This window comes from Ascaphus truei, chromosome 3 (assembly GCF_040206685.1).
Source record: "Ascaphus truei isolate aAscTru1 chromosome 3, aAscTru1.hap1, whole genome shotgun sequence".
NCBI classification, from domain to species: Eukaryota; Metazoa; Chordata; class Amphibia; order Anura; family Ascaphidae; genus Ascaphus; species Ascaphus truei.
Window position 1 is genome coordinate 428,441,552 of NC_134485.1, and position 252,000 is coordinate 428,693,551.

The window sequence follows — 252,000 nt, forward strand, 5'->3', positions numbered from 1 at the left end:
CCCTAATAATACAGCGTAACGTGAGACGTACAGTCACCCTAATAATACAGCATAACCCGGGGCGTACGCTCACCCTAATAATACAGCGTAACGTGAGACGTACAGTCACCCTAATAATACAGCGTAACCCGGGGCGTACGCTCACCCTAATAATACAGCGTAACGTGAGACGTACAGTCACCCTAATAATACAGCGTAACCCGGGACGTACGGTCACCATAATAATACAGCGTAACCCGGGGCGTACAGTCACCCTAATAATACAGCGTAACCTGGTACGTACGGTCACCATAATAATACAGCATAACCCGGGGCGTACAGTCACCCTAATAATACAGCGTAACCCGGGGTGTACGGTCACCCTAATAATACAGCATATCCCGGGGCGTACGCTCACCCTAATAATACAGCGTAACGTGAGACGTACAGTCACCCTAATAATACAGCATAACCCGGGGCGTACGCTCACCCTAATAATACAGCGTAACGTGAGACGTACAGTCACCCTAATAATACAGCATAACCCGGGGCGTACGCTCACCCTAATAATACAGCGTAACCCGGGGCGTACGCTCACCCTAATAATACAGCGTAACCCGGGGCGTACGGTCAACGTAATAATACAGCGTAACCAGGGACATACGGTCACCCTAATAATACAGCGTAACCCAGGACGTACGGTCACCCTAATAATACAGCGTAACCCGGGGCGTACGGTCACCCTAATAATACAGCGTAACCCGGGGCGTACAGTCACCCTAATCATACAGCATAACCCGGGACATACAGTCACCCTAATAATACAGCGTCACCCGGGACATACAGTCACCCTAATAATACAGCGTAACCCGGGGCGTACACTCACCCTAATAATACAGCGTAACCCGGGACGTTCAGTCACCCTAATAATACAGCGTAACCCGGGGCGTACGGTCACCCTAATAATACAGCATAACCCGGGACATACAGTCACCCTAATAATACAGCATAACCCGGGGCGTACGGTCACCCTAATAATACAGCGTAACCCGGGACATACAGTCACCCTAATAATACAGCATAACCCGGGGCGTACGGTCACCCTAATAATACAGCATAACCCGGGACGTACAGTCACCCTAATAATACAGCATAACCCGGGACGTACGGTCACCCTAATAATACAGCGTAACCCGGGACATACAGTCACCCTAATAATACAGCATAACCCGGGGCGTACGGTCACCCTAATAATACAGCATAACCCGGGACGTACAGTCACCCTAATAATACAGCGTAACCCGGGGCGTACGTCACCCTAATAATACAGCGTAACCCGGGACGCACGGTCACCCTAATAATACAGCATAACCCGGGACATACAGTCACCCTAATAATACAGCATAACCCGGGACATACAGTCACCCTAATAATACAGCATAACCCGGGGCGTACGGTCACCCTAATAATACAGCGTAACCCGGGGCGTACGGTCACCCTAATAATACAGCGTAACCCGGGGCGTACAGTCACCCTAATAATACAGCATAACCCGGGGCGTACAGTCACCCTAATAATACAGCATAACCCCGGGCGTACGGTCACACTAATAATACAGCGTAACCCGGGACATACAGTCACCCTAATAATACAGCATAACCCGGGGCGTACGGTCACCCTAATAATACAGCGTAACCTGGGGCGTACGCTCACCCTAATAATACAGCGTAACCCGGGACGTACAGTCACCCTAATAATACAGCGTAACCCGGGACATACAGTCACCCTAATAATACAGCGTAACCCGGGACGCACGGTCACCCTAATAATACAGCATAACCCGGGACATACAGTCACCCTAATAATACAGCATAACCCGGGACATACAGTCACCCTAATAATACAGCATAACCCGGGGCGTACGGTCACCCTAATAATACAGCGTAACCCGGGGTGTACGGTCACCCTAATAATACAGCGTAACACGGGGCGTACAGTCACCCTAATAATACAGCATAACCCGGGGCGTACGGTCACCCTAATAATACAGCATAACCCGGGACATACGGTCACCCTAATAATACAGCATAACCCGGGGCGTACAGTCACCCTAATAATACAGCGTAACCCGGGACATACGGTCACCCTAATAATACAGCGTAACCCGGGGCGTACGGTCACCCTAATAATACAGCATAACCCGGGGCGTACGGTCACCCTAATAATACAGCATAACCCGGGGCGTACGGTCACCCTAATAATACAGCGTAACCCGGGACATACGGTCACCCTAATAATACAGCGTAACCCGGGACGTACGGTCACCCTAATAATACAGCGTAACCCGGGGCGTACGGTCACCCTAATAATACAGCATAACCCGGGACGTACGGTCACCCTAATAATACAGCGTAACCCGGGGCGTACAGTCACCCTAATAATACAGCATAACCCGGGACATACAGTCACCCTAATAATACAGCGTCACCCGGGACATACAGTCACCCTAATAATACAGCGTAACCCGGGGCGTACACTCACCCTAATAATACAGCGTAACCGGGACGTACAGTCACCCTAATAATACAGCGTAACCCGGGGCGTACAGTCACCCTAATAATACAGCATAACCCGGGACATACAGTCACCCTAATAATACAGCATAACCCGGGGCGTACAGTCACCCTAATAATACAGCGTAACCCGGGGCGTAAAGTCACCCTAATAATACAGCGTAACCCGGAGCGTACAGTCACCCTAATAATACAGCGTAACCTGGAGCGTACAGTCACCCTAATAATACAGCGTAACCCGGGGCGTACGGTCACCCTAATAATACAGTATAACCCGGGACATACGGTCACCCTAATAATACAGCGTAACCCGGGGCGTACAGTCACCCTAATAATACAGCGTAACCCGGGGCGTACGGTCACCCTAATAATACAGCATAACCCGGGACATACGGTCACCCTAATAATACAGCATAACCCGGGGCGTACGTCACCCTAATAATACAGCATAACCCGGGGCGTACAGTCACCCTAATAATACAGCATAACCCGGGGCGTACGGTCACCCTAATAATACAGCATAACCCGGGGCGTGCGGTCACCCTAATAATACAGCGTAACCCGGGACGTACGGTCACCCTAATAATACAGCGTGACCCGGAGCGTACAGTCACCCTAATAATACAGCGTAACCCGGGACGTACGGTCACCCTAATAATACAGCGTAACCCGGAGCGTACAGTCACCCTAATAATACAGCATAACCCGGGACATACGGTCACCCTAATAATACAGCGTAACCCGGGACGTACAGTCACCCTAATAATACAGCGTAACCCGGGACATACGGTCACCCTAATAATACAGCGTAACCCGGGACGTACAGTCACCCTAATAATACAGCGTAACCCGGAGCGTACAGTCACCCTAATAATACAGCGTAACCCGGGACATACGGTCACCCTAATAATACAGCGTAACCCGGGACGTACAGTCACCCTAATAATACAGCATAACCCGGGGCGTACAGTCACCCTAATAATACAGCATAACCCGGGGCGTACAGTCACCCTAATAATACAGCATAACCCGGAGCGTCCGGTCACCCTAATAATACAGCGTAACCCGGGGCGTACGGTCACCCTAATAATACAGCATAACCCGGGACATACGGTCACCCTAATAATACAGCGTAACCCGGGGCGTCCGGTCACCCTAATAATACAGCGTAACCCGGGACATACGGTCACCCTAATAATACAGCGTAACCCGGGACGTAAGGTCACCCTAATAATACAGCGTAACCCGGGACATACGGTCAACCTAATAATACAGCGTAACCCGGGACGTAAGGTCACCCTAATAATACAGCGTAACCCGGAGCGTACGGTCACCCTAATAATACAGCGTAACCCGGGACGTACAGTCACCCTAATAATACAGCATAACCCGGGACGTACGCTCACCCTAATAATACAGCATAACCCAGAGCGTACAGTCACCCTAATAATACAGCGTAACCCGGGGCGTACAGTCACCCTAATAATACAGCGTAACCCGGGGCGTACAGTCACCCTAATAATACAGCATAACCCGGGGCGTACAGTCACCCTAATAATACAGCATAACCCGGGGCGTACGGTCACCCTAATAATACAGCGTAACCCGGGACGTACGGTCACCCTAATAATACAGCATAACCCAGGACATACGGTCACCCTAATAATACAGCATAACACGGGGCGTACGGTCACCCTAATAATATAGCGTAACCCGGGGCGTACGGTCACCCTAATAATACAGCGTAACCCGGTGCGTACGCTCACCCTAATAATACAGCGTAACCCGGTGCGTACGGTCACCCTAATAATACAGCATACCCTGGGACATACAGTCACCCTAATAATACAGCGTAACCCGGGGCGTACGCTCACCCTAATAATACAGCATAACCCGGGACATACGGTCACCCTAATAATACAGCGTAACCCGGGGCGTACGGTCACCCTAATAATACAGCATAACCCGGGGCGTACAGTCACCCTAATAATACAGCATAACCCGGGACATACGGTCACCCTAATAATACAGCGTAACCCGGGACGTACGGTCACCCTAATAATACAGCGTAACCCGGGGCGTACAGTCACCCTAATAATACAGCATAACCCGGGGCGTACGGTCACCCTAATAATACAGCGTAACCCGGGGCGTACGCTCACCCTAATAATACAGCATAACCCGGGACATACGGTCACCCTAATAATACAGCGTAACCCGGGGCGTACGGTCACCCTAATAATACAGCATAACCCGGGGCGTACAGTCACCCTAATAATACAGCATAACCCGGGACATACGTTCACCCTAATAATACAGCGTAACCCGGGACGTACGGTCACCCTAATAATACAGCGTAACCCGGGGCGTACAGTCACCCTAATAATACAGCATAACCCGGGGCGTACGGTCACCCTAATAATACAGCGTAACCCGGGGCGTACGCTCAACCCTAATAATACAGCATACCCTGGGACATACAGTCACCCTAATAATACAGCGTAACCCGGGGCGTACGGTCACCCTAATAATACAGCGTAACCCGGGACATACGGTCACCCTAATAATACAGCGTCACCCGGGACATACGGTCACCCTAATAATACAGCGTAACCCGGGACATACAGTCACCCTAATAATACAGCGTAACCCGGGACGTACGGTCACCCTAATAATACAGCGTAACCCGGGACGTACGGTCACCCTAATAATACAGCGTAACCCGGGGCGTACGGTCACCCTAATAATACAGCGTAACCCGGGGCGTACGGTCACCCTAATAATACAGCGTAACCCGGGGCGTACGGTCACCCTAATAATACAGCGTAACCCGGGACGTACAGTCACCCTAATAATACAGCGTAACCCGCGGCGTACGGTCACCCTAATAATACAGCGTAACCCGCGGCGTACGGTCACCCTAATAATACAGCGTAACCCGGGACATACGGTCACCCTAATAATACAGCGTAACCCGGGGCGTACGGTCACCCTAATAATACAGCGTAACCCGGAGCGTACAGTCACCCTAATAATACAGCATAACCCGGGATGTATGGTCACCCTAATAATACAGCATAACCCGGGACGTACGGTCACCCTAATAATACAGCGTAACCCGGGGCGTACAGTCACCCTAATAATACAGCATAACCCGGGACATACGGTCACCCTAATAATACAGCGTAACCCGGGACATACGGTCACCCTAATAATACAGCGTAACCCGGGGCGTACAGTCACCCTAATAATACAGCGTAACCTGGGACGTACGGTCACCCTAATAATACAGCGTAACCGGGGGCGTACGGTCACCATAATAATACAGCATAACCCGGGGCGTACGGTCACCCTAATAATACAGCATAACCCGGGGCGTACGGTCACCCTAATAATACAGCGTAACCCGGAGCGTACAGTCACCCTAATAATACAGCGTAACCCGGGGCGTAAAGTCACCCTAATAATACAGCGTAACCCGGAGCGTACAGTCACCCTAATAATACAGCGTAACCCGGGGCGTACGGTCACCCTAATAATACAGCGTAACCCGGGGCGTACGGTCACCCTAATAATACAGCATAACCCGGGACATACGGTCACCCTAATAATACAGCGTAACCCGGGGCGTACAGTCACCCTAATAATACAGCGTAACCCGGGACGTACAGTCACCCTAATAATACAGCGTAACCCGGGACGTACGGTCACCCTAATAATACAGCGTAACCCGGGACGTACAGTCACCCTAATAATACAGCGTAACCCGGGACGTACAGTCACCATAATAATACAGCGTAACCCGGGGCGTACGGTCACCCTAATAATACAGCGTAACCCGGGGCGTATGGTCACCCTAATAATACAGCGTAACCCGGGGCGTACGGTCACCCTAATAATACAGCGTAACCCGGGGTGTACGGTCACCCTAATAATACATCATATCCCGGGGCGTACGCTCACCCTAATAATACAGCGTAACGTGAGACGTACAGTCACCCTAATAATACAGCATAACCCGGGGCGTACGCTCACCCTAATAATACAGCGTAACGTGAGACGTACAGTCACCCTAATAATACAGCATAACCCGGGGCGTACGCTCACCCTAATAATACAGCGTAACCCGGGGCGTACGCTCACCCTAATAATACAGCGTAACGTGAGACGTACAGTCACCCTAATAATACAGCGTAACCCGGGACGTACGGTCACCATAATAATACAGCGTAACCCGGGGCGTACAGTCACCCTAATAATACAGCGTAACCTGGTACGTACGGTCACCATAATAATACAGCATAACCCGGGGCGTACAGTCACCCTAATAATACAGCGTAACCCGGGGTGTACGGTCACCCTAATAATACAGCATATCCCGGGGCGTACGCTCACCCTAATAATACAGCGTAACGTGAGACGTACAGTCACCCTAATAATACAGCATAACCCGGGGCGTACGCTCACCCTAATAATACAGCGTAACGTGAGACGTACAGTCACCCTAATAATACAGCATAACCCGGGGCGTACGCTCACCCTAATAATACAGCGTAACCCGGGGCGTACGCTCACCCTAATAATACAGCGTAACCCGGGGCGTACGGTCAACGTAATAATACAGCGTAACCAGGTACATACGGTCACCCTAATAATACAGCGTAACCCAGGACGTACGGTCACCCTAATAATACAGCGTAACCCGGGGCGTACGGTCACCCTAATAATACAGCGTAACCCGGGGCGTACAGTCACCCTAATCATACAGCATAACCCGGGACATACAGTCACCCTAATAATACAGCGTCACCCGGGACATACAGTCACCCTAATAATACAGCGTAACCCGGGGCGTACACTCACCCTAATAATACAGCGTAACCCGGGACGTACAGTCACCCTAATAATACAGCGTAACCCGGGGCGTACGGTCACCCTAATAATACAGCATAACCCGGGACATACAGTCACCCTAATAATACAGCATAACCCGGGGCGTACGGTCACCCTAATAATACAGCGTAACCCGGGACATACAGTCACCCTAATAATACAGCATAACCCGGGGCGTACGGTCACCCTAATAATACAGCATAACCCGGGACGTACAGTCACCCTAATAATACAGCATAACCCGGGGCGTACGGTCACCCTAATAATACAGCGTAACCCGGGACATACAGTCACCCTAATAATACAGCATAACCCGGGGCGTACGGTCACCCTAATAATACAGCATAACCCGGGACGTACAGTCACCCTAATAATACAGCGTAACCCGGGGCGTACGTCACCCTAATAATACAGCGTAACCCGGGACGCACGGTCACCCTAATAATACAGCATAACCCGGGACATACAGTCACCCTAATAATACAGCATAACCCGGGACATACAGTCACCCTAATAATACAGCATAACCCGGGGCGTACGGTCACCCTAATAATACAGCGTAACCCGGGGCGTACGGTCACCCTAATAATACAGCGTAACCCGGGGCGTACAGTCACCCTAATAATACAGCATAACCCGGGGCGTACAGTCACCCTAATAATACAGCATAACCCCGGGCGTACGGTCACACTAATAATACAGCGTAACCCGGGACATACAGTCACCCTAATAATACAGCATAACCCGGGGCGTACGGTCACCCTAATAATACAGCGTAACCTGGGGCGTACGCTCACCCTAATAATACAGCGTAACCCGGGACGTACAGTCACCCTAATAATACAGCGTAACCCGGGACATACAGTCACCCTAATAATACAGCGTAACCCGGGACGCACGGTCACCCTAATAATACAGCATAACCCGGGACATACAGTCACCCTAATAATACAGCATAACCCGGGACATACAGTCACCCTAATAATACAGCATAACCCGGGGCGTACGGTCACCCTAATAATACAGCGTAACCCGGGGTGTACGGTCACCCTAATAATACAGCGTAACACGGGGCGTACAGTCACCCTAATAATACAGCATAACCCGGGGCGTACGGTCACCCTAATAATACAGCATAACCCGGGACATACGGTCACCCTAATAATACAGCATAACCCGGGGCGTACAGTCACCCTAATAATACAGCGTAACCCGGGACATACGGTCACCCTAATAATACAGCGTAACCCGGGGCGTACGGTCACCCTAATAATACAGCATAACCCGGGGCGTACGGTCACCCTAATAATACAGCATAACCCGGGGCGTACGGTCACCCTAATAATACAGCGTAACCCGGGACATACGGTCACCCTAATAATACAGCGTAACCCGGGACGTACGGTCACCCTAATAATACAGCGTAACCCGGGGCGTACGGTCACCCTAATAATACAGCATAACCCGGGACGTACGGTCACCCTAATAATACAGCGTAACCCGGGGCGTACAGTCACCCTAATAATACAGCATAACCCGGGACATACAGTCACCCTAATAATACAGCGTCACCCGGGACATACAGTCACCCTAATAATACAGCGTAACCCGGGGCGTACACTCACCCTAATAATACAGCGTAACCGGGACGTACAGTCACCCTAATAATACAGCGTAACCCGGGGCGTACAGTCACCCTAATAATACAGCATAACCCGGGACATACAGTCACCCTAATAATACAGCATAACCCGGGGCGTACAGTCACCCTAATAATACAGCGTAACCCGGGGCGTAAAGTCACCCTAATAATACAGCGTAACCCGGAGCGTACAGTCACCCTAATAATACAGCGTAACCTGGAGCGTACAGTCACCCTAATAATACAGCGTAACCCGGGGCGTACGGTCACCCTAATAATACAGTATAACCCGGGACATACGGTCACCCTAATAATACAGCGTAACCCGGGGCGTACAGTCACCCTAATAATACAGCGTAACCCGGGGCGTACGGTCACCCTAATAATACAGCATAACCCGGGACATACGGTCACCCTAATAATACAGCATAACCCGGGGCGTACGTCACACTAATAATACAGCATAACCCGGGGCGTACAGTCACCCTAATAATACAGCATAACCCGGGGCGTACGGTCACCCTAATAATACAGCATAACCCGGGGCGTGCGGTCACCCTAATAATACAGCGTGACCCGGAGCGTACAGTCACCCTAATAATACAGCGTAACCCGGGACGTACGGTCACCCTAATAATACAGCGTAACCCGGAGCGTACAGTCACCCTAATAATACAGCGTAACCCGGGACATACGGTCACCCTAATAATACAGCGTAACCCGGGACGTACAGTCACCCTAATAATACAGCGTAACCCGGGACATACGGTCACCCTAATAATACAGCGTAACCCGGGACGTACAGTCACCCTAATAATACAGCGTAACCCGGAGCGTACAGTCACCCTAATAATACAGCGTAACCCGGGACATACGGTCACCCTAATAATACAGCGTAACCCGGGACGTACAGTCACCCTAATAATACAGCATAACCCGGGGCGTACAGTCACCCTAATAATACAGCATAACCCGGGGCGTACAGTCACCCTAATAATACAGCATAACCCGGAGCGTCCGGTCACCCTAATAATACAGCGTAACCCGGGGCGTACGGTCACCCTAATAATACAGCATAACCCGGGACATACGGTCACCCTAATAATACAGCGTAACCCGGGGCGTCCGGTCACCCTAATAATACAGCGTAACCCGGGACATACGGTCACCCTAATAATACAGCGTAACCCGGGACGTAAGGTCACCCTAATAATACAGCGTAACCCGGGACATACGGTCAACCTAATAATACAGCGTAACCCGGGATGTAAGGTCACCCTAATAATACAGCGTAACCCGGAGCGTACGGTCACCCTAATAATACAGCGTAACCCGGGACGTACAGTCACCCTAATAATACAGCATAACCCGGGACGTACGCTCACCCTAATAATACAGCATAACCCAGAGCGTACAGTCACCCTAATAATACAGCGTAACCCGGGGCGTACAGTCACCCTAATAATACAGCGTAACCCGGGGCGTACAGTCACCCTAATAATACAGCATAACCCGGGGCGTACAGTCACCCTAATAATACAGCATAACCCGGGGCGTACGGTCACCCTAATAATACAGCGTAACCCGGGACGTACGGTCACCCTAATAATACAGCATAACCCAGGACATACGGTCACCCTAATAATACAGCATAACACGGGGCGTACGGTCACCCTAATAATATAGCGTAACCCGGGGCGTACGGTCACCCTAATAATACAGCGTAACCCGGTGCGTACGCTCACCCTAATAATACAGCATACCCTGGGACATACAGTCACCCTAATAATACAGCGTAACCCGGGGCGTACGCTCACCCTAATAATACAGCATAACCCGGGACATACGGTCACCCTAATAATACAGCGTAACCCGGGGCGTACGGTCACCCTAATAATACAGCATAACCCGGGGCGTACAGTCACCCTAATAATACAGCATAACCCGGGACATACGGTCACCCTAATAATACAGCGTAACCCGGGACGTACGGTCACCCTAATAATACAGCGTAACCCGGGGCGTACAGTCACCCTAATAATACAGCATAACCCGGGGCGTACGGTCACCCTAATAATACAGCGTAACCCGGGGCGTACGCTCACCCTAATAATACAGCATAACCCGGGACATACGGTCACCCTAATAATACAGCGTAACCCGGGGCGTACGGTCACCCTAATAATACAGCATAACCCGGGGCGTACAGTCACCCTAATAATACAGCATAACCCGGGACATACGTTCACCCTAATAATACAGCGTAACCCGGGACGTACGGTCACCCTAATAATACAGCGTAACCCGGGGCGTACAGTCACCCTAATAATACAGCATAACCCGGGGCGTACGGTCACCCTAATAATACAGCGTAACCCGGGGCGTACGCTCAACCCTAATAATACAGCATACCCTGGGACATACAGTCACCCTAATAATACAGCGTAACCCGGGGCGTACGGTCACCCTAATAATACAGCGTAACCCGGGACATACGGTCACCCTAATAATACAGCGTCACCCGGGACATACGGTCACCCTAATAATACAGCGTAACCCGGGACATACAGTCACCCTAATAATACAGCGTAACCCGGGACGTACGGTCACCCTAATAATACAGCGTAACCCGGGACGTACGGTCACCCTAATAATACAGCGTAACCCGGGGCGTACGGTCACCCTAATAATACAGCGTAACCCGGGGCGTACGGTCACCCTAATAATACAGCGTAACCCGGGGCGTACGGTCACCCTAATAATACAGCGTAACCCGGGACGTACAGTCACCCTAATAATACAGCGTAACCCGCGGCGTACGGTCACCCTAATAATACAGCGTAACCCGCGGCGTACGGTCACCCTAATAATACAGCGTAACCCGCGGTGTACAGACACCCTAATAATACAGCATAACCCGGAGCGTACGGTCACCCTAATAATACAGCGTAACCCGGGACGTACGGTCACCCTAATAATACAGCGTAACCCGGGGTGTACAGACACCCTAATAATACAGCATAACCCGGAGCGTACAGTCACCCTAATAATATAGCGTAACCCGGTGTGTACGGTCACCCTAATAATACAGCGTAACCCGGGGCGTACGGTCACCCTAATAATACAGCGTAACCCGGGGCGTACGGTCACCCTAATAATACAGCGTAACCCGGGGCGTACGGTCACCCTAATAATACAGCTTAACCCGGGGCGTACGGTCACCCTAATAATACAGCGTAACCCGGGACGTACGGTCTCTCTAATAATACAGCGTAACCCGGGGCGTACGGTCACCCTAATAATACAACATAACCCGGGGCGTACAGTCACCCTAATAATACAGCGTAACCCGGGGCGTACGGTCACCCTAATAATACAGCGTAACCCGGGACGTACGGTCACCCTAATAATACAGCGTAACCCGGGGCGTACGGTCACCCTAATAATACAGCGTAACCCGGGGCGTACGGTCACCCTAATAATACAGCGTAACCCGGGACGTACGGTCACCCTAATAATACAGCATAACCCGGAGCGTACGGTCACCCTAATAATACAGCGTAACACGCGGCGTACGGTCACCCTAATAATACAGCGTAACCCGGGGTGTACAGACACCCTAATAATACAGCATAACCCGGAGCGTACGGTCACCCTAATAATACAGCGTAACCCGGGGTGTACAGACACCCTAATAATACAGCATAACCCGGAGCGTACAGTCACCCTAATAATATAGCGTAACCCGGGGTGTACGGTCACCCTAATAATACAGCGTAACCCAGGGTGTACAGACACCCTAATAATACAGCATAACCCGGAGCGTACAGTCACCCTAATAATATAGCGTAACCCGGGGCGTACGGTCACCCTAATAATACAGCGTAACCCGGGGCGTACGGTCACCCTAATAATACAGCGTAACCCGGGGCGTACGGTCACCCTAATAATACAGCGTAACCCGGGACGTACGGTCACCCTAATAATACAGCGTAACCCGGGGCGTACGGTCACCCTAATAATACAGCGTAACCCGGGGCGTACGGTAACCCTAATAATACAGCGTAACCCGGGGCGTACGGTCACCCTAATAATACAGCATAACCCGGGGTGTACGGTCACCCTAATAATACAGCGTAACCCGGGACGTACTGTCACCCTAATAATACAGCGTAACCCGGGGCGTACGGTCACCCTAATAATACAGCGTAACCCGGGGCGTACGGTCACCCTAATAATACAGCGTAACCCGGGACGTACTGTCACCCTAATAATACAGCGTAACCCGGGGCGTACGGTCACCCTAATAATACAGCGTAACCCGGGGCGTACGGTCACCCTAATAATACAGCGTAACCCGGGGCGTACGGTCACCATAATAATACAGCATAACCCGGGACATACGGTCACCCTAATAATACAGCGTAACACGCGGCGTACGGTCACCCTAATAATACAGCATAACCCGGGGCGTACGGTCACCCTAATAATACAGCATAACCCGGGGCATACGGTCACCCTAATAATACAGCATAACCCGGGGCGTACAGTCACCCTAATAATACAGCGTAACCCGGGGCGTACGGTCACCCTAATAATACAGCGTAACCCGGGGCGTACGGTCACACTAATAATACAGCGTAACCCGGGACGCACGGTCACCCTAATAATACAGCGTAACCCGGGACGTACAGTCACCCTAATAATACAGCGTAACGTGAGACGTACGGTCACCCTAATAATACAGCGTAACCCGGAGCGTACGGTCACCCTAATAATACAGCGTAACCCGGGGCGTACGGTCACCCTAATAATACAGCGTAACCCGGGGCGTACGGTCACCCTAATAATACAGCGTAACCCGGGGCGTACAGTCACCCTAATAATACAGCGTAACCCGGGGCGTACGGTCACCCTAATAATACAGCGTAACCCGGGGCGTACGGTCACCCTAATAATACAGCGTAACCCGGGGCGTACGGTCACCCTAATAATACAGCGTAACCCGGGGCGTACAGTCACCCTAATAATACAGCGTAACCCGGGGCGTACGGTCACCCTAATAATACAGCGTAACCCGGGGCGTACGGTCACCCTAATAATACAGCGTCACCTGGGACATACGGTCACCCTAATAATACAGCGTAACCTGGGACATACGGTCACCCTAATAATACAGCGTAACCTGGGACGTACAGTCACCCTAATAATACAGCGTAACCCGGGGCGTACAGTCACAATAATAATACAGCGTAACCTGGGGCGTACGGTCACCCTAATAATACAGCGTAACCCGGGGCGTACAGTCACCCTAATAATACAGCGTAATCCGGGGCGTACGGTCACCCTAATAATACAGCGTAACCCGGGGCGTACAGTCACCCTAATAATACAGCATAACCCGGGGCGTACGGTCACCCTAATAATACAGCGTAACCTGGGACGTACAGTCACCCTAATAATACAGCGTAACCCGGGGCGTACAGTCACAATAATAATACAGCGTAACCTGGGGCGTACGGTCACCCTAATAATACAGCGTAACCCGGGGCGTACAGTCACCCTAATAATACAGCGTAATCCGGGGCGTACGGTCACCCTAATAATACAGCGTAACCCGGGGCGTACAGTCACCCTAATAATACAGCGTAACCCGGGACATACAGTCACCCTAATAATACAGCGTCACCCGGGACATACGGTCACCCTAATAATACAGCATAACCCGGGGCGTACGGTCACCCTAATAATACAGCGTAACCTGGGACGTACAGTCACCCTTATAATACAGCGTAACCCGGGACATACGGTCACCCTAATAATACAGCGTAACCCGGGACATACGGTCACCCTAATAATACAGCTTAACCCGGGGCGTACGGTCACCCTAATAATACAGCGTAACCCGGGGCGTACGTCACCCTAATAATACAGCGTAACCCGGGACATACGGTCACCCTAATAATACAGCATAACCCGGGGCGTACAGTCACCTTAATAATACAGTGTAACCCGGGACGTACAGTCACCCTAATAATACAGCGTAACCCGCGGCGTACGGTCACCCTAATAATACAGCGTAACCCGCGGCGTACGGTCACCCTAATAATACAGCGTAACCCGGGACGTACGGTCACCCTAATAATACAGCGTAACCCGCGGCGTACGGTCACCCTAATAATACAGCGTAACCCGGGGCGTACGCTCACCCTAATAATACAGCATAACCCGGGGTGTACAGATACCCTAATACTACAGCGTAACCCGGGACGTATGGTCACCCTAATAATACAGCATAACCCGGAGCGTACGGTCACCCTAATAATACAGCGTAACCCGGGGTGTACAGACACCCTAATAATACAGCATAACCCGTAGCGTACGGTCATCCTAATAATACAGCGTAACACGGGACGCACGGTCACCCTAATAATACAGCGTAACCCGGGGCGTACGGTCACCCTAATAATATAGCGTAACCCGGGACGTACGGTCACCCTAATAATACAGCATAACCCGGAGCGTACGGTCACCCTAATAATACAGCGTAACCCGGGGCGTACGGTCACCCTAATAATACAGCATAACCCGGGGCGTACGGTCACCCTAATAATACAGCATAACCCGGGGCGTACGGTCACCCTAATAATACAGCATAACCCGGGGCGTACGGTCACCCTAATAATACAGCATAACCCGGGGCATACGGTCACCCTAATAATACAGCATAACCCGGGGCGTACGGTCACCCTAATAATACAGCATAACCCGGGGCATACGGTCACCCTAATAATACAGCGTAACCCGGGGCATACGGTCACCATAATAATACAGCATAACCCGGGACATACGGTCACCCTAATAATACAGCGTAACCCGGGGCGTACGCTCACCCTAATAATACAGCGTAACCCGGGGCGTACAGTCACCCTAATAATACAGCATATCCCGGGACATTCGGTCACCCTAATAATACAGCGTAACCCGGGACATACGGTCACCCTAATAATACAGCGTAACACGGGCGTACAGTCACCCTAATAATACAGCGTAACCCGGGGCGTACGGTTACCCTAATAATACAGCATAACCCGGGGCATACGGTCACCCTAATAATACAGCATAACCCGGGATTTACAGTCACCCTAATAATACAGCGTAACCCGGGGCGTACGGTTACCCTAATAATACAGCGTAACCCGGGGCATACGGTCACCCTAATAATACAGCATAACCCGGGGCATACGGTCACCCTAATAATACAGCATAACCCGGGGCGTACAGTCACCCTAATAATACAGCGTAACCCGGGGCGTACGGTCACCCTAATAATACAGCGTAACCCGGGGCGTACGGTCACACTAATAATACAGCGTAACCCGGGACGCACGGTCACCCTAATAATACAGCGTAACCCGGGACGTACAGTCACCCTAATAATACAGCGTAACGTGAGACGTACGGTCACCCTAATAATACAGCGTAACCCGGAGCGTACGGTCACCCTAATAATACAGCGTAACCCGGGGCGTACGGTCACCCTAATAATACAGCATAACCCGGGGCGTACAGTCACCCTAATAATACAGCATAACCCGGGGCGTACGCTCACCCTAATAATACAGCGTAACCCGGGACATACGGTCACCCTAATAATACAGCATAACCCGGGGCGTACAGTCACCTTAATAATACAGTGTAACCCGGGACGTACAGTCACCCTAATAATACAGCGTAACCCGCGGCGTACGGTCACCCTAATAATACAGCGTAACCCGCGGCGTACGGTCACCCTAATAATACAGCGTAACCCGGGACGTACGGTCACCCTAATAATACAGCGTAACCCGCGGCGTACGGTCACCCTAATAATACAGCGTAACCCGGGGCGTACGCTCACCCTAATAATACAGCATAACCCGGGGTGTACAGATACCCTAATACTACAGCGTAACCCGGGACGTATGGTCACCCTAATAATACAGCATAACCCGGAGCGTACGGTCACCCTAATAATACAGCGTAACCCGGGGTGTACAGACACCCTAATAATACAGCATAACCCGTAGCGTACGGTCATCCTAATAATACAGCGTAACACGGGACGCACGGTCACCCTAATAATACAGCGTAACCCGGGGCGTACGGTCACCCTAATAATATAGCGTAACCCGCGGCGTACGGTCACCCTAATAATACAGCGTAACCCGGGGCGTACGCTCACCCTAATAATACAGCATAACCCGGGGTGTACAGATACCCTAATACTACAGCGTAACCCGGGACGTATGGTCACCCTAATAATACAGCATAACCCGGAGCGTACGGTCACCCTAATAATACAGCGTAACCCGGGGTGTACAGACACCCTAATAATACAGCATAACCCGTAGCGTACGGTCATCCTAATAATACAGCGTAACACGGGACGCACGGTCACCCTAATAATACAGCGTAACCCGGGGCGTACGGTCACCCTAATAATATAGCGTAACCCGGGACGTACGGTCACCCTAATAATACAGCATAACCCGGAGCGTACGGTCACCCTAATAATACAGCGTAACCCGGGGCGTACGGTCACCCTAATAATACAGCATAACCCGGGGCGTACGGTCACCCTAATAATACAGCATAACCCGGGGCGTACGGTCACCCTAATAATACAGCATAACCCGGGGCGTACGGTCACCCTAATAATACAGCATAACCCGGGGCATACGGTCACCCTAATAATACAGCATAACCCGGGGCGTACGGTCACCCTAATAATACAGCATAACCCGGGGCATACGGTCACCCTAATAATACAGCGTAACCCGGGGCATACGGTCACCATAATAATACAGCATAACCCGGGACATACGGTCACCCTAATAATACAGCGTAACCCGGGGCGTACGCTCACCCTAATAATACAGCGTAACCCGGGGCGTACAGTCACCCTAATAATACAGCATATCCCGGGACATTCGGTCACCCTAATAATACAGCGTAACCCGGGACATACGGTCACCCTAATAATACAGCGTAACACGGGCGTACAGTCACCCTAATAATACAGCGTAACCCGGGGCGTACGGTTACCCTAATAATACAGCGTAACCCGGGGCGTACGGTTACCCTAATAATACAGCGTAACCCGGGGCATACGGTCACCCTAATAATACAGCATAACCCGGGGCATACGGTCACCCTAATAATACAGCATAACCCGGGGCGTACAGTCACCCTAATAATACAGCGTAACCCGGGGCGTACGGTCACCCTAATAATACAGCGTAACCCGGGGCGTACGGTCACACTAATAATACAGCGTAACCCGGGACGCACGGTCACCCTAATAATACAGCGTAACCCGGGACGTACAGTCACCCTAATAATACAGCGTAACGTGAGACGTACGGTCACCCTAATAATACAGCGTAACCCGGAGCGTACGGTCACCCTAATAATACAGCGTAACCCGGGGCGTACGGTCACCCTAATAATACAGCATAACCCGGGGCGTACAGTCACCCTAATAATACAGCATAACCCGGGGCGTACGCTCACCCTAATAATACAGCGTAACCCGGGACATACGGTCACCCTAATAATACAGCATAACCCGGGGCGTACAGTCACCTTAATAATACAGTGTAACCCGGGACGTACAGTCACCCTAATAATACAGCGTAACCCGCGGCGTACGGTCACCCTAATAATACAGCGTAACCCGCGGCGTACGGTCACCCTAATAATACAGCGTAACCCGGGACGTACGGTCACCCTAATAATACAGCGTAACCCGCGGCGTACGGTCACCCTAATAATACAGCGTAACCCGGGGCGTACGCTCACCCTAATAATACAGCATAACCCGGGGTGTACAGATACCCTAATACTACAGCGTAACCCGGGACGTATGGTCACCCTAATAATACAGCATAACCCGGAGCGTACGGTCACCCTAATAATACAGCGTAACCCGGGGTGTACAGACACCCTAATAATACAGCATAACCCGTAGCGTACGGTAATCCTAATAATACAGCGTAACACGGGACGCACGGTCACCCTAATAATACAGCGTAACCCGGGGCGTACGGTCACCCTAATAATATAGCGTAACCCGGGACGTACGGTCACCCTAATAATACAGCATAACCCGGAGCGTACGGTCACCCTAATAATACAGCGTAACCCGGGGCGTACGGTCACCCTAATAATACAGCATAACCCGGGGCGTACGGTCACCCTAATAATACAGCATAACCCGGGGCGTACGGTCACCCTAATAATACAGCATAACCCGGGGCGTACGGTCACCCTAATAATACAGCATAACCCGGGGCATACGGTCACCCTAATAATACAGCATAACCCGGGGCGTACGGTCACCCTAATAATACAGCATAACCCGGGGCATACGGTCACCCTAATAATACAGCGTAACCCGGGGCATACGGTCACCATAATAATACAGCATAACCCGGGACATACGGTCACCCTAATAATACAGCGTAACCCGGGGCGTAAGCTCACCCTAATAATACAGCGTAACCCGGGGCGTACAGTCACCCTAATAATACAGCATATCCCGGGACATTCGGTCACCCTAATAATACAGCGTAACCCGGGACATACGGTCACCCTAATAATACAGCGTAACACGGGCGTACAGTCACCCTAATAATACAGCGTAACCCGGGGCGTACGGTTACCCTAATAATACAGCATAACCCGGGGCATACGGTCACCCTAATAATACAGCATAACCCGGGATTTACAGTCACCCTAATAATACAGCGTAACCCGGGGCGTACGGTTACCCTAATAATACAGCGTAACCCGGGGCATACGGTCACCCTAATAATACAGCATAACCCGGGGCATACGGTCACCCTAATAATACAGCATAACCCGGGGCGTACAGTCACCCTAATAATACAGCGTAACCCGGGGCGTACGGTCACCCTAATAATACAGCGTAACCCGGGGCGTACGGTCACACTAATAATACAGCGTAACCCGGGACGCACGGTCACCCTAATAATACAGCGTAACCCGGGACGTACAGTCACCCTAATAATACAGCGTAACGTGAGACGTACGGTCACCCTAATAATACAGCGTAACCCGGAGCGTACGGTCACCCTAATAATACAGCGTAACCCGGGGCGTACGGTCACCCTAATAATACAGCATAACCCGGGGCGTACAGTCACCCTAATAATACAGCATAACCCGGGGCGTACGCTCACCCTAATAATACAGCATAACCCGGGGCGTACGGTCACCCTAATAATACAGCGTAACCCGGGGCGTACGGTCACCCTAATAATACAGCGTAACCCGGGACGTACGGTCACCCTAATAATACAGCATAACACGGGGCGTACGGTCACCCTAATAATACAGCATAACACGGGGCGTACGGTCACCCTAATAATACAGCGTAACCCAGGACGTACGGTCACCCTAATAATACAGCATAACCCGGGGCGTACGGTCACCCTAATAATACAGCATAACACGGGGCGTACGGTCACCCTAATAATACAGCGTAACCCGGGGCGTACAGTCACCCTAATAATACAGCATAACCCAGGACATACGGTCACCCTAATAATACAGCGTAACCCGGGGCGTACAGTCACCCTAATAATACAGCGTAACCCGGGGCGTACAGTCACCCTAATAATACAGCGTAACCCGGGGCGTACAGTCACCCGAATAATAAAGCGTAACGCGGGACGTACGGTCACCCTAATAATACAGCGTAACCCGGGATGTACAGTCACCCTAATAATACAGCATAACCCGGGACGTACGGTCACCCTAATAATACAGCGTAACCCAGGACGTACAGTCACCCTAATAATACAGCATAACCCGGGGCGTACGGTCACCCTAATAATACAGCGTAACCCGGGGCGTACGGTCACCCTAATAATACAGCATAACCCGGGGAGTACGGTCACCCTAATAATACAGCGTAACCCGGGACGTACGGTCACCCTAATAATACAGCGTAACCCAGGACGTACAGTCACCCTAATAATACAGCATAATCCGGGGAGTACGGTCACCCTAATAATACAGCATAACCCGTGACGTACGGTCACCCTAATAATACAGCGTAACCCAGGACGTACGGTCACCCTAATAATACAGCATAACCCGGGGCGTACGGTCACCCTAATAATACAGCATAACCCGGGGCGTACGGTCACCCTAATAATACAGCGTAACCCAGGACGTACGGTCACCCTAATAATACAGCGTAACCCAGGACGTACAGTCACCCTAATAATACAGCATAACACGGGGCGTACGGTCACCCTAATAATACAGCGTAACCCGGGGCGTGCGGTCATCCTAATAATACAGCGTAACCCGGGGCGTACGGTCACCCTAATAATACAGCATAACCCGGGACGTACAGTCACCCTAATAATACAGTGTAACCCGGGGCGTACAGTCACCCTAATAATACAGCGTAACCCGGGGCGTACAGTCATCCTAATAATACAGCGTAACGCGGGACGTACAGTCACCCTAATAATACAGCGTAACCCGGGACGTACAGTCACCCTAATAATACAGCGTAACCCGGGACGTACAGTCACCCTAATAATACAGCGTAACCCGGGGCGTACAGTCACCCTAATAATAAAGCGTAACGTGGGACGTACGGTCACCCTAATAATACAGCATAACCCGGGGCGTACGGTCACCCTAATAATACAGCGTAACCCAGGACGTACAGTCACCCTAATAATACAGCGTAACCCGGGGCGTGCGGTCATCCTAATAATACAGCGTAACCCGGGGCGTACGGTCACCCTAATAATACAGCATAACCCGGGACGTACAGTCACCCTAATAATACAGTGTAACCCGGGGCGTACAGTCACCCTAATAATACAGCGTAACCCGGGGCGTACAGTCACCCTAATAATACAGCGTAACCCGGGGCGTACAGTCACCCTAATAATACAGCATAACCCAGGACATACGGTCACCCTAATAATACAGCGTAACCCGGGGCGTACAGTCACCCTAATAATACAGCGTAACCCGGGGCGTACAGTCACCCTAATAATACAGCGTAACCCGGGGCGTACAGTCACCCGAATAATAAAGCGTAACGCGGGACGTACGGTCACCCTAATAATACAGCGTAACCCGGGATGTACAGTCACCCTAATAATACAGCATAACCCGGGACGTACGGTCACCCTAATAATACAGCGTAACCCAGGATGTACAGTCACCCTAATAATACAGCATAACCCGGGGCGTACGGTCACCCTAATAATACAGCGTAACCCGGGGCGTACGGTCACCCTAATAATACAGCATAACCCGGGGAGTACGGTCACCCTAATAATACAGCGTAACCCGGGACGTACGGTCACCCTAATAATACAGCGTAACCCAGGACGTACAGTCACCCTAATAATACAGCATAATCCGGGGAGTACGGTCACCCTAATAATACAGCATAACCCGTGACGTACGGTCACCCTAATAATACAGCGTAACCCAGGACGTACGGTCACCCTAATAATACAGCATAACCCGGGGCATACGGTCACCCTAATAATACAGCATAACCCGGGGCGTACGGTCACCCTAATAATACAGCGTAACCCAGGACGTACGGTCACCCTAATAATACAGCGTAACCCAGGACGTACAGTCACCCTAATAATACAGCATAACACGGGGCGTACGGTCACCCTAATAATACAGCGTAACCCGGGGCGTGCGGTCATCCTAATAATACAGCGTAACCCGGGGCGTACGGTCACCCTAATAATACAGCATAACCCGGGACGTACAGTCACCCTAATAATACAGTGTAACCCGGGGCGTACAGTCACCCTAATAATACAGCGTAACCCGGGGCGTACAGTCACCCTAATAATACAGCGTAACGCGGGACGTACAGTCACCCTAATAATACAGCGTAACCCGGGACGTACAGTCACCCTAATAATACAGCGTAACCCAGGACGTACGGTCACCCTAATAATACAGCATAACCCGGGGCGTACGGTCACCCTAATAATACAGCATAACACGGGGCGTACGGTCACCCTAATAATACAGCGTAACCCGGGGCGTACAGTCACCCTAATAATACAGCATAACCCAGGACATACGGTCACCCTAATAATACAGCGTAACCCGGGGCGTACAGTCACCCTAATAATACAGCGTAACCCGGGGCGTACAGTCACCCTAATAATACAGCGTAACCCGGGGCGTACAGTCACCCGAATAATAAAGCGTAACGCGGGACGTACGGTCACCCTAATAATACAGCGTAACCCGGGATGTACAGTCACCCTAATAATACAGCATAACCCGGGACGTACGGTCACCCTAATAATACAGCGTAACCCAGGACGTACAGTCACCCTAATAATACAGCATAACCCGGGGCGTACGGTCACCCTAATAATACAGCGTAACCCGGGGCGTACGGTCACCCTAATAATACAGCATAACCCGGGGAGTACGGTCACCCTAATAATACAGCGTAACCCGGGACGTACGGTCACCCTAATAATACAGCGTAACCCAGGACGTACAGTCACCCTAATAATACAGCATAATCCGGGGAGTACGGTCACCCTAATAATACAGCATAACCCGTGACGTACGGTCACCCTAATAATACAGCGTAACCCAGGACGTACGGTCACCCTAATAATACAGCATAACCCGGGGCGTACGGTCACCCTAATAATACAGCATAACCCGGGGCGTACGGTCACCCTAATAATACAGCGTAACCCAGGACGTACGGTCACCCTAATAATACAGCGTAACCCGGGACATACGGTCACCCTAATAATACAGCACAACCCGGGACGTACAGTCACCCTAATAATACAGCACAACCCGGGGCGTACGGTCACCCTAATAATACAGCGTAACCCGTGACGTACGGTCACCCTAATAATACAGCGTAACCCGGGGCGTATGGTCACCCTAATAATACAGCATAACCCAGGACGTACGGTCACCCTAATAATACAGCGTAACCCGGGGCGTACGCTCACCTTAATAATACAGCGTAACCCGGGACGTACGCTCACCCTAATAATACAGCATAACCCAGAGCGTACAGTCACCCTAATAATACAGCGTAACCCGGGGCGTACAGTCACCCTAATAATACAGCGTAACCCGGGGCGTACAGTCACCCTAATAATACAGCATAACCCGGGGCGTACAGTCACCCTAATAATACAGCATAACCCGGGGCGTACGGTCACCCTAATAATACAGCGTAACCCGGGACGTACGGTCACCCTAATAATACAGCATAACCCAGGACATACGGTCGCCCTAATAATACAGCATAACACGGGGCGTACGGTCACCCTAATAATATAGCGTAACCCGGGGCGTACGGTCACCCTAATAATACAGCGTAACCCGGGGCGTACGCTCACCCTAATAATACAGCATACCCTGGGACATACAGTCACCCTAATAATACAGCGTAACCCGGGGCGTACGCTCACCCTAATAATACAGCATAACCCGGGACATACGGTCACCCTAATAATACAGCGTAACCCGGGGCGTACGGTCACCCTAATAATACAGCATAACCCGGGGCGTACAGTCACCCTAATAATACAGCATAACCCGGGACATACGGTCACCCTAATAATACAGCGTAACCCGGGACGTACGGTCACCCTAATAATACAGCGTAACCCGGGGCGTACAGTCACCCTAATAATACAGCATAACCCGGGGCGTACGGTCACCCTAATAATACAGCGTAACCCGGGGCGTACGCTCACCCTAATAATACAGCATAACCCGGGACATACGGTCACCCTAATAATACAGCGTAACCCGGGGCGTACGGTCACCCTAATAATACAGCATAACCCGGGGCGTACAGTCACCCTAATAATACAGCATAACCCGGGACATACGGTCACCCTAATAATACAGCGTAACCCGGGACGTACGGTCACCCTAATAATACAGCGTAACCCGGGGCATACAGTCACCCTAATAATACAGCATAACCCGGGGCGTACGGTCACCCTAATAATACAGCGTAACCCGGGGCGTACGCTCAACCCTAATAATACAGCATACCCTGGGACATACAGTCACCCTAATAATACAGCGTAACCCGGGGCGTACGGTCACCCTAATAATACAGCGTAACCCGGGACATACAGTCACCCTAATAATACAGCGTAACCCGGGACGTACGGTCACCCTAATAATACAGCGTAACCCGGGACGTACGGTCACCCTAATAATACAGCGTAACCCGGGGCGTACGGTCACCCTAATAATACAGCGTAACCCGGGGCGTACGGTCACCCTAATAATACAGCGTAACCCGGGGCGTACGGTCACCCTAATAATACAGCGTAACCCGGGACGTACAGTCACCCTAATAATACAGCGTAACCCGCGGCGTACGGTCACCCTAATAATACAGCGTAACCCGCGGCGTACGGTCACCCTAATAATACAGCGTAACCCGCGGTGTACAGACACCCTAATAATACAGCATAACCCGGAGCGTACGGTCACCCTAATAATACAGCGTAACACGCGGCGTACGGTCACCCTAATAATACAGCGTAACCCGGGGTGTACAGACACCCTAATAATACAGCATAACCCGGAGCGTACGGTCACCCTAATAATACAGCGTAACCCGGGGTGTACAGACACCCTAATAATACAGCATAACCCGGAGCGTGCAGTCACCCTAATAATATAGCGTAACCCGGTGTGTACGGTCACCCTAATAATACAGCGTAACCCGGGGCGTACGGTCACCCTAATAATACAGCGTAACCCGGGGCGTACGGTCACCCTAATAATACAGCGTAACCCGGGGCGTACGGTCACCCTAATAATACAGCGTAACCCGGGACGTACGGTCTCTCTAATAATACAGCGTAACCCGGGGCGTACGGTCACCCTAATAATACAGCATAACCCGGGGCGTACGGTCACCCTAATAATACAGCGTAACCCGGGGCGTACGGTCACCCTAATAATACAGCGTAACCCGGGACGTACGGTCACCCTAATAATACAGCGTAACCCGGGGCGTACGGTCACCCTAATAATACAGCGTAACCCGGGGCGTACGGTCACCCTAATAATACAGCGTAACCCGGGACGTACGGTCACCCTAATAATACAGCATAACCCGGAGCGTACGGTCACCCTAATAATACAGCGTAACACGCGGCGTACGGTCACCCTAATAATACAGCGTAACCCGGGGTGTACAGACACCCTAATAATACAGCATAACCCGGAGCGTACGGTCACCCTAATAATACAGCGTAACCCGGGGTGTACAGACACCCTAATAATACAGCATAACCCGGAGCGTACAGTCACCCTAATAATATAGCGTAACCCGGGGCGTACGGTCACCCTAATAATACAGCGTAACCCGGGGTGTACAGACACCCTAATAATACAGCATAACCCGGAGCGTACAGTCACCCTAATAATATAGCGTAACCCGGGGCGTACGGTCACCCTAATAATACAGCGTAACCCGGGGCGTACGGTCACCCTAATAATACAGCGTAACCCGGGGCGTACGGTCACCCTAATAATACAGCGTAACCCGGGACGTACGGTCACCCTAATAATACAGCGTAACCCGGGGCGTACGGTCACCCTAATAATACAGCGTAACCCGGGGCGTACGGTCACCCTAATAATACAGCGTAACCCGGGGCGTACGGTCACCCTAATAATACAGCATAACCCGGGGTGTACGGTCACCCTAATAATACAGCGTAACCCGGGACGTACTGTCACCCTAATAATACAGCGTAACCCGGGGCGTACGGTCACCCTAATAATACAGCGTAACCCGGGGCGTACGGTCACCCTAATAATACAGCGTAACCCGGGGCGTACGGTCACCATAATAATACAGCATAACCCGGGACATACGGTCACCCTAATAATACAGCGTAACCCGGGGCGTACGGTCACACTAATAATACAGCGTAACCCGGGACGCACGGTCACCCTAATAATACAGCGTAACCCGGGACGTACAGTCACCCTAATAATACAGCGTAACGTGAGACGTACGGTCACCCTAATAATACAGCGTAACCCGGAGCGTACGGTCACCCTAATAATACAGCGTAACCCGGGGCGTACGGTCACCCTAATAATACAGCGTAACCCGGGGCGTACGGTCACCCTAATAATACAGCGTAACCCAGGGCGTACGGTCACCCTAATAATACAGCGTAACCCGGGGCGTACAGTCACCCTAATAATACAGCGTAACCCGGGACATACAGTCACCCTAATAATACAGCGTCACCTGGGACATACGGTCACCCTAATAATACAGCGTAACCCGGGGCGTATGGTCACCCTAATAATACAGCGTAACCCGGGACATACGGTCACTCTAATAATACAGCGTAACCCGGGACGTACGGTCACCCTAATAATACAGCATAACCCGGGGCGTACGGTCACCCTAATAATACAGCGTAACCTGGGACGTACAGTCACCCTAATAATACAGCGTAACCCGGGGCGTACAGTCACAATAATAATACAGCGTAACCTGGGGCGTACGGTCACCCTAATAATACAGCGTAACCCGGGGCGTACAGTCACCCTAATAATACAGCGTAATCCGGGGCGTACGGTCACCCTAATAATACAGCGTAACCCGGGGCGTACAGTCACCCTAATAATACAGCGTAACCCGGGACATACAGTCACCCTAATAATACAGCGTCACCCGGGACATACGGTCACCCTAATAATACAGCATAACCCGGGACATACAGTCAGCCTAATAATACAGCGTAACCCGGGGCGTACAGTCACCCTAATAATAAAGCGTAACGCGGGACGTACGGTCACCCTAATAATACAGCGTAACCCGGGATGTACAGTCACCCTAATAATACAGCATAACCCGGGACGTACGGTCACCCTAATAATACAGCGTAACCCAGGACGTACAGTCACCCTAATAATACAGCATAACCCGGGGCGTACGGTCACCCTAATAATACAGCGTAACCCGGGGCGTACGGTCACCCTAATAATACAGCATAACCCGGGGAGTACGGTCACCCTAATAATACAGCGTAACCCGGGACGTACGGTCACCCCAATAATACAGCGTAACCCAGGACGTACAGTCACCCTAATAATACAGCAAAATCCGGGGAGTACGGTCACCCTAATAATACAGCATAACCCGTGACGTACGGTCACCCTAATAATACAGCGTAACCCAGGACGTACGGTCACCCTAATAATACAGCATAACCCGGGGCGTACGGTCACCCTAATAATACAGCATAACCCGGGGCGTACGGTCACCCTAATAATACAGCGTAACCCAGGACGTACGGTCACCCTAATAATACAGCGTAACCCAGGACGTACAGTCACCCTAATAATACAGCATAACACGGGGCGTACGGTCACCCTAATAATACAGCGTAACCCGGGGCGTGCGGTCATCCTAATAATACAGCGTAACCCGGGGCGTACGGTCACCCTAATAATACAGCATAACCCGGGACGTACAGTCACCCTAATAATACAGTGTAACCCGGGGCGTACAGTCACCCTAATAATACAGCGTAACCCGGGGCGTACAGTCACCCTAATAATACAGCGTAACGCGGGACGTACAGTCACCCTAATAATACAGCGTAACCCGGGACGTACAGTCACCCTAATAATACAGCGTAACCCGGGACGTACAGTCACCCTAATAATACAGCGTAACCCGGGGCGTACAGTCACCCTAATAATAAAGCGTAACGCGGGACGTACGGTCACCCTAATAATACAGCATAACCCGGGGCGTACGGTCACCCTAATAATACAGCGTAACCCAGGACGTACAGTCACCCTAATAATACAGCGTAACCCGGGACATACGGTCACCCTAATAATACAGCACAACCCGGGACGTACAGTCACCCTAATAATACAGCACAACCCGGGGCGTAAGGTCACCCTAATAATACAGAGTAACCCGGGGCGTACGGTCACCCTAATAATACAGCGTAACCCAGGACGTACAGTCACCCTAATAATACAGCGTAACCCGGGGCGTACGGTCACCCTAATAATACAGCGTAACCCAGGACGTACAGTCACCCTAATAATACAGCGTAACCCAGGACGTACAGTCACCCTAATAATACAGCATAACACGGGGCGTACGGTCACCCTAATAATACAGCGTAACCCGGGGCGTGCGGTCATCCTAATAATACAGCGTAACCCGGGGCGTACGGTCACCCTAATAATACAGCATAACCCGGGACGTACAGTCACCCTAATAATACAGTGTAACCCGGGGCGTACAGTCACCCTAATAATACAGCGTAACCCGGGGCGTACAGTCACCCTAATAATACAGCGTAACGCGGGACGTACAGTCACCCTAATAATACAGCGTAACCCGGGACGTACAGTCACCCTAATAATACAGCGTAACCCGGGACGTACAGTCACCCTAATAATACAGCGTAACCCGGGGCGTACAGTCACCCTAATAATAAAGCGTAACGCGGGACGTACGGTCACCCTAATAATACAGCATAACCCGGGGCGTACGGTCACCCTAATAATACAGCGTAACCCAGGACGTACAGTCACCCTAATAATACAGCGTAACCCGGGACATACGGTCACCCTAATAATACAGCACAACCCGGGACGTACAGTCACCCTAATAATACAGCACAACCCGGGGCGTAAGGTCACCCTAATAATACAGAGTAACCCGGGGCGTACGGTCACCCTAATAATACAGCGTAACCCAGGACGTACAGTCACCCTAATAATACAGCGTAACCCGGGACATACGGTCACCCTAATAATACAGCACAACCCGGGACGTACAGTCACCCTAATAATACAGCACAACCCGGGGCGTACGGTCACCCTAATAATACAGCGTAACCCGTGACGTACGGTCACCCTAATAATACAGCGTAACCCGGGGCGTATGGTCACCCTAATAATACAGCATAACCCAGGACGTACGGTCACCCTAATAATACAGCGTAACCCGGGGCGTACGCTCACCTTAATAATACAGCGTAACCCGGGACATACGGTCACCCTAATAATACAGCATAACCCGGGACGTACGGTCACCCTAATAATACAGCGTAACCCTGGGCGTACAGTCACCCTAATAATACAGCATAACCCGGGACATACGGTCACCCTAATAATACAGCGTAACGCGGGACGTACGGTCACCCTAATAATACAGCGTAACCCGGGACGTACTGTACGGTCACCCTAATAATACAGCGTAACCCGGGACGTACGGTCACCCTAATAATACAGCGTAACCCGGGACATACGGTCACCCTAATAATACAGCATAACCCGGGACGTACGGTCACCCTAATAATACAGCGTAACCCGGGGCGTACAGTCACCCTAATAATACAGCGTAACCCGGGACATACGGTCACCCTAATAATACAGCGTAACCCGGGGAGTACAGTCACCCTAATAATACAGCGTAACCCGGGACATTCGGTCACCCTAATAATACAGCGTAACCCGGGCGTACGGTCACCCTAATAATACAGCATAACCCGGGACATACAGTCACCCTAATAATACAGCGTAGCCCGGGGCGTACAGTCACCCTAATAATACAGCATAACCCGGGACATACGGTCACCCTAATAATACAGCGTAACCCGGGCGTACGGTCACCCTAATAATACAGCATAACCCGGGACGTACGGTCACCCTAATAATACACCATAACCCGGGGCGTACGGTCACCCTAATAATACAGCATAACCCGGGACATTCGGTCACCCTAATAATACAGCGTAACCCGGGGCGTACAGTGACCCTAATAATACAGCATAACCCGGGGCGTACGCTCACCCTAATAATACAGCACAACCCGGGGCGTAAGGTCATCCTAATAATACAGCGTAACCTGGGACGTACAGTCACCCTAATAATACAGCGTAACCCGGGGCGTACAGTCACCCTAATAATACAGCGTAACCCGGGGCGTACGGTCACCCTAATAATACAGCGTAACCCGGGACGTACGGTCACCCTAATAATACAGCTTAACCCGGGGCGTACGGTCACCCTAATAATACAGCATAACCCAGGACGTACGGTCACCCTAATAATACAGCGTAACCCGGGACGTACGGTCACCCTAATAATACAGCGTAACCCGGGACGTACGGTCACCCTAATAATACAGCGTAACCCGGGGCGTACGGTCACCCTAATAATACAGCGTAACCCGGGACATACGGTTGCCCTAATAATACAACGTAACCCCGGGCGTACGGTCACCCTAATAATACAGCATAACCCGGGACATTCGGTCACCCTAATAATACAGCGTAACCCGGGGCGTACGGTCACCCTAATAATACAGCGTAACCCGGGACATTCGGTCACCCTAATAATACAGCGTAACCCGGGGCGTACGGTCACCCTAATAATACAGCATAACCCGGGACATATGGTCACCCTAATAATACAGCGTAACCCGGGGCGTACGGTCACCCTAATAATACAGCGTAACCCGGGACATTCGGTCACCCTAATAATACAGCGTAACCTGGGGCGTACGCTCACCCTAATAATACAGCGTAACCCGGGACATTCGGTCACCCTAATAATACAGCGTAACCTGGGGCGTACGCTCACCCTAATAATACAGCGTAACCCGGGGCGTGCGGTCACCCTAATAATACAGCGTAACCTGGGGCGTACGGTCACCCTAATAATACAGCGTAACCCGGGACATACGGTCACCCTAATAATACAGCGTAACCCGGGGCGTACGGTTACCCTAATAATACAGCGTAAACCGGGACGTACGGTCACCCTAATAATACAGCATAACCCGGGGCGTACGCTCACCCTAATAATACAGCGTAACCCGGGGCGTACGGTCACCCTAATAATACAGCATAACCCGGGGCGTACGGTCACCCTAATAATACAGCGTAACCCGGGACGTACAGTCACCCTAATAATACAGCGTAACCCGGGGCGTACAGTCACCCTAATAATACAGCGTAACCCGGGACGTACGGTCGCCCTAATAATACAGCGTAACCCCGGGCGTACGGTCACCCTAATAATACAGCGTAACTCGTGACGTACGGTCACCCTAATAATACAGCGTAACCCGGGATGTACGGTCACCCTAATAATACAGCATAACCCGGGACATACGGTCACCCTAATAATACAGCGTAACCCGCGGCGTACGCTCACCCTAATAATACAGCGTAACCCGGGGCGTACAGTCACCCTAATAATACAGCGTAACCCGGGGCGTACGGTCACCCTAATAATACAGTATAACCCGGGACATACGGTCACCCTAATAATACAGCGTAACCCGGGGCGTACGGTCACCCTAATAATACAGCATAACCCGGGGCGTACGGTCACCCTAATAATACAGCGTAACCCGGGACGTACAGTCACCCTAATAATACAGCATATCCCCGGGCATACGGTCACCCTAATAATACAGCATAACCCGGGACGTACAGTCACCCTAATAATACAGCGTAACCCGGGGCGTACGGTCACCCTAATAATACAGCGTAACGCGGGGCGTACGGTCACCCTAATAATACAGCATAACCCTGGACGTACAGTCACCCTAATAATACAGCGTAACCCGGGGCGTACGGTCACCCTAATAATACAGCGTAACCCGGGGCGTACGGTCACCCTAATAATACAGCATAACCCGGGGCGTACAGTCACCCTAATAATACAGCGTAACGTGAGACGTACAGTCACCCTAATAATACAGCGTAACCCGGGACATACGGTCACCCTAATAATACAGCGTAACCCGGGGCGTACGGTCACCCTAATAATACAGCGTAACCCGGGACATACGGTCACCCTAATAATACAGCGTAACCCGGAGCGTACGGTCACCCTAATAATACAGCGTAACCCGGGACATACGGTCACCCTAATAATACAGCGTAACCCGGGATGTACAGTCACCCTAATAATACAGCGTAACCCGGGGCGTACGGTCACCCTAATAATACAGCATAACTCAGGACGTACGGTCACCCTAATAATACAGCGTAACCCGGGACATACAGTCACCCTAATAATACAGTGTAACCCGGGGCGTACAGTCACCCTAATAATACAGCGAAATGTGAGACGTACAGTCACCCTAATAATACAGCGTAAGCCGGGGCGTACGGTCACCCTAATAATACAGCGTAACCCGGGGCGTACGGTCACCCTAATAATACAGTGTAACCCGGGGCGTAAGGTCACCCTAATAATACAGCGTAACCCGGGACATACGGTCACCCTAATAATACAGCGTAACCCGGAGCGTACGGTCACCCTAATAATACAGCGTAACCCGGGACATACGGTCACCCTAATAATACAGCGTAACCCGGGATGTACAGTCACCCTAATAATACAGCGTAACCCGGGGCGTACGGTCACCCTTATAATACAGCATAACTCAGGACGTACGGTCACCCTAATAATACAGCGTAACCCGGGACATACAGTCACCCTAATAATACAGTGTAACCCGGGGCGTACAGTCACCCTAATAATACAGCGTAACCCGGGACATACGGTCACCCTAATAATACAGCGTAACCCGGGGCGTACGGTCACCCTAATAATACAGCGTAACCCGGGGCGTACGCTCACCGTAATAATACAGCATAACTCAGGACGTACGGTCACCCTAATAATACAGCGTAACCCGGGACATACAGTCACCCTAATAATACAGTGTAACCCGGGGCGTACAGTCACCCTAATAATACAGCGTAACCCGGGACATACGGTCACCCTAATAATACAGCGTAACCCGGGGCGTACGGTCACCCTAATAATACAGCGTAACCCGGGGCGTACGCTCACCGTAATAATACAGCGTAACCCGGGGCGTACGGTCACCCTAATAATATAGCGTAACCCGGGACATACGGTCACCCTAATAATATAGCGTAACCCGGGGCGTACAGTCACCCTAATAATACAGCGTAACGTGAGACGTACAGTCACCCTAATTATACAGCGTAACCCGGGGCGTACGCTCACCCTAATAATACAGCGTAACCCGGGACATACGGTCACCCTAATAATACAGCGTAACCCGGGTCGTACAGTCACCCTAATAATACAGCGTAACGCGGGGCGTACAGTCACCCTAATAATACAGCGTAACCCGGGACATACGGTCACCCTAATAATACAGCGTAACGCGGGACATACGGTCACCCTAATAATACAGCGTAACCCGGGGCGTACGGTCACCCTAATAATACAGCGTAACACGGGGTGTACGCTCACCCTAATAATACAGCGTAACCCGGGACATACGGTCACCCTAATAATACAGCGTAACCCGGGGCGTACGGTCACCCTAATAATACAGCATAACGCGGGGCGTATGGTCACCCTAATAATACAGCATAACATGGGACGTACAGTCACCCTAATAATACAGCGTAACCCAGGATGTACAGTCACCCTTATAATACAGCGTAACCCGGGACGTACGGTCACCCTAATAATACAGCATAACCCAGGACGTACGGTCACCCCAATAATATTCCATCGTAACCCGGGGCGTACAGTCACCCTAATAATACAGTGTAACCTGGGACGTACAGTCACCCTAATAATACAGTGTAACCCGGGGCGTACGCTCACCGTAATAATACAGCGTAACACGGGGCGTACGGTCACCCTAATAATATAGCGTAACCCGGGACATACGGTCACCCTAATAATACAGCGTAACCCGGGGCGTACAGTCACCCTAATAATACAGCGTAACGTGAGACGTACAGTCACCCTAATTATACAGCGTAACCCGGGGCGTACGCTCACCCTAATAATACAGCGTAACCCGGGACATACGGTCACCCTAATAATACAGCATAACCCGGGACATACGGTCACCCTAATAATACAGCATAACCCAGGACGTACGGTCACCCCAATAATATTCCATCGTAACCCGGGGCGTACAGTCACCCTAATAATACAGTGTAACCTGGGACGTACAGTCACCCTAATAATACAGTGTAACCCGGGGCGTACGCTCACCGTAATAATACAGCGTAACACGGGGCGTACGGTCACCCTAATAATATAGCGTAACCCGGGACATACGGTCACCCTAATAATACAGCGTAACCCGGGGCGTACAGTCACCCTAATAATACAGCGTAACGTGAGACGTACAGTCACCCTAATTATACAGCGTAACCCGGGGCGTACGCTCACCCTAATAATACAGCGTAACCCGGGACATACGGTCACCCTAATAATACAGCGTAACCCGGGTCGTACGGTCACCCTAATAATACAGCGTAACGCGGGGCGTACGGTCACCCTAATAATACAGCGTAACCCGGGGCGTACGGTCACCCTAATAATACAGCGTAACCCGGGGCGTACGGTCACACTAATAATACAGCGTAACCCGGGACGCACGGTCACCCTAATAATACAGCGTAACCCGGGGCGTACAGTCACCGTAATAATACAGCGTAACCCGGGCCATACAGTCACCCTAATAATACAGCGTAACCCGGGGCGTACGGTCACCCTAATAATACAGCGTAACCCGGGGCGTACGGTCACCCTAATAATACAGCGTAACCCGGGGCGTACGGTCACCCTAATAATACAGCGTAACCCGGGACATACGGTCACCCAAATAATACAGCGTAACCCGGGGCGTACGGTCACCCTAATAATACAGCATAACGTGGGACGTACAGTCACCCTAATAATACAGCGTAACTCGGGGCGTAAGGTAACCCTAATAATACAGCATAACGTGGGACATACGGTCACCCTAATAATACAGCATAACCCGGGGCGTACGGTCACCCTAATAATACAGCATAACCCGGGACGTACAGTCACCCTAATAATACAGCGTAACCCGGGACGTACGGTCACCCTAATAATACAGCATAACCCGGGGCGTACAGTCACCCTAATAATACAGCGTAACCCGGGGCGTACGGTCACCCTAATAATACAGCATAACCCGGGGAGTTCAGTCACCCTAATAATACAGCGTAACCCGGGGCGTTCAGTCACCCTAATAATACAGCGTAACCCGGGGCGTACGGTCACCCTAATAATACAGCGTAACCCGGTGCTTACGCTCACCCTAATAATACAGCATAACCCGGGGCGTACGCTCACTCTAATAATACAGCGTAACGCGGGGCGTACACTCACCCTAATAATACAGCGTAACCCGGGGCGTACAGTCACCCTAATAATACAGCATAACCCGGGACATACGGTCACCCTAATAATACAGCGTAACCCGGGGTGTACGCTCACTCTAATAATACAGCGTAACGCGGGGCGTACACTCACCCTAATAATACAGCGTAAACCGGGGCATACAGTCACCCTAATAATACAGCGTAAACCGGGGCATACAGTCACCCTAATAATACAGCGTAACCCGGGGCGTACAGTCACCCTAATAATACAGCATAACCCGGGACATACGGTCACCCTAATAATACAGCATAACCCGGGGCGTACGGTCACCCTAATAATACAGCGTAACCCGGGGCGTACGGTCACACTAATAATACAGCGTAACCCGGGACGCACGGTCACCCTAATAATACAGCGTAACCCGGGGCGTACAGTCACCGTAATAATACAGCGTAACCCGGGACATACAGTCACCCTAATAATACAGCGTAACCCGGGGCGTACGGTCACCCTAATAATACAGCGTAACCCGGGGCGTACGGTCACCCTAATAATACAGCGTAACCCGGGGCGTACGGTCACCCTAATAATACAGCGTAACCCGGGACATACGGTCACCCAAATAATACAGCGTAACCCGGGGCGTACGGTCACCCTAATAATACAGCATAACGTGGGACGTACAGTCACCCTAATAATACAGCGTAACTCGGGGCGTAAGGTAACCCTAATAATACAGCATAACGTGGGACATACGGTCACCCTAATAATACAGCATAACCCGGGGCGTACGGTCACCCTAATAATACAGCATAACCCGGGACGTACAGTCACCCTAATAATACAGCGTAACCCGGGACGTACGGTCACCCTAATAATACAGCATAACCCGGGGCGTACAGTCACCCTAATAATACAGCGTAACCCGGGGCGTACGGTCACCCTAATAATACAGCATAACCCGGGGCGTTCAGTCACCCTAATAATACAGCGTAACCCGGGGCGTTCAGTCACCCTAATAATACAGCGTAACCCGGGGCGTACGGTCACCCTAATAATACAGCGTAACCCGGTGCTTACGCTCACCCTAATAATACAGCATAACCCGGGGCGTACGCTCACTCTAATAATACAGCGTAACGCGGGGCGTACACTCACCCTAATAATACAGCGTAACCCGGGGCGTACAGTCACCCTAATAATACAGCATAACCCGGGACATACGGTCACCCTAATAATACAGCGTAACCCGGGGTGTACGCTCACTCTAATAATACAGCGTAACGCGGGGCGTACACTCACCCTAATAATACAGCGTAAACCGGGGCATACAGTCACCCTAATAATACAGCGTAACCCGGGGCGTACAGTCACCCTAATAATACAGCATAACCCGGGACATACGGTCACCCTAATAATACAGCATAACCCGGGATGTACAGTCACCCTAATAATACAGCGTCACCCGGGGCGTACACTCACCCTAATAATATAGCGTAACCCGGGGCGTACGGTCACCCTCATAATACAGTGTAACCCGGGACATACGGTCACCCTAATAATACAGCATAACCCGGGGCGTACGGTCACCCTAATAATACAGCGTAACCCGCGGCGTACGGTCACCCTTATAATACAGCGTAACCCGGGGCGTACGGTCACCCTAATAATACAGCGTAACCCGGGACGTACGGTCATCCTAATTATACAGCGTAACCCGGGCGTACAGTCACCCTAATAATACAGCATAACCCGGGACGTACAGTCACCCTAATAATACAGCGTCACCCGGGACATACGGTCACCCTAATAATACAGCATAACCCGGGGCGTACGGTCACCCTAATAATACAGCATAACCCGGGGCGTACGCTCACCCTAATAATACAGCATAACCCGGGACGTACGGTCACCCTAATAATACATCATAACCCGGGACATACAGTCACCCTAATAATACAGCGTAACCCGGGACATACAGTCACCCTAATAATACAGCGTAACCCGGGGCGTACGGTCACTCTAATAATACAGCGTAACCTGGGACGTACGGTCACCCTAATAATACAGCGTAACCCGGGGCGTACGGTCACCCTAATAATACAGCGTAACCCGGGGCGTACAGTCACCCTAATAATACAGCGTAACCCGGGACATACGGTCACTCTAATAATACAGCATAACCCGGGACATACGGTCACCCTAATAATACAGCATAACCCGGGACATACAGTCACCCTAATAATACAGCATAACCCGGGACATACGGTCACTCTAATAATACAGCGTAACCCGGGGCGTACGGTCACCCTAATAATACAGCGTAACCCGGGACGTACAGTCACCCTAATAATACAGCATAACCCGGGACATACGGTCACCCTAATAATACACCGTAACCCGGGACGTACGGTCACCCTAATAATACAGCGTAACCGGGGCGTACACTCACCCTAATAATACAGCGTAACCCGGGACGTACAGTCATCCTAATAATACAGCGTAACCCGGGACATACAGTCACCCTAATAATACAGCGTAACCCGGGATTTACAGTCACCCTAATAATACAGCATAACCCGGGGCGTACAGTCTACCTAATAATACAGCGTAACACGGGACATACGGTTTACCCTAATAATACAGCGTAACCCTGGACGTACGGTCACCCTAATAATACAGCGTAACCCGGGGCGTACAGTCACCGTAATAATACAGCGAACGTGAGACGTACGGTCACCCTAATAATACAGCATAACCCGGGGCGTACAGTGACCCTAATAATACAGCGTAACCCGGGGCGTACGGTCACCCTAATAATACAGCGTAACCCGGGACATACAGTCACCCTAATAATACAGCGTAACCCGGGGCGTACGGTCACCCTAATAATACAGCGTAACCCGGGACATACAGTCACCCTAATAATACAGCGTAACCCGGGGCGTACGGTCACCCTAATAATACAGCGTATCCCGGGGCGTACGCTCACCCTAATAATACAGCGTAACCCGGGACATACGGTCACCCTAATAATACAGCGTAACCCGGGGCATACAGTCACCCTTATAATACAGCGTAACCCGGACGTACAGTCACCCTAATAATACAACATGACCCGGGGTGTAAGGTCACCCTAATAATACAGCATAACCCGGGACATACGGTCACCCTAATAATACAGCATAACCCAGGGCGTACGCTCACCCTAATAATACAGCATAACGCGGGGCGTACGGTCACCCTAATAATACAGCGTAACACAGGGCACACCGTCACCCTAATACTACAGCGTAAAGCGGGACGCACGGTCACCCTAATAATACAGCATAACCCGGGGCGTACAGTCACCCTAATAATACAGCGTAACCCGGGACATACGGTCACTCTAATAATACAGCGTAACCCGGGGCGTACGGTCACCCTAATAATACAGCGTAACCCGGGACGTACAGTCACCCTAATAATACAGCATAACCCGGGACATACGGTCACCCTAATAATACAGCGTAACCCGGGACGTACGGTCACCCTAATAATACAGCGTAACCCGGGGCGTACACTCACCCTAATAATACAGCGTAACCCGGGATTTACAGTCACCCTAATAATACAGCGTAACCCGGGACGTACAGTCACCCTAATAATACAGCGTAACCCGGGACATACAGTCACCCTAATAATACAGCGTAACCCGGGATTTACAGTCACCCTAATAATACAGCATAACCCGGGGCGTACAGTCACCCTAATAATACAGCGTAACCCGGGGCGTTTAGTCACCCTAATAATATAGCATAACCCGGGATTTACAGTCACCCTAATAATACAGCATAACCCGGGGCGTACAGTCACCAAAATAATACAGCGTAACCCGGGACATACGGTAACACTAATAATACAGCGTAACCCGGGACGTACGGTCACCCTAATAATACAGCGCAATCCGGAGCCTACGGTCACCCTAATAATACAGCGTAACCCGGGGCGTACAGTCATCCTAATAATACAGCATTACCCGGGACGTACGGTCACCCTAATAATACAGCGTAACCCGGGCGTACGGTCACCGTAATAATACAGCGTAACCCGGGACGTACAGTCACCCGAATAATACAGTGTAACGTGAGACGTATAGTCACCCTAATAATACAGCGTAACACGGGGCGTACGGTCACCCTAATAATACAGCGTAACGCGGGACATACGGTCACCCTTATAATACAGCGTAACCCGGGGCGTACGGTCACCCTAATAATACAGCGAAACGCGGGACATACGGTCACCCTAATAATACAGCGTAACCCGGGGCGTGCGGTCACCCTAATAATACAGCATAGCCCAGGGCTTACGGTCACCTTAATAATACAGCGTAACCCGGGACATACAGTCACCCTAATAATACAGCGTAACCAGGGGCGTACAGTTACCCTAATAATACAGCGTAACCCAGGGACGTACGGTCACCCTAATAATACAGCGTAACGCGGGACATACGGTCACCCTAATAATACAGCATAACCCGGGACATACGGTCACTCTAATAATACAGCATAACCCGGGACGTACAGTCACCCTAATAATACAGCGTAACCCGGGACGTACGGTCACCCTAATAATACAGCGTAACCCGGGGCGTACAGTCACCGTAATAATACAGCGAATGTGAGACGTACGGTCACCCTAATAATACAGCGTAACCCGGGGCGTACCGTCACCCTAATAATACAGCGTAACCCGGGACATACGGTCACCCTAATAATACAGCGTAACCCGGGGCGTACGGTCACCCTAATAATACAGCGTAACCCGGGGCGTACGCTCACCCTAATAATACAGCGTAACACGGGCCATACGGTAACCCTAATACAGCGTAACCCGGGACGTACGGTCACCCTAATAATACAGCGTAACCCGGGGCGTACAGTCACCGTAATAATACAGCGTAACCCGGGACGTACAGTCACCCTAATAATACAGCGTAACCCGGGACGTACGGTCACCCTAATAATACAGCGTAACCCGGGGCGTACAGTCACCGTAATAATACAGCGTAACCCGGGACGTACGGTCACCCTAATAATACAGCGTAACCCGGGGCGTACGGTCACCCTAATAATACAGCATAAAGCGGGGCGTATGGTCACCCTAATAATACAGCATAACGTGGGACGTACAGTCACCCAAATAATACAGCGTAACTCGGGGCGTAAGGTAACCCTAATAATACAGCATAACGTGGGACATACGGTCACCCTAATAATACAGCATAACGTGGGACATACGGTCACCCTAATAATACAGCGTAACCCGGGGCCTACAGTCACCCTAATAATACAGCGTAACCCGGGGCGTTCAGTCACCCTAATAATACAGCGTAACCCGGGGCGTACGGTCACCCTAATAATACAGCATAACCCGGGACATACGGTCACCCTAATAATACAGCGTAACCCGGGGCGTACGGTCACTCTAATAATACAGCGTAACCCGGGACATACGGTCACCCTAATAATACAGCGTAACCCGGGGCGTACAGTCACCCAAATAACACAGCATAACCCGGGGCGTACAGTCACCCTAATAATACAGCATAACCCGGGGCGTACAGTCACCCTAATAATACAGTATAACCCGCGACATACGGTCACCCTAATAATACAGCATAACCCGGGGCGTACGGTCACCCTAATAATACAGCGTAACCCGGGGCGTACGGTCACCCTAATAATACAGCGTAACCCGGGGCGTACAGTCACCCTTATAATACAGCGTAACCCGGGACATACGGTCACTCTAATAATACAGCGTAACCCGGGGCGTACGGTCACCCTAATAATACAGCGTAACCCGGGACGTACAGTCACCCTAATAATACAGCGTAACCCGGGACATACGGTCACCCTAATAATACAGCGTAACCCGGGACGTACGGTCACCCTAATAATACAGCGTAACCCGGGGCGTACACTCACCCTAATAATACAGCGTAACCCGGGACGTACAGTCATCCTAATAATACAGCGTAACCCGGGACATACGGTCACCCTAATAATACAGCGTAACCCGGGGCGTACAGTCACCGTAATAATACAGCGAACGTGAGACGTACAGTCACCCTAATAATACAGCGTAACCCGGGGCGTACGGTCACCTTAATAATACAGCGTAACCCGGGACATACGGTCACCCTAATAATACAGCGTAACCCGGGGCGTACGGTCACCCTAACAATACAGCATAACGCGGGGCGTATGGTCACCCTAATAATACAGCATAACGTGGGACGTACAGTCACCCTAATAATACACCGTAACTCGGGGCGTAAGGTAACCCTAATAATACAGCGTAACCCGGGACGTACGGTCACCCTAATAATACAGCGTAACCCGGGACGTACGGTCACTCTAATAATACAGCGTAACCCGGGGCGTACAGTCACCCTAATAATACAGCATAACGTGGGATGTACAGTCACCCTAATAATACAGCGTAACTCGGGGCGTACGGTCACCCTAATAATACAGCATAACGTGGAACGTACAGTCACCCTAATAATACAGCGTAACTCGGGGCGTACGGTCACCCTAATAATACAGCGTAACCCGGGACGTACGGTCACTCTAATAATACAGCGTAAACCTGGGACGTACGGTCGCCCTAATAATACAGCATAACGTGGGACGTACAGTCACCCTAATAATACAGCGTAACTCGGGGCGTACGGTCACCCTAATAATACAGCGTAACCCGGGACGTACGGTCACTCTAATAATACAGCGTAAACCTGGGACGTACGGTCGCCCTAATAATACAGCATAACCCGGGGCGTACGCTCACCCTAATAATACAGCATAACCCGGGGCGTACAGTCACCCTAATAATACAGCGTAACGCGGGGCGTAAGGTCACCCTAATAATACAGCGTAACCCGGGGCGTACGGTCACCCTAATAATACAGCATAACCCGGGGTGTACAGTCACCCTAATAATACAGCATAACCCGGGGCGTACAGTCACCCTAATAATACAGCGTAACCCGGGGCGTACGGTCACCCTAATAATACAGCGTAACCCGGGACGTACAGTCACCCTAATAATACAGCATAACCCGGGGTGTACAGTCACCCTAATAATACAGCATAACCCGGAGCGTACGGTCACCCTAATAATACAGCGTAACCCGGGACGTACAGTCACCCTAATAATACAGCATAACCCGGAGCGTCCGGTCACCCTAATAATACAGCGTAACCCGGGGCGTCCGGTCACCCTAATAATACAGCGTAACCCGGGGCTTCCGGTCACCCTAAAAATACAGCGTAACCCGGGACATACACTCACCCTAATAATATAGCGTAACCCGGGGCGTACGGTCACCCTAATAATACAGCGTAACGTGAGACGTACAGTCACCCTAATAATACAGCGTAACGTGAGACGTACAGTCACCCTAATAATACAGCGTAACCCGGGACGTACAGTCACCCTAATAATACAGCGTAACCCGGGGCGTACGCTCACCCTAATAATACAGCGTAACCCGGGACATACGTCACCCAAATAATACAGCGTAACCCGGGGCGTACGGTCACCCTAATAATACAGCGTAACCCGGGGCGTACGCTCACCCTAATAATACAGCGTAACCCGGGGCGTACAGTCACCCAAATAATACAGCGTAACCCGGGACGTACAGTCACCCTAATAATACAGCATAACCCGGGGCGTACAGTCACCCTAATAATACAGCATAACCCGGGGCGTACAGTTACCCTAATAATACAGCGTAACCCAGGGCGTACGGTCACCCTAATAATACAGCATAACCCGGGGCGTACGGTCACCCTAATAATACAGCATAACCCGGGGCGTACGGTCACCCTAATAATACAGCGTAACGCGGGACGTACGGTCACCCTAATAATACAGCATAACGCGGGACGTACGGTCACCCTAATAATACAGCGTAACGCGGGACATACAGTCACCCTAATAATACAGCGTAACCCGGAGCGTACGGTCACCCTAATAATACAGCGTAACCCGGGGCGTACGGTCACCCTAATAATACAGCGTAACCCGGGACATACGGTCACCCTAATAATACAGCATAACCCGGGACATACGGTCATCCTAATAATACAGCGTAACCCGGGACGTATGGTCACCCTAATAATACAGCGTAACCCGGGACATACGGTCACCCTAATAATACAGCATAACCCAGGACATACGGTCACCCTAATAATACAGCGTAACCCGGGGCGTATGCTAACCCTAATAATACAGCGTAACCCGGGACCCACGGTCACCCTAATAATACAGCGTAACCCGGGGCGTACGGTCACCCTAATAATACAGCATAACCCGGGACATACGGTCACCCTAATAATACAGCATAACCCGGGGCGTACGGTCACCCTAATAATACAGCATAACCCGGGGCGTACGGTCACCCTAATAATACAGCGTAACGCGGGACGTACGGTCACCCTAATAATACAGCATAACGCGGGACGTACGGTCACCCTAATAATACAGCGTAACGCGGGACATACAGTCACCCTAATAATACAGCGTAACCCGGAGCGTACGGTCACCCTAATAATACAGCGTAACCCGGGGCGTACGGTCACCCTAATAATACAGCGTAACCCGGGACATACGGTCACCCTAATAATACAGCATAACCCGGGACATACGGTCACCCTAATAATACAGCGTAACCCGGGGCGTATGCTAACCCTAATAATACAGCGTAACCCGGGACCCACGGTCACCCTAATAATACAGCGTAACCCGGGGCGTACGGTCACCCTAATAATACAGCATAACCCGGGACATACGGTCACCCTAATAATACAGCATAACCCGGGACATACGGTCACCCTAATAATACAGCGTAACCCGGGACGTACGGTCACCCTAATAATACAGCATAACCCGGGGCGTACAGTCACCCTAATAATAGAGCATAACCCGGGACGTACGGTCACCCTAATAATACAGCGTAACCCGGGGCGTACGGTCACCCTAATAATACAGCGTAACCCGGGGCGTACGGTCACCCTAATAATACAGCGTAACCCGGGGCGTACGGTCACCCTAATAATACAGCGTAACCCGGGGCGTACAGTCACCCTAATAATACAGCGTAACCCGGGACATACGGTCACCCTAATAATACAGCGTAACCCGGGGCGTACGGTCACCCTAATAATACAGCGTAACCCCGGGGCGTACAGTCACCCTAATAATACAGCGTAACCCCGGGGCGTACAGTCACCCTAATAATACAGCATAACCCCGGGCGTACGGTCACCCTAATAATACAGCGTAACCCCGGGGCGTACAGTCACCCTAATAATACAGCATAACCCCGGGCGTACAGTCACCCTAATAATACAGCGTAACCCGGGACGTACGGTCACCCTAATAATACAGCGTAACCCGGGACGTACGGTCATCCTAATAATACAGCGTAACCCGGGACGTATGGTCACCCTAATAATACAGTGTAACCCGGAGCGTACGGTCACCCTAATAATACAGCGTAACCCGGGGCGTACAGTCACCCTAATAATACAGCATAACCCGGGACATACAGTCACCCTAATAATACAGCGTAACCCGGGACATACAGTCAGCCTAATAATACAGCGTAACCCGGGACATACAGTCACCCTAATAATACAGCGTAACCCGGAGCGTACGGTCACCCTAATAATACAGCATGACCCGGGACGTACAGTCACCCTAATAATACAGCGTAAGGAGGGACGTACGGTCACCCTAATAATACAGCATAACCCGGAGCGTACGCTCACCCTAATAATACAGCATAACCCGGGACATACGGTCACCCTAATAATACAGCATAACCCGGGACATACGGTCACCCTAATAATACAGCATAACCCGGGACATACGCTCACCCTAATAATACAGCGTAACCCGGGACATACGGTCACCCTAATAATACAGCATAACCCGGGACATACAGTCACCCTAATAATACAGCGTAACCCCGGGGCGTACGCTCACCCTAATAATACAGCATAACCCGGAGCGTACAGTCACCCTAATAATACAGCATAACCCGGGACATACGGTCACCCTAATAATACAGCATGACCCGGGACATACAGTCACCCTAATAATACAGCGTAAGGAGGGACATACGGTCACCCTAATAATACAGCGTAACCCGGGACATACAGTCACCCTAATAATACAGCGTAACCCGGGACATACGGTCACCCTAATAATACAGCATGACCCGGGACATACAGTCACCCTAATAATACAGCGTAAGGAGGGACATACGGTCACCCTAATAATACAGCGTAACGCGGGACATACGCTCACCCTAATAATACAGTGTAACCCGGGACGTACAGTCACCCTAATAATACAGCGTAACCCGGGGCGTACGGTCACCCTAATAATACAGCGTAACGCGGGACATACGCTCACCCTAATAATACAGTGTAACCCGGGACATACGGTCACCCTAATAATACAGCGTAACGCGGGGCGTACGGTCACCCTAATAATACAGCATAACCCAGGGCGTACGGTCACCCTAATAATACAGCATAACCCGGGGCGTACGGACACCCTAATAATACAGCATAACCCGGGGCGTACGGACACCCTAATAATACAGCGTAACCCGGGGCGTACGGACACCCTAATAATACAGCGTCACCCGGGACATACGGTCACCCTAATAATACAGCATAACCCGGGGCGTACAGTCACCCTAATAATGCAGCGTAATGCGGGACATACGGTCACCCTAATAATACAGCGTAACCCGGGGCGTAAGGTCACCCTAATAATACAGCGTAACCCGGGACGCACGGTCACCCTAATAATACAGCATAACCCGGGGCGTACAGTCACCCTAATAATACAGCGTAATGCGGGACATACGGTCACCCTAATAATACAGCGTAACCCGGGGCGTAAGGTCACCCTAATAATACAGCGTAACCCGGGGCGTACAGTCACCCTAATAATACAGCGTAACCCGGGGCGTACGGTCACCCTAATAATACAGCATAACACGGGGCGTACGGTCACCCTAATAATACAGCATAACCCGGGGCGTACAGTCACCCTAATAATACAGCGTAACCCGGGACATACAGTCACCCTAATAATACAGCGTAACCCGGAGCGTACGGTCACCCTAATAATACAGAGTAACCCGGGGCGTACGGTCACCCTAATAATACAGAGTAACCCGGGGCGTACGGTCACCCTAATAATACAGCGTAACCCGGGATGTACAGTCACCCTAATAATACAGCGTAACCCGGGACGTACGGTCACCCTAAAAATACAGCGTAACCCGGGACATACGGTCACCCTAATAATACAGCGTAACCCGGGACATACGGTCACCCTAATAATACAGCGTAACCCGGGACATACGGTCACCCTAATAATACAGCGTAACCCGGGGCGTACGGTCACCCTAATAATACAGCGTAACCCGGGGCGTACAGTCACCCTAATAATACAGCGTAACCCGGGACGTACAGTCACCCTAATAATACAGCGTAACCCGGGACGTACAGTCACCCTAATAATACAGCATAACCCGGGGCATACGGTCACCCTAATAATACAGCGTAACCCGGGGTGTATGGTCACCCTAATAATACAGCGTAACGTGAGACGTACAGTCACCCTAATAATACAGCGTAACCTGGGGCGTACAGTCACCCTAATAATACAGCGTAACCCGGGGCGTCCGGTCACCCTAATAATATAGCGTAACCCGGGGCGTACGGTCACCCTAATAATACAGCGTAATGTGAGACGTACAGTCACCCTAATAATACAGCGTAACCCGGGGCGTACGCTCACCCTAATAATACAGCGTAACCCGGGACATACGGTCACCCTAATAATACTGCGTAACCCGGGTCGTACGGTCACCCTAATAATACAGCGTAACCCGGGACATATGGTCACCCTAATAATACAGCGTAACCCGGGGCGTACGGTCACCCTAATAATACAGCGTAACCCGGAGCGTACAGTCACCCTAATAATACAGCGTAACCCGGGGCGTACGGTCACCCTAATAATACAGCGTAACCTGGGGCGTACGCTCACCCTAATAATACAGCGTAACCCGGGGCGTACAGTCACCCTAATAATACAGCGTAACCCGGGGCGTGCGGTCATCCTAATAATACAGCGTAACCCGGGGCGTACGGTCACCCTAATAATACAGCATAACCCGGGACGTACAGTCACCCTAATAATACAGCGTAACCCGGGACGTACGGTCACCCTAATAATACAGCATAACCCGGGACGTACAGTCACCCTAATAATACAGCGTAACCCGGGACATACAGTCACCCTAATAATACAGCGTAACCCGGGACATACGGTCACCCTAATAATACAGCGTAACCCGGGGCGTACGGTCACCCTAATAATACAGCGTAACCGGGGGCGTACGGTCACCATAATAATACAGCGTAACCCGGGACGTATGGTCACCCTAATAATACAGCGTAACCCGGAGCGTACGGTCACCCTAATAATACAGCGTAACCCGGGGCGTACGGTCACCCTAATAATACAGCGCAACGTGAGACGTACAGTCACCCTAATAATACAGCGTAACCCGGGGCGTACGCTCACCCTAATAATACAGCGTAACCCGGGACATACGGTCACCCTAATAATACTGCGTAACCCAGGTCGTACGGTCACCCTAATAATACAGCGTAACCCGGGACATATGGTCACCCTAATAATACAGCGTAACCCGGGGCGTACGGTCACCCTAATAATACAGCGTAACCCGGAGCGTACAGTCACCCTAATAATACAGCGTAACCCGGGACGTACGGTCACCCTAATAATACAGCGTAACCCGGGGCGTACGGTCATCCTAATAATACAGCATAACCCGGGACATACGGTCACCCTAATAATACAGCGTAACCCGGGGCGTACGGTCACCCTAATAATACAGCGTAACCCGGGGCGTACGGTCACCCTAATAATACAGCGTAACCTGGGGCGTACGCTCACCCTAATAATACAGCGTAACCCGGGGCGTACAGTCACCCTAATAATACAGCGTAACCCGGGGCGTGCGGTCATCCTAATAATACAGCGTAACCCGGGGCGTACGGTCACCCTAATAATACAGCATAACCCGGGACGTACAGTCACCCTAATAATACAGCGTAACCCGGGACGTACGGTCACCCTAATAATACAGCATAACCCGGGGCGTACGTCACCATAATAATACAGCGTAACCCGGGACATACGGTCACCCTAATAATACAGCGTAACCCGGAGCGTACGGTCACCCTAATAATACAGCGTAACCCGGGGCGTACAGTCACCCTAATAATACAGCGTAACCCGGGACATACAGTCACCCTAATAATACAGCGTAACCCGGGGCGTACGGTCACCCTAATAATACAGCGTAACCCGGGACATACGGTCACCCTAATAATACAGCGTAACCCGGAGCGTACGGTCATCCTAATAATACAGCGTAACCCGGGGCGTACGGTCACCCTAATAATACAGCGTAACCCGGGACGTACGGTCACCCTAATAATACAGCATAACGCGGGACGTACGGTCACCCTAATAATACAGCATAACCCGGGGCGTACGGTCACCCTAATAATACAGCGTAACCCGGGACGTACGGTCACCCTAATAATACAGCGTAACCCGGGGCGTCCGGTCACCCTAATAATACAGCGTAACCCGGGACGTACGGTCACCCTAATAATACAGCGTAACCCGGGACGTACGGTCACCCTAATAATACAGCGTAACCCGGGACGTACGGTCACCCTAATAATACAGCATAACCCGGGGCGTCCGGTCACCCTAATAATACAGCATAACCCGGGATGTACGGTCACCCTAATAATACAGCATAACCCAGGACGTACGGTCACCCTAATAATACAGCGTAACCCGGGGCGTACGCTCACCCTAATAATACAGCGTAACCCGGGACATACAGTCACCCTAATAATATAGCGTAACCTGGGACGTACGGTCACCCTAATAATACAGCATAACCCGGGGCGTACAGTCACCCTAATAATACAGCATGACCCGGGACGTACAGTCACCCTAATAATACAGAGTAACCCGGGGCGTACGGTCACCCTAATAATACAGAGTAACCCGGGGCATATGCTCACCCTAATAATACAGCGTAAGGAGGAACATACGGTCACCCTAATAATACAGCGTAACCCGGGGCGTACGCTCACCCTAATAATACAGCATAACCAGGGGAGTACAGTCACCCTAATAATACAGCATGACCCGGGACATACAGTCACCCTAATAATACAGCGTAAGGAGGGACGTACAGTCACCCTAATAATACAGCGTAAGGAGGGACGTACGGTCACCCTAATAATACAGCATAACCCGGGGCGTACGGTCACCCTAATAATACAGCATGACCCGGGACATACAGTCACCCTAATAATACAGCGTAACCCGGGACATACGGTCACCCTAATAATACAGCGTAACCCAGGACGTACGGTCACCCTAATAATACAGCGTAACCCGGGACATACGGTCACCCTAATAATACAGCGTAACCCGGGGCGTACGGTCACCCTAATAATACAGCGTAACGCGGGACATACGGTCACCCTAATAATACAGCGTAACCCGGGGCGTACGGTCACCCTAATAATGCAGCGTAACCCGGAACGCACGGTCACCCTAATAATACAGCGTAACCCGGGGCGTACGGTCACCCTAATAATACAGCATAACCCAGGGCGTACGGTCACCCTAATAATACAGCGTAACCCGGGGCGTTCGGTCACCCTAATAATACAGCGTAACCCGGGACGCACGGTCACCCTAATAATACAGCGTAACCCAGGACGTACAGTCACCCTAATAATACAGCATAACCCGGGGCGTACAGTCACCCTAATAATACAGCGTAATGCGGGACATACGGTCACCCTAATAATACAGCGTAACCCGGGGCGTAAGGTCACCCTAATAATACAGCGTAACCCGGGGCGTACAGTCACCCTAATAATACAGCGTAACCCGGGGCGTACGGTCACCCTAATAATACAGCATAACACGGGGCGTACGGTCACCCTAATAATACAGCATAACCCGGGGCGTACAGTCACCCTAATAATACAGCGTAACCCGGGACATACAGTCACCCTAATAATACAGCGTAACCCGGAGCGTACGGTCACCCTAATAATACAGAGTAACCCGGGGCGTACGGTCACCCTAATAATACAGAGTAACCCGGGGCGTACGGTCACCCTAATAATACAGCGTAACCCGGGATGTACAGTCACCCTAATAATACAGCATAACCCGGGACGTACGGTCACCCTAATAATACAGCGTAACCCGGTACATACGGTCACCCTAATAATACAGCGTAACCCGGGGCGTACGGTCACCCTAATAATACAGCGTAACCCGGGGTGTATGGTCACCCTAATAATACAGCGTAACGTGAGACGTACAGTCACCCTAATAATACAGCGTAACCTGGGGCGTACAGTCACCCTAATAATACAGCGTAACCCGGGGCGTCCGGTCACCCTAATAATATAGCGTAACCCGGGGCGTACGGTCACCCTAATAATACAGCGTAACGTGAGACGTACAGTCACCCTAATAATACAGCGTAACCCGGGGCGTACGGTCACCCTAATAATACAGCGTAACGTGAGACGTACAGTCACCCTAATAATACAGCGTAACCCGGGGCGTACGCTCACCCTAATAATACAGCGTAACGTGAGACGTACAGTCACCCTAATAATACAGCATAACCCGGGACGTACGGTCACCCTAATAATACAGCATAACACGGGGCGTACGGTCACCCTAATAATACAGCGTAACCCGGGACATACGGTCACCCTAATAATACTGCGTAACCCGGGTCGTACGGTCACCCTAATAATACAGCGTAACCCGGGGCGTACGGTCACCCTAATAATACAGCGTAACACGGGGCGTACGGTCACCCTAATAATACAGCGTAACCCGGGACATATGGTCACCCTAATAATACAGCGTAACGCGGGGTGTAGTCACCGTAATAATACAGCGTAACCCGGGACGTACGGTCACCCTAATAATACAGCGTATCCCGGGGCGTACGGTCACCCTAATAATACAGCGTAACCCGGGACATACGGTCACCCTAATAATACAGCGTAACCCGGGACATACGGTCACCCTAATAATACAGCGTAACCCGGGTCGTACGGTCACCCTAATAATACAGCGTAACGTGAGACGTACAGTCACCCTAATAATACAGCGTAACCCGGGGCGTACGCTCACCCTAATAATACAGGGTACCCCGGGACATACGGTCACCCTAATAATACTGCGTAACCTGGGACGTACGGTCACCCTAATAATACAGCGTAACCCGGGACATACAGTCACCCTAATAATACAGCGTAACGCGGGGTGTAGTCACCGTAATAATACAGCGAACGTGAGACGTACAGTCATCCTAATAATACAGCGTATCCCGGGGCGTACGCTCACCCTAATAATACAGCGTAACCCGGGACATACGGTCACCCTAATATTACAGCATAACGCGGGGCGTATGGTCACCCTAATAATACAGCATAACCCGGGGCGTACAGTCACCCTAATAATACAGCATAACCCGGGACAGACGGTCACCCTAATAATACAGCGTAACGCGGGGCGTACGCTCACCCTAATAATACAGCATAACCAGGGGCGTACGCTCACCCTAATAATACTGGGTAACCCGGGACGTACGGTCATCCTAATAATACAGCGTAACCCGGGACGTACAGTCACCCTAATAATACAGCGTAACGCGGGGCGTAAGGTCACCCTAATAATACAGCGTAACCCAGGACGTACGGTCACCCTAATAATACAGCGTAACCCGGGACGTACGGTCACCCTAATAATACAGCGTAACGCGGGGCGTACGGTCACCCTAATAATACAGCGTAACCCAGGACGTACGGTCACCCTAATAATACAGCGTAACCCGGGGCGTACGGTCACCCTAATAATACAGCGTAACCCGGGGCGTACAGTCACCCTAATAATACAGCGTAACCCGGGGCGTACGGTCACCCTAATAATACAGCGTAACCCGGGCGTACGGTCACCCTAATAATACAGCGTAGCCCGGGGCGTAAGGTCACCCTAATAATACAGCATAACCCGGGACGTACAGTCATCCTAATAATACAGCGTAACCCGGGGCGTACAGTCACCCTAATAATACAGCGTAACCCGCGGCGTACGGTCACCCTAATAATACAGCGTAGCCCGGGGCGTACAGTCACCCTAATAATACAGCGTAACCCGGGGCGTACAGTCACCCTAATAATACAGCGTAACCCGGGGCGTACAGTCACTCTAATAATACAGCATAACCCGGGACATACGGTCACCCTAATAATACAGTGTAACCCGGGACGTACAGTCACCCTAATAATACAGCGTAACCCGGGGCGTACAGTGACCCTAATAATACAGCGTAACCCGGGGCGTACGGTCACCCTAATAATACAGCGTAACCCGGGCGTACGGTCACCCTAATAATACAGCGTAGCCCGGGGCGTAAGGTCACCCTAATAATACAGCATAACCCGGGACGTACAGTCATCCTAATAATACAGCGTAACCCGGGGCGTACAGTCACCCTAATAATACAGCGTAACCCGCGGCGTACGGTCACCCTAATAATACAGCGTAGCCCGGGGCGTACAGTCACCCTAATAATACAGCGTAACCCGGGGCGTACAGTCACCCTAATAATACAGCGTAACCCGGGGCGTACAGTCACTCTAATAATACAGCGTAACCCGGGACATACGGTCACCCTAATAATACAGTGTAACCCGGGACGTACAGTCACCCTAATAATACAGCGTAACCCGGGGCGTACAGTCACCCTAATAATACAGCGTAACCCGGGACATACGGTCACCCTAATAATACAGTGTAACCCGGGACGTACAGTCACCCTAATAATACAGCGTAATCCGGGGCGTACGGTCACCCTAATAATACAGCGTAACCCGGGGCGTACAGTCACCCTAATAATACAGCGTAACCCGGGGCGTACAGTCACCCTAATAATACAGCGTAACCCGGGACGTACAGTCACCCTAATAATACAGCGTAATCCGGGGCGTACTGTCACCCTAACTATAATCCCACTGCACAAATGTCGTGACAAACACTGATAGATTTGGTGTGCACATGACACTATCACACTAATACACACACAGTAGTCTAAATATATATGTAACACCCCAGTGGACACACAAGTATAGTGATGGAGATGCCCTTCGACCAATGACTGTGAGCCAAGGAAAGGACTGAGATTATAGGATACCAAGACAGGTGACGTCCCGGAGAGAGGATACGGGACGGGAGAGAGGAGCACGTGACACGCGGTGAGACCGACGAGGAGACACCCACGAGGAGGGAGAGGAACTGTCCCGCGGAGACCGGTGAGTGAAACACCGCGGTGGCAGCGCCGTCCTAGCCCAGCAGAACAGCCCCTACCAGAGACAGCGAGTGTGGTCCAGGAGAGTGCATCATTTAAGTAAAGGGGACCCTGAGTGTAAGGTGGGGGGTCCCAAAGCTGTGAGGAGACCAAGTGGAAACACATCCCAGGGGGATCGCCCCTACAGCTCTTCAGTATCATTTTCATGGTACATTGTTTGCGAACGTGCCTGCACCTAAAGGTTTTTTTTTATTTTTAAATTCAATTCTTAATGCCATTTTTAATGCGTTTAATATTCGTCGTATCCCGGTTTTAACGTACCTCTCCCAGCCGTGCAGGGCCCTGGCAACACTTTTCCTGTTTGTGATCCTTTGTTGCCAATATTCCCAGCAGTATGAGTTGCAAACTGTAACAATAGATACTATTACATTAGTAATATAAGGATACATTGTAGCTGCTGAGTTACACTGACTTCAGGATTGATTTGAAACGGAAAGGCGGCCATTTAGTGAACCCTGGGAAGCCGGATCTTTTGCTGATCAATCATGGGAGAATTAATCAATCGGCAGTTTAGGTAATTAGTTTTCAATAGAGGAAATCAAACGCTGCATATATTAAAACAAATAAAAGATGATGATTATTATGTTATTTCTTTAAGCTGCTTGGATTGCCTCTAACACCCCCATACATCCCCACGAGCTTTTTATATTCTATGTACACAGATGCTCCCTTCCATTTTTAACCCTTTCGCTGGCAGAGGAGCCTTGTTCTGCACATGTACCCTGTACTAAACACTCAAAGGTGTATGTGCCTCATATTAAACACATTGCATAAAATACCCTGCATGCACTGCACGTTTCTGACATAAAACAGAAGATAAAAAGTGACACGCTGTGGGGTCATTTGCCTGTCATTACCCAGAATCCCTGACTGCAGCGGAAGCACTGCATGCTGGGAGATAATGGGGAAAGGCAGCTTTGGGGACCTGGCTGGGGCGTGTGAACATGCTCCCAAGTGATAGTTTTATTTGCTGTACACTACGGCGGAGGGGTTTTTGTCATGATTTTACTCACCCTAACTTCTATAATGTGTGGACAACACAGAAGAAGACACCTGTTCCCGCTATAAGAAATACCTCTGCGTACAAGAACACGTCTGTTATAAAAATGCACATTATACACAATATCAGTATCCACTTTTATTGACGGCAGACATATCCCTCCAGGTCCCGCCGAAAACAACACGTGTTCCCTTCTATAAAACACGCACACCTCCCCGCCGCCCGTCGCCACGGAGCCCCGGAGTTCCGCACGTTCACACTCCCCGGGCGTCAGGGGCGGCCATGTCTCACTGTGTTTACTTTTGGGTTTTATCCGAGGATTTACAGTGAAAGAGAAAAAATCTTCCAGGCAGCAGAGCCGGATAAAGCGGGCCTGGAGAACACAAAAGGCGTTGAAGGGCCTTGTTTGAAGAGACCCCTGATCAGAGGCGAGCAGTGTAAACAGGGGTTTATCTCCCAAATCCTCAAAGTGAGATCACTGGGACCCCTCTTAGCAAAGTATATTGGAAGAGCAATAAGGAGAAAAGCCCTCCCCCAATTAACGCCTCGTCTGCTGTGTTTAATGTGTGCGTATTATCTAGGCTCAGCCCAACGACCCCACTAAACGCGCAAATACACACTTTTTTGTTTGTCGACTTGGATGGTGGAAGCAGCTTAGGGGGGAAAAAATGGTGTAAGGTGAAAGGGAAGACGATAAAAGGATTCGTTCGCGAATTACACGGATCTCCCGGGACGGATAAGAAACGTATGTTGTAAAAATATATATATATTATATATACGCGGTGCCGGATTAAAAGGTGGGCTGGCCGGGCATTTGCCCGTGGCGTCAACCGCAAAGGGCCGCCGTGCGCTCCGCCCCCCATCTTTAAATGTCAGAGTCCGGCGCAGCCTTGTCAATGACGAAGGGCATTTAATGATGGCGCGTCGGCGCAGCGAGTGTGGGAGCGGTGGCAAGGGTTATTGACGAGGGCGCTCGGCGACGGAGCAATGCACGTACCTTTTGCCGCCTCCTGTCAGCATCCCGACGTCACGTGGCGACGCATTTCCATGACAACGGGATGTCATGGGACGTCCCATTGTCATGGGCACGCATCACCACGTGACATTGCGGCGTCACGCCTGCTGGAGGAGGGGCGACCTGCCAGGGGGGGCGCTACTCCCTCGCGTTTCCTCAGGAAGATTTAGTCACTGCCACAGTAACAGTTTTACTTATTTGTAGCCATGTAAAAATGAATAAGTTTCCCTTTTCTCTGGCTCGACTGAATTCAAGCATATCCGCAGCTGATATTAATTCGCCGGATTAATAAATACTTTGCAAATAATTGACACAAAAGCACAATATTTTGTGGCAAGTTCTGGACGGCTGACATAGTCCTAAAGCCCCCCCTCCCCCACCCACCTCTTCCCCCCTCAACAGGTCAGGTTCATGATGTCCCTGCTGCAGCACAGGTGGCTCATTTAGTGACCCAGTCTTCGACTGCACCACCTGTGCTGAAGCAGGGATATCCCTAATACCCGGCCTGTCGGTGGCCCTTGAGGCGTGGAATTGGCCACTCCTAGCTTTAGATGAAACCAGCCAATTTTATTTACTGTGGAAAAGTTCAAGTTTACAAAATCAATGTTAAAAAAAACTACTAACCGTCAAATTCATTAAAAAACACAGATGTTTATCCGCGTAATTGAACCTATTAAACATGCCACGGCTCACTCAGGTCACTTTACATGTATGTCAGGAGAGAAAACATTATGTTTCCATAAATGGCAAGTTTCATTAAAAAAAATGTGTGTTCAGGTGCTATAAAGGGGCAGTACCACTCCCCCCCCCCCCCCCTCCACCTATATACAGCTGATGGTTTACACTGCGCTGTGCACAGATAGGATGAGTGAATCTCCGCTGTAAAGAGCTTGCGATCTCATTCGCGGTGACGCGCGGGGAGAGAATTCTGAATTGAAAGAAAATAAACGCCGTTATTGCTCTGTTGTCGATATAACCCTGTAACCCCTTCACGGCCTAGGAGGCCTACCATCCCAATTAGACTGTAAGCTCCTCGGGGCAGGGACTCCTCTTCCTTAATGTTACTTTTATGCCTGTAGCACTTACTCCCATGACCTGTTATTTATATTATCTGTTATTTATTTGATTCCCACATGTATCACTGCTGTGCAGCGCTATGTACATTAATGGCGCTATATAAATAAAGACATACAATATGTGCTTCGGGCCGCGCTGGCAGCGAAATGGTTAAACGGCGTCCGCTCTGTGGGGAAAATCACTTTACCTCTATGTGAAATGGACTAGTGCCCACAAAAATCTCCGTACAGCACAGTGGAGTTTTTCAGCGCTTTATAAGTAGGGTGACCATACGCCACGGTGTAGCCGGGACAGTTCCGGATTTTCATCAAACGTCCCGGCGTCCAGATAATTTCCTCAAAATCGTTCAAATGTTCCGGGTCTGGGGCATTTCCCTGTTTTGGACTCACTTAAAACTCTTAAAACTGTAAAAATAGACACTGCGTGTTTATTTAGATGAGATCATTTAACTAAACCATTTATTAATATAAACGAAAACGTCATTTGCTACACTGGAGAGTTTGTGTTATGTTAGGAAACTGAAATAAATCAATAATACAGCATAAATGGGGACGCTAGCAGAGAAATGCCATTATGTTTATTTTTAAAGGAATATGGAATATCCTACACTTAAAAAAAAAATCCGTTCTGTAGTATTTGATACTTGCTCCATTTTTTTTAATACAGCTGTTTTTTATGAGTTTTAATACACTGAGCATCCTGTGATTTCTATAGCAGGCTTTAGCCCACCTCCCCAGGAGTGCAAGTTCTTTGTAACACTTTCCTGTTTGTGATCATTTGTTACCAATGTTCCCAGCAGTTTGAGCTGCAAACTGTAACAATAGATAATGTTACCTTAGTAATATAAGGATACATTGTAGCTGCTGAGTTACACTGACTGAAGGATTGATGGAAACAGAAAGGCAGCCATTTACTGAACCCCCGGGAAGCAGGATCTTTGTCGATCGATCACGGGAGAACGAATCGATCGGCAGTTTAGGTAATTCCTTTTCAATAAAAGTAATCAAAGGCTGTATATATATATATAAAGCAAAATATATATATATAGTTTAAGTGCCTCTTGGATTGCCTGTAAATTCTGTAATTTGTTTAATCAATAATTCTTTTTATGTGTCTCGGTTTCTACTTGTGTAAACGTGGTCCCCATACTTATAAGCTGTGAATATCCGTGGCACCTTCCAACCTGCAGTTTTGCTAATTTTTGTGTAGAATTGGACATTTAGGGGGATGGGGGGTCACACCTGTCATACTGTATCTCCAGCCCTCATCCCATTTCCTTCACCAGGATGGGGAGCAGGGAGCAGGGGTCGGGGGTCCCCGGAAACGACAATATCCTTCAGTAGCTCCCCCCCAACCCCCCATTTAAAGACCTCTTAAAAAATACAACGAGTAATGAATCCCCAGAGACTAAAGTCAAATCTTTGCTTTTAGCATGATTAGATACGACTATTAAAATGATTTTCAACACATCTTTTTTTGACCCGGCTACGGGTGGAGGAGGGGGGTGGGGGGGATTGCGCCATCAAATACGGGCCTCTGTGATATTCCCCCTCCTGCTCCCTCGCAGGGTGAAGACGTAGTGATCCCTTTAAACGTTACCAATAACAAAAAGCAAGATCTCGGAGCAGTGCGGAGGGGGGACAGAGGGGAGGGGGGATAGAGGGGAGGGGGGACAGTGGATGGGGGACAGAGGGGATGGGGGACAGAGGGGCGAGGGGACGGAGGGGAGGGGGCAGAGGAGGGGGGACAGTGGGGAGGGGGGACAGAGGGGAGGGGGACAGAGGGGAGGGGGGACAGAGGGGAGGGGTGATGGAGGGGAGGGGGACAGAGGGGAGGGGGACAGAGGGGAGGGGGACAGAGGGGAGGGGAGACGGAGGGGAGGGGGGACAGAGGGGAGGGGGGACGGAGAGGAGGGAGACAGAGGGGAAGGGGGACGGAGAGGAGGGAGACAGAGGGGAGGGGGGACAGAGGGGATGTCGTACAGAGGGGAGGGGGACAGAGGGGAGGAGGGACAGAGGTGAGGGGGCAGAGGGGAGGGGGAATGGAGTGGAGGAGGGACAGAGGGGAGGGAGGACAGAGGGGATGTCGTACAGAGGGGAGGGGGCAGAGGGGAGGGGGAATGGAGTGGAGGAGGGACAGAGGGGAGGGGGACAGAGGGGAGGGGGGACGGAGGGGAGGGGGGACAGAGGGGAGGGGGGTCAGAGGGGAGGGGGGACGGAGAGGAGGGAGACAGGGGAAAGGGGACGGAGAGGAGGGTGACAGAGGGGAGGGGGGACAGAGGGGAAGGGGGACGGAGGGGAGGGGGGACGGAAGGGAGGGGGGACAGAGGCTAGGGGGGACAGAGGGGATGTCGTACAGAGGGGAGGGGGACAGAGGGGAGGAGGGACAGAGGTGAGGGGGCAGAGGGGAGGGGGAATGGAGTGGAGGGAGGACAGAGGGGAGGGGGGACAGAGGGGAGGGGGGACAGAGGGGAGGGAGGACAGAGGGGAGGGGGAATGGAGTGGAGGAGGGACAGAGGGGAGGGGGACAGAGGGGAGGGGGGACGGAGGGGAGGGGGGACAGAGGGGAGGGGGGTCAGAGGGGAGGGGGGACGGAGAGGAGGGAGACAGGGGAAAGGGGACGGAGAGGAGGGTGACAGAGGGGAGGGGGGACAGAGGGGAAGGGGGACGGAGGGGAGGGGGGACGGAAGGGAGGGGGGACAGAGGCTAGGGGGGACAGAGGGGATGTCGTACAGAGGGGAGGGGGACAGAGGGGAGGAGGGACAGAGGTGAGGGGGCAGAGGGGAGGGGGAATGGAGTGGAGGGAGGACAGAGGGGAGGGGGGACAGAGGGGAGGGGGGACAGAGGGGAGGGAGGACAGAGGGGAGGGAGGACAGAGGGGAGGGAGGACAGAGGGGAGGGAGGACAGAGGGGAGGGGGGACAGAGGGGAGGGAGGACAGAGGGGAGGGGGGACAGAGGGGAGGGGGGACAGAGGGGAGGGAGGACAGAGGGGAGGGAGGACAGAGGGGAGGGGGGACAGAGGGGAGGGGGGACAGAGGGGAGGGGGGACAGAGGGGAGGGGGGACAGAGGCCCCGTGCCGGCCGTTCCCCGTGCCGGTCGGCAAATAGCAGCCAGAGTTTTTTGTAGCGCTCACCCGACAGTTACCGGCCCGGTGAAATCCCGCGTTACAAAGCAAAATCCTACAGTGTGTTACATTAACCCCACTGCTGCCAGCGAGGCTCTCGCACATCCAATGGCTACTTCAGAAATATATAACAAATAAAAATACCGCGGTGTGAGCACATTCACACGTCTCAGCCGAGCTGCAACCCTGCCCTTCCCCATTATCTCTTAACATCCAGTGTTTCCACTGCAGCCAGGGATTCTGGGTAATGACATGCAAAGGAGTTTTCACAGTGTGACACCTTTTGCTTCTTGTCTATGTTAACACGGAACCCTATAATACGCCCGTCGCATTACACAGCACAGACTGGGTTACAGAAGTGCAGAGCCAGTTAACCCTGCTCACAGACAGCTTGTTTCTACCCTCTGTATCACATCAGTGTGAGGCGGGTTATGCAATGTGAACCCGGAAGTGGCAGCAACCAGGTACGCAAACTTCGTTATGGCGATTAAAAAAAAAGTGACAAAAACCCGCCACCCTACGGCAAACAAAAGGAATACTGTCTTCAAGGCGTTCCAAGTGTATAAAAAAGGGTCCGGGCAGGATTTATTTATATTGTATTGTATTGTATGTCTTTATTTATATAGCGCCATTAATGTACATAGCGCTTCACAGCAGTAATACACGTGGTAATCGAATAAATAACAGATAATATAAATAACAGATCATGGGAATAAGTGCTTTAGACATAAAAGTAACATTAAGGAAGAGGAGTCCCTGCCCCGAGGAGCTTACAGTCTAATTGGTAGGTAGGGAGAACGTACAGAGACAGTAGGAGGGAGTTCTGGTAAGTGCGTCTGCAGGGGGCAAGCGTTATGTATCGTGTGTTCAGAATATCCACAGTGCTATTCATATGCTTCTTTAAGCAAGTGTGTCTTAAGGTGGGTCTTAAAGGTGGATAGAGAGGGTGCTAGTCGGGTACTGAGGGGAAGGGCATTCCAGAGGTGCGGGGCAGTCAGTGAGAAAGGTTTAAGGCTTGGAGAGGGCTTTAGATACAAAGGGGGTAGAAAGAAGACATCCTTGAGAAGAACACAAGAGTCGGGGTGGTGCATAGCGAGAAATTAGGGCTGAGATGTAAGGAGGAGCAGGGGAGTGTAAAGCTTTAAAAGTGAGGAGGAGAATGGGGTGCGAGATGCGGGATTTGATAGGAAGCCAGGAGAGGGATTTAATGAGGGGAGGTGCTGAGACAGATTTAGGAAAGAGTAGAGTGATTCTGGCAGCAGCGTTTAGGATAGATTGTAGGGGAGACAGGTGAGAGGGAAGAAGGCCGGACAGCAGGAGGTTACAATATAAAAACAAGCAGGCGCGCTGATGGGTGGGAGCTGTATATACAGGGACAGATTATCAGCCCACATCCTGGCCCTGTATACTGCGGCAACCTCTACAATTAGGAGCACAAGTTACGATTGTGTTATTGTTTCATTCACTACGGGGGGTTGGCTATATTGCCCTGCGATGAGCTGCGGGCGCGGTGAGCTGCGGGCGCGGGGACGGGCGCGGGGACGGGCGCGGGGACGGGCGCGGGGACGGGCGCTGTACTTTTTTTTGCCGCAACTAAAATTCCGTGTGCAATAACCTACATTTTATTAAGCATCATTTGCGTCCCCTTTAAATGTAGGGAATGTTTTTTAGGGGCCAATAGGAGTTAGCCATTTGAAAAATTGTGACATTTTGGGGGGGGTTTCGACCCCCCCCCAAAAAAATGTCATTTGAATGGAAATGTCCTAATGTTTATCACTGAGACACCAGGTCCGTGAGAGTGACAGCAAATGACAGTATACGTCACAAGGTCACGCATGGCACTATTCTGTATAGATTGGATTACGTGTGAAGCAAACACTGCTGGTAAGCCCCTTCTCTCCCCGTGCTGGCTGTCCCTGGCTTACAGACTCCGGGGAGGGAGGGGAGCCGTGTGTAATCACTGTATAAATAAACATGTCCTGTTCAGTTAGGTTCTGTACTGACGACACCGGGCAGACACAGGCCTAGCGCTATACACAGTATACACAGGGAGTCACAGTAGCAGGAGCGCTCATTAAAGAAGTAAGTCGTGATGTTTTACAGTATTTCAGTATTTGTTTTTTTTTAACCCAGGGTTGAAGCAGGTGGTGTCTGAACTCCATTCATTACCGCTCCGGGGACCCCCTGCTTCCGGAGATACTTCTTCCAAAGGGGGGTGATAGTAAACCGCCCCGGCTGAGCTAGCTGGGTTTTTAACGTTTAAAGCGCCCGCGTCACATAGGAAGCCAAACGCGATGATGTCACGGCGTCCTTTTGGGGGGGTCCCGGGGGCGGACATTAATGGGATCCAGATCCCTGCATCAATCCCATGGTAACAAACTTGTATTGGATTGCCTCTTAACCCTTTCACAGTCAGTGGTGGGGGTGTTGACGCTCCTCCCAGAGGTGTGCAGATTTGGCCCTGATTTCCAACACAAAAGTCCCTGCAAATTGACATTAGGAAAAGATCTGCTGGTTTCGCCGGATCGCGGAGGTGAATTTCTCTCTTTGTAATGCGAATGTTGGCAGAATGTGCAAATATTCACCAAATAAAAATACCACGTTGTGAGCACATTCACACGGCTCAGACAGGTCTGCAACGCTGCTCTTCCCCATTATCTCTTAGCATCCAGTGCTTCCGCTGCAGTCAGGGATTCTGGGTAATGACAGGCAAATGAGCACTCACAGTCACTAACACCAGTCAATATTTCCAACTTGTTCTTGTGACAGACGGTGTGTGTCCGATTCGCACTCTTTCCCATTTTTCTCTTACATTGTGCCCACGTGGGGGGGTGGTGGTTTTTTTTGGGGGGGGGGGAGGATTGTGTAAAACAGAACAGCAGCGGATCCAAACTGACCAATAGAGAGTGTTATTTCTTCATGAGAGTGTTTGATGCTATAGGTCAACGGTGGGAAACTCCAGTCCTCAAGGGCCACCAACAGGTCAGGTTTTCAGGATATCCCTGCTTCAGCACAGGGGGTTCAATCACTGGCTCAGTTGGAGACTGAGCCACCTGTGCTGAAGCAGGGACTGATTGAGCCACCTGTGCTGAAGCAGGGATATTCTGAAAAGCTGACCTGCTGGTGGCCCTTCAGCACTGGAGTTGCCCGCCCCTGCTGTGTTGCTTAAACAAAGAGACAATTTTCTCATAATTAAAAAGCCATGTTTATTAATCGATTTGTTAAAGCCGCAATCAGCGCTACTTGGATTATTTTTTTGTTGGTCACCTGACCCCCGCTCCTCCGACTCCCAAGATATGTGCACTTTTTACCACCTGCCAAGAATGCTAATGTCTCCTACGAGGACAAAATGGCAGCCGGTGTGAGCCTCGCTCTGGCGAACCAACCAGAGAATAGCAAAGTCATCAGGCCATGACACGTCTCAGCTTTCCATTGGTGACCTCGCTGCCATATTCGTGGTTTTGTTCTAGCACAAAAAACAAGCTATCTCTAGAAGGCCGGGGGGGCCCTGTAGGCCGGGGGCCCCTGATTCACATACAAAATGGGGATTACAGTTTTAACCGAGTTCTGTAATGGACGTCAGCTGAGCAAAAGCCCTGCTTTAGCTCAGCTGACATCCATTACAGAACTCGGTTAAAGCTGCAAAACACACAGTTCTAACGTACGTATGTGCCCGGGAGAACCAGAGGTTTGGTGCGGCTGTCATACCATTTAATGGATCATTTAGAGAGTTCCTCACAAACGTAAGAGCTCTCAATATTGGTTCAACGTGCGACGGTTTTAGTGGGCGCCGAGTACCACTATTTATTTTTCTTTACAAACTGAGTTCAACTTTCTTGTTTCTATTCCTAGAGCATAAATAAGCTAACTTTAATAAGACCGTGTCCAGAGAAAAATCGACCTCGTTGTTTTACATTCAATTAAAAGATCGAACGTGATCGCAATTTTTTTTTTTTAAGACGTAAATGTTGCGGTCTAATCGAAACAAATAACAGACGTGACGTGTTGTGGAGAAATGGTTACGTGTCCCTATTCCCCTGTCACTAAAGGGAGAAATTCACCGCAAGGTATTTTGACTACGGAACGGGAACGTTTGGTCACGCCGTTTCACCGCAGACGGACCCTCTGCCGATCCGCCGCTGGAATGCCATCCGCCGGCAGCTTGTAAAGTAAGTTGTATTACTGTTTAGGGTAGGGGGTTAATTTGAGGGGTTTTAGCGGTTAGGGGGATAATTTGAGGGGTTTTCACGGTTATGAAAGGGGGTTAATTTGAGGGTTTTAGCGGTTAGGGTAGGGGGTTAATTTAAGTGTTTTTAGCAGTTAGGATAGGGGGTTTAAGGTAAGTACTTAGGGTAGGGGGTTAATTTAAGTGTTTTTAGCAGTTAGGATAGGGGGTTTAAGGTAAGTACTTAGGGTAGGGGGTTAATTTAAGTGTTTTTAGCAGTTAGGATAGGGGGTTTAAGGTAAGTACTTAGGGTAGGGGGTTAATTTAAGTGTTTTTAGCAGTTAGGATAGGGGGTTTAAGGTAAGTACTTAGGGTAGGGGGTTAATTTAAGAGTTTTTAGCGGTTGGAATAGGGGGTTAATTTAAGTGGTTTTAGCAGTTAGGGTAGGGGTTTAGGGTAAGGGCTTAGGGTAGGGGGTTAGTTTAAGGGGTTTTAGGGTAGGGAAGGTTCCGGCGGCGGGGCGAGTCCTGGCAAATTGGCGGTGAACGTTTGGACGTGGCGGAACGGCTACAACCGCTGTGTACTGTACTCAGCATGACAAATATATATTACTCTTTTTAGTCAATTAAAGATTTCAGCACAAAAGATCTAAAAAGACATAAACCCACTAAAATATTAGTATGAAGTTGGTGGTGCCAGAGGTATGGCTCACTTACAAGGGTAGGACAGGACAAAGTGAGATTGGACACTTCTGCCTAAAGGCATGCTCACCCCTCTCTTGGGTGATAAGAGCCTCCTTTGTCTTTCACTCAAAGTGCTCATAAATCGTGATGCGCCTCTCTGACAGAGCCAGCGACAAAGCCGTTATTAGGGCTTCCTTCAGGAAATGGGCCCTCTTCTGTGCATTGTACTGAGCCCTGTCCCCTCCATTGCACTTACCAAGGGGGGCGGTGGGGGGATAGGAAGAGAAAGACAGACACACAGAGACTGTCAGACACACGTACACATTGAGTTACAGGTTCATCATTAATGCATTCTTGGGCAGGGGTGTGTGCTGAAGGGGGAGGGGGAATGGGAACCTAAGGCCGTGCCTATAGTGTCGTCGATGGCGACTGCGACACGACGGTTGATGTCACCCGTCGCCACCGGCGAAAGTTATATTTCGCCGGGTGGTGGCGTCGCGTAATTCCGGCAATTTGATTGGTTCAAGGGCCGTCACGTGACGCAACAGCCCTTGAAAAATCACATTTTGCCGGCTACCAGTTTTCGTGACGGCTCCGTCGCTCTGTTGCCGTCGCGCGCACTATAAGCGCACATGGCGGCGGCAATGCTTTTGTTTTCGGGCGACGGACCGTCGCCGGCATGTAAGCACGGCCTGAGGTCTCCTCACCAGAGATGGAGGCCCTGTACTTACCAGAGTAGGTTTGGCTGGTAGCAGAGGTTGGGCCCGACTTCCTGTGCGTTCCGCCGGCCGGGCCGCCCTTCCCTGTCGTGCAGGGTTGCCACCTTCTGTTGAAGGCTAAGCCGGAGAGTTTTTGCAATAAACATTTTTACATGTATTTATCTTATTTATATATTTATTTATCTTACCGGCGGTGGCGGTATCTCCTGGCATCATCTCCCTTTGCAAGGTCCAGTCAGCATGGCTTCGCGACGTCAAATGGCGCCTGTTGTCATGGCAACGTAGTGCCACATGACATCACATAGCACCCCAGTTGTCATGGCAAAGAGGCACCATTTGTCGTCACGCAGCCATGTTAACAGGATTTGCAGGGGGGGATGGATGCCGGGAGATGCCGGCGCCACTCTGAGATTTTTAGGGTAAGCCCGTAGCCCAGAGATATGTGGCCGAAACCCGTAGTCTCCGGGTCAAACCCGGAGTGGTGGCATCCCTGCTGGCGTGCCCTGGAAACTTCATGCCCTAGTTTGCCTGTTCATTGGACCTTAGTGATGACCAGAAAGCCAGAAGAAGAAGGGAGGATCATGGTCCTGGCTTTTTATGGGCAGGGTTGCTGGGGAATCCATGGTTTACAGGAAATGCTACTCACCAGGAAAATCCCCGGAGGTAGAGATGTGCAGAGTTGTCCCTGACCAGGGTGACCAGATTTGTTCCGGCAAAAATTAGGACGAGTGGGCTGCTCATTCACAATCAGAGCGGCACAAAAAAACGGGACAGAGCCTGAAAAACCAGGACGCCTGGTCACCCTACCTCTGCCCCACATAAACCCCTCTGCCTCACACTAGTCCTCCCCCACAATAGCCCCACACCAACCCCCCTACCCCACAATAGCCCCACACCAGCCCACTCCCCCACAATAGCTCCACACCAGCCCCCCTCCCCCACAATAGCCCCACACCAGCCCTCCTACCCCACTATAGACCCACACCTATCCTCCCTCTTCCCCCCACAATAGCCCCACACCAGCCCCCCTCCCCCACAATAGACCCACACCTATCCACCCTCCTCTCCCCCCCAACAATAGCCCCACACCTACCCCACCCCCCCACAATAGACCCATACCTTACCTTCGGGGAGCCTCCGGTATTGCGCGGGATTCTTCCGGCCTGCACTAGCGAGGGGAAGAGGAGGTGCGGCAGCAACTTCCAGCGCCCGCCAGGCCCCCGCAGTCACCGGGCACTGGACTTCTGTCCCAGCTCTCCCCCCTGTCGGTTCAGCAGGTGTGGGCCGCATGGCGACATCTTGTGGGCCGCGGGTTTGGCAGCCCAGGCCTAACACCGAAATCTATTTTAAAATATATTTTGAAGTCTGTTTGTAAATATGGTGAGCCAAGATGTGTGAGGGGTTTGGTTTCCTAGGGTGGTGTGTTTTTGTGTGTGTGTGTGTGTGTGTGTGTCCGCCCATTGGCTTTCTCGGAGTAGGCCGGGCAGAGAGCCAAGCCCAGCAGCCATATTGATTTCCCATAAAACTTCAAAGAAAGACAATGTTAATAGCTTGAGTTTTCCAGCCGGATAGAAATTGTTCTTTTATCAACTCATTTCACCTAAAAGTATCAATCCAAAGCAAAGGCCTAAACCCAGTGATTGAAGTGGCATTGGGGCGAGACGTGACTATTTTAAATCCATTTATCTTTAGGTGCTCCAGCTTCCTGCCACCAAAGTGCCAGGGAACTTATCGAATATGCTATGAACAGTGGTGGAGTAAAAAAAAAAAAAAAAAATGGCGCCCGTGAGCACTTACCTGGTGCCACCCTCCTCTTCAAGCATGGCACCATCCCGTTGCCATGGCAACATTATGCCGTGTTACGTCACGTTGCCGGCTGCGCATGCCGCCTCCAAATTCTGCCCCGCCCCAAATTTTGCTGCCTTAGGCCCGTGGCCTATCGGGCTTACACCCCTTTTGTGGCTTTGGGACTAAATGAGGGCCGAATGTCCTGTATTTGGACACTCTGGGGCCTATTCTATAAGGCTTTATTAAAAACAATCGCTGGGCTGGTTATGCCGCCAGTTTTTTTACACAAAGTTTTTTTACACAATACTAATGTAGATGAGATGGGGTTCTCCGGAGCAGAACCGCATTGATTTCAGGTCCGGGGACCCCCTGCTTCCTGATATACAGGCCCCATTATGGGGTGCCGGTTTCTCCTATGCATTTAAATGTCCTGGTCACATGACGCTATGGTAATAAAGGGGTTAACCACTCCTGCTACCCCCCGTAAGGCCTAAACACACACCCTTGGGGCTACTACCCCCTTCACCCAATCCCTCTACCCCAAGAAACAAAAATAAACACAACAACCCTACTACCCACCTCCTCTACCCCCAACAACTCCCCACAACACATGCCGTACATTAATGGGCAAAATACCTATTATCCAGATATGAATAATAGCTCATTTACCCATTATAAAATCAAACATTAGCCAGCCAGCATAAATAAAGTAAATAAAACTTTCTACTTACCCCTGTCATTATGAAGGGCGTCCTCGTCAGCATACTCTAAGTCCATGTCCTCTGTTGCCAGCAAGCGTACATGAAGAAATACAATCTACTGGCCCCTAACCCCTTAATAACCACTATAGTAATTAAGGGGTTAACCCCCATCCCCCGCTACCCATCCGGGAGGCCTAACCACCCACCCCAGCCCCACTATATCCACCCCAGTGGCTGCTGGGTCTTGCAGTCCCTTGTGGACCTCTGTACCATTGGCGCCACGTGCGCGATCTCTAATGCGCATGCGCAAGTCTTTAATGGCCGCCGCTGCTGCTAACTGCGCATGCGCGAACTGGGGATGTCCCTGTGCTACAGAGCACCACCTCTGCCAGTCTGCAAGCACTAAAATGGCCGCCCCACCGGTTTTGTGCATGCGCAGGTACTTCAAACATGGCTGCGCACTGCAAAGGGGGCCGCCGGCCAGCCCGTCACCACTCGCTACTCGCTACTGCCCTCACTGTAGGGATGGCAAAGGAGGGGGAAACGGGAACCGGGGAGCCAGAGGGGACCTGGCTACATTCTCCCCCTGGTAAAAATACCAACTACCCCGCTTGGAGGACAGCGTCACAATGCATAAAGTTACACAGCATAAAGTAACACAATAAAAATGCAATGCATAATATGTACAACATATCACATGCACTTTATCATCAACAGTACATAAATTAATAACCACAGTGATACCCGAGGCCAGCTGAGTGTTAGCTGTTTGCTGAGACCCATAGTGGGGTGCCCCTAACTGATCATGTGAGGGCGCCTCACTTTGACTCCTGCGAGTCACTTTCTGGGTATTCTCATTTACGGAAACGGGAGTCTCTGTAGACTCTTTGAGATGATGGTTGAGTGCTACAGTCTCTGGTTCTAAGCCACTTCCTCCCCCTGGTGGAAGGAACAGCAAGGGGTCTCTTAGCCAGACCTTTACCCAGTCAGCCGCATCACTTATGCGGTAGACTGGGAGATCCTGACTTTTTGCTCGGTCCACCACCTGGTGAACAGACCTCTTCAGGTTGCGCCTGAAGGAGGCAATAATTACCAAAGCGGTCACAGCATAGTCCTGGTTTGCTCCAGCAGTCGCTTCAGAAGTGCCGTCTTCTGGGGACATCACAAAATCTGGGTGCAGATCCATGTCTTGAGACGAAAGTGCTTGGGGATCCTTCGCGTAGAAGTAAGCGCAGAGCAGAGCCTCTTCACTGGATACCTCCATCGCAGCCTGCAAGGAGTAAAGGGTTGGTGCCTCACCGCTCCGCTGGCTGCAGACGGTTGTCAGGTCATCTGGAACGCTATCAGGCACCACCTCCGCTGCACTGGGCACCGCGATGGGACTGAATTTTCTCTCCGCTTGGCAGGTAGGCTGGGGGCATTGATCCACATGTACCACCTGGTAGCAATCTTCTAGGGGGAACACCTCCGCCAGGACGCAATTCCAGGGCGAGCCATTCGCCCTGGTGGCCATGCTTAAGGAGCTACCATGCTCCTCGGTCACCTAGGGACTCACACCCGACACCCCTGGGGCAGTCAACTCACCCCTGTTGTCGGTAGGTACTGGTTCCAAGCCTGGGACTGATGGTACCATAGATGTAGGCCCGATCGGTCGTTGTAGGGCAGAGGGGTCCACAGCAAGGACCGCAGCAGATGAGGTACTTGACTCTTTGTCCCCAGCTTCACTTGGGTGGTCCGCCGGCTGGCACATCACCACGGATAGCTGGCTACTGTCATCGGTAGAAAATGATGAAGGTAGGGACACCTCGACAGGGGAACAGCGTCGGGGCACCTCGCATTCACAGGTGGCTATCGGCAATAAGCGGTCCCGCTCCTGCGCCACTAGTGGAAGTGCACCCACCTTACCCTGTGGTTCCGACATCTGTGGTTCCGGCTCTGGAACCAAATCTGGAACCGGGTCTGGAACTGAGTCGGAGACCGGATCTGGAACCAAGCCTGGAACCGGAGTGCACGGTTTTCTGAAGCCTCAATGGTTGAAACAGTCTGGTTAGCAGCATCGGCCGCCCGGGTAGGGGGGTCAGTCGCATCTTTCTCTGCGCATTCCATTGGCCGCCACAGCATGGGCTTCAGGAACTGTGCCCCACAGCAAGCACACCAGGGTCCCCGGCTCAATTCGCCTCCTGAGCTGTCACACTTGGTACTGCAGCATTGTACGCACACCTCCCCGTCCAACTTTGTCACCTGGAATTCTATTGGTAGCTGAAAAAGGTCGACATCTACCTCACCAGACATATTCAAGCCTTTTTGTAAGCACGGGCACAAAAGAAAGGGTACAGTCACTCCTTGTGCTCGCCAGACTCCATACAACTGAGGGTGTGTCTTGCTGCATCCGGTATCTCCCTTATGGGGAACAGAAGTGGCTGATCGAGGCTCACTGTGCTCCCTCCCTCTGGGGGAATCCTGTCACGCCTATATGCCCGCAGACCTGGCAAGACCCCAGTACTGAGGTGGGAACGGTATTACACCACACACCCACAGCAGTGGGAGCAAGCCCGGAGTGTGGTATAGCGTTGCTGGGCCTGTAGAGAGAGTTGTTAGATATACTTGCAACGTCCGATGGTGTAAGCATAAGAATGGTCGTGTCCGTGCGCCAATGTCCAGGGGTCCAGAGGGTAGAGTCGTCAGGGTACAAAGCCAAGTCCAAGGATGCCAGAGGGTAGCGAGGTAGAGTTTGTAGCAAGGTTCAAAGGGATACAGAGAGCAGGGTAGTCCAGGACAAGCAGGGGTCAAAAGCCAGGGAAATCCAAGGTAAACACAGGCGCAGGATACAGCAGGGACACAGAGGGAGCACAGCCTAGGTCAGCACACACAGGGAAACAGGAACTATGCAGAGCGAGGAAGAAGTGGACAGACAGGGATTATAAAGGGAGACACACCAATAGGAGAGAGGGGAGGAGCAGAGAGAGAAGTGGGAGACAACAAAGATAGGTCAGGGCGAGAAGAGGAGGAGACAGAATGGGCAGTCAGGGGAATGGCCTGTAGGGATTGGGAGGAGGAGTCAGGAACGTGACAGGCTAAATAAGAGGAGCGTGTGCGCGTGCCCTCCATACGTTGCGGGTGCGCGCGCACAGGCCGCGACAGGGAGATGGCCCGCAGGGACCGAGAGGAGGGAGCAGAAGGGCGACAGGACCCAGAGGAGGAGCGTGCGCGCGCGCCCTCTGCGAGCAGAGGGAGCATGCGCACAGCCCGCCCACCAGGCGCGCGGAGTGCCGCGCCGCGGGCACCCCACTGGAGGAAGGCAGAGCAGCGGACGGAGCAACCAGGGAAGGTGAGGTACTAGCCGCGGGCACAGCGGGTGTCCGGGAGCGGGGAGCGGCACTGCGTGGGCTCAGGGACCGTGCGGGCGCGCGAGACCTGCAGGGCATGCGCTAAGGTAGTGGGGGAGAGGTAGACGGAGCGGGACAGGAGTGGGAAAGGGTAGAGGGATTGGCAGGAGATGGGACAGAGGAAAAAGAAGGGGAAGGAATCCCCTGAATCGTCACAAATCCAGAGGAGGGGCACAAACTATCAAGGAGTGGTTCGGGCTCTGCACTGAGTCACTCCCATCTCGGGGGTGGAGCTCTGAATTTCCCGCCAGACCTGGACAGGTTTCTGTAAATCATTTTGGTGTAGCCGGGCGGCCATTAGCACGTGCGCTCTCCTGACTTGGCGGGATACGCCCTGCTAAGTGGGACTCACTGTTAGGTAGGGGAGAGTCCACTGAGTATATAAGGGGGTAACCCTCTGGTGGGAATCCGAGGACTTGTAGAGTCTGAGGGGCATTTTCCCAGTATATTTCCAGATTCGCCGCCATTTGTATGGTACTCCAATACCCAGTGGTGTCACACGTTTCGCCTATCGGCCACACTCTGTCTAGGCCCAGGAGTTCCTTTCGGGACTCCTGAATTGCACTCACCTCCACATGAGTGGGAACGTTCCCCACTGCCCCCACGTGACTAGGCATCTCCCGAACCCCGATGGCCCAGGCATGGACCTCATGGCTTGTGGGTAGTGACATGGTGGAGAATTTAATTGAACAATTTGTCTACTGTATAGGGCACCCCAGGTCTGAATCTCAGCAGCACCTCCAAATGTAACACATGTATATCCCTACCCCCCCCCCCCCAATCTCATCTAGGGACCTTTGTGGGAGAACTACACATATTACCAGGTGTGGTGCAATACCTGTCAAGCTCACAAGAGGCCTGAACCTCCGCCACTGGGAGCCTGGGGTGTATCCTGGAACGTACTTATAGCACCTCCACCTGTGCAGGATTCTATAGTGTAGAATAACCCCAGACACAGGACCCACATACAGTAACCACATACACCAGGTTATGGTTAAACAGTTTACTATATGTAGAACAGAATAATATAACAGTAGCAACAGTGTCACTCTATAACACTAATAGGTACAACTATCCCTTCACCGCGCAGGGCCTTAACCCCACACCTTATTCCCCCAACACCGTGTACCCAGGAGTCCCAAGAGTCCCCCACCCACCCAAGTGTGAGACAGCGCTGCCCACTAGGTGAGGTGTACTTGTTGGTGCACGTGTTGGGATGATTGTACCTGCCGTGTGTGTCCATACCCGGGCGCGCAGATGCTTTACTTGGAATCCCTTGATCTAGAAGTATGATCCCACCTGTGATCCGCATCTGCGATGGATGGCTCCCGCATGGAGTGATCACCTTTGGAATGTCTCTGCCTCTGATACTACAGAGGATAATTCACCTTCAGCAACAGTGCCCAGGATATTCATTCTTCCTGGCTGTGGCTGTCACGATGGGCACAACTATAAACACATTTATATTTTGTGGATCCCAATTGAGCAGAATAAGTTGAGCAAAATAAACTGAGATTTATTCCCTTGATAGGCAAACACACGACAACTGCAGAATACACTTAATAATTACACTTACTGGTATAGGAACAGGGGATAATGTCCAGAAAGGTGCAAAGCACCAAAAGATTGTCTTTTAAAATGTGGTACTTTTGCAAGGGCATAAATTGCCAGCCCAATCCTTCTGTGAATGTGCAAAGTCTTTTCTGGCCCGTTGGGGTTAATCAGATAACCCCCAGCAATCACAGCGTCCTAACGCAGAGTTTTGTCCTTGGTTCCGATATAATAAGACTCTTTGCGTTCCAGGAATGTGCTGCTGCTCTTCTCCGCTATTAGAAGCGTGTTGGAAATCCGCTCACATGGTAGAATGAAAAACAAAAGACAATGGGGATAGCCTGGGTGGGATGTATATTGGGTTTGGAAGCCTATCGCCAACATACCCACCCAATCCCCCTCGTGGGAAAATTCTCATTCCCCAATCCCCTACTTGCCCACAGTTTGGAGAGTGGGCCCTCTAGGGATTTCCTGTTCACACAGAGCATGTGCGACAATGCCACCTTGGCTACTTAGCATAGGTGCACTCCCCTCTTTACCTGGCCCCTCTCAGGCTGGAAGGGGGAACTCAGGATGTGAGCTAGCACAAATAGTCAACAGGATTTCCTATTTAGCATCCATATGGCCAATTCACACCCACCTGACTCTGGGTCTTTTGATATGCAACTTCCAGAGAGACTTACAGGCGTGGGCCCAGCATGTTACCTTTGAAGCTTGCATAGGCAAGTGACCCAGCTCATAGGTGTCCAAACATTTGGTTCTTGTGTGCATTTTAATGACAGGAGAAAAAAAAACCTCACCCTGCTTGTCCCTGTTTAAAACCTGTAGCAAAAATACATTTTATTGAAAATACATGTTCCCCTTATCTCACACTTATATTTTCCATATGTGTGTGCTTGGGGTGTACTATACTGCAAGCTCATACAATCCTGCCAAATGGGGATAACAAGGGACAGAGGGAAAAATAAGACATGTACAGTGCATGAAAAATTAACCCCTTCATCCCCAATACGAAATAGGGGTAACCAGCCGAGCACACTGCCTTTATTAATGTGCTGATTACCCCCATTTTCGCCACAGTGGCCCTCACTTAGGCTGCGTCCAGGGTGGCGCTGAGCTGGTGCGGGCGCTCACGCTCGCCACGATGAGACACATTGAGACAATGTATGTGGCCTGCGTGAGCTCCCACCTGCGCGTGCCCGTGAGCTGTAGTCGGAGCTCAGTTTCAAGAGTTTCAAAATTTTGAATCTGCAGCTCCGACTTCAGATCCCATGACCTACTTTACCCAATCAGAGGACAGCAAGGCAAAACCAATGCAATACAAGCATTGGGAGCTTGTATTGTATTGCATTGCATTGCTTGCTGTCCTCTGACACGAAACAGGGGGGGATGACACGAAACGGGAGGGGACGACACGAAACGGGGGGGACACACGAAACTGGGGGACACACGAAACGGGGGGGACACACACGAAACCGGGGGGGCATGAAACGGGGGGGGGGGCACGAAACGGGGACGAAGACGACTCGAGACTGGGGGGGACGGACACCAAACATAAAACAGAGAGATGTGAATGGGGGGGGGGGGTAAAACTAAGTGCTGGTGTGGGGGGGGTAAAACGAAGTGGTGGTGTGAGGGGGGGGGGGGGGTAAAACGAAGTGGTGGTGCTGGTGGGGTGGGCAAACGGAGTGGTGGTGGGGGGGGGCAAACGGAGTGGTGGTGGTGGGGGGGGCAAACGGGGTGGGGGGGGCAAACGGAGTGGTGGGGGGGCAAACAGAGTGAGGGGGGATGAGGGGGAGAGAGGGGAAAGGAGAGAAGGGGGAGAGAGAGGGGAAAGGAGAGAAGGAGAGAGAGAGGGGAAAGGAGAGAAGGGGAGAGAGAGGGGAAAGGAGAGAAGGGGGAGAGGGGAATGGAGAGAGAGGAGAAAGGAGGGAAGGGGGAGAGAGGAGGGAAGGGGGGAGAGAGGAGGGAAGGGGGGAGAGAGGGGAGGGTCGGGGGAGAGAGAGGAGGGTCGAGGGGAGAGACAGGGGAGGGTCGGGGAGGAGAGAGAGAAGGGTCGGGGGGAGAGAGAGGGGGAGAGAGAGATGAGGGACGGAGGGAGAGAGGGGAGGTTCGGGGAGAGAAGGGAGGGTCGGGGGGAAAGGGGAGGGTGGGGGGAGAGAGAGCACGTGGGGAGGGAGAGAGAGCACGTGGGGAGGGAGAGAGAGAGCACATGGGGAGGGAGAGAGAGAGCGCAGGGGGGCAGGAGAGAGACCGCAGGGGGGGCGGGAGAGGGAGTGCAGGGGGGGGGGGCGGGGGGGAGAGAGCGCAGGAGGGGCTGGAGAGAGCGTAGGGGGGTGGGAGAGTAGGGGAGAGAGCAATGGGGGTGAGAGGGAGAGATGGGGGGAGAGAGGGGGGTGGGAGAGAGAGAGGGAGGGTGGGAGAGAGAGAGGGAGGGTGGGAGAGAGAGAGGGAGGGTGGGAGAGAGAGCAGGGGGAGAGAAAGAGAGGGGGAAGAGGGGAGGGAAGGGAGGGCGAGAGAGAGGGGATATATATATATCCATATATCATCCGGGAGAGAGGGTTTGGTCGGGGGAGAGAGGGGAGAGTCGGGGGAGAGAGAGGGAAGGGTCGGGGGGAGAGGGAGGGGAGGGTCAGGGGGGAGAGAGAGGGGAGGGTCGAGGGGGAGAGAAAGGGGAGGGACGGGGGGGAGAGAAAGGGGAGGGACGGGGAAGAGAGAGGTGAGGGACGGGGGGGAGAGGGGAGGGTCAGGGGAGAGAGAGGGAAGGGTCGGGGGGAGAGGGGACGGTCGGGGGAGAGAGGGGAGGGTCGGGGGAGAGAGAGGGAATGGTCGGGGGAGAGAGAGGGGAGGGGAGGGGGGGAGAGAGAGGGGAGGGGAGGGGGGGAGAGAAATGGGAGGGACGGGGAGAGAGAGGTGAGGGACGGAGGGGAGAGAGGGGAGGGTCAGGGGAGAGAGAGGGAAGGGTCGGGGGGAGAAGGGGAGGGTCGGGGGAGAGAGGGGAGGGTCGGGGGAGAGAGAGGGGAGGGTCGGGGGAGAGAGAGGGGAGGGTGGGGGGAGAGAGAGCAGGTGGAGAGAAAGAGAGGGGGAGAGGGAAAGGGAGAGAGAGGGGATATATATATATATATCCATATATCATCCGGGAGAGAGGGTTGGGTCGGGGGAGAGAGGGAAGGGTCGGGGGGAGAGAGGGGAGGGTCAGGGGGAGAGAGGGGAGGGTCGGGGGAGAGAGAGGGGAGGGTGGGGAGAGAGAGAGTGCGTGGGGAGGGAGAGAGAGCGCGTGGGGAGGGAGATAGCGCGCAGGGGGGGTGGGAGAGAGCGCAGGGGCACGGGAGAGAGAGCGCAGGGGGGCGGGAGAGAGCGCTGGGGGGGCGGGAGAGAGAGCGCAGGGGAGCGGGAGAGAGAGCACAGGGGGGGGCGGGAGGGTGAAAGCGCAGGAGGGCGGGAGAGAGAGCGCAGGGGGGTGGGAGAGTAGGGGAGAGAGCAAAGGGGGGGAGAGAGATGGGGGGAGAGAGGGGGGGTGGGAGTGAGAGAGGGAGGGTGGGAGAGAGAGAGGGAGGGGGCAGGGGGGCAGGGAGAAAGCGGGGGGAGAGAGGGAGGGGGAGAGAGAGCAAGGGGAGAAAAAGAGAGGGGGGAGAGGGGAGGGAAGGGAGGGGGAGAGAGAGGGGATATATATACCCCCACACCGTGTCCACAGTATAACCCTTGTCCCGTGGTCAGCGCTGCCACTATGTGTGAGTACTCTGTTTTTGCACTTTATAACGATACCTGCCCGGTGCGGCGGCACCTGGGCTTAAAAGGATCTTCACAAAGGATCCGGTGATCTCCTGCACGACATCCGGGGTTCACCCGCGTGGTGATCCGTCAGGGGCGATCGCACCCCAAAGATAGTCCAGCTCTTTTAGTGGTGTAGGCTTGAGCCCAAGCCTGTGGGTGGGAAGCGCAGCGTCCGCTGTGTCCCTAACTGATAATATCACTAATGGGGCAGGGTCCCTACCCTAGGGCCTGTCCCTACAGCACCACAAGCTATAAGGGGCTCAGGACCTAACTGGGGCCTAGGGGGCTGCACTCACCTCTTTCCCCTAGCTCTTCCTGGTCTTGACTGCTCACGTGGGCTCAGAGCGTGAAATGTATCAATCCCTCTGTGCAGGGAGATACTACAGCCCTATTGGCTCCCTGGCATCACGTGGGTCGCTGCTGAGGCTCATGGGACTTGTAGTCCCTTCCAAGAGCCTTCCCTGGTAGGCTAGGGTTCGCGCGCTATCACTGCACATGCGCTATGTCTCTGGCTGGCCGCCGTATTTCCGTTGGTACTGCGCATGCGCGAACTCCCGCAAGATGACGGCGCCCTGCACGGGAGCCGCCGGGGACCTCCAGAGCACCGGAGCGCTCCCTGCTCGGCCCCCACCCTCCAGAATGGCCGGCGGGTCTGCCGCTTGGCTCAGGCAGCACCCACCATCGATCCCGGCCACGGAGGTAACGGGGGTCGCAGGGCAGAGGGGGTGACCTGGCTACATATATATATATATATATATATATATATATATATATAGATATATACAGTGTTCGACAAACCTATACATTTGCACACCCCGGGCGAGTGGATTTAACATCGTGGCGAGCTCCTATTGGCCCAAGCAGCACACGTGTGGTACTAGGTGGCGAGTAGATTTTTTTGTTCGGCGAGTAGATTTTTTGGTGATTTGTCGACCACTGGATATATATATATATATATGGATATATTACAGTGTTCGACAAACCTATACATTTGCTCGCCCCGGGCGAGTGGATTTAACCCCCGGGCGAGTAAATATTGGCCCAAGCAGCACACGTTTGCTACTAGGTGGCGAGTAGATTTTTTTGTGTGGCGAGTAGATTTTTTGGTGATTTGTCAACCACTGGATAGATATATATGTTACTGCAATAGAGGCCCCACCCCCGTCCCACTGACACGTCCCCGTCCCACTGACACGCCCCCGTCCCACTGACACACCTCCCCCACCCGTGCTTGCAAATTTCCTATAGCAGGACAAGATTTGTCTCCTGCTTACATGCAGGTGACGTCACTGCTCATGAGCGCCAGCCCACTCGCTCCGCTCTTCCCTTCACCCTGGACGCAGCCTTATACAGGTGCTACAGGACCCTGTCCCTATCTTAAGGGGAGTCCCTGCAGCAGCCACATGCTGAGGGTGAGTTGGGGCCTAGCTGTGGCCTGAGGGGGTATCTGGCCTAGTACAGGGGCCACCTGCTCCCTGTACATACAACCTTCCCTCTTTGCATCCCAGCTCCAACTGATTATCCTTCCCCAGCGCCAAATGTAACTCTTTCCTCAGGGAAAGCTCTGCCACGCGATTGGCTGCTGTGGGTCACATGTATAGCAGCCCCAGTGGCTGCTGGGTCTTGTAGTTCCTTGCGGACCTCTGTACCATTGGCGCCATGTGCGCGATCTCTAATGCGCATGCGCGAGTCTGTAATGACCGCCGCCGCTGCTAACTGTGCATGCGCCAACTGGGGCTGTCCCTGCGCCATGGAGCGCCACCTCTGCAAGTCTGCAAACACTAAAATGGCCGCCGCACCGGTTCTGCGCATGCGCGAGCCTCCACACATGCGCGAGTACTTCAAACATGGCAGCGCCCTGCAAAGGGGGCCGCCGGCCAGCCCGTCGCCACCTGCTACTGCCCTCACTGTAGGAAAGGCAAGGAGGGGGAACCGATGAACCGGGTAGCCAGAGAGGACCTGGCTACATTATTATTTAGAATAAATATTATGTGCAGATTTCTAAAGTAAAACAGCTGTGCTCCAGATAAACTCAGATTTAGACTTTCTCATCGCCACTATTTTGGCCCTCTCGCCCTTTCAAACTCAGTTTTTTTTTTTATCTGAAGCTCTGCTCAGGAGATAGAAGCGTTTGAAATATTAAGCGCCCGGGAGATTAAAATGGAGCTCTCCCCGGTGCCCGACGCAGTTTACACATGAGTTTTATTTTGGGACCAAAGAGCAGGACATACTCAGGGGGCAAGATACTGGCATTATATGAGTTAAACTTGTATACGATTCAGGGGGGTACTTCTGCTTTAAAATCAGGCACAGTACCTCTATTTGTGTGAGATCCCCAGGCCCAAGTGTACCCCATTATAATGACCCCCACTGCGGCGTGCAAAATCTCGCCCGTCAACAACCTTACATAGCTCACGTCCCCGACTTCCCCCCCTTTTATAGGCAACTTTCCCTAAAGCAGCCAAGAAAAGCACCAGTGTTCCACACGTGACGGAAAGTAATAAATGATATTTGTTTTATTTTTTTATTTTTGCCTTAATACACCAGAAAAACAGTGGTGGAGTAAAAAAAAAAAAAAAAAATGGCGCCCGTGAGCACTTACCTGGTGCCACCCTCCTCTTCAAGCATGGCACCATCCCGTTGCCATGGCAACATTATGCCGTGTTACGTCACGTTGCCGGCTGCGCATGCCGCCTCCAAATTCTGCCCCGCCCCAAATTTTGCTGCCTTAGGCCCGTGGCCTATCGGGCTTACACCCCTTTTGTGGCTTTGGGACTAAATGAGGGCCGAATGTCCTGTATTTGGACACTCTGGGGCCTATTCTATAAGGCTTTATTAAAAACAATCGCTGGGCTGGTTATGCCGCCAGTTTTTTTACACAAAGTTTTTTTACACAATACTAATGTAGATGAGATGGGGTTCTCCGGAGCAGAACCGCATTGATTTCAGGTCCGGGGACCCCCTGCTTCCTGATATACAGGCCCCATTATGGGGTGCCGGTTTCTCCTATGCATTTAAATGTCCTGGTCACATGACGCTATGGTAATAAAGGGGTTAACCACTCCTGCTACCCCCCGTAAGGCCTAAACACACACCCTTGGGGCTACTACCCCCTTCACCCAATCCCTCTACCCCAAGAAACAAAAATAAACACAACAACCCTACTACCCACCTCCTCTACCCCCAACAACTCCCCACAACACATGCCGTACATTAATGGGCAAAATACCTATTATCCAGATATGAATAATAGCTCATTTACCCATTATAAAATCAAACATTAGCCAGCCAGCATAAATAAAGTAAATAAAACTTTCTACTTACCCCTGTCATTATGAAGGGCGTCCTCGTCAGCATACTCTAAGTCCATGTCCTCTGTTGCCAGCAAGCGTACATGAAGAAATACAATCTACTGGCCCCTAACCCCTTAATAACCACTATAGTAATTAAGGGGTTAACCCCCATCCCCCGCTACCCATCCGGGAGGCCTAACCACCCACCCCAGCCCCACTATATCCACCCCAGTGGCTGCTGGGTCTTGCAGTCCCTTGTGGACCTCTGTACCATTGGCGCCACGTGCGCGATCTCTAATGCGCATGCGCAAGTCTTTAATGGCCGCCGCTGCTGCTAACTGCGCATGCGCGAACTGGGGATGTCCCTGTGCTACAGAGCACCACCTCTGCCAGTCTGCAAGCACTAAAATGGCCGCCCCACCGGTTTTGTGCATGCGCAGGTACTTCAAACATGGCTGCGCACTGCAAAGGGGGCCGCCGGCCAGCCCGTCACCACTCGCTACTCGCTACTGCCCTCACTGTAGGGATGGCAAAGGAGGGGGAAACGGGAACCGGGGAGCCAGAGGGGACCTGGCTACATTCTCCCCCTGGTAAAAATACCAACTACCCCGCTTGGAGGACAGCGTCACAATGCATAAAGTTACACAGCATAAAGTAACACAATAAAAATGCAATGCATAATATGTACAACATATCACATGCACTTTATCATCAACAGTACATAAATTAATAACCACAGTGATACCCGAGGCCAGCTGAGTGTTAGCTGTTTGCTGAGACCCATAGTGGGGTGCCCCTAACTGATCATGTGAGGGCGCCTCACTTTGACTCCTGCGAGTCACTTTCTGGGTATTCTCATTTACGGAAACGGGAGTCTCTGTAGACTCTTTGAGATGATGGTTGAGTGCTACAGTCTCTGGTTCTAAGCCACTTCCTCCCCCTGGTGGAAGGAACAGCAAGGGGTCTCTTAGCCAGACCTTTACCCAGTCAGCCGCATCACTTATGCGGTAGACTGGGAGATCCTGACTTTTTGCTCGGTCCACCACCTGGTGAACAGACCTCTTCAGGTTGCGCCTGAAGGAGGCAATAATTACCAAAGCGGTCACAGCACAGTCCTGGTTTGCTCCAGCAGTCGCTTCAGAAGTGCCGTCTTCTGGGGACATCACAAAATCTGGGTGCAGATCCATGTCTTGAGACGAAAGTGCTTGGGGATCCTTCGCGTAGAAGTAAGCGCAGAGCAGAGCCTCTTCACTGGATACCTCCATCGCAGCCTGCAAGGAGTAAAGGGTTGGTGCCTCACCGCTCCGCTGGCTGCAGACGGTTGTCAGGTCATCTGGAACGCTATCAGGCACCACCTCCGCTGCACTGGGCACCGCGATGGGACTGAATTTTCTCTCCGCTTGGCAGGTAGGCTGGGGGCATTGATCCACATGTACCACCTGGTAGCAATCTTCTAGGGGGAACACCTCCGCCAGGACGCAATTCCAGGGCGAGCCATTCGCCCTGGTGGCCATGCTTAAGGAGCTACCATGCTCCTCGGTCACCTAGGGACTCACACCCGACACCCCTGGGGCAGTCAACTCACCCCTGTTGTCGGTAGGTACTGGTTCCAAGCCTGGGACTGATGGTACCATAGATGTAGGCCCGATCGGTCGTTGTAGGGCAGAGGGGTCCACAGCAAGGACCGCAGCAGATGAGGTACTTGACTCTTTGTCCCCAGCTTCACTTGGGTGGTCCGCCGGCTGGCACATCACCACGGATAGCTGGCTACTGTCATCGGTAGAAAATGATGAAGGTAGGGACACCTCGACAGGGGAACAGCGTCGGGGCACCTCGCATTCACAGGTGGCTATCGGCAATAAGCGGTCCCGCTCCTGCGCCACTAGTGGAAGTGCACCCACCTTACCCTGTGGTTCCGACATCTGTGGTTCCGGCTCTGGAACCAAATCTGGAACCGGGTCTGGAACTGAGTCGGAGACCGGATCTGGAACCAAGCCTGGAACCGGAGTGCACGGTTTTCTGAAGCCTCAATGGTTGAAACAGTCTGGTTAGCAGCATCGGCCGCCCGGGTAGGGGGGTCAGTCGCATCTTTCTCTGCGCATTCCATTGGCCGCCACAGCATGGGCTTCAGGAACTGTGACCCACAGCAAGCACACCAGGGTCCCCGGCTCAATTCGCCTCCTGAGCTGTCACACTTGGTACTGCAGCATTGTACGCACACCTCCCCGTCCAACTTTGTCACCTGGAATTCTATTGGTAGCTGAAAAAGGTCGACATCTACCTCACCAGACATATTCAAGCCTTTTTGTAAGCACGGGCACAAAAGAAAGGGTACAGTCACTCCTTGTGCTCGCCAGACTCCATACAACTGAGGGTGTGTCTTGCTGCATCCGGTATCTCCCTTATGGGGAACAGAAGTGGCTGATCGAGGCTCACTGTGCTCCCTCCCTCTGGGGGAATCCTGTCACGCCTATATGCCCGCAGACCTGGCAAGACCCCAGTACTGAGGTGGGAACGGTATTACACCACACACCCAACAGCAGTGGGAGCAAGCCCGGAGTGTGGTATAGCGTTGCTGGGCCTGTAGAGAGAGTTGTTAGATATACTTGCAACGTCCGATGGTGTAAGCATAAGAATGGTCGTGTCCGTGCGCCAATGTCCAGGGGTCCAGAGGGTAGAGTCGTCAGGGTACAAAGCCAAGTCCAAGGATGCCAGAGGGTAGCGAGGTAGAGTTTGTAGCAAGGTTCAAAGGGATACAGAGAGCAGGGTAGTCCAGGACAAGCAGGGGTCAAAAGCCAGGGAAATCCAAGGTAAACACAGGCGCAGGATACAGCAGGGACACAGAGGGAGCACAGCCTAGGTCAGCACACACAGGGAAACAGGAACTATGCAGAGCGAGGAAGAAGTGGACAGACAGGGATTATAAAGGGAGACACACCAATAGGAGAGAGGGGAGGAGCAGAGAGAGAAGTGGGAGACAACAAAGATAGGTCAGGGCGAGAAGAGGAGGAGACAGAATGGGCAGTCAGGGGAATGGCCTGTAGGGATTGGGAGGAGGAGTCAGGAACGTGACAGGCTAAATAAGAGGAGCGTGTGCGCGTGCCCTCCATACGTTGCGGGTGCGCGCGCACAGGCCGCGACAGGGAGATGGCCCGCAGGGACCGAGAGGAGGGAGCAGAAGGGCGACAGGACCCAGAGGAGGAGCGTGCGCGCGCGCCCTCTGCGAGCAGAGGGAGCATGCGCACAGCCCGCCCACCAGGCGCGCGGAGTGCCGCGCCGCGGGCACCCCACTGGAGGAAGGCAGAGCAGCGGACGGAGCAACCAGGGAAGGTGAGGTACTAGCCGCGGGCACAGCGGGTGTCCGGGAGCGGGGAGCGGCACTGCGTGGGCTCGGGGACCGCGCGGAGCGCGCGAGACCTGCAGGGCATGCGCTAAGGTAGTGGGGGAGAGGTAGACGGAGCGGGACAGGAGTGGGAAAGGGTAGAGGGATTGGCAGGAGATGGGACAGAGGAAAAAGAAGGGGAAGGAATCCCCTGAATCGTCACAAATCCAGAGGAGGGGCACAAACTATCAAGGAGTGGTTCGGGCTCTGCACTGAGTCACTCCCATCTCGGGGGTGGAGCTCTGAATTTCCCGCCAGACCTGGACAGGTTTCTGTAAATCATTTTGGTGTAGCCGGGCGGCCATTAGCACGTGCGCTCTCCTGACTTGGCGGGATACGCCCTGCTAAGTGGGACTCACTGTTAGGTAGGGGAGAGTCCACTGAGTATATAAGGGGGTAACCCTCTGGTGGGAATCCGAGGACTTGTAGAGTCTGAGGGGCATTTTCCCAGTATATTTCCAGATTCGCCGCCATTTGTATGGTACTCCAATACCCAGTGGTGTCACACGTTTCGCCTATCGGCCACACTCTGTCTAGGCCCAGGAGTTCCTTTCGGGACTCCTGAATTGCACTCACCTCCACATGAGTGGGAACGTTCCCCACTGCCCCCACGTGACTAGGCATCTCCCGAACCCCGATGGCCCAGGCATGGACCTCATGGCTTGTGGGTAGTGACATGGTGGAGAATTTAATTGAACAATTTGTCTACTGTATAGGGCACCCCAGGTCTGAATCTCAGCAGCACCTCCAAATGTAACACATGTATATCCCTACCCCCCCCCCCCCAATCTCATCTAGGGACCTTTGTGGGAGAACTACACATATTACCAGGTGTGGTGCAATACCTGTCAAGCTCACAAGAGGCCTGAACCTCCGCCACTGGGAGCCTGGGGTGTATCCTGGAACGTACTTATAGCACCTCCACCTGTGCAGGATTCTATAGTGTAGAATAACCCCAGACACAGGACCCACATACAGTAACCACATACACCAGGTTATGGTTAAACAGTTTACTATATGTAGAACAGAATAATATAACAGTAGCAACAGTGTCACTCTATAACACTAATAGGTACAACTATCCCTTCACCGCGCAGGGCCTTAACCCCACACCTTATTCCCCCAACACCGTGTACCCAGGAGTCCCAAGAGTCCCCCACCCACCCAAGTGTGAGACAGCGCTGCCCACTAGGTGAGGTGTACTTGTTGGTGCACGTGTTGGGATGATTGTACCTGCCGTGTGTGTCCATACCCGGGCGCGCAGATGCTTTACTTGGAATCCCTTGATCTAGAAGTATGATCCCACCTGTGATCCGCATCTGCGATGGATGGCTCCCGCATGGAGTGATCACCTTTGGAATGTCTCTGCCTCTGATACTACAGAGGATAATTCACCTTCAGCAACAGTGCCCAGGATATTCATTCTTCCTGGCTGTGGCTGTCACGATGGGCACAACTATAAACACATTTATATTTTGTGGATCCCAATTGAGCAGAATAAGTTGAGCAAAATAAACTGAGATTTATTCCCTTGATAGGCAAACACACGACAACTGCAGAATACACTTAATAATTACACTTACTGGTATAGGAACAGGGGATAATGTCCAGAAAGGTGCAAAGCACCAAAAGATTGTCTTTTAAAATGTGGTACTTTTGCAAGGGCATAAATTGCCAGCCCAATCCTTCTGTGAATGTGCAAAGTCTTTTCTGGCCCGTTGGGGTTAATCAGATAACCCCCAGCAATCACAGCGTCCTAACGCAGAGTTTTGTCCTTGGTTCCGATATAATAAGACTCTTTGCGTTCCAGGAATGTGCTGCTGCTCTTCTCCGCTATTAGAAGCGTGTTGGAAATCCGCTCACATGGTAGAATGAAAAACGAAAGACAATGGGGATAGCCTGGGTGGGATGTATATTGGGTTTGGAAGCCTATCGCCAACATACCCACCCAATCCCCCTCGTGGGAAAATTCTCATTCCCCAATCCCCTACTTGCCCACAGTTTGGAGAGTGGGCCCTCTAGGGATTTCCTGTTCACACAGAGCATGTGCGACAATGCCACCTTGGCTACTTAGCATAGGTGCACTCCCCTCTTTACCTGGCCCCTCTCAGGCTGGAAGGGGGAACTCAGGATGTGAGCTAGCACAAATAGTCAACAGGATTTCCTATTTAGCATCCATATGGCCAATTCACACCCACCTGACTCTGGGTCTTTTGATATGCAACTTCCAGAGAGACTTACAGGCGTGGGCCCAGCATGTTACCTTTGAAGCTTGCATAGGCAAGTGACCCAGCTCATAGGTGTCCAAACATTTGGTTCTTGTGTGCATTTTAATGACAGGAGAAAAAAAAACCTCACCCTGCTTGTCCCTGTTTAAAACCTGTAGCAAAAATACATTTTATTGAAAATACATGTTCCCCTTATCTCACACTTATATTTTCCATATGTGTGTGCTTGGGGTGTACTATACTGCAAGCTCATACAATCCTGCCAAATGGGGATAACAAGGGACAGAGGGAAAAATAAGACATGTACAGTGCATGAAAAATTAACCCCTTCATCCCCAATACGAAATAGGGGTAACCAGCCGAGCACACTGCCTTTATTAATGTGCTGATTACCCCCATTTTCGCCACAGTGGCCCTCACTTAGGCTGCGTCCAGGGTGGCGCTGAGCTGGTGCGGGCGCTCACGCTCGCCACGATGAGACACATTGAGACAATGTATGTGGCCTGCGTGAGCTCCCACCTGCGCGTGCCCGTGAGCTGTAGTCGGAGCTCAGTTTCAAGAGTTTCAAAATTTTGAATCTGCAGCTCCGACTTCAGATCCCATGACCTACTTTACCCAATCAGAGGACAGCAAGGCAAAACCAATGCAATACAAGCATTGGGAGCTTGTATTGTATTGCATTGCATTGCTTGCTGTCCTCTGACACGAAACAGGGGGGGATGACACGAAACGGGGGGGGACGACACGAAACGGGGGGGACACACGAAACTGGGGGACACACGAAACGGGGGGGACACACACGAAACGGGGGGGGACACACACGAAACCGGGGGGGCATGAAACGGGGGGGGGCACGAAACGGGGACGAAGACGACTCGAGACTGGGGGGGACGGACACCAAACATAAAACAGAGAGATGTGAATGGGGGGGGGGGTAAAACTAAGTGCTGGTGTGGGGGGGGTAAAACGAAGTGGTGGTGTGAGGGGGGGGGGGGGGTAAAACGAAGTGGTGGTGCTGGTGGGGTGGGCAAACGGAGTGGTGGTGGGGGGGGGCAAACGGAGTGGTGGTGGTGGTGGGGGCAAACGGGGTGGGGGGGGCAAACGGAGTGGTGGGGGGGCAAACAGAGTGAGGGGGGATGAGGGGGAGAGAGGGGAAAGGAGAGAAGGGGGAGAGAGAGGGGAAAGGAGAGAAGGAGAGAGAGAGGGGAAAGGAGAGAAGGGGAGAGAGAGGGGAAAGGAGAGAAGGGGGAGAGGGGAATGGAGAGAGAGGAGAAAGGAGGGAAGGGGGAGAGAGGAGGGAAGGGGGGAGAGAGGAGGGAAGGGGGGAGAGAGGGGAGGGTCGGGGGAGAGAGAGGAGGGTCGAGGGGAGAGACAGGGGAGGGTCGGGGAGGAGAGAGAGAAGGGTCGGGGGGAGAGAGAGGGGGAGAGAGAGATGAGGGACGGAGGGAGAGAGGGGAGGTTCGGGGAGAGAAGGGAGGGTCAGGGGGAAAGGGGAGGGTGGGGGGAGAGAGAGCACGTGGGGAGGGAGAGAGAGCACGTGGGGAGGGAGAGAGAGAGCACATGGGGAGGGAGAGAGAGAGCGCAGGGGGGCAGGAGAGAGACCGCAGGGGGGGCGGGAGAGGGAGTGCAGGGGGGGGGGGGCGGGGGGGAGAGAGCGCAGGAGGGGCTGGAGAGAGCGTAGGGGGGTGGGAGAGTAGGGGAGAGAGCAATGGGGGTGAGAGGGAGAGATGGGGGGAGAGAGGGGGGTGGGAGAGAGAGAGGGAGGGTGGGAGAGAGAGAGGGAGGGTGGGAGAGAGAGAGGGAGGGTGGGAGAGAGAGCAGGGGGAGAGAAAGAGAGGGGGAAGAGGGGAGGGAAGGGAGGGCGAGAGAGAGGGGATATATATATATCCATATATCATCCGGGAGAGAGGGTTTGGTCGGGGGAGAGAGGGGAGAGTCGGGGGAGAGAGAGGGAAGGGTCGGGGGGAGAGGGAGGGGAGGGTCAGGGGGGAGAGAGAGGGGAGGGTCGAGGGGGAGAGAAAGGGGAGGGACGGGGGCGAGAGAAAGGGGAGGGACGGGGAAGAGAGAGGTGAGGGACGGGGGGGAGAGGGGAGGGTCAGGGGAGAGAGAGGGAAGGGTCGGGGGGAGAGGGGACGGTCGGGGGAGAGAGGGGAGGGTCGGGGGAGAGAGAGGGAATGGTCGGGGGAGAGAGAGGGGAGGGGAGGGGGGGGAGAGAGAGGGGAGGGGAGGGGGGGAGAGAAATGGGAGGGACGGGGAGAGAGAGGTGAGGGACGGAGGGGAGAGAGGGGAGGGTCAGGGGAGAGAGAGGGAAGGGCAGGGGGGCAGGGAGAAAGCGGGGGGAGAGAGGGAGGGGGAGAGAGAGCAAGGGGAGAAAAAGAGAGGGGGGAGAGGGGAGGGAAGGGAGGGGGAGAGAGAGGGGATATATATACCCCCACACCGTGTCCACAGTATAACCCTTGTCCCGTGGTCAGCGCTGCCACTATGTGTGAGTACTCTGTTTTTGCACTTTATAACGATACCTGCCCGGTGCGGCGGCACCTGGGCTTAAAAGGATCTTCACAAAGGATCCGGTGATCTCCTGCACGACATCCGGGGTTCACCCGCGTGGTGATCCGTCAGGGGCGATCGCACCCCAAAGATAGTCCAGCTCTTTTAGTGGTGTAGGCTTGAGCCCAAGCCTGTGGGTGGGAAGCGCAGCGTCCGCTGTGTCCCTAACTGATAATATCACTAATGGGGCAGGGTCCCTACCCTAGGGCCTGTCCCTATAGCACCACAAGCTATAAGGGGCTCAGGACCTAACTGGGGCCTAGGGGGCTGCACTCACCTCTTTCCCCTAGCTCTTCCTGGTCTTGACTGCTCACGTGGGCTCAGAGCGTGAAATGTATCAATCCCTCTGTGCAGGGAGATACTACAGCCCTATTGGCTCCCTGGCATCACGTGGGTCGCTGCTGAGGCTCATGGGACTTGTAGTCCCTTCCAAGAGCCTTCCCTGGTAGGCTAGGGTTCGCGCGCTATCACTGCACATGCGCTATGTCTCTGGCTGGCCGCCGTATTTCCGTTGGTACTGCGCATGCGCGAACTCCCGCAAGATGACGGCGCCCTGCACGGGAGCCGCCGGGGACCTCCAGAGCACCGGAGCGCTCCCTGCTCGGCCCCCACCCTCCAGAATGGCCGGCGGGTCTGCCGCTTGGCTCAGGCAGCACCCACCATCGATCCCGGCCACGGAGGTAACGGGGGTCGCAGGGCAGAGGGGGTGACCTGGCTACATATATATATATATATATATATATATATATATATATAGATATATACAGTGTTCGACAAACCTATACATTTGCACACCCCGGGCGAGTGGATTTAACATCGTGGCGAGCTCCTATTGGCCCAAGCAGCACACGTGTGGTACTAGGTGGCGAGTAGATTTTTTTGTTCGGCGAGTAGATTTTTTGGTGATTTGTCGACCACTGGATATATATATATATATATATGGATATATTACAGTGTTCGACAAACCTATACATTTGCTCGCCCCGGGCGAGTGGATTTAACCCCCGGGCGAGTAAATATTGGCCCAAGCAGCACACGTTTGCTACTAGGTGGCGAGTAGATTTTTTTGTGTGGCGAGTAGATTTTTTGGTGATTTGTCAACCACTGGATAGATATATATGTTACTGCAATAGAGGCCCCACCCCCGTCCCACTGACACGTCCCCGTCCCACTGACACGCCCCCGTCCCACTGACACACCTCCCCCACCCGTGCTTGCAAATTTCCTATAGCAGGACAAGATTTGTCTCCTGCTTACATGCAGGTGACGTCACTGCTCATGAGCGCCAGCCCACTCGCTCCGCTCTTCCCTTCACCCTGGACGCAGCCTTATACAGGTGCTACAGGACCCTGTCCCTATCTTAAGGGGAGTCCCTGCAGCAGCCACATGCTGAGGGTGAGTTGGGGCCTAGCTGTGGCCTGAGGGGGTATCTGGCCTAGTACAGGGGCCACCTGCTCCCTGTACATACAACCTTCCCTCTTTGCATCCCAGCTCCAACTGATTATCCTTCCCCAGCGCCAAATGTAACTCTTTCCTCAGGGAAAGCTCTGCCACGCGATTGGCTGCTGTGGGTCACATGTATAGCAGCCCCAGTGGCTGCTGGGTCTTGTAGTTCCTTGCGGACCTCTGTACCATTGGCGCCATGTGCGCGATCTCTAATGCGCATGCGCGAGTCTGTAATGACCGCCGCCGCTGCTAACTGTGCATGCGCCAACTGGGGCTGTCCCTGCGCCATGGAGCGCCACCTCTGCAAGTCTGCAAACACAAAAATGGCCGCCGCACCGGTTCTGCGCATGCGCGAGCCTCCACACATGCGCGAGTACTTCAAACATGGCAGCGCCCTGCAAAGGGGGCCGCCGGCCAGCCCGTCGCCACCTGCTACTGCCCTCACTGTAGGAAAGGCAAGGAGGGGGAACCGATGAACCGGGTAGCCAGAGAGGACCTGGCTACATTATTATTTAGAATAAATATTATGTGCAGATTTCTAAAGTAAAACAGCTGTGCTCCAGATAAACTCAGATTTAGACTTTCTCATCGCCACTATTTTGGCCCTCTCGCCCTTTCAAACTCAGTTTTTTTTTTTATCTGAAGCTCTGCTCAGGAGATAGAAGCGTTTGAAATATTAAGCGCCCGGGAGATTAAAATGGAGCTCTCCCCGGTGCCCGACGCAGTTTACACATGAGTTTTATTTTGGGACCAAAGAGCAGGACATACTCAGGGGGCAAGATACTGGCATTATATGAGTTAAACTTGTATACGATTCAGGGGGGTACTTCTGCTTTAAAATCAGGCACAGTACCTCTATTTGTGTGAGATCCCCAGGCCCAAGTGTACCCCATTATAATGACCCCCACTGCGGCGTGCAAAATCTCGCCCGTCAACAACCTTACATAGCTCACGTCCCCGACTTCCCCCCCTTTTATAGGCAACTTTCCCTAAAGCAGCCAAGAAAAGCACCAGTGTTCCACACGTGACGGAAAGTAATAAATGATATTTGTTTTATTTTTTTATTTTTGCCTTAATACACCGAGATTAAGAAGGTGAGCGGAGAATGGGCAGCTTGTTACAGTTAGGTGTTTTAGCAGCTGCGATGAGGTCATAAGAAAAATAGCCGTTTTCCCCCGCTTTCCGTCTGTCATACGAGCTGCGGGTCCCCTGAGCTGCAGAGGTGGCTGTGTCTGTATCAATGACGGAGGTGTAAGAGCTCTGCGTCCAATTTAATAACACCTTGAAACCCTTTTGCTGCCAAAGAGGCCGCCCACCGTCAGTTTGCAGTGTGACGGTGCCGGGAGGTTCAGAGCAGGGCTGGCCAACTGCAGCCCTCAAGGGCTAGCAACAGGTCAGGTTTGCAGGATATCCCTGCTTCAGCACAGGGGGGCCGATTGAGCCACCTGTGCTGAAGCACATACTGATTGAGCCACCTGTGCTGAAGCAGAGATATCCTGCAAACTTGACCTGTTGGTAGCTCTTGAGGACTGGAGTTGGTTACCCCTGGATCAGAGCGTCACTAGTTTTTTTTACATTTTAACCTGAGGAGTACCTCCACTTACTTTCTACTAACAAATTTAGAAAGATAAAAAATATTTATTTTGGAAAGACTTTCTTTTTAAAAAAAAAAAAAAAAAAACAACATTTTTCAAGCATTAATATGGAATAAATCTTTATCATTTTTTTTTTTTTTTTTTTTTAAATGTGGCTTTTCCACACAGTTAAATAATTGTAACACACTTTCCCCCACCCCCCTGGGAGATGTGGCGGCTACGGTGTGTGCGGTGCGTTACCTGTGGCTCACAGGAGGCCTGAACCTCCGCCGCTGGGAGCCTGGGGTGCGCCTGATCCGTCTGGTGACAGCGCCTCCACCTGTGCGGGATCCCACTATGTTGGATAACCCCGTTATGGGACCCCATGCAATAATACACACTGATAGGAGTAATAACAGATTACTGCATGCATAAGAAGAATAACAAGATACCGTCCTCACCAACTAGGCCACGCGTGGCCGTAACCTCACAGTGTCCTCCAACTCAATGTCCCCACCTGGTGGATTATTCCACCCAAAGTACCGAGGGGCCCTTGGGCACCCAACCACCCTGGTGTCCACAAGTAGCAACCCATCCAAATGTGTGAGACAGCGCTGCCCACAACTATCGTGTGTAAAGTTGGTGCACTTGATGATGCCTGACGGGTACTCCAGCACCCGGTAGCGCCACAACGGAGGGATGGGATCCACTGATCTAGCGATGGTGGTAGTCAACAAGTCGTCCGCCTCCACGTGGGGTGACCTACCGCGAGGGTGGTATCACCATTGAAGATAGTCTCTGATCTGTAGAGTGATCTGGTCCCAGACCACTGGATCGCCAGTTCACCGCTGTGTCCCTCACACTGGTGCTACAGGGGCAGTGTCCCTAACTACTGGGCCTGTTCCTGCAGCGACCACAAGCTGAGGGGAGTCGGGGGCCTAGCTGGGGCCTGAGGGGGTCTCTGGCCTAGTGCAGGGGTCACAGACGCCCTGCACCTACACACCATACCCCTTCCTCGTCCCAGCTCCAACTGGCCTGTTCCTCAGCGCGCGAAATGTATCTATCCTGGCCGCAGGAGATTGCTGCAGCCCTATTGTCTGGTTCACGCCATGTGGAGGACCTCTTCCCTGCTATGGCTGCCCCACGCGCCTACACTGCGCATGCGCTGCATCTCGCGCATGCGCGATCGCAGCTAAGATGGCGGCGCCCTGCAAGGAGAGCCGCCGGTAACCTTCAGCAACCGGGTCGCCTGCTGCAACCTCCCCACGCTCCCCCCCCCCCCCCAGCCTCCGCTGCCAGACGCAGCTGCAGCCAGAGGTAGGGGGCAGACAGGGGATCAGGGGGGACCCAGGCTATATAAATAAAAAAATGTTTGATGTAAAAATAAATGTTGATTGCTTTACCTTGTGAAAGGAAGTCTGCAAGGTGCTGCTAAATTTCACAGGGCCTCTTAAAATCCTGGCTGCGTGGGATATTAAAACATGGCAGCTAGAAGCAGATGAAGCATTACCGTAATCAGTCTGATGAGGTCACTGACCTTACTTGAGAAAGGAGCCAATCAACAGTGAGAGTGAGACAGGCAGGGGATTCTGGGAAAGGAGAAAGGATCCATTTTCCTGACACAGCAGCAATTCTTAAAACTGAAATTGTTGAAGTTGGTAGATTTTGAGATTGTTGCAGGGGAAACTTAACGGTCGTTCTTGTAATTGAACGTCATCTGTCTCTGCGTCTCCCCTGCTGAAATCCCTCTCCCGGCTTCCTATCAAATCCCGTATCACACACTCAATTCTCCTCCTCACTTTTAAAGCTTTACACTCTTCTGCCCCTCCTTACATCTCAGCCCCAATTTCTCACTATGCACCATCCCGACTCTTGCGTTCTGCTAAAGGATGTCTTCTCTCTACCCCCTTTGTATCTAAAGCCCTCTCCCACCTTAAACCTTTCTCACTGACTTCCCCGCACCTCTGGAATGCCCTTCCCCTCAGTACCCGACTAGCACCCTCTCTATCCACCTTTAAGGCCCATCTTAAGACACACTTGCTTAAAGAAGCATATGAGTAGTTCCGTGGCTGATACTTTACACCTCATACATAAAGCTTGGCCCCCTGCAGACGCACTTACCAGAACTCCCTCCTACTGTCTCTGTGCGTTCTCCCTACCTACCAATTAGCAGGGACTCCTTTTCCTAAATGTTACTTTTATGTCTAAAGTGCTTATTCCCATGTTCTGTTATTTGTATTATGTGCTATTTATATGATTGTCACGTTTATTACTACTGTGAAGCGCTATGTACACTAATGGCGCTATATAAATAAAGACATACATACATTTTCTTTAATATGGTGTGTATAGCAGAGAAATGATACCGTGTTAAATGATTCCCTGTCCCGAATCTCAGGCTCCAAGAATTACATTGTAAACTCTGCGGTACGGTGTGATGGAGATCAATAATCTGGTAGCCATTAGGGATGAGTGGAACTGTCTAACTCCATTTCCCGGGTTTTCCTTCCAAAATCCGTTCCGCGAAGTAAAATCCGTTGATGGATTGTTCCAGTTTCAATCCGTGCGGATTGAATCCAAAACCGCCATTGAAGAAGAGAAGATGGAGAGAGAAGAAGAAGGAGAGAGAAGAAGAAGGAGAGAGAAGAAGAAGGAGAGAGAAGAAGAAGGAGAGAGAAGAAGAAGGAGAGAGAAGAAGGAGAAGGAGAAGAAGAAGAAGAAGAAGAAGAAGAAGAGGGAAGAGAAAGGATAGAGAAGAAGAAGAAGGAGAGAGAGAAGGAGAGTGAAGAAGGAGAAGGAGAGTGAAGAAGAAGGAGAAGAAGGAGAGAGAAGGAGAGAGAAGGAGAGAGAAGGAGAGAGAAGGAGAGAGAAGGAGAAGAAGGAGAGAGAAGGAGAGAGAAGGAGAGAGAAGGAGAGAGAAGGAGAGAGAAGGAGAGAGAAGGAGAGAGAAGGAGAGAGAAGGAGAGAGAAGGAGAAGGAGAGAGAAGAAGGAGAGAGAAGGAGAAGAAGAGAGAAGGAGAAGAAGGAGAGAGAAGGAGAAGAAGGAGAAGGAGAGAGAAGGAGGCGAAGGAGAGAGAAGGAGGAGAAGGAGAGAGGAGAAGAAGGAGAGAGAGGAGAAGGAGGAGAAGGAGAGAGAAGGAGAGAGAAGGAGAGAGAAGGAGAAGGAGAGAGAAGGAGAAGGAGAAGAAGAAGAAGGAGAGAGGAGAAGGAGAGAGGAGAAGAAGGAGAGAGAAGGAGAAGAAGAAGAAGGAGAAGGAGAGAGAAGGAGAAGAATGAGAAGGAGAGATAGGAGGAGAAGAATGAGAAGGAGAGATAGGAGGAGAAGAAGGAGAAGAAGGAGAAGAAGAAGAAGGAGAGAGGAGAAGAGAAAGGAGGAGAGAGAGATCCCCCTCCCTTGGATTTAATCTGAGTTTGAGGATTCTTAACCATCTGGCCACGGATCACTAATCAGCCACGTGGATTGTTAGTGATAGAACCCCCCACCCCCCAGAAAATAGGCGGATCGCCCTTTTCGAGACTGGTCCGTGGAAACTTGCGGACCAGAGGAACCGGACGATCGGAGGTGGACCCCAACCGGCAAAATAAATCCGCCCATATCTAGTAGCCTTCCCGGTTTTAGAGACATGCGGACGCGATGCAGGTAGTGATACTTTTTAGCGACCCAACATATGGTATAGTCTGAAATATCCTATGTATATACTGCACTGCTACACTATATACGAAAATAATGATTTTTTTAAAATAATAGTGGACTCTCACTCTTCCATCAAAGTGTCACTTAGTGCTTAACAATCCCAACTATATCTCATGCATTTGGGTCCATGTGTCTGGTGCCCCGGTCTCCTGCTTGCAACCCACACCACCCCCCCCCCCTTACCTCCGCTGCTACGGGGCGATGCGGGTGGCGACGGGCTGCAGTCCAAGCAACACACGTGTGTTTTAATAAATCAGTTCTGTACTATGAGAAAATACTGCTAGCATTTTTGGGTCTACAAACAGTGCAAACACTGATAGGTTAATGAGCTAAACCAGGGATAGCCAACTCCAGCCCTCAAGAGCCACTAACAGGTCAGGTTTTCCGGATATCCCTGCTTCAGCACAGGGGGCTCAATCAGTCCCAGCTTCAACACAGGTGGCTCGATCAGCGCAAAGTCGAAGACTGAGCCTCTGATTGAGCCCCCTGTGCTGAAGCTGGGCTATCCTTAAATCCTGACCGGTTGGGGGGCTTGGGGACTGGAGTTGAGCCCCCATGGTCTACACAACGTATGAGGTCCTTTTGGTCTTGGCTTGAGCATTGTTGCTAGCTCTGCAAAACTGGGAAAAGGCGGCAGCACAGACACAGCCCGGTTATGGGGGATACAGAAAACATACACTGCACACAGTAAGGAGAAGGGTATGGGGTGGAAAGGGTAACTCAGGGGTAAGCCAAACTCCAATCCACATGTCAGCTCCTGGTAACCTTGTACCAATCACTTTATTACAATTCTATAGGGGCTTATTGTATATACGCCAAAGCAGCCGATCGGGAATATACTATAAGGGATGTACTGTAAGGGAAGTACTGTAAGGGTTTTATACTGTAAGGGTTTTATACTGTACAAAATAAAAACTGTAGAAAAGCTCCAACAAAGTATCCGGCCGCCCCTCCTTCTCTTACCGTGCGGCTCACGTCTGGAACAGTCTACCGGAGACTCTCAAAACCGCCTCCAGTATAAGTCATTTCAAGACTTCAGCTGTCTCTCATTTTAATCTTGTCTGTAACTGTAACTGTTACATACGCCCATAACATATATTATCTGTAACTGTTCGTGCAATGTCTTTATATATAATGCATAACCCTGTTCATTTCATGTAACCATGTATCTGTCATCATAACTCTGTGCCCAGGACATACGTGAAAACGAGAGGTAACTCTCACTGTATTACTTCCTGGTAACACATGGTATAAATAAATAACGTATATTTTGTTATAGTATGTATGTACTCATGTTTATTTGAGCACTGATGGCACTGTACTTTCTCTATAAGCCAAATAATAAAATAAAATAAAAAAATATATATATATATATATATATATTTTCCAGAAGGTTCTTGGATTGACAACCAGTATTCTCACCTCGGGAGATAGGGAGATAGAGATAAATAAATGAAAGTACGCTGGAGGCTATTTCCTGGAGTCCCCTGGCTGGGAAGCAGTGGCAAAGCCAGCGGAGAAGAATTGCTTAAAGAAATGCGAGTTTTTTTTTCTTTTTAACGAGGTTTCCTTTTCTTTCATACATTATTTTTCCCACTGGTTTGCCCAAGTTCCACAGCTGGAACGCTTTAGCGCATAGACCATCAACGTGGAGATGTGTGAACGAGGCCGAGATTCGCTTTGCCACAGTTTTGCTCAAATTTAATTAAAAAAAACACACGTTCTGAACATGTCACTGGAATTGGTCACAAAGTAAGTTATGGGGAGTAAAAAAAAAACCCCCACACCTCCAATGTGCAGTGTACAGATCTTACTGGTGAGCACATTCACGTCTCAGACAGGTCCGCAAACCCGCCTTTCCCCATTATCGCTTATCATCCAGTGCTCCCACTGCAGCCAGGAATTCTGGGTAATGGCAGGCGAATGAGCACTCACAGTTGGCTACATTCTAGCGAACATGGCTCAAACTTGTGGAATTTTGAGTGAAACTGGCAAATTTCACCAGCAAATCTATATTCAAAGAACATGCAGCACCTGATATAGGCCTTTCCTTCTCTTTTCCTCTCCCTCTTTCCTTCTCTTTTCCGCTCTCTCTTTCCTTCTCTTTTCCGCTCTCTCTTTCCTTCTCTTTTCCGCTCTCTCTTTCCTTCTCTTTTCCGCTCTCTCTTTCCTTCTCTTTTCCGCTCTCTCTTTCATTCTCTTTTCCTCTCTCTCTTTCTTTCTCTTTTCCGCTCTCTCTTTCTTTCTCTTTTCCTCTCTCTCTTTCTTTCTCTTTTCCTCTCTCTCTTTCTTTCTCCTCTCTCTCTTTCTTTCTCTTTTCCTCTCTCTCTTTCATTCTCTTTTCCTCTCTTTCTTTCTCCTCTCTCTCTTTCTTTCTCTTTTCCTCTCTCTCTTTCTTTCTCTTTTCCTCTCTTTCCTTCTCTTTTCCGCTCTCTCTTTCTTTCTCTTTTCCGCTCTCTCTTTCTTTCTCTTTTCCTCTCTCTCTTTCTTTCTCTTTTCCTCTCTCTCTTTCTTTCTCTTTTCCTCTCTCTCTTTCCTTCTCTTTTCCGCTCTCTCTTTCTTTCTCTTTTCCTCTCTCTCTTTCCTTCTCTTTTCCTCTCCCTCTTTCTTTCTCTTTTCCTCTCCCTCTTTCTTTCTCTTTTCCTCTCTCTCTTTCTTTCTCTTTTCCTCTCTCTCTTTCTTTCTCCTCTCCCTCTTTCTTTCTCTTTTCCTCTCTCTCTTTCTTTCTCTTTTCCTCTCCCTCTTTCTTTCTCTTTTCCTCTCTCTCTTTCTCTTTTCCTCTCCCTCTTTCTCTTTTCCTCTCTCTCTTTCTTTCTCTTTTCCTCTCTCTCTCTCTCTCTCTCTCTCTCTCTCTCTCTCTCTCTCTCTCTCTCTCTCTCTCTCTCTCTCTCTCTCTCTCTCTCTCTCTCTGACTCTCTCTTTCTCTGACTCTCTCTCTCTCTCTGACTCTCTCTGTCTCTCTCTCTCTCTCTCTCTCTCTCTCTCTCTCTCTCTCTCTCTCTCTCTCTCTCTCTCTCTCTCTCTCTCTCTCTCTCTCTCTCTCTCTCTCTCTCTCTCTCTCGTTCTGGGATGGAGTTGTCTGTTGCTGGGCGGACTGCTTGCGAACTGTGCAGTTTTTCTTTGGCAAAAAAAAAGGGGGGGCAAGTTTTCCTCAACACGTTTGCACATCTGTCCCCCTAAAGGTTCCCAAAGTATAACCAGCTTCACACTGATGAGACCCAGAAGGATGAAATAGCTGTCTGTGAGGTGGGTTACTGGCTCTGCACTTCTGTAACCCAGGCTGTGCAGACAAGGTTGTGCAATACGTCAGGCATACGCTTACAGGGGTCATTTGCATGTCATTACCCAGAATCCCTGGCTGCATTGGAACCACTGTATGCAAACAGATAACGGGGAAGGGCAGGGTTGCAGACCTGTCTGAGACGTGCTCACAAGTGGGATTTGTATTTATTGTACAAAGTATTTTAAAAATACTTAGTCCTACCTGAATTAGATATATAAGATCAGGTACCAGTCACCCAAACGTAACCTATTCAACATGCCGTTTGCTGAGGTCCTAGGAGGTCATGCAGCAGATGTGATATCAATACCATTAGGAATGATAGCGCTGTTATCTTGTGTAGCACTGACAGTGAACACAGCGCTGTACCCAGAAGGAAGATAAAGTCGCACGGCGCTGACGCACGGGATTTGACCCAGACTCCCCTGCTTTGCACTCAGTGTCACTGCTTACGGAGTCAGAGCAATTACTCGCTGCGCCGCCCGTTCAGCCGTGAGACGGCGAAAGGATTTGAGTGGAGGGGTCTGTGGCTCGGTTCCGAGTACAAGGAGAAGGGTGTTTGTTGCTTGGCCGGCGTGTACAGTAAAGGGAAAGTGTGTATGTGTGTAAGGGGGATAAGTGCTTATTGAGTGAGTGGGAATATAATGCAGATAGAAGAGGCTGACCGCAGCCCCCTGCTGAGAGGACTTGACTCATTAATCTGCCCCTTTCTTTCCACGCGCTTTGAAGTCTGGGCACACAGACCATTCTCCGGGGAAAGTCTCCCCCCTTCGCAGTGTCTGCTGCCAGCAACTGAAGGCCTTGTCCCCTCCACATAAAAACTGCCGGCTGTTTCTCGCTGCCGGGAATGGGAACATATGGTAAAAATAATGCTGCAAGGTGTTACCTAGCACAATAAACTGTCCCGCGCTCCGGGCCGTGGCACGAAGGCACTTAGCGGCCTACTTATCCTTTTAGGGATGTGCAAAAATAAAGGAGTGCTTAAGTACCAGGGGGGCACCTTTTTTATTCGGGGTAATAAATGATATTTGGAGGGAGGGATAGCTTAGTGAAGGGGGTTCTCAACTCCAGTCCTCAAGGTCCACCAGCAGGTCAGGTTTTCAGGATATCCCTGCTTCAGCACAGGTGGCTCAATCAAATAGACTGCTTCAGCACAGGTGGCTCAACTCAAACAGTGGCTCAGTCAAAGGCTGATTGAACCACCTGTGCTGAAGCAGGCATATCCTGAGAAACCTGACCTGTTGGTGGCCCTTGGGAACCCCTGGCTCGGCGGTAATGACTTTGGTTTTGTGGCAGGGATGTTTGAAGTCGAAGAACCCATTTTCACTGAGAGAATCAGCTCAGTACCAGGTAAATGTCTTTGGTCCTGTCGTACTGGCCTTGGAAGTGGGTGAACCCGGTAAGTATCACAGTTCTGAGTAACACATGGCACGCCCCCCCCGTTTCTGAGTATTTAGATTGCACGCGTTACAGGGCAGGGGTGTAAGCCGGGGACATGGTGTGTGCACTAGCACCTGTACATAGGAAGTGCTATTTCAATATCCGTGCGGCTCCGAGGGGAATGAGAGGAATAAGGGCCTAATGCGCTTGTGTTAAATGAAAGGCAGTGATTGCGCTGGTTCCCATTACATTCTGCATTAACCCCGCGCCGCCACACTGCTCTCACCTCTATACCCGGCTGCTGATCTCGGGTTATCCCCAGGCTGGCCTCATGTGCTCCGTTCAAATCTCCTCTTTGCCCTACTGCTCACTTAAACATTTCAGTCCCCGCTTCAGCGCAGCTGGCTCAATCAGTCCCAGCTTCAGCACAGCTGGCTCAATCAGTCCCTGCTTCAGCCCAGGTGGCTCAATCAATGGCTCAGTCCTCAATTGAGCCACTGATTGAGCCACCTGTGCTGAAGCTAGGATATCCTGAAAACCTGACCTGTTGGGGGAGAGGGGGGGGGGGGGAGAGGGACTGGAATTGAGCCCCCCTGTATTAATTGATGTGAAGTACGTCCCATTTGAAAGCACTGCGTTTACAAACGTATTCCATATGGATAACATAGTTACATACTGTAGTTACATAGTTACATACTGTAGTTACATAGTTACATACTGTAGTTACATAGTTACATACTGTACTAGATCAGGTTGATCAAGAGTGGGTTCTTTTTGTTCTGGTAATTCTAGTCCTCAACCTCCCGCCCCCCCACAACAGGTCAGGTTTTCAGGATATCCCTGCTTCCGCACAAGTGGCTCAATCAGTCCCTGCTTTAGCACAGGTGGCTTAATCAGTCCCTGCTTCAGCACAGACGGCTCATTCAGAGGTTCAGTCTTTAATTTATTCTGCACTATCCCAACTGGACTAACACGGCTATTTCGATTAAATATATATATATCACATCACACACTTTGATAAGAGGCCGCATCACTGCCAGTTGTGATCTCTTCTGGTTTTAATCAAGTCCTGGTTTTCCAAGTCGCCATTATCCGTAAGATACAGAATTCTTATGAACCAGAATGCACTGGGGATGAACCAGGAGCGGATTCGCATAACCAGGAGCGGACTCGCGGAATCAGGAACGGACTCGCGGAGGCCGGAGCGGACTTGCGGAGGCAGGAGCGGACTCGCGGACCCAGGAGCGGGCTCGCGGAACCAGGAGCAGACTCGCGGACCCAGGAGCGAACTCGCGGACCCAGGAGCGGACTCACTGAGGCAGGAGCGGATTTGCGGAGGCAGGCGTGGACTTGCGGACCCAGGAGCGGACCCAGGAGCGGACTCGCGGAGCCAGGAGCGGATTAGTGAAGGTAGGAGCGGGCTCATGGACCCAGGAGCGGACTCATGGAACCCGGAACGGACTCGCGGACCCAGGAACGGATTCGTGGAGGCAGGAGCGGGCTCGCGGACCCAGGAGCGGATTTGCGGAGGCAGGAGCGGATCACGGACCCCGGAGCGGACTCGCGGACCCAGGAGCGGATTCGCGGACCCAGGAGCGGGCTCGCGGACCCAGGAGCGGACTCGCGGACCCAGGAGCGGACTCGCGGAGGAAGGAGCTGACTCACAGACCCAGGAGCGGACTCACGGACCCAGGAACAGATTCGCGGAGGCAGGAGCGGACTCACGGACCCAGGAGCGGGCTCGCGGACCCAGGAGCGGATTTGCGGAGGCAGGAGCAGATCACGGACCCAGGAGCGGACTCGTGGAGGCAGGAGCGGATTCGCGGAAGCAGGAGCGGACTCGCGGATGCAGGAGCGGACTCACGGACCCAGGAACGGACTCGCGGAGGCAGGAGCGGCTCACGGACCCAGGAGCGGACTCGCGGAGGCAGGAGCGGGCTCGCGGAGCCAGGAGCGGACTCGCGGAGGCAGGAGCGGGCTCGCGGACCCAGGAGCAGGCTCGCGGGGCCAGGACCGGGCTCGCTTCTCCTGATGCCACAAAGCAATATTGGCTACATGTGAACCTTACCTTTTGATTGACATCTAAGCTGTCCCTGGGATAAAACAAGATGGCCATATGTGAATTCCCCAATGCCAAAAAGGTAAGCTTTTATTAATATAAAGGAGACCACCACAAACAGAGGCTAGACCCCTGAAGGCCTTTAGTTTTACTGTGAAATATTTTGAAGCGGAGGTAGAACAGTATACCGATGTAATCCACAGGAAACATCTGACGCGTAAGCGAAGAAACGCACATGTAAGATATAACATGGACCCCGAACACGTGTGGGTTGGATAACAGGGAAGAGAGGAGAGACCCACAACTTCCTATTGCAAACTTTTTGAGACAAATAACCTTTGTTTAAAGTGTGTGTGTGTGTGTGTGTGTGTGTGTGTGTGTGTGTGTGTGTGTGTGTGTGTGTGTGTGTCCTCACGCACCTGATGAAGGTTCCTTAGCGCTGAACAGACGTTTGACATTTCTTTTGCGCAATACACATTTTTCAGCACTTACGTGTGTGTGTGTGTATACAGTATGTATGTGTATGTATGGTGCATGTGTGTGTATATATATATATATATTTATATAGCAACTGGAAATATTAATGTGTGCTCATTTGCACGTACATGTGTTTACACTATATATGTATATGTGTGCATATGTACACTATGTGTGCATACAGCATATAGATATAGATGCATATAACAGACTTTATCTTGAAATGCTCCCATACTTTTCTGTTACCAAGAAACTGTTTGTTCCCACCGCTGATTGCTAAGTGATCTATTAAGAGACTAACCCCCTCGGCCGTCCCCCAGAAGCCTATATTAGTTTAACTCATATCATATTAGTACAGTACCGCACCCACTCTTTTATTTTAAAACAAATGTTTTTCTAGTGTTAAAACTCAGGATTTTTTTCAAGCTCTTTGCTTCTGCAGTGCAGGCTGCCCCGGGCTCCGGGGAAAGCTGCATTTTAACCTCTTCATATTTAAAAAGCTTCTATCTCCTGAGCAAAGCATCAGACTTTAATAATAAAAACAGTGTTAGAAAGGGCAGAGGACAAAAGCGACCTAACCGCAAAGACACGTTTCACAGGTAAAATACAGAGGATTGGCGCCTTCATTTAAAATAAATCAGACAGGTGTTTTTTTTTTTTAATTTTTATCGGCATAATAACAATATTTTTGTTTTTCATTTTTTTATACCTACTGTTATAGTGTATGTTAATGTTTCTTATTTTATTGTCTTTCGTGTTCCAACCCCATGCATGGATTATGTTGGCGTGTTATATATACTGTATGTATGTTTTCGAATGGATAGGAAATGGGGAAAGGGCAAGAGAAAAAGATAAAGGGATGGGAGGGAAATTACATTTTTGTAAATATTTTGTTTTTTAAGTTTTATTGTTTCCACCATTAAAGCTGTAGTCCAAGCTGACGTTCCCCCCCCCCCCATTTTATTTATTTCCCCTTTAATTTGTGCATCCATACAATCCACGCAATGATAAGTAATTAGTTAAATTGCCAAAGTAATCCGTTCTCCTGTGATCGATCGGCGAATATTCGGCTCGGGGGTTCCTTAAATGACTGCAGAGGCGTATTGACTCAGTATCTGTGACTTTGTAAATGGTTGCTATAGAAACAAAAAAGGGTTGTTACATTATAATACATTAAAAATGTAATTCAGAGTTGTTTAAAAAAAATATTTTCTCATAGTACAGAACTGATTTATTTTAAAAACAGCACACGTAGGATATGGCTTGGTCTGCAGCTTCAAATGCGGCGGGAGAAGTCGTTTAATCATTATTACCTACTCTCTTTTGTGATAAGACTGTTGTGTGTCCAGAGGCAAATGAATGGTGAATTACCTCTTTTCTCTTTGTTCTGTTTAAAGTAATTCCGAGATCACTGTCAAATAGATAAGATTAACAAAATAAATAGTCCTCTTACAGGGATAAGATGCTGTTTGCACCTTTTAAATAGCAAATTTGGAGTGCCTAAAGGGGCAATCCACCTATTTGTAGCTTAGATTTTAATGAAGCGTTTCCTGGTTAATGGGTCACCTGTGTCTGCCAACAATGTCATTATTAATGAAACTGGCATTTAAGAGGCCACTAATGCTAAAAGAATAGGACTGACTTTATATATATATATATATATATATATATATATATATATATATATATATGCAAATATAGCTGTATGCTCATCTGCATGTCTTAGGCAGGTCTGCAACCCCGCCTTTCCCCATTATCACCCAGCATACAGCACTTCCACTGCAGCAAGGGATTCTGGGAAATGACATGCAAATGAGCACACAGTGTCACTTTTTGCCTCAATAACCATTTTTAACATGGTTCCCTATAGGCTTAAGCTTGTTAAAAATGGTTATTGAGGCAAAAAGTGACACCGTGTGCTCATTTGCATGTCATTTCCCAGAATCCCTTGCTGCAGTGGAAGTGCTGTATGCTGGGTGATAATGGGGAAAGGCGGGGTTGCAGACCTGCCTAAGACATGCAGATGAGCATACAGCTATATTTGCATATTTGCTTTCCTGTGGAGGGTTTTTGTCACTTTTTTTACTCACCATAACTTAACTCAGTATTATATATATATATATATATATATATATATATATATATATATATATATATATATATATATATATATATATATAATCAGTCAGTCCCTGCTTCAGCACAGGTGACTCAATTAGTCCCTGCTTCAGCACAGATGGCTCATTCAGAGGATCAGCCTTTAATTTATTCTGCACTATCACAACTGGACTAACGGCTATTTCCATTTAATATATATATTTTAATTTTATATATATTATATATATATATATATATATATATATATATATTATATAATATATATATATCACATCACACACTTTGATAAGAGGCCGCATCACTGCCAGTTGTGATCTCTTCTGGAACGGACTCGCGGACCAGAAGCGGACTCGCGGAACCAGAAGCGGACTCGCGGAACCAGAAGCGGACTCGCGAAACCAGGAGCGGACTCGCGGAACCAGGAGCGGACTCACGTTCTCATATATTTCCATTGATATAGTCCAGATCATGTTACAGTAGCCGACTGCTCTTTAGCTACAAAATACTCGCATTTATAAACGTTAGTAATAAAGCAGTATATCTGCCATAATGATATACTGGTCTGACTACTCCATATAACAAAGTAACTAGCTACAACAGTAGCATAAATCTAAGTATTAGGAGATCAACCCAAGAGTTACACTATTTGATACTCTGGTTAACTTGAGCATTAATAGCTACCACTTACTCCATAAGGGGTTACAAATATGGTAATCTTATAGCACTGCAATTATCAATGCCATATACCTGCTACAGTATACGCTTTGTGTAAATAGGGAGCAGCAGAACTTAGTTCCTAAGAGGACTTTATACAGTACATACTGCACTCCTACTCATTCTATCCCATCTTGGTTATTGTAACTCTATACTATGTGTCTCTCTGCATGGCAGCTCCTCACTGTACAATTTATTCAAAATTATTTCGCTGACTTCCTATTAAATGAACAATTAAATAGAAAAATGCTTATATTCTACTTCTCTCTGATGCCCTGCTATGTCTTTGCTGTTGCCCTCTGGTCAAGGCTGTCTCTTGTTTGCACCTCTTGTCTCTTTTGTTGTCGAAACACACACATACACGTTTGAGACACACACTCCTCTCTCCGCTCCATGCTGTTTCCTCCTCTCCTTGGCCCCACCCTCTGACTCCTGACACCTCCTCCTGATTAGCTGCAATACCCAGCAGCAGCCAATCAGGATGTAGGAAGCTGCCCAGGCCCCTAGCAACAGCCCTGCTCTCTCCCTGCTCGGGGAAATCCCGCGCCCCCCCATTTATGTCCAGGTGTGCTTTAGAGTTGGGCCAACATTTGAAAAGCCATTAACCCCTTGGCTGCGAGATGGGGTTAAACAATGTTATGAACTAGAAATTTCCATTTTCTAAAAATTGATTATAATAAAAAATAAAAAGTAAGTTAGTTTGAGCAAAATAAAAATTGCAGTGAAACCGCATCTTTAAAGTCTCTGTCTATGCTCAAACTGAGCCAGCTCTCCATTTATAATCTATGTAGCCATTTCCATCATTAAAATACAGGTTCACAGAGAAAAGGACGTTCCAGGTACACAGAGAGAGAGAGAATGATGTTACAGGTACACAGAGAGAGAAGGATGTTCCAGGTACACAGAGAGAGAGATAATGATGTTCCAGGTACACAGAGAGAGAAGGATGTTCCAGGTACACAGAGAGAGAGAGATAATGATGTTCCAGGTACACAGAGAGAGAAGGATGTTCCAGGTACACAGAGAGAGAGAGATAATGATGTTCCAGGTACACAGAGAGAGAAGGATGTTCCAGGTACACAGAGAGAGATAATGATGTTCCAGGTACACAGAAAGAGATGGATGTTGCAGGTACAGAGAGAGAGAGAGAGAGAGAGAGAGAAGGATGTTCCAGTACAGAGAGAGAGAGAGAGAGAAGGATGTTCCAGGTACACAGAAAGACACAGAAAGAGAAGGATGTTCCAGGTACACAGAGAGAGAGAGAGAGGTAGAAGGATATTCCAGGTACACACAGAGAGAGAGAGAGAAAGAGAAGGATGTTCCAGGTACACAGAGAGAGAGAGGTAGAAGGATGTTCCAGGTAGACACAGAGAGAGAATGATGTGAGAGTGAGAGAGATGTTCCAGGTACACAGAAAGAGAATGATGTTCCAGGTACACAGAGAGAGAGAGGTAGAAGGATGTGAGAGAGAGAGAGAGATATGTTCCAGGTACACAGAAAGAGAAGGATATTCCAGTTACACACAGAGAGAGAGAGAGAGGTAGAAGGTTCCAGGTACACAGAGAGAGAAGGATGTTCTAGGTACACGCACAGAGAGAGATAATGATGTTCCAGGTACACAGAGAGAGAAGGATGTTCCAGGTACACAGAGAGAGAGATAATGATGTTCCAGGTACACAGAGAGAGAAGGATGTTCCAGGTACACAGAGAGAGAGAGATAATGATGTTCCAGGTACACAGAGAGAGAAGGATGTTCCAGGTACACAGAGAGAGAGAGATAATGATGTTCCAGGTACACAGAGAGAGAAGGATGTTCCAGGTACACAGAGAGAGATAATGATGTTCCAGGTACACAGAAAGAGATGGATGTTGCAGGTACAGAGAGAGAGAGAGAGAGAGAGAGAGAGAGAAGGATGTTCCAGGTACAGAGAGAGAGAGAGAGAGAGAGAGAGAAGGATGTTCCAGGTACACAGAAAGACACAGAAAGAGAAGGACGTTCCAGGTACACAGAGAGAGAGAGAGAGAGAGGTAGAAGGATATTCCAGGTACACAGAGAGAGAGAGAAAGAGAAGGATGTTCCAGGTACACAGAGAGAGAGAGGTAGAAGGATGTTCCAGGTAGACACAGAGAGAGAATGATGTGAGAGTGAGAGAGATGTTCCAGGTACACAGAAAGAGAAGGATGTTCCAGGTACACAGAGAGAGAGAGTAGAAGGATGTGAGAGAGAGAGAGAGAGAGAGAGAGAGAGAGAGAGAGAGAGAGAGAGAGAGAGAGAGAGAGAGATGTTCCAGGTACACAGAAAGAGAAGGATGTTCCAGGTACACAGAGAGAGAGAGAGAGGTAGAAGGTTCCAGGTACACAGAGAGAGAAGGATGTTCTAGGTACACACACAGAGAGAGATAATGATGTTCCAGGTACACAGAGAGAGAAGGATGTTCCAGGTACACAGAGAGAGAGATAATGATGTTCCAGGTACACAGAGAGAGAGAGAGATAATGATGTTCCAGGTACACAGAGAGAGAAGGATGTTCCAGGTACACAGAGAGAGAGAGAGATAATGATGTTCCAGGTACACAGAGAGAGAAGGATGTTCCAGGTACACAGAGAGAGATAATGATGTTCCAGGTACACAGAAAGAGATGGATGTTGCAGGTACAGAGAGAGAGAGAGAGAGAGAAGGATGTTCCAGGTACAGAGAGAGAGAGAGAGAGAAGGATGTTCCAGGTACACAGAAAGACACAGAAAGAGAAGGATGTTCCAGGTACACAGAGAGAGAGAGAGAGGTAGAAGGATATTCCAGGTACACAGAGAGAGAGAGAAAGAGAAGGATGTTCCAGGTACACAGAGAGAGAGAGGTAGAAGGATGTTCCAGGTAGACACAGAGAGAGAATGATGTGAGAGTGAGAGAGATGTTCCAGGTACACAGAAAGAGAAGGATGTTCCAGGTACACCGAGAGAGAGAGAGGTAGAAGGATGTTCGAGAGAGAGAGAGAGAGAGAGAGAGAGAGAGAGAGAGAGAGATATGTTCCAGGTACACAGAAAGAGAAGGATATTCCAGGTACACACAGAGAGAGAGAGAGGTAGAAGGTTCCAGGTACACAGAGAGAGTAGGATGTTCTAGGTACACACACACAGAGAGATAATGATGTTCCAGGTACACAGAGAGAGAAGGATGTTCCAGGTACACAGAGAGAGAGATAATGATGTTCCAGGTAAACAGAGAGAGAAGGATGTTCCAGGTACAGAGAGAGAGAGAGATAATGATGTTCCAGGTACACAGAGAGAGAAGGATGTTCCAGGTACACAGAGAGAGAGAGAGATAATGATGTTCCAGGTACACAGAGAGAGAAGGATGTTCCAGGTACACAGAGAGAGATAATGATGTTCCAGGTACACAGAAAGAGATGGATGTTGCAGGTACAGAGAGAGAGAGAGAGAGAAGGATGTTCCAGGTACAGAGAGAGAGAGAGAGAGAGAGAGAGAGAGAAGGATGTTCCAGGTACACAGAAAGACACAGAAAGAGAAGGATGTTCCAGGTACACAGAGAGAGAGAGAGGTAGAAGGATATTCCAGGTACACAGAGAGAGAAAGAGAAGGATGTTCCAGGTACACAGAGAGAGAGAGGTAGAAGGATGTTCCAGGTAGACACAGAGAGAGAATGATGTGAGAGTGAGAGAGATGTTCCAGGTACACAGAAAGAGAAGGATGTTCCAGGTACACAGAGAGAGAGAGAGGTAGAAGGATGAGAGAGAGAGAGAGAGAGAGAGAGAGAGAGAGAGAGAGAGAGAGAGAGAGAGAGAGAGAGAGAGAGAGAGAGAGAGAGAGAGAGAGAGAGAGAGAGAGAGAGAGAGATGTTCCAGGTACACAGAAAGAGAAGGATGTTCCAGGTACACACAGAGAGAGAGAGAGGTAGAAGGATGTTCCAGGTACACATAGAGAGAGAATGATGTGAGAGAGAGAGAGAGAAGGATGTTCCAGGTACACACAGAGAGAGAATGATGTGTGAGAGAGAGAGAGAGAGAGAGAGAGAAGGATGTTCCAGGTACACAGAAAGACACGGAAAGAGAAGGATGTTCCAGGTACACAGAGAGAGGTAGAAGGATGTTCCAGGTACAGAGAGAGAGAGAGAGAGAAGGATGTTACAGGTACACAGAAAGAGAAGGATGTTCCAGGTACACACAGAGACAGAGAGAGGTAGAAGGATGTTCCAGGTACACACAGAGAGAGAATGATTTGAGAGAGAGAGAGAGAGAGAGAGAGAGAGAGAGAGATGTTCCAGGTACACAGAAAGAGAAGGATGTTCCAGGTACACACAGAGAGAGAGATAATGATGTTCCAGTTACACACAGAGAGAGAGAAGGATGTTCCAGTTACACACAGAGAGAGAGAAGGATGTTCCAGGTACACACATAGAGAGAGAAGGAAGAGAGAGAGAAGGAAGAGAGAGAGAAGGAAGAGAGAGAGAAGGAAGAGAGAGAGAAGGAAGAGAGAGAGAAGGAAGAGAGAGAGAAGGAAGAGAGAGAGAAGGAAGAGAGAGAGAAGGAAGAGAGAGAGAAGGAAGAGAGAGAAGGAAGAGAGAGAAGGAAGAGAGAGAAGGAAGAGAGAGAGAGAGAGAGAGAGAGAGAGAGAGAGAGAGAGAGAGAGAGAGAGAGAGAGATGTTCCAGGTCCACAGAAAGGGAGAAGGATGTAACAGGTATACAGAAAGGGAGAAGGATGTTCCAGGTATACAGACAGAAAAGAAAAAAAAGAGATGGGAGGTGGAGCGCAGAGAAAGAAAAGGACAGACAGGGAGAAGGATGTTCCAGGTCCACAGACAGGGAGAAGGATGTTCCAGGTATACAGACAGGGAGAAAGATGTTCCAGGTATACAAACAGGGAGAAGGATGTTCCAGGTCCACAGACAGGAGAAGGATGTTCCAGGTCCACAAAAAGGGAGAAGGATGTTCCAGGTATATAGAAAGGGAGAAGGATGTTCCATGTATACAAGCAGTGAGAAGGATGTTCCAGGTATACAGAAAGGAGAAGGATGTTCCATGTATACAGACAGTGAGAAGGATGTTCCAGGTCCACAGACAGGGAGAAGGATGTTCCAGGTATACAGACAGGTAGAAGGATGTTCCAGGTCCACAGAAAGGGAGAAGGATGTTCCAGGTATACAGACAGGGAGAAGGATGTTCCAGGTATACAGACAGGGAGAAGGATGTTCCAGGTATACAGACAGGGAGAAGGATGTTCCAGGTACACAGATAGGAGAAGGATATTTTGAGGTGGAGTCTCTTGGCATCATTTCATCAAATTATTGTATCTGTATCAAACTGCACGTTTCTCTGTTTTCTGTGTGTCAAACACCTCTGCCAAGTTGTTAACCCTTCTTGGATAACAATCTGCCTCACATACAACAATCTGTGATTAAAACCATAGTTGCATTTTTGTGTATTCATTTATTTTTTCTTAAAAACACCCTTTCCTTTGATACATAGACCCACTCTAATAATTTCACTGTACTATACTTTACCGATGTGATCCTTTTCTTTCTGATATCAATATCGGTCACATTGACTTACTTCCATTGCTAGCTTCATTGATGAAGATGTGCCGTTCAGTTGCACAGTGTGGTGATTTTCAACGGCTAAATTTGACCAGATGATCCACAAGACTAAATTTGGTGATTGTGCATATTTATATACCAGGACCCAGCCATTGTTTTTTATTTACCATGGGGTTTTTTTTTAAGCTAATTCAAAAAAGGTTGTATAATATTATAATGCAATTATATAAATGAACTATAATATAGCTGTCTAAGTAGACAAGGTTCAGTGGTTTACAATAAAAGGTCAGTCCAACCTAGGATGGAATTGAACTAAGGGCTCTTCAAAGGTACATTATACACAGGTGTAGGGTGTAGACCAAGGGTGGACAACCTTTTTTTCGGGCATTCCCAACCCATTTGTTGGACGGACCGCTGTCCTACTTACTGCCCCTACATCCGGTTTAAAGTAATAGCTAAACCTAAAGTAAATAACACCAAAGTAGCCAAGGATAATAAAAATGATAAATTATAAACATTTTTGATGAGAAGAGAAGGAAAAAAAAAAGTGAATTCCAATTAAAAAGAAAAGAAGAACGTGAATGTAACATGTCCCCGTGCTATTTCTGAGCGTGCATTTCCGGTAACACTTTCGCAATATATGGATTGATTTCGGGGGTGGATAACAGAAGCAGACTGACGCCCACAAAGTTCATTGATGAAATAACGACTGCTCGCCAAACAAACACAGGGGACTTCAATGTCGTTTTAATGTCGTTATTTAAATTCACTTGATTTGATGTTTTTCATTGTTAAAGAAGTTATTCAAATTGGCTTCATCTTCAAAATGTGTGTTAATAAGTCGTAAGTTTCCCCTGCCATGTTTAACTGGAAGGATTTCGTACTGTTCCTTTCCTTTTTTTGCTCCTGCATCAGTCGGGCCATTTCCATATGCGACCGCGAGCCAGTCCCAAATGCCACCGCGGGCCATTCCCAAATGCCACCGCGGGCCATTCCCAAATGCCACCGCGGGCCATTCCCAAATGCCACCGCGGGCCAGTCCCAAATGCCACCGCGGGCCATTCCCAAATGCCACCGTGGGCCAGTCCCAAATGCCACCGCGAGTCATTTCCATATGCCACCGCGGGCCATTCCCAAAAGCCACCGCGGGCCATAGCTTGGCCACCCCTGGCGTAGCTCAACTCCAGTCCTCAAACCCCCCCCCCCCCTCCTCCAACATGCCAGGTTGTCAGGATACCCCAGCTTCAGCACAGGTGGCTCAATCAGAGGCTCTGTCAAAGACTGAGCCTCTGATTGAGCCACCTGTGCTGAAGCAGGGACTGATGGAGCCACCTGTGCTGAAGCAGGGACATATGGCGCCACCTGTGCTGAAGCAGAGATATCCTGAAAACTTGACCTGTTGGGGGGGCTTGAAGACTGGAGTTGAGCCCCCCCTGGGGTAGCAGATATATCTGCCGGAATCCCCCCCCCACAGCGCCCGCGAGGGGATGGCAGAAACGTGCTTGTGACCAGGGAGTAAAAATGAATTCCCCTCCTTCTCTGGCCTTTACTCAGCAGCTGCACAATCCTCCTTCATGAATAGGGGGAGGGAGAAGAGGGTCTTTGAGCTACCCCACAAAACATTGGGGGGGGGGGGGGAGGGGACTGCGTCTCCTATTCTTTGCCAAACTGCAACCCAAACCTGCCCATCATACCCCATTAAAAAGTGTCCCACCTTTCATTCCCCATGTGGGAAGTGTCCAACTTCCAAACCTAGACCTCTAATGCATGCGGGAAAGTAATCACTTCTCCCCCCCCCCCCCTTCTCCTTTTCCACTTCTCTCCCCCCCCCCCCTTCTCCTTTTCCACTTCTCTTTCTACATTGTGACCTGATGCAGGGGTTTTTTTTTTTTCTTCTTCTGGGAAGATCCCACTGTTTTGGTACATGCCCCCATCCCACAGTAACTCCTCTTTCAATCCCTTCCCCCCCTCTCTCCCCTTTCAGAGGGGAGGCTCCTAGCCTGCCAAAGAAGGGATTGTTTTAGAAATCAGTCATCCAAAAAAAAAAAAGAAAGAAGAAGAGGAGAGAAGCAGATTCATGCTCCCTGCAATCCCAGCAGAACATGTTCAGTGTTTAACTGCCCCCCAACTCCACTCAGCCTCTGAATAAAAGAAATCAGACCCCAGCTCAGCAAAGTTCTCCTTCCTGCAGAACACTGCCCAAGACTCAAGGATTTGCTGCAATTTGCCCAAGTTTCCAGCTCCTGGTAAGTCCCAACTTTGAAACCCTACCAACAACTGGATCTTTGTGCATTACTTCACATTTCTGATCCCCTTGTTTTTCTTTTGGGGGTCTACACACTTTTTTTTTTAACTTCTTCCAGATCACCAGGTTCCTACATAGTGTGTAACCAGCTCCAAAAGTTTCTCCCCATATGGGTTTTGTGCACCAGTTGTAGGATCTTCCCCCCACACTCTTTTGCTCAGTTTCATGCAGGCTAGGCCTGGTCTGTTGTTGCTGGTGTGATTTCTCATTAAGCTTTCCTTGTGGGTTTCAAATATTTTGAAAACCGTGGTAGAGATGATCAACTTATTTTGACAGTAAAGTTTGAAACCCCCTTTGTCAGATGGGGGCTTCCTGCCATTCCAGCCACTAAAGGGAGGGCTTTAATGAAAATAGGAAGACCATTTTGTGTTCTTACAAATGTCAAATATGACAATGTAATTCCCCCTGATTTCCTGCCTCCTACTTTGTATGAGGTTCTGTCCCAGTAATTATTGGGGCAAGTGACATTCCTGGACAGTTGATGCATTCAATGTCTATGGGGGATGTAGTGGTTTTTTTTTTTTATTGTAAAAGGACTCTGTCTAGTTCACCAGATCCCAAACACACACACACACATGCTGAGGACATGCGCCTGTATTTACAACAAAAAAGGTGTATGTTTTATTTAGGGAAACACTTTATTTGTTGATGGGTGGAGGGGGGGGGGGGGAAATGTCACTTTGTTAGAAAAAGAACTGTGTCCCAAGCATGGTGATGGGTGAAATAAAGTGTCCAAGTATTTGCATATAGTGATTTACAGAGAGGAGGAACATGAGTAAGAATGGAAACAATTAGCAAGAAATTGCATTTTATTACTGAACTATTAAAATGTTCATATTGAGTTTTTTGTTTTTTGTTTTCTGGTGAAATCTGGTGTTTTTTGGCAAATCCACGCTGCAAAAGGTTGATAAAAATGTGAAGAAGAAAAAAAAAATGGTGAAAATGCAAAGCAAGCTTTTCTAAATTTGCTTTAATTGTTTGCACAAACTTTTTTTCCGCCTCGTGAATTTATGAATACATTTGCACAAATATTTACACAAATGTCCTGGGGACAACTTTGCTTCTCTTGTTATGTTCTGCAGAGAACCACAGTTTGTACACATTATATGTACACTGATTTGTTTGTAAAAGGGAACACGGTTCACATTAGACTATTCATGATCTGTATTTATATACTGTATACACGCACACTGTGTGTATATTATTATTTATATGGCACCAACCGTGTATGCAAAGCTGTACTAGGGAGATAGTACAATGCAGGGGATTCTCATACAATAAGTGTAACAAACTCAATCAGAACAGAGGAAAGGAAATCCCTGTCCCGCAGAGCTAACAATCTAAGCTCTGCATACCATGCAAAAGATGTGGTAATGCACTACATACTTGATCCTGTGTTTGCATCAGTTACTTAGTTTTCTTTATGAACTCTGGATTATTGACCTATTAGGGTAAATATTCGCTCTACACAGAATTTCAATCGATTTTTAAAATTACCAATAACTGATTTCCCAGCGCTGGGTATGTAATCACTTGTTACGGAGTGTAGTAAGGATGTCGCGCGAAAACAAATCAGTTACACGCCAACAGAGAAAGTAAAGTGTATAATATGTATATTGTGCTAGATAAAGTTGCATAATGTGCTATTTAGCACTATATGGATACAGCACCGAGCGCCCACTTTGCATTGAGAAAAGTTTGCATTCTTGAGACATCACCTAGTAAAAAATCGACACATCGGACACATGTTGATGGAATAAATAAACCCCATAATCATGTATTTTTACGCCTCGTGTTGTTATGATTAGGGATTATGTGCTTCAAACAGAGTACAGTAAAGTGTGTGTGTGTGTGTGTGTGTGTGTTTATATATGTATGTATATAGGTAAAGTTTCTATGTGACATTTACTGCATCAGTTTTATGCTAATGTGATACATTACATAATTATGTAGTTAGATCCACTATGTTATTCTGATCATTTTGGGGTCCTTTTAAGCATTACGGGTATCATGCACATACACATGTATCTGTCATCATAACTCTGTGCCCAGGACATACGTGAAAACGAGCGGTAACTCTCACTGTATTACTTCCTGGTAACACAATTTTATACATAAAATAAATAAATAAGCACAATAGTGAGAGACCACTTCCTTTTTTGTTTTGTTCTTTTAAAATGGTTTCCGCGTTTGCCCGGGCTTTAAATCTGTCACCCCTACGTTAAATTGCATTTGGGAAGTTGGTGCTGCATGTTAAACCATCTCAAAATCCATAGGTGTAAAAAAAAAAAAAACCCCAAACTCCCTGATAAGAAAAATAACTTGTCCCATATTGATATAAATGTCTTTCCTACGTTTGTACCAGATGTGCATATGAATCCCCCCTCGCTAATTGACCATACAATTAAGTCGCTCCCGCAGAGAATACAACATTTGGCCATACCAAATTGATGCAAACCCTTCAACAGTATTTCATGTAATTTACTTGATTTTTGCTATTTACGCAACCTGTTAACCCCACGTTGCCGGCCCTCACTGGGTTAACTTCTCTCTTGTGAATAGTTTGACTCTGGGAGAAAATGTCCCTTATTAGGGAATTCTGCAAAAAATATCAGATGGATGTGTAAAGGGAACTACTTCAGGGGGTCTCAACTGCAGTCCTCAACAGCCCCCCCCTCTCTCCCCAACAGGTCAGGTTTGAGGCTATCCCAGCTTCAGCACAAGTGGCTCTTTCCGTGGCTCGGCTCAATCCGTGACTGGTATAGCCTCAAAACCTGACCTGTTGAGGAAGGGTCTTGACGCCTGAATTACATAATCTTGACTTTCTATCATGTACAATATATAATCCCTTCAAGCAGAGTTGTATGTAGACATGTCAATTTTTACTCCTCTTCTGAGAGTCTGGCGTTGGTTTAGGGTCTGCACTTTTTAAAACCCATTTTTTGGGGGGCGCAGGACATGTAAATCTCATTGAGATGTCTCTTTTATAACAGAAGGGCGCTTTTTCAGCATTTTTTAACATTGTCGGCCAAACTTCACAGACGCCAAACCTTTCCGTTTCGTCAATGTCGGCCAAAAAGACGGTGGCGCTTGGAGATTTTCGGTACATGTTGCCATTTTTGTGGTTCATAAAAGTGCAAATGTTTCTAGCATCCCTACACGTACGATTGGCGCCGGAGCGCACGGCGTCGCCCGCGCCTGTCGCTCGGGTGACTTGTGCTCATAGAGTTAGCGCGACAGGGAGGCGTAGGCGGAGGCTGGTTCGCCGTGGTTGGCTGAACCGCTCGCGTGACGCGGCCGCACTATGGACGGCCTCGTGGAGAAGAGGACTGTTGCTCGCGCCTTCGTGCCCGCTATTAACGCAGCCTTAGAAACATTGGTGTTACTGTCTCTGCGCTTCTTTATCTCAGGCTATGCTGGAAAAACTGTGTAATACGGCAGGCATAAGCTTATAGGGGTCCCATGCTAAAATGGACAAGAAGCAAAAAGTAACAGCAAGTGCTCATTTGCATGTAATTACCCAGAATCCCTGGCTGCAGTGAGAGAGCATTGTATGCTAAGAGATAATGGGAACAGGCAGGTTTCGGGGCCTATCTGAGACGTGAATGTGTTTTTATTAGAAAAATATAACGTTTGACAGTTTCCTTGATTGGTGTTCCCAAACCATTGTTTTGTCTCCAGAGGGGTCTGCAAGACGTTGGGAAGCGAAAGGGTTAAAAGAGTACGCTCCTCCGTGTCTGCCATGGGTCCCTAAAACCTCCTTCATCACCTCATTGTCACGGTGGTCAGTGGTTAAAGTGCACACAGGGATTCTGGGTAATGCCATGCCACTGCTACTGCAATGCATTATGGTCCACCTGGCAGAGAGCGGGCCCACCGTTCTCCTTCCATGTAGAACGGTGGTGTGCAAATTGCCTTTGCTTTCTGGTTGTAACCCTGACGGGGTACCTCGCGGGGAAATCCTCTCGTAGTTTTCCGTTTGGGGTTATTGATTGATATCTGTGTGTTTCGTGCGGGGGGGTGGGGTGGGGCGGGACGTTCTGTTTTGGCGTTTCTGCTGCCGGTAGCTAGGAGGTCACTACGTCGCCACGAACAGGCGCTGGGATTTATTCCACATTCACCGGAGTCGGCCGACCCGCCATTTTCAGCCCAAATCCCTCTTTTTGAAGTCTGTAGGGGATTTCGCCCGGAAACGGACCACTCGGATTGACACTGAATCCCTTTTATATGTGGCTACCATTATTTAATATCGTGCTTTTTTTTGCGTGTAGGCGTAACGTGGCTAAACTGCGAAGCGCGAGTTCAATAGTAAATGGGCGGTTACCGCAGAGAAGTCTGGGTTCTTTTTATGGCAGCTCCGATCTGTGTTGCTAATTAGGACGGTCGTTTTAAAGCAATGAGGAGCCATGTAGCTGGCAGTGTAGTGGTTAAGGCAGCCAGGAAGCGGCGTGGCTGCCTCTAACGATGCTTTGGCGCATAGGAAAAGCCACGTACCGGTTCTTTCATTATATCCTCATTAAGAGATTAGTGGCCAACTCCAGGCTTCAAGTGGCCACCAACAGGCCCGGTATTCGTAGGGTGACCAGATGTCCCGGTTTTTAGGCCTTTGTCCCGACCTTTTTTTGGCCGCTGTCCTGGTTTTTATCGGCATGCGCGATTGGCGCTGGCTACGTGGCCGGAAAGCGCACGAACAGCCGGCATGTGGCGATCGTGCATGGGCAAAATTTGGCACCCTAGGTGGCTCAACCAGTCCCAGCTTCAGCACAGGTGGCTCAACCAGTCCCAGCTTCAGCACAGGTGGCTCAACCAGTCCCAGCTTCAGCATAGGTGGCTCAACCAAGTCCCAGCTTGACTGAGCCACTGATTGAGCCACCTTTTGCTGAAGAACAGGAGCTGATTGAGTCACCTGTGCTGAAGCTGGGACTGATTTAGCCACCTGTGCTGAAGCAGGGATATCCTTAAAGCCTGACCAGGTTGGTGGCCCTTGGGGACCGGAGTTGTCGCCCCCTGCACTAAGAGTTAGCACATGGGAGGGTGGCGCTGAGCTTCGGTAATTGGCCGGGCGCTCGCAGTTAATAGGAGTTCTCCTTGATGTCAGGTGCAAGCCTGTCCTGGTGATGGAAGCAGCGGGAGGTCAGACACGGAGGTGTATGTGTATGACCCCAGGGCATGAGGGGAGGGGGGTATATTTGGAAGCTGCAAGAGGCAGCATGTAAGGCTGTAAAAACACATTTTCTACTTCACTTCAGAATGTTGGAGATTTAAGCTAGCGAGGCACCTTGGGAATTAGGTTACCCCTTTGCCACAGCAGCGTAAATGACCAGTTGCCCAGTATCCTCCAGTTAGGAATAATGATGTGGTTACCCCTCCCCCTCTCCCAGAGATTCATATAATGCGAGGTGTTTGGCCAAATGAGCCGAAAATGCCTTTGCAAACATTTAAGGAAAATAATTAGTAAGCGTTCAGCGAAATATCGTTAGTGAGCAAAACAGTGTTTTTCTAATTAGTCAGGGAATTAACGAGGCAGCCAAAGCACGCAATTTGTAAAACAATTTTAACACAGGATTGACGGGGGGGGGGGGGGGGTGATTTTCTCCACAGCTGAACCCCGGTAATTTCAGCTCCGGGGACCCCCTGCTGCCGGAGATACTTACCTCCTGTAGGGGGCGTCGGTAGCCGCTTGGCTAGCAGGGTTCACATAATGGCGGGAGTTCCAAAACTCCCGCGCGCCGCTGGCAAATAGGAAGCAGTGACATCATCAGGTGCGGCCTCCTATTGGCCCGCGTGACGCGGGAGCTTTAAACTTAGCCGAGATTCCGGCACCCTCTTCGGAGGTCTGTATCTCGGGAAGCAGGAGGTCCCCGGAGCGGAAATTAAAGGGGGTTCAGTCCCCGGAGACCCCCTGCTTCAAACCTATGTAAGAAAACAAAAAAACGCTTGGATTGCTCCTTTGAGTAAATGTTAAGAGATCTAAGTGAATTTAGCGATTTAGCATGCTACACTAAATTGCAATGCACATTGATTTTAATGCTGGGCGAATTGCTTGCGATCTCTGACTCGGGCGCGGATTTTTTTCGCGATGCGAGGAGAACACGGTTTAGGGTGTCGCGCACGTGTCGAGTGAGCAGCATCACGGTGCCGTGTTGCGAAGCGCTCCACTCGTTCTCGTGGTTTGGGGCACGACGACCGCAATAATGCCTGGAGTCTGTGCGGTGTAAAAGCATTCTCGTGGCGTCCTGCGTGCTCGTCGACAGCTGCGTCACGTTGAGTAAGGTCAGTCCTTCCGCAGCTGTCACTTATCGGCCTCAAGACGTGGCAGTGGGAAGGCACAACCAAGACTGGGTCCATTGTGTGTTACCCTGGGGGGTGTGTGTGTGGGTGGGATGCACCTGGCACCCGTAGGTGTGTGGGGAGAAGCCACCTGGCACCCTTAGGCATTTATTCATTTTACCTTCTTTTACAACACTTTCTCCAATATGTCTATGCCCTAAAACAGGATGGGAAGTTGTGTTTTTTTTTTTTTAATTGAAATCCCATTTTTTTTATTTTTAAAAAGTAGTTAACAAAAATAAAAAAAAGTGTGTCTAATTATGGCATCAGTGAGAAAGGGAACACAGGCACAACGGATTTGAAATCCAAACTCATTTATTGAGCCAAACACACAACGTTTCGACCGTCAAGGTCTTTATCAAGTGACATAGTGGCATAACATGCAATCCCAATAACAGCATTTAAATAGCATCACAATCCCCACAATGCAATATGTCCCATTAGCAAATGATAGAAAACATGTGATACATATCTCCATTCCTCCAATGTCCTTCCTTCTGAAGTAATCATTCGCTTCCTTCAGCTGCCTCTTGAGTCCTTCAATCTGTGATCGCAATGCTGCGTCCACATCCGATGACGTCATCCTCCTGGGTCCTGGGTGTTGAAACCCCTTCATCCTGCGTCGCGTCTCCATGAATTGCGCATGCGCGGTCCTTCTTCCGGCGTCCATCTTTAGTGATGTCATCATTCTGGGCCTTTAGCAGTGGAACACATGCCGCACGGTGCGTTCACCGTCTCGCATGCGCAGTCCGCCCAAATATGCCGATTTCAGCCTGTTGAACGCTCCACTTGATACATAACGATTCCAGCCGCATCGCGACCACTGCGCATGCGTAGTGTGGATCTCCAGGACAGTCACATCATCCTCATTGTGGTCATCTTCTTTTGTGTCCCTTGCAATATCAGAATCTTCTGTCTTCATAGTTCCTGCAGCATTATTGATGTCTTTGTCATGAGGCTTAATCATGGTATCATCCGTGCGAAAATAGCGTCATTATGCCCAGAACTGCAGGATTCAGAGACTGTCAATGTGATAATCATAAAATATGCGGGCGTTATACACCGTTAACGACCTCCGCTCTCTCCAGCGCAGGAAGATTCAATTATTTACCAGCGCGCTATAAGGCGGCAGATTTCCCCCCCGAATGAATATATATATTATTGCAGCAGGGGGGTCTCTGGAGCTTGAACCCGTTAATTTCAGCTCTGGGGACCCCCTGCGTCCGGAGATGCTTGCCGGCGAGTTAGGTGCGGGTAGCCCCTCTCCTCGGGGTTCACAATATGTCGGCTCTTCCGATATTTCCCGGCCTGCGGGGCCAATGGGACGCCGTGACGTCTGCCTTGGGAAGAGCGCGGGGCCTCGGCAGCCGCACCCCATTTTGCGCACCCCTGTTCTAACGTATTGATCAAGTGCGTGCTGATCCCAGTGCTGCAGTGACCAGGTTTAACAATGCATTGCTGGCCTCACTAGAATTGAAAGGGTTAAACCAGAGGTGGGCAACGCCAGTCGTCAACAGGTCAGGTTTTCAGGATATCCCTGCTTCAGCACAGGCGGCTTAATCAGTGGCTCAGTCGAAGATTGATCCAGCTGTGCTGACACAGTCTCTTCGATTGAGCCACCTGTGCTGAAGCAGGGATATCCTGAAAAACCTGACCTGTTGGTGGCCCTTGAGGACTGGACTAAGCGGCTACTGATTGAGCCACCTACCTATGCTGAAGCTGGGACTGATTGACCTACCTGTGCTGAGGCAGGGATATCCTGAAAACCTGACCTGTTGGTGGCCCCTATGGACTGGAGATGAGGTCATCAGGGGAGAAGGCTCTTAAAATACAACAATGTAAAGCATACGTACGCACCGTAAGACAGGAGACCATTATAATCCGCCTGGGGTTTATCACGCAGAGCCGGCTCTCGCTAAAAATCTCTTTCATTAAGATGATAAACTCATTTTAACCCAACTTGCTGCCAATTTGCAACACAATGCTGCAATGATGAACACTTGTGAGCACACAAACGCACACCTGCCTCAGCCCATCATGGCACAGCATACCGTGCTTCCACTGCAGCAAAGGATTCTGGGCCATGACGATACATCGCCTGCCACTCTGGCCGCGAAAGGGTCCATTCTGTCTTCACCCAAACAGTGCTCGGGCTGTAGGACTGTAAGATTGGTTGGTCCTGTTGCCAAAGTGACAGGTCTGGGGTTTTCCAGGGTAATTTGCCTCAAGGGCCTGAGATGCCACAAACCTTTAAAAAAAAAACAAGACCGGGGTCATTTAAAAACATCCACGGTCACCTGAAACCTCAAACCCCCGAGAGCGTCCGCAAACCGCTCAGGAGAAGGCTTCCCACAGCTCCCAGGGGGAGACTTCCAGCCACTTCTACTGGGCAGCCCAGAAAGGGAGCTAGTGACAGGAGTATGTTTATTAGGGAAAAGGGCTGTGTTCACTAAGTAGTGATACTCCAAAACACGCCTTTCAGTGCTGGGAAACAACTTCTGTAAAGTATCTTTTGGCATAGCACCGTTTACTAAATTTGGCCCCAAATGTAGCCAATTGATTTTTTTTTTTTTTTTACATAAAATTATTATTTTTGTAAATGTTTAATATTTCTGTGCCAAACTAAAGCTTTGGAGAGTTTTTACAATCTTTAGCTAATGCCTTAAGTGGTAGCACTGTTTGTCTGTCCACCAAGCTCTGTCTTGTTCCAAAGTATTCATGATGCCATTGTTGGTCAGATACAGTAAGTAGCTGACCTGGAGAAATGCAGAATGATAGATATATATTATGCATAGCATCCATACTGTATATATATTATGCATAGCACCCATACTGTATATATATTATGCATAGCACCCATACTGTATATATATTATGCATAGCACCCATACTGTATATATATTATGCATAGCACCCATACTGTATAAGTAACAACGTTTCAGAACAGCAATGCTGTTTGTCTGTCTGGGCGTGTGGCAATGTGTATGTCTTGGTGTGTGTGTGACAGTGTATCTGTCTTTCTGGGTGTGTGACAGTGGGTCTGTCTTGGTGTGTGTAACAGTGTGTCTTTCTGGGTGTGTGTGTGACAGTGTGTCTGTCTGGGTGTGTGTAACAGCGAATTTGTGTAGTTGTGGCATTAGCAGGGTCTACAGGTGTGTGTGTGTGTGTGTGTGTGTGTGTGTGTGTGTGTGTGTGTGTGTGTGTGTGTGTGTGTGTGTGTGTGTGTGTGTGTGTGATTTGGCACAGACTTGTGACGCCTGATTGCCTCCGATGTGTGGTGTTTTTGTGCTATTAATTTACACGCAATGTTCAGCGTGGGTGAATGTGAATTGAATGTGATTTGAACCCCAGCGTTTTCCCCATTTGACTTGTTCTCTCTCTGCTCTGGGCAGAACATAGAGCGTCAGCTCTGCGGGTTCCGTCTAGTGCCTGGAAATTCTATGTACATATAAGAAGAAAAAAAAGTATATTCTTATGAGAGAATCTTGTTAAATGTCCTCTGATCTATGGCGGAGCGGGGATCAGTCCAGGCAGTGCAGCGCCGGTGGCGATTTGCTCGCGGCCAAATGTCCCATTCCAGTGTGTGTGTGCATAGAAATATAAAATATATATATATAATCAGTCCCTGCTTCAACACAGTTGGCTCAATCAAAGTCTAAGCCACTTGTGCTGAAGCTGGGATATCCTGAAAACCTGAACTGTTGGGGGGGGGGGGGGATTGAGGACTGGATTGGAGCCCCCCTGTCATAAACCATAAATTTCATTAACTCTTGTGTATATATATACAAATACAAATGATTGTATATCACTGAGATAGTAAGCTCTTCGGGGCAGGGATTTCCTTTCCTATTGTCTGACTTTGCTGCGCTTATTGTATTATTAGAATTTCCCGTATTGTCTTTGTAAAGCGCCGAGTACACGGTGGGCTCTAGATATAGGAAGCTATAAATATATAAGCACACATATTAAGGGCATTGTGTGTGTGTGTATATATATAATTTTTAATATATATATATATATATATATATATATATATATATAAAATTAAAAAATAATTTTTACAAGTGACAGTTTTGTTATTAGACTTGGAAAATGTTTTCTAAAATATACATGGAAAAAAATCTTTATTCTCTATCTATCTATCTATCTATCTATCTATCTATCTATCTATCTATATATATTGTGTGTGTTTTTTTTCTCTCGCTCAATTTGACTGCGACAGAGATCTTAAAAGATCTAGTCTCCCATTAGTGAGCAAACTATTCAGGATCAGGGGGAGCGAATCGGATCACGCACCCCTCTGCCCCCCCCCCCCCCCGCAATCAATCGCTATAAAGCTGCTTTCTGTATAATTACAACAGCAAAAAACACATTTAACACCTTCAGTGCTGGATAACGTCACAATGGGGCGTATCCATTTCCGGCTTTCTTTTGATTCTCCTTATTTTCTACCTTTTTAAAATCCTACTGGTATCATAAACCCAGCGGGCTCAACTCCAGTCTGTGAGACCACCCCTAAAATATCAGGTTTTAAGGATATCCCAGCTTCAGCACAGGTGGCTCGATCAGTCCCTGCTTCAGCACAGGTGGCTCAGTCAAAGACTAACTCTAGACATTAACTCTTTCACAGCCAAGATGGTGAAAGGCAAAGTGGAGATACAGTATCACTTCTTAATTCTGCTTCAAATGTTATGCATTGAGTCCAAAGCTTACTTCCCAAGAGGAAACGGCAGCCATGCTGTTTTATCCCATAGAGGTAAGACAAGCAAACATCTGCAGCATGCAGCAAAACTGGATTAACTAATCCCAAGTCCAATAACACCGTTTCAATTTAAAGTGGTGAATGCAAAAAAGGGTGTAAAAAGTACCCTGTGGAATATAAATGGTTAAGTAGAATTACTGGTACTCGTGGTTACACTAGAGGTCAAGTGACCTGGTACCCGTGGGTTAGACTAGAGGCCAAGTGACCTGATACCGTGGGTTACACTAAAGGACAAGTGACCTGATATCCGTGGCTTACACTAGAGGACAAGTGACCTGATATCCGTGGCTTACACTAGAGGTCAAGTGACCTGGTACCCGTGGGTTAGACTAGAGGCCAAGTGACCTGATACCGTAGGTTACACTAAAGGACAAGTGACCTGATACCCGTGGCTTACACTAGAGGTCAAGTGACCTGATACCCGTGGCTTACACTAGAGGTCAAGTGACCCGGTACCCATGGGTTACACTAGAGGTCATGGTACCTGGTACCCCTGAGTTACACTAGAGGTCAAGTGACCTGGTACCATGGGTTACACTAAAGGACAAGTGACCTGGTACCATGGGTTACACTAAAGGACAAGTGACCTGGTACCATGGGTTACACTAAAGGACAAGTGACCTGGTACCATGGGTTACACTAAAGGACAAGTGACCTGGTACCGTGGGTTAGACTAGAGGTCAATGGACCTGGTACCCATGGGTTAGACTAGAGGTCAAGCACTTTATATTTACTACTTTACGTCCTACTTTGTTTTCTTAATGAGCATTGTCTGTTTTGCTTGCATCACCTGCGTTGGTGTTTTGGAGATTTTGCGCAGAATTGTCAAACCGCTGATTGTTGAATAGGCCTCCATGAGCGGACCCCCTCCCCCCCCCAGGACTCTCCCATGAGCGGACCCCCCCCCCCCAGGACTCTCCCAATGAGCGGACCCCCCCCCCAGGACTCTCCATGAGCGGACCCCCCCCCCCCCCAGGACTCTCCCATGAGCGGACCCCCTCCCCCCCAGGACTCTCCCATGAGCGGACCCCCTCCCCCCCAGGACTCTCCCATGAGCGGACCCCCTCCCCCCCAGGACTCTCCCATGAGCAGACCCCTCTCCCCCCCCCCCCCCCCCGGGACTCTCCCCGGATCTCCCCCTCCCCCGGGACCCTCCTGATGATGGGTGTTGCGTTATTTTTCACGCTGGAATCCTGCGCTACTGACTCTGGCGTATCTGGCTGCCGTGGCCTGGCTGCCGTGGCCTGGCTGCCGTGGCCTGGCTGCCGGTGATTGTATTTCTATGAAAGTGAGATGCCTGGCATGGCTCAGGTAATCCTTTCTCCTCCGGGAGGTTGGGTAATTCTATATTCCTGGGAGTTCCTCCCTCCCGCATTGTCCCGAAACCCCCAGACTTCTTCCCACCTCCGAAAAGAGGACTGCTTTATTAACCCCTCTGCTGCCAAGACCAGCCACATTGTGATACACATACAGTCACACTGATGCACACACAGTGTGTTAGGGCAGGGGGGGGGGGGGGCTCAACACCTGTCCTCAAGCTCCCCCCCCCCCAACAAGTCAGGTTTTAAGGATATCTCAGCTTCAGCACAGGTGGCTCAATCAGTGAAGCTGAAGCAGGGTCTGATTGAGCCACCTGTGCTGAAGCAGGGCTATTCTGAAAACCTGACCTGTTGGGGGGAGGGGGGCGGACTGGAGTTGAGCACCCATGTCTTAGTGAATATGTGCAGTGAGGGGTCAGCATGTCAAAGGTCAAACCTTAAGAGCTCCTATAGGGGAGAGAAATAAGGGGTGCACAAAAATCTTTGTCCTCTTCTTGAAAGGATTGGGGCGTCTGCATCCGGGGCGACACCGCTACTTGTCAGCTGTATTTGGGACTACTGCTAATGGTAAAGTAATAGTTTATTTCTCTATGGCGCCCACAGTTAGTAGCGCAGTACGTAGAGTTGTACTCGCTGCTTACAGGGAGCGCAGCGCCTTTTAGGCAACAGATCACATGCTCAACACTATATACCATATAGTGTGTGATTGTGTGTGTGTCGGTGCATATCTCTGGGGTTCTGTGTGTGTCGGTGCATATCTCTGGGGTTCTGTGTGTGTGTGTCGGTGCATATCTCTGGGGGTTCTGTGTGTGTGTGTCGGTGCATATCTCTGGGGTTCTGTGTGTGTCGGTGCATATCTCTGGGGTTCTGTGTGTGTCGGTGCATATCTCTGGGGTTCTGTGTGTGTGTGTCGGTGCATATCTCTGGGGTTCTGTGTGTGTCGGTGCATATCTCTGGGGTTCTGTGTGTGTCGGTGCATATCTCTGGGGTTCTGTGTGTGTGTGTCGGTGCATATCTCTGGGGGTTCTGTGTGTGTGTGTCGGTGCATATCTCTGGGGTTCTGTGTGTGTCGGTGCATATCTCTGGGGGTTCTGTGTGTGTCGGTGCATATCTCTGGGGGTTCTGTGTGTGTCGGTGCATATCTCTGGGGTTCTGTGTGTGTCGGTGCATATCTCTGGGGTTCTGTGTGTGTCGGTGCATATCTCTGGGGTTCTGTGTGTGTCGGTGCATATCTCTGGGGTTCTGTGTGTGTCGGTGCATATCTCTGGGGTTTCTGTGTGTGTCGGTGCATATCTCTGGGGTTCTGTGTGTGTCGGTGCATATCTCTGGGGTTCTGTGTGTGTCGGTGCATATCTCTGGGGTTCTGTGTGTGTCGGTGCATATCTCTGGGGTTCTGTGTGTGTGTGTCGGTGCATATCTCTGGGGTTCTGTGTGTGTCGGTGCATATCTCTGGGTTCTGTGTGTGTGTCGGTGGGTGTGGGTTTGCATCTGCTCATCGGCTTTGTATCCCAGAAGACATACTTGGAAATGAGATTTATGTCTGTGTATCTTGGTAAAATATTTGATAAATAAATTGGTGCATCATTGTGTACACCCGCGTGTCTGGGATCGCAATACGTGCAGCGGTGTGTACACCCGCGTGTCTGGGATCGCAATACGTGCAGCGGTGTGTACACCCGCGTGTCTGGGATCGCAATACGTGCAGCGGTGTGTACACCCGCGTGTCTGAGATCGCAATACGTGCAGCGGTGTGTACACCCGCATGTCTGGGATCGCAATACGTGCAGCGGTGTGTACACCGTGTGCCTGGGATCGCAATACGTGCAGCGGTGTGTACACCGTGTGCCTGGGATCGCAATACGTGCAGCGGTGTGTACACCGTGTGCCTGGGATCGCAATACGTGCAGCGGTGTGTACACCGTGTGCCTGGGATCGCAATACGTGCAGCGGTGTGTACTCCCGCGTGTCTGGGATCGCAATACTTGCAGCGGTGTGTACACCCGCGTGTCTGGGATCGCAATGCGTGCAGCAGTGTGTACACCCGCGTGTCTGAGATCGCAATACGTGCAGCGGTGTGTACACCCGCGTGTCTGGGATCGCAATGCGTGCAGCAGTGTGTACACCCGCGTGTCTGAGATCGCAATACGTGCAGCAGTGTGTACACCCGCGTGCCTGGGATCGCAATGCGTGCAGCGATGTGTACACCCACGTGTCTGGGATCGCAATACGTGCAGCGGTGTGTACACCCGCGTGTCTGGGATCGCAATACGTGCAGCGGTGTGTACACCCACGTGTCTGGGATCGCAATACGTGCAGCAGTGTGTACACCCGCGTGTCTGGGATCGCAATACGTGCAGCGGTGTGTACACCCGCGTGTCTGGGATCGCAATACGTGCAGCGGTGCGTACACCCGCGTGTCTGGGATCGCAATACGTGCAGCGGTGTGTACACCCGCGTGTCTGGGATCGCAATACGTGCAGCGGTGTGTACACCGTGTGCCTGTGTGTACACCCGCGTGTCTGGGATCGCAATACGTGCAGCGGTGCGTACACCCGCGTGTCTGGGATCGCAATACGTGCAGCGGTGTGTACACCCGCGTGTCTGGGATCGCAATACGTGCAGCGGTGTGTACACCCGCGTGCCTGGGATCGCAATACGTGCAGCGGTGTGTACACCCGCGTGCCTGGGATCGCAATACGTGCAGCGGTGTGTACACCCGCGTGCCTGGGATCGCAATACGTGCAGCGGTGTGTTAATGCGTTTATTAGCCTTTCTAGGCTAAGTGTAGCGCTTGCAAAAATATTCGCTGTGTCCTCTTTAACCCAAACATACCGGTCATTTCCACGATCGCAGGCTTTTCTCCTACAAGGTAGGGCTGCTCAACTCCAGTCCAGAAACCCCCCTCCCAACAGGTCAGGTTTTCAGCATATCCCTGCTTCAGCACATGTGGCTCAATCAGACGCTCAGTCTTTGAATAAACCTCTGAACCACCTGTGCTGAAGATGGGCTATCCTGAAAACCTGACCTGTTGGCAGGGCTTGAGGACGGGAGTTGCGCCCCCCTGCTTGAAGGTTCCAAGCACCTCACAGCTGGAAGAGTTTTGGGACAGAACAAACCCTTTCTCAGCTGTTTGCCTAATGATGGCAATGTAATGATCACTCGCAGAGACAGAACCTTTATCTCGGGAAAAGGACGTTTCGCAAACCAGTGTGACTGCAAAATGAGAATCTGCGTAGGTCATCAAAATGTCCAAGAAATCGCGTATAACTAATAATTTGGCTAATTGGAAATGAATGACTTATTTTGATTTATTTTTGATACAGGCTTACAGGTGTGTGTGTGTGTGTGTGTGTGTGTGTCAATTAAGTGTTTTCTTTACCATAATCCCACCCTGCTATTATCGGATAGTCATTAACGAGAAGGGGTGGGGTGTTTGCCTGTGCAATCTCTTGTTGAAAACATTCGTTCGAATCAACCCTTTCCCAATTCTCAGCTCTCCGTATTCACAACCCAACTTGCAGAAAATATTTAAAGATACTCAAAGCTAAAAAATGGGGTTTGTCACCCTGATGCGCCCCCATAACCTTGTCAGCAGCGACTCTGTGACTGCCGCCACCGTAAACGGAAGCAGAGGGGTCCCCATAACCTGACCCAGTAGGGCACAAATAGTGTTAAATAAGTCACTGCCATTAGTTAGGGTGACCAGATGTCCTGGTTTTGCCGGTCTGTCCCGGTAATGTCCCGGTTTTTCATTTTGAAAATCTGGTCACCCTACCATTAGTACACTTGAGTCTCAGAAGGGATTACCCTTTTAAATAGGCATTAGTCACCTGGATATAGCTCATTAAACATATCACTGGATGTAATATGGCCACAGACCTGTGTTTGGGGTCAACGCTGATGCATTTGGAACATGGACCCACACCAGTGCCACGGTGCTAGAGGAGGTCGGATAGTCCGTGAGAGCGCTCAATATATGTCACAGTGTCACTGAAACGGTTACATGGTCTGCGTCCCGCTGTGTCGGTAAGAAGACGAGGCTTGGAGTTGTTGTTCCCCCCACGCGTATTCGCCCTGGCATCGCGTCCTGACTCACACACACAGAGTGGGCAGATGTGTTATGGAAAACATCTGCCCTGGGGACAGGAGGAGGGAACGTGGAACCGCTGAAAAGCGGAGAGATAATGTTATTGTTTTCCTGTTATCGTTGTGGTGATCGGGAGCTGCTGCTGCTACCAGGGGGAACGCATTGGGGAAACGAACGGGCCACGCAACATATGGGGCGATGGTAAATAAAAACACTTTGCCATGTAACAATGTATCAACTACGTTGAATGGTCATTTTGTCAGAGGCACCTGCTAATGGGCTCTGACCTTGGTGAAGGTCAGTGGGATTGGCACATCTAACCCTTGTTATACCAGCGGGGCACTGCGTTTTTAGATCGTGCTCTCTGTGGGATGAGGTCCTTGTGTCAGTACATCGGCTCATGTCCCTGCATTGTCACGTGTACCTCCTTGTATTTCCTGCGCTGAGAGGTGGCCTGCGACGCACTGCTCACCGCGGGGGATAGAAATGCACCTTTTTGCATGTAGCAGTTGCCTACTCTTCTGTTCATATGTTTCGGGTTTAAGCACCCCAATTTTGACATGTGTAATTTGCTTCAGAGTACCTTGACGTGTGTGCGAGTGTGTGATTGTGTGTGTGAGAATGTCTGTATTACAAAAGAATCAATGTTTCAGTTCCAGCAAGAACCTTTAAAGACCTGTAACTTACTACAATGTGAATGACTTGTTTTTTACAGCAAGAAAGACTGCCGGCGGGGGGGGGGGCGGGGTTTACAGAGGCCCCGAGCGCTTCCCGAAGGCACTTAAATTAAGTGCCGGGGGGGGGGAGGGGCCTGCAGGGCCACTGTAAGTCTTTACTTACCTAGGCTCCGGCGGCATCCTTCCTGCGTCGCCATGGCAACGCCGCAAGGTCATGTGATGCCACATTGCTATGGCAACGTGACGCCGGAGCGCAGGTAAGTGGGGGTTAGGGGGGCGCGGGAGTGAGGGAACCGCCGGCAGGGGGGCGCAGGGAAAAAAGTTTGAGCCCCTCTGCTCTAGAGGTTAGAGTAAGGGAGGGTTCTGGGAGTGAGCTCTGTGCTGCCCTCCCTGCTATGAGGACGCAGCAGTGAGTCTCTCCTGGACAGGAGTGGGCTGAGGCCTTGCCCTGTTAGGGGGTAAGGTATGCTGGGAGGGGGGCTCAGGGCCTCAAGCCTGGGCTACGGCCCTCAAGGAATGGAACCTGTAATATCTATGATGTACCCAATAAACCCCAGTTATACCCTCTCTGGTGTGATGTTTGGAGTGTGAACCCTAAGGCTGTGTCCACAGTGATTATTTATTTATTCTGGGAAATAACATGCAAATGAGCACACAATATGTCACCTTTTGCCGGAAATCCATTTACATGGAACCCATACAAGCAAATGCTCTGCTGTTCACACAGCTTTTAAGCACAGCATGGGATTAGATGCAAAGCCTGTCAAACCACTCACAGACATGTTTCAACCCTAATGGGTCTCATCAGTGTGAGGTTGGTTGTACTGGCTTTGCAATTTTCAAGGCTGGGTAGGTTTACCATACACGTTTGAAGACATCTTAGATTGGCTCCGCAAAGGACCATAGTGGGACTTAAACCCTCCCTCCGAGGATTCTGGGACTTTAACACATGGGCGAATACAGCCTAAAAGAACAGGATATCCTCTGTGGGCAGAGCCAGGATAGGAGCAGGTAGTGTCCAGGGAGCAAGTGGCTTCCTGGGCTAGGCCTAGATACTGCCCCAGATATGCCCTGAGCCAACCATAGCTCCGTATTGTAGGGAAGGCCCCAGATAGAGACCCTCCTCACCTTATCAGTACCGCTACACTGCTGCGCCGGTGGACGGACGTCCACACAGCGGACTGCGGCCTGGGACCAGGCTGCAAGTGTTCAGAGACATTGTGTGAGACACTCCAGCTGGAGCTTGCACCGCGTGGAGGCCGGGATCCTTTGGGGAGAGGGGATTGCTGTCGGTGGCCCCGCTGCGTAGGACCTGTCTCAGCAAGTCTGCAAGCTGCCCCATGTGTACTGGCGTATAGGTTTGCCAGGCGGCTTCTCCAAAAATACTGGACTCTATGGTGAAAGGTGCGTCAGGTCACTATGTCCAAGGAGGAAAATACCAGACACATACATGTCCAGTATTGCAGCACCTCTCATTTTTTTACTGGACAGAGTGTCCAAATACAGGACAGTCCAGTTCAATACCTGGCAACCCTACTGGCGTACCCAGGCAGGTATCACACGTGCACCAACGGTTCACACGGGGGTAGCGCCGTCTCACATTGGGTGGGACTTGTTCTGCGGACACCGGGTGTTTAGGTGCCCAGGGCACCCTCAGTATTTTGGGGAAGACACACCGGGGTGTTGGGGTATTGCATCAGTGTGTTATTGTATTGTTGCATACTGTGGGGTTACAGTAAAACTAGGAGCATGGGGTGAGCTCTCTCTCTTAGTTCAGCGCCTCCACCTATGAGGGATCCTAGCGTGGGCGGGATGACTCCTCATAGGAACCAATACAAACAGAAATAACAATACTGTGTGTGTGATTTGTTATTTCCGTTTGTATTGGTTCTTATGAGGAGTCATCCCGCCCACGCTAGGATCCCTCATAGGTGGAGGCGCTGCACTAAGAGAGAGAGCTCACCCCAGGCTCCCAGAAGCGGAGGCTCAGCCCTCCTGTGAGTGTACAGGTATTAGCAGCATGCTGTTTCCCTTAGGCAGATTAAAAGGGGGTTATGTATGCATGTGTGTCTGTGCGTACAGTATGTATATAAAACACACACTAACATGATCCTTTTCCCGAGGCCATTACTTGCCCTGCGGCCTGCGGCATGGTGCCTGTGCTTCTTTGGAGGTGGGAGGGAGACCTGAAGCATTAGGGCAGGAGCACACTTGTTGCTTCGCGGCCGCGTGAGCGTGCCTCTGTGTGAACATCCCCAATAGACGGAATGATCCGCGCGCGGGGGGAGCGAGCAGGCGGGGGAGCGGGCGGGTGGGTGGCGGGGGAGGCAACCCCGTCCCCCAGCAATTTCAGCAGCCAATCAATGAAAACGTCTGGAAAACGTCTGGACATTGATTGGCCGCTGAAACTGACGTCACGCTGCTGCAGCCGGAGATCACAGTTTGGAAAGACTCCAGCGACTGCAGCGGCGACGATGACGCGCTTCGCAGCCAATGGTCAACAATGAACACTACCATTGGCCGCCAGGGGTCGGTGTAGCGCTGTGTGCTACAGTCCTTAAGAGGAGGGTTAAGGTTACGGCCCCGCTGCCTGCACTGCACGTGCGCCTGCCAGGCAGGGGGCGCGTGCAGCCGAGTTCCCCGGTCTGCAGTGAGCTGCGTGGGGGGGGGGGGGGGGCGTGACGGGGGTTCGCCCTCATTGGCCTAGCGCACGGCTCTTGTCCCCGCGGGCGCTGCAGTGGCCAGCAGAGACCAAGCCTCAAGCAGCCTCCTAAACCTCTCTGTTTGTTTGAAGGTTCTTATTGTTTGAGTGATCATTAGGTACAGGGCACAGATAAGCAAACTGCTGGCTAAAGCAAACTTCCAGGCTGTTAGCGGTCTCTCTCTGGGGTGTTTCATGAGGGATTTAAGGGAATTATTTGCACAGCGATGAGCAGAGCCACAGCCCTGAGCTGCAGAGCGATGAGCAGAGCCACAGCCCTGAGCTGCAGAGCGATGAGCAGAGCCACAGCCCTGAGCTGCAGAGCGATGAGCGAGTCACAGCCCTGAGCTGCAGAGCGATGAGCAGAGCCACAGCCCTGAGCTGCAGAGCGGTGAGCAGAGCCACAGCCCTGAGCTGCAGAGCGATGAGCAGAGCCACAGCCCTGAGCTGCAGAGCGGTGAGCAGAGCCACAGCCCTGAGTTGCAGAGCGATGAGCAGAGCCACAGCCCTGAGCTGCAGAGCGATGAGCGAGTCACAGCCCTGAGCTGCAGAGCGATGAGCGAGTCACAGCCCTGAGCTGCAGAGCGATGAGCAGAGCCACAGCCCTGAGCTGCAGAGCGATGAGCGAGTCACAGCCCTGAGCTGCAGAGCGATGAGCGAGTCACAGCCCTGAGCTGCAGAGCGATGAGCGAGTCACAGCCCTGAGCTGCAGAGCGATGAGCAGAGCCACAGCCCTGAGCTGCAGAGCGATGAGCGAGTCACAGCCCTGAGCTGCAGAGCGATGAGCGAGTCACAGCCCTGAGCTGCAGAGCGATGAGCAAGTCACAGCCCTGAGCTGCAGAGCGATGAGCAAGTCACAGCCCTGAGCTGCAGAGCGATCAGCAGAGCCACAGCCCTGAGCTGGAGAGCAATGAGCTGCAGAGCAATGAGCAGAGCCACAGCCCTGAGCTGCAGAGCGAGGAGCAGAGCCACAGCCCTGAGCTGCAGAGCGATGAGCAGAGCCACAGCCCTGAGCTGCAGAGCAATGAGCAGTCACAGCCCTGAGCTGCAGAGCAATGAGCACCACAGCCCTGAGCTGCAGAGCAATGAGCACCACAGCCCTGAGCTGCAGAGCGAGGCTGGAAGTGCAGGACGCTTGTGACCCCGTTTTGCAGCCCGGAGCGGTTTTGTGCTGTCAAAGCTCCTGTTTTATTCCAAACAACATTACAAATTGGAAGTAAACTCCCCGCCCCATAAAACCTGTTTGCCATGTTATGCCCGGTGGCAATGAATGAGATAATGTTAGTTTTTCAGTTGTCACAGACCCGACATTTCTACAGAACCAGCAATTTGTGTTTCTCTGACCAGTGATGGGTTTTCGGTTAAATTGTAATAAAAACTGTTGCCAGGCAATCCTATCACTAACCTCACTGTGACTGTAAGCTGTGCAGGTTAGGGACAGGTTCCTTTGCCTCACTGTGACTGTAAGCTGTGCAGGTTAGGGACAGGTTCCTTTGCCTCACTGTGACTGTAAGCTGTGCAGGTTAGGGACAGGTTCCTTTGCCTCACTGTGACTGTAAGCCGTGCAGGTTAGGGACAGATTTTTTTGCCTCACTGTGACTGTAAGCTGTGCAGGTTAGGGACAGGTTCCTTTGCCTCACTGTGACTGTAAGCTGTGCAGGTTAGGGACAGGTTCCTTTGCCTCACTGTGACTGTAAACCGTGCAGGTTACGGACAGATTTTTTTGCCTCACTGTGACTGTAAGCCGTGCAGGTTAGGGACAGATTCCTATGCAGCTAGTTGTTGTTCCAGCCGCTGACATTTCTCCCTCTTGCATTTCAGTGTATATAGGAAATAGTTTGACATGTTCTGGTCCTGGGGGGGCGGGCGGCGTAATTTCACAGCCAGGATGCCATTACTATTTTGTTGGCAGAACCAAACACAGGAGAGGGGCAGGATAAGGAAGAGATAAAGGGAGTTAAACTTTTTGTGAAGTTCAGGTTACAATATTCGGGTATATTGCCAGGAAATAAAATAATTTTAAAATATCTATTTACTTTTTGTCTGAATACTTAGATTGTAAGCTCTTCAGGGCAGGGACTCTTTTTCCTATAGTTTTATGTCTGAAGCGCTTATTCCCAATGTGTGCTATAACATTGTCAGGTGTATTACTGCTATTAAGCGCTATGTACCTGGATTGCACTATATAAATAAAGATATATACATACATACATACATTTTTAAAGCAGCAGTCCAAGCTGCCATTTTTTCTTTTTTTCCCTCCTCTTTAATATGCGCATCGATACAATCCACACAATGATAAGTAATTAGCTAAGTTGCCAATCGATCCGTTCTCCTGTGATCGATCGGCGAAGATTCGTCTCAGGGGTTCACTAAATGGCTGTCAGTGCAGCAGAAGAGGACCAAAGATGCAAAGTTCTGTGGGGAAGATCATGTGACCAGGCAGGCACTAGATACAATTGGTGCACTGCTAGAGAGGGGGCATAGCTCAAAAGGGGGTGTGCCAGAGCCTGTTTCAGACGAGGAAGGGGATGTCACTTTGTAAATGGTTGCTATAGAAACAAAAAATACTTGTTACATTATAATACATTAAAAATGCCATTAAAGCTAAAGTTCACGCTGCCGTTTAAAAAAAAAAAAAAAATTATTCTGTCAATATGTGCACCAATACAATCTGCACACTGACAAGTGATTAGCCGATCGATCCGTTCCCCTGTTCTTTGATCGCTGAAGATTCGGCTTGGGGATTCTTTATATCAGGGGAACGCAATCTTTTTACCCTGCGCCCCCCTGCCGGCTGTCCTCCTCTCCTCAAGCCCCTCCCCCTCCTTACTTACTCCTACCACGGCGTCATTTGATGCTGCGTTGCCATGGTGACGCGTCACCAGAAGCCGTCTGGACCAAGGTAAGGAGAAGTTACACAGGCCTTCGCCGCTTCCCCGACATTGAACTTAAATGCTTTCGGAAAGCGCGCAGAGCCTCTGTAACCCCTGCAGATAATCTCGCGGGCGCGTCCCCCAGTTTGCGCACTCATGCTTTATATCACTGTTAGGGCTGCAGCAGACGATTACCCAAGATGCAAAGTTCTGTGTGGAAGATCATGTGACCGGGCAGGCACTAGATACATTTGGTGCACTGCTAGAGAGAGGGCAAAAGGGGTGTGCCAAAACCTGCCTCACAAGAGAAAGGGGATGTGACTTTGTAAATGGCTGCCATAGAAACAAAAATGCTTGTTACATTAGAATACATTAAAAATGTCTATAAAAATTGTTTAAAACAAATGCTACAAGTATTTCCTCATAGCACAGAACGGATTTATTTAAAAAAACACATGTAGGATATTGCTTGGTCTGCAGCTTTAAAGGCATTAGTAATTAAGGGCCTCATGCAGAGAGCAGCGCTATTTAAAATCTCGCCATTTTCCGGAGAAAATCGCGCTAAAAACAGCTGAAAATGGAGAGGTAGGAAAAACGCGCCATTTTTTTTTTCTATTTGAAAATCTTGCCGCGCGGCTGGCGAGAAACTACATCTCGCCAGTCTGAAAAATATCCGAATTCAGAAAGGCGCGCTCGCCATCTAGCGGCTGTTTTTGGCGCGATTTTCTTCAATTTTCTCCGCCAACTAAAGTTGGCAAGAAGCAGGAGCTCGCCGGCTATAGGGGAAAAAAAAAATGCGCGATTTTTTTTTTTCCCTTTCAGCTGCGCGCATCTCCTCGTTTACAATTCTCCACATGCAGTAATGCTAAAAATAGCGGATTTCGCCCATTTCTGCATATCTTATACTATATTAGTGAAAGCACTGTATGTTTGCCTGCCTGCCTGCCTGGATGTCCGGTGTCCCTAGGGGAAATCTCATTGGTCCCTTGGCCCGCCCGCCCCCGCACACCTCTCATTGGCCTGAGGCGGAGTGACGGGCCAAAGGACACACAGGGACACACACACACACAGGGACACACACACACACACACAGGGAACACAGGGAACACAGGGACACACACACACACACACACACACACACACACACACACACACACACACACACACACACACAGGGAACACAGGGAACACAGGGACACACACACACACACAGGGGGACACACACACACACACACACACACACACACAGGGGGACACACACACACACACACACACACACAGTGACAGACACACACACACACACACACACACACACACACACAGGGACACACACACACAGTGACAGACACACACACAGTGACACACACACACACACACTCACACACACACACAGTGACAGACACACACACAGTGACACACACACACTCACACACACACACACACACACACACTGTTACATACATTAGCGGGGCTCACAGTGTTAGCAGCACCCGCGCGCACCTCCTCCTCTCCCCGTGTCTCCCGCGCTTTCACCCCGACCCCCCCCCTCCCCCGGCGCCGCTACAGTCAGCGGGACACACACACTATTATTACCCCTTCAGCGCCCCCCCCCCCCACCCAGTGTCAGCGGCCGTGCGAGACCCCCCTCTATATCTCCCACCTCTCCCCCCCCACACATATACATGCCCCCCCCTCCCCGGCGCTACAACTCACCCCTCCCCGGCGGGGGAACAGCCAGTGGCCAGGCAGGCTGCCTCGCGGCGCCGAGTGCCCAAGATGGCGGCGCCCGGGACACAGCGGGGGAGCGGCCACAACACGCTGCCTCCCGCCTCAGATCCACGTGGGACCTGCCGGATGGGTGAGTGAGCGGCCTTCACCTCCCCTCCACCCCCCCTCCCCTCCAGTGTCAGTGTCTCCCCGATACCCCCCCCCCCGGCGCCGCTACAGTCAGCGGGGGAGCGAGCGAGCGCCCGGGACACAGCGGGAGAGCGGCCACAACACACTGCCTCCCGCCTCAGATCCACGTGGGACCTGCCGGACGGGTGAGTGAGCGGCCTTCACCTCCCCTCACCCCCCATCACCTCCCCTCACCCCCTTTCACCTCCCCTCACTCCACTTCTCCCTTCCACCCCCCTTCACCTCCCCATTTACCTCCCCCCCTTCACCTCCCCTCCACCCCCCCTTCACCTCCCCTCCACCCCAGCCCCCCTTTCACCTCCCCTCCACCCCCCTCCCTTCCACCCCCCCCTTCACCTCCCTTCCACCCCCCCCCTTCACCTCCCTTCCACTCCCCCCCCTTCACCTCCCCTCCACCCCCCTTCCCACCGCCTCCCCCCCCCTTCCCACCGCCTCCCCCCCCTTCCCACCGCCTCCCCCCCCTTCCCACCGCCTCCCCCCCCCTTCCCTCCACCTTCCCACCGCCTCCCCCTTCCCCCCCTTCCCACCGCCTCCCCCCCCTTCCCACCGCCTCCCCCTTCCCCCCCTTCCCACCGCCTCCCCCCCCCTTCCCACCGCCTCCCCCCCCTTCCCACCGCCCCCCCCCCCCTTCCCACCGCCTCCCCCCCCTTCCCACCGCCTCCCAGCCCCCCTTCCCACCGCCTCCCCCCACCCCTTCCCACCGCCTCCCCCTCCCTTCCCACCGCCTCCCACCCCCCCTTCCCACCGCCTCCCACCCCCCCTTCCCACCGCCTCCCACCCCCCCTTCCCACCGCCTCCCCCCCCCTTCCCACCGCCTCCCCCCCCCTTCCCACCGCCTCCCTCCCCCCCTTCCCACCGCCTCCCCCCCCCCCTTCCCACCGCCTCCCCCCCCCCCGTCCCACCGCCTCCCCCCCCTTCCCACCGCTTCCCACCGCCTCCCACCCCCCGCCTTCCCACCTCCTCCCACCCCCGCCTTCCCACCGCCTCCCACCCCCCGCCTTCCCTCCGCCTCCCCCTTCCCACCTCCTCCCCCTTCCCACCACCTCACCCCTCCCCCCCCTTCCCACCACCTCCACCCCCTTTCCACCACCTCCCCCCCTTCCCACCACCTCCCCCCCCTTCCCACCACCTCCCCCCCTTCCCACCACCTCCACCCTCCCCCCCTTCCCACCACCTCCCCCCTTCCCACCACCTCCCCCCTCCTCCCCCTTCCCACCACCTTCCCCCTCCTCCCCCTTCCCACCACATCCCCCCTTCTCTCCCTTTCCACCACCTTCCCCCTCCTCCTCCTTCCTACCACCTCCCCCCTTCCCACCACCTCCCCCCTTCTCCCCCTTCCCACCACCTCCCCCCTTCTCCCCCTTTCCACCACCTCCCCCCTTCTCCCCCTTCTCCCCCTTTCCACCACCTCCCCCCTCCTCCCCCTTCCCACCACTTCTCCCCTTCCCCCCCCCCGCTCCCCTTCCCCCCCCGCTCCCCTTCCCCCCCCCCGCTCCCCTTCCCCCCCTCCGCTCCCCTTCCCCCCCTCCGCTCCCCTTCCCCCCCTCCGCTCCCCTTCCCCCCCCTCCGCTCCCCTTTCCACCCCCCCCTCCGCTCCTCTTCCCCCCCCATCACCTCTTTTTCCCCTTTCCCCTCCCACCCCCTCCCACACTTCCACCCCCTCCTCTAACCCTTCCCCTCCCTCCTCTAACCCTTCCCCCCCTCCTCTAACCCTTCCCCCCCTCCTCTAACCCTTCCCCCCCGTCCTCTAACCCTTCCCCCCCTCCTCTAACCCTCCCCCCCCCTCCTCTAACCCTTCCCCCCCCTCCTCTAACCCTTCCCCCCCCCTCCTCTAACCCTTCCCCCCCCTCCTCTAACCCTTCCCCCCTCTCCTCTAACCCTTCCCCCCTCCTCCACCCCTTGCCCCCCTCCTCCACCCCTTGCCCCCCTCCTCCACCCCTTGCCCCCCTCCTCCACCCCCTCCTCCCCTTCCCGCCGCCCTTCGCCTTCATACCCGCCTTACCGCCTCCCCACCCCCGCCTCTGCCTTTCACCCGCCCTTACTCAGGCCGCCTCTGCCTTTCACCCACCGCCTCACAGCCGCTGCACGCACTCAACAGACACCCGCCACACTCGACACATACCTGCCGCCACACACACCTGCTGCCTCCCGCCCCTACGCACCGACATCACTGACCCACCGCCTCACACCCTAGCAGGACCCCCACGCACAGACAGCACTCACAACCCACGCGCCAGCCGCCGCCTCACACCCTTGCAGGACCCCCACTCACAGACAGCACTCACAACCCACGCACCACCCGCCGCCTCACACCCTAGCAGGACCCCCACTCGCACACAGCACTCACAACCCACGCGCCACCCGCCGCCTCACACCCTAGCAGGACACACGACTCAGATTTTTACATCACTTATGCCACCAAAATATACATTGTACTGTGGTGTGTTTACAATAAACCATTTTTATACAACATCGTATTACATTTTCTTCCATCTTTCTTTTCAATATTATTATCCAACCTTTACAACAAACAGTCACCTATTGTTCCACGATTTATAAATAATACTACCTATTACGCATTTACATCCCGGGCAACGCCGGGTCTCTCAGCTAGTGGAGAATAAAACTCTCCATTAAACCTGCTTTTTATTCCCCTCTCCAATTTTAAATAGCGCTGCTCTCTGCATGAGGCCCTTAGTCTGTAACATAATATAATGTAGCCAGTCAATCGGACTTTCAGGGCGTTATAAAGCCACCCAGGCCTTATATGGACACATGGCTCAATCACATCTTCTTTGGCAACTGCATCCTCCTAACGACTTCACTTTTTTTATATTCCCTGTTTCCCTTTATGTTATCTCCTGTTTGGGCTGGAAACCATCACAATAAGACATTGCGCATTTTCACCGGGGGTGTGAGAATCCCACTTTATAAAGGATTTTTTAAACCACGTATCAATGTAACTGACAGATTTAACCACCCTTAGGCTGAGTCCCCCGGGTGGTGGATGCTGCACGTGCGCCTGGCGTCCTGGCGGCGCGTGCACAAGCTTAAAACTGCGGTCTGTAGGGAGCGATGGGAGGCGCGGGGGGCGTAGCCAAAATGGAGGAGGGGGGGGCGCGGCCATGATGTCAGGCACAACACAAAGCGCATCAAAGCAGCTCAAAGCACTGCGTTCCCATTGGTCCATGCTACCTGCCTTGCTATTGGCTCCCAGCGCACCACGTGACCGCGCCGCCGCACGGGAACACAATTGTGTTGTCTCCCCTGCTGGCTGACGCGCCACCGCACTGCGTGAGCCGACACACTGGGGCCTGCCTTATTGAGGTGAGTGACTGGTGTGCGGTGCGCTCGCCGCCGCACGCGCCTCCGTCACCACCGAGGACCTAGCCTTACACTTGCCAGTACTGTGTAAAAACAACAAGTTTCTATTTTCTCTGTTTTTTTGTGCTATTCTAATCTTATTTAGTAATTATTGTTCTGCTCATTTCTAAATTTATACTTGTCTGAATTTTTTTTTTTGGGGGGGGTCTACATTTAACCCATTAATAGTGGGTATGTTTAGGCCGCCGGAAGTCCTGTGGCCACCGGACTTTTGGGATATGCGGACATGTAATCACTTCAACAGCGATCACATGTTCTCGACTGGCAACCGACGATGGAAACGGAAGTGGAGGGGGATTCATTACGTTTCCATCGCTCTGACCCCCTCATCATCCCCATGAGAACGTTTTTCCCATGGCGTAACCAGATAGGACAATATGGCACAGGAGAAGAAATGGTGGAAGAAGCACTCGTTTGTATTAGCGTGTGGAAGAAGCACTCGTTTTTTATTAGCGTGTGGAAGAAGCACTCGTTTGTATTAGCGTGTGGAACAAGCACATGTTTGTATTAGCGTGTGGAAGAAGCACTCGTTTTTTATTAGCGTGTGGAAGAAGCACTTGTTTGTATTAGCGTGTGGAAGAAGCACTTGTTTTTATTAGCGTGTGGAAGAAGCACATGTTTGTATTAGCGTGTGAAAGAAGCACATGTTTGTATTAGCGTGTGGAAGAAGCACTCATTTGTATTAGCGTGTGGAAGAAGCACTCATTTGTATTAGCGTGTGGAAGAAGCACTCGTTTTTTATTAGCGTGTGGAAGAAGCACTCGTTTGTATTAGCGTGTGGAAGAAGCACATGTTTGTATTAGCGTGTGGAAGAAGCACTTGTTTGTATTAGCGTGTGAAAGAAGCGCTTGTTTGGTTTAGCGTGTGTAAGAAGCACTTGTTTGGTTTAGCATGTGGAAGAAGCACCCGTTTGTATTAGCGTGTGGAAGAAGCACTAGTTTGTATTAGCGTGTGGAAGAAGCACTCATTTGGTTTAGCGTGTGGAAGAAGCACTTGTTTGGTTTAGCGTGTGTAAGAAGCACTCGTTTGGTTTAGCGTGTGGAAGAAGCACATGTTTGGTTTAGCGTGTGGAAGAAGCACTTGTTTGTATTAGCGTGTGAAAGAAGCGCTTGTTTGTTTTAGCGTGTGTAAGAAGCACTTGTTTGGTTTAGCATGTGGAAGAAGCACATGTTTGTATTAGCGTGTGGAAGAAGCACTAGTTTGTATTAGCGTGTGGAAGAAGCACTCGTTTGGTTTAGCGTGTGGAAGAAGCACTTGTTTGGTTTAGCGTGTGTAAGAAGCACTCGTTTGGTTTAGTGTGTGGAAGAAGCACTTGTTTGGTTTAGCGTGTGGAAGAAGCACTCGTTTGGTTTAGCGTGTGGAAGAAGCACTCGTTTGGCGTTTCGTGTGGATGAAATGGTGGAGGAAGCCCTGGTTTGGTTTAGCGTGTGGAGGAAGCACTCGTTTGTATTAGCGTGTGGAAGAAGCACTCGTTTGGTTTAGCGTGTGGATGAAATGGTGGAGGAAGCACTTGTTTGGTTTTTAGCATTGGGAAGAAATGGTGCAAGAGGCATGAGTTGTGTTTAGCGCTGTGAGGATGGTGCTGGACCAGGCTCCTTTAGGGGTTCTTTAGGGAACCCTAAAAAAAACCCAACAGAGATGCAACTTTTAGGAATCTTGCAACACGCGAAGAACCTTCAAATCAATAGATGACCATAGGGCCCTCCAATGCCTGAAACTTTTAGGTTTCAGGGGATACAAGAAGATGGATGCGATTTCCATCATAGGAAATAATGTTTTGTTTTTAATGCAATGTGATTAAAAAGAGTTTTAAGCAAAATTGTCAAAAGACAACCAATATTAAAGGGAGTTTCTGACAATCCCTTTTTTTAGATGGGGTTATCCATCGCTGATGGCTCTTCGGGGAATGTCCCCGGGCACAGACATCTCCCACACTGAAAGGGTTAATGTTTGGGGGGGGGGGGGGGGGCGCAGGGGGAATGGCTTCCATTGCAACAAAGAGTGGGGGGAAAGTATGTAGCAATATGCCAGACATGTTAACCCATTGATTGCTGGGAGTGATCTGAATTACTGGAGTCAGGAAAGCGTTTCGGTGAGGCTCTGTATCAGTAGAACAATAAATCTAGATTGAGTATCCCGCCCCATTAGAATGTAGGACAGTGTAATAAACTCAATGCACATATAGCTTCCCCCTGCACACCCCCCCCCCCCCCCCGCAAATAATATGCTAATTTAATAGTAATAATCTAACTCGGGGGTGGCCAACTCCAATCCTCAAGGGCCACCAACAGGTCAGGTTTTTCAGGATATCCTTGCTTCAGCACAGGTGGCTCAGTCAATGACTGCACCACCTGTGCTGAAGCAGGGATAGCCTGACAGGCTTCTCCCGACTCTCATCGAAAATCAGGACACCTACGTATAGAAGTGCAGCCCCAGCTAGAACCCGCGATCTGTTGAATGGGTTAAATGCATGAGTGGCACATTTTTGAGATGACGAGTCCAACTCTTTTGGGTCTATATTTGTAATAACTTTGAATGTTTCCACGGTAACCTCCCTGTGTGCCGGAGTTTGTTCGGCTCGGAGCCTAATCTCCTGTTTTGCGATACCTTGTATCAACAGGCTCCCTGTCACTCTCTCCCAACCTCCTCCCCCTTTCTGAGGCTCCCTGTCACTCTCTCCCAACCTCCTCCCCCTTTCTGAGGCTCCGTCACTCTCTCCACCCCTCCCAACCTCCTCCCCCTTTCTGAGGCTCCCTGTCACTCTCTCCCCCCTCCCAACCTCCTCCCCCTTTCTGAGGCTCCCTGTCACTCTCCCCCCCCCCAACCTCCTCCCCCTTTCTGAGGCTCCCTGTCACTCTCTCCACCCCTCCCAACCTCCTCCCCCTTTCGGAGGCTCCCTGTCACTCTCTCTCCACCTCCCCAACCTCCTCCCACTTTCTGAGGCTCCCTGTCACACTCTCTACCCCTCCCAACCTCCCCCCCCCTTTCTGAGGCTCCCTGTCACTCTCTCCCAACCTCCTCCCCCTTTCTGAGGCTCCCTGTCACTCTCTCCACCCTCCCAACCTCCTCCCCCTTTCTGAGGCTCCCTGTCACTCTTTCCACCCCTCCCAACCTCCTCCCCCTTTCTGAGGCTCCCTGTCACTCTCTCCCAACCTCCTCCCCCTTTCTGAGACTCCCTGTCACTCTCTCCAACCTCCTCCCCCTTTCTGAGACTCCCTGTCACTCTCTCCACCCCTCCCACCTACTCCCCCTTTCTGAGGCTCCCTGTCACTCTCTCCCCCCTCCCAACCTCCTCCCCCTTTCTGAGGCTCCCTGTCACTCTCTCCCAACCTCCTCCCCCTTTCTGAGACTCCCTGTCACTCTCTCCCAACCTCCTCCCCCTTTCTGAGACTCCCTGTCACTCTCTCCACCCCTCCCAACCTACTCCCCCTTTCTGAGGCTCCCTGTCACTCTCTCCCCCCTCCCAACCTCCTCCCCTTTCTGAGGCTCCCTGTCACTCTCTCCCAACCTCCTCCCCTTTCTGAGGCTCCCTGTCACTCTCTCTCCCCCTCCCAACCTCCTCCCCCTTTCTGAGGCTCCCTGTCACTCTCTCCCAACCTCCTCCCCCTTTCTGAGGCTCCCTGTCACTCTCTCCACCCCTCCCAACCTCCCCCCCTTTCTGAGGCTCACTGTCACTCTCTCCCCCCTCCCAACCTCCTCCCCTTTCTGAGGCTCACTGTCACTCTCTCCACCCCTCCCACCCTCCTCCCCCTTTCTGAGGCTCCCTGTCACTCTCTCCCCCCCTCCCAACCTCCTCCCCCTTTCTGAGGCTCCTGTCACTCTCTCCCCCCTCCCAACCTCCTCCCCCTTTCTGAGGCTTCTGTCACTCTCTCCACCTCTCCCAACCTCCTCCCCCTTTCTGAGGCTTCTGTCACTCTCTCCCCCCCTCCCAACCTCCTCCCCCCTTTCTGAGGCTCCCTGTCACTCTCTCCCCCCCTCCTAACCTCCTCCCCCTTTCTGAGGCTCCCTGTCACTCTCTCCTAACCTCCTCCCCCTTTCTGAGGCTCCCTGTCACTCTCTCCTAACCTCCTCCCCCTTTCTGAGGCTCCCTGTCACTCTCTCCACCTCTCCCAACCTCCTCCCGATTTCTGAGGCTCCCTGTCACTCTCTCCACCCCTCCCAACCTCCCCCCCCCTTTCTGAGGCTCCCTGTCACTCTCTCCCCCCTCCCAACCTCCTCCCCCTTTCTGAGGCTCCCTGTCACTCTCTCCTAACCTCCTCCCCCTTTCTGAGGCTCCCTGTCACTCTCTCCTAACCTCCTCCCCCTTTCTGAGGCTCCCTGTCACTCTCTCCACCTCTCCCAACCTCCTCCCGATTTCTGAGGCTCCCTGTCACTCTCTCCACCCCTCCCAACCTCCCCCCCCCTTTCTGAGGCTCCCTGTCACTCTCTCCCCCCTCCCAACCTCCTCCCCCTTTCTGAGGCTCCCTGTCACTCTCTCCCCCCCCCCCAACCTCCTCCCCCTTTCTGAGGCTCCCTGTCACTCTCTCCCCCCTCCCAACCTCCTCCCCCTTTCTGAGGCTCCCTGTCACTCTCTCCACCTCTCCCAACCTCCTCCCCCTTTCTGAGGCTCCCTGTCACTCTCTCCCCCCTCCCAACCTCCTCCCCCTTTCTGAGGCTCCCTGTCACTCTCTCCCCCCCCCCAACCTCCTCCCCCTTTCTGAGGCTCCCTGTCACTCTCTCCCCCCTCCCAACCTCCTCCCCCTTTCTGAGGCTCCCTGTCACTCTCTCCCCCTCCCAACCTCCTCCCCCTTTCTGAGGCTCCCTGTCACTCTCTCCACCCCTCCAACCTCCTCCCCCTTTCTGAGGCTCCCTGTCACTCTCTCCTAACCTCCTCCCCCTTTCTGAGGCTCCCTGTCACTCTCTCCACCTCTCCCAACCTCCTCCCCCTTTCTGAGGCTCCCTGTCACTCTCTCCAACTGAGACCCTAATTGAGCCAGCTGTGCAGAAATGGGTATATCCTGAAAACCTGGCCTGTTTGCGGCCCCCAAGGACTGGAGTTGTGCAGGCCTGGTGTAGAAGTTTAACTCGTGTGGTGCTGTTATTTTGCCTCCCGAGCCCACAAAATCCTACACCATGTTTTCTAGTGTTAAAAAATCAGGATCTTCTTGCTCTTTTAGCTTCTGCGGTTAGAATGGTAACCTTTTTGGCTGGCACTGGGTCCCGGGGAGAGCTCCATTTTAACCTCCCGGACACTTAATATTTCAAACGCTACTATCTCCTATACAAAGCGTCAGATTGCAACATTAAAAAACGGCGTTGGATAGGGCGAGAAGAGATCTGTTAATGGAAAGATCGTCGCGGATAGACGCTTAAAAGGTTCTAAATCGACACCTAAGGAGACCAATTAATAGCGGTGTGGCAGCAGCGGTTCAGCGCAGCAGTAATATGACAACTCTAATAGGTTGGTTTTTTTTGCCCCATGCGGGAGGGGCAGGTGGGGAGGGATTTTCTACATGCCCCCGCCCCTCTCTTCACATAGCATTGTTAGCCTGCTTTAGGCCCGGAATATAGTGGGCGCGCGCTGCGCCGTGCGTCCGCGGGCACGTATAATTGGCTGTGGTTAATCGCGGATCAGCGCTAACGTTTCACACCAGCCTGCGTGGCAGTGGCAGTTCCCCAATACAGACCGCCAAGGTATTGGATCAACCACCATGAGACCTATCAGGATTGCCCGTAGGGGCCCCGAATAGTTGTCCCACCCCTGGTGTAGTGTAGGCATTGAACAGCCTCCCGGCAGAGTTAGCCGAGGGTAAAGCCGTCAAGGAATTCAGACGGCTTGGGGTGTTTAGCACAAAGGGTTTAATGGTGGTGGGGGGGTGGGGGGGTGCACAAAGATCAAATAGAGTTGACCGAAGGAGAAAGGTGAAGCAGGTGTTTCAGGAATCATTGGAAGACGTGACCGCAAGCATGTTAACCCGTTCACTGCCAGAGGGGAGAGCCGTGCATGCAGGCAGCACCTGCTGCTCTGAAACCTACTGTACAGATCGTTAAAATACACGCACACGGAGCGCATAGGTACATACCGACACGCACAGGACATACATTACCACACAGGCACACTGATACGTACAATGGTACACACCGATTTGTACACACATGGTTATATACTGCTGATATTGCAAGCCTGTGTATTCGCTCTGCGTATATGTCTGCGACGACCCCACGACAGTGGGAACGGGTCATCGACGCCAGCCAGCGGTGTCCTCCTCCTGCCGCCAACGCACGTTTCAAGGGTCCTGATTTTGTGGCGCGACCGATACGCGCAGAGAGGGGAAGGAGACGGGTCGATTTTGATGACATCCGTAATAGATGAAGTCCATTGGGCACTCTATTAAAACGTCCCGGAGTCCTTGCTTTTTGGGAGGGGACGTGTCGCCATCGCACGGCAGGCTGGGTTCTCTTGGCCCATCCATCGCTCTGCGTGTAATGCGGATTCGTGGAGGGTGGTCAGGCCTCCTTCTCTTCTTCAGCAGCTGTTTTTTCTATTATGAGTTGACCTTCTTCCATGCCAGGCTTTTGTATCCTTCCCTTCAGCTATTTAGGAACTCTTTGCTACTTTCTATAGACAGCTGGCCCCGCTGCATGCTTTTTAACTTTTTTTTTTTAATGCCCTCCTATTTCCAATCCCTTTTCACCCCCACCTCTTCCAACCCCCCCCCCCTCTCTCTCTCTCTCTCTCTTTCCCCCCCCCCCACTCTTTTTCCCCCTGGCCAAACCCAAGCGACATCTTTTCTCTTAGGCCCCCGATCCTCTCCAGATTGGTACCCTTGAGCAACCTTTGTCTTTTGTTCCCTTTTCAATGAAAGGGGGGGGGGGGGGGAAATGGAGGAGGGGGGGGAATGGTATAAAGAAAAACGACCCAGGGGGCAATAGTCTCTTGAGCCAGCTCGCTGCATTACAATGAATACGGACTCTATTAAGCCTCGTTCTGCCTGTTAGCGTTTCCCGGGGCAACACAGACCCCATATGGAAAGCATGCAGTGTATTATTGCAGGCCTCTAGGCCTCATTGTAGGCCCGAAGCCATGACTGGCAGTTGAACCCCCTCCTCACACTTGACACTGCCTGTGTTTATCTAATGCGTAGAGGGGGGGCCGTTGGTAAGCTTATTGTCCTGTGCTATGAGAGGGATGGAGGGGTGCAGATAAAAAAAAAGGGGGGGGGGGTAGTGGAGGGAGAGAGGAAGAGCTCATAAATATTCAGGAGACATCTTGAATAGGTCAGAGGAAAAAAAGCAGATGGAATTCATGTTGGAGAACATACCTCCACCCTACTATGAAGCCAGCTCTGACCCCCCCTCCTGTCCCACCCTAATGCTTTTAGTTACACTGCATCCCAGGAGTGTGGGAGCTGCGTTTATCCAATTAGCAGGGTTGTCAAGTTGAGTTGATGGTGAGCAAGGGAACATAAATTAAGTAGAATTGGTGAAAAAGTTAAAGACCTCTCTCCCCTTCCCCCCCCCCCCTCCTTTTAATTTTTTATTCTATTGGAAACTTTTTCTTTATCACCAACCTGGGAAGGAGATTTAGCTAATATGAATGTTTTTTTTTTTTTTTGGTTTGTTTTGAGAAATTGCGGTTTGCTTGTCCGTCAGAGTTTAAAATAGGTTTTTTGGAAACGCAAAACACGTTTGAGTGGGGACACCTGAAGAAGAGACCCGGGAGGTTTGGGAAGCTCCGCACACCAGCATTTCATTGATGAAGAACTTTAATGTTTAACCCCTAAAAAGCATTTACACGTTACAACACATCCTCACGTAAGCACAGCGTTGCTCAATATAAGACCTTTTTGCCATTTCTCTGCACATAGTCAGTAGGAAACTGCAGACATGAACTCCCAAAAGAAGTCTTCCATATCACCTGCTAAGTGAAGCGCAGTGAGCGGACTCTAGAGAGAGCTCGAGTCGGCTGTTAAAAGGTGGGGGTCAACATTTTATTGACTGTCACTGATCGGGCTGTGGTATGATGCAGGTTCCTCGCTGTCCTTCTAGGTCCAACTGCAGCTGGCAAGATAGTTGTGGTGCCCTGTTACCCTATGCCCCATTGTCTCTGTGGTAGCCAGTGTCACATTCATCTCTCACACGTGTTTGCTTGTGTTTCTCTCTCGCTCTTTCTCTTGCCCACTTCATTGGTCTTCCATTCTCGCTCTCTCTCTCTCTCTTGCTCTCTCTCTAATACTCTCTCGCTCTCTCTCTTGCTCGCGCTCTCTCGCTCTCTCTTGCTCGCTCGCGCTCTCTCTTGCTCGCTCGCGCTTTCTTGCTCGCTCTCACTTGCTCTCTCTCTCGCCCTCTCGCTCTCTTTCTGACCCCGCCACAGTTGCCCCTCTCTCCTTCTCCAGCCCTCCCTCCTCCTCTCGCCCCCTGCCCCCCTTGTCTCTTGCATTGCTCGCCCTCCCTCACGTCCCAGCTTCCTGCTCTCCTCCTTTGCGCGCCGATTGTACTTACTCCCCTTGTGCATGTATCAGTTTATTGATCTAGCGCCAGCCATGTGCGTGACGCTTCTCCCCGTTACAACAGCGGGTCACTAATCATATCCTCTTCTTCCTTTGCCCGCCCGTCTCACCGTCCCTCTTTCCTTCACAAAGCCCGGCCTCTCTTGCAGCGGCAGAATTTCTAAATCCGCCGCCCCATGGCGCTTGCATCCGCCCTGCACCTCATTCCTGCCGTCCCCCTCCTCCACCCGATTCGCAGCGTCAAATGACGCAGCGGGATGTCGCCAACGTGGCGTCACGCGACGTCTCTTTGCCATGGTAACGTGCCGTCGCGAACATCATTTGACGCTGCGAATCGGAAGGAAGGGGGGGCGGCAGGAAGGAGGCGCCAGGCATATGTAAGGGACTTCCCGCCAGGCCTGATAGGCCCGGGAGCACGGCAAAAGTATATGGGGGGGCGGACATTTTTTCCACCCGTAGGCCCGGGCCTAACAGGCTGAATGGGAAATTTGCCACTGCTCTCTTGCATGTATCCCATCTCTTCCCTTCAGTTCCCTCCACCAGCCCCTCTCTCTGGGCGTTTAGCAGCTGTGAGGGGGAACCGCGCTTGCCAGCTGACAACTCTCTGTATAGACGTATAGAAAGTATTGTGCTCTCTGCCTCTCTCTGTACAGTATCTCTACATCCTTCCTGTCCGTCGGGTCGGGCGGTAATCCCACTGACAGGACACAGAATCCCCCCCCCCCCTACCCAAGTACCACGCCTAATATTCCATAATCCATTCCAAAGAATCTGTCTCTTTTCGAATTTCTGCTCAAGGTGATCAGTATTAACCCCGTCAGTGCACATCCTGTTACTGCGTGCCTGATACTCTGTATCGCTGTGCAAGGCGGCACGTGGAGACGACTCCTCCAGCACTGGTATGGATGAGAAAACGTGGTGTATGTGGTGCTCAATAATTGAACCAGGTTCCGTATGCATATGGTAATAACATCATAAATCCATAATTGGTAGTCCAGTGGTAGTGGAGTGCCCCCCAAATTAATATAACACAACTGAAGGGGAGTGTGACTGGTGGAGTCGGCTTAGACATCCACAGTGATGTACACAATATAACCACCCAATCAGTAATAGTATTAAAGAGGAACAATGTCCATGGGAGACAGGATTTGAATAAGGCACTGCGGCACTTTACCTGTACTGTCCAAGGGGCACTCACAAAATCTTCAGCGTGCAATCCATCTGATGTAGATACAGGAAGGAGATCGGCGTAGATAGAGCACTGCTCCAGACATCCTGTGGTAAGAGTCCAGGAAAACAGACCAGGCCACTCCAAAGTAGTAACACAAAGAGGTTATTTAATGCTGGCTAGACATACAGGGAAAAGGGGGACTGAATGAACGCACCTACGCGTTTCGTACAGGAGTACTTTATCAAGGCCCTTCTGGTATGGATGAGGAAGGGTTAATCCTCTTCAATGCCCATTATTTGCACAAGGTTATAGTCAATGCTTTGTATGTTACTGGGCTCAGTCTCTCAGACCTGGTCAGGGTGCTTTGTCAGTGCAGGCAGGGCTCAGTCTCTCAGGCCTGGTCAGGGTGCTGGGTCGGTGCAGGCTGTGCTCAGTCTCTCAGACCTGGTCAGGGTGCTGGGTGGGTGGAGGCTTGGCTCAGTCTCTCAGACCTGGTCAGGGTGCTGGGTCAGTGCAGGCTGGTTACAGTCTTTCAGATCTGGTCAGGGTGCTAGGTCAGTGCAGGCTGGGCTCAGTCTCTCAGACCTAGTCAGGGTGCTGTGTGGGCGGAGGCTGGGCTCAGTCTCTCAGACCTGGTCAGGGTGCTGGGTCAGTGCAGGCTGGGCTCAGTCTCTCAGACCTGGTCAGGGTGCTGGGTCAGTGCAGGCTGGGCTGTCTCTCGTGCTGGGTCGGTGCAGGCTGGGCTCAGTCTCTCAGACCTGGTCAGGGTGCTGGGTCAGTGCAGGCTGGGCTCAGTCTCTCAGACCTGGTCAGGGTGCTGGGTCAGTGCAGGCTGGGCTCAGTCTCTCATACCTGGTCAGGGTGCTGGGTCAGTGCAGGCTGGGCTGTCTCTCGTGCTGGGTCGGTGCAGGCTGGCTCAGTCTCTCAGACCTGGTCAGAGTGCTGGGTCGGTGCAGGCGGGGCTCAGTCTCTCAGACCTGGTCAGGGTGCTGGGTCAGTGCAGGCTGGGTACAGTCTCTCAGATCTGGTCAGAGTGCTGGGTCGGTGCAGGCTGGGCTCAGTCTCTCAGACCTGGTCAGGGTGCTGGGTCAGTGCAGGCTGGGCTGTCTCTCGTGCTGGGTCGGTGCAGGCTGGCTCAGTCTCTCAGACCTGGTCAGAGTGCTGGGTCGGTGCAGGCGGGGCTCAGTCTCTCAGACCTGGTCAGGGTGCTGGGTCAGTGCAGGCTGGGTACAGTCTCTCAGACCTGGTCAGGGTGCTGGGTCAGTGCAGGCTGGGCTCAGTCTCTCAGACCTGGTCAGGGTGCTGGGTCAGTGCAGGCTGGGCTCAGTCTCTCACACCTGCTCAGGGTGCTGGGTCGGTGCAGGCTGGGCTCAGTCTCTCATACCTGCTCAGGGTGCTGGGTCGGTGCAGGCTGGGCTCAGTCTCTCATACCTGCTCAGGGTGCTGGGTCAGTGCAGGCTGGGCTCAGTCTCTGATACTTGGTCAGGGTGCTGGGTCAGTGCAGGCTGGGCTCAGTCTCTCAGACCTGGTCAGGGTGCTGGGTCGGTGCAGGCTGGGCTCAGTCTCTCAGACCTGGTCAGGGTGCTGGGTCGGTGCAGGTTGGGCTCAGTCTCTCAGACCTGGTCAGGGTGCTGGGTCAGTGAAGGCTGGGCTCAGTCTCTCAGACTTGGTCAGGGTGCTGGGTCGGTGCAGGCTGGGCTCAGTCTCTCATACTTGGTCAGGGTGCTGGGTCAGTGCACGCTGGGCTCAATCTCTCAGACCTGGTCAGGGTGCTGGGTCAGTGCACGCTGGGCTCAGTCTCTCAGACCTGGTCAGGGTGCTGGGTCAGTGCAGGCTGGGCTCAGTCTCTCATACCTGCTCAGGGTGCTGGGTCGGTGCAGACTGGGATCAGTCTCTCAGACCTGGTCAGGGTGCTGGGTGGTCAGTGCAGGCTGGGATCAGTCTCTCAGATCTGGTCAGGGTGCTGGGTCGGTGAAGGCTGGGCTCAGTCTCTCTGACCTGGTCAGGGTGCTGGGTCGGTGCAGGCTGGGCTCAGTCTCTCATACTTGGTCAGGGTGCTGGGTCAGTGCACGCTGGGCTCAGTCTCTCAGACCTGGTCAGGGTGCTGGGTCAGTGCAGGCTGGGCTCAGTCTCTCATACTTGGTCAGGGTGCTTGGTCAGTGCAGACTGGGCTCAGTCTCTCATACCTGCTCAGGGTGCTGGGTCGGTGAAGGCTGGGCGTGGATATGCAGACAGAATAAGGATGGGAGCCAGGACCCTTTTTATAGTACAAACAAGACCTTTATTCACAGCCGTTATAATGCTCAACATAGAACAGATAGACTTCACTTCAGACATTAACCGGTGCCAAATAATATGGTAACACTCTGCTTCTTCCCCTGGTACAGCAGCTCTCACTCCTGCACTGGGGAGAAACGTATGCGTGTTTCCCTTAGTATAAGTAAGATTGACAATCTCCAGCATATCTCAGGTGGACCCTTGTTGGTGGACACACACTTTTCTGTGGGATCACTATCCCGTTTCGGGGCACGGCATTCTTCGTCTATACTTGTCGGATCGGCAGTTTACAGAGGACCAATTCGATTTTATGCTATTGAGATACTGTAGTGGGAACTCCTGCTGAGCCACATGCTTACCCCTCTTCCTGCATGAGAATAATCTGGGGTCATTACTATGGGCACTAACTATATATGTGACGTTCCTTAACTGAAAACAATAAATGGCGAGAGGACATCCTTGATAGACATAATTATACACTTAAGCCTATATACAGGACTGACGGTGAGGCCCTTACCAAAACTCCAAGGAGCTTTCACCTAGATCAGAGGTCCCCAACTCCAGTCCTCAAGGGCCACTAACAGTGCAGGTTTTACAGATACCCCTGCTAGAGCACAGGTGGTTCAGTCAAAATGATTGGGCCACCTGTGCTAATGAGAGGATATCCTTAAATCCTGCACTGTTAGCGGTGCTTGAGGACTGGAGTTGGGGACCTCTGATCTAGAACACTGGGGGAAGAAGCTATATGCCGTATACACCCTTCTATCTCCCTATGGTGACTTTACTGGTCACCAGACATACTACGTCACATGGTGGGGAGGGGCAATACTAGAGTGATCCCACCCGGTTAATCCATTACAGCCATTAACCACTTATATTAACTGGTTGTCCCCAGAGTGGGGATACATATATGTGTGGGTGTGGGTGTGTGGGTGTGTGTTCGTCGACCCAGGCTGTGCTAAAAAGCTGTGTAATGTGGTAGGCATAAGCTTATTGGGGTCCATGTTAAAATGGGTAAGAAGCAAAAGGTGGCACTGTGTGCTCGTTTGCATGTCATTTCCCAGAATCCCTGGCTGCAGTGGAAGCACTGTATGCTGGGTAATAATGGGGAAGGGCACGGTTGCAGTCTTGTCTAAGACGTGAAGGTGCTCACAGCGTGCGATGTTTATTTATTGCACACTGTACGGTGGAGGGGTTTTGTCACTTTGTGTGTATATACACACACACACACACACACACACACACACACACACACACATTCATTCTGTTTCTTTTATATAAAGATCCTTGTGGGAGGATTTCATCCAGCAGCAGATCGACAATTGCTGATGATAATGATGATTGATATACAGTTGTGTAAAAAAGAAAGTACACTCTCTGAATTTTATGGTTCTACATATCAGAACATAATAACAATCATCTATTCCTTAGCAGGTCTTAAAATTATGTAAATACAACCTCAGATGAACAACAACACATGACATATTACACCGTGTCATGATTTATTTAACAGAAATAAAGCCAAAATGGAGAAGCCATGTGTGAAAAACGAAGTATACCTTATGATTCAATAGCTTGTAGAATCACCTTTAGCAGCAATAACTTGAAGTAATCGTTTTCTGTATGACTTTATCAGTCTCACATCGTTGTGGAGGAATTTTGACCCACTCTTCTTTACAACGTTGCTTCAGTTCATTGAGGTTTGTGGGCATTTGTTTATGCACTGCTCTCCTAAGGTCCCGCAAAAGCATTTCAATCGGGTTGAGGTCTGAACCTTGACTTGGCCATTGCAACACCTTGATTCTTTTCTTTTTCAGCCATTCTGTTGTAGATTTGCTGGTGTGCTTGGGATCATTGTCCTGTTGCATGACCAATTTCGGCCAAGCTCTAGCTGTCTGACAGATGGCCTCACATTTGACTCTAGAATACTTTGGTATACAGAGGAGTTCATGGCCGACTCAATGACTGCAAGGTTCCCAGGTCCAGTGGCTGCAAAACAAGCCCAAATGATCACCCATCCACCACCATGCTTGACAGTTGGAATGAGGTGTTTGTGCTGATATGCTGTGTTTGGTTTTTGCCAAACGTGGCACTGTGCATTATGGCCAAACATCTCCACTTTGGTCTCGTCTGTCCAAAGGACATTGTTCCAGAAGTCTTGTGGTTTGTTCAGATGCAACTTTGCAAACCTAAGCCGTGCTGCCATGTTCTTTTTAGAGAGAAGAGGCTTTTTCCTGGCAACCCTTCCAAACAAACCATACTTGTTCAGTCTTTTTCTAATTGTACTGTCATGAACTTTAACATTTAACATGCTAACTGAGGCCTGTAGAGTCTGAGATGTAACTCTTGTTTTTTTTGCAATTTCTCTGAGCATTGCACGGTCTAACCATTGGGTGAATTTGCTGGGACGTCCACTCCTGGGAAGATTGGCAACTGTCTTGAATGTTTTCCACTTTTGAATAATCTTTCTTACTGTAGAATGATGGACTTTAAATTGTTTGGAAATGGCTTTAGAACCCTTCCCAGATTGATGGGCAGCAACAATTGCTTCTCTAAGATCATTGCTGATGTCTTTCCTCCTTGGCATTGTGTTAACACACACCTGAATTCTCCAGACCATCAAACTGTTAAAACTTCGGCTTTTATAGAGGTGGTCACAATTTATCAAGAGCATTTGATTAGCAGCACCTGTCTGCTACTTAGCATCTTAATTCCTATGGAAGCAGTAAGGGTGTACTTAGTTTTTCAAACATGGCTTCTCCATTTTGGCTTTATTTAAGTCTATGTTACCGGGGTGGGTACCCGGGCCGGTAAAATTTCTATTTTTGGTGGATACCCGGTAATTTTCAGGACTCTGTACAACACTAATATATACATATATTATTATTAGCGTTTATTTGTGAAGGGCCAACATTTTCCGCAGCCTGTGACCAATGAGAAGGGGGGAACACATCGAACCAATCAAACAGTGCTCTTTTTCCTGGACTTGGCAGTCATTGTGACCTCAATTCCTCAGGGAAATGTTGGCTAATATACTCCTGAACTGTTGGGGTCTCCTGGCGATAAGAAATCGGCGGACCCCGTCATTTTGTAAGTGAACCGTTGCGTCCGAGCAATGCGTTGCAGAACGCGCTTGGGTTAATGGGACGATGCATGGCCCAGAGACCAAAGTAATACTTCTGCATCCACTTGTTTAGGCTGCACTGCCAACTCTGTGCGAGCAGGAGGGGAAAATCATGAAAAATGAAATGAAAAAAAACAGCTCACAGGACGTGAGTTTGTGAAGCCAAGTTTCCACACACAGCACAAGTCACAAGGCTCCTACCTCCCACCGGCAAACCCCCCAATACGCCCCCCGTCTGCCAGGAATAGCCGGGGTGAGATAAAGCAGAGCTCAGGATGATGAGAGATGGGGCCAGCATGGTGGGAATCTGTGCCAGCTGGGTCTCTGCAGACGGGAGGTTGGAGCGGGAGGGGGGAGTGGGGGGGGGGGGGGGCATGGACTTGGTCTTCCAACCCAGGAGAAGAGTTTAGGGTCCAGTGTCCGGCAGAAGACCTGTCCAACAGGGAGAGGGTTAACGGAGCAGCCCCATTTAGAACCAGCATGAACCGATGATGGGGGGGGGCGACTATACCTCTGGGGGGGGGGAGTCAGACAGGGCACATGTTTTGTGAACATTTTTGCAGAACTAGATGCTATGTTGCTGGTGCCTCTTGCAGAGAAAGGGTTAATGGTGCAGTCACACCGTTAACACACACACACACACACACACACACACACACACACAGACAACCACAATGATGTGCATACAGTATAGATATTAACACACTGATACACACACATTTGCACAGATACACATACAGACACACTGACATACACACATTCATAGTGATACACATACAGACATGCTGATTTACACACATTAACATACTGATGTACACACGTTCACACTGGTACACATACACTGGGAAACATACAGACAAAAGAGGAAAAGCGACAGTGCTTCACCACAAATTAAGCACTGGTAAAAAATTACAAATATATTTGCCCATCAGACAGCCGAGGTACGGAGGCCCCTACGCGTTTCACACTCACAGGCGCTTTATCAAGGAGATACAGACACACTGACATACATATACAGACACACTGACATACATATACAGACACACTGATGCACATACAGACACACATCCAGAAACAGAGCGACATACACAAATACAGATACACTGACATACACACATACTGACACACACCCATAGACACACTGACACACACAATAAAGAACCACTGACACCACTGACATACACAGACACACAAACACGCATACAGACACACATATAGACACACTGACAGAAACATACATACAGATACACTGACATACAGACATACTGACATACACATACAGACACACACAGACATACACAAATACAGACATACATACACACATACAGACACACTGACATACACATACAGACACACTGATGCACACACTGATATGCATAAAGACACAAATATAGACACATTGACATACACATACAGACACACTGATGCACACACTGATATGCATAAAGACACAAATACAGACACACTGACATACACATACAGACACACACAGACATACACAAATACAGACATACATACACACATACAGACACACTGACATACACATACAGACACACACAGACATGCACAAATACAGACATACATACACACATACAGACACACTGACATACACATACAGACACACTGCTGCCCATACAGACACACACTGATATACAAACACATGGATACATACAGTGATATACTGTATAATGACATATAGACTTCCATGGAGACTCCCTGCTAGAAAGCTGTTAAAATCCCATTTCTTTGATCTGGGACACCCAACTCTCGCTGACTTTGGCTCCTCCAGGTCGGTATTTCGCTGTCCAAGATACACTGAAGCCGCAGTAAAGTAACTGTTCCCAGCTGGATCCCAGCGACACTGGAAGCCTATTACAAACATCGCATGGAGCGGTGCTGACTGCGGCTATTGGGCCACGGTCCGAGTTGTACATAGATGCCCTTTGTGTTACTTCGCTGTCCCTCGGTATGTTGCAGTCTCCATCAGCCTTCCTTCCGCTCCGTGTTTGGCACGGAAGGGGTTAACCAAACGCACCCAAGAAGCTCATCTGTCCCAGCCGGACTGAAAGCCGAGGTGGGGACAGGCCGAGGTGGGGACAGGCCGAGGTGGGGCAGGGACAGGCCGAGGAGGGGACAGGCCGAGGTGGGGCAGGGACGGGCGGAGGTGGGGACAGGCGGAGGTGGGGACAGGCGGAGGTGGGGCAGGGACGGGCCGAGGTGGGGACAGGCCGAGGTGGGGACAGGCCGAGGTGGGGCAGGGACGGGCCGAGGAGGGGACAGGCCGAGGTGGGGCAGGGACGGGCCAAGGTGGGGACGGGCCTAGGTGGCGCAGGGATGGGCCGAGGTGGGGCGGGGACAGGCCGAGGTGGGGACAGGCCGAGGTGGGGACATGCCGAGGTGGGGCAGGGACGGGCGGAGGTGGGGACAGGCCGAGGTGGGGACAGGAACCGGGCGGAGGTGGGGACGGGCCGAGGTGGGGACGGGCCGAGGTGGGGCAGGGACGGGCCGAGGTGGGGCGGGGACGGGCGGAGGTGGGGATAGACCGAGGTGGGGACAGGCCGAGGTGGGGATAGACCGAGGTGGGGACAGGGACGGGCCGAGGTGGGGCAGGGACGGGCGGAGGTGGGGACAAGGACGGGCCTAGGTGGGGCAGGGACGGGCCGAGGTGGGGACAGGCCGAGGTGGGGACGGGCCGAGGTGGGGACGGGCCGAGGTGGGGACGGGCCGAGGTGGGGACGGGCCGAGGTGGGGACGGGCCGAGGTGGGGACGGGCCGAGGTAGGGACGGGCCGAGGTGGGGCGGGGACAGGCCGAGGTGGGGCAGGGACGGGCGGAGGTGGGAACAGGCCGAGGTGGGGACAGGAACCGGGCGGAGGTGGGGACAGGCCGAGGTGGGGACAGGCCGAGGTGGGGACAGGAACCGGGCGGAGGTGGGGACAGGCCGAGGTGGGGACGGTCCGAGGTGGGGCGGGGACAGGCCGAGGTGGGGATAGACCGAGGTGGGGACAGGGACGGGCCGAGGTGGGGACAGGCCGAGGTGGGGCAGGGAGGGGCCGAGGTGGGGACAGGGACGGGCCGAGGTGGGGACAGGGACGGGCCGAGGTGGGGACAGGGACGGGCCGAGGTGGGGACAGGGACGGGCCGAGGTGGGGACAGGCCGAGGTGGGGCAGGGACGGCCCGAGGTGGGGACAGGCCGAGGTGGGGACAGGGACGGGCCGAGGTGGGGACAGGCCGAGGTGGGGACAGGGACGGGCCGAGGTGGGGCAGGGACGGGCCGAGGTGGGGCAGGGACGGGCCGAGGTGGGGACAGGCTGAGGTGGGGACAGGCCGAGGTGGGGACAGGGACGGGCGGAGGTGGGGACAGGCCGAGGTGGGGACAGGGACGTGCCGAGGTGGGGACAGGCTGTGGTGGGGACAGGCCGAGGTGGGGACAGGCCGAGGTGGGGACGGGCCGAGGTGGGGACAGGCCGAGGTGGGAACAGGCCGAGGTGGGAACAGGGACGGGCGGAGGTGGGTCAAGCTGACCCGCTGTTTTAGAAATGGTATTATTACCCTTTATTTGTAAGGCGCCAACATATTCCACAGCGCAGTACAATATCATTGTATGACAAGGACACACGTTGGAGACAATAGGAAGGCGATCCCTGCCATTGTGTTCATTGTAAAGTGTGTGTGTGTGTGTATATACACACACACACACACATCCATAACCTAGTTTTAACCTGATACTGTAATTCGTTCAATATTTTCTTAGAACTGCATCTTTTTAAATGCGCTTCGCAATCATAATGAACCTTTTTATGGCACAAGCAACATCACGGGGAGGGGGCGAAAGGGTTAATAATTCTGGAACCCTAAAATGTGCCGAAGCTCTTCTGTTCCTCTTGTTCTGGGATGGAACTTTTCCTGATACTTTTCTCCCTCTCTCTCTCTCCCCCCTTTCCTCCCCCCATCTCTTCTTCCCCCCCCCCCATCTCTTCTTTCCCCCCCCCCATCTCTTCTTTCCCCCCCCCATCTCTTCTTTCCCCCCCCCTCTCTCTTCCCACTGCTCTCCCACCCCCCAATTTGGCTGCTGGCTTTTATACCTTATTCCAGCCCTCGTTAATTTCACTCTCCTAATGACTCCCTCCTGGGGGTTTGATTTACAGGGCTGTCTGAAGCTATAGGGGAGGGAAGGAGGGGAATGTATTGGGGGAGGAGGGGGGCAGGTCAGGGGGCCATCCAAACCCCACTCACAGGAAATTGTTATTTTAACCTGGGAGGAAGGACTATTAAGAAGATCTTTTGAAAGAAACAGCTGGATTTGCTTTCACTGTGTGTGAAGACGGTGGGGCGTTTTATTCCTAGGATCGAAGTCTGCTAACAGCAGCGACTTGTTTAAAGGGTTAAATACAGATGATTGGCACCATATTAAATAGACCCGTACACGTATACCTCGTTGTAAATACATTTTTTATATCCCCCGCGGTAGGCAAATGATTTGGGGCGCTTGTTTTCTTACCGATCTTAACTAAGCTCCCGAGATAGAACCAGGTGTAGACGCAGGAATATTGCTGATACGGACTTCGGTTGCCCTTCTGTTGTCCGGTTTAAACTAATTCCGCAGCCATCGTCGGCCAAAGAGATAAAGGGAAAGAACAACGGTGACCGGGTTAGCTTGAAATAGAGGGTTTCTACTAGCTTTGTGTAAGCTCTTGTGGTGATACAGTTTGTGAATCCTAGAAGGGGATAACTAAACCACAACACACAATTCCCTCCACCACAACACACACAATCACCACCACCACAACACACAATCACCCCCCTCCTGCACAACACACAATATACCTCCCCACCACAACACACACAATTCCCCCACCACAATACTCACACCATACTGCCCCACCTCAGCACACACATACACACACACACAATTTCCCACCACAATACTCACACCATACCGCCCCACCACAACAAACACACACACAATTCCTCCACCACAACACACACACAATCACCACCACCACAACACACAAACACACAATTCCCCCCCTCCTGCACAACACACAATATACCTCCCCACCACAATACTCACACCATACCGCCCCACCACAACACACACATACACACACAATTCCTCCACCACAATACTCACACTATACCGCCCCACCACAACACACACACATACACACACAATTCCTCCACCACAATACTCACACCATACCCCCCCACCACAACACGCACACCATCTCCCCCCACAACCCTCACACTGTTCCTGGGGAGTGTGGGGGGGATTGTGTATTCTAATTAGATATTTATATATACACACATCTAAACAGAATACATAATTATATTGGTATAGATGTATATACCCTAATTATACATGTGTATATGTGTATGTATGTATATAATATAATATTTAATGGTTACAGGTAGTCCTCGTTATCCAACGTTTCACTTTACAACGAATGGCGTATCCATCACTTTACAATGCCACCCTAAGGGCCGTTTTTCGACGGCGGAATGCGTTATCCGACGCTCTCCGCCGCTGATTAACATGGGACTCGCTTTACAGCGGTGTCACTATCCAACGCTACTCCCAGAACGGATTCCGGTGGATAACCGAGGACCGCCTGTACACACAAACTGGTCTTTGTGTGTCTTCATCTTTCTGGCAACAAAGAGGTTAACGCGTCCAGCTGTGGCCCCCGCAGCTGTGCGAGGGACTAATGCGGGCAGCAGCATCGTACAGCGTTTACCTGTCAGCTTAATCCCTCGCCGGGCTGCACCTGGCACGCTTCCTGTGCTGTGTGTTACCTCTGAAATACACCAGCATTGGGAGAGAACGGCTGCAGGACTCCGGTGTGTGTGTGTGTGTGTGTGTGTGTGTGTGTGTGTGTGTGTGTGTGTGTGTGTGTGTGTGTGTGTGTGTGTGTGTGTGCGTGGGGGGGCTCAATGCTCCCTTTGTTTTCAAGTCTCCCAGTTTGAAAGCAATTATCCAGCCGGCCACTGCTCTCTTAGTCTACCTGTTCCCGTTCTTTATACTGGGGCTCCATTCCAGGCCCCCCCACCCCCAGCGGTAACCTCCCCCCCCCCCCCCCCGAAAGCTCGATGAGTTTAAAGAGGCAGTTCAAGCTGCACTTTAAAAACAAACATTTTGTAACATATTGTAATGTTTTTGTTTTTATATATGCAGCCTTTGGTGACCTCTTATTGAAAACGAATTGCCTACGATGCTGATCGATTTTGGTTCTCCCGTGATCGGTCAGCAAAGATTTTGCTTTCCAGCTCACTGCGCCAAGCGGTCTCGTAGCTAAGATCTGGAAAACCAGGGTGCGCTCGGATGTCTCCTGGTCTTCCAGCGCTTAAAGTGTCCACCGGGGGGGGGGGGCATTTATTTATTGGTCTCGGTAGCTGAACCCCGCTAATTTCAGCTCCGGGGACCCCCTGCTTACGGAGATACTTACCTCTGTAAGGGGTGCCAGGTAGCCGCTCCGCTAGGCCAGCGGGGGTTCACATAATGGTGCAGTTCTGAAGCTCCCCCCTCCCCTCTGCCGGCTACTAGGGAGCAGTGACATCATCCGGCGCGGCTTCCGATTGGCCCGCGTGACGCGGGAGCGTTAAACTTTTGCTGAGATCCCGGCACCCTCTTCGGAGGTCTGTATCTCGGGAATCAGGGGGTTCCCCGGGGGTGAAACTAATGGGGTTCAGCTCTGGAGACCCCCCCTGTGTCAAATCCGTGTTAAAAAAATAATAATACAAAAAAAAAGGACATAAATGACTCCTTTTTAAGTAAAAAATGTTTAAAAAATAAATGTAACGGACGGCCTTTTACTGCTGCTTTTTAAAAATGTCCCTTTTGCATTTGTTTTTCTCAGGTGTGCGTTACCCTGCGGAGATTCGGCGTTGCCCGCACCCCCGGACTTGACCTTCTTGGGATTGCAGTTGATGGAAGCACAATGATACTCAGAAGTAACACAGTAACTGCTGCCGCTGCCGCCTGCTGCTGCCTCCTGCTCGCTGCTGCCCCCTGCTGCCTCGCTCAGGCCAGTGAGTCGGGCATTTATTTTCACAAGCTCCCCTCGTGTCCGGGACGGTCTCCCGTCTGACATCATACGTTTTAATTTTTTTTGTTGTTGTTTTAAATAAGCAAGTAAAAGTAGGATGGATCGGGAGCCGTCCTCCCTAATGCAAGACTCGCGATGGTCCGCCCAGAGCAAGGGTGGACAACCTGGGAGTTTGAGCCAGAATTTACCAGTGTCATATGGCATAACCTGACACGGAGCATGACCTGACCGTCTCCGTGTATAGTGCAGTCAGGTTATACTCTGTGTCAGTGTATAGTGTGGAGTATAATCTGACAGCACTATACCCTGACAGAGTATGTGGCCAAGGGTATATAGTTACAGTAGTCGAGACGGGACGGGTGAAGATGAGGGGGTGGACGAGAAGGTTGGACGAGGTTGTATATACATGGTAGTGATGGAGGTGATGTGTTGGGCGAAGAGGAGGGGTGACTCCAAGGCTGCCAGCAGAAGGGGAGGGGAGAGGGTGAGGGGGTCGGGGCAGTAGATGGTGGGGGTTGGGGGGCATGGGAGGGAGGAGGAAGCAGAAAAGTAGAGGACTTCAGTCTTAGCTGGGTTCATTTGTAGGAAGTGGGCGGACATCCAGGTGCAAATGGCAGAAAGGCAAGCAGAGATATGGGTGGAAAGTTCGGGTGGGAAGGAGAAGTAGATTTGGATGTAATCTGCAAAAAAAAATGGATGTTGGGAGGAGATGAGGTTAAAGAGGGGGGCACTGTGGAGAGGGAAAACAGGAGAGGCTCAAGGACGGAGCCTTGGGACAGGCCCACTTAGAGGCTGGTGGGCAGTGAGGATGAATTGTTGAAGGTGGCAGAGTAGGAGCGGTGGGAGAGATAGGGAGAGAGTGGTGTCAATGATATGGTTGGCGAGGGTGGAGATGAGAGTGAGGTGCTCGACAGTGTCAAAGGCTGAAGAGAGGTTGGGGAGGAGGCGGATGGAGGAGAGCTTGGAGTGGGGATCTTGGCAGAGAAAGTTGTGGATGGTGAGGAGGGCAGTTTCAGTAGAGTGTGAGGGATGGAAACCAGACTGGACAATGGTGAAGGAGGGAATGGGTGTGGCTGAAGGTGGAGAGTTGGTTGTGGACGATGCGCTCAAGGAGTTTGGAGAAGTATGGAAGGAGTGAGATGGGGCGGAACTTAGGGGAGGGCAGGGTTATGATGACAAGTTGGGAATTGCTGTGTATACATCTGAGCAGCGACGCCTTGAAATACTATTGACTTTCAGCTATCTCTCAGGGCACCAAAATCTCAGAGGTTTTCAAAACAAGTCGTGTTGTTGATATATGAATAAATTAAAAAAAAACTATTAAACATTGAGGCGCAAAACATCTAATATCATTTTAAAGAGGTTTATTAAATACCTGTGCATTTAAAATAGCAGAGATTTTCTGTGAATGAATTTGCATTTCTTTTATTAAAAAGCGAATTGAACGATTACGTTCAGGAAACGTACCATCACGTGACCTTTGAAATCTTTTATTAGGCAGAAAGAGGGGGCAGACTGTACGTAATACTGCGCTCCTCCCGGTAGACGTTTGCTACCGGTAAAAGGATTATGGAAACCAAAAAGAACCATTCCTGCGCTCCTACCAATTTGGGCTAAAATATACTAGAGATCTCATGAGTAAGGGTCATTTAGGTAAACCCTTTAGCCAAAGCGTTATAAGCCTGCAGCCACGTCACGGCATGACCAGTATGCAGCCACGTCACGGCACAACCAATTTACAGGTAGCTACACGGAATATGTGTCATTTCTTATCCGCAACTGGAATCCACTTGCAGCTGTTTTGTGTGATTTTAAGTGTATCATTTAGTACATTTTAAAACGGTGGTTCCCTGAGTTCTGTATGTTCACGGGAGACAGAATACTGATAACAAGGGACCCGGGGATAGATTAACATGGCCGCCGTGGATCGCAAGGGTGACAACAGGAGCCCAATGAAAAGAAAAAGCCATTTAGCTATGGAAAAGGGACGCATGAACCCCAAAAAGTCATATATATATATATATATATATATATATATATATATATATATATATATATATATATATATATATATATATATATATATATATATATACAGTGTTCGACAAACCTATACATTTGCTCGCCCCGGGCGAGTGGATTTAACCCCCGGGCGAGTAAATATTGGCCCAAGCAGCACACGTTTGGTACTAGGTGGCGAGTAGATTTTTTTGTGTGGCGAGTAGATTTTTTGGTGATTTGTCAACCACTGTGTGTGTGTGTGTATATATATATATATATATATATATATATATATATATATATATATATATATATATATATATATATATAGGGAACCATGTTAAAAATGGTTATTGAGGCAAAAAGTGACACTGTGTGCTCATTTGCATGTCATTTCCCAGAATCCCTTGCTGCAGTGGAAGTGCTGTATGCTGGGTGATAATGGGGAAAGGCGGGGTTGCAGACCTGCCTAAGACATGCAGATGAGCATACAGTTATATTTGCATATATATATATATATATATATATATATAATATAGTGTCTGATTTAGCGACTGCTCAGATTGTGCGCCTGAAACAAAAAGGCAACTAGAAAAGCTGCCATGTTAATGTTAAGTCCAAAAGCCGGAATTGGCTGCCCTTTAGTAGGTTGCTGACTCTGTACTTCCTAAACTGAAGCTAGGCTGCACATGCTGACGCTTTAAGGAAAACTGTTCCTGTTTGTGCGTTACCGTTTCTAATCTTGATACCCGCAGATTAAACTCATCGGGAGCTGGTGCACCAGGTACCCCTTTCATATTACCGCATCATTTCCTTCTGGGGAATGAAGGTACCACGCCTTGTGCTAATGTAGCAAATTGTATTGAGAGTGGTTTTAGAACAAATTAGGTGCACGATTGCACCAATAATCAACATTATTACCCCCTGTCTATCATCGTTAAATATAGGAAGATCTCCTATAAGGACAGTGGCATCAAAGACAGAGTCCCCCAGAGTGTGTCTGCAGGCCCCTAGAGCTGCTTCATTCTCTCCATTGACGCAATTCATTCAGCGGGTAAGCAGCAGACAAGCACTCTGGGTAGTCACACGCAAATGAGCACCCAGTGGGCGTCTCAATCTTCCAATTCAATGTATGACCTGGATTCCCTTGTGATTTAGCTGTTATTGGGGGGGTGAGGGGGGTTACTAACTGACCATAAAATGAACCTGTCACTTCATTGAGCCCCAAAGCCTGATGGGTAGACCCATAACTGGCCTGCGGTGGGATCTGTGTGTGACGGGGACCTGCCCTTCAGTATCGTATACTGTAATGTATCATTGTAGATCTGTTGGGAGGTGTGAAGACAGAATCCCGGCGGATAGATTAGTACAGTTGAAGAGACCTCTGAGGTTTTGGAAAGTCTGTACATTATAATTCCACTTTGGAAGAGCTGGCGTGACCTATTAACCCCTTCAATGCCCACGCACGGGCTGCTCTGGCAGCGAGAGGGTGCCAGGCGTTGGCAGCGTGCCCCTTGCCCGTGTTATTGTTGGACAGGCGCGGGCATTTCTCTGGCGGTGAGCGCTTTACATGTCACGTAGGCTTGTTCGGTTTTTTTGTCTCTCACCTTCCTTGTTTGGGACGTTGGAAATAAAGACCCCCCCCCTCCCAGCGCTGAGCTCCTTCAGGAGGCGGTCACAACGTGCCGGTACGGGATTGGTCAGAATTTGTCCGGCGCAAGCTCCCTGTTTAACTAGTTAGAGTAATGTAATACCTTGTTACTTTGCATTTCCAGTTGGTGTTATTGTTATAATAATAGTTTCTCTTGTATGACAGTGTACACGGCCCTGCACACAGCAATTTTGCAGGCACAGGTCCCTGCCCCATAGAGCTTACTATCTATGATTTTGGTGCCTGAGGCACAGGGAGATAAAGTGACCTGCTCAAGGTCACAAGGAGCCGACACCGGGAACTGAACCCCAGACTCCCCTGCTTCACACTCCCCTGCCCCCCCCCCTCCTCTATATTCCTGTTATTGCACATGCAGTGTAAAAATGTTCATTAGGGCGCAGGTAACGTCATTGTCTTTGAAGTGGGAGAATCTTGCTCGTATCCCAGTGCCCACTCTTTGTGACCTCAGGCAAGTCGCGCTGGCCATAATAACGACGCAGCGCTTTTGCCACGCGCCACCCTCTGCCCCGGCGGGTGAATGGGCTTATAAGGTGCATAGCACTGCGTAGCGAATGAGATAATAAGATCTATGGGGCAGAGACGTGTGAATATACAGTACATGGGATTTTTTTGCCTGGGCAAATGATCCCGGAGTCTTCCTCCCAAATAGGGAGAGTTACTCGGTATCCCCAGCCACGTGGCCCGTCCACGTGCCAGGTCTGCAGCGTGTGCTCAGCCAATGCTATCCTCGGCTTGCAGGCTGGGTGACCAGGCTCAGACTGATGCACCTACCGTACAGGTGTAGCAAAGCTCAGTGGCGTCCGTGGACCACGGCGGTCGCAACACCGAAGGAATAATGCTGTAATGCTGTGGGGGGCATTCAGAAGTATGGACCACTCGCAGCTCCACCGTGGCAGACACTGCCCCCAGGGGCAGAGGACAGCAAATCTTGCTACATTATGTAACTGCATGGAACTGCTGTCTCTGAGCAGGTTGCCCGATTCTGCACCTTCCTTGTCCCGGAAGATGTATTATGCAGCATGCCAAAGCTCATCAAACGCCATGAATAACTGAACATGTAGCTAAAAGTGACGGTGTGCTCATTTGCATGTCACTACCCAGAACCCTCGGGTGCAGCATTACAACTGTGTGGCATGTAACGGTGGAGTGAATAAACCCGGTTCAGAGAACGTATGGGACTTGTAAGATTCACGAGTGGGCTTTCTATATATGTCTGCTGCTTATATACCATACAGCACAAAAAGAATAGCGGAGATTAGGGGGGGAAACACATGTCCGTCAGGTTCAGGCGTTTCTTTGATCACAATTGCTGAATTAGATGCTTCAGCGCCGCTCTCTGAACTCGCGATGTCGTTGCTGAAAAACGGAGCCATGATGTCAGAGTTAAGCACGAGAAATTAAGTTGGGAATACAAAAAAATACCCATGATGGAGTTGGAGGATCAGTTCTCTGATTATACCCGTAATGTGAGGGAATCTTCCGAACATGTGGAAGACATTGTGGGTTTTTTTAAATGATGGGAAATTGAGTCCAGTTGTGGATGATCCATGGGACAAAGCATGTGTAGTGTGTGTCTGTGTGGATAAGCATGTGTGATGCGCTCAATGACATCACAAGGTCAGAGGGCACTGACTGGAATAAGTGCCTATTTCACTTGGAATGCTTTTCTCGCCCCGTCTGGCAACAGTAGGATTAAGGGGTATTTGTGCAGCTATTCAAATGACAAACTTTGAATGAATGTGCACGGCACCCTGTAAAGAAGAAATGTATTTTCAACTAACATGGGGGGGGGGGGGGAAAAAGGGGGTGATTTTTTTGATTTTGTAAAAATGGTAGTCGCCAAGAATAAGGCAATCCGTGGAGAAAAAAAAATAAAGGTTTCCGCTTACAATGGAGTTTCTCTTCCAAAAGTAGTTTTATTCACGGAACAGAGATGAACACGTTTCAGGTTCACCTAGGACCTTTCGTCAGCGGTGACGTGTTTGTAAACTTCCTCAGGGGACTAAAATTGTCGTGTCCATCGCTGATCCTGGAATACGACGACTTTTGGAAGAGAAACATTCATTGTAAGTGAAAACCGTATTTTTTTTCGCCAGATTACCTTTTTTTTCTTTGCGACTTGCTGTTATTGTGTTGGCCAACATACTAAGGTCATTTTTTTTTTGTTTTGTGTATAGCTGTATATTTTTTTGATATTTGTACCCCCTGTTTTCTATCGTTCGTTAAAAAAAAAAAAATTTAAATCTGGCAAATATTTCAAAATTGATTTTGACCGTTTATCGGGGGGGGGAGATGTTTTCGTCAGCGTGGTAATGTGAAGATGAACTGTGTTGCAGGATTTGTAAATAAAGAAAGTGGTACTCGGTACCCATTAGCACAAGGGTGGGCAACTCCAGTACTCAAGGGCCGCCGACAGGTCAGGTTTTCAGGATATCCCAGCTTCAGCACAGGTGGCTCAATCAGTCCCAGCTTCAGAACAGGTGGCTCAATCAGTGGCGCAATGATTGAGCCACCTGTGCTGAAGCAGGGCTTTCCCTAATACCTGACCTGTTGGGGGCCCTTTAGGACTGGAGTTGGCAATGCTTCATTAGATGGGTATAAATAAATATGTCACACCTGTCAGTGATATATCAAATAGTCTACGGTCCTGTTCTTTGCTCAATTTACTCCGAGACAAACAGAACATCTTGTACACTCGCATCCCTTCAGTCAGTTACATCAGGTTTCCAGGCACAAATGTAGCATTTGGTTCTAGAGTGGAGAATTCTCAGCTTGGTTGATGTTAAATTATTATTTATTTATTTATAGAATGTGTTACCAGGAAGTAATACAGTATTGTATTGTACTGTATGTCTTTAATTATATAGCGCCATTAATGTACATAACGCTTCACAGTAGTAATACATGTGGTAATCCAATAAATAACAGATAATATAAATAACAGATCATGGGAATAAGTGCTTTAGACATAAACATAACATTAAGGAAGAGAAGTCCCTGCCCCGAGGAGCTTACAGTCTAATTGGTAGGTAGGGAGAACGTACAGAGACAGTAGGAGGGAGTTCTGGTAAGTGTGTCTGCAGGGGGCCAAGCTTTATGTATCATGTGTCCAGAATATCCACAGTGCTATTTGTATGCTTCTTTAAGCAAGTGTGTCTTAAGGTGGGTCTTAAAGGTGGATAGAGAGGGTGCTAGTCGGGTACTGAGGGGAAGGGCATTCCAGAGGTGTGGGGCAGTCAGTGAAAAAGGTTTAAGGTGGGAGAGGGCTTTAGATAAAAAGGGGGTAGAAAGAAGACATCCTTGAGCAGAACGCAAGAGTCGGGGTGGTGCATAGCGAGAAAGTGAGAGTTACCTCTCGTTTTCAAGTATGTCCTCGGCATAGAGTTAAGATGACAAATAATATATGGTTACAAATACATAGTTACATAAGTGAACAGGGTATACATTGTATGGAGAAGGAGCGGCTCAGTGAGTAAAGATACTGACTGACACTGATTTTATTATCAGGGGAACCTTGTTCAATTCCTGGTGTCGGCTCCTTGTGACCTTGGGCAAGTCACTTTATCTCCCTGTGCCTCAGGCACCAAAAACATAAATAAAACATAGATTGTAACTCCATGGGGCAGGGACCTGTGCCGACAAAATGTCTCTGTAAAGTGCCATGTAAAAACTAACAGCGCTATACATGAACATGCTATTATTATTATTATATACTGTACAAGACATTGCATGAACAGTTAAAGAAAATATATATTATAAGCGTATGTAACAGTTACAGACCAGATTAAAATGTGAGACAGCATTAGTTTTGAAAAAACTTAAACTGGTGGCGGCTGTGAGAGTTTCCGATAGATTGTTCCAGTTTTGGGGTGCACGGTAAGAGGAGGAATGGCCGGATACTTTGTTGAGCCTTGGGACCATGAACAGTCTTTTGGAGTCAGATCTCAGATGATAAGTGCTGCATGTGGTAGGGGTGAGGAGCTTGTTCAGATAGATGGGTAGCTTGCCCAGAAAGTATTTGAAGGCAAGACAGGAAAGATGAACTTTGCGCCTAGACTCGAGTGATGACCAATGTAGTTCTTTGAGCATTTCGAAGTGATGTGTGTTGTAGTTGCATTGGAGAACAAACAGCATATTGAATTGTAGAAGGTATCAAGTTTGCTAAGGTGGGTTTGGGGTGCCGAGCCATATACTATGTCCTCATAGTTGATAATTGGCATTAGCATCTGCTGTGTGATACGCTTTCTGACCAGCAGACTTAGGCTTTGCCTATAGTGCCGGCGACGGCGACACGATGGGTGACGTCACCCGTCGCCACCGGCGAAAGTTATAGTTCGCCGGTCGGCAGCATCGCGGGATTCCCGCAATTTGATTTGTTCAAGAGCCGTCACGTGACGCGATTTCATTGCAAACTTTTAGCGGGGTAGTTACGGTGGAGTGTTTGGGACGAAACCCAGACTGGAATTGGCTAGGGAAATTTGTCTTGGTGTAGAAATCGCTTAATTGGGAGTGGACACATTTTTCCATGACTTTGGATAGAATTGGGAGAAGAGAGATTGGTCTGTAGTTTGAGACAGTGGTTTTGTCCCCACTTTTGAAGATTGGAACAACTCCAGGTCTTAGGGATATGGCCTGCAGACAGAATAGAGTTGACTATGGAAGCAATTGGTTTGGCAATGGCTCGGGCACCAAGTCTTAGAAACTTAGATTGAAGTAAATCAGGTCCACATTGGCTGCTTAGTTTTCATTTGAGGAGTGCTTGTGTAATCTCCTCTTCTGATACTGGGACAAATTGAAAATTGTGGGCAGTGTTGGGAGACTGTGGGGCTACAGGGGTACTCATAGAATGAGATTCATGTTTGTGGTTTGGGTTGCGTTTAGCTAATAAGTTAGTAGCACACCCCACAAAGTAATCATTGAATGTATTTGCAATGTCAGTGGGGTTTGTCAGAGTAATATAATCCTTAATGATATAACTTGGTTGTTGATGGCTAGAAGGCTGGAATATATTGTGGATAACCTTCCAGAAGTTAGCTGGATTTTATGTATTCTGGTGAAGATTGTCAGAGTAATACAGGCATACCCCGCTTTAAGGACACTCACTTTAAGTACACTCGCGAGTAAGTACATTTCGCTCAATAGGCAAACGGCAGCTCGCGCATGCGCCTGTCAGCACATCCTGAACAGCAATACCGGCTCCCTACCTGTACCGAAGCTGTGCGCAAGCGGGGAGACTATAGAGCCTGTTACACATGCGTTATTTACATCAGTTATGCACGTATATGATGATTGCCGTACAGTACATGCATCAATAAGTGGGGAAAATGCTTTAAGTACATTTTCACTTTACATACATGCTCCAGTCCCATTGCGTACGTTAATGCGGGGTATGCCTGTATTGTGCTTTTGCATGTCTTGTTTGCCTTGTGCATATATTCCGCAGGCATCTGTAGTGATTGAGATCCTTGGTACTGCTAGTGATTCAGCTTCAGCTTGATGGGAATGATTGTGAATTCCATTACATCCGCGTCCAATCTGCATACACTTTCCTTAACCTAGCAGTCACCGATGCTTCTCCCTGTCAGCCAAATGTCCTTAGTCAATCATGCTGTGGATACTCTAGAACAATTATTTCTTCATTTAGCAACATTTTACTTTGATTTACAAACCCCTCTTGTTCTGCCACTACGCATAAGGTCCGAGGTGATACACCTTGATAAAGCGCTTCTATACCGCGAAACGCGTCAGTGGTGTGCATTTTATCTTGTTGTCCATGAGACTTCAATAAACAACATTTTTATTGGGGTCACCTTGTGATGTTTTTTTTTTTTCATTTTGGTAGTGCTCCGTTTTTTTCATCTTTATCTCTGTCACTAAGTAACTATTGGATTAACTGTGCTCCTAATCTTTGAAACCGATCTCTATTGTCTTGTTTTTACGAACTAACTATTTCTAACTACCCCAATATATTTTTTTACTTAATACTATACTCCTTATTTGAACTAGTTACATGCTAAATATATATTTTCTGTATATAGACAATATAGAGTCTCTATTATCCAGGCTTGAAATGGTCCTGTCTTCTGGCCACCCCGGCATTCGTACCATCACACGTTGACCTCTGTGCTTCTTTCTCTCCACAGTACGACCCCCGCAGTTCCTCGTCCAGCCGCTTTCCACGTTTCAGAAATACGGCGGCTCCGTCACGCTGAGCTGCATGGCAGAGCCCGCCGGCGCCCTCATCTCCTGGCGATTGAATGGAATAGAGTTGGACGCCGAGGGGGAGGTCCCTGGGGTGCTGGTGTCCAGGGGGGCACTGGTCATCGCGGGTCTGAACAATGACACGGTGGGGAGGTATCAATGCATCGCTCGGACTTCAGTGGGAGCGCTAGCAAGCGTTCCAGCCATCGTGACACTGGCCAGTGAGTACCTCGACTTTTTATATACACCCCGAGCCCCTCTTGTAAATCTCCAGGGGTCACCGGCTTGGGAAAACGCGGCGTTCATTTGAATGTTTCCATGTAAAGCAGTCATTTTGTAGGTTTTTATGCAGTGATATAGTTGGGGTAAATCGTACCAAATAATGGACTCCATCATGTCTTCCTCTCTGTGCTGCCATGTTCAGTCTTCTGCATCTCTCTGCTGTCCAACTGCCTTGTATCGTATCTGTCCAACTGCCGTGTATCGTATCTGTCCAACTGCCGTGTATCGTATCTGTCCAACTGCCGTGTATCGTATCTGTCCAACTGCCGTGTATCGTATCTGTCCAACTGCCGTGTATCGTATCTGTCCAACTGCCGTGTATCGTATCTGTCCAACTGCCGTGTATCGTATCTGTCCAACTGCCGTGTATCGTATCTGTCCAACTGCCGTGTATCGTATCTGTCCAACTGCCGTGTATCGTATCTGTCCAACTGCCGTGTATTGTATCTGTCCAACTGCCGTGTATCTTATCTGTCCAACTGCCATGTATCGTACTGCCTATAATAAGGACCCTTTGCTAACAGCAGGAGGAGCAATTCATGCTTTGTTTTAAATGACTGTTTTATAACATAGATCTGAAGCCGACAGTCTGAACCCCCATTAATTTCGGCTCCGGGAGCCCCCTGCTTCCCGAGATCCAGACCACCAAAGTGGGTTCCGGTATCTCTGCAAAGTTTAAAGCTCCTGCGTCACGTGGGCCAATAAGAAGCCTCACTGTATGACGTCGTGGATTCCTATTGGCCGACAAGGCGTGGGAGTTTTGAAACTCCGCCATTATGTGAACCCCTGCTAGCCAAAACGGAGCGGCTACCGGCAACCCCTACGGAGGTAGGTGTCTCCGGAAGCAGGGGGTCCCTAGAGCTTAAATTAAAGGGGTTCAGCTCCGCAGACCTTCTGCTTCCATCCTATGTTAAAAAACACCCGCAAAAAAACCACCATCTTGGATTGCCGTTTTTAGTATGAAGTTCTCGTTTTTTGTAGCAGTGATAAATCTCCCGTGTTAGAAGTATCTATGCTGCCGGATTATTGAGTTACATTGTATCTCCTGTGTTAAATGACATTGATGTCTAGAACACCCAGAACATTCCGTACCGCACTACGTAACCGAAGAGGCTACTTGTTTTAAACCTTCGGAACTTTACTAAGCTTTGAAAAGAAGTGAGATCAAATATAACAATACGTATTCTTCAGAGCAAGCAACGTAACAGTGCATGGGTGCAGCCTGTCCACACCCACAGGCTGCCTCGCATTGTCACAAGAACGTCTGGAGGCTTCTGCGCCTACAGGTTGTCTTTGTATTTGGTAGACGTGCTTATATTTCGTATATATTTACGAGATATCGGCTTGTTCCTGGAGACCGGTTCCACCCTTTTGAAAGATTTACCCCGTAACCTAATTCCTTCGCTGGCAGAGAGGGCTGGGTTTACTGGATCAGAATCGGGATGAGGAGCCTGAAGAAGAAATCTATATTTCTCTAGAAGATAAAAAACCCCGCCCAGGGTGTTTGCCCCGCACGGCCCGAACCCTCTGGCAGTGAAAGGGTTAGGCAGCGGTGGCTGAATTCTGACCATTCCATGGACTGCTGCTTCAGAGACCCAGGAGCACACGGTGTATAGGAGGGTGGGTTGGTGCAGGTCAGCAACAATGCCCCATGCAGGTGAACATACCAGGAGGTGGAGAAACACAAGGCCCCCCTTGAGAGGGGGGTGGGGGGGGGGGGTAAAAGGAGCCCCTGTCATTAATCCCTGGGAGTTTTGGGACTTGGCCCAGGCTAGGAGAGTGAGATTGAGTTTCTGAAAACACATTCCTGAGCAGAATAGAGGCAGTGTTTTGCTTTTGAGTTGATAAATGAGCAAGCAGGAGAGAGTTGGGGGTGGGGGGGGGGGGGGGGGGGGGAGTATAATGAGAGAGATATATGATTACACAGGGTATGGTTCTCATTCCTATTAACCCCTTTGCTGCCTGGAGGCAGAGCATGGTTGGGATCATGGACTGTGTACGGTCTCTGTGTGAGGAGGCAGCGTTTTAATTTCCCAGGTTAGAACTGTTAATTTGTTAGGGGACCAACAGTTGATTTCTTCATCAATTAAATTGTAGTTGGACTATAATAATAATAATATTACCATTTTATCTATGAAGACCTGTAATGTCGGCCGCCTAAAAAGTATCACAAACTACAAATCAACGTTTCTCCATGAGCGATATGGCTACTCGACCTTTGAACCGCATCATAAATAGATGTGTGAACCCCTTTGTTGAGTTAGAGGGGCCTCTGATACAGTATTGCCAAGCTAACTCCATGTGATCATTGGATATAGACCAGTCCCCTCTTTCCATGTCTCCGTTTTCGATCACAGGGGTCTGGTGTAGAAAACCAGGGCTGGATTGATGACGGCATGGAGTCAGACTGGATATTTCGTGCATATATAAACAAGCTTGGGGGTCCAGAAAGAACATGGTATATCTCTTATTTGTGTCCCATCGTGTTCTTGCCTCAGAGTTTTCTGCCTCTATAATAATGCGTGTCACACAACTCCTCCTGTTGCCACTTAAACTCAGCCCCCCTCCGACCCAAACCATAATATATAGATGTAGCAAAATGCCTTGATACGTTGATGCATGGTTAAAATGAATCTCTTAGCATCAGTTATCTGGCCAACAACTGTTTGTTTACCTCTAAAGTTGTTGGATCAAAGTACTAAGTTGAACTGCACATTTAACTCAATGAATTTATTACCGGTGGGCTCTCCCCACCACTCGCATGTACCTGGATAATGTCCTCTTCTTACAGAGGCAAACAAAACATGTTTGAAATTGGGCACAAACGGTCCTCGAAGACCTCGTTAGTCGGTCCCTTCTTGTATCGCATTGTTCACTTCTCTTTAAGCAGGTCACTTCTCTGTTATTATACCTCTCCTGTTATGTTTTTCTTACCCTATCCCTGGTAGGCCAACGACATATGAGAACCCATTCCGAAGAAAACACAAAGACTATTCTGTCTCAGAGTGGGGGCCCGTCCACTTGTACACCTATCAGGTTTTCGGAAAACGTCCCTGAGGCCCTTAATTGAGATGAATTTGCTTAAGGTAGAGTCCAATGTAAATAGGAATATTTTGCAGTTTAGTTGGCTCTCCTTCTCCCGTGCTGGGTCTTTGAAGCCTGGAATGTAGAAGGGCTGTTTCTGAGTAGCACTGGGCTGGAGAACAAGGCGAGATCTCTAAGGATTTCTGTATGATTTAGGATTTTTTTTAATGTAAAAAATATATATAAATGGTGTTTGTTTCGTCCCGAGGAAGGAAAAGGAGTGAGACCTAGGCAATTGAAGCAGTGTTGGGCCAGCAGAGGCATAGACGCCACACTCGCTTCTATTTGGGAGGAAAAGAAGAGGTCTCTTCATCTGCCATATGCACGCGTGGAGAGGGGAGAACTTTTTGCAGGGAGAAAGTAGAAAAATCTAAAATGCCTCCGAGAAATGTCAGGGAGTCTCTCTTAGCCGCTTGTAGGCCAAAGGGTCTTGCCACTTCTGTGACCACAGCTCCTCCTGAGGGATCACATGATCGAATGTTCACTTCCATTATGTCAACGGAAGAGGAAGGTCAACCCTTTAGAAGATGAGGAAAAGCCTTGACTTACGTCATTAGGGCCACCGGGGGGCTGACCTTCAGGGCACTGAAGTGGTAACATCAAGTCTCTTATATCATCTGAGGGGTCCAGCTGTTAAGTTTACCAATGACCCTTAACCCCTTTACTTCTGGAGGGTCCTCCTCTGCCAATAAAGTGGGTTGTGTTATTTCATTTGTAGTGAAAGGGATATTCTGTCAGAGGACACAAGATTATCTGCTGTCATGGACCTAATTTCTGACATTTGGTGCAGATCTCTGGAGCCAGGAGGTTTACGCCACCTCAGACCTGTGGAGTTTATTCCCACACAACAAATTAGACAGGGGAGATTATGACAATTTGTCACGTTACAACATGTCACTTAACTCTTAACTGCTCCTACTGACAGTCCCCAGATCACCAGCTGATGCTCAAGGAGCAGTATTCTTACCTGATGTAGGTGTATGCATCAGTAATCTGATCTGTATTCTGCATCCCATGTGCCATGTACCCGCATCGCACCCATTCCGGCGTCAAGCCTCGTACTGGCACTTGATGCACATGCCTCTTATTCTCTTGGGTCTAAATTGGAGAAGCTACGGGAACAGTGCATAAACTATGGAACAAAGACTGAAAATGTTGTCAGGAGATTTGGAAACTGTGCTTTTTTTTTTTTTGCATTGTTAAACCCAGAACATTCACAGAGAGGTCAACTTCCACGGACCAAAATTGGAGATACTGTATTTGGAGGTTTGGTCTAATTTTTTTCTCTCTCCATAAATGGTTGAGTAAGTGTCAATTTTTAGCAGTGAGGCTGCACTAAAGTCTATGAGATGCTGATGTGAAACATTATTGGAATTTACGCAAAATTATTGACTCGCAGAACATCAGTGAACGTTGACATGTCTGTTCTCAACTGTCCGGCATCATGTCTATGGAAAATGGACATATAGGGAACCAGAAGTGGACTACAATCCCATTGGTTGGCAATACTGGATAGCTTACTGTAGTGCTTAATAGATGATGCTATGTGCGACTGGAGCCTTACCATAGAACTCTTGTCTTGTGCTGAAATAACACTGCACCAAGTATTACACTCGGGCACTGACACCTGGGAGTAAGAGGGGGTGAGAAACCTCAAGTGGCTTCCCGAAGGGATGGGAGAGAGACGGGTCTGTCACCGGAGGGGTTAGGTGCTCTCTTGAGAAATCCCATATACCCTATATAAAATCCCCAGAACTTAACCCCCTCACTGAACGACTTAAAAACCTTGAGCCGCTTTGAAACCGAAGTTGAAAACAGTGGAGAAGGTGTTAGATGGCTGAGCGTTTTCACTTTGGTGCACGGACGTCATCTCAACAGAGATGTAATGATCAAACCTCTGTAACCCCCCCCCCCCACCACCCCATTGTACCGCACTGCGGACTATGCTGGCACTTTACCAATAAACGGTATAATAATATTAATAACACAGAGTACTGTAGAGCCGTTGAGAAAACTCAAACCCCTTGGGCGGTGAAGCCAGGTTGGGATTAAATGTGAAATTCTTTCTTGCTTTTTGACTGCAGACCTGAATCCTTTTTCATTTCCTGCTCGCTAAAGCTTTTTTTGCATTTGGTTTTCTCCAATCGTTATTCTTCCTAGTTTAATACAAGTGTCTCTTCCAAAACAAAGAAGAAGAATTTTTTTTTGGACAAAACATAAAAAAATAATAATCAATGTTCTGGTTCATGTTATTTTTTTTTTTTTATTGTTCCTCTACAATTCTCTGCAGAAATCAGGCATTTAATCGCATGCGCCGGAAAACCAATGTTTTCATAACCCCCATCTAACAACGCGCTGCAGGCAACTCTGGCACTGACCCGGTTGAACGTTGCTGGCATGTTTAGATTAGACAGTAGCCCTTTATGCATACCGTGGGTACTCTGTACAATGCTGAACACGCCTTCCGTCCCATAAATATAGGTTTGCCCTAATCTGAATGCACCGGCACTCAAACCGTTAAAGGCTCGCCTGGCTGCGAGAGATGGATCCACCCTGCATGCCTTACAGGATTAATCAAATTTTCAGAAGCGAGTTCCCCCTGCACCCCCTCCTCTACTGTAGTTTTGGAGCAAGTCAAGAAATTCCTAAAGTATTAAACATGATCATCGCAAATCATTTTTATGACTTTTTGTAGCCTGGACCCTTTCTATGCTGTCTTCTCTCCCTCTTCCTCCCTCTCGCTGACCCACACATCCTCCCTCCCCCCCCCTTCACCCAAAATCTCCAAATGCTGAAGAACAGGCTGAGTTTTGGGTTTCAGGAGGTGCGGGGCCTGGGCTGCCAGGAGAAGCTGTTTTTGTTTGGTCAGGAGACGGGGAGAGAATGATTTGCTTTAATCAGGAGGTATGCGAGGGAGGCAGATTTCCATTAGCGTGGGTGAGCTGCCTTGGAAAAGCAACTGGGCTCCCACTGGAGCCAAAACCATTGTAGTCGTCTTCCTTGGGTAAGATTCAATCCCACCCAAAAGAAGATCTTAATGCTTCTGTACAGTTCTTATTGTCTTCGGGTCCATTGAGCTTCCAATGTTATTGGGGTCATTCTTGTTCTTCCCCCATTACAACCCATATTTCTTCTGCCGTGCTGGTCCATACAACACCTTCCAGCGCTGGGAGGTACCTTCACTTGCAATGTGTAGCACGGTGGGGGGCAACTCCAGTCCTCAGAGGCCACCAGCAGAACATGATTGCAGGATATCCCTGCTTCAGCACAGGTGGCTCAGTCTTTGATTGAGCCGCCTGTGCTGAAGCAGGGATATCCTGAAATCGTGACCCGCTGGTTGCCCTTGAGGACTGGAGTTGTCCACCCCGGGTGTAGCAGGTTCCTCTGACTGCAAAGGAGTTTTGCCTTTTTTAATGGTGACTTATCCAAGAGTACGAACACCAGACAACGAGAATCAGAAGAGACACGGGCAAGAGCCAAGCAGCCTGGAATAAACTTTTTGGACTGGTTCTTCTATCCGTTTGTTCTGCATTTTTTTTTTTTCTTTCTTGTTCTTTTCCATCTGTTAAGCGTTTCAGCCGCGGGTTGTTTGTCTCCCTCAGACGTGCTGTGAAAAGAAGAAGAAAAAAAATCTTTGGGAGAGAAAAATGAGAACGTAGAAGTGTTATTATTTTTGGTGGTTGTTGCTTGATGGATAAAGGCAGACAGGAGAAACCTCTCAAACTCCAAACTCGAGATTACAGAGGACATTCTGCCCCGTTCCGTGACTGGCATTCACTTTCACAGCATAAACCTTCAAATCCTCCAGTGATTTTATTGGGGAATCAAAGTGATGTTAAATAGGATTTTAGGACGTTATTATAAATGGCCACTTATTCCCCCCCCCCCCCCCCCCCCCCCCCGACCCCCTCTTTTTAGGATTTGTTTCAGCACTTAGTCGGGTCAGCAACATTCTTCATCTAAGTCATCTGTTTTCTTCTGTAGCTCGGACAGCATACACCGCACCGTGCTTTACGCAGAATGTGTACAGTCACAATGACCCCCCCGTTCTACGTTTGGCCCCCGAAGGCGCAGGAAGATAAAGGGACTTTCCCAAGGTGAAAAGCTGAAGGGACAATGGGATTTGAACCAGGTTTCAAAGGCAGAGTTGTTACCAGAAAGCTGCTCTTTAGCTCCTCACCCCTACCACATGCAGCACTTATCACCTGAGATCTGACACCAAAAGACTGTTCACGGTCCCAAGGTTCAACAAAGTATCCGGCCGCTCCTCCTTCTCTTACCGTGCACCCCAAAACTGGAACAGTCTACCGGAGACTCTCAGAGCCGCCACCAGTCTAAGCTCTTTCATAACTAAAGCTGTCTCACATTTTAATCTGGTCTGTAACTGTTACCTACGCCTATAACTTATATTATCTTTAATTGTTCATGCAATGTCTTTATACTGTACATTTAAATTAAATGCCAGGGGACAGCGCAAGGCCTCTGTAAATTCCCTTACCTTGGCATCGGGTGACACACACACTGACTGACTCCCCCCCCCCCCCACACACACACACTGACTGACACACACACACACACACACACACACACACACACACACACACACACACACACACACACACACACACACACACACACACACACACACACACACACACACACACACCCTGACACACACACAAGGAATTCACAGTTACTATAAATATAGAAGTTCAAATAGCTAAACGCTCGTTCTAAGTCCAACTTCTTTGCGTTTTGGCACTGAAATTGTGTTTTGATTTTTAATTAAAAACATCACCATCACAAATACAATTTCTGTGACAAAAGACAAAAGTTTCACGTAAAATGCGGGATCTCGGCACACACACACACTTTTTAAAATAGAATTACGCTATTGCCGTTTTTTGCGATTTCTTTTCTCCTCATCACTCTTATTAGCGCCTTCATTCTGTCCTTCTCCTAAACTGAACAGGGGATTCTGTTATATCTTGATGTAATATTTCTTTATGTCTCTTTCATAATTACTCCAGCATAACAGAACTCGGCATTCTGTTTTTGGCAAATAAAAAGACACGTTTATTCTGAAGATAAATACATAAAAAAAATTGTACAAAAATGGCGGGGGCATCAAATAAGTTATAATATCTTCAAAGATGGTTTCCTTTTCTTGGGTGGAAACCCTCTGTCTGATCTTGGTGGTATATCGTCTCTCTTGATGTTAACCTATCTCTCTCCTTCTCTGTGCAGTCACATTCTCTCCTTCTCCGTGTAATCACTCTCTTCTCCTCCGTGTAATCACATTTTCTTCTCCTCCGTGTAATCACTCTCTCCTCCGTGTAATCACTCTCTCCTCCGTGTAATCACTCTCTTCTCCTCCGTGTAATCACTCTCTCCTCCGTGTAATCACTCTCTTCTCCTCCGTGTAATCACTCTCTCCTTCTCCGTGTAATCACTCTCTTCTCCTCCGTGTAATCACATTTTCTTCTCCTCCGTGTAATCACTCTCTCCTCCGTGTAATCACTCTCTCCTCCGTGTAATCACTCTCTTCTCCTCCGTGTAATCACTCTCTCCTCCGTGTAATCACTCTCTTCTCCTCCGTGTAATCACTCTCTCCTTCTCCGTGTAATCACTCTCTTCTCCTCCGTGTAATCACTCTCTTCTCCTCCGTGTAATCACTCTCTTCTCCTCCGTGTAATCACTCTCTTCTCCTCCGTGTAATCACTCTCTTCTCCTCCATGTAATCACTCTCTCCTCCGTGTAATCACTGTCTCCTTCTCCGTGTAATCACTCTCTTCTCCTCCGTGTAATCACTCTCTTCTCCTCCGTGTAATCACTCTCTTCTCCTCCGTGTAATCACTCTCTTCTCCTCCGTGTAATCACTCTCTTCTCCTCCGTGTAATCACTCTCTTCTCTAACTAGCTAAACACTGCTGGATATTTATCAAGACAATATCCCTTAGGCTGCGGCCCCAGTCACTGCGTGCACGCGCGCGTCGGAGCGCCTGGCGGCGCGTGCACCAGTTCAAGCTGCAATCTGCGGTCCTAGGGTCGCGATGGCCATGACATCACACGGCTGGTTCGCCCTCATTGGCTGAACCGCCGTCGCCGTGACGTAGCCAGCGCTCGGCCGCCTCGCCAAAAGACACATTTCTTGTCTTTTGGCAAAGGCGGTCATGCTTCCTGCAGGCGCGCACAGGTAGTTACTTGGTCCGGCCCCATAGAGGGCTGTACTGTGTGTGTGCCGCGTACGCCATTGCGTGCGCAGCAGCAGGGACAAGGCCTTAGGCTACGGCCCCACTGCCTGCGCTGCATGCGCGCCTGCGAGGCTGGCGGTGCGTGCAGCTGAATTCCCCGGTCTGCAGAGAGCTGTAGGGGGAAAGACGGGGGGGGGGGGCGTGACGGGGGAGTGACAGGGGCGCGGTCGTGATGTCACCTGGCAGGTTCGCCCTCATTGGCTGAACCGCCGGGGGGGGCGTGGCCTAGCACTCCGTCGCAACTCCTGATCTCAATTTTTTTGAGAGCAGGAGTTTGTCGGTGCAGAAACGGCAGCTCTTATCCCTGCAGCATCCGCCACAGCGGGCGCTGCAGTAGCCAGCGGGGACCTGACCTTAGTCGGCCCTTGCTACTACTAATTCTATTACCAGATAAGGTCCTACAGGTCAAAACGGATGTCATATCTGATAAGGAACTGTCCACCCTCCATACAAGTTTATTCTCAAATATGCCATGTCTTCTGGAAAGATCTTAGAACTCCTGTTAATCCAACATGATGCCTCTTATGATTGCACCAGTTTTAACCACGGTTGTCGATGGTCACTCAAATGTTACCCGCAGGGACCCCTTGCTCAGACAACCCAACACAACTGCAATCCCATTATAACTTTGAATCCTACCCTAATGTCACTGAATCTACAGAAGATATTAATTGACCGCCATTAGAATAATATCATACTGTATATGTGCAATATAATATGTATAGAAAAGAGTCGTTATGAATTAGGATAATAACATGCGTGACATCCTGGTTTTACATACCAGATCCAGACCTAATTACAATCTAATAATGTAACTGAACTGGAATTCTTACACTTGAATACAAATAAATGATGGAGATTGCCACATGGCCAAGTGGTTGTTCCTCAATTGGACTGCAATTGTTGGTCAACATTTGTATTCTCCCTGCACTGATGTTATCGTGGCTTTCTGCGACTACATATTCCGTTTGTTTTTAAGTCTCCTGCCTTTGTGCTGTCATCTTTTTGGACATGTCATTAGGGCTTGGTTTCATCACATTTACCAAGTAAGGAGAAGCTTGTAGGAATGAACTGTGATTCAAATGCCACACAATACGGCACAGGCTTTAGGATTGAACCATTGTACCAGAAAGAGCAGCCCGTAGCATGGTGCCATTCCAAATCAAGGGGCCACCATACATGTAATAGGCAACTTGCAGGATGGGGGGGGTCTCCCATTATAAGGTACAGCCGCTACCTGGTCCCCCCCAATTAGAAGGGGGGTTTGACACCATAATATGGACCCCGGAAAGTGAGCCGTGTCTCGATACCCCTTTAGGCCCACCAGTCTGACCACAGGTTAAAGTTCTATTCCACTGATATTAGTAACGTTATACTTCCGGATACAATGAGAATCACCATGACATAATGTATTTTGTAATGTATTGTACTGTATAATATTATAAACTAATAAAATTTAAGTTACAAAAAAAATAAAAATAAGGTACAGTCTCTAGGAAGTGTTCAGTCTTCAAAAAAAGAATGTCTGTAGGATGGGCCATGACGCAGTTAGGGCCATGACGCAGTTGGGGCCATGCTCCAAGCTGGGACCACTCTACATGAATAGGTGACTTATAGCATGAGTTATAATATGGGTCTGCTCCAATATAAGTGTAACTTGTAGCATAAAGCCACACCACATCAAAAGACATGACAACGTGACCATCCTATACTAAGAATAGTATCATAGGGCATCCACAGCTTGTAGGACAGCGATATAATGGGACAGCCATATAATAGAGAGCAACCAGTAGCATGGCTCCATCTCAAGAGCAGATCTGTAGCATGAGCCACCCCAAAATCAAGATGATGACTTGTAGGATGGGGCCACGTCTAACCAACGCCTTCAGTGCTAGAGGGTCCTACTGCACAATGCTCTTCTCGCACTGAAAGAGTAAGGTAGGAGCTGCATAACATGGGTCCATCATAACAACAACAATAATAATAGGACTATTCTTTACATGAAGTACCTCGTAAATAATAATAGACAACTTCTAATATGGGGTCAACTCACATTTAGCCAATCGATTAAACTGTAGGACTGAACTGCGTAGGGCCTCTTGCCTGGAGAGAAATAGCTTTTGATTCTTAGAAATTAGAAGCAGAAACCAGTTGTACTTCTCCCAGGTCACGGAGCAACTTTTGTCTAGAAGTGAGATTCCACTGGGGATCTGAGCCCCCCCTGCTTTTTGCCAGGAATTATTTATTGGCTGATCCCTCTCTAAGGCCTTGGCCTAGGTTTCTGCCTGCTTTCCATCTCGGCAAAAAAAAAAAAACCAGCAGCTGCCAATTCACGGGGAAGGGTAATGGCTGGAAGGGGAGACTATGAAATCTCCAGCCAGTAATGACAGAAAGAATGAGTGTCTGAGATGGCAGGAGACTGGGCCTCCGTAGGGGTAGGGGAAGTGGAAGACTTTGCCGGGGTTTTGAACACAAGCATTTGATTGATGTGAACTGGCTGATAGGTAGAGAGCTTGTGGAATGTATATTGGGAGGTTGCTGTAAAAACAGGTCCTAATGGATTTCTCAAATGTACCAGCATGCAGGCGGGGGCCAGGTGTCACATCAAGAAACCAGATCTATCCCAGCCTGCTTTTTCCATTCCAGTTTGAAGGGGATTCTTGTGACCCCTTCCCCCTTCATACATTTTGAGTTAACCACTTCTATGCTGTGAAGGGTTTAACGCTTTCATAGCCACCCACAATGCATTTCAGGGCTGTCTGGTTAGCACAAACGGATGCGCTTCTAACCTACGCACATACTTGGGTGGTGAAATGTATTCACAGTTCACCCCTTATCTCTCTGCTCCCACAGATCTGCAGGACTTTAAGTTCGACACACAGCACGTGATTGAGGTGGACGAGGGTAACACGGCTGTGATCGCTTGCAACCTGCCAGAGAGTCACCCCAAAGCTCAGGTTCGCTACAGTGTGAAGCAGGAGTGGCTGGAGACGTCCAGAGGTGAGTCCGACCTTCACACGCCCAGCTGCCGATGAGAGGGAGAGATGGAGACCGTCTCCGCCTCTCCCTGCAGCTCCACAGGGTCTCCCACTTGCTGGGAGTAAAAATCTGAGTCCGCAAGCAAGCTAAAGATTCACAACCATTTTCTAATGACAAAAACACACACAGCGTGGGCGTGAGAGTGGGGGAGGCCAGGCGCTGGGGAGAGGTCCAGAAATACTAGTTCATTACTGGTGGATGGGTGGACCTTGCTCTCATAACAGACTTGTCAGCTCTCGAAAGCTCTGATTTACTTACATCCAGCTCTCTGTATACATGCAAAACAACCCAACTACTGTATACCTTTTATAGCGCGCTACACTCATTTCTAGCAGGGATACAGAGTTACATAGTAGATGAGGTTGAAAAAAGACATATGTCCATCAAATTTAACCTATGGTAACGTTAGACGACAGATACTTTGTCCTATATCCGTACTTACAGTATGTTGATCCAGGGGAAGGCAAACAGAAAACCCCAGTGACATATCATCCAATGATATCTCATAAGGGGAAAAATGAATTCCTTCCTGACTGCCAATATTGGAACAACATCCTTCCCATGTTACTTATTTGGTATATCCATGTATACCTTTCCTTTCTAAAAACCTTTTTTTGAAGATATCTTTTGTATCTGCCATCACAGTCTCCATGGGTAATGAATCCCACACTGTAACTGCCCTTACTGTAAAGAACCCTTCCCTTTGTTGCTGGTGAAATCTCCTTCACTCCAAATGTTACTTCTTCTGTCTAGGACTGAAGGAGCGGCTGGGTGAGTAAAGACACTGACTGGTAGCGATGACACTGAGCTTGAATCGAGGGAACCTGGTTAGAAACCTTGTGTCAGCTCGTTGTGACCTTGGGCAAGTCACTTTATCTCCTCGGGCCTCGGTGCCAAAATAATAGAGTGCAAGCTCACCTGGGCAGGGCCTGTGTCTGTAACATTCCTATGTGCAGCGTACCTTGTGCTGCGCTGTAATTGTGACGCGCTCTGAGTCCCATTGGGAGAAAAGTGCTATATGGAATAAAGTTGTTAATAATAATAATATGTTGCAGCTTTGCTGATCCCCAAAACTTGCTGCATCTCTCCGAGCATTAATGCCCAGTACCGCTGCTTTTCACTGCGTGCCTCATTCTGTGTGCTGGCACGTGAGTCCTGGGAGAAACAGAACCCTGGCGTCCTGCCCGGCACTGACAGCTCAGTTACTCACGTATCCCCCGTCTCTCGCTGTGAGCTCAAACACACCTCATCTACCAGGACGTGCCTGGAGCTGCACAGACCCGGGCCGTGTGACAGCCTTCACTGATTTAGAAAAAAATCTAAATAAGTGGATAATAAAGAGGAGAGAGGAGACGGGTGAGTGAGCAGGCAGGCGCTTCGAGGATCTCATCGCCGTGGGGCTCTCTCTGCCCACGCGTTCCACTCCGCATCCAGCTCATGACATTTCTCTTACGTCAAATGTCCCGCAGCAAACGTCTACCCGCTGCGGTTACTTTTTGTTAACCCCTTCACTGCCTGAAGGATGGGCCATTATCAAGGGGTTAATGATGTTTTTTTTCCTCCTTCTTGTGTAGTGCTGGCAGTTTTGCAGGCACGAGTCCCTGCCCTGTAGAGCTTACAATCTATTTTTTGGGTGCTGAGGCACAGTGACTTGCACACAGTGGTGGGATTCCGAAATGTTAGCAACCGGTTCTGTGTCACCATACTACCCTTTCATAGTGACAAATCACCATCATCAGCTTCTCTCCAGTCCCCTCATCATCACATCTCCCCCAGTCCCACTCATCATCAGGTCTCTCCCATTCCCTCTCATCATCACATCTCCCCCAGCACCCCTCATCATCAGATCTCCCCCAGCCCCCCTCATTATCCTCCCCAATCCCCCTTAGCATCCTCGGATCTTTTCCAGATCTCTCCCTCACATCTCCACCAGATCTCCCCTTCAGCGTCACATCACGTGGTGTTCCTGTTGGCATGGACTTACCGGCATCTGCACCCCCCCCCCTTTTTTTTTTATTGTATAATAATAATAGCATGTTCTTGTATAGCGCTGCTAGTTTTACGTAGCGCTTTACAGAGCCATTTGACAGGCACAGGTCCCTGCCCCGCAGAGCTTACAATCTATGCTGTTGGTGCCTGAGGCACAGGGAGATAAAGTGACTTGCCGAAGGTCACAAGGAGCCGTCACCAGGAATTGAACCAGGTTCCCCTGCCTCAAACTCAGTGCCAGTCAGTGTCTTTACTCACTGAGCCACTCCTTCTCCCAGCACAGCAGTATAGCACTGAGAGTGTAGCACTGAGAGTGTAGCACTGAGAGTGTAGCACTGAGAGTGTAGCACTGAGAGCGTAGCACTGAGAGCGTAGCACTGAGAGCGTAGCACTGAGAGCGTAGCACTGAGCCTCTCCTCCCAGCACAGCAGTATAGCACTGAGAGTGTACACAGCGCTGTATATAGTATTTTTACAGGTATAAGGAGTCACTGTGGAGCTTACAATATCTCCCTGTGCCTCAGGCACCAAAAAGTAGAAAGTGATTTGCCCAAGGTCACAAGGAGCTGACACCGGGGTTTCCGTCAGGCTGCCCTGTTTCACACGCCCTTGTTTTCAGGGTCAGTGCCTTTTAGTCACTGAGCTGCTCCTTCAGCCGATCTCACACCCGATCTCACACCCGATCTCAAACCCGATCTCAAACCCGATCTCAAACCCGATCTCAAACCCGATCTCACACCCGATCTCAAACCCGATCTCACACCCGATCTCAAACCCGATCTCAAACCCGATCTCGAGTCAATAAGGGACTTCGACGTGTACTCTCTGGAAGACACGGTAGGAGAGGGAATAAGGTAGACCCTGATATGTGAATAGTAGCATCAACAAGGTGTAGGAGGGAGGCATATCTCGGAGAAAAGGTCTGGAACAAGACGTCCTGCGCTGAAGCTGATGGGGGTGGCAGGCTCGGACGGATGTGAGGAAATACTTCTTAAGAAAATGGGGGGGTGGATACTAGGAGTAGTCTCCCAACAGAGATGGCGGAGGTTAACACTATAAGGGAATTCAAAATGTTTGGGGTAGACATAAGGTTATCCCAAGCACGAGAGGAAGCCGAGGATCAAATAAGGTCTCAGGTTTTACAACAGATCAGAACCATTTTGCCCACTCTGTCTGCCCACTTTCCGATCTGCCATCAATTTCAATGTTACGGCTTCACTGATAGAGTAGTAGATGCATGGCGCAGTCTCCCAGAAGAAGGCCAATACAGTGAAGGAATTCAAAGCAGCTTTTAGTGAGATTCAGTGTTATTTATTTGCTGTCCGTTTTTCATGCCCCCCTGTTAATGTGCTTGTACTTTCTCTGCCCACAGATAACTACCTGATCATGCCCTCCGGGAACCTGCAAATAGGGAACGCCACGCAAGACGACGAGGGGACGTATACGTGTGCAGCGTATAACCCCGTGACCCAGGAAGTGAAAACCTCTGTTTCCAGTGACCGGCTTCGAGTTCGCCGTGAGTCACGGGGGTGGGTGGGTAGGTGGGTTAATTGGTTAACCCCTTCCCTGCCAGAGGAGATAGCAATACGTTGCTCTATATAACAATGCACTGGGCCAGGGGTTGAGTTGTGATTGGGTAATATCAACGTGAGAAGCCAAAGATATGTTCTGACCCCGTCTTCTGTATTCCGTGGCCTCAATCGCTCCGTATGTTCTGGGTATGAGCTCATCTTGTATATCACGTGACCTCATTATCTCTGTATGTTGTTCTGGGTATGAGCTCATCTTATATATCACATGACCTCATTATCTCTGTATGTTGTTCTGGGTATGAGCTCATCTTCTATATCACGTGACCTCATTATCTCTCTGTTCTGGGTATGAGCTCATCTTATATATCACATGACCTCATTATCTCTGTATGTTGTTCTGGGTATGAGCTCATCTTGTATATCACGTGACCTCATTATCTCTGTATGTTGTTCTGGGTATGAGCTCATCTTGTATATCACGTGACCTCATTATCTCTGTATGTTGTTCTGGGTATGAGCTCATCTTGTATATCACGTGACCTCATTATCTCTGTATGTTGTTCTGGGTATGAGCTCATCTTATATATCACATGACCTCATTATCTCTGTATGTTGTTCTGGGTATGAGCTCATCTTCTATATCACGTGACCTCATTATCTCTTTGTTCTGGGTATGAGCTCATCTTGTATATCACATGACCTCATTATCTCTGTATGTTGTTCTGGGTATGAGCTCATCTTCTATATCACGTGACCTCATTATCTCTCTGTTCTGGGTATGAGCTCATCTTAGATTTTATTTATTTATTTAAAAAATGTGTTACCAGGAAGTAATACATTGAGAGTTACCTCTCGTTTTCAAGTATGTCCTGGGCACAGAGTTATAATGACAAATACATAGTTACATTAAGTGAGCAGGGCTATACATTATATACAGGACGTGGCATGCACAGTTAGAGATAATATATGTTATAGGCGTATGTAACAGTTACAGACCGGATTAAAATGTGAGACGGCTTTAGTTTTGAAAGAACTTAGACTAGTGGCGGCTGTGAGAGTCTCCGGTAGGCTGTTCCAGTTTTGGGGTGCACGGTAAGAGAAGGAGGAGCGGCCGGATACTTTGTTGATCCTTGGGTCCATGAACAGTCTTTTGGAGTCAGATCTCAGATGATAAAGTGCTGCATGTGGTAGGGGTGAGGCGCTTGTTCAGAGAGATATATCTCGCGTGACCTCATTATCTCTGTATGTTCTGAGTATGATCTCATCTTCTATATCCCGTGGCCAAATTTTCTCTTCTTGTATCCCAGGTGTAATCTCTTATATATCATGTGGCCTCATTCACCGTATTTATTTTGATCTAGGCCACCATTTTGTCGTGTCACGTGGCCGCTCCCACTGCATTTTGGGCGTGGCTTGTCTAACGCATGACATGACTCCGCTGTATGTCACCGTGGCCCTCCCTCTCACGCCCCCGTCCCTTCACTCTCCACCCTGCAGGTTCCACGGCAGAGGCTGCCCGCATCATCTACCCTCCCACGGCACAGACCATCATCGTCACCAAGGGCCAGCGGCTCATCCTGGAGTGCGTGGCCAGCGGCATGCCGCCCCCGAGAATCACCTGGGCCAAGGATGGGGCGGACATGGCCGGGCACAACAAGACCCGCTTCCTGCTCAGCAACCTCCTGATAGACGCCACGAGTGAGGAGGACTCTGGGACTTACAGCTGCACGGCCACCAACGGGATAGGAGACGGGGGATCCGCATTCATCTTCTATAACGTGCAAGTGTTCGGTGGGTGTCAAAGCCCCTTCCACACCAGGGGGGGCTCAACTCCAGTCCTCGGGACCCCCCGCCAACAGGTCAGGTTTTAAGGATATCCCAGCTTCAGCACAGGTGGCCCAATCAGGTGGCTCAGTTGAAGACTGAGCCGCTGATTGAGCCACCTGTGCTGAAGAAGGGGCTGATAGAGCCACCTGTGCTGAAGCACGACTGATAGAGCCATCTGTGCTGAAGCAGAGATTGCGCCACCTGTGCTGAAGCAGGGACTGATTGAGCCACTTGTGCTGGAGCTCGGACTGATTGAGCCACCTGTGCTGAAGCAGGGATATCCTTAAAACCTGGCTATAAATACAGTTCTTTGACAATAAAGGGGGTCTGTAAGTTTGCCAAAATAGTAGTGGTCCTGTCGCCCCCTGCCCCTCCCCCTCGCTTCCCCTCGCCCCCCCCGCCCCTCCCCCTCACCCCCCCTGCCCCTCCCCCTCGCCCCCCTGCCCCTCCCCCTCACCCCCCCTGCCCCTCCCCCTCGCCCCCCGCCTGCCCCTCCCCCCACTCGAGCTTCATGCCACTGTGATAATTGAAGCCACCGCGTGAGTTTCTAGGTGCGTAATGGCTGCTTCCCCCTCCCTCTGCAGAGCCGCCGGAGGTCAGCATGGAGATGCCCCAGCAGATGGTTCCATGGGGTCAGAGTGCAAAGTTCATGTGCGAGGTGAGGGGTAACCCCCAGCCCTCGGTGGTGTGGCTGAGAAATGCCAAGCCGCTGCTCCCCGGCCTGCGGCACCGGCTCTCCCGGAAGATGCTGCGGGTGTACAACGTGGGGCCGGAGGATGACGGCGTATACCAGTGCATGGCCGAGAACGAGGTGGGGGGCGCACAGACGATGGCCTTACTGGCGACCATCCGGCCAGGTGAGGAACCCATAGAGAAGTGTGTGCGTGTGCGTGTGCGCGTGTGCGCGTGTGCGTGTGTGTGTGTGTGTGTGTGTACAGGTGACTGACTAGTTTCCTGAACCCAGCCAGGGTTAAGGTGCATACCCAGAAAACCCACCCACAGACAGCAGTGTGGGGTTGGTTAACTGGGTATGCAGAGAAGCTAAAGGATGGGGTTTACCATACTGAGTTCAGTTATATATATATATACACACACACACACACACACACACACACACACACACACACACACACACACACACACACACACACACACACACACACACACACACTGCCAGCAATGGCAGACGTTATTATCGCTGTTAATGCACAAAACATGCTAAATGACATGTCTCCTTACGCATTGTTTTCAAAAGCACCACTGTTGAATAAGGCGCAAGCGTTAACGCTGTGCATGGCATTAACGGGGGGCAATAACGTATGTACATTTTACATACACCACATATTGCCATATGTGTGTACACGTTTGTATATATAAATTATACACATACAACATATTACAATATACATATCATTTGTTTTATATATCTGTGTATGTATGTATGTATGTATGTCTTTATTTATATAGCGCCATTAATGTACATACTGTAGCGCTTCCCAGCAGTAATACACGTGACAATCATATAAATAACAAATAATACAAATTACACACAATTGGAAGAAGCTCTTCAGACATAAAAGTAACATTTAGGAAAAGGAGTCCCTGCCCCGAAGAGCTTACACTCTAATTATTATACATGCACACATTGCTCTGCGATGCTGCCATCATTGCCATTTGGTCCAATAAATGAGCAATGATGCCAGCTCTGCCGGGGTTTCAGCACACGTCTCCCCTTCCCTGGTCCTCGTGGCCGCTCCAGGACCCTCCCTTAACCCCGGAGCCGATGTCCGCACTCAGGCCCCCAGCTCTGCACCCCCGGCTGATAACCGAGAACTGCTGCTCAAGGCCCAGCTGAAGCCCAGGCCCCCCACGGCCGCGTTACCCGCCCAGTGCCCGCCAGGCAGGGGCAACGTGTTGGCGCCCGAGGCTCCCGTCATACTCAGCTCCCCCCGCACCTCCAAGACGGACTTCTACGAGTTGGTGTGGAGGCCCAGGCACGACTGGGGAGCCCCTATCCTGTTCTACGTGGTGAAGCATCGCAAGGTAAGGGGGCGCCCCGCCCAGTCCTCGGGGGCCATATTCATGGGAAAAAGATCGGGGGGGGTACAGACCCGTGCATTGAGGGTTACCCTAACCCAGTGGGGCAGGGGTGGCCAACTCGGGTCCTCAAGGGTCACCAGCAGGTCATGTTTTCAGGATATCCCTGCTTCAGCACAGGTGGCTGTCGTAGACTGGCTCACCTGTGCTGAAGCAAGGATATCCTTAAAACCTGACCTGTTGGTGGCCCTCGGTGACTGGAGTTGGCCACTTCCCTGCAGGATAACATCAATGTGTGGAGGATCCCAGAGGGGTTTAGAGTTCTATTTAGGGGAGAGGGGTAGGGGGGTCTCCCAAAACCTAGTTATAATCAGGTCTGCAGGAACAATTTTTTGGGTGGGGGGTGCTGTCCATCCAGAATCATTAAGATAGCTACATTACCATAATGTAAAGATGTTTAACCCCCCCGCACATCCACTCCCACCGCACACACCCACTCCCAGCCCCAAAGCTTATAACAAAACCTGATGATGTACATGGTGCAGATCCATTTCTAGTGTACCATCTTTTCATTCATTTGTTGCTCTTAAGGCGTGTGAACAGCCGCGGCCATTTTAACCTCCCGCGGAGGCACACTTTCAGCAACGCATACCTGTATCTCCAGAGCTCTAACATCCAGAATAAATTATATATATTATCCCAATAACTGAACCCCCCCCCCCCCCCCCAGCAAAATAGACTATGATGCAATGGTCAAATAAAATAAATGTTACTCTCCCTCCTTGTACAGCAGGTGGTCAACGTGTCCGAGGAGTGGACCGTGTCCCGTATCCCGGGGTCCCAGCACCGTCTCACCCTGACAAAGCTGGACCCGGGGAGTTTGTACGAGGTGGAGATGGCCGTGTATAACTGTGCAGGAGAAGGACAGACAGCCATGGTGACATTCAGGACTGGTACAGATCATTCACTTACGGGGCTGGGAGAATGTGTGCGTGTGTGTATATAGCTAGATAGATACATATATATATATATATACATTGTTCGACAAACCTATACATTTGCTCGCCCCGGGCGAGTGGATTTAACATCGTGGCGAGCTCCTATTGGCCCAAGCAGCACACGTTTGGTACTAGGTGGCGAGTAGATTTTTTGGTGATTTGTCGACCACTGTGTGTGTGTATATATATATATATATATATATATATATATATATATATATATGTGTATATATATATATATATATAACAAAAACAAATCAGCGCTAGGACTAGCACAAAGGTGAATATATGTGAATAAAAACAAGTAGTAATCAAGGAGAAAAAGGCTAGTAGGATGCAGCTCTAATGAGGATATGCCTATCCTGAGTAATTTGGAGAAAGAAAAAAAGCGCCATCCTGTATAGCTATAAAAAAAATCTGGATAATTTATTATGGGCAAGAAAAGCTTGGTTGCTGGACAAACAGATAAAAATAAACACAATGTAAGCAATGAAACACAATGTATATAAAAACACAACAAAAGATGTATTAAATTGAGGAGACTAAATGATGTATATCCAAAAAATGCCCAATAGATCTATTGTGAAGGAGTAATAATCGCTGTGGGTGATATGATATGATATATATATATACACACACAAATACATACACGCATATATTTATATATACAGTTATCGCTGCTGTATCTCTCTGTTCATATTGTCTCCTTGGGGTTCAGACATTGAGGTGTGATCCATACATCTCATTACCTGACCACTAGGTGGTGCTAACCAGATTCACAATGGGGCCATTATCAGCCTGCATTGGAGTGGGCATAAAAAGTCAATCTTCAGACCTTTTCAAAATGCCAAATAAAACCCATTCTTGTATTCTGTCTGGGCATCCAACACCCACATGTAACCGACTAGTCCCTCACTGCTACGGTCTCACTCAGGGGGGGGATTCTGTATTCCTAACACACGAGGAGGTCCATGCGACACTCACACTCACACACACACTCACACTCGCCCTCTTCCAGTCTATGGAACATCACCCGGTGCTTAGAGAATGGTGTGAACGCTGCTCAAATGAAGAACCGAAGCTGTTACATTGTTTGTGTGCTTAGACTTTATTGTATAGGTAATTATTTTCTGTAGGAAAGTGAAGACACACTGGCGCATAATTTGGGATCTGATTAGGTAATAATAGAAGCTATACTATAGAAGCTTTTATATGCAGTTTGTCATAAAAATTGAATTAAAAAAACAAAACAACAATACAATTAAATGAATACTAACATTGGTATTGAATCATATATACCTAAAAAATCAAATAGCTGAAAGTGTGACAAAATCATTAATAATAATAAAACTTAAGCATAGGCAACAAAAGTTACAAAAGATTGCAAAGGACTGTGGGGAAAATACGATATTCCTTAAATGTAGGAGATTTTGATCCAAAGTGCCCTGAATGCTGCTTGGTCTCGCAACCACAAAATCCAGATACAACTCAAGTCACTTAACCTATCGCAACTCATTTCCCAACCCACACGAATAAACCTGAAGTCGCATAACCATTCCTTGCTAGACTGGATTCTCTCCTCAAACCCCAGCAGAATCCAATCCTCTGGCATCCTTCCTGACATTTTCAGTGACCATGCAATAGTGTACTGTGTAAGGAAAATTAAACCGCCCCATTCAAGCCCCAAAGTTCTCCTCACTAGAACATTTAAAAACTTTAACCCACAACAGTTTCTGGATGACCTTACCAACTGCCCATGGCACAGAATCGATTTAATTCCCGACCCTGATTCTGCGCTCGACTATTTCCAATCCGAGTTCTTAAAACTCTGCGATACCCATGCTCCACTACGCAAAATAAGGGTACGGGGGGCCCACCTTCCATGGGTTACACCTGACCTTATAGCACTCTACCAGTTCAGGGATGCCTTGTGGAAAAGCTACAAAGTAACTGGCACTACCAAGGATCTCAATCACTACAGATGCCTGCGGAACGTGTGCACAAGGCAAACATGGCATGCAAAAGCACAATATTACTCTGACAATCTCCTCCAGAATACATCAAACCCAGCTAATTTCTGGAAGGTTATCAACAATATATTCCAGCCTCCTAACCATCAACAACCAAGTAATATCACTAAGGGGGATATTACTCTGACAAACCCCACTGACATTGCAAATGCATTCAATGATTACTTTGTGGGGTGTGCCACTAACCTATTAGCGAAACGCAGCACAAACCCCAAACCTGAATCTCATCCTGGGAGTACCCCTATAGTCCCACCCCCTCCCAACACTGCCCACAATTTTCAATTTAGCCCAGTATCTGAAGAGGAGATTACACAAGCGCTCCTCAAACTAAAACTAAGCAGCCAATGTGGACCCGACTTACTACAATCTAGGTTCCTACGACTTGGTGCCCCAGCCATTGCCAAACCAATTGCGTCCATAGTCAACTCTATCCTGTCTGCAGGCCATATCCCTAAGACCTGGAAAACTGCCAGAGTTGTCCCAATCTTCAAAAGTGGGGACAAAAACACTGTCTCAAACTACAGGCCAATCTCACTTCTCCCAATTCTATCCAAAGTTATGGAAAAATGTGTCCACTCCCAATTAAGCGAGTTCTACACCAAGACAAATTTCCCTAGCCAATTCCAGTCTGGGTTTCGTCCCAAACACTCCACCGTAACTACCCTGCTAAAAGTTTGCAATGAAATCCAGTGTGGAATGGAACGGGGACAACTCACTGGTGCAGTATTCCTAGATTTTGCAAAGGCTTTTGACACAGTTGATCATGCTATCCTGCTTAACAAACTCCAGAGCTCTGGAATAGGGAAACATGCTTTAAACTGGTTTCAGTCCTACCTATCAGGAAGATCCCAACATGTGTCCATCTCAGGCTCTAACTCCAACCCCCTGGATATCACCTGTGGTGTCCCGCAAGGCTCTGTTCTGGGGCCCCTACTCTTCTCAGTGTTCATTAATGATCTTCCCACAGCTTGTAAGGAAGCCTCAATACACATGTATGCAGATGACACAATCCTGTATGCACACAGCCATAGCCTCTCTGACCTTCAACACATACTTCAGTCTGACTTTTTGAGACTCGAAAACTGGATTTCCCAAAACAAACTGTTTTTAAACACTGACAAGACTGTAACAATGGTATTTGGGACCAAGACTAAATTTGTAAAGCTTCCAGTGACTGAGCTCCTGATTAGAACCAACGCTAAAACCACCCTAACACCTGTCACTAGTTTTAAATACCTGGGCTTATGGTTTGACTCCCACTTAACATTCGGGATGCACATTGATACCCTGACAACCAAGACCTATGCCAAACTAGGGGTACTTTACAGGAACAAATCCTCCCTAAGTCTCCTGGTCAGAAAGCGTATTGCACAGCAGATGCTAATGCCAATTATTGACTATGGAGACATAGTATATGGCTCGGCTCCTCAAACCCACCTTAGCAAACTTGACACCCTCTACAATTCAATTTGTCGTTTTGTTCTCCAATGCAACTACAACACACATCACTGCGAAATGCTCAAAGAACTAGATTGGTCATCACTAGAGTCTAGGCGCAAAGTTCACCTTTCCTGTCTCACCCTCAAATACTTTCTGGGCAAGCTACCCAGCTACCTGAACAAGCTCCTCACCCCTACCACATGCAGTACCTATCACCTGAGATCAGACTCCAAAAGACTATTCATGGTCCCAAGACTCAACAAAGTATCCGGACGTTCCTCCTTCTCCTTCCGTGCACCCCAAAACTGGAACAACCTACCAGAGACTCTCATATCCACCACCAGCTTAAGTTCTTTCAAATCTAAGGCTGTCTCACACTTTAATCTGGTCTGTAACTGTTTCATAAGCTCATAATATATATTTTCTTTAACTGTGCATGCAATGTCTTGTATATAAATGTATACCTTGTTCATTTATGTAACTGTATTTGTAACCATGTATTATTTGTTTTACTCTGTGCCCAGGACATACTTGAAAACGAGAGGTAACTCTCAATGTATTACTTCCTGGTAAAATATTTTATAAATAAATAAAATAAAATAAATAAGTTGATCAGTGCCTGGCACTACGGCCCGGAGAGAGTTGGAAAGGATTATTACCGTTCTCAGAGCAGGGGTGGGGGGGGGGGGGGGGAGTGCTCCCCTGATCTAAAGCATTTGGTTACAATAACAGTGGGAAATGTTGTTTGGAAATACCGAAGCTGCTGTTTTTATGCTGGAGCCGGGCGATAACCCGACCCCCTTCTCCCTCCCTGCAGGACGCCGGCCCAAACCAGACATCATAGCCAGCAAAGAGCTTCAGGTCCAGAGGGACGACCCGGGGGCCAGTACTCAGAGCAGCAACCAGTCTGACAACAACCGCCTCTCCCGTAAGTGCCACGGGGCGCTGCGTGGGACCCACGGGGGGGGGGGGGGCTGCGTGGTACCCACGGGGGGGGGGGGGGCAGCGTGGGACCCACGAGGGAAAACGTTTCAGGGCCCGGGATTAAGATTGAACTTTATTTATTTTTTAACGGGAGGAATTTGAAGTTTAAAGCAGAAATGAGCTGTGCTTGGCACAGATATTTAAATTCTTGGTGCCCTTTCATTGTACCCACTCTCTTTAAGCTTGGATTCCAGCGCATTTTGCATTCCTGAGATACCAAGTCCTTAAAAAAAAAAGGGGGGAGGGAGGGAAAGAAGGATTAAAATGATCACTGTGATAAACCCCTAACTGCCCACCTCAGTGTTGTGTAGGCCCTGGTATTTGTTGTTGTGTGTTCGCTCCACAAATAATGACATTTTATTGAGCTTTAAGCTTCTTGGCGTGGAGAGCACGGGGGGGGGGGGAACAAATAGCTCAGCTTTCAATGTGAACACTTTACTGCAGGTTTCGGGCCTTTTTACATAGAAATTAAATACACTGCAAAACAGCTAGGATTGCGCCACCTGTGCTGAATCGGGGCTATCCTGAAAACCTGACCTGTTGGGGAGGGCTTGCGGACTGGTGTTAAGCCACATCCCTGAGTTTCGCGGGGCTCGGTGCAGAGTGAGTTTGGTGGCGCCACCTACCTGCTCCAGACCCGGCATCTCAACCTGCTGCAACCCGTCGCCTTGACGACGCAACGTGACGCCCGATCCTCTTATCCGCCCTCGCGCCATGTGACGTCGCGTTGTCACGGCGACGCAGCACGTCACATGGTAGCAGGAGGAGATGCCGGCACTTACCGTGGCCTCCCGCTCTCTTCCCCCCCAGACCCGGCAATCACCGTTTAACCACCACAACATTAAACGGTGATTACAGAAGTTGGGCCGGGGGGAACGAGCGCGCGGGGCCCCCTGTATGCTCAGCTGCAGTTGCACCTTCACCAACCCCCCCGGCCCTCGCGCCTAATAATTCCTCGCCTTGCCTGTTTTGTGCGACAGCTCCGGAGGCCCCAGACCGCCCCACCATCTCGATGGCCTCCGAGACGTCCGTGTACGTGACGTGGATCCCGAGGGGTAACGGCGGTTTCCCCGTCCAGTCATTCCGCGTGGAGTACAAGAAGCTGAAGCAGCCGGGGGACTGGGTCCTGGCCACGCGGGACATCCCCCCCTCCCGCCTCTCCGTGGAGATAGCCGAGCTGGAGAAAGGTAAAAGGAAGCAGATGCGTAGGGCGCGATTTACAAGCGACCGGCGAGCCAGCGGCGCTATTCCCCGCCTGCAAATCTAGGGCCTGGGTACCGATGGACTAACCTTAGTGCGCGCAGCGTACAGGCGCGCCGACGAGTATTCTAAAACTTGCCTTGGAAAATCTGGGGCAGTCGCCAACAAGAGCCGGGTACATGCCGGGTACATGCCAGGTACATGCTGCAACATTTCAGTGCCATTTCTGCAGAGACTAATGGCCCATCGGATTAACACAGCGGGGGTCCCTGGCAGTCCCATTCAGTTTGCATGGAACTGCCAGGGACCCCCGCTGTTAATCCGATGGGCCATTAGTCTGTCTGCAGAAATGTCACTGAAATGTTGCAGCATGTACCTGGCATGTACCCGGCATGTACCCAGCGTGTACCCAGCATGTACCTGGGTCTTGTTGGCGATTGCCCCAGATTTGTTTTAGAATACTCGTCGGCGCTATAGTATGTGCAGATCGTATTGTGAAGAGATCAGATTAAAATGATACCTGCAGCCACGTCCTTTCCCGTGGGTGCTTTTTTTTGTAGGGGTAAAAAAAAAAGATGGCGGACTCCTAAACAGAGGGGGAAAAAAAGTCATGTATACAAAAAGGCAATCGATGATTTAATCTAACCCTACACTTCATCACTAATTAGGAAACGTGGCAGAAATATTTGTTTTTGGGAACCCGTCTTGGTCAAATTCCTAATAATGTCACAATAACTCTATGGAGTTTCTTGATGCAGGAATGTATTTCCTGTGGGTTCCGGGTTCCCCCTCTCCCACCACAACTCCCCCCACCCCCCCTCCCCCAAAAATAGCCCTGCTTCCTACTTCTGCCTGCGACGTGAGTGGTTTAAATTGGGAGAGTTAGCCTGCTGGGCAGATGTGTGACTGCTGGACCTCCGGATGCCCCAGATGTGTATGAGCTCCCAAGGCTACACCTGTCCGTGTTACAGAATGTGTATGAGCTCCCAAGGCTAGACCTGTCCGTGTTACAGAATGTGTATGAGCTCCCAAGGCTAGACCTGTCCGTGTTACAGAATGTGTATGAGCTCACAAGGCTAGACCTGTCCGTGTTACAGAATGTGTGTGAGCTCCCAAGGCTAGACCTGTCCGTGTTACAGAATGTGTATGAGCTCACAAGGCTAGACCTGTCCGTGTTACAGAATGTGTATCAGCTCCCAAAGCTAGACCTGTCCGTGTTACAGAATGTGTATGAGCTCACAAGGCTAGACATGTCCGTGTTACAGAATGTGTATAAGCTCACAAGGCTAGACCTGTCCGTGTTACAGAATGTGTATGAGCTCCCAAGGCTAGACCTGTCCGTGTTACAGAATGTGTATGAGCTCACAAGGCTAGACCTGTCCGTGTTACAGAATGTGTATGAGCTCCCAAGGCTAGACCTGTCCGTGTTACAGAATGTGTATGAGCTCCCAAGGCTAGACCTGTCCGTGTTACAGAATGTGTATGAGCTCACAAGGCTAGACCTGTCCGTGTTACAGAATGTGTATGAGCTCACAAGGCTAGACCTGTCCGTGTTACAGAATGTGTATGAGCTCACAAGGCTAGACCTGTCCGTGTTACAGAATGTGTATGAGCTCACAAGGCTAGACCTGTCCGTGTTACAGAATGTGTATGAGCTCACAAGGCTAGACCTGTCCGTGTTACAGAATGTGTATGAGCTCACAAGGCTAGACCTGTCCGTGTTACAGAATGTGTATAAGCTCACAAGGCTAGGCCTATCCGTGTTACAGAATGTGTATGAGCTCACAAGGCTAGACCTGTCCGTGTTACAGAATGTGTATGAGCTCACAAGGCTAGACCTGTCCGTGTTACAGAATGTGTATGAGCTCACAAGGCTAGACCTGTCCGTGTTACAGAATGTGTGTGAGCTCACAAGGCTAGACCTGTCCGTGTTACAGAATGTGTGTGAGCTCACAAGGCTACACCTGTCCGTGTTACAGAATGTGTATGAGCTCACAAGGCTAGGCCTGTCCGTGTTACAGAATGTGTGTGAGCTCACAAGGCTAGACCTGTCCGTGTTACAGAATGTGTATGTGCTCACAAGGCTAGACCTGTCCGTGTTACAGAATGTGTATGTGCTCACAAGGCTAGACCTGTCCGTGTTACAGAATGTGTATGAGCTCCCAAGGCTAGACCTTTCCGTGTTACAGAATGTGTATGAGCTCCCAAGGCTAGACCTGTCCGTGTTACAGAATGTGTATGAGCTCACAAGGCTAGACCTGTCCGTGTTACAGAATGTGTATGTGCTCACAAGGCTAGACCTGTCCGTGTTACATAATGTGTATGAGCTCACACGGCTAGACCTGTCCATGTTACAGAATGTGTATGAGCTCCCAAGGCTAGACCTGTCCGTGTTACAGAATGTGTATGAGCTCCCAAGGCTAGACCTGTCCGTGTTACAGAATGTGTATGAGCTCCCAAGGCTAGACCTGTCCGTGTTACAGAATGTGTATGAGCTCCCAAGGCTAGACCTGTCCGTGTTACAGAATGTGTATGTGCTCACAAGGCTAGACCTGTCCGTGTTACAGAATGTGTATGAGCTCACACGGCTAGACCTGTCCATGTTACAGAATGTGTATGAGCTCCCAAGGCTAGACCTGTCCGTGTTACAGAATGTGTATGAGCTCACAAGGCTAGGCCTGTCCGTGTTACAGAATGTGTGTGAGCTCCCAAGGCTAGACCTGTCCGCGTTACAGAATGTGTATGAGCTCACAAGGCTAGACCTGTCCGTGTTACAGAATGTGTATGAGCTCACAAGGCTAGACCTGTCCGTGTTACAGAATGTGTGTGAGCTCACAAGGCTAGACCTGTCCGTGTTACAGAATGTGTATGTGCTCACAAGGCTAGACCTGTCCGTGTTACAGAATGTGTATGAGCTCACAAGGCTAGACCTGTCCGTGTTACAGAATGTGTGTGAGCTCACAAGGCTAGACCTGTCCGTGTTACAGAATGTGTATGAGCTCACAAGGCTAGACCTGTCCGTGTTACAGAATGTGTATGAGCTCACAAGGCTAGACCTGTCCGTGTTACAGAATGTGTATGTGCTCACAAGGCTAGACCTGTCCGTGTTACAGAATGTGTATGAGCTCACACGGCTAGACCTGTCCATGTTACAGAATGTGTATGAGCTCCCAAGGCTAGACCTGTCCGTGTTACAGAATGTGTATGAGCTCCCAAGGCTAGACCTGTCCGTGTTACAGAATGTGTATGAGCTCCCAAGGCTAGACCTGTCCGTGTTACAGAATGTGTATGAGCTCACACGGCTAGACCTGTCCGTGTTACAGAATGTGTGTGAGCTCCCAAGGCTAGACCTGTCCATGTTACAGAATGTGTATGAGCTCCCAAGGCTAGACCTGTCCGTGTTACAGAATGTGTATGAGCTCACAAGGCTAGGCCTATCCGTGTTACAGAATGTGTGTGAGCTCCCAAGGCTAGACCTGTCCGTGTTACAGAATGTGTATGAGCTCACAAGGCTAGACCTGTCCGTGTTACAGAATGTGTATGAGCTCCCAAGGCTAGACCTGTCCGTGTTACAGAATGTGTATGAGCTCCCAAGGCTAGACCTGTCCGTGTTACAGAATGTGTATGTGCTCACAAAGCTAGACCTGTCCGTGTTACAGAATGTGTATGAGATCACAAGGCTAGACCTGTCCGTGTTACAGAATGTGTATGAGCTCCCAAGGCTAGACCTGTCCGTGTTACAGAATGTGTATGAGCTCCCAAGGCTAGACCTGTCCGTGTTACAGAATGTGTATGAGCTCCCAAGGCTAGACCTGTCCGTGTTACAGAATGTGTGTGAGCTCCCAAGGCTAGACCTGTCCGTGTTACAGAATGTGTATGAGCTCACAAGGCTAGACCTGTCCGTGTTACAGAATGTGTATCAGCTCCCAAAGCTAGACCTGTCCGTGTTACAGAATGTGTATGAGCTCACAAGGCTAGACATGTCCGTGTTACAGAATGTGTATAAGCTCACAAGGCTAGACCTGTCCGTGTTACAGAATGTGTATGAGCTCCCAAGGCTAGACCTGTCCGTGTTACAGAATGTGTATGAGCTCACAAGGCTAGACCTGTCCGTGTTACAGAATGTGTATGAGCTCCCAAGGCTAGACCTGTCCGTGTTACAGAATGTGTATGAGCTCCCAAGGCTAGACCTGTCCGTGTTACAGAATGTGTATGAGCTCACACGGCTAGACCTGTCCGTGTTACAGAATGTGTATGAGCTCACAAGGCTAGACCTGTCCGTGTTACAGAATGTGTATGAGCTCACAAGGCTAGACCTGTCCGTGTTACAGAATGTGTATGAGCTCACAAGGCTAGACCTGTCCGTGTTACAGAATGTGTGTGAGCTCACAAGGCTAGACCTGTCCGTGTTACAGAATGTGTATGAGCTCACCAGGCTAGACCTGTCCGTGTTACAGAATGTGTATGTGCTCACAAGGCTAGACCTGTCCGTGTTACAGAATGTGTATGAGCTCCCAAGGCTAGACCTGTCCGTGTTACAGAATGTGTATGAGCTCACAAGGCTAGACCTGTCCGTGTTACAGAATGTGTATAAGCTCACAAGGCTAGGCCTATCCGTGTTACAGAATGTGTATGAGCTCACAAGGCTAGACCTGTCCGTGTTACAGAATGTGTATGAGCTCACAAGGCTAGACCTGTCCGTGTTACAGAATGTGTATGAGCTCACAAGGCTAGACCTGTCCGTGTTACAGAATGTGTGTGAGCTCACAAGGCTAGACCTGTCCGTGTTACAGAATGTGTGTGAGCTCACAAGGCTACACCTGTCCGTGTTACAGAATGTGTATGAGCTCACAAGGCTAGGCCTGTCCGTGTTACAGAATGTGTGTGAGCTCACAAGGCTAGACCTGTCCGTGTTACAGAATGTGTATGTGCTCACAAGGCTAGACCTGTCCGTGTTACAGAATGTGTATGTGCTCACAAGGCTAGACCTGTCCGTGTTACAGAATGTGTATGAGCTCCCAAGGCTAGACCTTTCCGTGTTACAGAATGTGTATGAGCTCCCAAGGCTAGACCTGTCCGTGTTACAGAATGTGTATGAGCTCACAAGGCTAGACCTGTCCGTGTTACAGAATGTGTATGTGCTCACAAGGCTAGACCTGTCCGTGTTACATAATGTGTATGAGCTCACACGGCTAGACCTGTCCATGTTACAGAATGTGTATGAGCTCCCAAGGCTAGACCTGTCCGTGTTACAGAATGTGTATGAGCTCCCAAGGCTAGACCTGTCCGTGTTACAGAATGTGTATGAGCTCCCAAGGCTAGACCTGTCCGTGTTACAGAATGTGTATGAGCTCCCAAGGCTAGACCTGTCCGTGTTACAGAATGTGTATGTGCTCACAAGGCTAGACCTGTCCGTGTTACAGAATGTGTATGAGCTCACACGGCTAGACCTGTCCATGTTACAGAATGTGTATGAGCTCCCAAGGCTAGACCTGTCCGTGTTACAGAATGTGTATGAGCTCACAAGGCTAGACCTGTCCGTGTTACAGAATGTGTATGTGCTCACAAGGCTAGACCTGTCCGTGTTACAGAATGTGTATGTGCTCACAAGGCTAGACCTGTCCGTGTTACAGAATGTGTATGAGCTCCCAAGGCTAGACCTTTCCGTGTTACAGAATGTGTATGAGCTCCCAAGGCTAGACCTGTCCGTGTTACAGAATGTGTATGAGCTCACAAGGCTAGACCTGTCCGTGTTACAGAATGTGTATGTGCTCACAAGGCTAGACCTGTCCGTGTTACATAATGTGTATGAGCTCACACGGCTAGACCTGTCCATGTTACAGAATGTGTATGAGCTCCCAAGGCTAGACCTGTCCGTGTTACAGAATGTGTATGAGCTCCCAAGGCTAGACCTGTCCGTGTTACAGAATGTGTATGAGCTCCCAAGGCTAGACCTGTCCGTGTTACAGAATGTGTATGAGCTCCCAAGGCTAGACCTGTCCGTGTTACAGAATGTGTATGTGCTCACAAGGCTAGACCTGTCCGTGTTACAGAATGTGTATGAGCTCACACGGCTAGACCTGTCCATGTTACAGAATGTGTATGAGCTCCCAAGGCTAGACCTGTCCGTGTTACAGAATGTGTATGAGCTCACAAGGCTAGGCCTGTCCGTGTTACAGAATGTGTGTGAGCTCCCAAGGCTAGACCTGTCCGCGTTACAGAATGTGTATGAGCTCACAAGGCTAGACCTGTCCGTGTTACAGAATGTGTATGAGCTCACAAGGCTAGACCTGTCCGTGTTACAGAATGTGTGTGAGCTCACAAGGCTAGACCTGTCCGTGTTACAGAATGTGTATGTGCTCACAAGGCTAGACCTGTCCGTGTTACAGAATGTGTATGAGCTCACAAGGCTAGACCTGTCCGTGTTACAGAATGTGTGTGAGCTCACAAGGCTAGACCTGTCCGTGTTACAGAATGTGTATGAGCTCACAAGGCTAGACCTGTCCGTGTTACAGAATGTGTATGAGCTCACAAGGCTAGACCTGTCCGTGTTACAGAATGTGTATGTGCTCACAAGGCTAGACCTGTCCGTGTTACAGAATGTGTATGAGCTCACACGGCTAGACCTGTCCATGTTACAGAATGTGTATGAGCTCCCAAGGCTAGACCTGTCCGTGTTACAGAATGTGTATGAGCTCCCAAGGCTAGACCTGTCCGTGTTACAGAATGTGTATGAGCTCCCAAGGCTAGACCTGTCCGTGTTACAGAATGTGTATGAGCTCACACGGCTAGACCTGTCCGTGTTACAGAATGTGTGTGAGCTCCCAAGGCTAGACCTGTCCATGTTACAGAATGTGTATGAGCTCCCAAGGCTAGACCTGTCCGTGTTACAGAATGTGTATGAGCTCACAAGGCTAGGCCTATCCGTGTTACAGAATGTGTGTGAGCTCCCAAGGCTAGACCTGTCCGTGTTACAGAATGTGTATGAGCTCACAAGGCTAGACCTGTCCGTGTTACAGAATGTGTATGAGCTCCCAAGGCTAGACCTGTCCGTGTTACAGAATGTGTATGAGCTCCCAAGGCTAGACCTGTCCGTGTTACAGAATGTGTATGTGCTCACAAAGCTAGACCTGTCCGTGTTACAGAATGTGTATGAGATCACAAGGCTAGACCTGTCCGTGTTACAGAATGTGTATGAGCTCCCAAGGCTAGACCTGTCCGTGTTACAGAATGTGTATGAGCTCCCAAGGCTAGACCTGTCCGTGTTACAGAATGTGTATGAGCTCCCAAGGCTAGACCTGTCCGTGTTACAGAATGTGTGTGAGCTCCCAAGGCTAGACCTGTCCGTGTTACAGAATGTGTATGAGCTCACAAGGCTAGACCTGTCCGTGTTACAGAATGTGTATCAGCTCCCAAAGCTAGACCTGTCCGTGTTACAGAATGTGTATGAGCTCACAAGGCTAGACATGTCCGTGTTACAGAATGTGTATAAGCTCACAAGGCTAGACCTGTCCGTGTTACAGAATGTGTATGAGCTCCCAAGGCTAGACCTGTCCGTGTTACAGAATGTGTATGAGCTCACAAGGCTAGACCTGTCCGTGTTACAGAATGTGTATGAGCTCCCAAGGCTAGACCTGTCCGTGTTACAGAATGTGTATGAGCTCCCAAGGCTAGACCTGTCCGTGTTACAGAATGTGTATGAGCTCACACGGCTAGACCTGTCCGTGTTACAGAATGTGTATGAGCTCACAAGGCTAGACCTGTCCGTGTTACAGAATGTGTATGAGCTCACAAGGCTAGACCTGTCCGTGTTACAGAATGTGTATGAGCTCACAAGGCTAGACCTGTCCGTGTTACAGAATGTGTGTGAGCTCACAAGGCTAGACCTGTCCGTGTTACAGAATGTGTATGAGCTCACCAGGCTAGACCTGTCCGTGTTACAGAATGTGTATGTGCTCACAAGGCTAGACCTGTCCGTGTTACAGAATGTGTATGAGCTCCCAAGGCTAGACCTGTCCGTGTTACAGAATGTGTATGAGCTCACAAGGCTAGACCTGTCCGTGTTACAGAATGTGTATAAGCTCACAAGGCTAGGCCTATCCGTGTTACAGAATGTGTATGAGCTCACAAGGCTAGACCTGTCCGTGTTACAGAATGTGTATGAGCTCACAAGGCTAGACCTGTCCGTGTTACAGAATGTGTATGAGCTCACAAGGCTAGACCTGTCCGTGTTACAGAATGTGTGTGAGCTCACAAGGCTAGACCTGTCCGTGTTACAGAATGTGTGTGAGCTCACAAGGCTACACCTGTCCGTGTTACAGAATGTGTATGAGCTCACAAGGCTAGGCCTGTCCGTGTTACAGAATGTGTGTGAGCTCACAAGGCTAGACCTGTCCGTGTTACAGAATGTGTATGTGCTCACAAGGCTAGACCTGTCCGTGTTACAGAATGTGTATGTGCTCACAAGGCTAGACCTGTCCGTGTTACAGAATGTGTATGAGCTCCCAAGGCTAGACCTTTCCGTGTTACAGAATGTGTATGAGCTCCCAAGGCTAGACCTGTCCGTGTTACAGAATGTGTATGAGCTCACAAGGCTAGACCTGTCCGTGTTACAGAATGTGTATGTGCTCACAAGGCTAGACCTGTCCGTGTTACATAATGTGTATGAGCTCACACGGCTAGACCTGTCCATGTTACAGAATGTGTATGAGCTCCCAAGGCTAGACCTGTCCGTGTTACAGAATGTGTATGAGCTCCCAAGGCTAGACCTGTCCGTGTTACAGAATGTGTATGAGCTCCCAAGGCTAGACCTGTCCGTGTTACAGAATGTGTATGAGCTCCCAAGGCTAGACCTGTCCGTGTTACAGAATGTGTATGTGCTCACAAGGCTAGACCTGTCCGTGTTACAGAATGTGTATGAGCTCACACGGCTAGACCTGTCCATGTTACAGAATGTGTATGAGCTCCCAAGGCTAGACCTGTCCGTGTTACAGAATGTGTATGAGCTCACAAGGCTAGACCTGTCCGTGTTACAGAATGTGTGTGAGCTCACAAGGCTAGACCTGTCCGTGTTACAGAATGTGTATGAGCTCACAAGGCTAGGCCTGTCCGTGTTACAGAATGTGTGTGAGCTCCCAAGGCTAGACCTGTCCGCGTTACAGAATGTGTATGAGCTCACAAGGCTAGACCTGTCCGTGTTACAGAATGTGTATGAGCTCACAAGGCTAGACCTGTCCGTGTTACAGAATGTGTGTGAGCTCACAAGGCTAGACCTGTCCGTGTTACAGAATGTGTATGTGCTCACAAGGCTAGACCTGTCCGTGTTACAGAATGTGTATGAGCTCACAAGGCTAGACCTGTCCGTGTTACAGAATGTGTGTGAGCTCACAAGGCTAGACCTGTCCGTGTTACAGAATGTGTATGAGCTCACAAGGCTAGACCTGTCCGTGTTACAGAATGTGTATGAGCTCACAAGGCTAGACCTGTCCGTGTTACAGAATGTGTATGTGCTCACAAGGCTAGACCTGTCCGTGTTACAGAATGTGTATGAGCTCACACGGCTAGACCTGTCCATGTTACAGAATGTGTATGAGCTCCCAAGGCTAGACCTGTCCGTGTTACAGAATGTGTATGAGCTCCCAAGGCTAGACCTGTCCGTGTTACAGAATGTGTATGAGCTCCCAAGGCTAGACCTGTCCGTGTTACAGAATGTGTATGAGCTCACACGGCTAGACCTGTCCGTGTTACAGAATGTGTGTGAGCTCCCAAGGCTAGACCTGTCCATGTTACAGAATGTGTATGAGCTCCCAAGGCTAGACCTGTCCGTGTTACAGAATGTGTATGAGCTCACAAGGCTAGGCCTATCCGTGTTACAGAATGTGTGTGAGCTCCCAAGGCTAGACCTGTCCGTGTTACAGAATGTGTATGAGCTCACAAGGCTAGACCTGTCCGTGTTACAGAATGTGTATGAGCTCCCAAGGCTAGACCTGTCCGTGTTACAGAATGTGTATGAGCTCCCAAGGCTAGACCTGTCCGTGTTACAGAATGTGTATGTGCTCACAAAGCTAGACCTGTCCGTGTTACAGAATGTGTATGAGATCACAAGGCTAGACCTGTCCGTGTTACAGAATGTGTATGAGCTCCCAAGGCTAGACCTGTCCGTGTTACAGAATGTGTATGAGCTCCCAAGGCTAGACCTGTCCGTGTTACAGAATGTGTATGAGCTCCCAAGGCTAGACCTGTCCGTGTTACAGAATGTGTGTGAGCTCCCAAGGCTAGACCTGTCCGTGTTACAGAATGTGTGTGAGCTCACAAGGCTAGACCTGTCCGTGTTACAGAATGTGTATGAGCTCACACGGCTAGACCTGTCCGTGTTACAGAATGTGTATGAGCTCCCAAGGCTAGACCTGTCCGTGTTACAGAATGTGTATGTGCTCACAAGGCTAGACCTGTCCGTGTTACAGAATGTGTATGAGCTCACAAGGCTAGACCTGTCCGTGTTACAGAATGTGTATGAGCTCCCAAGGCTAGACCTGTCCGTGTTACAGAATGTGTATGAGCTCCCAAGGCTAGACCTGTCCGTGTTACAGAATGTGTATGTGCTCACAAGGCTAGACCTGTCCGTGTTACAGAATGTGTATGAGCTCACACAGCTAGACCTGTTCGTGTTACAGAATGTGTATGAGCTCCCAAGGCTAGACCTGTCCGTGTTACAGAATGTGTATGAGCTCCCAAGGCTAGACCTGTCCGTGTTACAGAATGTGTATGAGCTCCCAAGGCTAGACCTGTCCGTGTTACAGAATGTGTATGAGCTCACCAGGCTAGACCTGTCCGTGTTACAGAATGTGTATGAGCTCCCAAGGCTAGACCTGTCCGTGTTACAGAATGTGTATGAGCTCACCAGGCTAGACCTGTCCGTGTTACAGAATGTGTATGAGCTCACAAGGCTAGACCTGTCCGTGTTACAGAATGTGTATGAGCTCCCAAGGCTAGACCTGTCCGTGTTACAGAATGTGTATGAGCTCACAAGGCTAGACCTGTCCGTGTTACAGAATGTGTATGAGCTCACAAGGCTAGACCTGTCCGTGTTACAGAATGTGTGTGAGCTCACAAGGCTAGACCTGTCCGTGTTACAGAATGTGTATGAGCTCCCAAGGCTAGACCTGTCCGTGTTACAGAATGTGTATGAGCTCACACGGCTAGACCTGTCCGTGTTACAGAATGTGTATGAGCTCACAAGGCTAGACCTGTCCGTGTTACAGAATGTGTATGAGCTCACAAGGCTAGACCTGTCCGTGTTACAGAATGTGTATGAGCTCCCAAGGCTAGACCTGTCCGTGTTACAGAATGTGTATGAGCTCCCAAGGCTAGACCTGTCCGTGTTACAGAATGTGTATGTGCTCACAAGGCTAGACCTGTCCGTGTTACAGAATGTGTATGAGCTCACACGGCTAGACCTGTCCGTGTTACAGAATGTGTATGAGCTCCCAAGGCTAGACCTGTCCGTGTTACAGAATGTGTATGAGCTCCCAAGGCTAGACCTGTCCGTGTTACAGAATGTGTATGAGCTCCCAAGGCTAGACCTGTCCGTGTTACAGAATGTGTATGTGCTCACAAGGCTAGACCTGTCCGTGTTACAGAATGTGTATGAGCTCACCAGGCTAGACCTGTCCGTGTTACAGAATGTGTATGAGCTCACAAGGCTAGACCTGTCCGTGTTACAGAATGTGTATGAGCTCACAAGGCTAGACCTGTCCGTGTTACAGAATGTGTATGAGCTCCCAAGGCTAGACCTGTCCGTGTTACAGAATGTGTATGAGCTCCCAAGGCTAGACCTGTCCGTGTTACAGAATGTGTATGAGCTCCCAAGGCTAGACCTGTCCGTGTTACAGAATGTGTATGAGCTCACAAGGCTAGACCTGTCCGTGTTACAGAATGTGTATGAGCTCACACGGCTAGACCTGTCCGTGTTACAGAATGTGTATGAGCTCACAAGGCTAGACCTGTCCGTGTTACAGAATGTGTGTGAGCTCACAAGGCTAGACCTGTCCGTGTTACAGAATGTGTATGAGCTCACAAGGCTAGACCTGTCCGTGTTACAGAATGTGTATGAGCTCACCAGGCTAGACCTGTCCGTGTTACAGAATGTGTATGAGCTCACAAGGCTAGACCTGTCCGTGTTACAGAATGTGTATGAGCTCACAAGGCTAGACCTGTCCGTGTTACAGAATGTGTATGAGCTCCCAAGGCTAGACCTGTCCGTGTTACAGAATGTGTATGAGCTCCCAAGGCTAGACCTGTCCGTGTTACAGAATGTGTATGAGCTCACAAGGCTAGACCTGTCCGTGTTACAGAATGTGTGTGAGCTCACAAGGCTAGACCTGTCCGTGTTACAGAATGTGTGTGAGCTCACAAGGCTAGACCTGTCCGTGTTACAGAATGTGTATGAGCTCACCAGGCTAGACCTGTCCGTGTTACAGAATGTGTATGAGCTCACACGGCTAGACCTGTCCGTGTTACAGAATGTGTATGAGCTCACAAGGCTAGACCTGTCCGTGTTACAGAATGTGTATGAGCTCACACGGCTAGACCTGTCCATGTTACAGAATGTGTGTGAGCTCCCAAGGCTAGACCTGTCCGTGTTACAGAATGTGTATGAGCTCCCAAGGCTAGACCTGTCCGTGTTACAGAATGTGTATGAGCTCCCAAGGCTAGACCTGTCCGTGTTACAGAATGTGTATGAGCTCCCAAGGCTAGACCTGTCCGTGTTACAGAATGTGTATGAGCTCCCAAGGCTAGACCTGTCCGTGTTACAGAATGTGTATGAGCTCCCAAGGCTAGACCTGTCCGTGTTACAGAATGTGTATGAGCTCACCAGGCTAGACCTGTCCGTGTTACAGAATGTGTATGAGCTCACAAGGCTAGACCTGTCCGTGTTACAGAATGTGTATGAGCTCCCAAGGCTAGACCTGTCCGTGTTACAGAATGTGTATGTGCTCACAAGGCTAGACCTGTCCGTGTTACAGAATGTGTGTGAGCTCACAAGGCTAGACCTGTCCGTGTTACAGAATGTGTATGAACTCACCAGGCTAGACCTGTCCGTGTTAAAGAATGTGTATGTGCTCACAAGGCTAGACCTGTCCGTGTTACAGAATGTGTATGAGCTCACCAGGCTAGACCTGTCCGTGTTACAGAATGTGTATGAGCTCACAAGGCTAGACCTGTCCGTGTTACAGAATGTGTATGAGCTCACCAGGCTAGACCTGTCCGTGTTACAGAATGTGTGTGAGCTCACAAGGCTAGACCTGTCCGTGTTACAGAATGTGTGTGAGCTCCCAAGGCTAGACCTGTCCGTGTTACAGAATGTGTATGAGCTCCCAAGGCTAGACCTGTCCGTGTTACAGAATGTGTATGAGCTCCCAAGGCTAGACCTGTCCATGTTACAGAATGTGTATGAGCTCCCAAGGCTAGACCTGTCCGTGTTACAGAATGTGTGTGAGCTCACAAGGCTAGACCTGTCCGTGTTACAGAATGTGTATGAGCTCACAAGGCTAGACCTGTCCGTGTTACAGAATGTGTATGTGCTCACAAGGCTAGACCTGTCCGTGTTACAGAATGTGTATGAGCTCCCAAGGCTAGACCTGTCCGTGTTACAGAATGTGTATGAGCTTCACCAGGCTAGACCTGTCCGTGTTACAGAATGTGTATGTGCTCACAAGGCTAGACCTGTCCGTGTTACAGAATGTGTATGAGCTCACAAGGCTAGACCTGTCCGTGTTACAGAATGTGTATGAGCTCCCAAGGCTAGACCTGTCCGTGTTACAGAATGTGTATGAGCTCCCAAGGCTAGACCTGTCCGTGTTACAGAATGTGTGTGAGCTCACACGGCTAGACCTGTCCATGTTACAGAATGTGTATGAGCTCCCAAGGCTAGACCTGTCCGTGTTACAGAATTTGTATGAGCTCCCAAGGCTAGACCTGTCCGTGTTACAGAATGTGTATGAGCTCACACGGCTAGACCTGTCCGTGTTACAGAATGTGTATGAGCTCACAAGGCTAGACCTGTCCGTGTTACAGAATGTGTATGAGCTCACAAGGCTAGACCTGTCCATGTTACAGAATGTGTATGAGCTCCCAAGGCTAGACCTGTCCGTGTTACAGAATGTGTATGAGCTCACACGGCTAGACCTGTCCGTGTTACAGAATGTGTATGAGCTCACAAGGCTAGACCTGTCCGTGTTACAGAATGTGTATGAGCTCCCAAGGCTAGACCTGTCCATGTTACAGAATGTGTATGAGCTCACAAGGCTAGACCTGTCCGTGTTACAGAATGTGTATGAGCTCACACGGCTAGACCTGTCCATGTTACAGAATGTGTATGAGCTCCCAAGGCTAGACCTGTCCGTGTTACAGAATGTGTATGAGCTCACACGGCTAGACCTGTCCATGTTACAGAATGTGTATGAGCTCCCAAGGCTAGACCTGTCCGTGTTACAGAATGTGTATGAGCTCACACGGCTAGACCTGTCCGTGTTACAGAATGTGTATGAGCTCACAAGGCTAGACCTGTCCGTGTTACAGAATGTTTATGAGCTCACAAGGCTAGACCTGTCCATGTTACAGAATGTGTATGAGCTCACAAGGCTAGACCTGTCCATGTTACAGAATGTGTATGAGCTCCCAAGGCTAGACCTGTCCGTGTTACAGAATGTGTATGAGCTCACAAGGCTAGACCTGTCCATGTTACAGAATGTGTATGAGCTCACAAGGCTAGACCTGTCCGTGTTACAGAATGTGTATGAGCTCACAAGGCTAGACCTGTCCGTGTTACAGAATGTGTATGAGCTCCCAAGGCTAGACCTGTCCGTGTTACAGAATGTGTATGAGCTCACAAGGCTAGACCTGTCCGTGTTACAGAATGTGTGTGAGCTCCCAAGGCTAGACCTGTCCGTGTTACAGAATGTGTATGAGCTCACAAGGCTAGACCTGTCCGTGTTACAGAATGTGTGTGAGCTCACAAGGCTAGACCTGTCCATGTTACAGAATGTGTATGAGCTCACAAGGCTAGACCTGTCCGTGTTACAGAATGTGTATGAGCTCACAAGGCTAGACCTGTCCGTGTTACAGAATGTGTATGAGCTCACAAGGCTAGACCTGTCCTTGTTACATCAAGACCCAATAATACTATTTGTATTATATATTTTACTTTAACCATTAAAAAAAAAAGATGACTTGTTGTTACCCTGTAATGTTAGAAATGATTAGGAGGCTGTTAGTTTATTAAAAAAAAATATATATATATATATATATACACACACACACACACACACACACACACACACACAGCAGTAGTTCTATTTTACATACTTTGGGTTGACAATAAAGTTTTATTGGGTTCCCAGGAGCCTCCGTATATTTTGTGTAGGATTCTGCGGTTTTTGGACATTTACAGCCCCTGCTTTATTGTGAAATCCTCCCATCGTTTCCTGGGTTTGGAGACAGATGTAGAAACGTTTTTTTTTGCTTTTACTTTTAAATTGTAATGTCCCCTTTTCCAAACAGTTGGGAAATAGATCACTGCAGGGGTCTGCCTCGGGGGGTCTGCCTCGGGGGGTCTGCCTCGGGGGGTGTGTCTCGGGGGGTCTGTCTCGGGGGGTCTGTCTCGGGGGGGGCTGTCTCGGGGGGGGGCTGTCTCGGGGGGGGGGGGCCTGTCTCGGGGGGGGCCTATCTCGGGGGGGGGTCTATCTCGGGGGGGTCTGTCTCGGGGGGGGGCCTGTCTCGGGGGGGGGCTGCCTCGGGGGGGGCTGCCTCGGGGGGGGTCTGCCTCGGGGGTCTGTCTCTGCAACATTACCTGCGTAATAGGATTTCAGTCTCGTGGTCGATTTCAGGAGCAGTAAATAATGCATATCCCAAGGGGGCTCAACTCCAGCCCCTCCCAACATGTTATGTTATAGGATATCCCTACTTCAGCACAGGTGGCTTAATCAGTCCATGCTTCAGCACAGTTGGCTCAATCAGCCCCTGCTTCAGCACAAGAGGCTCAGTCTTTGACTGAGCCTCTGATTGAGCCACCTGTGCTGAAGCTGGGATATCCTGAAAACCTGACCTGTTGGGTGGCGTGGGGGGGGGGCTTGGAGACTGGAGTTGAGCCCCCTGACACAAAGCTGTAGAATAGAGACGCGCGAATCCGCAGAGATTCTCTCCGCCGCCATTTTGGTGAAACTTTTCACCAGTTAGAGAATCTGCACAAAATTCGATCTAACCTTTTTTTTACAAGTTCGATCGAATTTAGAAAGCGAGAGTAATGGAAAATGCAACGCCCGTAGACTTTTCAGTACTAATCAGATTTGCCACGAACATGTATGGAGGCGAAGTTCTCCGGCAAATCCAATGGGTGATATCCACCATTTTGGACGATGTGCGAATGTTTCCTGCACATCTCTAACAGAGAACCCGAGAACGTATCTGCTTGTCTTCCGCAGATTGCCAAACCTGCTTCGTTTACAGTGGCTGATCAGCAGACAAGGATTCTGGGTCGTGATATGCAAATGAGCAAATGTATCTTGCCCTGCATGTACATGGCTTCCCTAGATCTTGTGCCTGCTGCATTTCACAGGAAGCCAACAATGGCATGCCAACCAGTGCTTATGTCCCCTACCCAGAATCCTTGTCTGCAGCTTGACATCTGTATGCCACAGTGGTGTGAATGAAGCTGGTTTGTTGACCCGAGGAAGGCATTCAAACACACTCATAATGGGTATTCGGTTTTATAGGAAGAGACACAGATACTCATAACAGCATGAGAAAAAGCCAACATCTCCAGGGGCAACCATTTCCCTTAGTAATGCAGCCAAAATTTGCAGTTAATTATATGGATTCCTCATTCCCTCTGCCTTTTACACATCAGTAATGATTAGTAATAGTCCTCCTCGCCCCAAAGGTTTCTTTAGGTCTGCCTCAGTGGGGCCACTCCTGTTTGCTGCCAAAACAGGCCAACAATACATCGCTGGGCCATGCACAACAGGCAACGGCAGGAATGATGCTACATGGCTTGGCCACGTTCTCAGTATGTACGAGGCTGGCGTTGATGTAATGATGTCCCCCGCTAGGCACGTCGTACAAGTTCCGGGTGAGGGCTCTGAACATCCTGGGGGAGAGTCATCCCAGCGCGCCTTCCAAACCTTACGTGGTATCCGGCTACAGTAACCGGGTGTACGAGCGGCCGGTCACCGGACCCTACATCACCTTCACCGAGGCCGTCAATGACACCACCATCATGCTGAAGTGGATGGTAAGACGGCCGCTCTTGGTGCAGCGATCGGCTCTGCTCGATGATTTGGAACCCTATAGGACAGGGGGTTACACAGTGCCCTGGGGGTTAGGGGTCCTAAATATTGGTTCAGACAAAAATGGCGGCCACGCAGCTTCATGCCAACAGGAAGACGTCACTGGTACTATTCTAATGCTACTGAGCGTTTAACCCAATTTATTTGCAGACCTGTCCATCACTGAAGGAGTTAATAGGCTGCATGTACTGCAATGCATTGATAACATTACCAGTTGTAAAATAAGCATTGGGAGAAGGAAATCTCTGACCCCAAGAACTTACAGTCGAAAGAGGGTAATGTGCCACAGTGCCGCCAAGCTGATATTCTTTCCCATTCTCTTTCTCGTCATAGTATACTCCAGCCAGCAACAACAACACCCCTATCCATGGCTTCTACATCTACTACCGGCCCACGGACAGCGACAATGACAGCGATTACAAGAAGGACGTGGTGGAAGGTGAGCAGAGGGACCTTCCTCCTCCTCCGATGACCCACTGCTCGGTCTGCCATCGTCACTCGGCCATTGATAAAGACCAGGACTTATTTTGTACACCGGCATATTATGGGAGTTAATCACCGCGGGAAGAGAGGTTTCTCAAACCAGCGGGTCCAACGTTGGTTTCCCAAGGGGCAGGCGGCGTTCGCTTCGCGTCGCTCGGATCTTAGACGGAGTGAGGTTCTGACGCCAACACTTTATCTCACCCCCATTTCTCTTAAACCCTTTGCAGCAAGGATTGGAGGCCCACTGGCAGCCAAAGGGTTAAGGGGAATGGGTATAAGATGCAGTGTTTAGTGAGAATTAAAAGTGACCACGCAGACTTATAATTTATTTATTTCTCCTGCTCGGGGTAAATATAAGAGGCGCTGTAATCCACGTCCTAACAGGACAGCACGAATACTTGCATGTACCTGCATTCGTGGTAGTGGGGTAGGGGGGCTTATTGGGGTACGGTACTGGTCTTAAAGCTGCAGTACAAGCAATATCCTACATGTGTTTTATTGTTTTATTTTAATAAATCACTTCTGTAATGGGAGAAAATACTTGTAGCATTTAAAAAAAAAATAATAATAATTTGAGCGATCGATTACAGGAAAACGGATCGATCGGCAACGTAGCTAATCACTGGTCAGTGTGCAGGTTGTATTGATGCACATATTGAATGAATTGATTATTATTATTTTTTTTAACGACAACTTGAACTGCAGTTTTAATGCATTATTCTGTGGGATCAATTCCATACTGTCTATACCTGGAGTGGCCAACTCCAGACCTCAAGGGCCCCCAACAGATCAGGCTTAGAGGATTTCCCTGCTTCAGCACAGGGGGCTCAATCAGTGTCTCAGTCAATTGAGCCACCTGCGCTGAAGCAGGGATATCCTGAAAACCTGACCTGTTGGTGGCCCTTGAGGACTGGAGTTGGCCGCCCCTGGTCTATGTGATCGCGGGATCTCAATGTGATGTTGTCATCTTCCCGCCAGGAGATCGCTACTGGCACTCCATCAGCCACCTGCAGCCGGAGACCTCCTACGACATTAAAATGCAATGCTTCAACGAGGGCGGGGAGAGCGAGTTTAGCAACGTGATGATCTGCGAGACTAAAGGTGAGGCTTCAAGCTTCACCCACGTACGGGGTTAACGAATGGTCCTTTCAGCAAGATGCTGAGAGTTTCGGAAATCTGCCCGGGTCCTGAAAGAGTGCCCGGTGGGGGTAACACGAGGCAGGCCACGCATTGCAAAGCAGCAGACCACGGATTGCAGAGGCTGACCGGAGATATTCTGCATAGATATTGACCGGAGATATTCTGCATAGATATTGACCGGAGATATTCTGCATAGATATTGACCGGAGATATTCTGCATAGATATTGACCGGAGATATTCTGCATAGATATTGACCGGAGATATTCTGCATAGATATTGACCGGAGATATTCTGCATAGATATTGACCGGAGATATTCTGCATAGATATTGACCGGAGATATTCTGCATAGATATTGACCGGAGATATTCTGCATTGATATTGAACGCAGACTCACAAGTCTCTTCCTTGCGTGTACTGTCATTGACAGCGAAATGCGTGGGACTCTGAGCCTGTTACTGAGAGTGAATCCGGCTTTGAAAAGGTCTTCGTGTTTCTGAAGGCTCCCAGTACACATGAAACACCGAGTGAGCATCTCAGCCCTGCAGCACTGATATCTGACCCAATGCTCAGTAGGAAATTGGGAGGGCATATTTGGACACAGGAAGGAGCGGATGACACTGTGACGTAACAACGCTATAACATAATTAGTGTCGCGTTTTGACAGCAGCAAAATGCTACGAACCAGAATAATCTTATCCTGTCTGCTATGGCATGTAGCGGAGTGTATTAAGGCGCTGTATTGAGACCTTATTGTCACTGTGCAGAAGGCTAGAGAGGTCCTGTCCATCCTGTTGGTATCGGGCAAATGTAAGACACTAGTCTGTCGAATTTAACTCATTGGGTCAAATCGGTCATTACATTTCCACAAATGCTGATTTCTATTACTTTAATAGAAACAGAATAAAAATGATGCTTACAGAAACATAAAATTGGTCCACCCCATCATAGCTTGTGTCACTTCTTCTCCCCAATAACTGCTGCCCATAGTATATCCTGATGCCAGCGATAAATAATCAAAATGATGTTCCGTGATCGGCTGTTCCTATGAATGGATTTACCATAAATGGACCACTGTGGATCTTGACACATGACTCGCCACGCAGCCACTGGGCTTATAAGCCATGTTGTAGAAAAGATCATCCTTTTGTGCATCTTTCCTAGAGAGCCATCCTTTTGTGGGCCAAGACAGCAGCAGTCCCTGCGGGCCATGTCGTGAATACCTCTGGTCTGACCCTCTGCTGATCTTTTCTCTTGCAGCTCGGAAGTCTTCTGCACAGCCGGGCCGCCTGCCTCTGCTTCTGGTGCCCTCACCCCAACCTCCACCCAGCAGCGGGAACGGAGCACTCGGAACCGGGGCCACGGTGGCCCGCTCCAGCGACCTTCCATATCTTATCGTAGGAGTGGTACTGGGCTCCATCGTCCTGATTATAGTGGCCTTCATCCCCGTCTGCCTGTGGAGAGCGTGGTCCAAGCAGAGTAAGTAGCCAGTCAAGCTGTATGTTCTCCACCAACCCTGCAAATGAGTATACAACAGTACTGAGCATCTCCCACATGTCTGGTCTTCAAAACTCATTTAAAAAAAGGAATAAATAACTGCTACATGGAGGTATACAGTTGCTTTTAAGGGACGAGTCCTGCTTGGAGCAAAGTGAACTGGGGTCACAGTTGGGTGATGGATGCCTTTAACATCTGACACCTATATGCATTTTTAAATAATTATTTCACGTTATTATGGAAGAATGGTCTGGGTCTGGCGAGGGTTTTGATTTTGTCTGTCCGCTCCCCTTTGTGTAATATCATTGTGCGTTCAACAAAAGTTTGCACAGCCAGAGCCCCCCTCTCTCCCGCGTCCCCTAATCTTTATTCTCTCTACTGGCTTCCAGCATGGCTATATTTTGTGTAGGGCAGACAATTAGGTTGTTAAATTGTTTACAAAAGGTTGTCCTTTGGCTGGGTATGTGGGATTGCACCCTTTCACACACAGACTCCTTGTCACATGCTGTGTTATTATATGGCGTTCACACTTTGAGGCGTGATCTGTTTGAGAAACCTCTCCAGCTGGCTCTGTTCGGGGAATATCTGACATGTTGATTTGTGGGAAGATTTCTCTCTGCTGGCCTTTGGTCTGTCTGCTTGTTTTCAAATGGCCTGACTCCCCCATTGCTTGACTGGGCCCTGACCTGCCCGTCTGACACTCTTTCTCTTTATCCCCAGAGCAAACAACAGACATCACATTCCCCAGTGCAGGAATCCTCACGTCCTCCTGCCAGTACACCATGGTACCCTTGCAAGGGGTCTCCTCCATCAGTGCTCTCCCGTTCTCGAATGGTGTAGCTCTGAATGGTGCCGGTCCCCCGGTGAAGCTGGATTACCCGGGAACGAAGCAGCGAGAGTACAGTTCCGAAACCATGCATCAGGTAACAGCCCAATGTATTTCTGCTTTGTCGGACAGGTCACAGGGAAGGTTTGTGGTGGTCAAGGACATGCAGAAGTCAGACACATTAGAAATAAACGTCAACGCCTGACGGGCATTTCTAGCATCTTCAATGACTTGACAAATCCAAGATGGCTGCCTCCTTTATGTAGGATTGGGTATAATTGCTTTGGGGCACACACCCGTAGACATGTTCTGCAATATTTTTAAAAGGATGGCAAAGAACTGGATCGGAAAACAGTTCAGAGCAGAAGGGCCAGAAGAGTATTGTAATGTAACTGTATATACATTGTAAAAAAAAAATCGCTATACTTCATTAAAACAAATAAGTGAACATTTTACAGGAATGTATAATATTCGTGTTATTTTTGTTATGTTAGATTAAAGGGGAGTTTTGGAAAAATATTAAACAACTGTGATAAGTAGGAGCAGATGGTCAACACAGGTCACTCAGAAGCCCCATAACAGGTCCCATTGGACCACACGACCCAAGTTGAAGGGCCCTGCCGCATGGTCTTGCAATGCTTTGGTTTGCAGTTTAATATTCTGGTAGCGCAGGTTTAAAAGTATACACTATAAAATTATAAAAGGCAAATCGATTTTGGTTTACAAACTGTAGGCCTGGAGAACGGGTAAAAGCAGTGTTACTCCAATACGGTCGCACTCTGATGACTGTACGGTCACACTCTGATGACTGTACTCACTCATGTTCCCTTTGTGTTTTGGCACCAGAATGAAACGAAGACTTTGCTCGAGGAGGGTGTAACAGCACACAAGGAGCTTACGGAATGTCACAAGTCTACGGGGTAAGTTCTTCAGATGTTGGCTTGTTTCCACCAGGTGAATCTTTGACATGTACAGGGAATTCATAAAATACAATCTTAGCCGAGGTGGTAGAGATAAAAAAGTAAATACCTTCAGTAATGCTTGGGATAGAATCAAGTGGAAGTGTCCTTAAATAATTTGTGGGCTTGTGCATGAATGCAGGAGAGCTTAATGATGTTGACCGAACTTGAACACTTGATCACATTCAGAGCACTAAGATATGGGTGTGTGTGTTTTTTTCCAATCCCAGGTTGTGCCACACGCAGAAGGACGACATTACTATCTTGTGCGAGCTTCGAAATGACGAAGGACATGACATGGCTCAGACTCCTCAAGACGTCCAACACTTGCAGGACCAGACCTCTGACCTGCACTGCACAACGGACGACAACCAAGGATGCACCATCCCTGCAGTGTCCAAAGAGCCAGGAATATGTCAAGGTACATCGTTAATCAAAGGCACTGGATCTACTGCACATCTTCTTGCATAAGACCCGTTCTGGTTTTATTTTGTAATGAATCATTGGGCAGCAAAATAATTATTTCCTATGGTGCAAGCGCAAAAGCAGTGACGTCTGAGAAGGGAACACTTTGTGAATGGCCATTCGCGATGGGTAATAATTTCACATTTTAGGGACACCTCAGCTGGCCCCTTCTGGAAGCAACAAAGGTTTAACATCTAAAGCCTTGTCCATAGCGATCGCGACCGGGCGCACAATGGCGTGCGCGGTGTGAACAAGAGACGGCTCCTCTGAGGCCGCCCATAGTGCGAGTACGCCTGCGCGATGGAATGCGATGATGCGGCAGCATTCCAGAAGATTTTTGTGTTTTGGCGCGACGGGCACGTCACGTGGGCAGTTCAGCCAATGAGTGGCCAACCAGCTCCGTGACGTCACCGCCACGCCTCACAGCAATTTTACAGGCCCCGGGTCGCTCAAGCAACAGGCGCGCAACGCCACGTGCTCCATCGCGGGCGCCGGCACTATGGACTTGGCCTAAAGCTCACCATACGGTGAGCTTAAACCCAGTGTTGCAAACCAGTTTGTATCAAGTTAGCGTTACTAAAAGTAGAACAACACGTGAGCGTGTCTGCCTATTTTCGTTTTAAATATTTGGGAGCGCTTCTTTTATAAACGGAGAATGGAGATTTTCATGATATTTCAATTTTGGGTTTAAGGAATGTATTTTTTTTTTACATTACTCTTATCATTGTTTATTTGTAAAGCGCCAACATGTTCAGCAGCGTGGTACAGTGGGATATTTAAATAGGACATTAATATTTGTTGAAGTTGGGAATGTTTGGGGGATTTGACACAGGCAAAGGTGTGAGTTTGAAGAAAAGTATATACTTGTGTCCAATTGGAATGGCATCCTTAATGGTTTTGTAACTGGGTTCCTTGTTCTAGGTTCTCCGTGCTCCCTTCCACCAGTGGAGGTCACAGAGAGTGCGGTCTGTAAGACGTTCATTGGAGGTCTTGACCGTGACGTGCCATGGAGCAGTGATACAGAAGGAGACCTAGACACCTGGAATAGAACCAACCTCGGCTCACACACCTCTTCTGAGAGACCTGCCACCTAAAAGACTAAAGCTGAACTAAAGGACTATGCTTTAAAAACTGCAGAGCGTGGACGTGCTGCACTATATAATAATGCTGAGTATCTCTGCACCCTTCCAGCCTTCCAAAGATTCTTCTCCTCAGAGAAAATTGAACAAGTGGATCCAAGATACAGATGCTTGTTAGATATTAGATTGGTTTAGTGTAGAATGGTAGTGGTCAAACCTCACCCGAGGGCTCTGAGCCAGATAAGGGTTTTTGGCAAACAACTAATATCCAACTTGCATTGGTCCTTAGTAATGTTGGTACTGGGAGGTCTTCCCGGGGAAGAATGACCACTGTCTTAATACTGGGATCCCATGTGTTCAGGAGATGTTTTTCTTTGAGACGGAATATTCAAGAGGTTAGAATGTCAGCTGACCCGAGGAGGTCACAGCTACTGATTGTCTCACAGTCAGGAAGGTCACTAGCGAGACCATCTTGGGAAAACTGAAAACTCTCTTGTTAAGTTAAATTTCTCTGGAACGAAGTCCCCGATTTTTGACTGAGACATTCTTACACTAGAAGACAACCTGGTTCATATTCCTCTGCCCACATGATAGGTCACTTGAAGATACCATTGCTTTAACCACCATAGGAGTTGGATGAGAGACAAGGGTCGTTAGAGAGGGGATACTCCTCTGTGTTATTGGGGTGCCCTCCTATAATTTCAGAGGACTCCTAAGTAGAAGAAGCCATGGATGGCTGAAAGCATGTATAGTCATACTCACTAATAATCTATATTGCAGCATGCTTCATTTTAGGGTTCCACCCCACCCTGCTTTACAAGAAGGGAAACAAAAGGAGTTTTATTTTTTTATGACAGCTATATTTATATATTTATGCACTTGTACATAGAGTTTATTTTCTTTATACCGAGACATGCAGAATATCACGTGGCCATAAACCAAGCAAACACAATATCCCACAACAGAATTAGAGCTACAGTAGTCAAAGACTTTGTGGGTCTCTATTGACGGGAACACTGAACCACCAGCAGTCGCTGGTCAACCCTGACCAGTCAGCAGTCGCTACTTATAGCTTCAACTGTATTTTATGCTACCGAGTGAAGCAAAGACTGCAAAGGTGGTCCTTCCCAGCATGAACTGATGTCGGACTGAAACGGGGCAAAATTCCACGACCGGCGTTCGCTACAGGAAGTGATGTCACGGACTCCCCATTAGAACCATGACTGGTCAAGGGCCTTTCTTCTAGATATAATGCATATCTGGAGGGTTTACACATGCACATTCGGCCGAGAAATGTACATAAGCATTATGTATACGCCTTAACGCAATGTGGGACATTGGCTGCATCCATATATTTGTTAAAAAAAATGGGGAAAAAAACTTTACATTTTTTAATAAATGCTTAGTGGTTTCTTTTCATTCATAGTCATTTTCTTGTTAATACTTGTTGTATAAGGCAGTATAACTTATTCTAGTAGTACTGTATTACTTACTATAAAGTAACATTATTTGTTCAGTGAACCCAGGCTCTCGCCATGAGTGGAAATAGGAGTCCCCAGAACCTAAGAGGTTTCAAAACAGTTATTTTTTTTATTAAGTTTTATATATTTTTTTTTTAGAAGAACTAAAACTAGGGATGACCAATACGGGGGTGAGTGAAATCTGAAACGACACGAACCTTACATTACAAAACCAAGGCCAGTAGCATTTTCTAGAACCAAAACCCCCCCAAATATTTCAAACAAAAACCAGGGGGTAAAGGACATGTGTCACTTCTAGCTAGTTCTCGCCATATCTTTTAAAAATTATTTTATTATTTTGTTTTTATGATTTTACAATTATTTTCAGCATGTTCCTTGCTTTGTTATGCTATTTTACCCTTTTCCTGCTTATTTTCTGTGGGGGTTTTTTTCCCCACATAACTCCATAACCAAAACCTTTCTACCTTTGGCAAAACCAGAACCAAAGCCCAAAGACTTTTTTTTTTTTTTAAAGAACCATGTTCAAAGCATTTTGTTTTACAACCAAAACCAAAGCACCAGTGACAGAGGCCGACCTCCAATAGAACTTCTATGTAGGTTGTCCGTGATTACAGAAAACATAGGTGCCGTGTCCAACATATACACATCTAATTTCTATATAGGGCGTTCTTACTCTCGTACAGATATAGCAAAGCTTAGTGTCCTCGTGCCGTGGTCCCACAACCGCACTGGTCACGGCCCCGAAGAACTAACGAGGCGGGGGTCCATTGAGCATCATGGACCTCCTGCAGCTCCATCATGGTAGGCACTGTGCCGGGCGCCAGGGACGTTTGCTTGTACGTCTGCGGCGCCTGGACAGTAAGTCTTGCTACATCTGTACTGTTCACTGTAATAGAAGTTTGTAGATGGGAATAACCACTTCACACCATCCTAAACGGACCATGTAATTCCTTGACAAGTATCAAAAAACTCTTATGAGGACGTATAAATAACCAGAGAAAGTTCTGTATGATATATCATGAATACAATGGTCAGCCTCTGCGAGGCTCTATTATAAATGCGGCAAAAATAGAATTATTTTGCAAGATGCTTGAACCAGCAGAACGGTGAAGGGTGAGCAGCTGAACAGAATCGGTCTCGGGAATGGTTTGTAGATGCGTTGAAAACGAGTGCAGCTGATGAAGCACTGGGTACTACCAATGACATTTAAACACTCGCTCCTTTTAAACTGCACACTGGAGCTTAAGTTAACATTCTGCCTGATAAAAAAAAATATAAGAGACCTCAGAGGAAAACCGAAACTGAGACCAACAAAAATGCAATTGACAGGTTTCTCTGGAATAGATATACCAGTGAAGGGAAGATGTATTGTTAGTATTACATAGTTACATAGTAGATGAGGTTGAAAAAAGACGTATGTTCATCAAGTTCAACCTATGCTAAATTTGGACAACAGATACTTTATCCTATATCTATACTAGCTTATTGATCCAGAGGAAGGCAAACAAAAAACCCCATTAAGGGGAAAAATAAATTCCTTCCTGACTCCAAGAATTGGCAATCGGATGAATCCCTGGATCAACATCCTTGAAATGTATACTTATTCGGTATATCCCTGTATACCTTTCCCATTTAAAAAGATGTCCAACCTTTTTTTGAACAAATCTATTGTATCTGCCATCACAGTCTCCATGGGTAATGAATCCCACATTTTAACGGCCCCTACTGTAAAGAACCCTTTCCTTTGTTGCTGGTGAAATTTCCTTTCCTCCAACCTTAAGGGATGGCCCCGAGTCCTTTGTACTGCCCGTGGGATGAATAGTTATTTTGAAAGCTCCTTGTATTGTCCCCAAATATATTTGTATATAGTTATCATATCCCCTCTAAGGCTGCGTCCATAGAACTCCTCATAAGTTAGATTGTCCATCCCCTTTATTAATTTAGTGGCTCTTCTCTGCACTCTCTAGTTCCATAATGTCTTTTCTTAGGATTGGTGCCCAAAATTGTACCCCATATTCAAGGTGTGCTCTTACTAATGCTTTGTAAAGGGGCATAATTATGTTTACTTCCCTTCCATCCATTGCCCGTTTGATGCAAGATAAGATCTTGTTTGCCTTTGCAGCTACTGCATGACATTGGGCACTATTGCTAAGCCTGCAGTCTACAAGCACTCCTAAATCCTTCTCCATCAAGGATTCCCCCAATATATCTCCATTTAATTTGTAAGTCACCTTTTTATTCTTGCATCCCAAATGCATAACCTTACATTTATCTGTATTAAACCTCATCTGCCATTTACCTGCCCACGTTTCCAGTCTCTCCAAGTCCTTCTGAAGAGAAATTACATCCTGCTCTGATTCTATTACTTTACACAATTTAGTATCATCAGCAAAGATGGAGACTTTGCTCTCGATCCCAACCTCAAGGTCAATAATAAACAAGTTAAAAAGCAGGGGTCCCAGTACCGATCCCTGAGGTACTCCACTCACGACTTTATCACAAACTGAAAAAGTTCCATTTATGACAACCCTCTGTTGTCTGTCCTTTAACCAGTTTTCAATCCAGGTGCATATATTATTACTGAGTCCAATTTTCTTTATTTTGTACACCAACCTCTTGTGTGAAACCGTATCAAAAGCCTTTGCAAAATCTAAGTAGACCACATCAACTGCATTACCCTGGTCTAAATTCATACTTACCTCCTCAAAGAAACAAATAAGGTTAGTTTGGCAAGATCTATCCTTCATAAATCCATGCTGACTATTGCTAATAATTTTGTTTTCCATTAGGTATTCCTGAATATTATTCCGTATTAAACCTTCAAGTAGTTTCCCTACTATTGAAGTCAGGCTTACAGGTCTGTAATTTCCCGGTTGTGATCTAGCTCCCTTTTTAAATATAGGCACCACATCTGCTTTACGCCAATCTTGTGGTACTGAGCCTGTGGAAATAGAGTCCCTGAATATTAAATATAATGGTTTGGCTATTATTGAGCTTAACTCCTTGAGAACTCTTGGATGTATGCCATCGGGGCCAGGTGCCTTATTTACTTTAATTTTTTCAAGTCGCTTATGAACTTCTTCCTCAGTTAACCAATTGTTCATTAATATGGAGGTTGTGGCTTCCTCCTGCGGCACTACTATTGAACTTGATTCTTCCCTGGTAAACACAGAGGCAAAGAATTTGTTTAATACCTCAGCTTTTTCCTTATCTCCAATAATCTGCCTACCCATCTCACACTGAAAGGGTCCTATATATTCTTTTCTCATTTTTTTGTTATTAAGGTACTTAAAGAACTTTTTAGGGTTGATCTTACTTTCTATTGCAATCCTTTTTCCATTATCCATTTTTGCTAATTTGATTGCCCTTTTGCAATTTTTGTTACATTCCTTATAATTCTGATACGATGCCTCCGTCCCTTCTGACTTAAAGAATCTAAACGCCTTCCTCTTCTTGTCTATTTCCTCCCCTACCTGTTTATTTAGCCACATTGGTTTTGACTTATTTCTTTTATACTTATTACCCAAGGGTATACACTGATAAGTGTGCTTTTCTAACAATGTTTTAAAGACTGCCCATTTATCTTCTACATTTTTCCCTGCAAAAACATCATCCCAGTGTATTACTACTAGATTAGACCTCAGTTTATTAAAAACTGCCTTTCTAAAGTTTAAGGTCTTTGTTGAACCCAAGAAATCTATTTTTTGATAATTTATTTCAAATGAGACCATGTTATGATCACTGTTACCCAAATGTTCCAGGACTTGAATATTTGTTAATTCTTCTACATTGTTTGATATGACCAAATCCAGTATTGCCCCTCTCCTGGTTGGTTCCTCAATAATTTGGGTCATATAATTGTCTTTAAGCAACCCCAAAAACCTGTTTCCTTTTGTTGTAATGCTTATCTCGTTGCCTCAGTCTATGTCTGGATAATTAAAATCCCCCATTATGCAAACATGACCCAGTTTTGATGCCTTCTCCATTTGCAAAAGTATTTTAGCTTCCTCAATCTCACAGATATTTGGTGGTTTATAGCATATTCCCACAAACATTTTCTTTATGCTTTTACCTCCACTGCTAATTTCTATCCACAAAGTCTCTACATTTTCATCATTCCCTTCATAAACATCAACCCTTATAATAGGTTTTACATCCGGTTTAACATATAAACATAGTCCACCTCTCCTTCTATTTGTTCGATCCTTCCGAAAAAGGGAATAACCCTCTAAATTAACTGTCCAGTCATGAGTTTCATCCCACCATGTTTCAGTAATGCCTATGATATCATACTGCTCCCTTGCAGCTATTAATTCAAGCTCCCCCATTTAATCTGTCAGGATTCTTGCATTAGCAAGCATGCATTGAAGTTTTTTTCCAGTCTGTACTATTATCTTATCTGCTCCTTCCTTTCTGCTCCCACTTGGTTTAGACTTTAGAAGTTTTCTAGTAATATCTGTACTTACTATGGGTGTCTCACTGCTTATCAAACTCGCACTTGCCCCCATTCTACCTCCATACCACCTTGTATCCTCCTCTATTCCATTTAGTTAATTATCTGTTTCATTCCCCTCCCCCCTCCATCCTAGTTTAAAATCTCCTCCAACCTTTTTAGCATTCTCCCCCCTAGCACAGAAGATCCCTCTTCATTGAGGTGCAATCCATCCCTAGAATATAGATGGCACCTCTCAGAAAAGGAGTCCCAGTGCTCTAAAAACCCAAACCCCTCCTTCTTGCACCACTTTCTTAGCCATACATTAACCTGGGAATATTGAGGTAGGGTATATATAACAGAGGAATATTGAGGTAGGTATATAACAGAGGAATATACATTAACCTCCCTGATCTCTGACTGTCTCCCTGCGGTAGCGCATGGCACTGGTAGTTTTTTAGAAAATACTACCTTGGAGGTAGATCCCTGTAATCATTTTTTAGGACCCTCCATTTTTCTCTAACTTTGTCATTGGTGCCAACGTGTACCAAGACCGCCGGGTCAATCCCAGCCCCCCCCCCAACAATCTGTCAGCCCGATCCGCAATGTGCCGAACCCGAGCACCCGGGAGACAACAAACTGTTCGGTTCATGTGGTCCCGGCAACAGATTGCCCTATCTACCTTCCTAATAATGGAGTCCCCTACCACCACAATCTTTCTTTGTATCTGAGCATCCTGAGTCCCCACTGTGCTGGAGGAACTATTCCCCTGGCTGCTAGAGGAATTAGTCTCCCCCAGCCTTGCCATTTCTGCCCCAACATTCCCAATATCTTCACTCAACATGGCAAATCTATTGGGATGTGTCAGCTCAGAAACGACCTTCCTCTCCCTATTGCCCCTGCTTCCCCTTCTAACTGTCACCCAGCTACCTACCTGCTCCACACTAACAGCGCCACCATCTGCACCACTAGTCGAAGCAAGGGCCTGCTCAGTGAGCTCTAAACCCCTTTCAAGGTTGCCAATGTCCCTCAATATTGCAAGTTTCCTCTTCAGATCAGCAATCTCTGACTCTAAAGAGACCACCCGCTCACACCTCTCACAGCGGTATGCTCCTTGGAACAGCTGCTCCAAGTGTACATACATGTGGCAAGATGTGCATTGAGTGGCATTTTCAATCCTGCTCATTCTAGCAACTATGAAGTTTATAAGTACTAACAGTAAACTGTACTTCAATAAACTATACCTTGTTTAACCGCTTCCTTGTTCAAACTGCTTCTGGTTCTAACTGCACACACTTTAAACAACCAGCACTTCAAATCAACCACACAACCAGCACTTCAAATCAACCACACAGATCAGTCTACGCGCAATCATAAAAACGCAGCATACAAGCTTCCATTTGTTGTAGTACATAAGGATGTTACACAAATGTTAGGCCTTGCTGCCCAACTTGGTAAGGCCCGTTGTCGCATACACGCTTAGCCGTGCACACGTGTCTGTTTGTGTGAAAACAACCAGCTCTCACACACCTCTCCGCTAGGCGCTAAACATGAGTACTCCAACCCCTAAAACCGTCACAACACCCCAATTACGCTGCTACCACCAGGATTAATTTTAGGGCTCGCGCATCAGGAGTTCTCAGTCCCTCATACAAAAAAGAATGTACGGGTTTTGCCCGAGGTGATGTTTTTTTTTAATAAAGTTAAGTTGAAAAGTACATACTCGCCTTATAATCGGGCCCGCCCACTTTGCAAGCTATTCAGCAGTCGGATGTACGAAGTAGAGCGGTAAAATGGAGGAAGCTCCGGGGTCATGTGACGTCAGGTCACGCGACCTGCGGCGTCATTTCATGCCTGTGACGTCCCATGACCCCGCGCCGCCATGGAGATGTGTCACAGCGTCTGAATCCGGTAAGTTTTATTGTTGCAGAGGCCTCACGCGATCCCCCGATATTTCGTTTAAATGCCTGGGGGAAGAGCGCGGGACCTCTGCAACCGCCTGCGCCACCCCCCAGAAAAATCTCCCGTGCTCCCCAGTTTGCACACCCCTGCCCTAATAAATGCGTACGGACAGGCAGGTTAACTCAATCCCATATATCAAGCAAGGGAACCTTCTTACTTACTGAAGTGTTTATTTGGGGCAACAAAATACAAATAAAAAGGGGGGGGAAGTACTGAGGGAACAATGGGACATGAGAGCAATGGCGGGGAAGGGGAGCTATGAGGGCAGTGGGATAAATGCAGGATACAGGGACAGGTAAAAACCAGTAACGTTACCAGGATAGGAGAGGTGTCTGCTCAGGATGGCTGCTGGTACTAAAAGGCAGCATGCTGGTCTGGGCTGATGGGAAATTAACTGGGACAATACCACCTGGCAAGGGGGCGGGGGGGGAGCAGTCCATCCTGGTAAAAAGGCAGGGGGGGTTACCAAGGCAACTGGCTGAAGCTAAGAAACTCACAAGAGGATGCAACATTGTTGCAACAGCTATGCTGAGTAGTGCTGGCAGCCTGAGGGCAGAGAAGACACACAGTCCTGTTCCAGGCCACTCGCCAGGTCAGCATCCAATTCTGAAAAGCAGGCAGGTCTTGCCAGTCGTATATCCATGTGGAATACACTTGAGAGTTCGGGAGAGATGGGTGGGCAACAACCCAATAACGCAAGCCTTTTTCCTTTACCCCACAATCCCCCTCCCCCACAGCACAATACCCCACAATCCCCCCACAGCTCAATCCCCCCCCCACACAATTCCCCACAATCTCTCCCACAGCACAAATACCCCTTCTGCCCCACAACCCCCCCTCCCCCACAGCAAAATACCCCACAATCCCCCCCCACAGCAAAATACCCCACAATCCCCCCCCACAGCACAATACCCCACAATCCCCCCCCACACAGCACAACCCCCCCCCCCCCCCAGCTTTTTTAGTAGAATTTTGTCAGTGCAGATCCTTGCTACATAGAGCTCAGAATATGATTCTTGGTACCTGTGAAATAATGTCCAAATTGATAAGGACCTGACAGTATAAATCAAACCAAGTTTGCCCATTTCAAAGAGTTTGATATAACCACCACTGGTCCCTATTCGAGTCAATCCTCCAGGTCAGAGAGCTAGTGCAAGATCTCCCGTGAGGATGTAGCATTGCCACGAAATGCGTAGTGGGACATGCTAGTTGATTGTGCCACTGGAACTCACAAGCGATTGCGGGGGCTGGCAGACGTAGGCTGTTTCTGGGGAGCGAGCGGTTGGAACGCATAGTTTGAAATGCCGACGCGACAACCAAGCGAGAGACGCAATTAGGTTCAGAAGGGCACAAGTGAGAGACGCGACGAAGATCGTGTGGACGAGAGCAATGCTTTGCCGTATAGCTTACACCAGGGGCGGGCAACTCCAGTAATCAAGAGGCCACCAACAGGTCAGGTTTTCAGAATATCCCTTCTTCAGCACAGCTGAGTGAGCCTGTGCTGAAGCAGGGATATACTGAAAACCTGACCTGTTGGTGACCCTGGGTGGCTGGCGTTTCCTACCCCTGGCTTACACCCAGCCTTATCCAAGCGGAAAGCCCCGCATTGGACACCCGTGCGGCACATCTTAGAGCTGTTTTATCGAATCCTGCAGTCCTTATTCTCTCTCTGTTTGTGTAATAAATACAGACGGTCCTCGCTTACCGATGTCCCGGTTTCCGATGCATGCCTGGTCTCAGGCGCAGGAGCCGCTTATCCGACGGTCGCCGCCGCCGATTAACATGGACCCACAATCCGACGGTCCATTAACCGACGGCGGTTTGCGGGACGCATTCCATCGGAAAAGCGAGGAGCGCCTGTACTGCACTGTCACGGTAGCTTGTGACAGGGTATAATATACACCAAAATATCTGGGTTGAATTGAACACGACTTAGATATAATAAATATAGATTACTAGCTGAGAGACCCGGCGTTGCCCGGGATGTAAATGCGTAATAGGTAGTATTATTTATAAATCGTGGAACAATAGATGACTATTTGTTGTAAAGGTTGGATAATAATGTTGAAAAGAAAAATGGAATAAAATGTAATACGATGTTGTTTAAAAATGGTTTATTGTAAACACACCACAATACAATGTATATTTTGGAGGGGAGGAGGGGGGAGGGAAAGGGGAGGAGGGGGGAGGTAAAGGGGCGGAGGGGGAGGTCGGATGGGGGAGGGGGGGGGGGGAGGGGAGGAGAGGGAAAGGGGATGAGGGGGGAGGGAAAGGGGAGGAGGGGGGAGGGAAAGGGGAGGAGGAGGGGAAGAGGAGGGGAAGGGGAGGGGGAGGAGGAGGGGAAGAGGAGGAGGGGAAGGGGAGGTTGAGGAGGAGGGGAAGAGGAGGAGGGGAGGGGAGGGGAAGGGGAGTGGAGGGGGAGGGGAGCGGAGGGGGAGGGGAGCGGAGGGGTAGGGGATGGGGAGGGGAAGGGGAGCGGAGGGGAAGGGGAGTGGAGGGGGAAAGGAAGGGGAGCGGAGGGGGAGGGGATGGGGAGGGGAAGGGGAGCGGAGGGGAAGGGGAGTGGAGGGGGAAAGGAAGGGGAGCGGAGGGGGAGGGGAAGGGGAGCGGAGGGGAAGGGGAGCGGAGGGGAGGGAAAGGGGAGCGGAGGGGAGGGAAAGGGGAGCGGAGGGGGGGAGGAAAGGGGAGCAGAGGGGGGGAAAGGGGAGTGGAGGGGGGAAAGGGGAGCGGAGGGGGGGGAAAGGGGAGCGGAGGGGGGGGAAAGGGGAGCGGAGGGGGGGGAAAGGGGAGCGGAGGGGGGGAAAGGGGAGCGGAGGGGGGGAAAGGGGAGCGGAGGGGGGGGAAAGGGGAGCGGAGGGGGGGGAAAGGGGAGCGGAGGGGGGAAAGGGGAGCGGAGGGGGGAAAGGGGAGCGGAGGGGGGGGGAAAGGGGAGCGGAGGGGGGGGGAAAGGGGAGCGGAGGGGGGGGAAAGGGGAGCGGAGGGGGGGGAAAGGGGAGCGGAGGGGGGGGGAAAGGGGAGCGGAGGGGGGGGGAAAGGGGAGCGGAGGGGGGGGGAAGGGGAGCGGAGGGGAAGGGGAGTGGAGGGGGAAAGGAAGGGGAGCGGAGGGGGAGGGGATGGGGAGGGGAAGGGGAGCGGAGGGGAAGGGGAGTGGAGGGGGAAAGGAAGGGGAGCGGAGGGGGAGGGGAAGGGGAGCGGAGGGGAAGGGGAGCGGAGGGGAGGGAAAGGGGAGGCGGAGGGGAGGGAAAGGGGAGCGGAGGGGGGGAGGAAAGGGGAGCAGAGGGGGGGAAAGGGGAGTGGAGGGGGGGAAAGGGGAGCGGAGGGGGGGAAAGGGGAGCGGAGGGGGGGGAAAGGGGAGCGGAGGGGGGAGGAAAGGGGAGCGGAGGGGGGGAAAGGGGAGCGGAGGGGGGGAAAGGGGAGCGGAGGGGGGGGAAAGGGGAGCGGAGGGGGGGGAAAGGGGAGCGGAGGGGGGAAAGGGGAGCGGAGGGGGGGGGAAAGGGGAGCGGAGGGGGGGGAAAGGGGAGCGGAGGGGGGGGAAAGGGGAGCGGAGGGGGGGGAAAGGGGAGCGGAGGGGGGGGGAAAGGGGAGCGGAGGGGGGGGGAAGGGGAGCGGAGGGGGGGGGAAAGGGGAGCAGAGGGGGGGGAAAGGGGAGCGGAGGGGGGGGAAAGGGGAGCGGAGGGGGGGGGGAAGGGGAGCGGAGGGGGGGGGGAAGGGGAGCGGAGGGGGGGGGAAAGTGGAGCGGAGGGGGGGGAAAGGGGAGCGGAGGGGGGGGAAAGGGGAGCGGAGAGGGGGGGAAAGGGGAGTGGGGGGGAAAGGGGAGTGAGGGGGGAAAGGGGAGTGGGGGGGGGAAGGGGAGTGGGGGGGAAAGGGTAGTGTGGGGGGGGAAAGGGGAGTGGGGGGGGGAAAGGGGAGTGGAGGGGGGGGAAAGGGGAGTGGAGGGGGGTGAAAGGGGAGTGGAGGGGGGTGAAAGGGGAGTGGAGGGGGGTGAAAGGGGAGTGGAGGGGGGTGAAAGGGGAGTGGGGGGGGGAAAGGGGAGTGGGTGAGGGGGGGGGAAAGGGGAGTGGGTGAGGGGGGGCGGAAAGGGGAGTGGGTGAGGGGGGGAAAGGGAGTGGGTGAGGGGGGGAAGGGGAGTGGGGGGGAAAGGGGAGTGGGGGGGGAAAGGGGAGTGGGGGAGGGGGGGGGGAAAGGGGAGGGGGGGGTGGAAAGGGGAGTGGGGGAGGGGGGTGGAGAGCAGTGGGCATATGTATTGTCATAATTTATGTATGTGCATGCCCCCCCCCTCCGGGCGTCCGTCCTCCCACTGGTTCGGCGGGTGGTCGTTCCCCGTGACTCGCCCCCCCTGTTCCCCGTGACTCGTGGCTCGCCCCCCCCCCATTCCCCATGACTCGCGGCTCGGCCTCCCGTTCCCCGTGACTCGCGGCTCGGCCCCCCCCCCGTTTCCCGTGACTCGCGCTCCCCCCCCCCTGTTCCCCGTGACCCGTGGCTCGCCCCCCCCCCCCCCCGTTCCCCGTGACCCGCGGCTCGCCCCCCCCCCTTGTTCCCCGTGACTCGCGGCTCGCCCCCCCCGTGTTCCCCGTGACTCGCGCTCCCCCCCCCCCCGGTGCCCGCTTGGTCCCCCAATGTGCCGTCCGGCTGAGTGAGGCTCGTGCAGGCGGCGGCAGGAAGCGCCCTGTGTGGGCCTGTGTGGGCCCGCGCGCCTGAAATAGGAGAGTTACTGGCGCCATATTCTGAGGCGGGACGTGCAGTGACTTACCTGAGGGGGAGGTAGCGCCGGGGAGGTAAGGGAGCGGCCGGTGCAGGGCGGCGCACGTGATGGGGGACGAACAGACAGAGGGGGGGTGGTGTGTGTGTGTGTGTGTGTGTGAACGACCAATAAGAGATGTGCGGGGGCGGGCCAAGGGAGCCAATCTGATTGCCGCTAGGGACACAGGGAGGGACACAGGGAGACACATACATACAGACAGACAGACAACGACACATAGGACACTTTGAGAAATATATAGTAGATTCCTTAAAGAAGGAGAACACACAAGATGATACAAATAACAGACAAAATATGGACACTTACTTAAGGGTTGGACAATGAAGCAATCAGGTACAGGATTGACAATTCATTCAACAATACAGGTTCAAATGAAGACATCACGAAAAAGACAATGGGTATAGGGCTTACACTTGTTTATATGGAGTTTCAGCCCTATTCCCTATCATTTGGGCGCCTGAAAGTCTAGCAGACTTCTTTGTAGTCAGGAAACCCTTTTTGTCTGTTAGTGTGAATTATGACACTTACAGACCACTCAGGCTCTGCGTTTCTCCGCCCTATTGTACACAATCAGAGTGGTCAGGTCTTTGATCAGGCAGGCTGTTTGTAGACAAATGGTCGCCATCCTGAACATTAACATAAAGCAGAGCCAGTAACTTTCCCGGGCTTTATCCCAGCCTTGAAAAACAGTATATTCTTAAATATCTACCTATATTAAAATAATCCGTTCTGTGGGTCTGAACGGGCTGAAATTTGCCAGGTCCTCATGCCGGAGGACCCTTGCCATGGTGGCCAAATATCATCCTTCCACGACCCCCAGAACCGAAGATACAAAAAACAAGTTAAAATCCCCTATTAACTTTAATGCAGGATTCTCCGCTATAGCTAAAAGAAATCTCTGCTTTTCACTCTCCCATTGAAATCAACGGGCTCCGCCGCTATAGGCTTTCAATGGAGCAACACCGCCATTGAAGTCAATGGGAAAACCACAATTTTCACATTTGCCCATACTCCGTCTGGTTGATCGGAGAGGGCTGGAAATGGCCATGCAGTCATGCCGGAACAGTGACTACCTGCGACCAAAATCCCAGCCCTCTGGTACTCACAGAACCGGAGATATAGGCTTACATTTTTCACACTTTCGGACTTAGCCGTTTCAAAGCCACGCGGCTTTCCTCCATTAGAATCCATATGGCCGGCGCCTCCATAGGAAATGCATGGGCCGGCGCTGCCATAGGATTCAAAGGGGACCTCCGCTCCCATTAGAGTCACTGGCGTGATCTTCGTGGCAAGCGCGACCCTTTACGGGGGTCCTTCATTCTCGGACCCGGTGGTGGTCGAGTGTGGGGGTTCCTAGGGTCTAGGGGCAAAAAGAATTTTATTCCTGGGTGCCCTAGAACCTAAGTTTCCCACGCCAATTGTGATTGAACTTGACCGGGGAGTGATCAAAGCTCTTTTTTAGACAATGTATCCGCTTCTGCGGTCTGCGGTTTGGATGGCTGCCAACCCGTTCCTGGAGGTCGGCGTCGAGGAATCCCCATTGAAATGAATGGCTTCATTGACTTACAATGGGGAACCGCCGCTCCTCCTCTCGGGCGCCACCTGCAGGTCTTCTGATGAAAATGGATCCAAATCGCCAGTTTCCCCATAGGATCGTATGGAGCTGCAACGGCGACCTATGGGGAGCTGCAAAATGGAGCCTGCAAAGGCGGGAAAATGGAACAAAGGGTTATAATCACTGAATTAACATTAACCCTTTCCCTCCCGCATAGATCCTAGGGTATGTGTTGGTGCAGACACTGGAATGGGAACAATACACATTCACAGGGGGATACACATTTGGGGGCTGAAGCAGGGTAAAAACACATTACTGGACCGCAGTCCACTTAAGCCCTTGCTTCCCAAGTGAGAGCAGGGGGTGGCCAAATGGGGTGTAACCCCTTTAATACCGGGCCAAACCCCCTCTCGCATGAAATGCACTATGGAGGATTCGCGGTTCCTTTTGTTTTTTTTAGATGCTGCAATTCTGCGTGTCTTAATAGAAAAGTACAGGCAATTTGCACAAAATGTTTGTTTTTCAGATGGAGTAAGCAGAACCGCACTTTTAACCGTTTCACTGCCGGAGAGGACAGCAACGCCTTGCTTTGCAATATATATTTTATTTTATTATAAATATTCATTTAATCATATAGTTTTTTTATTACACATACAAACACTAATACTACACACTTGTTTTACTTCTACAGTATATTCATTTTCTTTATTTCTTATGATTTAGCATACTTAGTTTTTTGCGTATGTTTTTTTTTGTATGTAAACGAGATAAAGGATTTTCTGTTCTCTCCTTTACATGTTAATACATATTGCCGTGTGTGTATTATTTAAGTAATGGTGGGTAAAAAAAAGCTCCACCGTAAATCATATAGCAAATGGAAATATTACTGTGTATGCTCATTTGCATGTCTTAGACAGGTCTGCAACCCAGACTTTCACCATTGTCACCCAGCATACAGTGCTTCCACTGCAGCAAGGGATTCTGGGAAATGACATGCAAATGAGCACACAGTGCCACCTTTTGCTTCAAATCCATTTTGACATGGATCCCTATCAGCTTATGCTTGCTGCATTGCACAGCTTTTCAGCACAGCCTGGGTTAAGATGCATAGCCAGTAAACCTACCCACAGACAGCTGTTTCGACCTTTTGGGTCTCATCAGTGTGAGGCTGGTTATACTGGCGTTGCCATTTGAAGCTTTGGACAGGCATCCACCACACATTACTTAAATTATGGTGGGTTACTCACATGATGGCCGAGCCAGCATAGACCACAATGGTATAGCGCGACAAAAACAACGGGTAAAAAAGGCTCCAGAGATCACCGTTGGCAAGGAATTGAACGCGCTTCCATAGGAATCGTCTCCCACCGCTGTAACTGCTTCAAGACTGGCGTGACCTTTGCGTGACAACGCGTTTCGCATGCTGGTGCTTCATCAGGAAGCACCAGCATGCGAAACGCGTTGAGGTGGCACTGGCTTGGCCACCATTTTTTTTTTAATTCGAGGTGCTTTTGGTACAGTGTGTATTCTATTTAATACAGTACAGTGTCTTTTATATTCATGTATATTGTGTATTTTTGTTTTTAAATATATATTTACTTTGATACAGATTCCCGTGCGCTGATTTGTTTTATTTCTGTTGCTGAGAGACTTCCCCCAGGAGATCACTCGTAGGAGTTATAAGGAGTGCTCCTAAAACAAACAAGGGGGGGATCTTCCTACCTTGGCGTTTCTAAGTGGTAGAGCCTGGGCGCAATCGTTCCTTGTGTATATATATATATATACACACATATACACATATATATAGGTTACCCCCTGCATTCAGGCTGCAAAGACTCATTTGGACAGCGTGTGGAGCTGGATTTTGATTTGTATTCCATTTTACATGTCTGGACACTATTCATTTATTTGTTTTTATTTTTTCATATGTATTTTTCATTTTTTATTATTTAGATTATAAATAGCATTATTTTTCATCAATATTTGCTATGTTTATGGTTAATTAGATTTATGGTTAATTAGATTTATATATATATATACACAGTTGTGTGAAAAAGAAAGTACACCCTCTTTGAATTCTATGGTTTTACATATCAGGGAATAATAACAATCATCTGTCCCTTAGCATGTCTTACAATTAGGTAAATACAACCTCAGATGAACAAACAACACGTGATATATTACACCGTGTCATGATTTATTTAACAAGCACAAGCACTGAAAGGGTTAACCCCACTTCCTACTTCGAAAAAGCAGACCTATTTCCAGTGTTATTAGTGTCATTAACATCTGTTTGCTCCATTCTCCAGAGCTCAGCTACAGTATATATATATATATATATATATATATATATATATATATATATATATATATATATAAATATATAATATATATATATATACACACACATACAGTACATCTGTCATTTTTTCCACTTTCACATTTCTGTGTCGTCCCGAGCGATTTCATTTTATTTTACTGCTGTTGAATCTGTGCTGCTCTCCCGGCCCCGTCACCGGGGGAATAACCCTCTGCCAGGAAAACACCAGCCCTGAATGGCCTGTTTGTAGCATTAAGACCCGTTATGAGAGTCCAATTCTGGCAGCTTCGCAGTAACAAGCCCGTGTGTGAGGGGGGGAGGCGGCGTCTGCTTACTTTGGCAGGGACACGTTTTTTTGGGGGGGGGGAGCATTTCTGTAAAATAAAAAATAAACATTTTTAAAAAATGTGTTAGAAAAAAAACACCATTAGGTTACTTAACCCTTTCAATGCCAGGGGGGTCGGCAGGGTTGAAGTAATAGCTCCGTGGTAATGTCACTGACTTTAATGTGGTTGAACTGTGCGTAACCCTATGCCCAAGGGAAACCGCTGCGATTACGCGGGCTGCGGTTACCTGTACGCTCACAGGAGGCCTGAGCCTCCGCTTCTGGGAGCCTGGGGTGAGCTCTCTCTCTCTCTTTTAGTGCAGCGCCTCCACCCATGAGGGATCCCAGCGTTGGCTCCTCATAGGAACCAATGCAACCAGTAATATCACACCAGATATATATATATATAACTCGTCTTTACTGTAACAGTATATAGCATATATCACACTCATTGTAATACACCAATAATATAATGTATTAATACAACACCCTGAGTGGTTCCCCCAAAGTACTGATGGCGCCTGGGCACCTATAACCCCGGTGTCCGCACAAGCAATCCCACCCAAGTGTGAGGTAGCACTAACCCCGTGATGTGTAGGTGCACGTTGGTACCTTCCTGGTCACAGGCCAGACCAGGGAATAATGAGGAGGATGCTGGATCAGGTCCCAGGCAGCGGGGGCCTGTAAAAAAACCTCCCCTCGCACCTTATCCAGGGCGCGGTCCGCAGTGCAATCTCCAGCCGTAGTGTTCCACCTCTGCTGCCACGTGCAGCTCTGTCCAGGCCGCAGGTCGCCGTGCGGACATTCGTCCACCAGCGCAGTAGTGCAGGCTGCAGCCCTAATGGGAAGGGAATAGAAGACTCTAATGGTAAGGGAATGGAAGGTCTAATGGGAAGGGTCCCAATCTAGGGCCTTCCCTACAATACTGCTCTGTGGTAGGATCGGGGCCTAGGGGGAATGTACTGGCCTAGTCCAGGAAGCTAACTGCTACCTGGACACTACCTTCCTCTTCCTCGGCTGCCACGCGACTGGTTTGCGGGCTCTCTGTCCGCAGAGGATATCCTACTGCAAAAAGGGCTGCATCGTCTCCCATTGGCTGGGACAGCCCATGTGCTCTACCCTCCCCCCCGAGGATTCTGGGACTCGTAGTCCCGCTATTGTTGGGGAGAACAGGACAGGCTTTCGGATCTTTGAGGTCTTTTCTCTACAGTGCAGCACCTCCATTCCAACAGGGCCTATCATGGATAGATGCAGTCCCTGCAGGAAAACCTTTTCCCCTCCCCCTGAAAGACTGCAGCCTCAGGCAGGTGTAAAAATATAACCCGATGGTATTTATCGGACACAGCATACCGACATAGTACATGGCAAAACCTGACGATAGATGGGTTATTTAGTTCCCACGCAGCAGTTGACCGCAGACTGTACAGATAGGGATTGGGAGGGTTTAAAAATCTGTGCAGCCCCTCAGGTACCAGTTCCATCTGAGATTCACCTAAAATCCATCTAAGATTCATCATGCAGTAAAGAGTTCCATCTAAGATCTTTCCTGTAACAAGACGTAACATTGTAACTAGCAAGTGTATTTTGGTAATATTTTGTCAATCAAGCTGTGTATGTTCATTGTGTAAATAAATTACAATTTATTTTATATTCTGTTTTGCTCAATCAAAGGATCCTGGTATTAAGGTGTTAAAAGCATTGGTCTCCCGTGACACCCACAGCCTCAGTCGCTCCTACCACCCATTGTGGCCAAGCACTGCCATCTACTACACTTACTCCCTCACCTGCTGTCTCTGTAACTCTCCCAACATACCACTTACCTCTCCGTGGCAGGGATTTCCTTTCCTATTGTCTGATTGTGTTTTTTGCACTTATTGTATTATTATAATTCCCTGTACTGTATTGTCTCTCTTGTAAATGGCTGAGTACACTGTGAGTGCTATGTAAATAAAGATATACATACTATATGTGAGCGCTCTGCATGGCTCCTCGCGTAGCGTTGTATTCACGTGATGTTAGGCGAACTTCGCAAAAAGGCGTTTACAATTTCTATTTTTTTTTTAAGTTGGTTCCGTTTCTAGAACTAAAAAGCACTGATTAAAGGTGGGACCAAGCACTGACCTACATGTGTGTTTTTTTTAAAAATAAATCAGTGTTGTACTATGAGAACATATTTGTAGCAATTTTTTAAAAACAACTCTTAATGACCTTTTTAATGTATTATAATGTAACAAGCCTTTTTGTTTCTATAGCAACAATTTACAAAGTCATATCCCCTTCCTCTTCTGAAACAGGCTCTGGCCCGCCCCTTTTTGAACCCTGCCCTCTCTCTAGCAGTGCACCAATTGTATCTAGTGACTTCCTGGTCACATTAACTCCCTACAGAACTTTGCATCTTTGGTCCTCTTCCGCTGCACTGACAGCCATTCAGTGAACCCCACGAGCCGAATCTTCGCCAATCGATAACAGGAGAACGGATCGATCGGCAACTTAGCTAATTACTTATCATTGTGTGGACTGTATTGATGCACATATTAAAGGAAAATTAAATTACATTAAAAAAAAAAAGAAAATGGCAGCTTGGACTGCTGCTTTAAGTTCAGTGAACGATTTGGGGAGTTTACAGCATTACCCAAACAATTGAATGTAAACACATTTGTGCAGAAAAGCGGTACACATTCACAGGTCTTGTTTCTGTATGCAGAACAAAACAAGATGGATTCCGTGACACAGGTTCATGCGGACTGTGAGGTTCAAGTATATATTTTTTCTGGTTGTCAAACTCTATTTAAAAATATATACACATTTGAATGAAACCTGCAGTTCTGCCTAATGTGGAAGGGGTGTTAGTGCTAGATACGTCTAACAATTTTCCGCTGACCCCCCTTCACTATGGATTTAGCTTGTCGCTTTGATTTATAAGCAGGTTTTTAATATTTTCCTAAGTGGAAATTCTGCCGACACTAATGTTGAAGTGGTTTATAGTAGAAGTGAGGATTGATTTTAAGAGAAACCCATGAGCGGTTTGTTGTGGAGACAGAAGTGGCTTCTCTGAGAACGTGATGCACGGATTATTGATCATGTTTTGTGTTTAAAAAAAAGAAGAAAAGGCACATAAATGTATTAGAGAAAAGAGAAAAAGCGGAAAAGATGCAGTATATGAATTTTATAATCTTTGTAACGGTGTTTCCCCCACCCAGTAGGAGATTCTGCCATTACAGCGGGTGTGATGCCTGCTACCTGTTGGTAACTAGGAGGGCTGAGTCATCCTCCGATGGTTGTGGGGACACAGGACAAGGTTCAGGGGTACATACCCCACATTGGTCTCTACTGGTACAGCGCCTCCATCTGCCGCAAGCTCCAGATGTATGGACATGATCTCCTACGATAGAAGCAATCCCCTCTCCTTCCACAGTAAGATCACACACCAGGCAGGAGGTATATGAAACAGGAACGGTTTATTGGGTCAGCACTCACAGTCACGTTAGTGGCCTGCCCAAAACAGTCTCTGGCGATCGGCTACCCAGCTGTACGATGGTCCCTGGACATCCGTTACAGGTCAAGGGCCCCCGCAGCTGTCCTAGCTCTTCCCTGCCACCCTAAAAAAGACAGGGGAAAGGTGCACACTAACTCTCCCCCAAGGGGAAGAGGAACCGAGAAGGCCCAATGTTCAGGCAACCTGTGTGTGGGGAGTGGCACTGACGAATTTGGGCGGCAATCCCCTTAAGTACAACCAGGAGGAGGGCACCAGGTCTGACCCAGTATTGGTATACTCAGGCCTAGTTCCACCTCCTCCCCTGTCACTCAAGGACACTGCGGGGAGTGGGGTTAACCCATGATTAGTACTGGCAGGCCTGCTCTTACCAGGGCTTACTGCCAGGGAGGGCAGGCTGGTAGCCAAAAACCAGTCCTGGTTACATATTGATAAAAAAAAGTCCCACAACAGGACTGAACATGACATTACAATAACAATGTAACAAGGCAAATAAACTTTCAACTAGCTTAAAAGGTGCGAGTAGGTGACCGGGAGATACGGAATTGCCTCACAACATACAGGGGCTTTTCTGTTCATAACATGATTTCATGGGCTTTGTAACAGGGACTTAACCCTGTTTGAATAAAGCAGTCTCAGAGCTCTGAGAATCCAGCAGAGAGATGGTTAATTGCAGCCACTCAATTAACTAGTCTCCACCTGGACTATTGAGAGCTCTGTAAAAAGCCTGATGTGAGAAACGGGAGAGAGATTCCTTAGCTCACATTTGGGCTGACAGAAGGAGAGCAGAGAAGCCTGCACACAGACACTGTCTTGAGCACAAAGGCTGCGCTGAGATCAAGACACCCAGAGACCTATATTTAGGGTGACCAGATTTTGAAAATGAAAAACCGGGACACATTTTTTTTTTAACATAACAGTTTATTTATTGTAGTACACTTATGCTTTACTACCATTAGTCCTTGTTACGTGTGTATGTGTGTGTGTGTGTGTGTGTGTGTGTGTGTGTGTGTGTGTGTGTCGGATGACCTCACTAATCGAACAACAAAAAAAAGCCAGATGTGAATGACTTCTGAACCCATTAACCAGTGTCAGGATGCCCCTCTTCATTTCCAAAGCAGCAATCCCGCCTGGGATCTTACCTGATCCGCAGACCCTCAGGGTACTATACTGGAGGGGAGGTGTTCCCTACCTGTCTTCCGATGTCTCCCGTGTGAAACTTGAGTCAGATCTGGAAGAAAACAGGATAGGTTACTTCGGTGTAGGTATACGGGAGTTAAGATAAGACATAGAGGGTGAGGGAGACGGGGAGGGTGAGGGAGACGGGGAGGGTGAGGGAGGCGGGGAGGGTGAGGGAGGCGGGGAGGGAGACGGTGAGGGAGACAGGGAGAGGGAGATACACCCACAGATACACACACACACCCATTGACACACACACACCCGCTGACACAAACACACCCACTGATACACCCACCCACTGATACACACACCCACTGATACACACACATATACACACAAACACACACAGATACACACACGGATACACACACACACACACACACACACACACACACACACACACACACACACACACACACACACACACACACACACACACACACACACACACACACACACACACACACACACACACACACACACCAACTGATACACACACACACACACGCTGATACACACACACACACGCTGATACACACACACACACACACCGATACACACACACACCTACACTGATACACACCTATACACACACACACCTATACATGCTGATACAAACACACACACATGCTGATACACACACACACACACACAAAGATACACACACTGACACACAAACAGACACACACTGATACACACACACACACAGTGAGGGAGGCGGGGAGGGTGAGGGAGGTGGGGAGGGAGACAGGGAGAGGGAGATACACCCACAGATACACACCCACTGATACACCCACACCCACTGATACACCCACACCCACCCACTGACACACCCACACCCACTGACACCCACACACCCACTGACACCCACACCCACTGACACACACACACACACACACACACACACACACACACACACACACACACACACACACACACACACACACACACACACACACACACACACACACACACACACACCAACTGATACACACACACTGATACACACACACGCTGATACACACACACGCTGATACACACACACACAGGCACACACACACTGACACACCAACACACACACCTACACACACACACACACACGCTGATACAAACACACACACATGCTGATACAAACACACACACACAGATACACACACTGACACACACAAAAACACACAGATACACACACAGACACACACACTGATACACACACACTGATACACACACACACTGATACACACACACACACACACACACACACACTGATACACACACAGCCACACACACCCACTAATACACACACACACCAACTGATACACACCCACACTGATACACACACACACACACACACACGCTGATACACACTGATACACACTGACACACACACAGATACACACACTGATACACACACACACCTATACACACACCTACACACACACACACACACACGCTGATACAAACACACACACACACACACACACACACTGAAACACACCCACCCACCCACACACACAAATACACACACACACACACACACCGCATCCCCCTGCACCGCCCCCCAGCGACGGAAGTCACTGCTAGCCGAGCCCGTGGACGGGACGGGACGAGAACCCGCCCGCCAGACCTTGCTCCGCTCTCTCCCACCTATCGGGGATAAGGCCGCGCGCCTGGACATAAGCAGGGAGTTCCCCAACAGCAACCGCGCACTGTCCCCATGCGCACGCGAGGGAGGGAAAGTGCGCACGCCTCCAGCCATCCATGCCCCCGCCAACCCTGCTCACCCCCCGCGCCTACCTCTCTACCTCGGGCAGCAGCCACAGGGAACGGAGGCAGAGGGGAGAAAAGCGCCAAACAGCCAACGGCTGTCCCCGCTCCCACCTCCCTGTCCGCGCGGGCCGTGGGGATCGTGTGAGGAAGCGGAGAAAGCCCCGCCCCCGGCATCCTCCAGCCAATCACCTGCAGCCCGGCATATTAGAAGCCCAACCCCCTGAAATTCAAAAAAATACTCACCGGCCGGACTGCCGCATCCTCGCCGTCGCCACGCACCGCATCTACAGTACAAAACAAACGGGACCAGGGAGAAAATCCGGGACATTTCCGGTACACACAGAAAACCGGTACAGCTCTCGAAAAAATGGGACTGTACCGGCTAAAGGGGGACGGGTGGACACAGAGGACCCAGGAACCTGCCAGAGACTGACATGGAGGGCCACCTGCTTAAGGTACCTCCTGAGACTTTGGGGTGATAGGCTGGTAATGGGAATATCCCTCCAGTCCTGCAGACAGGGTCTGGGGAAGTAAGTTACCCTTACAAAGGGATAGGGGTTTGTTATTTTGTTGTTTTTGTATATTTTACATGGATAAAAGGAACAGGCTCAATAAAGCCAAGATACTGTATAATTGCACCCAAATCGGTCTCCATTATATGTACCTCTGCACACATCTCTTACAGACTTACACAGCTATGCCTTTTATATCCATCTCTCTTAGGCCTACGGTGCCTAGCCTGGCTTTCTTGTGTCTAAAATAGCTGAGAAACCTTAAACAACGATAATTCGAGTGCAGTTTGCATTGCTCCGGAGCCTGCCCTGACTCCCCAAAGTCTAAAGGGATTTATACATACTGTGCAAACATTTATACAACTATATGGTGCTTGTAATAATTCAAACCATTTGTACACCCTACTGAGACATTTATATTATACTGCCGGGCTATTCTTATTCAAAGCGAGTTATACATACCATTAAAACATTTCTAAAACCATACAATTCCTATTGAAAAATATTTCCACATCATATCAACCAGTTATATAACTACGCTTCTCTTGTAATATTTAGAACAATTCATACATCTTATACAGACATTTATTTTATACAATGACACTTTTCTTTTCTTTTAAAAAACATTTATACATACTAGGCAGGCAAAAATTCTCTCTCTCACGTAACATTTAGATCAGTGTTGGACCATGTCACGGTAGCTTGTGACAGGTTGTAATTTACACCAAAACTATATATAAATATATATATAACTGGGTTTGAACTGGGACGAGACTTAGATATGATAAAATATAATTTATTCCTTGATAAAGGTGAACACAACAGATTATACAAATAACAGGCAAAATATAGACACTTACGTAAAATGGAAATGATGAAGCAGTCACCGCTGGACTGGCAGTTCATACAGCACTCTTCATAGTCATCAAGACACCCAAAAGCATGAAAAGACCTCTGGCAGGAAGACAGTGCATAGCGTTTCTCTCAGCAAACAAGATGGTATAGAACAGACTGAACACTTGAAGAACTTGCAAAACATGAACAACCTGGATAAAAGGGTGGCTCTGACTTATATATCATTTTAATCCTTGCATCCCAGCTTACGGCGCCGTGCCGTCTAGTAAAATCCCCTTTGAAGCTTTTGAAGCTGACTTTGGGCTTCCAGGGTCCAGTGTGAAAAGTTTCACTTACTCTGGTTAATTCCTTTTGTCCGTTGGGCCAAGCATAAGCAATTAGCAATTTAGCCTTTGATGACCACGCGATGTAAATTCTGGCATTCCTGCTCATTATCATAGCAGGGGGTTGCAGTTTCTCAGAACTCAACCAAAATTTCATATTTACTGCAAATCACCTCATAACTTGAGTTCAGTAATACATACAGTCAGGTGAGATATATTAATACATTCCGTCCCACCTGACGCTCGCAGAGAGACCAAACATTACAGTGTAATATGAAAATTAATAGAGATATTAATATCTGGCAGCCACTAAGGGCCAGATATTAAGTGTTTGTAATGGTTGGTGGCAGGGAAGTCCCACGAATACAAATATGTAATTCTTATCATTTTCAGCCAAGGACATCTCATAATATTCTTATATTTAATAAGGTTACTACTTTTGATTCCCTTCTTGGGTAGCTCCACCCCTACCCCCATCAATAAAACCTTTTGAAGTAGGTTTGTAGCTTCTCGCATAACCAACTAGGTATTTACCTGTTGATCCTTCCTGGGTCTTGCATAGCAATTCCCCTGTGAAGCCAGGCTAAATTCTAGCAGGATGTCCTATTTAGCATCCACCTGGCCACACCTCCCTTTTGGATATGCACTTCCAGAGAGGAAGCTTGCATATCAAACGTGAATAGACTCATGAGTCAAACCATTTGGTCCTGGTACGCATTACAAAGGCAGGCAGAGGTAGTTAGCATTTGGCCTGTACATTGTAAGACTGCAAAAAGTCACTTTATCAAAAATATATGACAAAGTTATATTTTTAATATGTGTGTACTTGGGGGGTGACCCGGAGGCTGTACCCCAAGGCTCAGGGTCCTGGCTTACTCCATTCCCAAATTACCAGTTTTCAGGTAACTGTTTATTCAGCACTGCATATAAGATTAACCCCTTAAGTCCCAGTGGGTGGGTTATGCAGACACTGACCAGCAACAATACATTTTACACAGGGGAATAAGCATTTTCATGTTATAACAAGGGTTAAATCACATTTCTGGACCTCAGCCCAGTTAACCCCTTGTCTCCCTGGCGAGGTTAGAGGGGGGCCCTTGGGGAGTAACCCCATTAATCCCGGGCCAAACCCTCACTATCGTCACAGACCGGGTCCTCAATAAAAAAAAACGGGTAACGGTACCCGGCCAAAATTTAAGGTTGTACCCGGTCGGGTACCCGGTTACCCGGTTTGGCACTTACCTGCAGGGTGGCGGCGACATCTAGGACCAGCAGCAGCCGTCCTGTGACGGTGGCAGCATCGGAGCCGTCTTCAGCCGGCGGGGGAGCTGCGGTAATCACTGCCACAGCACCGGAGTAGGTAAGCAGTGTCTGTGTGAGCCACCGGGGAACCACGTGACCGGAGCAGGAGACGCAGCGTTCCTATTGGACACCGTCACAGGACTGCTGCTGCTGCTGGTGATCCTAGATGTCTTCGGAAAGGTAAGTATTAAAGATTATTTCCCACTGCTCTGACATTACCCGATGCCGGGTATTACCCGTCCGAGCCCACTTCTCAGTGACCGGTTCCGGGTAATGTCCGGGTAGCTGGAAATGGGCCGGTTAACGCCGGGTGCCGGGTAATTCCGGGTACTCGGTACACCACTAATTTAGACGGATGCAATATACTTTGAGTACATTTACAGACGGACATTTACAATATAAAAAAATGACAAATGCAAATAAGACACAAGTCTGGTAAATTATATTCAGCGTTATATGCTGAAAAAGGGAAAACAAGACATTAATAAATATTAAATAATATTAATATTACCTCAGTAATAACTTTGATCCTTTTTGTTTTGAAAACATAGGTCTGCAATAGTGTGCCTACAAATGGCAATATAATATTCAATACTAGCTGAGAGACCCGGCGTTGCCCGGGATGTGAACCGTGCTCACACTGACACACACTGCTCATTGTTCACACTGCACACTGCACACACACACTGCACACTGGTCGCACTGACGCACACTGCGCACACACAGCTCACAGTGACACACACTGGTCACACTGACACACACTGCACACTGCACACACACTGCTCACTGCTCACACTGCACACACACACATACACAGCTCATTGCTCACACTGACACACTGCACACTGCACACACACTGCTCAGACTGACACACACTGCATACTGCACACACACTGCTCACACTGCACACACAGTGGTCATTGCTCACACTGCACACACTGACACACTGCTCATTGCTCACACTGCACAGTGCACCACACACACACACACACACACACACACACACACACACACACACACACACACACACACACACACACACACACACACACACACACACACACACACACACACACACACACACACACACAGACAATCACACACAGTTACACACACTCACACACAGTCACACACACTTACACACACTTTCACAGTTTCAAACAGTTTCACACAG

At 49.8% G+C, this 252,000-nt stretch overlaps 1 protein-coding gene across 3 annotated transcripts; it reads left to right on the forward strand.

Moving 5' to 3' along the window:
- Nucleotides 1-113,750: 113,750 nt before the first annotated feature.
- Nucleotides 113,751-225,980, forward strand: BOC (BOC cell adhesion associated, oncogene regulated). 3 transcript variants are annotated; one of them, XM_075592862.1, is made up of 19 exons: nt 113,751-113,980; nt 164,011-164,182; nt 174,016-174,294; nt 186,546-186,692; nt 190,092-190,235; nt 191,749-192,042; nt 192,663-192,935; nt 193,838-194,121; nt 194,909-195,068; nt 199,401-199,511; nt 200,548-200,754; nt 217,876-218,057; nt 218,446-218,551; nt 219,574-219,696; nt 220,996-221,214; nt 221,953-222,155; nt 222,905-222,978; nt 223,248-223,438; nt 224,404-225,980. In XM_075592862.1, the coding sequence occupies exons 2-19, from the start codon at nt 164,092-164,094 to the stop codon at nt 224,574-224,576; spliced, it is 3,261 nt and encodes a 1,086-aa protein (XP_075448977.1). In that variant the 5' UTR covers nt 113,751-113,980; nt 164,011-164,091; the 3' UTR covers nt 224,577-225,980. The 3 variants fall into 3 exon arrangements, with proteins under 3 accessions (XP_075448977.1, XP_075448976.1, XP_075448978.1); XM_075592861.1 differs by having other exon boundaries at nt 113,754-113,980; nt 194,906-195,068; XM_075592863.1 differs by lacking the exon at nt 164,011-164,182 and having other exon boundaries at nt 113,754-113,980; nt 194,906-195,068.
- The last annotated feature ends 26,020 nt before the right edge of the window (nt 225,981-252,000 follow it).

Excerpts from the sequence above, each read along its gene's own strand:
- BOC (XM_075592861.1), top strand. The coding sequence starts at position 164,092 with ATGATACTCAGAAGTAACACAGTAACTGCTGCCGCTGCCGCCTGCTGC. Across the intron at positions 164,183-174,015 it reads CTGCTGCCTCGCTCAGGCCA|TACGACCCCCGCAGTTCCTC; the intron begins GTGAGTCGGGCA and ends TTCTCTCCACAG. Across the intron at positions 200,755-217,875 it reads GATAGCCGAGCTGGAGAAAG|GCACGTCGTACAAGTTCCGG; the intron begins GTAAAAGGAAGC and ends GTCCCCCGCTAG.